Genomic DNA, 288358 nt, shown 5'->3' with positions numbered 1-288358 from the left:
CAACACCACACTCTCATTAATGGTTTAAACTCCGCTTCCACATTCATCCTGTCTGGTCGAATGATTCTACTCTTTGTATGCTTGTGGCATGCCATCGCACCCCAAACCATGAAGAAATGTAACTTTCTGTTAACATGATGCTCCAAAGTGTCTAGCATGTGTTGCATCATGCCCTTTTCTCCTGCAGTGGACCAAATGCCAACATGATAGTGATCGAGCAACCATTGTAGAAACTCTAAACACCCAGGACGGAGAACAAGCCAATGCTTCCCATTGTGCAAGCTCATATGTTTATTTGACTTTGAAAAACAACGCTCGAGCAATAACCCTTTCAAATCTATTATCACCGCTAGTCTTATTTTTGTTATCACCTCTTTTGACATTATTTCTGAGGGTGACATTATGTCTTCTCCTTTACCTTTTAAGATTTCTTCCTGCACCTTGGCTTCATACAATGACATTGCATCTTCTCCTTTACCTTCTAAGCTTGCATTCACATTTGTCAATGGAACATTAACTGCAGACATTGCATCCTCAACATTTTCAATCAACCATGTTGAGCTTGGAACTTGCATGCTAATGTTCAAATTAGGTACATAATGAATCATTGGATCAGGTGTCACATGTACAGGCAATTCTTCTAGCGATGTGAAATTGAGATGGCCAATATCTGTTCATAAACAAGGAAATGAAATTCATAAGTAGAAACAAACTGAATATTGAGATGGAAAACCAAATTGTCAAACTTTAGGTTGTGTGCTCTCAATGCAATTTGTTTGTGTGAAAGCATTCATGTTTTTCTTTTTCAAAACAAAATTGGAATACTAAAAAAAAGAAAGCATTCATGTTCATATGCTTAGTATACCCCCTAAAGTTGTTGAATCTATACCCTTTCAAGTTATTTTAATCCCCAAAACTACATATCCTTACAATGCCAAAAACCTTTGCATAATAGATAGAGTGGAGTCCAACATTATCTAGCATTGCCCGAGTGTTCCCACTAAGAAAAGATTTGGCCAAGCGGCCAAAACATATTTGAGCATTCATATGAAGTGAATAAGGATAGAAACAACAATTTACACTAATTCATTCATCATGATCAAGACTCAACACACTCTTTAACATTTATGAACTCATAAATAAATTTGGATGTGTATCACACTCCAAAGGTATTACAACATGCAAACACATCTTTTCATGAAATATAGAAAATTAAACATATTCAAGAATACATATGAATGTTTGAATTATGGCAATGAGATAGAATGAATTTCCAAGTAATATTAAAAGATCTTTGGAACAAAATTAATACATCATATGGATAATATAGCAAGATAACATATGGAAAACACGAACACCATATAAAAGGACAATTTCAAGGACCTGTTTCTTCCTCTTCTGTTTCCCAAAACTTTGAAGCATGTTTTTGTAAATGCTCACGCTGCTCTTCATTGAAGGGTTGAAGCTCTTTTTGTCCTGGTATGGTATCAATTTCTTTATCACCTCCACCTTCAATTGTATCATCTTCTTTTGATACCCCCTCTATTGCCAATATTGGTTCTTGCAAGCCAGCCCATTGTCGAATTTCATGATTACTGTAAGCATACGTGCAACATATACTTTCAACCTTTGCCAACTCCTCATAAGTCTCAACAACTGAAACAACACGCCTCTTACAAGAAAGAGACTCTATTGCAGCAAGCCCCTCAGAGAACAAGTCCAATACATACTCATCTTCTCGACAGAAACCCGTGATCATGTCTTTCATGATACTTGAACGTTTTCTTTTCAAGGATAATTCAATGTCAAATTCATCATCATCCTCCTCGTCATCATCATCCTCATCACCTGATTCTTCTGCACCACTTGATTTTTCATATTTTTCATCTGCAACATATATTGATGGCTTACATTGTGCATTGGTATAGCGCTCAATATCGTTGAAATGCTTTTCCTTGCTTACCAGTACACAGGCAATTAAGCCATCCATAGATCCAGTGATAAATATATCCGTAGTTTCAAAATTAAGGCAACCGAAGTGTATTTTATATTGCCCGCATGTCTTATTTAATGCATTCTTCAAACATGATACATGATCCATGGTCAAGAACACCACAAGAAGGAATTGCACTGGGGGAGAAGCAATTGTCATCAAGCTTTTCAACAAACACTCAAAGCGATCCTCATTCCAATTTCTACTTCTGCTTGGTCCATACATTACATCCAAAAAGGCAACCCCTATTGCCATTGGCTCTTGGTACACATTATGTATAAATTCCATTCCCTCCATGTTTGAACCGACTGTGTAGAACCTCCAAGGCCGGGTGGAATTCGGTCCATGACTTGCACCTTCACTTTGTCCCATAATCCACCTTAGATACCCCTTTGCAGCATCAGGCAATGGTGGAGTTTCCTTGCCCTGTTGAAGCTTCACTTTTAACCATGAGTCAGAGCAACCACGAATCCGATGATACAATTCTGGAGTAATTTTAAAATGTAATCTGCACTCATCCCAATTTTTTAACATTAAAGAAGGCCGTTCTGCCGATATAAACATATAAAGTTCTTCTTGTAGTGCAGCATCTCTCTTGATTTGCATAGCTCGTCCTTCAATATCAAGAATCATGGCATCAGTCTTTGTTTTAGCTATGACTACTCTACCTTCCTTAATGTCATTTTGAATTTGACCAATTTGATCATCACTCAATCCACGCAAGCATCTAAACATTGAGACTGTGGGTTGCCTACGGCATTTTCCATCTTGTGAATATTTGCCTGCAATGTAATCCTCAAGGATGGAGATCCAACCATCATAAATGGCATCGCTTGTGATTATCATATGTACATCCTTCGTGGCAAAGCTATTGCCCAATGTTACCTTGCCAGTGTCAATGAAAGCCTGCAAAATATATGCATCCATTAGAATGCAATAATTAAGAAAACCGACTTGTAAAAAATGATTCATAATTAAAATCTGTACTTACATCCCAATTCTCACGATCTGGATGTCCTTTTGCAAGCCCTTGTTGTGCTTTCTTGGGTCTGTTAAAGAGAATCCATTGTCCCCTCACCTGCTTAAGTATATCAATGTATGGAGATTGTCTCAAGATATTTTGAGACTCCAGGTTTGCCATCTTTGATATCTCCACACAAAAGCGTGCGGGACAATTCACTACAATCCTCGCTTGGCGGGTGCGGTAGTAGTTCTTTCTTTGGGCCGTGCTGTTATCATCATTAGATGTGAATATTTTAGCAGCATATATTGAATGTTGTCCAGATAGTATCCAGTAGTGGCACTTGGTTAAATCCTTTTTATCTACCCTTTCCAGGGGCTGCTTTGTTTCAGGATTAAAAGGCATTAAATCCGCTACAGCAGCAGGAGGCCTAGAGTTATAACCGAAGTCTGCAGCAAGCTTTTCCACATGCTCTTTGTTCAACCCTCTATATACATAGCTTGGAGGAGCTTTTTGACATCTTGCAACTGGAATTGAAAATATTGCATGCAACCCGAATGGGTAGTATTTTTCATATTCCACCAAGCCTGATGGTTTCTTTTGCCCTTTTTTTCCTATGACCTTTCCACTTGGCTCCAATTCACTACCACTGCTTCTTTCCACAACTGCTACCATACCCTCTGGAGGTGTTCCTTCTTGTGGTACATCAACTATAGTTAGCTTTCCTTTCTTTGCCCCTTCTCTGCTACCACCTGGTGCTTGAACCATAGTCGATTTACCTTTCTTTGTTCCTTCCCCACTATCTTCCCCACTCTTACGCTTCTTTAATGTTGCTGAAACTTTTTGATATGATTCAATGATTGTTGTCACTGTGTGAATTTCATTTCCATCAATTGATTCAACACTTATCCAGCCTCTTGAGTGCATGTTGTCATCTACATCAGACTTCATACGAGATTCTTCATAATCACTGGGATCCAAGAGAAACTTCTTATTTTGAGTTATAATGATCAACAATCCAATATCTCCCTCTTTTCCAACCACATCTTCAGTGATTTGATGTACCGATCCAACACAAGTGTATGCACTTTTATTAGGTAACAAAACAAATAAGTGAACTCGTGTCAACTGTGCTCCCTCAATACTATATATGTCAAAGTACCAAGGTATGCTTTTTTCTGCAAATCCACTTACAACTTTCTCAACCTTCTTCACATTTGTGTCTTTCCTGTAAAAGACCCAAGCAATATACAAACTATCATCTTTATAATCTTTAATGTTAGACAAAACACATTATCGATAAACATATCTGAAATAGAATCTAGAATTAACACTAGACATAGTAGTAGATTTGAGAAAGTACTAGATTCTAGGGAGATTTGGCCGCACTAGGGAGATTTGGCCGTGCGGCCAAATCTTATGGGCTTCTTTTAAAGCACTGGAAGGGGAGGTTTGGATGTGTGGCCAAATCATATGGGCTTCTTTCAAAGCACCAAAGTTTGGGGAGATTTGGCCTTGTGGCCAGATCTTGTGGGCTTCTTTCAAAGCACTAGGGTCTGGAGAGATTTGGCTGTGCAACCAAATCTTGCTAGCTTCTTTCAAATCAGTCAAATCTTTCTAGCTTCTTTTAAATCACTTGGGTTTAGGGAGATTTGGCCGTGCGGCCAAATCTTGCTAACTTCTTTCTAATCACGAGGGTCTATGGAGATTTGGCCGTGTGGCTAAATCTTTTCAAAGCACGAGGGTTTAGGGAGATTTGTATGCAATCAAATCTTGGTAGCTTCTTTCTAATCACAAGGGTCTATGGAGATTTGGCCGTGCAGCCAAATCTTTTCAATGCACCAGGTTTAGGGAGATTTGGCCGTGCGGCCAAATCTTGCTAGCTTCTTTCTGATCACGAGGGTCTATGGAGATTTGGCCGTGCGGCTAAATCTTTTCAAAGCACGAGGGTTTGGGGAGATTTGTGTGCAGTCAAATCTTGGTAGCTTCTTTCTAATCACAAGGCTCTATGGAGATTTGGCCGTGCGGCCAAATCTTTTCAAAGCACCAGGTTTAGGAAGATTTGGCTGTGTGGCCAAATCTTGCTAGCTTCTTTCTAATCACGAGGGTCTATGGAGATTTGGCCATACTACCAAAGCTTTTCAAAGCACCAGGGTTTGGGGAGATTTGTGTGCGGTCAAATCATGCTAGCTTCTTTGTAATCATAAGGGTCTATGGAGATTTGGCCGTGCAGCCAAATCTTTTCAAAGCACTAGGTTTGGGGAGATTTGGCTACGATGCGAAATCTTTCTAGCTTTTTATAAATCACGAGGGTTTAGGAAAATTTGACTGTGCGGCCAAATCTTGCTAGCTTCTTTCTAATCACAAGGGTCTAGGGAGATTTGGCCGTGTGGCCAAATCTTTTCAAAGTAACAGGATTTGGGGAGATTTGATTGTGATGCCAAATCTTTCTAGCTTCTTTTAAATCACCTGGGTCTAAGGAGATTTGGCCATGCGGCCAAATCTTGCTAGCTTCTTCTAATCACGAGGGTCGAGGGAGATTTGGCCATGCGGCCAAATCTTGCTATCTTCTTTCTAATCACGAGTGTCGAGGAAGATTTGGTTGTGTGGCCAAATCTTTTCAAAGCAGCAAGGTTTAGGAAGATTTAGTTGTGATGCCAAATCTTTATAGCTTCTTTGAAATCACCATGATCTAGGGAGATTTGGCTGTACGGCCAAATGTTGTATGTTTTGAAAGAAGCCAGAAGATTTGGCCGCATGGCCAAATCTCCCCATTTAAAATTTAAAATTCAAATCCTAAGATTCAAATTTCAAATCTGAAAATTTCAAAATCTTAAATTCAAAATTTAAAATTCAAAATTCAAAATTCAAAATTCAAAATTCAAAATTCAAAATTCAAAATTCAAAATCTTAGATACAGAATTCAAATTTCAAATTTGAAGATATGAAAGTCAAATCATATACTAAAGACCCTACTTTCAAATCACACTTCGAGATTCCTACTTTTACAAGACTCTTTCTTTCAAATCGTGGTGTTCCGAAATGGAGAAAGTGGAGAACATGCATGAATTAGGTACACTTTTGATTTCTTTCGTTTTCTTACTTGGATGATTGAGTAGCCATTGTTGTTTGTGAGCTTCTGCTCTTTGGATTTCAAGCAATCGTAGGAGCTGAGGGGATTTTGTCCAAAGGGGATTTCGTGAAGAGGAGGTTTCGTGAGATTAACTCGAAAAAGGAGAAGCTTCAGACTGTGGTAGTGCAGGCAGCCGAAACTGAGGACGAGGAAGGTAGAGGAAACTGTGGTAGTGCAGGCAGCCAAAACTAAGGACGAGGACGGTAGAGGGAAAGAGCGCAACCGAAACTGAGGACGAGGACGGCAGAGGGAAAGAGCACAGCGGAGGAAGAGATGGCGAGGAGGGCACCGAAACGGACGGACGGAAGGAGGAGGAGGAGGAGGAGGATGAGGACGGAAGCGAAGGAGGAGGATGAGGACGGGGGAGTAAAAGATGGGCGCGGGTGAGAGGACGGACGAAAGCGAAGGAGGAGGATGACAGCGGCGGAGGGAAAGATGGGCGCCGAAACAGCAGCGATGGCGAGGAGGGCACCGAAACGGACGGCGGAGGATTTGGCCTTAGAGCTCAACGATGGCGAGGAGGGCACAGCGATGGCGAGGAGGGCACCGAAACGGACGGCGAAGGAGGCCTTAGAGCACAGCGATGGCGAGGAGGGTGAGAGGACGGACGGAAGCGAAGGATGGTGGAGAAGAAGGAAAGAAGTTGCGCAAAGAAGGGGAAGGAGAGGTCCCAAAAATAGGCTTTTGGGGGGAAAGAAGCAACCCCCCCAAAAAAGCATGCTTTTGGGGAGGGAGCAATCCCTCCAAAAGCACGAAGAGCAAAAAAAAAAAAAAAAAAAAAAAAGACCTCTTTCTAATCCAACTATTGTGTGTGGAATCTATGGAGAGTTGAATTGGTAATGGAATTTTAAAACCTACATGGTTAAGTACACATTGCTAGGACAAAACTGGGATGGGGAGCCTCCCGGGACCTCTTATTTTAATATAGTTTTGAAGTTTTTTGCTTGCAATTAGCTAAGCAAGGGTGGAGGAGTGTTTTCCAAGAACTACCCCATCTAAGATGTTGTCCTAAAGCTCTCAAACCACCCTAGGCACACATTGGAGATCTAGGAAGGGAGAGAACAAGGTGAGCCTAGCACTTGATCCCCCATGAAGACGAATTCAATTCCTTCTCATACGTTTACTTTTTATGCTTGGTTTAAAAGGTTTGTTTAGCTTTGCCTTTTAAAGTTTTGGTTTTTTTATAGTTTTAGATTTTCTAGTTTGCTTTTAAAGTAATAGTATGATTTTAAAGTGTAATAGCGTGAATCATGAAAAGCATGTATGATTTTTTTGAAAGTAGGATCTCTACATTTGAATTTCAAAATTTGAAACTTGAAACTTGAAATTTGAATTTTTTATTTTAAATTTTGAATTTTGAATTTTAAAATTTAAATTTTAAAATTTAAAATCTGGATCTTCAATTTTTAAATTTAACGTTTGAAGATTTGTCCATGTGGCCAAATCTTCCTAGTGATTTGAAAGAAGATTTGGCCATGTGGCCAAATCTTCCTAGTGATTTGAAAGAAGCTAGCAACATTTGGCAGCACGGCAAAATCTTCCCAAACCCTAATGCTTTGAAAGATTTGGCCACACGGCCAAATCTCCTAGAACCTGGTGATTTGAAAGAAGCATGCAAGAGGAGGTTGCACAGCCAAAACTCTCCATACCCTAGTGCTTTGAAAGAAGCCTACAAGATTTGGCCACACGACCAAATCTCCCCAAGTTTGAAAGAACGCCACAACCAAATCTTCTCAGTGCTTTGAAAGAAGTCACCGAGGTCTCGAAGGATTTGGCCGTGCATTCAAATCTTGCTAGCTTCTTTGAAAGCACCAAGGTTTGAGCAGATTTGGCCATGTGGCCAAATCTTATTGCTTCTTTCAAAGCACTAGTGTCTTAGGAGATTTGGCCATGTGGCCAAATCTTGTTGGCTCCTTTCAAAGCACCAGGGTCTAGGGAGATTTGACCATGTGGCCAAATCTTGTGGGCTTCTTTCAAAGCACCAAGGTCTAAGTAGATTTGGATGTGTACATAAATCTTGATGGCTTCTTGAAAGCCCCAGCATCTCGGGTTATTTGGTTGTGTGGACAAATCTTGCTATCTCCCTTTCAAAGCACCATGGTCTGTGAAGATTTGGCCATGTAGCCAAATTTTGCTGCCTAAAATTCAAAGCACCAAGCTTTAGGAAGATTTGGTCTTGCAATGAAATCTTGTAAAGCATTTTCATCCTAAGTCACACCATCAGATATCAATATTGAACTATAACAAATGCTATGTATACTATGCAGGTGCCACATTGAAAGTGGGGGTTAAAGTCAACTTGCTTGTCAGTGGAAAGATTGTTGCCATTGGGACAATATTCTCTACATCACATGATGACATGTGCCAAGGTGTGCCCTTGGGAGAAAACAATGTATCGGTGGCGATCGATATTTGTATGGATGAAAGTGCACTTCTTCCATTTCCTACAATGGATGCATTCTTAGTCTATGAGGCTTTGGGTAGTGTTGTTCGTTGGAAAGCACGATCAATGAGTTGTGTGGACAATGTCAATGGAGCTATTGTACCAATGAATGATATAACATTAGATACCATTGACGTTGAACCTCTATGTGAATATGATGAGTTTTCCATTCGAGAATCATGGAAGGACAAGAAAGTCTTAATATGGGATGAGCAGAAAACCAAGAGCATTGCAGAGGGTGTTGTTTTGTATGTCTACCCATTTGAACCTATAAATTTTGAGATGCTTGGTGAAGGTAATCTAGGTGTGGGAATTGAAAAGTATCACAGTGATGTATCAAGCATTGATACCATCCACTTAATAAAATGGCCCATTGCACAAATAACCTTTTTAGATGGAACTTCATTAAGAATCGATGACACCATGAATTCTTCAAGTGGTTCTGGGAAAAAGCACATGGAAGATGAGGACCCAATGGAAAAATCCACAAAAAAGAGGCGTTACTGCATGATAAAGAGAAAAGCTAAAAAACATGGCATGCCATTAGCATCATCTAGACTCACAAGGGATGCAGTCATAAAAGTATCTATGATTGATTGTTGTAAACAAAATTGTTGTCAATTTGCCGATCGTCAAATGATCTCCAAATTACGCATAGAGTATTGGGGCCAAAGTTTGGAGGCTCGCACCAATTATGTATATGACACTCTTGGGGTTGCTTGTCGAAAAGATGACAATGGGCAGTTCAAATATGTCTTTTCATTAAATGGTATTCAAGTTTGTTGTAGAGCATGGTATGAAATGCATGGTATTCCAAAAACAACATTTTATCGATACAGGGAGCAATTTGAAATTGGTATACGAAGGTGCATACATGGTAATAAAGGAATCGTGCGGAGAGGTTGGGACCACACAGAACTGGGTAGAGCCATAATCCAAGATTTTGTGGATAACAATTCTGAGCGTATGCCACACAAAAGTAGAACACTTCAGGATGGATCAAGGGAAACACAGTTGGTGATACCGGATGTATACAAGCAGGTTAATATTCTCTATGAAGTTAACATGCAATTAAAGCATAGTTTGGGTTGTAAGGAGATGTCAACTTCCACATTCAACCGTATATGGAACTCTGAATTCAAGCATGTAACTTTGTCAAAAACAAGTGAATTCTCTAAGTGTGGTTTATGTAGTGCAATCAAGGCTCAGCTTGCAGCGACAAAATGCCAAAATGAACGTAATAAGTTGATGGAAGATAGAAGAAAGCACATGTTACAGCAAAAAAGTTGTAGAAATGTGTACTACACTTGGCGCAGATTTTCTGAAATGTATCCTCAGACATACTTGTGCATTATCCATGATAAGATGGACCAAAAGAAGACAGCCATCCCTAGATTACGCAATCGTTCAAAGGACATAGACAAATCGTTTCAGCTCCCAGTGGCTTTGACTGGCATGATAACACATGGACATGGTCAAGGACGTTATGGTCACTTTTCTTTATCCTTGTGGCCGTCGGATCCTAACTTCACAATTGGTTCATTGGCTTTGTGTTTGAGAAATCTTGAAAGATTTGATAACCATGCACTTGGAGATTTGGTACATGATGGGATGCCAAGGTCTGACAATGCTCTGCTAAACGCACTAACCTCAAGAGAAGCATTGGATTCTCACTATGTTTCTAATGGCAAGCAACAACTTCATCTTGGACCAGTGGGTGGAACATTCAAAGACCTTGGACTTGGAAGTTCCCATCAAGAAAACCCTTATAAGAAACTACCCGAACACCTATTATTGCAGTTGGATAATTGTGGTTCTGAAAACAAGAATAGGTACTTGTTTGCATACCTATCATTACTTGTTGCTCGAGGGATTTTCAAGTCAATTCAATTGGGATTCTTGATGGTTGGGCATACACATGAGGATATTGATGCAATGTTTAGCAGGTTTTCAGAGAGGTTAAGAACTAGCCAAACATTGACATTTGCACATCTCATGGATACTTTTAGACAATGTGAGGAGTCTTCTCCAACGCCATTTTTGGTAACGGAAGTCCCTGATTTCAAGAGCTATGTTGATGGATGCCTGTGCGATGGGAAAGATTCTTTAGTGGGACACTCAAAGCCTCTCCAATTTCGGTTCTTTATGCGAAATGAAGTTCCTATCATGCAATATAAAGTGCATCCACGGTCATTAGATTGGCAACCAAGTGAAGGTGGCATTGAGTTGTGGAAGAGACATCCGGATGGTCATCCAATGCTACCAAGTGGAGAGCCACCTTATGTAACCATGTTCAAGTATGTGAAGGATCACTTAGATGTGATAGTTGGTATCAAGGAGTATGTACGCTTTTGGGAAAAATGGGCACACTTGCAAGGTCCAGAAGCATCTTTCACAAAGTTTTACAAGCCAGTAGTGAAATAATGGAAGAGCATGATTGATGAGCTTGATAAACCAAACAATAGTGTAGAGGGCATGTACGAGAGATTTTGGCCAAAGACGCAACATATTGATTGTGTGCAAGTAGTTGATAATGAAAACGATGAGTTTCAAGGAATTGAAGAGTTGAATGATCATTACTGTGGACCTCAAAGGAAAAAGCCAAAACAATCATTTGATCCAATGGTTGATGTACAAAAAGGACACTTTCTTTTGGTCCGACCAGCAGAAAAAATTTACCCGATTTGGCTAGGTATTGCTCAAACTGATGTACAGAAGGATAATAAATCTAAAAACTTCAAGAAGGTTTTCATACAATATTGGGCACCTATATGCAAAAGACACAATGCACAAATTGAGGAGGTATATGCAGATTGTTGGAACAAGGTTTGGATGTGCAATAAAGGTGATCCTCCACGTTGGGAATCTGTTGATGCTATTGTATGGTCATGGGTTCCAAAATGTAACCTCTCAAAGAAGGTTTCCTCAAAGAGTAGCAACCTCCCCATCAAGGTGAAGATACCAACCATTGCACGCAAGCGAGCTTTATCCAATTTTTCTCATAGAACAGATTCCGACTCTGATGCTGACTCCACAATGGAGTGAAGGTACTTGAAAAGCATGACTTTTTTTTCCTTGCACAACAATAATTTAATTGAATACTGACAAATATTTGGAAGGTATGACATTGATCTTTTTTCTTTATCTTTTTTTTTGCAAACCATTGCTTTGTGGTTGCAAGTTCTGCACACTCGACAAAATATCAAGGACTAGTGTTGCATTCTTACTTTTTCTCCAACTAAACTAAAATGGTGTTTTTGAACACCACCTTTTTTCGAGAAGAGGCAAAAAATGCTTCGTTAAACTCAAACAATTGTGAGTTTCATATCCACGGCCAAATCCAGGGAGAAAGTCAATGGAGTGCACTCAATGCATTGTAATTGTAACCCCTCAAAAAATGCCATGCATTGGTCGAAACCTCAACATTTGACATTTTATTTATGTTGATGCAAACCATGCACATTTGCAAGATTTGGATGGACTACCAAATCTATGGGAAAAATCAATGAAAAACATTGAATGTTACATAATTACAACCCCTCAAAAGTTCCCAAATTATCAGGATTTTCCCAAATTCTCTAATATGGTGTTGAGTGGGAATTGAACCCAAGACCTCCCCATTCACAAAAGGAAGACTTACCAATGGGCCAGCAAATAGGAAGTGATGAAAATGTAATGATATTGCTTATATGTTGAAATCTCATGAACTGTAACTCTCTAACCGTGGGGAGTTTCCTCTTGCTGCTGTAAAAAGCAAAAGTAATTTAGTTCATGTGCTCTATTCATATCTCATACTAGATTGCAGATTCTGAACTTTTTGACGTACGCATGCCACACGAGGAGGTTGGATATTTATGTCACTTCTCGACAGGTTCAAGGATTTGGTGCTTGGTCCTCCGCTCATTACGGCTACCAATTGGTGAGATCTTCATGTCGATCTTCAACAATTGATTATACAAGGCATTACTCGAGGAGACGACGGGTGGTATGATATACCGTGGATGGTTCAAGGTGAAGAACTAGTGATATACTGGAAGGGCTTTGATTCCAATTCTACTCATTGTGTAGTGATCGAGCTACTTGTTGCATCGGAGGTAATTAAAAGGGTGACATTTTTCCAAGGGTGGGATGATCCACAAGCTTGGGATGAGATTTGGCGCATCTGCTTATTAATTCCTGTGGATAAGCTCGTCTTGAATGATTTCTTCTCAACCTCACTACAAAGGTTTCTAGGGCTCGGGTATGGTGATATTTCGACCAAGGAATCTCTTTGTACCTAATCAACCCTTTGCACCACATTTTGAGCTTCATGTTGTAATTCTTTTTGGTTGAAAGATAAACTATCAACAAAGGATAGTGAGTTTGTTTGGTGCTGAATGTCTTGCTCAAGTATTGAATTCTTCCCACCCTCTCCTTCTACCTATCTTGGACTACCGGGAAACCTGGGATGTCCGGATTTTAGTTTTGGTGTAATGACATCTTGGATCCTTCAATTTGATGGAGCATACAAACCTTCGACCAAGGCTGCTGGTGTGGGTGTGAAGCTCACTTCACCAGGGGTGATGTGTGTTGTTATAGCAAGTCTGCACCTGCAAGTACTTGCAACCAAGCTGAGTACTCGGCACTCATTTTTGGGCTATAAAAGGTGCAAGAACATCACATCAAGAAACTTGAGGTGCAAGGAGATTCTCAACTCATGTGCAAACAAGTTAGTGGAAGGTGGAAGGTGCGAAGCAAAGGCTTGGTTCCATGACATCAACAAGCATTGGAACTTTCCAAGCAATTTGAAGAGGTAAAAATTCATCATATCCCTCGAGCTCAAAATTTAGTTGATTTCTTGGCACATGAAGCTTGTACTTTAATCATGCATGAAATGAGTGGAAGCACCACCGCAACAAAGCCGCAAGCCATGAATGAGGGTGATCATTTGTAAAGAATGCAAAGGTTGTGGTCATCATGAAACTCGGTGTTGTGCATATTTGATATGAGTTTACCGAAAGGTCCTTAAAGACATTGCTCAAAAGAAGGATGCCAAACTGCACCCCCCTTGAAGAAATAGCATGGCAGCTACAAGAACTAGAAGAAGCTGAAGGTGATGTGCAAGCTCTCCAACTATTGACATTTGTCATGTCTTTCTTGTTTGCCTTGATGAACAACCTCATGCAGCGCCGTGTCTCTAACCCTCGCTTGTAAACATGGATGCAATATCATGCCTCGACCAATAAGGGTCCTTTTAATATTTTCTATGAGCTATTCTATGCTAAAGATTCTTCCCGTATAGCATTTCATAATACACCAGTCACACTCTACCTTGCCTATGTGTGCTTTATGGAAGTATCTTCACCTGATTTTTAGTTCAAGCTACCTCTTTCCATTGTTTGCCAATAGATAAGCCTCATTTTGCCTCTCTCTTTTCCATTTTCCAAGCATGGCTGACATTCCCGTGTTTTGTGGTCAGGTTGAAGAAAATCCAAATGAGTATCTTGTGGCCTTCAAGCATCGTTGTGTTTCTCTCAACTTTCTTACTGAAGATAGATGGTTGTTGGTTCTTTCCACATTTCTAGAGGGTTTGGCTCAAGTGTGGTATGAGAAGCAAGCCGAGGACGTTTGCCAAAGTTGGCCAAGGTTGATAGCAGATATGATCAAGTATTTTGACAAAGAAGAGGAGCCAGAGAATGTGTACCTGCAGGTGGCAAACCTGAAGTAGTCAGAAGGTGAGACGGTGCATCGATATGTGGATCGAGCGGCCATGCTCCTAGACCATTTAATTGCCACGTAGAAGGTCAACGCCGGATTTTGAGCTAGAATGACTCAGCATGTGCTAGGCTATTGTAGTAGGAGCAAGTGATGAATTCCGCCTCAAGCTTCAATGGGAGAATCCAGAAACCATGGTGCTAGCATATGAGATTGCTCAAAAGTTTGATAAAGTTCAATCTGACCCCGCTTCAAAGAAGACGGTTGTCCCTCTGCAACCCCCTCAATTCTTGCAACAACCTAGGAGGTCCAACTCAGGGGCATACCCCCACCCCCCATCAGGGATGTACCCACCGCCTCCACCTAAAATGCATGGTCCTCCCTTAGATGCTTACCCTCAACAAGGTGTATATTCTCACCCCTCGCCAAGAAGATTTCCCCAGCCTCGCCCATGAGCCCCCCTCCTTCCTTCCTACTCCCCCGGCCCCTCCTGCTAAAGAACCCGGAGTCCAATGACCTAGCCAAGGCCCTGAATGGATCTTCGGCTTGAGGTGGTAGGCATCAAAAATCAAGCCAATCACCCTCCAAGAGAGTGTGCCAATGTTGTGTGCTCTACGAGTAGGGTCATTATCGCACCAAATGTCCCAATATCCCAAGGGTGAATCTTCTAAGTGGATCAGGCACTGAGGATTCTGATGTAGAGGGCCTTGACCTTGGGAAGAGAAGTTGAACCACCTCGGGCCCCTCTCCAAATCGTGGATCGGGCTGCCCCAGGAAGAAGGTGTCCTTCTTAGAGCCCTCAGATGCTGAGATTGCAGACCCACCAATAGAGAAGACTAAAAGATCTCGTAGGAGTAAGTGGTTGCCCTCCGATTTTCCTATTGGCTCAGGGCAAGAAGACTATTCGGTCGTTCAGGACCTTGCTCATCGGTCTTTGAGCATCACGCTTCCTCAAGTAATAGCATTAAGCCCTAAGGTGAGACGTGAGCTACAACAAGGGCTCTCAACAAGGAGGAGCAAGAAAAAGGGAAAGGTACGAGAGATTTCTTCTATCTCTGAAGAAGTTGATCGGCACCCGCATACAGTAGATGTCATCATCATAGATAATTGCCATGTCAAAAGTGTGTGTGTCGATGGGGGAGCTGCATGTAATATCATGGTGCCCCGTATCGTGAAGAAGTTGAATTTTAAATGCACAAGGTGTTCCTCCACTTGAATCAAGGTAGCAAATGGTCGACGACTCGCCACCCTGGGAATCATTGAGGATTTGCCCATCACTGTCAATGGGTTGACCACCACCGTCAATTTCTATGTAGTGGACATTGAAGATACATGCAGGAGTTACCCAGCCATACTCGGAAGACCGTGTTTGAGAAAGAGTGATGCAGTCAGCTATTGGAAGACAGGATACATGTCTTTTGGTGCTTCAAAGGAGAAGATCCCAGTGCAACCAGGTGCCACTAAACGAGAAGAAGAAGAGCAGGACAATGATACTCTCTCATCCTTGGTGTCTGAATCAATGGAAGATTCAGACGGGGGGGAGGAGTTCTCAGAGGAAGAAGTTTACATGATGGGGGTGTCTCCGACCCCATCACCCGTGGAAAAGGTAACAGCTAGTCCTCAACAGCTTGAATCTATGCTCTCCCTAGACCTCACTCCGAGTGAGAAAGATGAGTTCCTAGAAATGTTCAAAGGTTTCCCTGACCTCTTCGCAACTAGCTACCACCACCTTCACCATGTGACTGCCATAGAACACAAGATAGAGCTGAAGCCTAATGCTAAGCCAGTGGCTCAGAAGTATCGGAGGTTACGGCCCCTACAAACCGACGCTTTGCGCTCAGAGTTGCGAAAGATTGCAGAAGCTAGGTTTATTGTTCTGGTCCATAATACTGAATGGGTTTCACCAGTGGTAGTCACCCCAAAGAAAAACAACAAGTGGCGGGTCTGCATCAATTATAAGAAACTCAATGCGGCCACCAAGAGGGACCATCATCCTCTGCCCTTTCAAGACCTCATTCTTGAGAAGGTAAGTGGTCATGAGATGTATACTTTTTGTGATGGTTACTCTAGGTTTTTATCAAATTAGAATTGCAAAGGAGGATGTGCTTAAAACCACATTTGGGGGACATTTGCATTCAAAGTAATGCCATTTGGCCTCACCAATGCTCTACTACCTTTCAAAGATTTATGCAGATGGTGTTTGCTCCTTATTTGGGGGTTTTATTGGAGGTGTTTTTGGATGATTTCTGTATATTCTCGGCACAGAAGGAGCACATCATAAAGGTTAGGTTGGCCTTCCAAAGGGTGAATGATGCAAATGGCAACCTCAACCCTGATAAATGCATCATTGGAGCCACTCAAGGTAGGTTACTGGGACATATTGTCTCATCCGAGGGTGTCAAGCCTGACCCCGAGAAGGTGGAAGCTATCCTTAAGCTCTCCCCGCCAACAACCAAATGTCACGTATGCTCATTTGTCAATCTAGTAGGATACTATTGCCACTTCATTGATCAATATGCTGCTTTGACGTGACCCATGATTATGCTATTAAAAGATGGAGTTGATTTCTCTTGGGATGAGGATTATGATCACAGGTTTGTATAAATCAAGAGTGCTTTGTGGCTTCAGAACCCATTCTATGCAATCCTGATTGGTTAAAGACTTTCTATATCAATCTTGGGTTTGGTGAGCACACTCTGGCGGGTATTCTTCTCCAGCAAGGGGAGGATCGATTCATGTATCCTATTCGATTTACTTCTCGACAATTGCTTGAAATTGAACGATGCTACTCTGAGGCTGGCAAGCATGCCTTGTCTTTGGTGTTCTGCATTGAGAAATTTAAGTATTATGTGGCTGGAAAGTCCTTCATTATAATCTCTAGCAATGGTCTTGCAAAACAGGTTCTTCAATCACCAAATCCCATGGGCCGGTCGGCCAAATGGTTGGCAGTTCTATAAGAATATGATTTTTCTTTCAAAATTGTAAAGGGGGGTTGTTCCAATTTGAAGAATGCTTTGATTGATTTAGAGGAGTGCCTCGATGTAACCCTTGTAGCGGCCATAGAAGTTGGGGATCCATGGTATGGTGGTATCTACAAGATTCTGACTGCTTTCTCCTTTCCTCTGGAAAGTACTAGCTATGAGAGAAAGAAGATCCAAAGAGACAGTAAGCGCTACACTCTCTTTGATGGGGTATTGCACCGTCAAGGCATGGATGGGGTACTAAGATGGGCCATTGATGCAGATGAAGTACTAAGGTATTGAAGCATTATCATGATGGATTTTGTGGAGGCCACTATGCCGATGACTATACAGCTAAGAAGATTTTACATGCTGGGTACTATTGGCCAACCTTGTTCAAGGATGTCACTATGTATTGCAAAACTTGTGAACCATGCCAATTCTTGGTAGGAAGGATTTGCATCCTGGGCAACATCATCTAGTGATGTCCATCCATCCATTTCAGAAGTGGGGAATAAATTTTGTCAGACCCCTGCCCATGACTGCTCGTCGCAAAAATAAGTATCTTTTGGTAACCACTCAGTATGTCACTAAGTGGGCTGAAGCCATCGCCCTCCGCGCTGCAAATGAAAAGGCAGTTTCAAATTTCATATTTGAACGTATCTGCATAAGGTTTGGGACACCCATGGAAATAGTATCTGACCATGGGAGTCCATTCTTAAATAAAGCAGTGGAGTTGCTCATGGATCGCATGGGTATTGATCATCACACTTCTAGCATCTATTATCCAACATCCATGGGACAAACGGAGCGGACCAATGGCCTCCTTTGTAACTCCATGGGAAAAATGGCCATAGGGAACAGGAGCCAGTGGGATCAGAAGGTCATTGAAGCCGTATGGGCTTACAACATCACCCATAAAACGTCTACAGGTCACACTCCTTTTCAGTTGGTGTACGGTACTGAGGCAGTTTTACCACCAGAGATAGAGATTCCAGCCTTGAGATTGGCACAAGAATAGAGGATGACAGAAGATGAACATGTAGAGGCCAGGTTGGTAAAACTTGAGAAGTTAGATGAAACCTAATGCCTTGCACTACATCAAACAGAGATCCAAAAGAACCGACAAAAGGCCCCCTTGGATGCTAAGATTCGCAAGGGATGGGAAAGACACTTTGCTGAGGGGGCTATTATGCTATGCTTTGATAACAGATTGGACGACCAAATGGATAAAAAGTTCCTTCCGCTGTGGACCGGTCCATACAAAGTCATCAAGGAATGTAGCAATGGGTTTGTACAAGTATAGGAGCTGCATGAGCCATATGGCAAGAAGGTGATCAACAAGCATTATCTCAAGCCCTTCTTTGTGCATGATGGTCCCAGGCATGGAAATGCTATGCATTCCTTGCCTGGGGAGGGGAACTGTTATGGATACATTTGACCAAGGTAAAAGGCATAAATATGTGTGTGTGCTTGTATGTGTGGCAATACTATAATAAAATATGGCATGCATAGGGCCCAGGGTTGAGGTGGCAGGGCATGACCATGTGCCACCCTTCCACGTAAGAGGACCCATAAGGTGTGTTGTACATAATCCATGGTAGTAATATTATAAAATGTTAAGGTGGCATGGTTCCTCCATGTGCCACCCCTCCACCTAGGCAGTCCCATGCTTGCATTTAGTGAGACATGGCCCAAGGACCATGGGAGAAGTAATATAAAATAGGTGGAGATGGATATTATATTGGATTATTCCCTCCATGTAGGATAGGCCCATGTGGGGGGGGGTAGATAGTCCAAGAGTGCAAGTTAAATAATGGGGAAAGTAGGATGAGGTGGCAAGACTCCTTGTGCCAACCCTCCACTTGTTCTTCTAGAACGTATTATAAAATTAGGGAGGGACCAAGGGAGTATCTTAGTCTTGGGATATGGGGTTTGATTTATGTGGAAAAATGAGGCAAAGGGTTGTCACACACAATTGAGAGTGCGTACCCACCTAGCCCACATGGGAGATTCCTCCACACACACCATGCATGTGGGAGGATGCATTTATTGAGAGAGACCCCCTCTCTTGGCTATAAAAAGAGGGGGCTATTCCTTTATGGGGCATGCTCATTCTTGTAAAGCCACCTAGCTAGTACTTTGATTTCCCCCCCATCCTTCCCCTTTCCCCCCTAAACCAAAAAAGGCCACCTTTTATCTACACTTTAATGTTTCGAATCTCGCCCGTTTGGTTGCCAAATTGAACCCTGTTTGAACCACAATTTCACACAGATAAACATCATGCTACGGGACATTTTTCCAACCCATCGCACACCATTTTGGTATACCTAGATCTCGCTAATTTGCCCCCCCGTGTGGGCCCCTTTTCGTACTAATTCACTCATAAAATTCCATCGTGACCTCTAATTGACGATCCGTCTACACTGGCACATTTCCCTACACACGTGGGATAATCATAGACACATTATTAACATAGGTCCCTACAACACTAACACGTCTCTAACCCCCTTAACACAACTACATCAACACCCACACTTGCGACAAATCACTCGTTGCACCTCCCACCAAATCTGCATGTAGCTATGCTCCGACCAATGCCTTTGACACCAACAGTCACCAATCTGCATACAACTTCAATGCAACCAATGCCTCTGACAATCATCTACACTGATTCCCCCCCTGAAATTCAAGAAATCTCTTTGACTCCTCCACAACACAACATGGCCGGGCGTCGTCGCCATATTACATGTAGGAGTTGCATGTAGAACTTGCATGTAGAACATGCATGTAGAAATCGCATGTAGGACTTGCATGTAGAACATGCATGTAGGAGTTGCAAGTAGGACTTGCATGTTGAGGATTCCTAAAAAAGATTATTCCTAGCCTTATGCAAGTACAAGCGGAGCTTTGCTGCTACTCTACACACACATTCTATGCTACCTAAGTCCATGTTAGCAGAGAGACAACAGAGATGAACCTTCACAGTACGCGGCCACCTCTACATCAAAATCCGCAATAGAAAATGACAAGACTGAAAACATAAGTTACAAGTGAGAGAGCTAGGTGCGTGTTTTGGTTATTTATAGAGGTATTTTAAGAAATTAAACACGGTGAAAAAGACATGCGTGTACACAAGAATAGCATGGTCTTCTGGAGAAAAATGTAACGAAGCTATTTGAATTTCCTCAAAACAGGGTTTGGGGAGAGCATCCTCAAAGCAGTCCCATCTAATTACACAGTCTACTAATCAAAACTTGAATATTTGGCAGAGTAGTTTAAGAAGAATGAGGTGATGAAATTATAAAACATCAAAAGCCCCTCTAGATCTTCTTAGGTGCCAGGATTCTCACCTGTAAACAAAAGATAATCGTAAGTAATCCTTACCTTAGATTGTTTGCTAACAACATATTCATACCTGATATGTGGTGAATAGCATAGTTACACAAAACCAAGGTAGCAAATCCATGAATAATCCCCTTGCAAGCATGTCGAGCAAGTTCCTTTGCAAACAATCAATTGAACCATGTCAGAAGGCATAAAATCCCCCTGCAAATAATCAAGCACACGTCCAAAGCAGAAGACGAAGGCATATAAATAGTCAAATAAATGTTAGAAAAATCATTACCTTTGCCCAACAATCGGCGCTCGAATCTGCTTTCATGAAACGCACTGCGAACCCATCATACCACCAGCATCGCTAGCAGAAGAGGAGCCACCACGCATCGAACGAGAACAAAAAGATGGCAGAAGAGCCGCCTCGTTAGCGTACCTGAAGCAAACAGGTCCACCACTCACACAAAGGAGCCAAACCGGCAACAAGAGCAGCATGCATGTAGAGGATAAAGGAGCAGACGGTAGGAGCAACATGCATGCAAAAGAGCAGGAGGGAGATGAGGTCAAAGATGGCAAAGAGGAAAAACGAGCCGCTAGGATTTGAAAAGGAGATAGGGTTTGCATAGGGTACCGTAAAACGTCAAAACCCCCTCTAGATCTTCTTAGGTGCCAGGATTCTCACTTGCAAACAAAAGATAAACGTAAGTAATCCTTACCTTAGATCGTTTGCTGAAAAAATCTACATATTCACATCCAGTATGTGGTGAGTAGCATAGTTACACACAAACCAATGTAGAAAATCCATGAATGATCCCCTTACAAGCATGTCAGGCAAGTTCCTTTGCAAACAATCAATCGAACCTGCACGTCAGAAGGCATAAAATCCCCCTGCAAATAATCAAGCACACATCCAAAGCCGAAGACGAAGGCATATAAATAGTCAAATAGATGTTAGCAAAATCCTTACCTCTACCCAATAATCGACGCTCGAATCTGCTTCCATGAAACGCACTGCGAACCCATCATACCACCAGCATCGCCAGCAGAAGAGGAGCCGCCATGCATCGAACCAGAACAAAAAGATGGTAGAAGAGCCGCCTCGCAGCAGCGAACCAAAAGCAAAGAGGTCCACCACTCACATAGAGGAGCCAAACCACCATCATTGGACAGAGATTGTCATGGCAATAGGAGTAGCATGCACTTAGAGGGTAAAGGAGCAGACGGTAGGAGCAACATGGGAAAAGAAGTAGCATGCGTGCAGAAGAGCAGGAGGGAGACGAGGTCGAAGACGAGAGAGAGGGAAAATGAGCCGCTAGGATTGGAAAAGGAGATAGGGTTAGCATAGGGTACCCACCTAACTCCAGTAACAACCCTAATTACACAAAACACCAGATTAGTAATAACTAGAATACACTCAATATAGATTAGTTCTAACTAGAGAACTAAGTAGATGAGGAGCACTTTCCTCAAAGGAAAGAGAACATCTACACAAATGTTGAGTCATCCATTGGCCCCTTGAAGGGCCAATAAAAGGGATGGCATCATTGAGGGGTTCTTCAAACGTTATCCATTTCCTTGGAATTAGAACCAATTAAGAGGACTGTCATAGTTTAATACGAACGTTGACTTGAGGCCATGATCTTTTTCTAGCGCAAAAAATAAATAAATCGTTGATTGAGAAGCGCCGAGGCTCCGAATGTTGGAGTTAACGACTTGAGCTTTTGGATGAACGACTAACGTTGGAGTTATCGTCCGCACTTTTGGACTATGTGCAAGCCAACAATCGATTTCGTTGACAAACCGATCTATATAAGATTCGTCAGCTTTGCCAACCTAGCATGCCTTACCTGCTTTTTCTCGAAGCTTTTCACTTCTCAGGAGTCATGGCCACCGCTGTATTGCTTCAACGTCAAGCCATATTCCTTTGCTTCTCTGCATTGGTACTTCCCATTATCGCCCAGTTGCAATTTACAATCACTAGGCCTCAAGACGTAAACCCCAATGGGCAATTCGCTACTTGGATGAACCTTGTCGCCAATTCGCTGCTGCCTGGTAACACGCCGGGCTTGTTTCGTGGCACCGTCCCGGCGGATGCCGTAGAAGGTGCTTGCAAAATAATAGAGGGTGGTTCGCTCACAATCCAGGCAACTGTGACATCGGGTGGCAGTACGAATGACCATACGTTTGAGGTGCGTGGAAATCACGTACTTACATTGGTTTTCAACATAGGTTTCTGAATGGCTTACGCTCGAGTCTCTGCAGTAATTTTGGTGGCTAATTTTGATCCGTTGCCGTTGCAGATTCAAGCAACTGGTGGCTGTGATGCGTCGAGCGCATCGCCGCAGGGAGTGGAAATGGTCTACATGGATGAAGAAGGACTAGTTAACGCTGTGAGTCAGTTTACTTTATTAGGTCAAATGCCATGGCCAGCCAAACTCAATGGAAACGTTACATTTTGTGCGACGGTAGTGCGACGGTAGCGATATGTCGATAGGTCTGCATGGCAAGTGTGCCTGCAGATCATACATTTGAGTTTATGCGAATGGGCTCCATTCGATAAAAGGATTTTGACATTTGTGGATCTGTTCAGATCGTCTGCGACGAACATGCTCAATCACTTGGCTGCCAATTGTATGCTACGGGCGACGACATAAGCGATTTCTACAATGGGGCATTGTCGAACACCTCCGGGGCCGGTGGAAGGAAGCTACTTTTGTATGGTGCCGGCAGGGACAAAAGCGATTTCAAGAACGGGACCAGTAGAAGGATGCAACAAGTGGCTGAATGTGTTGAAGCAGGTGCATACCTTGTCGTCTATACCACGTGAGTTGTTTACCACTTTTAGCTAACAACATCCGGTGTGGCAACTGATGTGCAGGTGCTAGAGCTGGCATAGCATTGGGTGCCGTCTTGGCCGGTACGGTATGCCCAACATTTACGCTATTTGCACCAATATGCTGGGCTGCGGTATTTTTTATAACCGCCGAGACAATCGAACATGTGGCTTGCCCTCTCATGGCCGCTGCCTCATGCTTTCCGGGTATGTACTATGAGGGCTTCCCACATAGAGCTGCGTTACATTAGTGAGCTGAACATAAACATATTAACCAATTTCGTTAATTTACATTCCCATTGGTACCCAATATGTTATGCTCTAAGTGGTCTTCACTCAAACTTTTGGGTGTTTTTCAATACAAAATGGTTTATTTTATCAATCCTCTCTTCTTTAAAGTTAATGTGACAATGGATTCGATTCTTCTTTTCAAGACCTTTCAAACTAGTATCCATGTTGTATAGTTATGAGTTGATCTCAACCGTGAAAACTTCTTATTATAAGAATCTTACTGAAAATTGACATTCCCACTGCTCACACTAACCACAGATTGCCACATTCCAACTTCTTTAATCTCTTCAGAGAAGTCCTTAAAGTAACTATTTCGGAGGGGTAAGATTTACAAGCATTTTTAATGGGTTGTTAGGAGATTTAAGTTAACCAATGGGAATGCACACTTATGTGAACTCCATTAATAGCTTTTACTAGTGCTCCCTAATTGATAGTGGAAATAGGCTCTATGTATATATGTGCTTGCCACACAACCAAAGTCATACTAAGAAAAACGAGGGCAAGGGGAAGGGATTATTACACATAGCAAGCAAGCCATGTTTGTCCTTATTTCTATGTAAGGCTAGCTGTTAAAGGGTTTCCATAAAGGGTAGTTAAAGGGATCCATAAAATGAGACTAATGCAAAGTACGAAACAATGATGTAGGTAGACTCTTTCAAGTCCCACTTATCAACTAAACAATTGTCACCACAATTAAGGATAGGAGGCCACAATGCTTTTATCAAGAGCTCTACTTTTGAGGAGTGCTCTCATATCCTTACTACTTTTGAGTTAGCAATGCAAGAATGATGTAATTATGAGCAAGGAGACATATCCTTGATCATTATTTATGAAATATCGATCATAGTTTTATTAGGTGACAAGTCTCTCCCCCAGCATGGAACATTGATGAATTTGTCAAGAGTAGTTTATTATGATGTATAGCCATATATTGTTCCCATAGTAGAAGCTTGAATTTATGGTCTGATGTTTCTCTTTGACTTACAATTCTTGAATCTTTCATAGGGGATTCCATGGTGATAACTGAATCAGGACAAAATAAATTCATTTCAGAAGTTGCCATTGGAGACAAGGTAAGTATCACAAAGCTTGTAAAATAATATCCTTATAGTGATTGATACGAATAATGTCTATTTAATTTATTACTTTTATTAATGCTAGCACTCTGAAGCATGTATCAATGCAATGTCTCATAACTAGCTCATCAGTCACATTTTGAAGTTGAAAGTTTACCAAGTCCATAAAAAGAATATTTCATTTAGGTCTAATTTTAGATAATTTATTCTTGAATCTTAAAGGTTGGTGTCTTGGGAGCACATGGGAATATCCAATTTGATAGTGTGTATGCCTTTGGCCATGCTGATGCAAATGCTACTGGATTATTCCTTGAGATTACTTTAGAGTTTCTCAATGAGTCAACGAATGCAAACACAAAGAGTTTACAGCTTACTCCTGGACACTTTGCTCCAATCGTAATTGGTATGTCTCTCCTTTCCTTATCATCATACATACTACCATTTTATCATTTACTTGTTAATCTTCTTTCGAATTGATGTTTTCATCAATGTTGCATGCCTTAAGGGAAATCAATTAATTTTTCACTCTACACCTATGATTTATATCCAATCTATAAATTTCTAGGCTTGAAAGCATGAGTGTTTTTAATGATGTTTTTGGCACAAAAGAAAGCATTCAAAACAAAATTTTATTTATGTGCATTTGAGTTAGTAGGACACATGTACATGGCTCTAAGGGTAACCTTAAACCAATTGTATCAATATTCATTGTATATTTCTTGTTATATGGATGTGGAATGGAAACGAGATATAATGTTTAAAAATTATTTCACAGAGTTAATGTTTTTTAATGTCAAATAATTCTTTTGAATTGGCTTGGGTATGTTCTCCCTTTAAAATTCAATGAATAACAAGACTGCAATAATTCATGAAGATTGGATGTGTTTTGATAGGTAATCAGAGGTCTACCTATAAGCGAGCTATAGACATCACTGTTGGTGACAAAATGTGGGCTACAACAAAAGAGGAGGGCATTGTTTCCCTATTCCAAGTAAAAAGTAAGAAAACATTTTTTGAAAGTAACTCTCACAATACTATAACTACCTTAGCCTTCATTTTAAACATGGTTTTTTTTCTTTCTTGTGTAACATTTGCATGCTTTATTATGCTCACAAATCTTGTATTGGCATATTGATTTCAAGGCATATCTTTTCACATCAAGCAAGGACTATACAACCCTTTCACTCTTTGTGGTACAATAATTGTCAACAATGTAGTAGCATCAACACACAGTGAGTGGTTCCTTGATGAAAGTTTTGATGCCATGGGTATAACTGAGTGGCTGCCATATGCCTATCAGGTATGATTAAGAAAAAATGAATGAAGATTCTATTTTGTAGCATGTTATGGATCGACTTATAATTATTTATGTTTGTGTATTCCTTTCATCAATCTTGCTTGGTTATATGACTTATCTCTTGATTCAGGTGGTTCTCTCTCCTTTTCAAATTTTGTATCGCATAGTTGGAAAGAAAGTGTATCAAAACATGTACCTCTATTTGGACAACCATTTGGACATTGTGGAACTTGGTACAAAGTATGCACCATTATTATCATTGACCATAATTGGCACGTTGGCCATTATGGGGATGGCTTTTATATGGGGATGGCCTCTGTACAAATGGAGTGCATAAACATGTAGAACTTAAATATGTATGCATACTACAAGTATTATTTCATGATAATATTGATTGTCATAATATATGAGCATGACTTCAGAAGTTCGGTAATTCAAATGTCTCTTTTCTTGCACGATGTGCCAATGTGTTGAGCTCATGTTTTCTTCCACATGCATCATGTACCCATGTAGAGTTCTTGATGTTAATGTTTTTTGCATAAACCAACATGCATGTCTATGTCCAAAGAGAAATAGATAGATAGAAGAGAGAGAGAGAGAGAGAGATGGTGGTGATTATGATCATGATTGTATAAATGTCTAGAAATAAAGTACAGCTATGAACAATGACTCTAACATGTACTACCTAACTTTTGAGACACATGAGGCCATATAAAATGGCCTATGGGACAAAAATAACATTACAAAATTCAAGACATTTGATGTCTAGCTATGTGTCTGTGAGTGAGAATTTATTGAGAGTTGATGATCATAATTTCAAATGCTTTCGCACCTAAGGGGACGTGTACTCCCATGCAAGTGGGTTCTATGGGCTATAAGATCTATTGGCCTAGCACTCGTTATCTCAACTTATCTATGTGGAATATGGGTAACAAAGCGAATGAGTTTTGTTGTCCACCCTGGTTGAGAGAGGATTGAAGAGGGCTTCACAAAGCATTGCAAGAATGTGGGTCTGATGTCTTTATATGTTACGCAGTCAAGAAGAGGTTGGTGCTTGCATCTTCATCCAGTTTTATGTCACAACAAATTCATCTTTGATTAGCAAATCAATAAGGGTGGTCCTCCTATTTACATTTTTCCTCCATTTTTCCTATCTCATTGTGTAGGCTATTGATGCTTTTGTAAATGTTAGCAAGAAGGTCTCTCTGTGATGACCCTGGTAACAACTCTAGAAGATAATCCTAGCACTATAGTACCATTAGGCCCTATTTTAATGCTACTCATCGACACTTATTACTTAATTATTCAATGAAAATGACATCTTTTGACATTAGCGAAAAAATGATGTTATATCGAGGATTCCAATGGGAATTGACACAAGGCAACTTAGAATTCTAGAGAGTGCGACACCTTCAAGTTAGCATGGTGGTACATTATGTTGTGGATTTTGTTGTTGGGACAAAGGCTCAAGCACAGTGTCAATACTCAGTGGGGCCAAGTCAGGGATTGGATCTTGTGTTTGCTTCTCAGCCTAAAAGTGAGCTTGTTCCTTTTGCACCCATTGTTGAAGTGCTTGAAATCGAGCCTTCTCCACTTCTGTATTAGGGTATGGAGCTTCTTTTATTTGAGGATCACTGGAATTACGAATCCACTTCATCGGCTTGAAGTTGTTGTATTGGAACTGCCGGAGGAGTTGCATTTGGCGCTCTTGGATATGGTCATGGATTTGGATTCCTGAGTAATTGCGAGACTTAGGTCTGCGGACGGGAACAGGATTCAACCTTGGAGATGGGGTTGCTTGTGCAAGTGCCGATTGCCTATACACTAGGATGGGTGCCGGTTGGTATTGTTGAGGTTGGGGTGGGTTGTTGTGCATGTTGAAGATGCAACTATTTTCGTCATGCCCATAGATGTGGCACCACAACCTTGGTGGTGGATTGCCTTGTGCAGTGATTCTGGCTCTTAAGACAGGGCATTCATTTGCTTTATGATTGGTCATGCACAATGTGGACACCATACATTTTCTCACCATGGATAAGTCTGAGGTGGCAACGGCTGAGACATGGGAAGCTTTTGTTCCATGGCCTGCATCATTTCTTCTCTTAGCTTCATGGTCATGGCCTCTAGGCAATCTTCATTAGACGTTTCTACACTAGACTTGGATTTTTCCTTTTTAGAGCGCTTAGCTCACGTACGAGCTCTTCCATCATCGCTGCTAGTGTTAGAGTCTATCATGCCATCCTCGATGTGAATGGCTACCGGCATGAGCAGCACTGAATGTTTCATAACTACTAATCTTTTTCATGTCTTTGCGGATTTTCTTTCTTAGGCCTGTATTGAACCAGGCTATGAGGTACTTATCATTAAGGTGTGGCTCACATTTGGCAATTAAGCATTTCATCTTGCCTAGGTACGCGCATACATCTTCTCGCCAACCTTGTTCGAGCTTGCTTAGTTGGAGAGTGGGATCATCTTGTAGTCTATCCATTTGAAAGAGTCTCTTAAATTCAGTGTGCAGCAGGTCCCATGTGGCTCTTTCTTCCACTAGGAGGTCTAGGTACCATTCTGAGGCTTCATTGATTAAGGCCATGGGGAACCATGCGATCTTGGTTTCATTGGATTGATCTCCTCTAGCTCAGCATGCGGCATCTAAATACTCGAGGAATCTTGCTGGATCTCCCGGACCATGTTGTATTTGGGAAGTTTGAGTTTGCGCAGGGGGCGCTTGCCTTGATTGTTATTGTTGCGGCCAAAATTATTGCGAGGGTTAAAGAAATTGTTCCCATTTGCTTCGAGTTCAAGGTCATCATCATCGCGATGGTGCTCTACCATGTCGTGTTGTGGAGGAGTCAAAGGGATTGGCTGAATTTTAGGGGGGGAATTCAAGGCAAAGGGTTGTGGGAGGTATTGGCTGGAGCGTAGTTGCATGCAAAATCATCAAGATGTGAAACGAGTGCCTCTTCCGCAAGTGCGGGTGTTGATATAGGTGTGTTTTGGGGTTAGGGATGTGTTAGTGTAGTAGGGATTGTCCTATTAATAATGTACCTAGAATTGTCCCACGTGAGTAGGAAATGTGCCAATGTAGACAGATCGTCAATCGAAGGTCACGGTGGAAATTTATGAGTGAATTAGTACAAAAAGGGGCCCATATAGGTGCGCAAATTAACGAGTGATAGGGATGCCAAAATGGTGTGCAATGGGTTGGAAAAATGTGTTCAGAGATCACGCTCAACATCATGTGATCATATGTGCATAGCACCATCACGTGATCATATGTGCATAGCAGTAACCTAATAGAGTGCTATAAAGGAAAGGGTTGGATGCCCTAACCCTAACCCTAAATGGGTTTGTATATATTCTACATTTTCAACTAAATCTAGTGTACAGTTAGTCATTTGTGGTGTGCTCTCTAGCTGTGCCCTCTCTCCTCATCTTCACTCTTCTCCTCTCCCCTCTTCATATTTTGTCATGGTATCATAGCTCCCTTGCCTTTCACTGAGGCATTACAATTCTTGAGAGTGTGAGAGTGATCGAGAGATCAAGAGTGTGCTTGAGTGATTGTGAGGATTCTCTTCCGTTGAGAGAATTTCCATTTGCTCAATAGAATTTCCATCCATTTGAGATATTTCCATTCACGTGAGAGAGAAAGAGATATGCTCCTCCATTTCTTGAGAGAATTCTCTTTGAGAGATTTTGTGAGAGATTTGACTTCCAATTTGAGAGAAAGAGAGATTTCATTTCGTGATTGTGATGTAGTATTCTTCCATGAGAGAGAAGAAGGAAAGCTCTCTATCTTAATTGAGAGCCTTGATGGCTCCAACTCTCCTTCAGCGAGCTATTGAGCTCCCTCAATCCATCGTACAGGGCCTCTACAACAAGCAAAGGAAGGCATCTATAGCCTATCCATCAACGCAGCTGCATCTTCAATAGCCCTCCTCAACCAGGCGATTTGACATTCTGCATAGAGCCTAAGCTTCAAGCTTTTGGTTGTACTCCACGCCTAGATATTAGATGACTGACCTATAGCTCCTGACTCCTAAGCCTTACATCATGCGGCTCTAGCTCCCTGCATGCACCGATTCTATCGAACATCGGCCTCTCGATTCTCCATGTACAACAAGAGCTTACCTCAAATACACACGAGATAGACTCACGGATTTCACAGTCATGTACAGAAAAGGTTGATAAAGAAGAGTAAGAATTACCAAAAACACCCCAAGCAGAGCCACAGCAGCTCAGACGGTCTACTAGACCTCTGCCAAATTGACATATGCTTAGAAAGGCAAATAAATTCAGGTTGAAACAACCAACTATGCTCTTATGACTACCATCATGCTATAGAAGAACCAGTGTACTTCGAAGGTGCAATCGACAAGCCATAATGGCAAACTGCTATGAATGAAGAAATGGATTCTTTGTACAAGAATAATACTTGGGAAATATGTGACCTTCGACCAGGAAAGAAGGCCATAGCAAACAAATGGGTATACAAAGCGAAGTACAATCTAGATGGAAGTATTCAAAGATACAAAGCCAAACTAGTTGCAAAAGGATTTGCACAGCAATATGGTCAAGATTATGATGAGACTTATGCTCCAGTAGAGCAAAGATGGATTCCATACGGTTCTTGATATCACTAGCGACACTCAGCAGATGGAATGTATTTCTTAATGGTTACCTAGACGAGGAAGTCTACATGCAACAACTAGCAAGTTATGTTGAACCAAGAAAGGAGAATAAGGTTTGCCATCTCAAGAAAAGTCTCTACATCTTAAAGCAAGCACCCAAAAGTTGATACACCAGAATTGACAAGTATTTTGCTGATTTGGGATACATGAAGTCCAATGCATATCATACTCTCTAGTAAAAAGTTGAAGGGGATGACATTACTATTGCACTTTTATACGAAGATGATCTGATTGTGACCGGAAGGAAGGATAGCTTCATCAGAAAATTAAAACAAGAATTATCTACAAAGATCGACATGAAAGATCTTACACTTATGCACTATTGTCTTGGAACACTACAAGGCATAGGCCATTTTCTGACAAAAATACAGACACTTTTTACATTAAATTTTTTTTTTTTTCACGAGTGCAAACGTTGCTATAAGAGTCGCTAAAAGCGTCAAAAAAGGACCGTCGCTATAAAGCGTCGCTATATAGCGACACTGGTAAACGTCGCTATATAGCGACGATGACAAACGTCGCTATATAGTGACACTGTTAATCGTCACTATATAGCGACACTGGTAAATGTCGCTATATAGCGACGATTAACAAAACTTAAAAAAAAGGGTTAGTGGGGCTAAACAGGGCTTGCTATGGCCATGTTTAGCCCCACTAATCCTTTTTTTTTTTTGTAATTACAAAACAAAGTTTTTTTATAACAAAATTTCCCTTGCGAAAAGGGTGATACAAAATCGCTCTTGTGAAATGATGAGCAACAAAATCATATACATGTCGGACATATACAACACTGTTTGGAACAAAATTATCCTTTCGAAAGGGCGATACAAAATTTCTCAAATGAGCGGATATACAAAATGACATACAGGGCGAAGAAAATGCTACTACCACTACTACTCATCCGAATCCGAATCATCCTCGTCTTGTTGGCCTGTTCCTTGGTCCTCGTCAGCTACGTCTTCTCCCTCATTCTTGTCACGTGCATCTGATCCTTAGCCCTGTTGATCGCTCGCCTCCGATGATGGGATGCTTGAGCTTTGACCCTAAGAGTGAACCATAGAAATCGAAAATTAGATTGGAACTTAAATTAAAAAGTGAGATTATAAGTAGGAGTAAACTTATACCGTGCGAGCAGCCACCTCAGCCCAATCGACCGTCGCTCCCATTGCCTCTTGCTCAATGAACCACCTCTTTGTTCCTATCCGAAATGCGCGTCGCGTCGTCTCTGCATCTGTAGGAAGACGACCCATTGCAGCTTGCTGTGGATCCAATTTACGAGAGTTAGAGTTAGCTAAAGTGCATGTAATATGTAGTAAAACACATAGAACAATACATTAAATGAGAAGAAGTAGACTTACCACGGTTGCCTCGAATGCATACCGTCCGCCTGCACTAAAGTGCGAAGTACCTACGATGTCCAGCCGTCTCTTTGCAGCCCTCCTCTGACCCTCGAACAATTCAGGATGGTCCCTATTTTGCTTCTTGAAGTACTTCCAATCAGCTTTGTCTACCCAGCTGGGTTTAGCCAACCCCTTTGTGATCAAAGTAGGCAAGGTTGATCTACGATGCTTCAAGACCAAACCCATGCGCTCTCGCATATAATCCTCATTAAACTCCACATTTGGCGGGTTAGGGTATCTTTGTTTTAACTCATCGATGACTGCCTGCTTCTTTTGGGCATCTTGATACCGCCAATCGGTAGCAATGCCACTCTTGAAGTGATGACTCATCAACCTCCTCATGGTGGCCATCACTGCTTTGCCCTTTCTATCTTCTATTATCTCTCTGGTAGCTGTGATTTGATAGGAGAGATTCCCTGATGAGTAAGGAGGACTGATGGTAGCAGAGTCAGAAGGAGTGGAAGCTGCACGAGCGCTTCCGGTGCGAGGAGTAGCAGTGGGAGTAGGAGAGGGAAAGGGACCTGACTGATATTGTGTCTCTGTAGGAGTAGGATGGTAGTCGATGGAGAGAGAAAAGGGTCTTGCGTAGAGTTCGGAATGGGGAAGAGGATGGAGGCTAGATGTGGAAGATGATTATTCAGGGGGTGGGGTGGGTTTTTATAGGAATGGGTTAAAGGTTAGGGTTAAACCCTAAACTCTTCCCGGGCCATAACTTTTCATGGTTAGCTCAGATCGCTCTTCCGTTAAAAATGTGAAATGCTCAAAACTGCGAGCTCTATGCATTGGTGTCCATTACATAGCCTGATTTCTTCTTCAAGTGGCTTCATTTTAAGAAATAATGAAAATTTCTTTAGGTATTAACCCAAGGTTGATGCTTAGGGTTGATATTTTCTACTAGAGTTGGAAAAGAAAATTTACTATGAGTGCTATGTTCGTGAAAGTTTGTGTAGTTTGATTTTTTACACATACTTGCGTATGTTTACTCATTACTTAAGACACTAGTCTCCTCAACGACGGCGCCAAATATTAGCTCTTTCCCCAAGGCTTCCATAGCATGAAGATCAGGGTTGTCTAAGTAAGTAGGGTTCCGTGGCTTTTTGTCACCTACAGATATATCGGTGTTATCGTTTGTAGTATAAGTGTAGCTTAGGACCTCAGGTTGTATTCTAGTGAGACGTAGGCTTAAGTGTGGTAAGAAAACATAGTGCATGCATGTGTGAAAGGGATCTGCATCATCATGATTGGGGTAATGAGGCTTTCACCTTCATTGGGAATTGAAGGATTTAGGAGGAGTTTAAGGGTTAGAGGACATTCAGGGTTTAAAAGGGGTTCAAGGTTTAGAAGAGGAGGGTTTAGAAGAGGTTCAGGGTTCAAAAGGGATTCATGGTTTAGAAGAGGGTCCATGGTTTATAAGAGGTTTAGGGTTCAGATGGAGGATCCAAGGTTCAGGGTAGAGTACATGGTGGAGAACTCGTCTCCCTCATAGATCACGGAGGTCAAGGGTCGAGGGACTAAGCGTTTAGGGGAAGCATAGGAGTGGGAGAGGAAGAAGATGTGAGAGCATGGGGGAGGAGGAGGAGGGAGGAGGAGAGGGAGGAGAAGGGAAGGGAGGAGGGGGAAGGAGGAGAGGGAGAAGAAGGGAGGAGGAGGAGAGGGAGGAGGAGAGGGAGAGGGAGAGGAGGGGTTGCAAGGTTGAAGGAGAGGGAACATCAAGGAAGAGTTGCAAGGTTAGGACATGCTTTTGGACATGGAGTGCAAGGAAGCATGGACACTTGGAGACAATTGCTTGGAATACCAAAGTAGAACTCAACACAATGCTCCAAAGAGTATGGGATTCATTCCATTATGGGGTATTCATACAAGTTGGAGAGCTTCTCTCTCTATATGTAGGAATTGTAAGGCATTCTCTCTCTACATGTAGAACTTGCACATTAGGGGAGAACTGGGGTTTCAAAAGGACCTCATAAGGAATGGGTTAAGAAATGGATTAGGGCTAATGCAAGCCCTCTTGTGGGGTCCAAGGGAGTCCTAACCCCCCTACCTAGGTGGATTAAGCCTAGTTGATCCCACCTCTTACACCTAGGAGGGGACCACCTCTTATACCAAGGAGGGGGCACTTCTCCCAAAGTCAAAATTTTGAATTTTGAATTTGAATTCCCTCTCTCTCCCTCCTCCCCCCATCCTCCAAAGTCAAAATTTTGAATTTTCAATTTTGAATTTTGAATTTGAATTCCCTCCTCCTCCCCCCAAGGCTTCCTCCTTCTCTTCCACACGTCCCATTCCTCCTCCTCCTCCTCCTTCTCCTCCTCCTCCCTCCATCCTCCCCCCCTCCTCCCTCCTCCCTCCCCCCCTCCTCCTCCCTTTATCCACATGCCTCCACCTCCCTCCTCCCACATGCGTCCTCCTTCTCCCCCCCCGCTGCTTTTTCCTCCTCCTCCTCCTCCCTCATGCTCATTCATTCTCCTCTTCCCTCATCCTTATTCCTACTCCTCCTTCCTCCTACTCATGCATGCTCCTCTTGCCTCATGCTCACGCCTGCTCCTATTGCTTCTCCTCCTCCTACTCATACATATTCGTCTACCCTCATCCTCACACCTAGTCCTCCGCTTACTTCTCCTCCCTCATAATCATTCATGGACCTTCTCATCCCTCCTCAAACATGACCTACCTTCTATCATGGCCTATCACAGTCTCTGTAAACTCTGCAACTATTGATGGCAACATTTGAGGAGATCTCCCATGTTACCATGTGACCTTACAATTCCAGGATCAATATGTGATCCATGATCTTTATTTTCAAGAAAAGAAGCACCTTGAACCACTGGAGGTGCTCTAAAGAGGAGAATATGAGCTAAAAGGTTAATTTCGTAGTGTTTCAATGTAATTTCTTACTTTGGATTAGCCACAGTGGTGCATTGCTTTTGCTAAGGTTCCCTTAGTTGTTCTTTCACGAACTTCATGGAGAATGATTTGAGAACGGTGGGCATGGATGATATGGACTCTTCATATCAAAAGACACAAAGTCATGCATGAGCAAGTTGTTTTGGAGGTAAGGTAGGACTTGAAGGAAATGGTGAGGCAAAGGAGATGCCTGGAGCTTGTGATGCTACTAATGTAAGTCTTGAAGCTCAGAAGTAAATTGAAGAAGAAGAATGAGAGAAGAATTCACATGATGCATTACATCTATTTAAATTTAAATTTCTAAAATCATGTTTCTTCATATGTGCAGTAGCAAACATCCATTTGGAACAAGAAGGCATGGAGAATCTATCCATTTGGAACAAGAAGGCATGGAGAATTCACAGTATTGACCCAAGGCAACCTACATGATCCATTCCAATGTGTTGTACATGAAATTATAAAAACTTACGAGTTGAATGTGAGATTCCAAATAGCATAGCGGTCTTTCTAAGGACTTAGTCGAGGATTCAAAGACCCTATTATTGGTGTATTAGATTTGAAGAAGAAGAGAAACGGGCTATGAAGCCTCTTTGTAATACAATTTAAAATACAAAACCTATTTCTAATAATATTCTTCTATCTAAAGCTAAAGTTTTTTATGTATCTATGGCCAAATGGTGAATCTTTTGTTATGGCTATTTTAATTATCTATTTTTTTAAATATTGCATCTTTTTTTATATCAGCTTGCACACAAAAGTTATATCACATTTTGATGTAATTTACAAGTCAATAAAATGTTGTTTGCCAAGTTTGGTCATTCCAATACATATGTAAAAGGGATTTGACCATGGCACCACATGGATTAAATGGAGTGTTAAAAAACCAAAATTTGAGATTTTCCTACAGCACCTTGTAAAGGATTGATGCATTTCATGATTTTCTACAAAGAAATATAGATTTTGAAGGGGTAGATGAAGGAATTTGACAACTTTAGCCATTTCAATGTCCATTTTTTACAAATGTAGGAGGAATTTGACCACGGCGCAAAAGGCAAAGTTGGTCGAGACGTCATGGGGTGTCCAAATGGCCAAATTTGCGCCATGGTGGGTTTTTGCTTTTTTGGACATCCCATGACGTCCCGACCAACTTTGTCTTCTGTGCCGTAGTCCAATTCCTTCTACATTTGCCAAAAATATACTTCAACATAGAAAGTCAGGAGGTGCATCAACTTCAACGTAGATAAACATAGAAAAGGAAATATTTACAAAGTAACTTAGGAAATGACGGTTGGTCAATATGACACCTTATGTGCCTTGTAGCATAGCTCTAGTAAGACCCTTAGGCAATTTATTTTCTATATAATTTCTTGCCCTTAGAGGAACCTTGTAGGTTGGCTATGTCAACGTAATTTTTTATTTAATCCAAAAGACTTTGATCTTCCACTACATCACCTTGTCAATTTTCATTTTCTTTGTTTATCTTGCCTTTGGAGACACCTTTTAGGTTAGCTATGTCAATGTAATTTTTTATTTAATATCACTAAATCACCTTGAAATAATTTGATGCATTACATGAGAAAATATATATTTTGAAGAGGAGTCTAAAATTTTCATTTTCTATGTTTTCTTGGTCATGGAGGTTGGCTATGTCCATGTATCTTTTATTTTAATTTTTAGGTTGGCTACCATATCACCTTGTAATGGATTGATGCATTTCATGATTTTCTATGAAGAAATATAGATTTTGAAGAGGTAGATGAACGAATTTGACAACTTCGACCATTTTAATGTCTATTTTTGGCAAATGTAGGCCACGGCGCAGAAGGCAAAGTTGGTCGAGACGTCATGGAGTGTCCAAATGGCCAAATTCAAGCCATGGTGGATTTTTGCATTTTTGGACACCCCATGACGTCCCGACCAACTTTGTCTTCTGTGCCACAATCAAATTCCTTCTACATTTGCCAAAAATGGACATTGGAATGCTCGAAATTGTCAAAGTCCTTCATCTACCTGTTTGAAATCCATGTTTCTTCATAGAAAGTCATGGGATGCATCAACTTCAAGATAGAAAAACATAAAAAAGAAAATATTTACAAAGTAACTTAGCAAATGAAGATTGGTCAATATGACAACTTATGTGCCTTGTAGCACAAGTCTAGTAAGACCCTTAGGAAATTTATTTTCTATATAATTTCTTGCCCTTGGAGAAACCTTGTAGGTTGGCTATGTCAACGTAATTTTTTATTTAATCCAAAAGACTTTGATCTTCCACTACATCACCTTGTCAATTTTCATTTTCTTTGTTTGTCTTTCCTTTGGAGCCACCTTTTAGATTGGCTATGTCAATGTAATTTTTTATTTAATATCACTAAATCACCTTGAAATAATTTGATGCATTACATGAGAAAACATATATTTTGAAGAGGAATCTAAAATTTTCATTTTCTATGTTTTCTTGATCATGGAGGTTGGCTATGTCCATGTATCTTTTATTTTATTTTTTAGGTTAGCTACTATATCACCTTGTAAAGGATTGATGCATTTCATGATTTTCTATGAAGACATATAGATTTTGAAGGGGTACATGAACGAATTGACATCTTCGACCATTTCAATGTCCATTTTTGTAAATGTAAGAGAAATTTAAGTGCGGCACAAAAGGCAAAGTTAGTCAGGACATCATGGGGTGTCCAAAAATGTTGAAACCCACCATGACACGAATTTGGCCATTTGGACACCCTCCAAATGACCAAATTTGTGCCTCCTACATTTGCCAAAAATGGTCACCAATATGACCCAACTTGATCAAGAGTACTTTTTTGACTTAGAATATTCATAATATTTTTGTAAATTAATTTTTTTAAAAGATATATACAAGTAATAGAACTTAATTGTATGGAATATGAAGAGAGTAGTAAAATAGCTACAACTTTTGCGCTATAACTTCGATTACAAATATTTTTAGTTCGAGAGCATGAGTAGCTCTATGATATTTGATTGAAAAAATAGCTCTCCGATCCTATTTTTTCCCAAATGTTAAAATTCAATATAGAAGACCTTTAAAAATCAGTCACAAGTTGAGAAGGTCATAAATTTGTAATTACTTTAGAGACAAATGAAGGAAGAGGAAAAATTTTGCATATAAAAAGTTCACCTCTCTACACAACAAACTTGGAGGTGGTGTGTTCACAATACTCTACACTTCAGAGCAACATTACCTTATATTGCATTAATAACACATTCCAAATTTAACCATGATTGAATCAAAATTATTGCCTATGACATGGTATCTTGCATGAAAGTTAAGTGCCAAGATCTCTTGCAATTACCTGCAAGTGGTGTGATTGTGAGAGAGTGATGTCTATAACAAGAAGCTCAGACACAAGGGAACACCAATGCCGATCGGCGGGGCATGGTGAACTACCAATAGAGAATGGCAAACGAATTAGAGTAAGCCCCCACCATCGATTGAAAATTAGCCAACCAAAAATCTGGAATATGGCAAAAGTGTGAAACTGAGACTTTTTGTTAATAACAGCTGGTATCAGGCTGGTATCATGAACTCGTATAGGTGACCTATTTGCATATGCGAGATACTGAAATTTTCAAACAATTGTTTCATGATCTACATCGCTGCATTGGGCAATCGACATCTCCAGAGACTCATTCACTGTCTCTATTGTTGCTGTAGCGGAGACAGATTGATGAGGATAGATAGAGGAGAAAGATTGTGGAGGCTGTTGCTCGTTTTCAAGCTTTCCTCCTCCGGAAATTTGCTTCTGTTGATGATCTTCAAGCTTTGCAGCACCTTCTCCAAGAACCTGCTGCTGCTTTTGGTCTTCGTCTCGATGATGATAAGCATGAGTACCCTGCTGATCAGAGTAGCGTCCCTTGTACCTGTAATGGCGAGCCACAGTCACGAACATAAAGAAGTTGCAAAGCTGTAGCACGGCCAGAAGGTAGAAGAAGTAATCGAGGTGCCCTCGATTGAGGTTGTCTGCTAGCCAATCTTCATGCCCCGGACTGCCCGTGCATTTGTGCACCAGCTGCAGAATAACCGTGCCAGCGTAGCTGCCTATACCAGTGCTGCACCAGAAGACTGCTCCGGCCATGCTACGCATGGTGCCGGGAAGCTGGTCGTAAAGAAACTCCAACTGACCCACGGAGTGAAACGACTCACCCAAACCATAGAGGCAGTATTGAGGAACGAGCCAGAAGACGGAAATCGGAATGGGTTGCTGAGGTTTGTCGGTGAAACCATACTTGCGAGCAAAGTGCCTGCGTCTGGATTCCACTACTCCCGACACGATCAGTGCTAGCACCGATATGAAGAACCCGATGCCGATTCGTTGCAGCACTCTGATTCCGCCTGGATGACCCGTAATCCTGCGAGCTCTGGGTACGATAATCCTGTCGTAGATCGGCATCCAAATCAATAATGTAATCGAAGAAAAGACGCTCATCGATGCAGGGGGTATCTTGAAGGACGATCGGCCAATGTGCCGATCCATGGTTTTGGCTTGGGGTATGTTGAAGGCTCCGTGTTCGGAGAGCACCGTAACCGATAACACGTTCACCATCCATATAGGCGCTAGTCCTATTATGGCTTTGAGCTGCTCCACTTGATAGACTGTGCAAAGCCGAAAACGATTCTTGACGCTCCCATCTTCGTTGAAGTCCTCATTCGCTTCGATCGCTGCATGGTCCAGCCACCTAGTCGACAAAGAGGAAAATCACTGAATAATTCAGGGGCGCTATCCTTTTCTGTTGGCAAGGAACAGAGACGTAGCGTCTTCGCAGTCGACTTCTTTTGGTTCGTAAGAACGAGAACAGAACTTGGAACTCACTTCAGACGGTTTGCGTGAGGAAGAAGGTCCGCCGGCTTCGAATCATGCTCCTCGATTTTATGCTGACCACCTTGGTGAAGCTTGCTTCTATCAAGAGGCAAAGGTCGGTTTCTCTTGTGCAATGCTGCGACAATCACTTGTGCGAAGCCCGTGAAGGGGCTGCCGGTGGGAGAAACAAAACGAAAGCGCCGGCTTCCGAGCAAGAGGAGGACTAAGGCGATTACAACGCAGGCACCGGGCACTCCGAATCCCCAGACCCAGCCAGCGTTGTCTTGTACATACACAAGCACCGTAGCACCCGTTAGGACAGCGACATAGAGAAAGAAGAAGTACCAGTTGAAGAAGCTTTGCGTCTGCTTCTTGTTGTCGCTTAACTGATCAGTTCCGAAGGCGTATATGCAGGGACGAAGCCCGCCTGCAGCAAAAATTGTGAAGGTGAGGGCGAGGACGAGGAAGGCGAACTGCCCGCGGGATGCCCGTTGATGAGCGGGGGGTTGGAGCGAAGGGCAAGCAGCAGTCAAGATGAGGAGAATCGATGCCTGCAAAGGTGAGGTGATGATCAATTCAAAAATTCCTCGTGATATACATTCTTACAGAAATCAGGCTTGGGATGCTTGAATTCTGATCCAATGTTCGCGACGACAGGACAAGGAATGACGCTCTGTAACTGACCAGCAAGTTAGAAAGGGATCCAAAGACGATCGTCGTGAAGCGCCCTAGGTAAGCATCGGACAGGAAGGCACCAAGCAAAGGACTGAGGCTAGCGGTGCCGGAGACGATGCTGATCAAGGAGGCAGCTGAAACCTGGCTCATGTGGTATTTACCCATGAGGTAGGAGATGAAGTTGAGGGAGAAACCGACAGTGGCGAGTCTCTCGGCCAGCTCGCTGACTGCAGAGCGACCTTGAATGTGAGTGATCATGTTCCATGCAACGGAAGGAGCTACAAAGCAAAGATATGAACGAAAACAGAACGACGAGCAAGCTGAAGAATTAGTTACGTAGAATGTAAGGCATGTTTCTCCATCCTCCGAGATGCTGTTGGCGCTGCTGCTGAGCAGCTTGAGAGTGAAGATGACCATCCCCAGATTCTGCATCTAAGCTTTGGCGAGCGGAGCTTAGATTGCAGGCCATGGAGCTCAAACAGCCGCAGCTGATACTCCTCTCCATCGCCAAAATCGCATGAACAAGATATCGAGAGCTAGGCCATCCTTCCTTCAGTCGATCTTCACGCCTTCTACCTAGCTCAGATTCGGGATTAAGGACTTGAAGAGCTCATCGAGCTCTCACTGATCAGTTACGTGATCTCTCTCATCGATCAGCTCATCTCTCTCTCTCTCTCTCTCTCTCTCACACACACACACACACACTGTACATACACAGACACACACACACACATCATTCCCTCATCATCGACTTGCTCATCAAAAGCAGCACCATCCTCCAAGGATATAGATTTGCAGAGCTTTTAAAATCCCTCTGATCAGCAACGTGATCTCTCAGATTGATGCTCATCTCTCTCTTCGATCTCTTGTACAGATGCGCATCTCAGTCGCCATCGCTCCGACCTCTCATCGACTTTCTCACCACCCCCCATTGCTCCTTTCCTTCCAGTTGCCCGCCCAACAATCTTTTATCATCCTCCCCTTCCCTGCATCCCTCGCTCAGTTCGGGATTAAAGACTCGTTGCAAAACTCTGGCACCTCCTCCCGAAGTAATTCTGCGATCCCAGTGTCCCGCTTATCTGCAGCTACATGATCAGCTACGTGATCTCTATGATCGATCAGCTCATCTCTCAGTACAGATGCTCATCACAGTCGCCATTGCTCCCTCATCGACCTCTCGTCAACTTTTGCCCACTCAACAAACACATATTTATCATCCTCCCTGCATCCGCCGCTGTCTAATAGTACTCTAATCTACAGCAATCGTCGCTCTGCACACCGTCCTGTAAAAGCAGTCGTTCCTTCCCGGCATAGCAGCGTGCTAATATATAGAATATGCACATTGCACGCCTCTCAGTCCGCCTTGAAAATGCTTGTCAGGTGAGCAGTTACTGTCAGCTACCTGCCACAAGGAATGCATTTCATTCCATAATAAACTATTATTGGCCCCCCATCCAACAATATTGCCTCAATTTCTCATAATAAACTCATCCTTTCCGAATCCAATCAAGATTCAATACTATTTGCTAACCATGGCAACACTAGACCCCCTCGAAAACAAAGCCGGAGGAAGTACGATCCACATTGGGAATCTAGTTATTTCCCACTACGACTTAAGAACGATACCTTTAATGGAAGTGTGCATCCAACTTCCAAGATTCACATTTAAGTGCGTCTAGTTTCATTGTCAAACTAGCTAAAAATGACTTGTAATCAATAATTTTTTTCTCAAGATAGGTATATCAAAGATAACATTAGTTTTTTCAAGTCCTTACATTGGCTGAAGTGAGGGTTTTATCACCTTTTCTTGTGTGTCTATCTAAATTACCAATTATTGTAACTTTGCCTAGAGAATAATGTAGTGTAAATGTAAAGGTAATATACTCCTCAAGAGAAGTTTAAAGGTCATGAAAGGGTTATACATGATAATATGGGTTACATAAGATATATTCCTACACTTTTACAGTAATATAAGAGCATTCGGTGAGATACGGAAAGTTTGAACATCGCATAAGCTCCATTGTATCAAATTACGAGCTTTTTAACCCTATTTTAATGGTCAAAAAATGATGACTCATGAATTAATGTTATATAAAACAAAAGTTCAAGGTTTAAACGTTGGTTATGAGTATAAAATGTAGGTTTTATAGATATACAACTTTGAGTACGCTATAGTCAATGATGACATACACATTTATTCAATTTTAAAGAGCATAAGATAATTTTTAAAACTGAAACACTACAAGACATAGGCCATTTTCCGACGAAAATACTGACGCTTTTTACATTAAAAAAAAAAAATTTCACGAGTGCAAACATCACTATAAGTGTCACTAAAAGCATCGGAAAAGGACCATCGCTATATAGCGACACTGGCAAACATCGCTATATAGCGACGATAACAAACGTCGCTATATAGCGACACTATTAATCGTCACTATATAGCGACACTGGTAAACGTCGCTATATAGCGACAATTAACAGAACTAAAAAAAAAGGGTTAGTGGGACTAAACAGGGCTTCCTATGGCCTGTTTAGCCCCACTAATCCTTTTTTTTTTTTGTAATTACAAAACAAAATTTTTTTATAACAAAATTTTCCTTACGAAAAGGGTGATACAAAATCGCTGTTATGAAATGATAAGCAACAAAAGCATATACATGTCGGACATCTACAACATTGTTTGTAATAAAATTACCCTTTCGAAAGGGCGATACAAAATTGCTCAAACGAGCAGATATACAAAATGACATACAAGGCGAAGAAAATGCCATTACCACTACTACTCATCCGAATTTGAATCATCCTCGTCTTGTTGGCCTGTTCCTTGGTCCTCATCACCTACGTCTTTTTTCTCGTCCTCGTCACCTGCGTCTGATCCTTGGCCCTATTGATCGCTCGCCTCCGATGATGGGACGCTTGAGCTTTGACCCTAAGAGTAAACCATATAAATCAAAAATTAGATTGGAACTTAAACTAAAAAGTGAGATTACAAGTAGGAGTAAACTTATACCGTGCGAGCAGCCACCTCAGCCCAATCGACCATCGCTCCCATTGCCTCTTGCTCAATGAACCACGGCTTTGTTCCTATCCAAAACGCGCGTCGTGTCTCTGCATCTGTAGGAAGACGACCCATCGCAACTTGCTGTGGATCCAATTTACGAGAGTTAGAGTTAGCTAAAGTGCATGTAATATGTAGTAAAACAAATAGAACAATACATTAAATGAGAAGAAGTAGACTTACCACGGTTGCCTCGAATGCATACCGTCTGCCTACACCAAAGTGTGAAGTACCTACGACATCTAGTCGTCTCTTCGCAGCCCTCCTCTGACCCTCGAATAATGCAGGATGGTCCTATGTTGCTTCTTGAAGTACTTCCAATCAGCTTTGTCTGCCCAGCTGGGTTTAGCCAACCCCTTTGTGATGGAAGTACACAAGGTTGATCTACGATGCTTCAAGACCAAACCCATGCGCTCTCGCATATAATCCTCATTAAACTCCACATTTGGCGGATTAGGGTATCTTTGTTTTAACTCATCGATGACCGCCTGCTTCTTTTGGACATCTTGATACCGCCAATCGATATTTATGCCGCTCTTGAAGTGATGACTCATCAACCTCCTCATGGTGGCCATCACTGCTTTGCCCTTTCTATCTTCTATTATCTCTCCGGCAGCTATGATTTGATAGGAGAGATCCCCTGATGAGTAAGGAGGACTGACGGTAGCAGAGTCAGAAGAAGTGGAAGCTACGCGAGCACTTCTGAAGCCAGGAGTAGCAATGGGAGTAGGAGAGGGAAAGGGACCTGACTGATACTGTTTCTCCGGACCAAGTGGAGACCTATAGGAGCGTGAGTGTGCTGACTTGTCTACATCTCCCGAGTAAGGACAACATGAGCCGCCCTTCCTACTCTTCCTTCCCTTACGAGAGGCATGCGCAGGTGATGACCCCGCAGTCGAAGGGGCACGAGGGGACGGCTGGGCAGTACGTCCACCTGTCGGTGTAGGGGAGGGAATTGCTGAGGTCCTCTGAGATAGCAGAGAGAAGAATCTCACTGCCTCCTCATCGCTCATCTGGGCTACAAACTCGTCGAGACTCCCGACAAAGCCATGCATGACTAGCAAAGGAGTTCCCCGAGGGGTAGTCGCAGTGCTACGTGGAAGAGGAGTCGGACCAGGGGTAGTCGTAGTGCTAGGTCCGAGAGGAGTCGGACGAGGGGTAGTCCTCGGGGTAGTCGCCTGAGAGGAATCAAAGTCCTCTGGAGCATAAAGATCATGAGCTCTTCTCCTACGAGGCTATCCATACTCATCGGATGAGCGACGTGATCCCATGTCTAACATAGACACAAACACAAAAACAAAAAACAAAAAAGCAAACATAAGCATAGGCATAGGCATAGGCATAGGCATAGGGAAAGGAAAGAAGAGGGAAAGGAAAGAGGGAAAGAAGAGGGAAATGAAAGAAGGGGGAAATAGAGAAGAGGGAAAGGAAAGAAGAGGGAAAGGAAAGAAGGGGGAAATAGAGAAGGGGGAAAGAGAGAAGCATAAGCATGAGCATAAGCTCATGCTCATGCATGAGCATGAGCATGAGCTTATGAGGAAATAGAGAATGAGAGAAGGGGAAAATAGAGAATGGGGAAAGAGAGAAGCATAAGCATGAGCTTATGCGGAAATAGAGAATGAGCTTATGCGGAAATAGAGAATGAGAGAAGCATAAGCATGAGCTTATGCGGAAATAGAGAATGAGAGAAGGGGGAAATAGAGAAGGGGGAAAGAGAGAAGCATAAGTATGAGCATAAGCTCATGCTCATGCATGAGCATAAGCATGAGCTTATGCTTAAGCATAAGCTCATGCTTATGCTTATGCATGAGCATGAGCTTATGGCTTATGCATGAGCATGAGCTTATGCAAAAATAGATAATGAGAGAAGGGGGAAAATTGAGAAGGGGGAAAGAGAGAAGCATAAGCATGAGCTTATGCTTATGCTTATGCTTCTCTTATTCTCTATTTCCACATAAGCTCATGCATAAGCATAAGCATAAGCATAAGCATGAGCTTATGCTTATGCTTATGCTTCTCTCATTCTCTATTTCCACATAAGCTCATGCATAAGCAAGCATGAGCTTATGTGGAAATAGAGAATGAGAGAAGCATAAGCTTATGCATGAGCTTATGCGGAAATAGAGAATGACTCTCATTCTCTATTTCCGCATAAGCTCATTCTCTATTTCCGCATAAGCTCATGCTTATGCTTATGCATGAGCTTATGCGGAAATAGAGAATGAGAGAAGCATAAGCATGCTTATGCATGAGCTTATGCAGAAATAGAGAATGAGAGAAGCATAAGCATGCTTATGCATGAGCTTATGCGGAAATAGAGAATGAGAGAAGCATAAGCATGAGCTTATGCTTCTCTCATTCTCTATTTCCGCATAAGCTCATGCATAAGCATAAGCTTATGCAGAAATAAAGAATGAGAGAAGGGGGAAATAGAGAAGGGGGAAAGAGAGAAGCATAAGCATGAGCTTATGCGGAAATAGAGAATGAGAGAAGGGGGAAATAGAGAAGGGGGAAAGAGAGAAGCATAAGCATGAGCATAAGCTATTTGTAGCTACATGCAAACACATCCTTATATTACAAGAACAGAGTTTCAATGGCTTGAAGGTAACCATCCAACAAGTAAATACTTACCACCATTATTTGTGGTTGAAAGAGAGAAGCATAAGCATGAGCATAAGCATGAGCTTATGCTTATGCTTATGCTTCTCTCATTCTCTATTTCCACATAAGCTCATGCATAAGCATAAGCATGAGCTTATGTGGAAATAGAGAATGAGAGAAGCATAAGCTTATGCATGAGCTTATGCGGAAATAGAGAATGACTCTCATTCTCTATTTCCGCATAAGCTCATTCTCTATTTCTGCATGAGCTTATGCGGAAATAGAGAATGAGAGAAGCATAAGCATGCTTATGCATGAGCTTATGCAGAAATAGAGAATGAGAGAAGCATAAGCATGCTTATGCATGAGCTTATGCGGAAATAGAGAATGAGAGAAGCATAAGCATGAGCTTATGCTTCTCTCATTCTCTATTTCCGCATAAGCTCATGCATAAGCATAAGCTTATGCAGAAATAAAGAATGAGAGAAGGGGGAAATAGAGAAGGGGGAAAGAGAGAAGCATAAGCATGAGCTTATGCGGAAATAGAGAATGAGAGAAGGGGGAAATAGAGAAGGGGGAAAGAGAGAAGCATAAGCATGATCATAAGCTATTTGTAGCTACATGCAAACACATCCTTATATTACAAGAACAGAGTTTCAATGGCTTGAAGGTAACCATCCAACAAGTAAATACTTACCACCATTATTTGTGGTTGTTCTGTTGTGCCTAAATTTAGCTCTTGAGTTGGCTCAAGAACTAGATGATCTATTCCAAGTCGAGTAATTATGAGATTTATTCTACTATCTCATGTTCCCCAATTACATCTTCAGTGAAATGATCAGGAAACAAGTATTGTTGTCCTACCAACTTCCCTCTTTTTAACTTCTAATTGAGTTACGCTACCACTTGAATATGTCGATCTCTCTTAGATGCAATATTTTCATTTCCATCAACTGAGTTTCAACATCTTGTGGAAAGTGATCTTCCACATTTAAATCCTTGGGGTAATAGCTACTTGCTACCTTAGATTTTTAGGAATTTGGACCTCCATTTCTCTAATCTTGATGCTCATTACCTTGGTACCCCAATCATGCAAAACCTTAGCACTTTTCACCCAGGTCTACCCAACAAAGATGGATAGGCAATTTCTTCCATGGGATAACCATCAATTTGATTGTAAAATGATTTCATCAATAATAATTACCACATTTGGGAGCATACCAATTAGCTTGACTGATCTTTGATTAGCCATACAAACTCAAATGGAGAGGGCTTAAAATTTTTAGGCTTTAGATGCTTCATGCTAGTGTCCAAGACAATATTAATTGTATACCTTGCATCCACGATCACATCAAATACATTCTACTTTTTTATCTTGAATAGTGATAAGAGGGACTACTTCATCCACTATTGGTGTGTTAATGATATGGCCACAAGAGAGTTGCATTCCTTTGATAGGATTATCTTCTACTCAGATCAATTTGAAGCAATTCCACAATTGTTAAGCTAACCTTCATATCTCGAAGGTCTCCCATGCTTTAACCACTTCTGGGCTCGAATTTTTAGTGGCATTCAACTCAAATTGAGATTTTCTTGTGGAAGCTTTGCTACAGTTTGGTACTACGGTCTTAGAAACTTCAGTGGGGAAATCAACTATAGATGCTTTCCCCTTCAAGTCCATTGTAATTTTAGATGCAACCTGCTTCTTTGTCTTCCCAATCAACATCTTTGGTTGTTGGTTCCTGTTCTACGCCAATGACCTTGCGATGGGGTAACTACAATAACATCTACCAAGTAAGACACTTCTATCAAAATAGCTATGCACTCAAGATCAACTTCCTTATGTCTAGCATTGTTTTCAAGAAATTTGAGATGCTCTTGCCACAATTTGTATTCATATTTCAAATGGTTCTCACCACAAAAATAGCATCGAATTCGTGATGATACTTGGTTCTTGCTTTTGTCATTTTTCTCTTTGCCTTTTCCTTGCTTGAGCTTCACAGGGCATCCATCTTTAGGCTTGGCTTTTTATGACACTTGATGCACATCCATAGTATAATTCTTATTATACCAATAGTCAAAATAATCATGACCAAATTTGTTGCAGATGTTGCAATGCTTGGTGCAATAGTCGTCTTTAGTGTGTCCTTGACTAGAGCACTTATTGCACTACTTTTCATTTGAACCAAGCTTACCACGATAACCCAACTAGCTTAGAGGAAGTACCTACATCATCATACCCTTTGGCCTTTTTTTTGGTCTTCTTCTTTGGTAAGCCCACTCTTCTCTAGTACCACTGCTTGGTTTAGAAATTCTTTATAAGTCTTAGTTGGGTTGAAAATTTTAGGTGATCATAAATCGATCCGTGTGCAACCACTTGTAATCAGCCAAGCATGCAATGATCTATCATCTCGTGGTGTGCTCAACTAGTAATGAGGGCTTGCATTCTTAGAAAAAAGTCTTGGATGCCACTCATATTCTTTCTGCTTCAGATCACTGAGAACATCTTCCTCGTCGACTTTTTTGTCTAAACCTCTTGAGGAAGGCCTTAAACATCTACTACCAATTCACAAAGTAACTAATTGGAAATTGGTTAAACTAGGTTTGAGCTATCGTTGTCAAGGAAATAATCATATACTTCTTCATTATGGCACCTTTTATATGGCACGCCCACAGAAAACTCTGGACTGTACAAGTCTTTATCTTTAGCACACTTTAACTCTTGAAACTTTACTTTGACAGGCTAAGCAGCCCTCAAACAGCCTTGGCTCTAATAGTTGTTGGCTTAGGTACCCTATCTATTGAATCACAATCTATAGGATCAAGTGGCATGTTCCTTAATCAGTGATGACCAACAAGTATAGTAGGTCCACTTGGACCTCTTGCTTTAGTCCTTCATGCAGTCAGATATGGATTCTTCAAAAAAAAAGCTATCGATTGCAAGCATGCCTTCAAGGGTGTGGTGGATCAATGCAGACAATAGGTTAAACAAAAAGAACTACCAACATATAGTCCTCCTTTGTTGTGGCACTTTGTTTATGGCACACCCACAGAAAACTCTGCGTATGACTATACAAGTCTTTATCTTCAGCACACTTAAACTCTTGAAACTTGTCTTTGACAAGCTAAGCAGCCCTCAAGTAGTTTTGGCTTTAATAGCTATTGGCTTAGAAACCCTATCTATTGAATCACGATCCTTTGCCTTGGTCAATAGACCACCATATATAGTAGGTCCACTTGGACTTCTTCCTTTAGTCCTTCGTGCAGTTGAAGATGGACTCTTCAAAAAAATATGCTATCGATTGCAAGCATGCCTCCAAGGGCGTGGTGGATAATACAAACAATAGGTTAAATCCCAAATTACTACCAACATATAATCCTCCTTTGTTGTGGCACCTTATATATGGCACACCCACAAAAACTTTGCAAATGACTATACAAGTCTTTATCTTCGGCACCCTTAAACTCCTGAAACTTGACTTTGACAGGCTAAGCAGCCCTCGAGTAGCCTTGGCTTTAATAGCTATTGGCTCATGCACCTTGTCTATTGAATAAGGGTCTATAGGATCAAGTGGCCTCTGCCTTGGTCAGCGACCAATAGGTATAGTAGGTCTACTTGGTACTTGTTGCTTTAGTCCTTCGTGCAATCAAGGATGTCCGATGGACTCTTTTGAAAAAATGCTATCAATTGCAAGCATGCCTTCAAGGGCATGATGGATAGTTACAACAATAGGTTAAACTAAAAGAACTACCAACATTTTATATTATGCATCTTTTGGCAAGCATTGTAAAGCCTTTTGAATTAGTAGGTCTAGTATGTGTTGCTAGTATAGCTCTATAAACAAATGAAAGCATCCAACCACAGACTTGCACGGTAGTACAAAGAGCATGATCCTTGTAAGGACCAACCAGACAATATGTTGTAGTGCAACTCAATAGGTAGACAACATTGTTGCAATATAGCTCAATAGCTCCAAGTACTAGATGGAGATAACATTGTTGCAATGATGAGATACACACATGCACATAGAGGGCAAGAGAGAGAGAGCTACTATGAGACCAACAAGGGAGAGAATGTTGGGATGAGGCAACTCAATAGCCAAGCATAACATGTGGACAGTACCATTGTAATGCAAGGATGCACATGCACGTGCGTGCACACACACACACACACATAGAGAAAATAGTGGATGTGGAAGTTATGTCAGATGTTTGATGTGGGATGGACTTCTACGATGGTGGCTTATTTTTATTTTAGCTCATTTGAAAGTAACCTAATACTTTTCGTGCCACGATGGATACTTCTTGGGAGATTTTGGCAAGCATTTCAATGTGGCAATTTTGGAGATCCAAATGCACAGAGACCTTGGATTGCTCCCAAATCCACTGGAGTAGATGAGGGCTTTCTGGAGGGTACCCTTGTTCACTTTGGATTCACAGATTCAGAAATCAACAAATGGGTGTCAGCTCTCTTTAAATCAGCCCTTAGCCAAGTTCTTATTGGTGGACTCAGGGGAGACAGGTTTTAGATTACTAGATCAGTCTATTGGATACATTGGCTAGTATTTGGATAGATACTGTAAATGCCTTGATGGTCATTTGGATAAGCATGCAGGGGTCTTCCTAGGCAGCTTCAGCTAGGAGGATAGTTTTCCTCAAGGAGTGGAGTGGCTCCCCATTTTTCTTGGAGTCCATCACGGGGCTGAGGTTTTCTAGTGCTTTGTGGTGTTTTGTTTCTCATGCCTTGCATGATATATTTTTGCCGTGAGCTTCACTCTTGGGGTTTCTTTCATACGTAATAAAATTATTTTCTTTGAAAATAGGAAGTGAACCATTTACTATTGAAATTTCAATTTAGAAGGTGCTTCTACAAGTAGTCAAAAAGCAATGCCATAGAACAATGCTTTATAGTCCGCCCAACCACGTACTTGCCCTTGCGCAATCAATCATCATGACACTCTCTCCATCCTCTGCATGCATTCTAGAGTGAGAGTTTTACATGTGTGTGTGTGTGCGTGTGTGTGTGGTGTGTACGCGCATGTGCGTGTGCCCATGCATGTGTGTACCCATACCCACGTGCATGTGTGTGTAGAGCTTCGACAAGTCCTAGCAAGCATCACTTTTATTGAAGAGGAGAGTTTGCATACCTGCCACCATCCAATAAGAAAACATGGTAAAAATAAGCTTAACTTTGATGGAAGACAGGTGTCATAAACACCCCTCCCTTGTTATCGAGGTCACAATAAAATAGAAGCTTAACCACAAACTTGACCAACACGGTGTAGAGCTCTATGTGAGAAAAAAGTAAAAATTTAAAGTTGTGGATAGAAAAAAAAGGTAGGAAAAAGGGTTTATTTTGAAAATTATAGTGAAAATAGGAAGGAATTAAAGTACTGAGAAAAATAGAGAAAATTTAGGGTAATTTGGGAAGTATTAGGGTAATAGATGGTGGTACAGCATGTGGCACCTCAATAATTGAGTCACAAGCATCCAGATGCTCCATGTTTACGGTGTGAGCTCTTCACAATTTCTGAAACATATTTTTACAAATTACCCCAGGACGGAGGACAGAAAAGACTTTAGTCTAGTTTGATATGGAGAAAGTTTTATCTCCATTGAAGCTACAAACAAGATTCCTATAAAGACCAAGGATTTAATCATATAGATTACCATTTACTGAAATTTAGAAATAGACATCCAGTGGTCCCAATTCATGTCTATAGGAATATGACAATAATATGCTTAGTGAAAAAATCATCATACCTTTAGAATAAGAGACAACAAGGAAGTAGAGTATGATTTTCCTGAGTCTCCACCAAATCACATTTAACATCCAAGTGAATCCCTGATTATTTTCCATTTTCAGAATAAGAAAATTTCATTGATGTATATACCCACGAAAAAATGGTATATGTTTAAGAGGTATATTGGCATTATACTCACTATTACCATGCTATAAATGATGTAAAGTACTGAGTGCTCCACCCTATCATTAGTGTTAAAATTCATGTTATTTGAGATAGTCGTTACCTCTTACTGGCTCGAGTGCTCCAACTAAAGTTCGAAAATTTTGACCACCATCTAGCCCTTATAAAGCTTCACCAGGGCCCAAATAGTAATGATAACCGATGGTGGATTATTAGATTATGGGATCATATACAACCATAAAAGAGTAACATATAGATTTGAAAAGGAGCTCTTATCGGTCTCTAGATTACCTCTTATAGTCAACAGTTGTGTTGATAAGCATGCGTAGATCGTCATATCCTAGATCGTAGATCGTGATAACTGGCCTTGGTAGCGCAGATCATCATATGTTGGAGCATTGATTGGGCACAAAGTAGTTGGTTGTGATTGCATACTCCCCGTGACTCTAAAGCGTAACTATGTAGATGTTTGGAGTATCTTTGTGCACCCAGCTTTCACGTAGAAGACTCCGTTAGCCAATACATGAAGTATCTATGTAGCTATCAAGATTAAGTGATCATGCATAGCTTTACAAGTTAGACTGCCACTACGAATACTTGTTCGTGGTATGGCTTTATTTGGGTGTCAATCAATGTATACCTGGCTTGCTTCCGTTGTAGAAACTTTTCGTCAATAGTGAGTGGTCTTCAAGCCTTTAGCTATGCCGTGGGATCCTTCCTTGCCTTTGGAATAAACTGGTGCAAAATCGGTTCAAGGCAAGTTATGCTCAATACCAAATAAGTCTACGGGCAATATAACTACTGACTGAGATCAATGAGTGTATAAGAGCCGTGTCTCATCCCTGGACTGAGCATTGATTAGAGTCTCCTTATGGTCATAAGAGCTACGATGTCTTGTGGATGTCTATACCAGTAGCTTCTTTCCTTTACAAGGAGTCCACATAGCTTGCCTCTCTCGCTATCAATCTTGCAAAGGGATGGACAAGAGTATTGGTGGTAGTATAGTTCAGAAGCTATCGTATGAGCGAGAGAAAAAGAAAGAGAAAGAGAAACGACCAAGCACCATGCATTAACTTTGGGAATCGAAGCTACGTTTTGAATCGCAATGGTTTGAGTGGGAGGCCTTATATAGCCATCAACATATTCAGTCCAACCCAGTCGGTCTATATTCATGCAACGTTTCACCTTATATGTGCATTTCCATGCAGAATCCCATGGGTAATTAAAAAACAATATTCCTTAATAGCAATTCCTCACAGATTAGCAGATGTTTGAACAAAAAAGGTCATGGTCTAGCTTTTATGGTAAGTCCAAGATTTACTACTTCTAAAAAAGTACACACACACTCTGTGTGTGTGTGTGTGTGTGTGTGTGTGTGTGTGTGCACACCCAACCGTCCGCCCGCACAATCACAAACCCATGCCCTACGAGGGTCACCAAGTCCCCTCGTAAGGAGGGGATCATGATGCCCACCTTTAGAACTGAAAGACAACTGAACAAGCCTAGTTTAGATCATGAGTGTTTGATCAATGTTTCAAGAACACCATTTTATGAGAAAGTCAATTATAATCCCTAATCAAATTTTGAATTTAAAAAGTAGAATATATACAAATTTTATTAGATCCTCAGTCATGATCAAAATGCCATGGAAATCTCCCTTGAGAAAGTTACAAACGAGGGTCGCCATGCTCCTCGTAGAGAGGGGTCATGGTCTCCACCTTTTGAAGAGAAAGAACTTAGACAAATAATAGTTTAAGAGCATCGTTTTGAGTGACATCAAATAATTTTTATTAGATCACAAGAATTGATTGAAGTCCCAGGAAAATCACTGTTAAGGAAGTTAGAAACAACCCTCCTAAGTCTCAAGCTATTACAACCATTTTCAAAAAAGTATCTGAAAAGTTTACGAATAAAATAAGCCGCCTATTTTTCATTGTTGCAAATGTAAATGACAGGCATAATCTGAGAGCATATAGCCATATAGCAAAGTTTAGATGGTCTATTGCTATCCGCCTTGATGAATCTTGAAACCTTAAAAGGGAGGGAATCCCTTTTGTCATATTTTAAGATGACGAAGGCTCCATCATGTACTGATGTGATAATGACCTCTATGCTAAGAAACTTAGCGTTAGTTCCAATTATACAACCATTCTCCAATCGGCAGTATATTGACTAGGCAAATGTCATCAATGTATCTAAAAGGATATTAAAACCATTTCAAAATATTCCATCTGCCTTGTCTAGCCAAATTGATGCAGAATTTGTATTCAAAGTAAAATAGGTAAAGATTGCACCAAATGGGTAAGCAAGATAAGCCCATAGGAATTCCCTTCTTTTGCCTCCAGGTTATGTTGTTAAGTTGAACGTACATGTTGGAAATGAGCCATGAATTAATTTTAATGACCGCCTCCATATCATAGTTTAGCTCAAATCCACCTATCAAATTCCATATACCTTCAATTGGAAAGTGAGGCTTTTTTCAAAAAGAGATAAAGTTGAAGCTACTATCCTTGAATGTCATAATGATTACCTCCCTTATGATGTTAACTAGACCAAGTTCGCCTTCTAGAGGAATGTTTTCATAGCATTGTGCTATGTCAGTTGAAAAAATACTAAATATTTTGTGGGGAAGATTTAGAGTATAGTCATAGAGGGATTCAATCCCCCACCAACAAGAACAATTTACTCCACCTCTGAGAAAGAGCTCATGTTGCGTTTTAGCGCATTTACTTTTTAGTTGTGAAACGCATGTTTTTAATATGCATGTATTGATAAGTCCAATTTCATCATAAATGCAACCAGCAGCATTGGTAATCCATCTAAAGGTGTTCTTATGGGCTTTGTATATACCCATAATAAATGGTAATTTAGTGGATAGAGGTGTTATAGAAAATGCTTGGAGTTTGGTTTCAATTTTCACTTCAATATTTAATTTATTTTCTAACTCAAAATCTCCATCATTAAGTCTTTCGAAGGCCGAGTCATGAGCAAATTTCCGACATACCAATGCAATGTTATTAGAAGCCTTGTCAATACCATGCATGAAAAAATGGTCTTTGAGAGTTCTAAGATTTTCCCAAAAATATTTATCACCCCATACATCTTTCATAAATTTCTTATGGTTGGGTAACTTTCTGTATTGGTTCCATAGACAATCATAACAGAATTTTTTGAACAATTTTAAAGTAGCCCGTAGGGAGATGCCAAGTATGTGGCACAAATTTTTCCAGGCTTGTTCAAGTGCTTTATGAGCATCACGTATACAAGGCCTTTTAACCAGTATGTGGTTAAGTCCTTTTTTGAGCTCATGTCTTAACGGTTCGTAATCAACTATACTCAAATCACAAGTAACCACATGATTCCATTTTTTATCGATAAATTTACTAAATTTATGGCATGAGCATTGTAACTCAGTATTATCGCAAAATGTATCTTTTGGAGAATAAATGTACCCTAGTAGATTTTTGTGGAGTTTCCAAGTTAACAAGATTTCATCAAAGATAGTATTTTCCACTATCACTTCGCAAAAATTACATGCATTTAGAAAAAATTCTCTCAAAATTATGCCTTCAAGCAATGGGTTATCAAAAAGAACATGGATGAAGTGTGAAAAGTTTTTTTCTCTTGTACTTCCCAACATCCTCCTTCCATGAACCGAAAAAGAGATACATCTGTGAACCTGTGTCAAAATAGAGTCCTTTTAGTAGGATCCCCATCCTCTATTAGAGATATTCTGGAAGAGTTTTTACTACCCTCCTCTGTATCATATCCTGTGTTATCATGCCTTGAGTTGTCCATCATGGATGATCTACTAGGGGAGAAATCGATAGTATCTTGTCTTCTCGCAGTATCACTGCCCCTATTGAACCCATAGGAATCCACTACACATTGCCCTCTACCTCTGCCTACTGGAGGGTGGAAGCCACCTCTTCTTGGCACACCACCATGTCTCCCACCACGTGTCGAGTTGTTTGCACCTCTAGAACTTCTAGGTTGCCTCTCATCCATAACTCTAGCCCGTTCTGGGTTAAGAGATCTGACCAAAAAGTTAATCCCTTTTCCATTAAGCCCCTAAAATGGGTCAATGTCTGGATCATTTACTGTGGCTTTGACACCTTCATTGACTAAATCCTGGTAGCAAGAAAAAATCATGACTTGCTTAACTGAGAATTGAAGAAAAGAAGAGCACCATTGTATGAAGGCATACATTTTGATTGTAAGGCTATTGCCATGCATAAATTGGTGTACATGATTGAGTATGTATCATATAGCATGGTCAAACCACATTACCTTGTTGGGACACTATAATCCCATATTGTTACAGTTGCATTTTAAGTAGGGTCACATATAATTCCACACATCTAGCACGTTTTCAATAGGTAATAAAGTTTTGTGGCTGTAAAAAATTCCTTGTTTTGAAGTGCAAAAAGACTCTTCTAAATCATTTAGTGCAAAGAGCTCTAGTAGGATAATGTTGTCCGTATGTGCCGTCTTCCCTTCAATAGCCATGTTCTTGTATTCTTTTTTACAGTGTCAATATTCTCAGTAATACCAGCCAAAACTGACCACATTTCAAATGTGATGGGTGCTACAACACTTAAGTCATTGAGTGACCACAATTTATGTTCCACTTGATGTGCAAATGTCCCTTCTAATATCCTTCTTGGGATAAGGGGATTAACTGAAATATCCTTGATATTAAGAGTCAAACTGTCTGGTGCAGGGAAGTCCTGCGTAAGGACATTTCTCTCTTCTTGAGATAAAGTGTCAAAAGGAATCAGAGAATGTAATTTTGTGGAAAAAGGTGTAACCGTGGCGTTACGTTTTCTTCCTCCAATATTATCGAAAAGATGCTCTGCATTGTGGTGGCGGTAAAAAGATTTAATTACCCCATTAGATTTTCTCTTATATTCCTCGTATTGTGATTCATCATTGGAAATGATCTTACCAATAACCTTTGACAGCTTTTGTATAGAGGAAAGGGCATTGTTAGAAGATACCACTACGAATACTTGTTCATGGTATGGCTTTATTTGGGTGTCAATCAATGTATACCTGGCTTGCTTCCGTTGTAGAAATTTTCTGTTAATAGTGAGTGGTCTTCAGGCCTTTAGCTATGCCGTGAGATCCTTCCTTGCCTTTGGAATAAACTGGTGCAAAATTCGATCGTTCAACCACTTTGTTATCCTATCTCCATGCAAAGGAGAATAGCACGATTTCTACATGCATGGTTCAAGGCAAGTTACGCTCAATACCAAATAAGTCTACAGGCAATATAACTACTAACTGAGATCAACGAGTGTATAAGAGCCGTGTCTCATCCCTGGACTGAGCATTGATCAGAGTCTCCTTATGGTCATAAGAGCTACGATGTCTTGTGGACGTCTATACCAGTAGCTTCTTTCCTCTACAAGGAGTCCACACAGCTTGCCTCTCCCGCTATCAATCTTGCAAAGGGATGGACAAGAGTATTGGCGGTAGTATAGTTCAGAAGCTATCGTATGAGCGAGAGAAAAAGAAAGAAAAAGAGAAGCGACCAAGCACCATGCATTAACCCTAGGAATCGAAGCTGCATTTTGAATCGCAATGGTTTGAGTGGGAGGCCTTATATAGCCATCAATGTATTCAAGCCGACCCAGTCGGTCTATATTCATGCAACGCTTCACCTTATATGTGCATTTCCATGAAAAGTCCCATGGGTAATTAAAAAACAATATCTCTTAATAGCAATTCCTCATGGATTAGCAGATATTTGAACAAAAAAGGTCATGGTCTAGCTTTTATGGTACATCCAGAATTTAGTACTTCTAAAAAATTACACACACACACACACACATGTGTGTGTGTGTGGTGTGTGTATGCGCATGTGCATGCACCCATGCACGTGTGTACCCATACCCACATGCATATGTGTGTAGAGCTTCGACAAGTCCTAGCAAGCATCACTTTTATTGAAGAGGAGAGTCTGCATACCTGCCACCATCCAATAAGAAAACATGGTAAAAATAAGCTTAACTTTGATGGAAGACAGGTGTCATAAACACCCCTCCCTTGTTATCGGGGTCACAATAAAATAGAAGCTTAACCACAAACTTGACCAAAACGGTGTAGAGCTATATGTGAGAAAAAAGTAGGTGTTTAAAGGAGTTATGGATAGAAAAAAAAGGTGGGAAAAAGGGTCTATTTTGAAAATTATAGTGAAAATAGGAAGGAATTAAAGTACTAAGAAAAATAGAGAAAATTTAGGGTAATTTGGGAAGTATTAGGGAGTGCTGGTGAGAGAAAAGGGGAAGGAAATAGAAATAATAGGGGGAAAGGAGAGAGAAAAAAAGGGAAAAGGAGAGACAAAAATAATGAATTCACAAGAAAAGAAAATAGAAAGTATTAGGAAAATAAGAGTCATTAGAAAGGATCTAGAAAATAGGGAGAAAATAATAATAATAATGGTTAGAAAGTGGTCCATAATTATGAATAGGTTAGAGGTAAGTTTAAGAAGCTAGAATGGAAAGATAAGTTGAAGTATTTTATTTTTATAAATAAAGAAATTAAGGAAGATAGAGCGTAAGAAAATAAGGAAAAATAGGGAGAAATTAAGGGGACAAATAAGAAATTTAAAAATAGAAAAGGAATAAAGAAGAAACTTGGAAAAAGTAAGGGGGAATAGAAGAAAAAAGGAGGTTTTAAGGGTAAAATAGAAAGGAATTATATAGAAGTAGATAGGGGGGAATGGGAAATATATAGAGATAGAGAGAGAGAGGGGGGGGGGGAAATGTATGTATATATTTATATAGATAAATAAAGGGAATAACTAAAGGAAAAAATATGTATGTATATATAGAGACGAGGAATCATACATATAGGGATAAAATGTAGAATAGACATAAGGGGGGTGTGAGCATGAGACGAATGAATGGGGGGAAAATAAGTATGTAGAGAAGAAGAAATTAGGGACCTAGGATGTAAGGGGGGAGGGATTTAGTACATGTATTAAAGGAAAGGAAGAAAAAGAGTGGGGGAGGCGAGGCGGAGGGGGGGGTGTTAAGTGCTAAAACAAGGAAAAAAGGACCTCAAAGTCCATGAGAGTCTGCGTAGGGAGAGGAAGTATGTGAGTCGAGGAGCAATGTAAACTTTGGAGGTCAAGATGGTGCACGTAGGTTGAGTAGCTGCATGGGGCGGCCAGAGAAATGAAGTCATAACAAAACAGCTCGCACAAGCGAGGGGCTCTGGGGGTAAACATAATAGCTCACATGGGCAGGGGGGAAGGGAACGGCCAAACAAAGGGGTAATCCACTAGGGGTCAACATCAAGGCATCAACATTGAGGCTGCAGGGGCAACAGCGACCGGTTTAGGAGGTTGAGAGCAAGGCTTAAATAGATGGGAGGGTGATTAGTTAGGGAGTCAGGATACAAAGAGCTAGGAAGTTCAAAGGTTGGAGATGCATGCGAGGCCAAAAAGTTTTGAAAGGCGGGCCAGTGGGTGAATGCACGGAGGAGTGAACTTTTTATTAAAGGTAAAAAATTAATTAATTAAAAATTATTCCAATAGAGCAAAAATAGGACATTATTAAGAGTAGGAAAAAATTAATAAATAAAGGGATAAAAGAGTTTAATAGAGAAAAAATTTAAGAAAGAGAGAAAAAATGGGATAGGAAGGAAGGTAGTTTGAGCATTGGGAAAAGAAAAATTAAGTCGAAGCGAAATTAAAAATTAAAAGGAAGAGAATATAAATATGGAGAAGGGGATTTTTAAAAATTAAATTTAAAAAGAGAAAGTAAGGAAAGAAAGGTAATAAAGAAAAATAGAGGAATTTATGAAGGAAATTAAAATAGGGGATCAAGAAGAGAAATAAATATATAAAAAATTTTAAATTTTTGATAATAGAAAAAATAAGATCATTTAAAATTTAAGAAAAAAAGAAATATTAACAATGAAGGAGAAAGAAGGAGAAGATTAATAAGGGAGTTTAAGAAATTAAGGAGACCATTTAAGGAGAAAAATTAAGAAAAAATAAAATAAAGAGAAGTTAAAGTGAATTTTAAAAAGAAAGGAAAGAGCAATAAAACTAGGGTCAAAGAAAATAAGGACAAAATGGAATATAGGGGAAGATAAAGAAATAAAGGAAAAAATAAATCAATTAAGGAAAAAAGATTAGGAAATTAAAAAGTACTAAATAGAGCAAGACGATAAAGGGGAAAAGAGAACATTTAAGAAGGGAAATATGAGGAAAATGAATGGAGAGTGGGTGAAAAGAGGGAATACTAGGGAGAGGAATTGAAAGACGGGTGGGGTGTTGGGGGGAGACCGAAGGAGCACGTGACCAAACCAATGGAGGAAGGGGTAGGGGTGTGTGTGTGTGTGTGTGTGTGTGTGTGTGCGCGCGTGTGAGAGACATGTGTGTGTATCAAAGTGGTGTGTGTAGTGGAGAGTAGAGTGTGAGAGAGAGGAGGTCGAGAGAGAGAGGGTCTCTGCTGTTCAGCCTCGCCAGGATCCCGTACAGACTCCCCTTGTTGAGAGTTCACGCTCAACATCATGTGATCATGTGTGCATAGCACCATCACGTGATCATATGTGCATAGCACTAACCTTATAGAGTGCTATAAAGGAAAGGGTTAGATCCCCTAACCCTAACCCTAAAAGGGTTTGTATATATTCTATTTTTTCAACTAATTCTAGTGTACAGTTAGTCATTTGTGGTGTGCTCTCTAGCTGTGCCCTCTCTCCTCATCTCCACTCTTCTCCTCTCCCCTCTTCATATTTTGTCATGGTATCAGAGCTCCCTTGTCTTCCGCTGAGACATTGAGATTCTTGAGAGTACGAGAGAGATTATGAGATTGAGAGTTCTCGAGTGTTCTTGTGAGAGTTCACTTCCGTAGAGAATTTCCGTTCATTGGAAAGATTTCCGTCCATTCAACTCCACTACGAGAGTTCTTTGATTGAAAGTGAGAGAGAGTGATCTTCTTCAAGTGTATGTGAGAAAAATAGGTATAGAGATTTCTGCTGTGAGAGGGAGACATGTTGAGAGATATGCTTCATTGAGAGAGCTAGCAATGCATGAGCAACTCTCCAACTCTTGCTACAACACCAAGCACGGCCTACTACAAGGCAAGCAGCACTCGCAGTTCTCGTAGTTTGGAAAAGTTAGACGGGTAGCTAGCTCCTTAACCGCCTCAACGACTGTCAACAAGGCCTCTACTCCGCGCTCTCGACTCGCAAAATGATGGCTCCCCAGCAAAGGCGGCTTCTTAGCATCAATGGCTCCATGGATGGCCCCCCGACAATAGCTTCACGGGCGACCCTCTGAAAAAGCGGGCTGTCTGCGGTGGTTGAGCATAGATTGCTGGGCTACCTTTGCAATCAGGACACGATGCTTTCAGTCCCAATCTCGTGAAACTCGAGGCCGCAAGGTAGGCATACATTTGTCGCAGACAAGTCTTCCATAGGCGGTGTTTCGGGTGAATATCACAGTCACGAGCATCGAGAGCAGAAATCTGCAGCAAAGGATCACGAGAAGGATTGTTCGTCGCTCGAACTGTGTAAATCAAGCGCTATTAGCTGAGGCAATCCATTGACGGACCGAAGGGAAGGTGTTGTTGCTTCGGGACTGCCCACAGCTCTGTTGCAGAAAGGAGTGCGGTAGGACAGCCTGTTGTCAGAGGGCTGGCTGTGCGCTACTGACCGGCCTCCCAAACGGGACTTCCAAAGGTCCTCCATAAGCTGTCTCTACAAGATGCTAAGGAGCCATCTACGTCCGACTCAACACCAGTTTAGCATCAAGGCTCAATGACCTCTTGGCTGCAACGATGGCTCTTCAATGCTCCAAAATTGCTCCAATTGCCTCGCATTATCGTCTAAGGCAACGTTTCCTTAGCTAGCCGCTCTCCAATGAAGACCATAGCTCCTTCTACAGCGAGCCAACGGACAACCTCCGAAGGCACCTCAACGATCAGCGCCCCCGGCTGCCTCCATCAACGGAGAAGACGATGGAATCTCCAAGATTCCATCAGAATCTTGGATAGATTCTGGTGCACCATTGGTCGACACGTGGCAGATAGGATAGCACCACGGTCCGGTGAAGATCACCTTGGGTTAACTGGCTGACCCACAGTTGGACACGTGTCACACCTTATCCACACTGCCACATCATCACTGCCACGTCATCTACCACGTCAGCACTACCACATCATCTGCCACGTCAGCACTGCCACATCAGCACTGCCATGTCATCAGGCCATGTCATCAGTGCCATGTCACCCTGCTGACATCATCTGTGCCACCTCAGCAGTCCAGTCAGCACTGACCCCTGCAGGCACAGTCCCTTGCCAGGCACACTGTGCACACACTGCATGTGCACACTCCTGCCACCTCAGCACAGAGCTTCACTGGCACACCTCTTGCTAAGCACAATGCCACATCATCACTGCATGTGACTCACAGTGACACATCATCATTGAGCACCATTTGCACTCCTTTTGCCCCTCCACCTAGATCAAGTCATATCTCTTGATCCAGGAAGAATTTGAGGGTGCTCCAAAAAGAAAAGTCGCTCGATTTTTCGTGCTCTACGTGCTCGTTACATCACGCGCACATTTCGGCGCAAGTTACACTCACATTTGAGCCTCGCCGACAAAACCACTTCCTTCACGCACATTTGCCTCTACATCGACGCATCTGACCCAGCACTTAAAAAGAACAAAGGAAAAGGAATTATTGGCTGCTCTTTCATCGATCGATGGTTGGTTTAGATCTAGATCAGAGTAGACCAGATCGCCATAGAGGGGATGCTTTGAATTCCCCAAGTTGCCAATCTAAGCCATGCCCGAAATTCCCGACTAGTACCTACTCGGAGTCAGTCCATACGCTCACATCCGATTTCACATCATTATATTACCTGAAACCTTACGTTCATCAGTTCAGTGAGCAGACTTCAGAGTTCAGAGGCATTGCAGATTGGTTTAGTGGGCAGATAGCACTTGATTTCACACACACATGCCACCATTGTAAAGCCTATTTGGCTATCTCGCGGCATTGTGCACATCATTTTTCAGCCTTGTAAAGCCTCTTGGCTATTCCCGGCATCATTGCCACAAGCCTTGTAATACAGATCAGATTTTATTTACTGCAGTTCTATCTTCACCGACGGTACAGAGATTTCACTTGGCATCGTCAGTGTATTTGTAGTTGATTCATACAGAGTTTTCCAGGACACTTTTTGAGTACATTGTTTGCACCATGTCGACTAGCAACCTCAATCTGGAGGCATCTGCTAAGTTAGACAACTCCAATTACGGTACATGGAAATACCGAATGGAGACCATTCTTGTGCTTCAGGACAAATGGGAGTATGTCGATGGATCCATACCTAGACCATTGGCCAATCCAGCCACCAGTACTCTACTCCATCTATTGTCACAGCACCAGCAACGGGATCTACATCGGGATCTACATCTACACAAACAGTTTCCACACCAGTAGCAGATCCTGCCATTGCCCGAGCTCAAGCAGAATGGGATAAGAAAGACAAGTATGCCTATCACCTGATCAAGCAGAATGTGCAAGATGTCATGCTAGGACAGCTCAACACAGTCAAGACATCAAAAGAAGCATGGGATATGTTCGCAGCTCCCTACGAGTCCAAGAACACATCCAGGATTCTCACCCTGAGAAACTAGATCAACCAGAGTTTCCGCAACAGCAGTGAAACCGGTCATGCTTATGTACTCCGCATCAAAGACTACAACAATCAACTTGCAGCAGCAGGAGAGACTATGAATCCCGCAGAAATGGTTCAAGTAATCCTGAATGGACTAGGAGAAGGATATGAGAATCTAGTCCAGAGTATTGCCATCCAACGGCAAATTCCAACACTAGAAGAACTTCAGTCAGTTCTACTTGGTGAAGAACTCAGGACTCAGGCCATTCAAGCACGTAAAGGTCATTCTAATGATCAGGCATTCACCGCTTCAGACAGAAGCAGAGGCAAAGGCAGAAACAGAGGTAGATCATATCAGAAAAGTAGTCATCATCAACAAAGTCAGAATCAGCATCAGCATCAGCAGCATCCTCAGCAACATCAAAATCAGCAAAGAGGAAATCATTCCAACCGAGGAAGATTCCAAGGACGAGGGAATGCATCCACCAATGTGTCAAACATTCAATGCAACTATTGTCACAAGTTTGGACACTATGAAAGAGATTGCCGCAAGAAGCAATATGACCAAGGCGGTCAATCCAGCAGTAATCGAGGGAATTCCCAAGGAAGAGGAAATCATCGTGGTGGACATTCTAGTCACAGTCATTTTGCAAATGAACATGGAAATATGTTTCTTGCAAGTGAGGAATTGCATCAGACTGATACAATGCACCTAGACACTGATTTCAATCCCAAAGAGGATTTCAGCTATCAAGTCGACCAAGTGGAACAGGATCCTTGGTACATCGACAGCGGTGCATCATCTCATATGACAAATCATCAGGAATGGTTCACAGAAATGAAGCCATTAGAAGGTCAAAAGAATGTCATCTACACAGCAGACAATACACCTCCAGTTCAAGGGACAGGTGTTATCCCTATGAACAATTTCACTGGTACAAAAGGATTAGTCAAAGATGTGCTCTATGTTCCGAAGCTCAGCAAGAACCTTTTGTCAGTAGGTCAAATGACGGAACACAACTACAAAGTCATCTTCGACGGTGATGAATGCACTATCAGAGACAAATCCAAAAGAGGTCAGCTAGTAGCAAAAGGTGTCAAGGAAGGACGCTTATACAGGATGCTAGCTATAGTACCAGATAAGCATGCCATGTCAGCTCAAATGCAACAGATGCCACTATCCGCAAAATGGCACAAGAGATATGGTCATGTCAACTTCAAGTACTTGTTAGATCTCCGGAATGAGAATATGGCAATTGGGATTCCGAAGCTACAATTTCTTGGAAAAGTTTGTGAAGCATGCTGCTTCGGCAAACAAAAGCGAACCAACTTTGTCAGAAGTACCTCTCGTGCACGAGGTATTCTTGATTTAATTCATACAGATGAATGGGGTTATGCCCAGACCCGCAGCATCAATGGTTCACTTTATTACTTGACCTTCATCGATGACTACAGTAGATATTGTTGGGTCTACTTTCTGAAAGAGAAATCTGAAGTGTTTGCCAGATTTCAAGAATTCAAAGCCATGGTAGAAAACCAAACAGGAAGAAAGATCAAGGTCATGAGATCAGACAGAGGAGGTGAATACATGTCTTCAGCATTCATGAATTTTTGCAAAACTCATGGTATTCGAAGACAATTCACATGTGCAGATACTCCTCAGCAAAATGCAAGAGCTGAAAGGAAAAATGGGACTTTAGCAGACAGTGCTAGAGCAATGCTTAGTGAAAAGCATCTTCCGAATCAGTATTGGGCAGAAGCAATAGCTAGAGCTAACTACTTGCTTAATCGGCTTCCTACCAAACCAATACAAGGTATGACTCCTTATGAAGCATTCACTGGACACAAGCCACGCATTGGGCATCTCCGCATATTTGGTTGCATAGCATATGCCCACATACATGATGATCATCACAGGAAATTGGATGTGAAGTCACGCAAATGCATCATGGTTGGCTACAGTGAAGAAAGCAAAGCATACAAATTGTATGATCCCATCAACCGCAAAGTCATTATCTCCAGAGATGTAATCTTCGATGAGGATTCAGAATGGAAAACCTCACCTACACCAGAGATAGAAGCATCGACTTCACCGTCACCTACAGAACAGGTTGATGAAGAAGAGCAAGAATTGCCAGCAACACCCCAAGCAGTGCCACAGCCGCTCAGACGGTCTACTAGGGAAAGCAGACCACCAGCCAGATTGACATATGCTCAGAAAGGCAAAGCAATTCAGGTGGAAACCACCAACTATGCTCTTATGACTACCATCATGGCTACAGAAGAGCCAGTGTACTTCGAAGATGCAGTCGACAAGCCAGAATGGCAAACTGCTATGAATGAAGAAATGGATGCTTTGTATAAAAATAACACTTGGGAATTATGCGACCTTCCACCAGGAAAGAAGGCCATAGCCAACAAATGGGTATACAAAGTGAAGTACAATCCAGATGGCAGTATTCAGAGATACAAAGCCAGATTAGTTGCAAAAGGATTTGCACAACAATATGGCCAAGATTATGATGAGACTTATGCTCCAGTAGCAAAGATGGATTCCATACGGTTCTTGATATCACTAGCGACACTCAGTAAATGGAATGTGTATCAGCTCGATGTCAAGAATGCATTTCTCAATGGTTATCTAGACGAGGATGTCTACATGCAACAACCAGCCGGTTATGTTGAACCAGGAAAAGAGAACAAGGTTTGCCATCTCAAGAAAAGTCTCTATGGCTTAAAGCAAGCACCCAGAAGTTGGTACAGCAGAATTGACAAATATTTTGCTGATCTGGGATACATGAAGTCCAATGCAGATCATATACTCTACTACAAAGTTCAAGGGGAAGATATTACTATTGCACTTTTGTATGTAGATGATCTGATTGTGACAGGAAGCAAGGATAGCTTCATCAGAAAACTAAAACAAGACTTATCTGCAGAGTTCGACATGAAAGATCTTGGACTTATGCACTATTGTCTTGGAATTGAGTTCTGGAGAGATTCCGATAGCACATTCATGAGTCAGCTCAAATATGTTGACAGTCTCCTGAAGAAGTTTCATATGGCAGATTGCAAGATTGCAGCCACTCCCATGGAACAGAGTTTGAAACTTACTAAAGATTCAAAAAAGCCTACAGTCAATGACAGATACTACAGGCAACTCATTGGATCTCTTATATATCTGACAATCACACGGCCAGATATTTGTTATGCAGTAAGCTCACTAGCACAGTTTATGGCAAATCCAAAACAGTCTCACTGGAATGCAACCAAAAGAGTCTTGAGATACATCAGAGGTATAAGACAATTTGGGATAGAATACAGAGGAAGTCATCCACGGTTGCATGGATACTGTGACAGTGACTATGCTGGAGATCATGAGACCAGGAGATCGACACAGGGATATGCATTTTTCCTTGGTCAAGGTGCTATATCATGGTTGTCAAACAAACAGCCAACTGTTTCTTTGTCTTCGACTGAAGCAGAATATAGAGCACTCACTACAGGTGCATGTGAAGCTATATGGCTCAGAAGACTATTGTCAGAAACAGATTACTTTGATGAGTCAAAGCCAACAATAATATACTGTGATAATCAATCGGCTCAAGCATTGGCCAAAAATCCAGTATATCACTCTAGGACAAAGCACATTGATGTCAGAGAGCACTTCATCAGAGAAAGAGTGTTACTTGGTGACATCACACTGCAGCATTGTGATAGCAAATAAAATGTTGCAAACATCTTTACCAAACCACTCGGTAAAGAGCTATTCGAGAAACACCGACTAGCTCTTGGTTTGATGCAGAGGAAGGACATTCCCATTAAAGGGGTGTGATGGAATGTAATGCTCAGTCCTTCTTCGATTCCCCAGAATCATCATCTTGAGGAAGGCCTACTTCATGATGTTGATCTTGAGGGAAGGTGTTGAGAGTTCATGCTCAACATCATGTGATCATGTGTGCATAGCACCATCACGTGATCATATGTGCATAGCACTAACCTTATAGAGTGCTATAAAGGAAAGGGTTAGATCCCCTAACCCTAACCCTAAAAGGGTTTGTATATATTCTATTTTTTCAACTAATTCTAGTGTACAGTTAGTCATTTGTGGTGTGCTCTCTAGCTGTGCCCTCTCTCCTCATCTCCACTCTTCTCCTCTCCCCTCTTCATATTTTGTCACCCCTCCTATCCGTACACCTATATGATCGCCGTACGTGTACCGGTACGGTCGTATAAATAGGCCTGCCTCTTCCCTGCGCAGCCTCAAGCAATTTCGTTCTTGTTTGCATCACCATCGCCGTACCTTTTCTAAAACCCCTTCCGTATGTCTATATACCCTTGTCCTTTTTCGTACAGCCTAGTCTCCCTGTGCCCCGTCAGCATCTCCGCTCAGTTTTTCTTCTTTCGTATAGTTTTTGCGTGCCCTATCAGCATCCCCGTATGGTTTAGTTTCTTCCATATAGCCTCCTTCATATATCCGTACAATCCGTACAGTCCCGTACACTCCATACAATTCGTACTATTTGCCATGTACTTTTTTGTACTCTTTGCCCTGTACAAACCCTGCCGTACAGTTTTGGTTTTTTTTGCAACTTCATCAATCCTGCCCTGCTTACCTCCATGGAGGACCAGCTTAAAAGTTATTCCTGGAAGGACTTGTCCCGGGACTCCAAAAGACAGCAAGTCGATTTCTCTACTGCAGCCTCTATAGATGCTCACTATGTTTTTGACATGCTCAAGGATGAATTTCACCACAGCGGAAAGGAGTGGGCCAAACCTCCCCCAGCCCTTAAGTATAAGCTGAAGCTGCCCTCATTGGTCGCTCCTCTTCGAAAGTCCTCTCAACAAGAAGTTATCATTTTCTTCCCAGGGAAGTTACCTTCAGCAAATGATGTGGCTCAGTGGGTTCAGGCTTTGTTGAGAGGTTGCTTTGTTAAAGGAGTATACTTTGCTTCTCGAGGTTTTTATGAAGTGCATTTTTTGGATGCCTCATATCATCAGTAGATATTGGAGATGTCACCTCTATTCTATGGCAGACAAATGGTGCATGTCATGCCATGGTCGCCAAATAAGGATTATCACGGTCTCATTCGACATCATTGCCCTGTATGGGTTGAGGTAGTGGATTTTCCGGATTATATGAGGGTTGAATTACCAAGTCTGGCAGCTACTTTGGGGCAAGTTGTATGCCCACCCCGTCCTTTGGGTAATCGAAATCGCTTTTGTGTTCTTTGGGATACAAATCACCCAACCCCTCCTTCCATTGCGGTAGAGGTGGAGGATGTTCCCTTGGGTGAAAAATATTTTGACTTGAAATGGGGAGTATTTGCAGGTGCTTGTTTCACATGTCATAAGTTTGGCCAACTAGCCTCACAGTGTCCTGCAATCCTGCATCAGCTCCCACCTACAGCTATTGCTCCAGAAAATACTTCCCCTCCAACTTATGGTCCGGGGCCTAAGGCTATGCCTAGCAAGTTGGGTGATGTGGCATCTAAATTTGTCCCTCCCAGAGAAAATGTGGTTCAGGTTTCAACCAAGCAAAAGGATAAGGGAAAGGGCAAAATTTCAGAATCTCATGCCTCTCCCCAGGGTGCCTGGTAGCAACCCAAAAAGGTATTTGCACTCAAGCCATGACCATTACAATCTCACCATTGGGATGCCTCTACTTCCACCCCTGGTCAGGCCTCTACCCCTGGTGATAGCCTCACTTCTCAACTGTGGGCTGATGTGCTAAAGAGGGGCATCCCTGTATGTGACAATGATGAGGATTATAGAGCTAATGATCCAGGAGGCCAAGTGGACGTTGATGTCATGGCTGAGGCCTGACAGCTTATACCTTTACTATGCTTTTTGGTTCGGCTGTACATATCTTCTATGTCTACTTCAATTACTTGCATTACATACAATGTTCAAGGTCTTTGCAATGTCAATAAGTGGAGACTTTTTTGGCACTATGTAATTTCTTTACAAGAACACAACCAACACTTCTTGGCTGGCCAGCAAGGCCACTTTGCTGGTTATGATATCTTTTATGCTGGTACAATGCACTTTTCGGGGGTCTGCATGCTGGTGAAACATGATATGCAGCCCACGGTTGCTTATAATGACCCCCAGGGTCGATGGATGGTGATGAGATGCATCTGTCATGCTGATCTTTATGAAATAGCATCTGTTTATGCCTCTCAAACTTCTGCGACAAGAGCTCGAATGTGGGCCTCCCTCAAACAATATCCATGGCTATCCAATGCCTTTTTGTGTGGAGACTTTAATAACTCGCCTGCCATCCAAGACAACACCACTCATTGTTCTCACATGATCCCCACTGACTCGGGGGGGTCACTTAGTGTAATATGTCTATATCACGTGCGTGCAAGGGTTCTTTTCTAAATCCCTATGTAACCTATTTGTAGTATTTCCTGGTAACCCCTCTGTAAATTTTGGGAAATTTTATAAATCCCCTTCTGTAAGTATATTTATTTTCCTAGAGGAATTTTAAAAGTCCTTATGTGAGTCATACACTACTACTTTTGGAGTCCCTTTAGGTAGGATGAGATATTTAAACTGCAAGATCTCTACATCACCTGCATTATTTGAATCTACACACAAAAAATTGAGGTACCGACTGCAATAATGGGCAATGCATAAGTTTAAGATGGGTTTGTGTCCTGATGATGCCATAAGGCAAGAGAAACAAAGAATAAAGACATATGTGCAAAAATTAAGAGGAACAAATATCAAACAAGACAAATCATGTGTGCCGTACACCAAGAGCAAAGAATTGTGCAAAGCCACTTGAAACACGTAAAGAGCTCAAGAAACAACCTTTATAAAAATACTACATGAAAGATTGGGAGCTTTTATAAATGCTTTATATCTTTCAATTTTTTACAAAACCATATGTATGGGTGTTTTAGCTAAGAGAAGGGATGATAGATTAGCCAATTTTACAAAGCATTCAATGACGATATATAATATTTATTTCTTGCCAAATACAAACATCCACTAAGTCATATCAAACCATGAAGCCATGGTATTAAAACCATAGAGGCTACATTCATACAACATCTTGTTGTACCCGATGCCAAAATAGCATTTTTAAACTTGCTTAATGGCATTCATATAAACAAAAGTACCCAGGCGGTTGCAAATCATCCACTTGTGTGATTCAAGGTCCTGCAAAAAAATAATTTAAAAAGTCCATCAAGAGAAATCAAACTAAACTCAGCGCATAGTAATAATCGTAATAAAGCCTTTATCATATTAGAAAGATAACAAAGAAGCCCCTACCAAGTGCGTTTAATACCCCTTTACAAAGTCATTGAATACATTCCAATCATTCTCATCTAAAATATACTTATTGCTATTACACTCATAGGTGAGGTTTGCCAATGCAATTACACTCTCAATATTTATCATGTCAAGGTCTGTAAGGTCATATGTGAATCATCTGGAACCTTTTGCCTTTTGATACCACCCAAGCTGGACTTCTACTCCAAAAGGTCTATCTGAAAGGTTGAACCCTCTTTTATATTCCACATACCCCCCACCAACCTTTCTCCTCATTTTTTGAACTCGTCCAAGATACCATATAGCTTGTGTTTTCTTTTTTTGCAAAGATCTTGGATTGCGTTTCCTTTTGCTTTTCCTTGTTTTGTGTTCTTCATGAAAGAATACGGCACAATCGGAACCTATTCCAAATAGGTTCTCATTTGATGTAGCAAGAGGTATATCTTCCTTAGAGTAGTATACTCCTTGGCGAACCCTTGTGAGTCTATCTTTAGAGAGTGTGGGATTTCCATTAAATTGGCTTACCAATGTGGACTTGAAGAGAGTTTTACCATCAATGGTAACAACTGGGCTCACTGCTTCTTGTTCATCTAGGAGAGAATCCACCACATGTCTGATTTCACTTATGGAGGCATCGTTGTCATTATCATCTATTTCTGACACATGATCTGCTTGACATTGGTCTTCTTCTTCAGAATCAGATTCTTGTGAATATGCATCTGCAAATCCATTTGACCAAGGTTCCATCCACCACTTCATATTCTCACCCTTTGGCTTCATATGCAAACTTTCACACCTTTCTTGAGCACTTTTTAGTCCCTTCTTCAATGCTTCGATGATTTTATCATCAGTTGACACACACTCATAGTCCCCTAGATTAGCTTCTCGCATGTTCTCTTTGAGATTCAATTCTCTCCATACATGTTCTTGCTTCTTATGTGCCCTTGTAAATAGAGGACTATCCTCTTTGCATTCAAAGTGTGCAAGCCTATTCATACTACCTGCACTATGTAGCATATCCATCAAGTCATAAGCGCGTTCTTGTCCCACCATGCTTCCAATCTTACTGAAGAAGATTTCAACTACATCTGAACCTGTAAGATGTAAAGGACACCTTAGGCCTGGACAAAATTCTCTAAAGTACTTGATCAGTAGGACCACAAAATGGCATGAGAGTTGCACATCTAAGAAAGCTTCCTTAGTTATGAAGTTTCTATTCAACGTATAGTTGGCATGATGAACAATCCAAGACCTCCAAATTTGAAAGAAAAAAGAGACTTTGCCCGCAAGATAGACTCGATCCACAAGATTCAAATGTGGAGATAAGAAGATGTCGATGTAGTCCCCAGCAATTTCAAGATAAGCTTGTGTTCCTAGCATGCTCCTCTCTTTTCTATGAATTCCATTGTTTGCCAATTCTCCCAAGCACCATTGCACTTGTCTATTGCATATTCTTTGAGCTCCAGCCCAATTTTGGCGGTCATCTCGCCTAATGTCTCCCTCCCTTAACATATGCTTGTCGATAGAAAAAGCATCATACACAATAATGACATGATTTAAGGTGATCCAAACATTGCCAATAGCCAATTAACGCTTAGGCTTATCAAGAACATTAACTAACTTTTTTCCATTATGTACAAAATCTTGATCATGCAGCCCAAAAACTTGATTTTCTAAAACTTTTGCTGAGAGAGGCCATCCATCCCATTTTATCCCAAATCTACTACCTCTTTTATCTAGATAATCGGAGATCATCAATGTTCTTCGTCGACTATCACCATCAGATGCATGTCCAATAATTGGACCAACCGTGGTCTTTAGTTTCTCATTCCATAAGTTTAAAATAGCATCCCATTGCTTGCGGACAAAACTTGCATCAAATCGGCCGCAAGTGCAATGAAGTGCAAGAACCAAGCGTGGGAGTGCATCATGCAATGGATTGGCAAGAAAAACTCTTGCACGTCCACCAATGACACAATTTTGAAATGCATCAATAATCTGATCATATCCTTTTTGTCCTTCTCCCACTTTGATCATGCATGTGGTCATGCACTCATGATCATCTACTTTATATCCATCAAAACCCACAAGCATGTCATCCTTTAGATTCCACCTACAAGCAATAATAAGCACAAGTCTGTAAGATCATATGCAATCCTCTTGCATTCAAAAACAAGATTTAGATTATGAAAATAATTTAGAGAAAAAGGAGGTTACCTTATCCGCTTCTTTATTGCAGTTTCATCTTCCACTATGATGAAGGAAATCCTTGACATGATTCCATGCTTTTCTTTTTCTTTTTCATAAATTTCAGTGATTGCATCAAAAAGATATCCATGTATACCAGGTACAAACTGAGTAGCAAGTCTTTGCCCTCGCTTTGTCATTGATAAAGAAGGTCCATTGAGGTTGGAACTCAAGAAGTCATGTAACCTTGGACCTCCCCACATCCTTGCAACCTCAAATATTGCCTTTGTGTTCTCACTATATCTTTGTCCAGCACTTGACTTGATTATGTTTGTGGCAACATCTTGTAGAAAGTCCCATAAGGCAACTTTACCACCAAACTTTTCCAATCTATGGGCTTCGATTATGTTGTTGCAAAATCGTTTTACATCCTTTCGATTGAGAGACTCTATGCTAGCTTCTCTTAAAGTGCGGACTCTTACTGAAAGAATGGCAACCTGAGACTTTGCCCACCATAGTTGCTTAGAAAGGTCTCTTACTCGTCTTTTAGCAAAAAGAGTTGCATTTCTAAGCTCACTCTTTATAAGATAATATAGCCTTCTTCCACAACCGGTACCCCTATCTCCTCTCTTATTCTCAACCTTCTCTTCTCTATACAATCTCATTCTAAAGTCAGCAAGTTTAACTATCCCCTTGCAATGGTGGCATGTAAAGTCTTTAAATGGTTGCCCATCTTGTGAAATGCGTATGCAACTTATGTGACGAAAGCATCCATCCACATGAATATCAGTACATCCATTATTTAATGTCGCCTTAACATGACGCTCTATAAACCAATACTTCCCACCACATTGATCATCTAAGAAAGGCTTTACCTTGACATACTTATTACCTACTTTGACCTCATGGCTCCAAAGGCCCCAACATAGCAACTCAAAATTTACAAAAGAAGATTCATTTTCTCTATTAAAACTTGAATCAATAGAGAAAGCACTCGTACTTGGGCTTCTAGTTTTTGTTAAAACCAAAAAGTTGCTAAGAGATCTTTGCTTTGGATCATGCTCCTTATCCTTTCGAGGACGCCCTCGCAAGCCAGTGAGTGCTACCTTTGGATTTTCATCTTTTCTCATGAGCGACTTGATATGAGAGTTTGACTTTGTGTGTTCATTGAGAACTGTGTACAAATCTGATCTTGGAGGACATAAACGCAACCATGCATCATCATATTTGCATCGCACCTTCACCAAGCTTTTGTCCTTAAAATCATGTATTGTAGCTTCAACAACCTCAAAATCCCAACCTATTGAAACGATAGGAGATGAGTAAGAGACTTAATGTAAGAAGATGGCAAATACTGATTGAGGAATAAAGGAACAAATAATACCTTCATTTGTGGACATAAAAGATTTCATCTTCTCTATCACATCTTCTATCTCTCTTTTGTCATCCTTTGTCGGTTGATGCACTACTTTGGGCATATCTTCTTTTTGTAGTCCTCGAGCAACCATATACTTGAGCTCATGCTTTTTACTTTCCAATATGTGAAATCTCATGAAGTTAGAGAAGCAATTGTATGCTGCATGCTTGCCTTCTATCAATCCTTTACCATAAAGTTCATTACACTCATGACACCAAATTCGCACATGGGGCACCCCATTGAAGTCCTCATAATGCAACTCAAACTTATCATCCCTTGACACTACCATTTCCTTTAGCTTTGATCTAACTCTATCAGATTCACGTTGCCAACATTCAAGAATAGTTGGGCTTAGTAATCTACTAGAAAGCTTTGAAGACATGTGCACTTGGGCATCAAGATTTATGTCATCAGCTAGTTGAGTGCAATGTCTTTTACATGGATAAGGAGTTTCCTCTATGCGGCATAGACTTCTCTTGATGTGCACTAAGAGTTGATCATTGATTGTCCATCGTTCCTCTTGCTGTTTGGTTATTATATATTCGTCCTCAACAAACTCAAAGGGTTCCAATAGAAGCTTATCACCTTCAATTTGTTCATGAACATGAGAGAATGTGGGATGACCTGTGCCTCTTGTCACCCTAACAACACCTAATTCCTCCTTATTATCATAGTCAATCACTTGAATCCTGAAAAAAGATGCCATGATAGGAGACCGATGTACTTCAAAATAAAATGAGAACCTTAATTATAACCCCCCTCCACCTGTGTGTGCATGACTTGCAAAATTTAGATTGCCAATTTGTGCATAACTGGTGAGTTTAAATTTAATCATTATAATAAAAATTTGTATGCATGACTCATGGGTTTGAGTTTAACCATAATAAACACAAACTCTTCCCAAATTAATACACAATTCTAATACAAAAATATAAAATTTTGAAAAAAAATAAAAATACATTCTAAGACACTTTACACTTTATTAAATTCAAATACTATAAACACATATACTAGTATTCAAAATGCAAGAAGTTACAGCACGAAGATAAAAATTTGAGAATTTAAAAAATATATAGATTATAGTACTTTATTGAATTCAAATAGTATAGATACATATACTAGTATTCAAAATGCATTGAAAGAGTAACATTATAGTTTATAAACATAATTGTCCAAGAGTAGCTTTATAATAAAATCGGATTAATAAAACTGAGGCATCATCTCAACTGCAGGCCGCAAACATGCATGGGGTTGAGTGTTAAATCTTGCTAGTCGATTATTCATCTCAGCCAGTGTCATTCTATTTTGTTTTTCCACAAACATATAGTTAGTTGCATTGAAATAAATCTGCTGCAACTTGCCACTCCATGCTGACTGTTTTGTGTAATCCTCTTTGAAGTAGTATTCCTTACACTCCTTATAAAAATTAATAACCTCTTTAATCATGTATCCCATGGCAAACACATCTGATTCTTTACTGTAAGCATTGGTGTTCTCAGGGTCGATTATTTCTGGAGCTTGCCAAGGCCGGAGTCGATTTTGTCTTATTGTTGTACTCTTCTTGATCTTATAAGTCACATCATCCATATCTGGAGTACGCTTCACAAAATTAACAGCTTCTCTTGATTCACTGTATCGAAGCAGCAATCCCCAATCAATGATGCCAACCCGTGGACTATGATTCTTGGTAAAATCTAGCATGACATTGAAAGGGTGTAGATCACAATGTATAATGCCTTCTTGGTGTACAGCTGCTAATGCATCAACCAATGCGTGTATGATGTCTGGGGTAGCTTCCACAAATGCCTTTAATCTCGTAAGCTGTACATCACTTAGTATTGGATCTGGTTCTCTCCTAGTGACTCCATTGCCTTTCAAGCATAACACTTGCTTTCTAAAAGTCCCTTTCTCAAAGCATAGCTGCATCATCATGTCTCCAATACTCCCTCCATTGAAGTATGGAAAAATGTTGATCCAAGGCAAGCTTCTAGTAAATCCTATGCATCTGACAATACCTGGATGTAAGATTTGCATTCCATATTCTTTGTCAAATGACTTTAAGGTGTGAGACATGTTCCCTTTGTAGCGCTTTGCCGCATAAGTAATACTTCGAGGAAAGAAAGAGATGCCATTAAAAGTGACTTTAAAGCATACTCCAAATGAGCCAGCATCAAGATTCTCACCCTCCTCTATAGCCTCATGGGGGATACCTAACACAATTGAACAATCACCATTCCTAAATGAATGTGCTTTGTGAGAAGCATCCCCGCGACTACCGTCAATAGCTAACCATGCCTCAGAAGTTGGATCACATGAATGTTTTGATTGCTCATATCGCACTCTCTTCGAAATAGTGAAATGTGAATCTATGTCTTTTGCCCTCTTGCTTCTACCCTTCTCCTCTTTCCACTTCAAATCCCAAAAACCTAATTTTTCCATGTCAATATTAGGAGGCACGTCATCTTGCAAGTCTTCTGCACATTTCTTCATATTTCCTATGATGCTATTGATCATGTGACGTACTCCACCTTCATTCATTTCACTCTTGGGCAACGTCTCTCCCATTGTGTTGGCTATGACCTCATTGTAGAAACACTCTATCCGTATTGCATTGCTAGTTATGTCTGTTATTTGCTCCTTGCTCATCTTACTTATCCCTATACAAAGATGCCGCCTAATGACTTTGAGCCAATTTTTCCTTTGCTCTGCTTGCATCTTTTCACAAAAGGATTTCTGGCAAAACATGCATGAAAAAACCAAGTATTGAGAGAGAATCTAAAATATATTCATATTTTAAATAATCAATGAACACAAAGTTAATTACAATAAAGAACACAACGAACTCCATTCTTATGAAATTTGCATCATGCTTGCATGGGCCTACCATTTGAGTGTGTGAAGAAGTGTGTGTTAGACACTAGATAATCAATATTGGAAGAGTATTTCAAATAATATCTAATGGTTGATGACCCACAATTGATTAAAGATAAGATTCAACTTAGAATCCTTATACATAAGCAGCTTTCAAAGACCCCATGGATAGGCATTAATCAAAGACACAAATATCATTGGCTCTAGCATTGTTACCTTAGATGTATGAGCATGAATCTCAGATGTATATTTATTGGAAAGTTTACAACCTTTACACACTAGCATTTATGCAATGGTCCCCTATATTCTACACAAAATATTTCCAAAGAGGACAACAACATCAAATGTCGAATAAACGACCAAGTGTTGAAGCCGAAACTATCATACAACACTGATAACCCACAACGACACTGAAAGCCAAATAAATGACCATGTGTCGAAGTTTAAACATTTGTTTTATAAAATAAGCTACGACAACACTGAAAGCCAAATAAACGACCTAGTGTTGAAGCCTACTTATTTTATAAATTATATATCTAAGAAACAACACCAAAAGTCGAATAAACGACAAAGTGTTGAATTCTATTACTCTTCTAAGGTTGAGAGACGACACATACAGTCGAATGATATGACCAAGTGTCGAGCTAGTTTCAAAACAATGAGAAGGAGTCCTTGTAACGACATCAAAGGTTGAATATTACAACCAAATGTCGAAATGCAGACTTACTTACTTAACCGCACGTATAATCGAGTAATACGATCCAATGCGGAAAGATAAGCACCATGCAAATGCATGGCCCAAGTAATTGACTCAAATATTACATTACAAATCAGATGATCGACGTATTATGTCGAAAGGCTATATACGACACCACGTCGATATCTAATAGTCATGTAATATCAAGAATAAAGAAGTTATGACATTGACATACTATATGAAAAGACGACACTACATCGAACATACGTGAAGAAGAAACCCCCCCCCAAAAAAAGCTTATCAACTTATCGAAAATTTGCCAACAGATGGGTTATTAAGCAGAGAAAGAAAAGCTATTATACCTTTATTTCAATTATAGTTTTGATTTTGGATTGCTAACCAGGCACAAAGGGAAAAGAGAGTCTCCTTGGTGACTTGCACAAATCCAAGGGACAATTAATAGGAGGGATCAATCTGGTCATTCCAGGAAAAGCAAAAAGAGTTGTTTGTCTTTGAGTCATGGTTGGGCGTAAATCTGTAAAATATTGCAGTGCAATGACTACTTAGATGCTTGCAAAATTCGGGTCAAACAACAAGCAGTTGAAAGTTGAATCAATAATTCTACATTTACTATTTAGCATAAAGTTCATGCAGGTCAAAGAATAGATTCAAGCTCTCAAAAAAAAACAAATGCAGCAATCAAGTTGCAATCATATGAGGTAAAAAGGAAGCAAAGATGGCCTAAGAAAACAACAGACCTGATACTGAGGAAAAAAACATCATAATAAGTACAAAAAACTTGCCTGGCACCTGACTAGAACTCTGGCTGAAGCTTTACGAGAAAGAAGGAGCTGCCCCAAAGCAACCGTCACTGCACAAATGAAAGACAACACATAAGAAACCCCCTTTTAGAGAAACCAGAAGAAAGTAGTTGGAAGAATTTGTAGTACCTGTATATCCAATAATGCAAAAACAGCATTACAAAGCTAAAGTATAGCAAATACATGTTTTATTAGATGTCTTGGCAGCCTGCTAATAACATGGATAAGGATGCCTCCATGGCCAATGCTTATGTGGTAGCATGACTACCACATTGACGTGGGTGGGTGATCTGCCATGTGGCAACTTTCAACATATAAACTTGTAATAAAAAGCAAAAAGAGGTAACCACTAACCTTAGAGTCATTAGATACATTGATTCTAATAGAGTCATTATGTCCATTGATTCTAATATGCACAATGTACAACATAGCATACCTCTATGGACCAATGGTTTTTTGCCCATGACACACTAAGGAAGATATTTCATGAAACCAATCTAATAAGGAAAATGTACACAAGAATGTTAACATATCAACTCTTTGGATATTCTCTTATTACTTTTCTATAAAGAGTCTATAAACATACATTAATCTAAATTTGAGGAAAGCAATCTCAATGCTCCGTTTTGTCTAAGAGCTCGACGGAAACAGAGCTCGAACGCGCGTGCACACCCACACTCAAAGGTTCACACATGGCACCTTCCTCCAAAGTTAAGTTGTCTGGTAATTTGAAACACAGATCTGCTGGATGTATCACCTGCATACAATTTACACCTATGAAACTAATACTAAAAATTAGAAATGCGTGGGATACCCGTGAGCTGCTGCGATTGAATTTCTTTGGTGGAATACACAAATGACAACCACCTTTTTTTCCCTATTTGCATGATTATAATCAACAGACTGGAGAAAAGTAGCGGCCATACATAATTTGCTAATGACCCGTGTACTGGAGGAGTAGCAAAGAATCGCATCTCTGGACAGAGGTTATATAAGCCCTCTTTACACTGCATGCACCGTCCACAAGAGATACCCGGCTCTAGAGCTATGGGTGTGCCGATGCTATCCAAGCAATTGTCGAGTAGCTACGCGAAAACCCAAACGGCAGAGATGAGGAGTTCTTCCAATTGCATCAGTGCGCTCATCAAACATCCGAATCTCAGCTAGTGTGCTCATCAAACATCCGACACTCAGCTACTGTGCACACAGGAACAGACAAACATCCGAATCTGAGCTACTGAGGACAGACAGAGAGCGCGAACCTAAGAGACATCACGGCTACAGCCACCGACACTCCGGCTACGGAGTTGAGATTGGGAAGCTGCGAGAGGAGAAGTTGAGAGGAGCCGAAAATGACAATCCAGACAGACAATCCCAAGCTCTGGCAGCTGCTGCAAACCAAGGTATGGAAGTTGCGAAGGCATGTTCTGCCGGTGACCATGTAAACAATGTCTACTCCAACTTCGACCAGCAATTGCTGGGGGACGACGATCCACAAGCCGAGCTCTCGACCGAATGCATACTGTCCTAGCTCGTGGTATCGATCGAAACGCTTCCCAGGCACCATTTCGTGCATCTCTACCATTTGCCATAGCGTGTACAACATAATCACCCAGGATAAGATAAGCACCACCACTCCTGGTCCCCTGAAATCAGCTCGCGCATTGATTATTGAATTGACGAAAGCTCAAATTTTTTTGCAAATTATGACCAGATGCATCGACGATTTCGCAATCCAGCCTGGAGCCCTTGCCATTGTCGCATATGCATGTCGAGGAAGTGTTGACGTTGAGATGGAGCTTCACAGGACAGCCAACGGGGACTAGCATCGATGGACAAAACACAACGGGAATCGAGCGATGCTCCTTCACGACACCCAGTCGATGACAAAACACAAACATAGCCAACGGGTTGCAGCGCCAACCTATACCTTGTGTAGATCTCTGCAGCAATCAAACTCCATCGACGACCTCCACGGGCTCCTGTCAGTGATTGCTGCAAGTCCTGAGCCTCATGCGTAGGCAGCTGCCCTGACCCTGACTTGGGCGCAGTCCGTGTAGTAGTGCTCGGCACCCAGTAATGTTGGATGAGAGTAGAGACTGTGAAGGGGAGGTTATAGGAGCTACAAAACACAAGAGAGAGACAGGGGTCGGGAGGGAGGGGGGGTTGAGCAAGGAAGCAAAAGAGGGAGGAGGAGCTTCTGAATTGAGGCAAATTGTACACTAATGAAAGAAGAGGAGACTAAGCCAAACGTGGCAATGCCTTATAGGTTAGAAGGGAGATGAGGTTATCTTGATCCTCCTCCACAAACCATAATTCATTCAACTAAAACCCATATATCTAAAGCTATATAAATTTTATGTTTTTATATATGAAAACATGCACACTTTAAAAACCTCCATTTATATTCTAGTCGACTAAAAAACAGGAATGTTTTATGAATGAAAAGCCATGAAATTTGCATTTTTAATCTTCCAAGTGTAATACCTATGAAACACTTACAAGAACAATTTCCATAAACCTGCAAATAGAAAAAAGTCAGGTGAAACCTAAAACTTTGCAGTTTCATTGTAAGGCTTTGCAAGTTTTTGGGGAACACTGCAATGGATGCTAGGGCCTAGCCAAAGAAATGAAACTTCGTGACCAATGATGCCAAATAGATTCTGAACACAAGAGTCGCATTATCATTGGTGTAGAGACAATAGAGGGAAGAGGATGGAGATGCAGTAGGCATTTAGCAAATATAGATTCCAACCCATAAGATCCATAGCTTATAATGGGTGGAATCCATAGTTTCCACGCACACTAAATATTTGTGAAAATTATTTTTCCCTTTCATAGGCATATAACCATGGTGGATGCCCTTTGGCCTCCTTTGCCCCACTCTCTCCTAGTCCTCCTAGCAACACCTTGTGCCTCCCCTTGCCTTGTGGAAATAGTAGCCCTCCTGGCGAGCATTTTCTCTTTGCCTTACACTGATCTCTGCTCATCCATTGCTTCAACTCGCCTAGCCATGTGGTTGCCCTCCTATCCACCAAGACTCCTAGCTATGGTGAAAGGGAGGTGGCTCAACGGGTTTCCTTGTGCCCCCCTCAACCATGTGTACATTAGGTTAGCTACTTCTTGTTAAATTATGCTAGGTTTCATTATTACTGTACATTGTGTTAATTGGATGTATGACTATAATATAACTGCATTTAGGACCTATACTCCAATGCCATGCTAACACCTATGTACAACCACATCCATGACAACTTGGGGAAATTTTAGCATTGTCCTTCTAATAACTAATCCACCACTAGATGCCGCAAACAACAAGATGCCATTTCTAGGCATTTTTAGGCATTGTGTAGCATATGCTGCAAACAACAAGATGACATTTCTAGGCATTGTATAGCGTATATAATACCTCAAGAAAAGATACGGTCTAAGGAAGCTAGAAAGGGTCTTCTTTAATCTTTGAAGATACCATACATAAGAGCCTTCTTTAGCTCTCAATGTAGCAGACACAAGGGCTTATGTTCTCCTAACCTACAAATAGCTTTATTCTTTCATTTACTTTGAATTCATCATTTTTACCATATTCTAGTTCAAACTGTCACTGGTAGTGATGCTCATGGTACTTGTTGATCTACAACTATAGGCACAAGTGCATGAAAAACCCTCAAGCATAATAGGATTCTCACTCAATGATAAATTCTCATTTTGCTTTTGATCCCTTGTTGCTATATGGATCCTATATTTTCCCAAGTGGGAGAATCCTTTTGAATAGGGCTCTCTAAAAATAAATACCTTACTTCTTTACTCTCACAGGTTTTATCCAATGGATTTAATTATAGGAGTGGCTCTCCACTATCTATCCTCTTTTAAATAATAGATCAATTATTTGAGAGCCAGAAGGATATTTACAAAGGCAGTGCTAAATAGACTAAGTAGAACTTAAGAAAATCAAGTATAAGAGGCATCAACTTCAAAATACTCCTCCACCATTGATTCAATGCAATCCCTCTGTGGATAGAAAGAAAAAAAAAGAGAATGACAAGATTTAAAAACTTCAAAAAATAAATTCAAGCATTCTAATCTCATCCTAATGAAAAGGCCAAAAAAGAGCAATAAAGAGAGAAAATTATAGCATCATAATCTCATCCTAATGCAAAGGCCAAAAAGAGCAATAAACTCGCAATAAAGAGAGAAAAGGTTTTTATAATTCTCTAGAATTCAAGAAAGCATAGTATCCTTATCTCATCCTAATGCAAAGGCCAAAAAGAGCAATAAACAGAGAAAAGATTTTTAGAATTCTCTAGAATTCAAGAAAATGCAAGAGGAGCGCTTACTCATTTCAAAAGGAAAATGCCAGTACTAGCATTTCAAAATGTCCCATGACATAAGCCACTCTACGCAAATATCCATGTCACATGTTGCAAGCTTCTAGATAATTTTTAATATAAAATGCCCTTCTGTATATTAACCTTTGGGTATTAAATTACTTCCTTATGTATATATAATTCTGTAAGTAATTGAATTAATAAAAACCCATCTGTTGAACTCACGTGATAGGGTTACATATGACAAGCGACCCCCCCGACCCACTGAGCTTTGACATTGGGAGGATATGCTTTCTTTCTTGCATGCAGAAGATTTATGGCTCTCAACAAGGGATAGAGATATGGGTTATACATACCGTCACAATGCCTTTACTCATTACTGGGCTCGACTTGACAGATGGTATTTGTTGCATGCTCAGCAATATGCTAGTTTCACATGTGCACTATGGGTTGATCATTCCCTCTTGCTATCTGATCACTTTCCAGAATGCTTGACATTATCTACAGCACGTTTGACAGATGATATGCCTTTTTTTGGTTGTCGCCTACTCCATGTTAATAGTGCTTATTTGCTTCATTCAACAATTTCAGAACATGGTGAGAGTGGCTGTCCGCCCCCTCCTCTTACATGCTCAAGAGGACATGGATTTCGATTGGATCAGTCTTGCCCATCGCTTGCAGGCTATTATTCAAGATTATGGATGGAGTTACATGGGAAACCTCAGGCTTAACCTTAAATGGGCTCAATCTCACAAGCAACAAATGGATGTAATTACCTCTTATAGGCAGCTCACTCCTCTGAACAGGATTCTTGTGCTTATGCGGTTCATATCATCCATCAAAATGATCTTCGCAAATTAAAGAAATGGCAAATCTGAGCTCACATGAAACCCCTTTTGGATAAGGGTTGCTCCTCCAAAGCCTTCTTTAAAAGCCTGCATGCGGATAGGCGAAAGGAGGATATTTGCAGGATCAGGCAAGATGATGGCACCTGGACCACCTCCAAATCAGAATTGGAATCGCAATGCTCTAGTCATTTCCAGCATCTCTTTTCTCCTCAGCCTGATCATTCAATGCAAGTGAATGTATCTAGGTCTCAATTTCTTATGCATGTTCAGCCTATATTGTCTCGGGAACAGGCTCATGCATTGGAGCATCCCTTTATGCTTAATGAACTGGATGATGCTTTGAGTCATTTACATAAAGGCAGCTCTCCTGGTTGGGATGGATTGACTGTTGAATTTTTCCATGCATTTTGGGGTGATCTCAAGAACACTCTTCTTCTTATGATCAATCATGCTTGGGCAGAACAATCTCTTCCTCCTTGGAAACATGGCCTTGTCAAATTGATCCCCAAAAAAAGGTTGTGTGAGACAATGGCTGATTGGCGGCCCATATCTCTTATGCCAGTCATTTACAAACTCATTGCCAAAATGATTGTCCTCAGGGTTCGATTTATCTTGCAAGCAGGACTTCATCCCAGGCAGTATGGGTTTGTTCCCAGAAGGCAGATTACTGAGAATATCTCCAATGCTTTGCTTGCAATTGAGTATGCCAAATATTCTAAACAAGATGTTCTCATTCTGCAAGTGGACATTGCAAAAGCATTTGATACTATCCATTGGGATTTTATTTCTCAGACTATGCATAAATTGGGATTTGGCCCTCGGCTGGTCCATATTATTTACTGGTTCTATTCTCATGCCACTAGCAGTGTTTGCTTGGTGGTGGGTTGTCAAGAACCTAGACTATGACCCGCTCAGTGAGACAGGGTTGCCCTCTTAGTTTGCTATTGTATGCCATTGCTACTCATGCGTTATTGTTGCATATGGACCATCTTGTAGATACAGGGTAGCTTCATGGCTTGCAAATTCCAAGGGCACAGCCATTTCTTGCACAGGCATATGCTGATGATTTATATTTCATGCCCAGGAATTCTCAAAGTGACCTCTCTCATTTGATGCATACTCTGAATGATTTTGGCATAGCTATTGGACTGCATATTAACTTTCAGAAATCAAATCTTCTAGCATTGAAAGAAGCTGATTGGCATGCACTTCTCTGGCCAGGCCACATTATTTCTTCCCATACTATTGTGAGGCATTTAGGGTATCCCATTGGCTGGAATATTACCCCTCAACAACAGCTCAAATGGGTGCTTCAAAAGATTAACAAGAAGCTGGAATACTGGCATTTGTCCACTTGGCCTCTACATGTTTGACTTTGGATAGTACAGTCTATCATTATGGCATATGTGCAATTTTATTTTCCTCTTCTTCCCTGGTCTTTTAAGCATTTGGCTTCCTATATGTCCCAGGCTATGGAGATATTTTGGAAAAGCAAATCTCACAAAAAGGCTTTGCGACTACTTCCCATGCAGTCTGTTTGTTCTCCTAAGACTCATGGGGGACTGAATATTCTCAATCTTCAGTTTCATATGTTGGCAAGAAAGAGCACTATGATTGCTGATTTTTTTCAGCAAAAACAGCCATGGGCTATTATGTTAGTAGCTATGTGTGGAAACATGACATCCCATGCATATGGGCATTGGATTAGAGATCACTGGGAAGCAATCATGACCACATTTCAGGGGAAAATTCCTGGTTGTCCTATTTCTACTGCTTTTATTCATGATTGGAAGAGAATTCTCTCTTATGCTAAATGGTCAGGTGCTTCTTCCCATCATGGTAATTCTCTTCGCTTGGAAAGCATCCATTGGAGCAAGGTGTTTGAATCGCCTCTTGCTTTACAGGCACCTATTAAAGCATATAATCTTATGAAATTGGTGATAAGATTTGTCGGAGATGTTGTGGATCAACATGGTTATGTGCTTTCATTTCCACAAGCTTGCAGGACATTCCCCCTTGGGTCTGCATCATAGGCCCATTTGGAGAATACTTACAATTATGTTGCAGCCATTTGTTCCTGTTCCTCCACTGTTTGTATAGGACAGATTACTGGACTAGAATCTGACTTCCTTATCTCCCGCTACCTGTTCACTTTCAATGCATAATCTAGCCTCCTCGATGGTCTACAAATTTCTTCTTCCACCGCCATGGATTGATAAGCATGCCAACACTCTTTGGAATTTGGATAGGCCTTTATCTTGGTGGCAATCACAACTCAAGAAAATTTGGAAAGCTAAATTGCCATCGAAACAGAGGCTTTTCTTTTGGAGATGTATAGTGGGAGCTTTTTCCATTGGGGTGAAATTGGCAGCACATCGTATTGCTTCCTCTTCCTGGCCCCGTTGCTCTCATCACCGTGAGGCAGTTCCCCATTTGTTATGGTCTTGCCCACACTCTCGGATATTGAACACTCATGTCTCTCATTTGCTACAGCTTTGGTTTTCCTCTATCAGATTCGGGAAACTCTTCTGGATGTTTGGATGCTTCTCATCTCAGATGTCTCCATTCCTCCTTTTCTTTCACTGGGCTCTTTTCTGGGTACTATGGACTATTTGGACACGGAGATTGCATTCTAGGATGGGACAACAGTTTCCTCAGGCATATGCTTTCTTCAGAATGTCCCTCAAGCAATCTTTATATGATAGTTATGCTGCAAGGGACTTGGATGCTACTAGTCTTGAAGTGTTTTCTGACTGTTTTTGAGTTCTTCCATTGGGCTCCTTTTTGAAGTCTAATGTCATGTACATTGATTTCATGTTAATAATATAGTTACTAGTTTCACACAAAAAAAGTGTGTGTGAGAGACAGAGACAGAGAGAGAGAGAACCAATTTTAGTGTCATAAAAACACATGCTAGACAAACAAAGTATGTATTCCTTATCGTCTGAAATGTAAAAATGGTACATATGTTGCAATTTTTAAAGTCAACTTGATATCTACTTGTTGTACTACTATGTTCATCTTATTTTTAAAATGATTAATTTTCAACAAAATTTGTCATGTAGATGATTGTGTCCTTAGGGGAAGTGGCCACTAGCAAGGCACATCCTAATCATGATGTAAAATAGGACTGCTCCAAAAGAAAGTTTGCATGAGGGAAGAATAGGGGAGCTAATGTAATCATCACCCCACTCTACTCATAACACCTTCTCCCAAAACATTACCTGTTTTTCTATTATTCCATTATATATCTGCTTAGTACTTAACTAAACTTGTAAGAGCCTTTAGATGCACCACGCTCAAATAATGACCAGACATTTACATAAGCGAACTTGCTAATATGGCTATGAGAAGATACAATAATAAATACTACAAAAAATATCCTTCGACTCTAAAACCTTCAAATCATAACAACAAGCCATGTAGCATAATAAGTATGCATCAAGCATGTCGATGTAACTCCAATATCCTCGAGGCAACACCATCTAAGCATTGACATGATTTCCACGTAAGAAATTGATTTGAATATTAATTCCTACCTAAGAAAATTCTAGCAAGAGCTTATAGTTGCCTTTTGAGTTTCTAGGGTGTAAACCATCTCACATACTAAGGACAATTCTCCGGCCCTTCCCTTGGCATATATACCTCTTGAGGCACATCATTAGTCATCACTAAATGTCAACCCATTAACCATGAAAGATGTATTCTCTCACTCCGAGCTTACTTCCTATTTGCAATACAAAGAGACAATCTACATCAAAATTCACAGAAAACCAAGATTTGATGTCAAATGAAAGACAAGTTCTGTGAATGAACATTTAATATTGAAAACAAGTGAAGAATGATGAATTACATTCATCAGGCCTGCCAATGCACATATCAAACACGAAAGCCTTGAAGAGAACTTGAGAACATCCCTACATGCCACTGACCAAATAGGAGGTGCACCAACTGAATGTGGTAGTTGCTGCCCGCCTACTCATATCCTTATCTACTTCCTCCGATTTCGTAACCTACTGCACCATTCCCTTGTCTTCCATGCTTGATTGTTCTTTAGGTCTGTCTGCCACAACCCTCCTCATCCGACTAGCCCAACTATAATATCCTCATTGATCGGACAAAGGGAAGAAAAATAACATGGTGTCATTAGAGTGGTACCCAATTCAAAATATGTTTTGTATGCAGGTTCGGTGACCTTCCAGACATTCAGTAGGGAATTGAATGTTTAGAATCTTCTTCCATTATCGAGCCCTGGGATAGAAGCTCACCTTGCAAGAGACACAATAGACTGGTGGAGCACAGAGCCTCAAATATGCCTTGGTGTATGCTGAATTTGCAAACTCGACCAACTTGGACAGCTCGTTGATAGGAGTGGAAAAAGCAAGGTTGATACATCCTCCTCGAATTCTAGCTAATTGGCATTATAGGTCCATGGGCTCTTGTTGCTACAGTAGCTACTGCTTGCTCATGATAGCTTCGATGCATGAGATTGGCACCTAAGACATCCTCATCTTCATAATAGTCTTACGAACACATTATAGTAGGGGAACGGGAGAAGGGTATGCGATGGTAGTGTTCGAGAGGCTCGGCAAGGCGATGAGGAAGAGGGGCATGAGAAGGGGGGAAATGCACTTGACACTGTTGAAGCTTACAGAACGGAAAGCTTGCGCACAAGTTGATCGAAGCTTCTCATTTTTGTGAAGAGAAATGATGTAACAACTAATGGTTGCAAGTCAAAATCCTCACGAGGATGTGACAGACCATGAATTTAACATAAAAACAGAACGCCAAACCACATAACCAACGACAATGCTTTTCCCTAGAAAGCAAAAAGCAATGGCACTAGGAGAATAGTCACACACAGGGAATTATGAAAAGCCTCTACTCTGGTGAGACGGTCCCCGGCGGCTCGTTAAAGGCAAGCAAAAATAGGATTTTCTTGCCCAAATCGCTCAAATCTCATCTTCTATTGACTTGTGCAATGACTTTGTTCGTCCCATAAATTTGCAATCATGGGGCGACTTTTCCAAATCTATTGAAGCGCTCAATTATGCACAACAGCCATAGCAAATGCAGGCAATGAGGGACTCAGGTAGGAGGAGGGAAATGGATATGGGATTAAGGCTTGTGACATGGTTGTATCTAGTAGAAAGATCGCCGCCCAAATGCCAAAACGTCTAATTAGAATTTTAGGTTTTTGGGATAAAACAAGGCAAGCAATTAGGGAAGAAGGTCTCAATGACCAATCAAAAATTTCCACCTAACATGGGTCCCTTAAATAAAAAAGAAATTATTTTACCTTTCAAGTTAGAGAACCATCAGTATACCTTTGCCACAAGTCAATAGAAGGTGAAGGCATCTTATCTTACTATATATTGAGGGTGAGAGGCACAAGAGGAGGACATGTGGTGAGCTATCCAACGTGGCACTCATTTGGAGGTTTGAAAGGAGAAGAATGGAGGTTCAAAGGTTTGGAGGTTCGGGAAAAGCTTGCACTATAGCAGTCTATAATAGTCTGTAGCAACACTGCATAGAGGCTACCACTAGGGTCCAAGAGGACAGTCGTGCCCTAGCGCCACGTGGTCGTCACTAGGATAAAAGCCGTGATGTCTCGCCACGTGTCATGGCGCTACCCATGAAATGCACTGACGTGTAGTCGTGCAGTTTGACGATGCGCCATGTGTCATGGCACTGCTGTGAGATAAGTTGACACCCAATTTGAAAATGGGCCACGTGTCGACGTGCTGCAAACACGATCCTGAGCAGTTTATGACTCTGTTGAATGCTCAATGCTAGGGGGCAGAGACTAGTAGATTAGCAGCACACTTTAGATGCATGGCAGCATCACGTCAACTTGACACATTAGCCAAGGCCCGGGACCATTCATAAAGGCGGCCTAGTCAAGCCACATGTCAAAGAGCGACTGGCAGTGGAATAAACATGCAGAGTCTGACCCGCACATAGTCTGATGTTTGCACAGTCTGAGATGCACTGCGGAGAGAGAGAGTACCTAGAGGAGAGAGAGAGAGAGAGAGAGAGTATAAAGAGAGAGAGAGAGAGAGAGTACAGAGTGAAGAGAGAGAGGGGATAGAAAAAGAAAGAGAGAGAGAGAGAGAGAAACAAAGAGAGAGAGAGACAGAGAGAGAAACAAAGAGAGAGAGAGAGAGAGAGAGGAAGAGGGAGAGGGAGAGGGAGAGAGAGAGAGAGAGAGAGAGAGAGAGAGAGAGGGGGGGGGGGGAGGAGGGAGGGAGCGAGGGAGGGAGGGAGGGAGGATAGAAAGAAAGAGAGAGAGGGGGGGGAGAGAGAGAGAGAGAGAGAGAGAGAGAGAGAGAGAGCAAGGAGAGAGAGAGAGAGAGAGAGAGAGAGAGAGAGAGAGAGAGAGAGAGAGATTTAGACTATATATTATATAAAACTTAATATGTCACCACGATGATCAAAAAAATAGCATCAGTACTAGTAGTCGTGGTGAACGATTCAGTGGCTAAGCTAAGGTTATAGAGGTTAATCACAACATTATTTAATTAATGGATCATGAGGTTTATGGAAAGTTCTGTCTCCAAAAGGTTCCCTCCACTGCCCTCAGTGAGTATCATGAGGGGGAGGGGGGAGGGGAAGGCAAGACTTGAGGGAGTGCAGGGATGAGTGGGGGGGAGAGAAAGAGAGCTGTGAGGGAGAGAGGGAATGCGAAGAGGTAGCGTGGAGGGGAGAGGTAGCATTACGATTGTGATAGGTTAATTGTGTATATTAAGAATTGAAGGGGGCCAATCAAGGACAAATTAATGGATTTTATTTATCAAGAGCTAGTATATTATATAAAATTGAATATATATATATATATATATATCTTATATATTATAATATATTATTTTATTTTATTTTATGTCTCTACATGTGTGTGTGTGTGTGTGTGTGTGTGTGTAGAGAGAGAGAGAGAGAGAGAGAGAGAGAGAGAGAGGGAGACATAAATAAATAATATATTATATTAGATAATATATGTTATATTGTATTATATTATGTATAATATATATGATATACTATACATTATGTAATGTATATTATATAATATAAATATTATACAATATAAATATTTGTAGGGTTAGAAATACAATTGTTGCTCCAAGTCAATATTTTGACCCTCGATTGGAGCTTTGTATGAGCATGAAAAAAGTTTATCGCATGTTGTTTGAAATGCCCTCTGTGTGTGTGTGTAATTGTGTGTGGCCTGCTTCTTGCAATTTCAAATTATGGATGCATGAGGCCGATCAAGGCAACTCAGTTGTTCACGGATTTGAGCATATATACTATCAAGGCTATGATGAACATCTCATAGTTGATGTTAGAAGTTGAGGTGCATAAAGAGAGATCTTAACATCTTTATCCATGCATATTCTAGAGCATAATGCAAGCGGTTGGTCAACGCCTCTGCTCAATCAGTCCACTAGTTAGTCATAAAAAAGATTTAGCCTCATGGATGTTTACTACACCCTTATAGCCGCACAAATCTTTGTAATGTACCTTTTAATTTCATGATCGTCCCTTCTGAGTCGCGAATCTAGATCTCGGTCCCCCTTTCACTTCATTCTCCTCGCATCAAATTTCCCATCAATAGCTCCATTTTTTAAACATACACATGGACGGCTTCAGGGACACATGTGAACTACATTGTTTTGCTGCAATCACCCATAAACACGAGCCAAGATTCTATGCTTTCAATGTTTCTTGAGAAATCACGACACAATACAAGAATTTTAAGTACGTCACCCAAAAATAGAACACTATCCAGATTCGAAAAGTGGAAATCTATTTGCAAATTGTCCTTCAGAATTATCCGAACGTAAACAACCATACTCATAAAGTTTGCCCACCAATATTGGCCACGATATCCATCTTTTGCACGAAGGAGTTTTTGCCATGACTCTCTCTCTCTCTCTCTCTCTCTCTCTCTCTTATTGTGTGTGTGTGTGTAATTTAATTTGATTTCTTTGGTTGTTTATTCGTAGGGACTTCTGCTCGATTGTCATCGACACATCGGTTGTCGAACTGTGTGTGTGCGTGTGTGTGCACGTTCAACTTCTCCTCTTGGCCTAGAATGTAAATGAGAAATTTGTGTCATAAAAATTCCTCTTTAATTGAAAGATGAATGGCATACAAATATGGAAATACCATATATTTAAATTAGAGGTTGACCATCTATACTTTGCATTTATTGTCCCGTACCAAGATTGAGCGAGCCAATCCAAGCGATGAGTAGGGTTGAAATTTTATTTCTTCTAATTAAAGTCAATTTACCACCTTCAAACTCAACGGAGCGAGTCTCTAACCTGTCGTAGACCGGTCAAGCTACTCGTTTTAGTTTATTTAAGCTTAAAACTGCAAATTTAGCTTTTCTGTTAATTTCTGTGTCTTTCACATAGATAGTGTTTGCTTCGTGGCTGGTGTGGTTGCTGGCCTACCCCATCCTCGCGAGCTATGGAGGAATATTGTGCCTTTTGTGCAGGCTGGCGAGGGACAAAAACTCTTTGCCTTTCGACTATTGCAAGCCATGGCTCCCCCCAGATCGCAGCTTCTCATCGCAGCCACCCTGCTTGCCTCTGCCGCCTTCGTCGCCTACTTCAAGTTGGGCATCACCCTCAGCTCTTCCCTGTCTAATAAATTGCTCTCCGTTGGCGGCGCCAGAAGGCTCCAGCTATCAGGATCGGCAGCAGAAGTTCGGGCTGATCGGATTCCCGACAGGGCGGCTGCCGAAGGAGGTGGCTGGCCAGAGGACACCCAAGATGCGCTGATAGAGGAGCTACTTGGAGAGCTGGAGAAGCTGAAGGAGCAAGATGGAAAAGGCAAAATGGGTAAGGACGAAGATGAAGTACGAATACAGGAGATACAGAGGGGATCTGAAGCGACGAAAGGCTACAATGGTACAGGGATCGAATCCGCTTCGATTTCTAGGGAGGAGGTGGAGGCGATAGCTGCAGCTCCTCAAATAATATAAAAAGCAGCAAGTTTAGCATCACAACATATAGGAAAACGAGGAGGATTAGCATACAACTATGATAACAATTTCAGACTCCTCAAATAATATAGAAGAGGGTTGCATACAACTATGAGAGGCGATAGCTGCAGCTCCTCAAATAATATAGGAAAAGCAGCAAGATTATAGAACTATTGCATCCCACAATTTCAGACTCCTACCGTTTACCTTCTTCGATGTACTTTGGACAGACTAACTGCTTACTGCTTCACCTTCCACAATCAATAGTATCTCACAAATGTTTTACTCGAGCTGTCTTTGACGATACCTTTCCCTTTTTGTCATGGGAAGGTCCTTTTAATGTTCACCTTTTGGGATGATACAACAATATTGAATATTACATTGCCTTTGTTTAACTTGAACCTAGGTACATTAAAATATGCACTAAGATACGTGTACAAAAGTTTAGATTTGAATATTACATTGCATCTCTTTAATACATTAAAATATGCACTATGATTTGTGTATGCAACCATCTCTCTCTCTCTCTCTATTAATTTTAACGCCAACAAAGATCTAATTATAAACCCCTCGACCACACACATATCATCACATTGCTCATAGTAACAACAGCTCTAGCAACCTTGAGCCTTGTGCCAACACTTAAATAAAAGGTAATCTTGTGTCATGCCATAACTTAATGTGAAACAGAAGGAACCACTAGTCAAACTTTGATTTATTCACCCTCCCGACATTGCAAGGGCATCGTTTTTTATGTTGACCATCAGTAATGCCACAACACATGTTCTGAAGGACTCTTGGGAATAATAAAATATCAATCCCAACCATGCCATAGAATGATCACATAGTTGTAAAACTCCTAAGAATTCTCATTACCCCTAAAAGTAAGATCAACAAAGACGTGTGGAGCCATAGATTAACTTTCTTAAAAGTAAGCCCCTATGTAGACTGACATGTTACCTTTATAATGGACATGGATATTTGTACTACATAAGATGTCTTTTCATTGGGCCATACGTTGTGTTGCCTTCACATGGACTCTTGTCCCAATATAATACATGTAAGCATTTATATATTATTTATTTATTTATTTTTATTCCATCGTAATTATTTTTTTCACCATGAGAACCCACGAAGATGGGGAAACTTGCTCTAAATTGCAAAGAAAGATTAAACATTATATATCCTTAATCCCCAAAGCCTTTCTTTAGGTGTAGTTCGACCTTAGAGGTGTACAAGGGTAATGTTTCTTTAAACAACATGTAACTTGAAAGGCTTCAAGGGAACAATTAAAAGGTGTCAAGTCCACTCCTTACCTTTGTAGTTTTTTACTCCAATAATGTCATGGATGCACTTGCTCGTTTAAGGCCTCTACTTAGCATGTTTTTGGCTTGTGTTCATTCTTTCATGATTGTTACAAAGCATAAGATCGAGGAAATAAGTCTTAAACATAATCGAAAGCTAGCTTGGGTAAATTACTAAACAAAGCATGTTACAATAGTGTTGGGATTGAGGACTAAGAGTTGTGATGCTTGTAAGCTAGGGATCATCATATATTTGAGGTAATGATTAACTAAGAATAGAGTGATGGCAGCAGTACTATAAGAATATAGTGCTTCAACATGCAAAAAAGAGCCCATACTCTAGAAATAGCTAGAAGATCTAGATAGTTTAAAAAAGAAGGAAATCACTACCCCATGTCAAATTGATCGGGCCAAAACTAAAAAGGTCAGATTGGACGTTGGTGAAGTCAAAGTTTGTTTACTGTAAACATCATATGTCAAACCCCTACGGCCCATGATAAGGCAAAAAAAGAAGGCTAATGCAGACTCGAAATATCTGCTTTAAGAACATCACATATGAAGAGCTTGCCACATAGTCAAGATGAGACAATTTTGGAGCAATGATCCAAGGAACAAAAAGGAGAGTTAAGATCCTACCCTTGGTATTCCACCCATCAAAAGAAAAGAAAAGAAGAAGGTGGTATCATTATGCAAGGAAACAGCCACAACTAATTTCTTGAGATTGTTGAAGTTAAGTTGATTAGGACAGATCTTGAAACAACTGCAAAAAGAATGACACGTTATATAAGATGTAAGAATATGGATAGGCCTTATACACGGATGAGACTCTCGTAGAGGCAGTGTTGGAGATCTGGGTTTCTCACATGCAGGGGGGGTGGCCGGTCCTTCACATGTGGCCACAGCACTTGCCAGTATCAGCGACTTTTATCACTCCATTGCTAGTGCTCGGAAAGGTGAGGTACTCAGGCGGGAGATTGGTATCCGCCGGTAGTTGGCAGCCTTACAGAGGGAGGAGCAGAGACGACCATCGGATGCTTGGATGCAGGAGCGCCTTGCTGCGGCAAGGGCTCACTTGCAGATTTTGCTTGATCAAAGAGCAGAGTATGCCTTCCATGCACGGGAGTCCTTTTGGATATAGATGGGAGGGAGAGTCAATAAACACTTTTTCTCTAAACTTGGTCCCAGACATAGTAGAGAGAGTGTTAGGCAGCTTATTGACTCTTACGGCGTTTTGCAGTCCCATCCGGAGACCGCCATGCACTTAGCGACAGCTTTCTATGCCTCCCTTCTTTCCGCAGATCCTAACACACAGGCCAGAGATGTGGCTAGAGCTGAAGTTTGGCAGAGTTTCCCTGTGTTGGTCACCCCAGAGATGTTATGCGCACTTGATACACGCTTTACCAACACAGAATTCAAGACTGCTATCTCCGCCCTTCATAAGGGCAAATGCCCTGGTTCCGATGGTCTTATTCCTTTTTTTATAGCCTTTTGGGATATGAGAGGTGATCATATTACTTCAGCCCTGCAGGGCTTTTGGGACTTGGGTGAGATGCCTAACTCACTGACCGAGGGACTCATTCACCTTATCCCGAAAGGTGGCAACATGAATTTTGTATCCCATTGGATACCCATCACTCTTTTGGGCACTCTTTACAAAATCCTTGCCAAGGCGATCAGCATCCGATTACAGCCCCTTCTTCCAGACCTCATCCATGATACTCAGACGGGCTTTGTGCATGGCAGGAGCATTTTTGATAATATCTTTTCCTGTTGGGAAGCCACAGAGTGGGCTATGCAGAGCGGGCAGAGGCTGGTAGTTCTACTCGTGGACTTCGAGAAAGCCTATGACAGAGTAGATTGGGGTTTTCTTGAGGGCACTCTTCTACGGTTTGGATTTTCAGATGCTTGGATTAGAGGGGTGGCCTCCCTTTACAGATCAACCCACAGCCAGGTTTTGATTGGAGGGGTAAGGGGTGACAGGTTTCAGATTTCTAGATCAGTTCGTTAGGGATGCCCTTTAGCCCCCTTCCTCTTTCTTTTTGTGGCAGAAGCTATGAGTATCTTCCTTAGATCTCAGGCTGAGCTTTTTGGGTTGAGATTGCCCTTGAGACAGGAGCAGGAGCTTCTTGACTGTGAGTTGGCTGATGAGACTGCTATTTTTATTGAGGCCTCCTCGCAGTCACTTGATTCTTTCCAGATAGCCTTGGATATTTTTTGCTCAGCTGCAGGGGCACACATTAACTGGCATAAATCCTTTGGCTTTTGGATCAGTGATGAGGACACTCCAGGCTGGGGAGTTGACATTGGCTTTTCCTGGATTCAGAGGGGTGTTCCTATCAGGTATTTGGGATGCCAGGTAAGATTGGGCATCTCTCCAGCACAACAGTTTGCCCCAGTACTAGAAAGTAAAAGGACTGGAGCTCTGCCAAACTCGACCTTGCATCTAGAGTTGTGGTAGTGAACCAGGTTCTCTTGGCCACCGCCTGGTTTGTGTGTTCTTGCTGGTGCCGGTCTAGGGATTGCATCACTCAGCTTATTAGACCAGTCAGGAATTTTTTATGGAGTGGACTTGATGGCACAGTAGATGTTGTAGCGAGGGTGGCCTGGGAAACTATTATTCTCCCTACATGTGAAGGGGGCCTTAATATCATTGACCTAGACTTGCAGTGCAGGGCATTGCTTTGTAAGGTGGTGGTGAGGGGACTCATGCCTGGACAGGAACCTTGGAAGGATTTCTTTTTTGGACGCATTTAGGCTTGCACACCAACCTTGGGAGATGATTGGGTGGACAGCCCTCGCTGGATTTTTATTGCCGCCCCTCTCAGATCTCCTGCCTTTCCTCTCATGACTGCCATCCTGAAAGCTTGGGGGACCTTCAGGAACACTCTTCGAAGGATTCCACCTTCTACCGTCGAAGAGATTGATAGGCAGCCGATCATTTGGAAGGATAGTATACTTGACGAGCATGCCAGACCACTGGGCACTTCCCATTACATGCAGTGGTCTAAATGGGAGAGAGGCCCTGCCTACACAGTAGGCACTTGGAAGGCTTTTATCAGGCTACCTGAGGATGAGAGACTGCAGTCCGTGAGTCATCTCAGAGGAGTAGCACGCAGGATTCAACAAATAGATGCAGCCATCCCGATCGAATGGACATTTGAGTTGCCTATTACTTCCACCACTTGGATGGGAGCTTTTTCAAGGACAGCAGTTCCTTTACAGGTGATCGCTCTTCGAGGTCTCGGGGAAGATGCACTGGTCTTTGACATTGGGAATGGAGGTATACTCTCTACATCCAAGGATGATATTCTTCTAGAGGTTGCCTTTCAGCCTGTCAGGATTGTTGGTTTTGTGGACCATGGAGCGGGCTTGCAGTGGTACTTAGATCCCGACCCTCTGCTCTTGGCCTTGGGATCCTGGAGGTTGTGGTTATGCCTTGGGATCCTGGAGGTTGTGGTTATATGGAGGTACACCTATCAGGTGCTTGCAGTGGGACCCAGGAGAGTGGGAGTGGATAGATCATGGGCACCGAGAGAGAGGGATTCCCTTCTTTCGTTACATGGTTGGTAATGCCAGGAGATTTTAGCTGAACAGTAGGGGTTGGATTCCCTCCAGAGCTCCCCATTGGGAAAGCTTCTTCATCACCGCAGATTTGCGTAGAAATTTCTGGAGGAGGCTCTGGAAATCCCTCAAAAATAGAAAGATCACTCTTTTCTTTTGGCTTTCCATTCATGGAGGGATTGCAGTGAACCTGTGGAGATCACGATTTGGGGCTGATCCCACTTGCCCTCACTGTCATTCTGCAGAGGAGTCAGTGCGACATTGCCTTTGGGACTGCAGTTAGGCGAGGACTGTTTGGAAAGGGGTTGCTCGGATACTCAGCATTTTTCATACTTCCCCTTTCTTTATGACTTGGGGCTCGGTCGCATGGTTATCCCTTACTGGGCCCCAGGTGTTTTATGACGGTGTGCCTTCTTCTTGGGCACTCTCGGTCCGCCGGCAGGTGATAGAGCCCTGCTCTCTTCAGGATGTACCACTTACTCCCTTCAGAGCTTCTCATGCTTCAGTGGACACCTCTTGGGAGATTTTGGCTAGCATTTCCTCTTGGCACATTTGGAGAGCCAGATGTACAGAGGCCTTGGATGGCACCCAGACATCTGGTGATTCTTCATTTGCTGCCATAGATACTTGGTTTCTAGATAGTGGTGCATCGAAGCACATGACTCACAAGAAAGGATGGTTTGAAGAAATCAAACTTGTTTATGGCAAGCAGGTTACTTGTGCTAATGATGCATCTCAAGATATCACAGGAGTGGGAGATGCTCCCATGCTTCTGGATTTAGGAAAGAAAAAGTAGATCCGTGATGTCTGGTATGTTCTTGACTTCAGTTTCCATCCATGTCCAGTGTTCAGCACATGCTCGTGGAATCTGAGGATAATCAATGCAGGATCAAGAAAGACAAGGTATGAGATTGTGGCTACAGCCTCTTATGAGGCCAGCACGGGTCTTTACAAGCTTGATGCTCAGCCCTATAATCAGCATGCTTTGGTTGTCTCGTATGCAACTCCTGGTTATTTATGGCATGCCAGGTTTGGTCATGCGCATCATAGAGCTTTGCCATACTTGCATAATCATAATATGGTTGAAGGTTTGCCAAAATTACAGCTGCCCGCTCAAGAGGTGTGTGAAGCATGTGCAGTTGGAAAGTTACATCGCCTACCTTTCCAAAAGGATGTGCCAGGTTTAGTAAGAGCACACAGGGTTTTGTAGATTGTGCATAGTGATGTTTGTGGAGCACTGAATGATGTAGCTACCCATAGAGGGTATCGGTATTTTGCTACGTTCATTGATGACTATGTTTACGTGGCTCTTTCTCATGAAATGCAAATCTGAAGTGTTCAATTGGTTCAAAGAGAGCATTGACTGACTAGAATTGGATCACTCAATTCCAATAATGGAGGAGAGTACACTTCAAATGCCTTTGAAGGGTAGTTGAAAGAGCATGGGATAAAACATCACAAAACAGTGCCATATACGCCTCAACATAATCCGATTGCATAGAGGAAGAACATGATTCTCATGGAGATGACACGGTCTATGCTGAAATTTAAGAACATGTCCAAAGCTTTTTGGGGTGAAGCAATAGTTACAGCCACATATATTTAGAATCGATGCCCTACACAAGCATTGGTTGACAAGACGCCTTTTGAGGCATTTTATGGGTACAAGCCCCAGGTGAATCATTTCAGAGTGTTTGTCTATTGCATATGCTTTGGTACCAACTCAGACTTGATGATAAGAGCAAATGCATCTTTGTAGAGTATAGCACTGAAAGCCGAGGCTTTAGGCTTTATGATCCAGCCACAAGGAAAGTAATCATAAGCAGGGATGTCTTGTTTGCTGAGCATGATAGCATGCAATGAAGATTTTCTTCCATATGATGATACACCTCTGGATATCATTCAATTTGAGGAGGATGTTGGTTTGGGTCAGCTAGTTGACTTGGGTTTTCCTATTGATGTTCCCTCTACCTCTCATACTCCAGTAGGGTTGCCACATGATGAGGGTTCTTTTCCCTCGAATGTTTCAGATGTGCAGCCAGCTCATGGGGAGGGATAGACCAATGTTTGGAACGATTATCAGCGCCGTGCAAAGGATGCAATGCTAGAGGCACTTCCAAATACTATTCCTAGCGGGACAATTGAGAATTCAATTCCTAGATGGGCTAGGTTGACATTTGCAGATGCTAAAGATCAGTGTGTATTGGGGAGAACCAGGGCTAGCACTCAGAATAGTAAGAAGTAGGTAAACTTTGCTCTCATGACCCAAGTGATGGAAGCTCAAACTGAGCCTCGGCGCTTTGAGGATGCTTAGCGAAATCCGTCATGGCAGAAAGCCATGGAAGCTGAGATTAGATCCATTCAGAAGAATGCTACATGGGACTTGGTTGATGTGCCCATCGGCAAGAATGTGGTTGGCACTAAATGGATCTACAAGATAAAGTATCATGCAGATGGTACAATAGATAAGTACAAAGCCCGTTTAGTTGCCAAGGGGTATGCACAAGAAGAGGGGATAGATTATGAGGAGACCTTTGCTTCGATGGCCAAGATGACTACCATTCGCTCAGTCATCTCTCTTGTTGTGTTTTATGGTTGGTCTGTGTACCAAATGGATGCCAAGACCGCCTTCCTCAATGGGGATCTCAAGGAGGAGGTCTATGTGCATCAGCCACAGGGTTTTGTTGTTTAAGGACAAGAGCACAAGGTATGCAAGCTCAAGAAAGCCTTGTGTGGGCTGAAGCAAGTGCCTCGTGCATGGCATCATAAGATACATCAGTTCTTGCTGTCCTAGGGCTTTGTCAACACTCATACAGAGCCAAATTTATAGGTTCTGCAACAAAAATCAGATTTGTTCATGCTCGTCCTTTATGTCGAGGACATCATACTCACTGGCTGTAATTGGCAGCAAATTGCAGCAGTGCAGTCCGTCTTGTGTCAAACTTTTGACATGACAGATTTGGGCCTCTTACACTACTGTCTTGGCATTGATTTTTTGGCTAACCCAAGGGGGGATTTCTATGTCACAGACAAAATGCTCAAAGGGGTTGTTGCAGAAATTTAAGATGGAGAACTGTAAGCCTGTGGCCACTCCATTGGAAAAGGGAATCAAGCTGAGTAAGCATGATACATCTGAAAAGTTCGATGGCACATTGTACAGGCAGTTGGTTGGCAGTTTGATCTACTTATGCTCCACACAGCCAGACATTGTCTATGCCATAGGGCTTCTTAGCCAGTTCATGCATTGTCCCACAATCGCACATTGGAATGCAACAAAGAGGGTTCTCAGATATGTACAAGGTACACTTTCCTATGGGCTGCATTATGCTCCAGATGGTGACATTTCTCTGTGTGGCTTCACCGACTCAGATTAGTCAAGGGACATCAATGATCGCAGGTCCACTTTTGGCTATTGTTTTTCATTGGGCTCAGCGTGCATCTCATGGCTCAGTAAGAAGCAAGACCGCGTGTCTCTCTCCTCCAATGAAGGAGAATACAAAGCTACAAATTCATCCACTATGGAATGTATGTGGTTAAGGAAGCTTCTGCATGACTGCAGCGTGCTCAGGATGGTAACGCAACTTCGATCTTCTATGACAGCCAGAGTTGCATTGCTATTGGAAACAATCATGTATTTCATGCTCGCATGAAACACATTGAAAATCAGTATCATTATGTGCGGGATTGTATCACGGATGGCTTCATTGATCTCACATATTGTTCCACTGGGGACAATGTGGTAGATATCTTCACTAAAATCCTATCAACGCCTCTCTTCACATGACATCGACAGGGCTTGGGGATACAAGACATTCAAACAATGTCAAGGGGGGTTGTAAAATGACATTATGTTCTTTTGTACTCCCATAGGTTGCTATATCCACATGTGGATGAATTTATGCAACCATGGTACTTTAGGTACTTCAGGTACTTATGGTACTTCTGAGATTATTCTAGAGTATTTCAGCCATATCATTGAGGGACGATTTGTAGATATATACAATGATAGGGTGGTGTAGGATAGACTAGGACTTGGTCTATTTTGGAGTTTTAGTGTGTTCTAGTACTTGGATTATATATACAAGTAGTTATACTTCATTTGGTTGAACATTTCAGTTGGAGTTCACTTGTGTTCACTTCTTGTTCTCGTGTTCACAATCCATCTCCATTCTTGTTCCTACAACAGATGCTTGGATTAGAGGGGTCTCCGCTCTTTATATATCAGTCCACAGCCAAGTACTTATTGGAGGAGTTAGGTTTCGGATCTCTAGATCAGTCCATCAAGGATGCCCTTTAGCCCCCTCTCTTTTCTTGGTTGTGGTTGAACCTATGAGTATTGACATTAGATCTCAAGCTGATATTGTTGGACCGAGACTTCCATTGAGGGGCAGGAACACTGAGGTGGCATATGATACGGCTGTTTTTTTGGATTCCACGCCATAGACACTCACTTCTTTTAGGACAGCCTTGGATTTGTTTTGCATGCAAGCAAGGGCACATATAAACAGGCACAAATCCAATGGCTTTTGGATCAACGACGAGGACACTCCAGACTAGGGAGCTGATATTGGTTTCACTTGGATTTATAGGGCTGTCTTCATCAGGTATTTGGGATGCCAAGTATGTGTGGGCATCGCACAACAGTTTCTCCTGTGTTGGAGAGCATAAGGAGGAAACTCTTTTTTTGGATTTTGGCCAAACTAGACGTGGCATCTAGGGTCATGGTGGTCGACCGCGTGTTACCGGCCACTGTCTGGTTTATTTGTTCTTGCTGTGCTATTCCAGGGATAGTATCAGCTAGCTTAAGACACCAGTAAGAAAATTTTTGTGGAGTGGACTAGATGGCACGGTGGATGCCATAGCCAGGGTGGCTTGAGAGACCCTTATTCTCCCCACTGGGGAAGGGGGTCTCAATATCATTATCCAGACTTGCAGTGTAGGGCATTTCTCTATAAGATGGTGATGAGACGATTGATGCCTGGATAGAAGCCGTGGAAGGATCTTTTCATATGCAGCATACACTCTTGTACACCCACTTCAAGAGGAGACTGGATGGACAGCACTAGACGGATCTTTACTCCAGCCCATCTCATATCTCCTTCTTCACTCTTATGGCTGGCATTTTGAAAGCTTGGGACAGCTTCAGAGGTACAATTCGGAGAGTTCCCCTCTCCTCTCGTGAAGATATTGATATGGCGGTCCGTTATACAGTGGTACCTTGATCTTGACCCTATTCTTCTGGCTTTGAGTTCATGGACACTTTGACTCTATGGAGGTGTCTCCATCATATCTTTGCAGTGGGACTCTGAGGAGTGGGAGTGGATTGATGAAGGGCACCGAGAGAAGAGCATGGCCTTCTTTTGTTACAAGGTTAAAAATGCCAGGAGATTTCAGTTTAGTTGTACAAGTTGGAGGCCCTCCAGATCTCCTCATTGGGACAGATTCCGCCCTCAAGAATATAAAAATGACTCTATTCTTTGGCTTTCTATTCACGAAGGGATCACAGTGAACTTGTGGAGGTCCAAGTTCGGGGCTGACCCTACATGTCCTTGTTGCCATTGTGTAGTAGAGTCAGTCCAACATTGCATTTGGGAGTGTAGACAGGCGAGGACGATCTGGAAGGGTGTTGCTAGGATCTTATGCACCTTCGACACATCACCCTTCTTCATGACCTAGGGCTCAGTTGCTTGGCTATCTCTTACGATGCCTCAGGTCTTCTTTGAGGGACGTGATTTAGATGGTGCTTTTTTCGTTCGACGACACATAGTAGAGTAATGTTGTCTCCAAGATGTCTCATTCACTCCTTTTAGAGCTGCACATGCTTTTGTAGACACTTCATGATAAATTATGGCTAATATTGCAGCATGGCATAAGCTAGATGTACAAAGGCATTGGATGGATCCTAGGTTCACCCTTCTCAGACATTGGCCAATATTTGGACTGATACTATACATACCTTGATGGCCATCTGGGCGAGCATGCGGGGTTCATCGAGAGTAGCATGTGCTAGGAGAAACACTTTTTTTAGAGTATGGAGGGGTTCGTCTTTCTTCTCTGATTCTACTTTAGGGTTGATGTGGCATTTTCAACCTCAACCCTGGTTATTTGCTAGCTCTTTTTGAGCTTTGGTTTTTCTCATGTATGGCATGATGTACTCGTGCGTTGAGCTTGCTCCTGCGGTTTTCTTTCATACTTAATAGAAGTACTTTTTTGTTTTAAAAAAAGGATAGATAAGTTTCCCTCTTTATTGGCTTTTTTGGATATTACTTAAGTGGAGATACACTAGTGTTGCCTCTTCCCAAGGATATTACTTAAGTGGAGATACACTAGTGTTGCCTCTTTTCAAGGTACTTTTTCATCGACTTGTATATTTATCCCCTTATCGTGTTTTTGGAAAATTATTAAATACAATTTTTTGTGTGCTTCACATGTATTAGCCAAAGAATGAGGTAGAAGCATCACTATTTGATAGCTCGAAACTTCTTGAATTAACTACTATTCATAGTTCAATTTTATGTTTGGTATGTATGGAATTTGAATCACACAGCACAAGCTTTGTTTGAGCATGAGAGAAGAAAAGTTTTGTGGTTAGAATAAGCATTTGAATGAAAATATTCGTGATGGTGCTTTTCGAGGTTTCACAGTGTGCATTTGGTTGAGCTTCGGGAGACGGGAGAAGTTTTTGCAATGAAGGCCATGGAGAAATCTGTGATGGTGAAGAGAAATAAGGTACAAACATGAGTTTTCATGGCAATTGAGCATTTATTATCATTGAAAAACAAGATACAATGTTTTATAAATAATTCAAAAATAGCTTTGGAGGTCAAAACCCTAACAAGCTAGTTTCTGGAAAAAAAAAATCCAAATGGGTTTTTGTTTGAAAAACTTCATCAACTTTGACATCTGTCTTGTTTTTAAAAAAAGTGAACACTTTGCCTTTATACTCTCGTCGTACCTTTCTCATGGTCATTTTTTTGGGTCTTTCTCTCAACCATAGCCTTGAAGTTTTTAACTTAATGAAAGTTTTGGTTTCTTGCCTAGGCAAGCATTTTGGAGAATCCGTCAACGAAAGCCAAGACAACTTCTTTGTAAATGAGAAAAGTTGTTTTCATAGACCTGACAGGTCTTTTTTTGTTTTGTGGCAAGAAAGTTAACTTTTAGTAAATAGCGAAGTCCTATGAAGGCCTCATACATCATAATACAAAAGAAAGTGAGGCTATTGTAACCAATCCGAAGAATAGAAAGGCTCTATAGAGAAGACCATGGTTCCACTCTCTTATGAAAGAAGCTCTCCTAGCTTTGCTGCATGTGATGAGCCTTTAATCCTACCCAAAGTGGCCATAAGGGTGTGGATAATGTCGTGCTAGATAACTGAGAGTGACTGAGAGGCAGAAGTTTTGAGTCTTGTCTATTGCCGCTGTGCATCTGAATTTCCATATTTGCCATGAAGTAAGACTGACAGTAATCCCCTAGGCTGACTCTACTGAAGGAGAGTTAGGTGCATGCAATGATATTGGTACTGCATCGAGGATAGTGAGCCGACGGAGACGGTCAGGCTCTATGGTGGATAGTTCCCAGTGCCATTGAGCTTTTCTTCCACGTAGACATTACATTTTTAAAGAAATGCAAATGACACAGTATTAACTCAAGAATGGTGAAATCTTGATGTGTCATTTCTGAAATCACCAAATTTGGGCTGTTGTAGTGACTAAAATCTCCGAATGCTGGCCACTACAGCATTTTTCATGTAGACCACAAACTTCTGTATGCTGTTTAAATATGTATGTAGGCTTCTGTAAGTATCCTTTTCTAACCTAGAAGTTGCAAGTTATTGCAACAAAATGTAAAACTGCATCCGAAACTCCTTTTTTGGGGGTGGGGGGAGCATGGGGGAACAAAAAGTATGGACATCCATATAATGAAACAATGTGTGAAAGCAGTTGGGATGCACAAAATCTCAAAATCTGTTGAAAATTGATTAAAGCAATGGAATGCATACACTTACTGATTCCTCGCTTGTAATTGTATTTTCTCATCCTCAAGTTGTCTCCAAACATTCAAAGGTGCACAAACTATGTGCATGACAACTTCGAGTAGGTGGCTAGAGGAGAGAGCGTGGTTGAAGAGCAATTATAGTTGCGTTTGTTTGCCCAGCCAAGAGGTCCTTTTTTGACACTTCTTCACCTACCATTTGACTGATGGGCTCTTTCGTCCCATTCTGCTAGCCACCTTCGGTTGGGTGTCTCTTATCCAGCACAAAAGGGTGCTGGAATTTTCCACTTTCAAGGAGTACTTTGGATTTATAAATGAATAAGAGGACCGTGCTTTACTCAAATAAATCTATTCAGAAGGTTACCTACCCCTCTTTTTTGGGTGTGCCTACAGGAGCATTCATGGTGGGATCCTCAATATTCTCAACCATGCTGATAACCCTTTTCTCCTAAGGACAAATAGCAGGGATACAAATGGTCAAACCACTAGATGATAGAGGAGTTGTGGGTCACAATCACTAGATGATAGAGGAGTTGTGAGCCTTGCTTCGGAAAACAATCACATCCAATGTCATTGTCTGTAGGCAAGAAGTTTCCCTACTTTACCTCACTATAATGGCGAACGCTCAGCTCCTTCTTAAGCAGAGCCTAGAGTAATAATTGGGCTCCCAATAAGTTTTTTTCATCCATGGTACCATGGTTTTATGGTGATGGACGTGGACACCAAGCACCACATGCCCCAATTTTCGGTCGCGTTCTGATTCCTAGGCTTTCCCAAGGAGTACAAGGGATATATCATTGTTGATGGGTACTCATTTTGGCATAGTTTTGAAGACTCAATCATATTTGCTTCGGGCTTATTGGACAATGGGGTGCCAAAGCTATGCCTAGTCATGGGTGAGGACACATGGTGGAGAAGGGAGAGAGAAAGGGTAGGCTAGGGGGAGAGATAGTGATACTCAAAGAGAGACATAATGGAAAAGAAATAGAATGATTAAGCAGTGAACAAAATGAAAGTACTCACAAGTAGACCAAAGAGCTTGTAGCTTGATACTTGATTGCTTTGACACTAGACAAGTACAGCTCTTATATAAGAGCACACACACATATGAACACCTATGCATATGGGATAGCTTCCAATGTGACACGTGGCATCCATAGGACACACTAGATTAGAACTCACACTAGAACACACCAAACTGACTCAACTTGGCTTCATATTCTAACACCCCCCCATGAAGGCAAGGTGACAAACTACTGGAATGGAACCAAGGAGAAGACATGACAGTGACAAGACTACTAAACTATGCAATGTCTGAACTAGATATGGCTCCCGTGCCAATTCAGGGGCTGAAGTCTGAGCATGGCTCATAGGTCAGACTGAGCACTCACATGGCTTTACATCCCAAACATGACTCAGAGGCTCATGTCTCAGCATGGATGCATGAACAACTTAAAGGTCTAGAAGACCAATGCACCAACATCCTGGAACTCATATGCCAAGCTTGATAACTAGACCCTATCAATGTCAATACATGGCTTCCAGAATATATCCCCCTCTTGACTCCAAGGAACTAGAAACGTGGAGTCACACACCATAAAAGAAATACATCATTTTAGAAGGACAATCCAAGGCAGAGGACCTTTATTGACTCTTCAAACATTCATTTTAGAGGGACTACTCAAGGCAGAGAACCTTTAACTCAAACATATAAAAATAGAGATATTTTATTCATTTTATGCATAGCAAGGGCGGAGAACCCATGAGCCCGAAGTAGCTGCTGCACAAGTTTGTGCACATCCTGATGCGAAGAGGTATGTCGGTGAAGAACCAGGCGATGATGTCCTCGAATGATGTGTCGATGAAGGCCATAGGAGTAGCTACCAAGGGAGAGCACATCATGACTTTCATTCTGCCAATTGGAGAGTAACCGAATGCGAAGAAGAGCCTCAAATTTGAGCAATTATGTCAATTTGGAGAGAATTGTGTACAAATCTATCAAAAGCCCCAAATTTTCACATATTGGAGGCTTCAATTTCGATTAAGGAGAGGAAAATAAAAGAAGCTCCAAAATTGAATCTTAATTCATACAGAAGCTTGATGATTCCGGTCACAAGTTGTCTTGCATTGACCACCCTACATGTGCCGTAGAAGCATGTGAACAGGCAGGTGAACCAACAGATCGTAATCATCACGGCAGGTTGGTCAGGTCCGCACGGCAGGTTGGTCAGGTCCGTACGGCAGGTGTTAGGAAATGGAGTCAAGATGGTCAGTTTGGTGTGTTCTAGTGTGAGTTCTAGTCTAGTGTGTCCTATGGATGCCACGTGTCACATTGGGAGTTATCCCATATGCATTGGTGTTCATATGTGTGTGTGTGCGCTAGATAAGGGTTGTACTTGTCTAGTGTCAAATCAAGTATCAAGCCTACAAGCTCTTTGGTCTACATGTGAGTACTTTCATTTTGTTCATTGTTTTTGGTATTTCATTTCCATTTCATTATGTCTCTCTTTAAGTATTATTATCTTTCTCCCTAGGCCACCCTCTCTCTCTCCCTCTTGCAGGAAATCGAGTCGGAGGAGCACTTTGCTTTCAGATGTCCTATCTATTATGCCATTCGAGGCCGGTACCACTGCCTCTTCCACGACGGATTCGGCTCCCTCCCACACATGCTGCAGTTCCCGGATCAGCGATGCCTAGCCGCTTTCTTACATGAGATGACTCGCCACCGAGATACCTCTCTTCGAGCACGGCGACACGAGCAGCACACACAGCGTGAGGACACCCAACGGCCTATCACTAACTTCTTCCAGTCATAGGATACCTCTTCTCAGTCTAGCCGACGATGCAGATGTGAGCGAGAGCCAGAGCCACGACAGCTGCGCCATCAGACAGACTCACACATCCAGGTCCATGACATCTCGTCTCTGCTCTCTGCCCGCCCCACCGGGGTTACTATTGCCCTCATCCACAGGGCCACCCGCCGCCCCCGACGACCGAGCTCGACTAGGCCGCGTGACGTTAGAGGCCAATCATCTATCGCAGGGTTTTTTCCGACCTCCCATTTGATGGCCCCTCTATGATTGGTCTCTGACGATCACCACCTGCACATGTATACTGTATCTCCCTCCTCTGCCCCATTTTTAGTGCCCCCCCCTTCTTTTTTGTATCATCTAGAGGTAGACACATATTTTTTGTATCAGGACTAGACACACAGTCCATAATAACCTCTTTTTTGTAGAAACGGTTGGCTGGCCCGTTTTGAGACCGCCACCGTTATGCTCATTGTATCAGTTATCTTTAGTCTCATAGACCTTCACGGTCTCCCGAAGACTTTAATAAACTTTCTTTCTTTCTTTCTTTCTCCACCATGCGCCTTCATGTGGTATCAGAGCCTCCTTTCCTACCTGTGCTAAACATGAGAGCATCATAGAGGATCGGTGGAGCAGTCGGAGCACCTGGTGCTTGGAGATCTAGATTCATCTATGTGAACCATTTTTGATGCTTTGTCATATGAGATGATGCACCAGTGTCGATGTACCAAGGATCTTGATCTGCTTGGTCGACTTGATAGCTAAAATCCTCTTTTGAATTGCAATCAGTAAACTAAGATACACTATATCAGTCTTTTGCATTTCCTCGCTTGCAAGAAACATGTTCTCAGGTTCATTCTACATGTGAGTACTTTCATTTTGTTCATTGCTCTTGGTATTTCATTTCCATTTCATTATGTCTCTCTTTAAGTATTATTATCTTTCTTCCTAGGCTACCGTCTCTCTCTCCCTCTCCACCATGCGCCTTCATGTGGTATCAGAGCCTCCTTTCCTACCTTTCCCTTCTCCATGCTCAATCTAGAGGATGAAGGAAGCCCGCAAATGGAAGCCATCTTCTCCTCCGTGATTGAGCTTCCTTTCACTCCTTGCTCCCCTAAAAACGACCTCATTTGGAGCCCGTTTTTGAAGAAACGACCTACTTGAAGAGAGTTGCTGCTACATCGACCATTGGTGTCATTATGCGTGCCATTGCTGCTCATTGTCTCTTCTCCTCCACATGAGCTGAGCTATCCTTATTTTGCCCACAAATTGTTGCTCCATCTACCGCATGATGACATCTCTATCATCCGCCTCTTCTGCCTTTAGTTCCAGCCCTCAGTTTCATCTCTTTTCCCGCTCCTAAAGTGCCGAAGACTGAAGTTGCCATTTCTTGAGGTACATAATGAGTTCTCTCTCTTCAAACTCATTGCTTGTGGAGAAGTTCAAGGGGGAAGGATTCCCTACTTGGCAAACGAAGGTTCAGTTGCTCCTCATGAAAGAAAATGTATGGGATGCTATTGAGGATGACGCTCCCACAACGGATCCTCAACAACTCAAGGCATGGAAGCAACACAACTCAAAAGCTATTGCTATGGACGTGTCTTGAGAATCCTTTCGGTAACAAAATCACAAACTCCAAATGATAGTGATACCTTGAGTGCGCATTTAGCAAAAATGCAATCTCTTGTGCAACAACTTTCTAGCCTGAAGTGTTCCCGGGATGACGAACGACGAGGACAAAATGGCTGTCCTCATGAAGAGTATGGAAGGAGTCACTCGTTTTGAGCGTACTCTTGAAATACTTAGGCTTGCCATGATTACCTTTGATGATATGGTGACTCTTCTTCTCGAAAAAGATCGTTGAAACAAAGAATCTCCGATCTCTTCTTGAAATACTATAGAGACTCTTCCCTCCACTAGCAACTGGAAACCCAGGTCTACACCAGCACATGGAAAGACAAATCCACTCAAGCCTCTCAAGTGCACCTTGTGTAACAAGCTTGGTCATACAGAGGACAGATGCTACTAGAAGCTTGCCAAACAGCAAACTAAGGACCATGCCAGTTGGGTTGCAGCCACCACGAGTGACGATGAAGATGACGACCCTCCGACACAAGTTCATGCTCTTATTACTAAAATTCGGCATCTCTCTTTCCATCGAGAGGATGATGGAGATGATGATCCATATATTTTCTAAGCATGTTCTATTTGGGTACTCTGTCCTGGGATGTTTCCAAAAAATGAATGCAATAAATCATGTGTGTTGAGTCAATAAAGGTCCTCTGCCTTGGATAGTCCTCCTAAAATGATGTATTGCTTTTATATTTTTGGGGTGTGGCTCCATGTCCCTACTTAGTTCATGGAGCCAGGAGGGGGATGTACTGTGGGAGCCATGTATTGGCTTTGGTAGGTCTACTTATCAAGCCTGGCATGTGAGTTGTAGGATGTTGGTGCATTGGTCTCGTAGACCTCTGAGTTGGTCATGCATCCATGCATGATGAGCCTTTGAGCCATGCTAGGTGAGCCTCTGAGTCTATGCCATGCTCACTAGCCTCTGAGCCATTCTCACTTGCCTCTGAGTTAACATGGGAGCCATGCCTAGTTCTAGACAGTCATTGCACAGTTCAATGACCGCCATTGTCATGTTCTTGGTTTCATCCCAGTAGTCACTCACCTTTCCTCCATGGGAGGGTGTTAGGAAATGGAGTCAAGATGGTCGTCAGTTTGGTGTGTTCTAGTCTAGTGTGTCCTATGGATGCCACCTGTCACAATGGGAGTTATCCCATATGCATTGGTGTTCATATGTGTGTGTGCTCTATATAAGAGCTGTACTTGTCTAGTGTCAAAGCAAGTATCAAGCCTACAAGCTCTTTGGTCTACATGTGAGTACTTTCATTTTGTTCATTGCTCTTGCTATTTCATTTCCATTTCATTATGTCTCTCTTTGAGTATTATTATCTTTCTCCCTAGCCTACCCTCTCTCTCTCTCCCTCTCCACCATGCACCTTCAGCAGGTGCAGCAGATGGTACGGTGGCAGTACATGCGGCAGGCTAACTGGCTTTTGTACGGCGTATGGTGCTGTAGCAGTCATGGCAGTACGACACATCAGTATGAACGGCAGGCAAGCAAGACCAAACGTATGGTAGACGTATGGTGCAGGTACGATCGTATGGCAGGCAAGCCGTACAAGCTGTACGGTTGATTTGAAGTGGGTTGTATGATCTTCTTGTAGGTCGATGAAGAGGCTTCTGGGCTGACTAAGGGATTGGCTGTTGGCAAGGCATTTGGAGCAGAAGGGATAGTTGATGGCGAGGTTAAGGGAATGGAGACTCTATCTAGGAGGAGAGGAGAGCTTTTATTTGCGGGCTTCTCTCATCATCTAGGTAGAGTGAGAAGAAGGGAAAAGTGGAAAGCTAGCTCTAATACCACATGAAGACACGTGGTGGAGAAGGGAGAGAGAAAGGGTAGGCTAGGGAGAGAGAGAGTGATACTCAAAGAGAGACATAATGGAAAAGAAATAGAATGACCAAGTAGTGAACAAAATGAAAGTACTCACATGTAGACCAAAGAGCTTGTAGCTTGATACTTGATTGCTTTGACACTAGACAAGTACAACTCTTATATGAGAGCACACACACACATATGAACACCTATGCATATGAATGTGACATGTGGCATCCATAAGCTGAGTGCAACACATTCAATTGACAACTCAAATTTTCATTCTCTCTTGCTAGGCTTCTCTTCCTTTTTGTTACTAGTCATTTTCTCAATGAGTGTCTCCGTGTCTATTTTGGTGGTAGGATAGCGGGTCATGTGTGTAGGAAGCTATGTAGCAATTTTTTTAAATAATAAATGGGTTATTTATCTGGCAGAATGTATAATAGCTAACTATATTTGGGGTGGTTGATTTGGTGGAATTTGGGATAATTCTTCCTAGAAAAATGCAATACAGAGGGAGAACCAAACTTAGATCCATTTGCATCTTCTGTCAAACACATGGTGTAGGAAATATAGGATGAACTATACTAAAATAGAACAAGGGTGCACAAGTGCACTTTGGACACTGCCTCCTAATATAGTGGTAAGTGGCGCTTTTGGATGCAAAGAGGAAGCAAATGACTTTTTAGTGAGTGGGGCTATTAAAAGGCAGTTTTACCGTAAAAGCTTTGTAGATAAAAAACAGCCCAACACATAAACTTTCTGAAAATTACAATCACTTCATTAGGTAAAGAACCATATCACATGTGATCAGTCCTGGGGAGTAGAAGTTTCATCCCCATTGCATCAAACAGGGAAATGGAAACGAACAGAGGTGGAAAGCATGAGCTGAGGTAGAATTTGTGTAGTTAGGAAGCCTGTGGATGACTCATAGTTGATGCCCAAAGAAGAGGACCAAAGTTTTTAGAAGCTGGATAGTCCTGAAATCTTAGCTAGGAGATGGATTCAGGATTCTAAGTAATGGACGTTCATGCAGGCTGCATAAGTAACAGGGATTCTCTTCCTTGATTACTATTGCATTAGGGGTTCATTTTGTAGGTTTCTGTGAGGTAATTGGACATCAGACGAGCATGTGTTTGTCAGGCGGTGTTGGGATTCACTTTCACTTGATGAATGATATTTGTAGATATGGGATTGAGTAAATTTTAGCCATTCACTACAGTAAGATGCAATTTATGAAGCTGGACTAGTCATGTTATCAATAAGGGAGGTTGTTATCTGGTTGCTGATATTTCCATTGACATTGAGCTTAAATAAAAGAGTCTGGGAAGTCTGTATCAAATTGCGTGTTGAACTCATTAAATCAAAACCATTTCAAATGTGGCGCAGGTTCATCGCGCTTGCACAGAAAGGGAGATTCTTGGCATGATGGATCACCCATTTGTTCCTACACTGTATGGGTCCTTTGAGGTACCTTTTAGATCATTATCTCCATATAACCTTGCAAGTTGTTCAAAAATAATTGTCTTTTAAACATATTCATACTTCATGTGGGATATATTTCTAGAATAATTGCTAATATATTATGCCAAAATGGATTTTATAAAAAGTCAATCTATGTTGATGACTGGCCAATACACCACTTCTGATAGAAGCTGATCTTTCCTCCCTGATCCTGGACCACATTTAATATCTCTGATTTCAAAGGATTCAAGCGAGGTTTAGTGTAAGGTCAATATACACCGTCAGGATTCTTTTTTATGACGTAGAGAGATATGACTTCCTTGATGCAGAAGATGCATGAATTATTCCAGTCTAGAAGTTCTTTTGAACGTGTTTTGTTATCTGACATTGGTCTCAAGGCTCATCAAGGGAATCATGCTTGATTTCACTTTTTTGTCGTTCTCTTTTCTTTTTTTTCCCTTGGATTTTACTGCTTCGCTCAGCTGTTGCTTGCCTTCTTGTAGTTTTAAAGTAATGAGACCATGTTATGTGTAATGTTTTGTTTCTGTGCTCCCGATCAATCCCAGTCACACCTATTAACTCTTGTCAGGACGGATACACCAGTCAATTGAAGGAAGCGCTTATTATATATTTGTGGTGGTTTTGTGTGCAGTCTCTCCTAGTTGGTGACTTTCCCCGATGTTTTGTAAAACCATGCCTCCCCTTGCAATCTTCTAATTCCTAGGACTTCCTTCTCAGTGAGAGATTAAAGCAGGATCGTTCATTGATCTTCTTGCCTGCACATCAGCTTTTTGGTGAAGCATGGTAGGTGGTGTGTGCTTGTTTTAGTATTGGAGCTCCTGCAAAATGGCACGAGTCTTTGGAGGACCCCACTTTCAAATGCATCAGACATTCTAATAAAAGCCCCCCACCAGTAGGTGAGAAATCATAAATTTTGATGAAGGCTGCAGTCCATCTTTATAAAAATATGATTCTGTTCACTGAAGGGTAACGATGTTTGCTTCCCAACATAAAGTACTATATTCAAAGAACCAAACCAAAGAGATGAGAGAGTGATCCCATCCCAACCCTGAAGAGACATAGAAGCTAGCTAGGAACGGAATGGAAATATGGAAAGCATAATGAAAGGCAAAATGGAAAGGAAAGAAAGTACAAGTGCAAGGCAATAACCAAAATACTCACAATGTATTGATAGCTTGATGTTGACTGTTGTAATAGACAATAGACAAGTACAACACTATATAGTGTGACACTAGACTCTAGAAAGTCACAATGTCTATGGGATATCTCCCAATATGACACGTGGCACGTCTAGGACTCACTAGACTATAAAACACCACCTAGACCACCTAGAACACACATTTTTGACTCACTTTGGCTTCATATTCCAACAAACGCCCCCCCTCTCCCACTATCTATTGGGGTTGTAGGAACTTCCTTTTTCCTCCCTGTTATTTGTTGCTCTTTTGGTCAATGGGTCTTGAGACAGATGGAAAGTTGTGAGGCTCCATGGTGCTTAGATCTGAAGGGTCATGCCCATAAAGTTGTTGTATGAAGAAAGCATGGCCACCTTCCTCTAACTTATATAAAGTAAAGGAACTAGACCGTCTGCCCCAAAGGCTACTCCAAACATCACGGTAAAGGACTCAGAGGTGATGTATGCAAATAATGTGAGAGCTCCTGTCCAAACCACCTTGGCAATAAGGCAACTCTACAGCAGTGCCTTCCAGATTCCTTTGCATGCATACATAAGGAGGGCTGACCCATTTGCTGAAGCCAAGAAGGCGTCTATGATTAGTTATCAAAAGAACGTATGAGCATTTCTTTGTCCTATTGATCCCCCGAAAATGAGACCAAAAACTCGATAGATGATGCACCATGTGGGCTGAAAAATGAAATTGTGGAACTCACCCATTTCTCGATTTTTTGTGTGGTTTTTGTTCCTCTGAGCATATTCCTAGGGAGACAAAGTTGTTGAAGATGTAAATGTCACTTTTGTTGCAAAAATTAGACACAATAAGCAAGAACGACCTGTAAGTGTGCGTGAAATTGTCTAAAATTTATGACCTGATTTGCACACTTTACACAATGCTTAGTGAAGCTGAAGAATGATTTCTACGTGTTGGAAGGTGGTCGATGGTGCCTCAATTGGCTTCTTTGCAACAGACTTGCACCATTGGGGGTGGGAATGCCACGAGGTGAGAGGGAGGCTTGGATACCGAATGGAAGTGTGAAGGAGTGGCAAAGAGAGTGGAGAAGCAAGACACAAAGACGTGTATTCCACAGTGAAACACTGACAACACCTGAAAATACAAGAGAGAGACAAGTTATACAAGAGACCCATTAGAAGTCAAATCTAAAGCTGACTGACCTACTTTACCCATACCACTGTAATTATTCCTACAACAAAGTGCCAAGGGCGCCCATGTAGTCGATCAGAGCGTGAGCCTAGAGAAAGACAAAAGAATAAAGATACACAAAATATGCACGTCTCAATGAGGATAAGTTGATTATGAATATGTTCACACACATAGCATACTTACACACATACAAAGGAAGTTTCACAGCCATTAGGCTCTGAATTTCCAGAAACCCCCCCTTCAAAGCAAATGGGGACTAGTGCTCAAGAAGGCCTCCAGCAGCAACATCAATGATGCACTTTGGACTCCACAACAACTGGTGCAAACTTTTTTTTTTTTGGTTGAAACTTTTATGGCTTTATATTACAAAATCAATATCCCAAAACGGGATGTGGAAAAATACATCACGAGAAGATCTCAGTATAAGATAGATACACATCATGATCCTTGTACTTAGTTTGCAAGCAATCATAGAAAGATTGCTGCAAAAAGTGCCTGAAAAAGAAAAAGGTGAAAAAGTAGGATCACCAAAGACTTCATGATTTCTATCCTTCCATAGATTCCAAAGTGCCTGGTAGCGAACCCAAACAAAAAGCAGATCAAAATCCTATCTAGGTGGGTGTATCCCAGAGATCCAAAAGAACTTTCCAAAGATAGCATTTGGAAAACGAGCTCGCAAACGTTGCCCAAGGAAGCGCAAAAAATCACGAGTATGGGATCAATGCCAAAGGAGATGAGGCACAGTCTCCCGTGGAGCCAAACATCTGCAACAAATAGTCGGAGCAATATGCTTGCATTCCAAAAGTTGCCCAGATGGAAGAACTCCCAACAAAACTCTAGGAATGGAAAGAAAAGATTGCAAGCATAATGGAACTGAACTCAAATGGAACTAGGCAATAGCAATGAACCAAAATACTCACATGTAGATAGCTTGATGTTGATTGACTATATAAAGACTCAAGACTAGTACACGATTATATAGTGTGAGCCTCTAGACTCTAGAAATTCACAATGCATATGGGATAGCCTCCCATATGACACGTGGCACTGCCTAGGACTCACTACACTATAAAATAAGTCCTAGGGACCTAGGACACACAAATACACTCACTTTGACTTCATATTCTAACATCCCCCCATGAAGGAAAGGCGAGGGACTACTGGAATGAAGCCAAGAACAGAACATGACAATGATGGAGTCAACTTTGTGCACCCCAAGTAGCTTAGAGGCTCAAATGAAGCATGGCTACTTGACCAACCCATTGGTCTAGGGAATGCACCAACATCCTGGAACTCGGCCAGGGTTGATAGAGAGGCCCATCAAAGCCAATAGAAAGGCTCCCACAATACATCCTCCCTGGCTTCATAGCAGGACTTGGTAGGAAGACACACACCACTCATAAAGGAAATAAAACATCATTTGAGGAGGACTATCCAAGGTTGAGAACCTTTATTGACCCAAGGACACAAGACTCATTATTACAAGCATTTTTGGGTGACTACCCAGGGCAGAGTACCCAAGCACACATAGAATAGATAAGAAACAAAAGTCCTGATCATCAGGTACATAGACCTCTGAATGGAGAGAGAGATCTCTGATGTCGGCAGTGAGAGCATGAGTCGGTGTCGAAGAATCATCTTCTTCTTCGTCTTCACTTGTTGCAGCTCCAACCAAGTTGGTATGATCCTTGTTTTGTTGCTTGGCAAGGTTCTTGAAGCAACGATCCTCGTGTGACCAAGAAGGGCTTGAATTTGCCTTTGCCCTCGGAGTACAGTGCACCTCGGAGTACAGTGCACTGGAGTCCGGAGTGTTTGCATAGCATCTTTCATGATCGATGAGCATAGAAACCATAGGCTCATAACCCATTTGTGTCACACGCAATGCTAGTATGATCTCCCGGTACTTAGAACTTTCCTCAATGCTTGAGAGGAGCATAGCAACATGATCATGTTCCCCTACAGGGGCCTTCAGACTAGCAAGCTGAGTGACAAGGGATTCCATATGAATCAACTGAGCAAGAAGAGAGTCTTCATGCTTCATTTGCAGCTTGAAGAATTCCTCTCTTAGGAATACCTTTGAATTGATGACTTTATTGCCGAACAATCCTTCAAACTTAGCCCGTAATTCATGAGAAGTGGAATCAAAATCCAAATGATGAATAACTTCATCACCCAATCCCAAACCAATGAGGGAAAGAGCTTTGTCATTCAGATTCTCCCAGTGTGCAATCTTCTTTTCATCTGATGGTGGCTTTTTCTCCTTGCCACTAACAATATGCCACACTCCATCTTTCATAAGTACAAGACGCATCTTTGTTTGCCATGTAGGGAAGTTCTTACGAGAAAACTTCTTGACCGAAGTGGTAGTTGATTTGGAAGACTCCATGGCCTAAGAAGAGCTGGAAATGACCCAATAAGAAATATAGCAATCGATCTGATCTCCTCAAGAGTGGTGATATAGAAGAAACAGGTCACGCATCAGCATCTTAAGGTGATAAAGATTCAGGAGCAGGGGCAAAGAGTGAAGAGGGAACCCATGATGCTGGATGTTGAATTGGCCTCCATCAAAGCGAGGAAAGGACTCATAATGTTGAATGCTAAATGTGTTGTCTATTGCAGGAGATGGCGGGCAGGTTGCTGCCTTTAAAATAACTCCTAGGGACCTAGGACACACAAATACACTCACTTTGACTTCATATTCTAACAATGTTGATGGTAGAGATATAAGTTAGCTACTAAAAGCTTGGTGGAATTGTTGCAGCAAGCAAGCTTCAGAGTAGACTGCAAGCTCATAAGTTTTGTTTTACAATATTGATCCTGTGAGGTCCTATATTTTGAAAGTCCCAGGAGACATGCGCATTGGGCTTGGATCGCCTGCAGTCAAAGTGCGCGATCATGGAAATTACTGTTTTTAGTTCTTGAAGATTGTAGCAGATAAATTGCCATATTGGATTCATGAGGGTTCTGGCTTGTTGAAAGAATCGTGAGCAAACACAGAGATACCGAGATTTAGTTTTTGTGGCAGCTTATTGCACTGGGGAAAACAAGTGTGGCACTGCTTTTGGAGCATAAGTCTACTGCATGACGTGTTTTTTGAAGCTGTGGCCATAGGAGATTTTGTTCCCAGGCTAATTTCAAAAGGACGTGCAAGGTGTCTGGAGACGTGCACGGAACAGCTGTAGCTTTCATGCTTCATAGTCATGCTATAGACAGTAGTGGATGATCAAAGGAAGGCTAAGTATTGAGTTGGATGTCGAAAATCTCAGAAGGTGACGATGAACGTTATTTCAGCAATTGACTAGTTCAGAATACCTAACGAGACGGGTTGTGGAGAGATCTTTGCGAAACTGCTCGTGTCATATTGAGCTTGTGAAAAATGGAAGGCTTTCGGTCGTGCGGAATGCCTTGGTGGCTGGATATAAGTAGTTTGAAGGCATTACTTTCTGGCTGCTTGTGCATGATCTAAGCCGTTCTGAAAGAGAAGTTAACGTGGGCGAATGACCAGCGACTCTGGTTATGGGATCCAAAGGAGCTCACGCAGTAGCCTATTGTTTGTTGCAGATTGATATGAAGGAACATGTGGCAAGCTATCTCTAGGAATGGAAAGGAAAGATTGCAAGCATAATGGCAATGAACTCTAATGGTATTAGGCAATAGCAATGAACCAAAATACTCACATGTAGATAGCTTGATGTTGACTGACTACATAAAGACTCAAGACTAGTACACGACTATATAGTGTGAGCCTCTAGACTCCAGAAAGTCACAATGCATATGGGATAGTCTCCCATATGACACGTGGCAGTGTCTAGGACTCACTAGACTATAGAATAAGTCCTAGGGACCTAGGACACACAAATACACTCACTTTGACTTCATATTCTAACATCCCCCCATGAAGGAAAGGCGAGGGACTACTGGAATGAAGCCAAGAACAGAACATGACAATGATGGAGTCTATTGCTCTGTGCACCCCAAGTAGCTTAGAGGCTCAAATGAAGCATGGCTACCTGACCAACACATCGGTCTAGGGAATGCACCAACATCCTGGAACTCGGCTAGGCTTGATAGAGAGGCCCATCAAAGCCAATAGAAAGGCTCCCACAATACATCCTCCCTGGCTTCATAGCAGGACTTGGTAGGAAGACACACACCACTCATAAAGGAAATAAAAGTTCATTTGAGGAGGACTATCCAAGGCTGAGAACCTTTATTGACTTAAGGACACAAGACTCATTATTACAAGCATTTTTGGGGGACTACCCAGGGCAGAGTACCCAAGCACACATAGAATAGATCAGAAACAAAAGTCCCGATCATTAGGTACATAGACCTCTCAATGGAGAGAGAGATCTCTGATGTCGGCAGTGAGAGCATGAGTCGGTGTCGAAGTATCATCTTCTTCTTCCTCTTCACTTGTTGCAACCCCAACCAAGTTGGCATGATCCTTGTTTTGTTGCTTGGCAAGCTTCTTGAAGCAGCGATCCTCGGTGTGACCAAGCTTCCCACAATGATTGCATTTGAAAGGCTTGAATTTGCCTTTGCCCTCGGAGTACAGTGCATTGGAGTCCGGAGTGTTTGCATACCGTCTTTCGTGATCAATGAGCATAGCAACCATAGGTTCATAACCCATTTGTGTCACACGCAATACTCGTATGATTTCGCGGTACTTAGAAATTTCCTCAATGCTCGAGAGGAGCACAACAACTTCCCCTACAGGGGCCTTTAGACTAGCAAGCTGAGTGACAAGGGATTCCATATGATTCAAGTGAGCAAGAAGAGAGTCTTCATAATCGACCTTGGAGACACCGAAAACCGACGCCCGGAGGCCCGAAAAAGGGCAAAAATGCCCAAAATGGGGGATTCGCACAAAAACACGATTTTGCCAGTTGCACAATTCCAGCTCGCCAAATCGCGTTTTTGTGCAAATCCCCCATTTTGGGCATTTTTGCCCTTTTCCGGGGCGTCGGTTTTCAGTGTCTCCCGGGTCGATTTGGGGGTTTTAGCCCGCTCCGGACGCGTTGGCGATGTCAGAATCATCAAATACTGGACATAAAATCAAGGATCTTATATATGCATCTAATGTGAAGCCTGAGTACTAGACTGACATTTTTGCAGGAAGTATCCGTATTTTATGGCATTTCCCATATTTTGAGTGCAACAAAAATATGTAAATAGTGAATTTCTTAGAGGGCCCCAAAATGAGTGCCCTTCTTTCCTAATGATCCAGCTATAAATGCATTTTTTAGTTGCTCTGCCAGTCTCATCAGCGGAGGCAAACACTGATACCTTAGGTCAACTAAGCATGATAAAGCAGCTTTACCATAGCTGCAAACTCCAAGAGCTTCCTCTCAGGAAAAATGCCACCCCATAGTTGTATCTTAGTATGTGCAATGATTTGCATGCACGTAAAATGCGAGGGAATCTTTTGGAAGCCTTTTACATGATTGAGGCCCTTCTACATGAGTAACACAAACACTAGATTATTACATTTCATTTTGGGGGACAGCTTGGGCAGAGAATCCTTTCCTCGCACGTAAAACATTAGAAATACCAATTATAGTCATTCTCATCAAGAGAAAGGCCATGAACTTGTGTTGGTGGGTGCTATCCTATTCCACCTCTTTTTCATCTTAATTTTGTTCAAAAGCCAGGTGGACATGACGTTGCTCTTGTTCTTGTTCCATTTTCTAGAAGCATTGAGCTTCTTTGTGTCCAAGTCTCTTGCAGTAATAACTACCTGATCTTGCTCCCTTTCTTCTCTCTCCAGATGCGGATTTTCTAGATGAACGAGCGTAAACCCACGAGCAGAGAAGTCCGAGCGATGTTTTTTGCAACATGTTCCTATCTATATTCATCCAAGGAATCATATCGGAACACTATTTCGCTAGCATATGTAAACATCAACTTTATTTATTATTTTCTAAAAGTACAAACTTTGATGTATAGTTTTGTAATAAATTGTTAGAACAGGTCAAGGTCATTTGTAACCGCAACTGAATGATTCCTTCTATTTCAGAACGTTCTTATGTTAAAATTCAGTATTGTTTTTCTGTATTCTCTCCATACCCAAAGTAGATGTGGGAGTTTGAGCTAGTATTTGTGTTTAATTGAAAGAGGAAAATATTAAATCCGAAAAGCCAGCGGAACATGGTAGGGAGACCATCAAGATACAAAATGAGAGCCAAAAATAAATATCGACTATGCGCGATATAGTCAATGTGTAGAAGACCATAAACTGCAGGCATATAACCTAGAAGACATAAGAACCAAAAACTATATCTCATCTACAAAGTCATCCGTGAATAGAAGCTGTCGTCTCCTTTTCTCCTTCAGCACATAGTCATATGACTCTTGATTTCTTTCCATGTGCATGGCCATACTCTTTGCATAAGTTGGCAATTCACTTAAAAATGAACATCTAGAACTCTCTTACATTCCTAAATGAAAGGTATTCATTCAGAACAAAGAACCACATTTTTTTAACTCACTAGTCCAATTGCACGACAACATTGATTTCTTTCTCCTTAGTGTCGACATCCATGAGCGTATCCTGTTGTCTAAACGATCCCACACCTGCATAAATAGCATCCATGACTCCTAGAAGTAGTCTAGTACATATCTTTGGGTCATTGTCTATTCCCAAGAAAGAGCGACCAGAGTGTAGTCCAACCCCCAATCCTTGTCATGTCCATGTCCCCAACTCAAGAATGGAACCATTTGGAGGACACAACGTCTCCAAGAACATAAGTAAGAATGCAAGACTTGTCTCAAGAGTTCCACGCCATGCTCCCCCCTTGCGTACCTTCTTGGAACGCTGGAAGTAATGAGGAAGCAAGTTCCCATCCAAGTTCATCCTCATCATGGAGGCCACACTCTGCTAATTCCATGTTAAATTTTGGTCTTTGTCCTATCTTCTTCATGGCCGTAGCATGGAAAACATAAGACTATTCAAAAAAGCTTGAGTCAATTTCTATGTGATGTATGACACAAGCAGAAGTGAAGCAAACATTTTGCTGAAGACTCACCTTTACACCAATCCCAAGTGTGTCTGAAATGCCTTGAGGTTCCATGCTTTGTACTATCCATCTACATGAAGAAAATTAATATGTAATAGAATTAGACCCCATCCTAAAAACCGCAAGACATCATGAAGTGTTCAACATAAAGTAATTGACCTGCAAGTCACCTCCATTTTCAAGTGTACCGCATAGCGCTCCACTGCAGCCAGAGTGGATGGAGAATAGAAACCAATGCCCATCCATTGTCATCCATCACAGCTGCAGAAATGGCTAAGGAAGAGGAGATATGATCTTCTGTCACAACATTCCAAGGTGGAATCTCCCCTTCACCACCTGCAGCATACCCTATGGGAAGATCCACAATGCAATAGTCCATATTCCATGTGCATTGTTGTGAGTTTCGTTTCTTCCCTTGGTGCAAAAGTGCAAAGAAATTGGGTAGTTCTTGATTTCCATATGCAAGCTGTGATTGCATTATCTCTTTGCCCAATTTGATGTAGTCAAACTCCCATACCTTCACCAAACTCCTTGGTACGAGGGGATGTTTCCAAAGTGACAACATGGACAGTGGAATCCAAAAAAAGTCAATGGAGAAAGGCTTATTCTAGAGTCATCAAATTCTGGAGTATTTGCAACTGCAATGCATATTAAATGACAATCATTGAAAAAAAGGAATTGAAAAAATCCAAGAAAGATGATTCAACTTACCATCTCCACCCTAGTCTGTATTCTTCCTTCTCCCTGCTTTTGCAATATCAGGATTCCATATATTTTACTTTTGTTTCTCCACCAATATCTTTTGTTGCTCCTCTAGTTTTTTACGTTCCTCCTCGTTCATTTCTCCAGAGGATCCCGAATCAGATTTACATTGACCTTTCGAATGCCTTAACAAGAAACACATGGGGCAAGTCAAGCATAGAAAACTACTTAAGAACAATCTGTACAGAAAGAACCAATAGGAAAAGTATACCTCTCTAGCATTAAAGCCTCCTCCTCCACACACTTTCCACTACTCATGTCTAACCACCATGGACAATGCTTTCTCTCCCACTCTGAAAGCCTTATAGTTTCTTTTGCAGTCATGCCCTCATGAAAGACTTTATGTGTGTTCATGCAATATGTAGGAGGCTTGAGCATTGTCCATGCCTTGCAAATAGATGGAATGGTCTCTATCTTTTTTGTTTCTAGCAAATGAATAATAAACCTATTCAAAACCCAAAAAATTGAAAGGATAAGAACACTATGAAATAGAAATTCAAGAATTAAGCAATGAAAGATGAATGCTTACCTGAAAACAACTCTTCTGCTTGCATTCACAAGGTCAACTTGTTTTGCAGGCACGGTATCCACAGACATGAAGGATGCAAAGGGCTCATACAAATCACTCTGATGTCTTGCCACAATATCCTCAAAATATTCAGATAGTGTAGGATGCTCTAGCAACTCCAAAGGAGAAACACCAATAAAGGAAGCTTGAACCTATGACAACCACCTATGACACTCTTCAAGAACTTGGTCCATAAAAACGTCCTTTGCAAGCCACCCAATGAAGGCATGGTCACTTGTTGGCATTCAATAACTGTTCCTCAAATTCAAATCAAACCCAAGCAAAGATAATAATGAAAGCTGCCTAGCCTTGCTACAAGAAGCAATGGCCACTTGATACAACTTGTCTAGTGTAATTTTAGTGGTTGTGTCTTTATATGGCAAGGACTATAATTTGTGAAACCAATCTTTGCCATGTGCAAGATTTATTATTGACAAAATCTATGAAAACCTATTCTTTTAATCCCAACTATCTTAACAACTCTTTCATCTTTATCCATTCCAGGAGGCAGCTTCTTACAAGTTGCTTCAAAATTAGATTGCCACTTGCCTTACAAAAGCAAGTATGCACCAAAGCTATAAATTTAAACTATATAGAGGAAGTGATGAAGCTGAAGCAAAAGGAATGAAAGCATGAGGTAGAAAGTATAAGAACTCACAACATAAACCATGCGACCAAGAATATCCTGTGTGAGGGGATACCAAAATTCAAATCCTTCTTCCTTGACCAATCTCCTTTTGCCATACAAGCTCAATATTTTTCTTCTCTTCTTCCATGAAATCCTCCAAAAATACTTGTGCATCACAACTAACAAGTGTCTTGTATGATACAATTAATAATTAAGATTTGTTGTGACAATTGCCTCCTCATTCAATCTGGACAATGGAATCTATCTTAGCAATAAAGTAGAAAATAGAAATATGTTCTTGAAACAGCTAGTGGAAGAAAGAAAGATGATACTCACAAGTTAAACCTTTGCAAAGCTGTAATCAACCTCAACTCATTGTCAGGCTCTGGGGCTATAATATGTGCATGAATCCTGATATGCCTTGCCTTGTTATTAACAAATGCATCCCTAATGCTCTCCATCCATGAGGTAGTTCGATGGTTTCCCTCCCACACGTATAACATCTTGCAGGATAGAAATTCCCATGCAGGAGTGTGTTGAGGCTCATGCTCAAACTCATCATTCACAGCATGCCAATGATTATCCCATGAAGCTCTTATCTCATCATCCACCTCTTTGGTTGTCCGAGTTAGAAATCCCAACTGAAATAATAAAGGACCCCTTTGTGGGGACATATCCCTCCATCTCTCAAGTGCTCTCTTGAGAATGGAGAGGTCATTCCTAAGTTGTCTCACCTTAGGGTTGATAAGTAATATGCATATGGACTCAAGAAAATCACTTCCAACATTACTATCCATTGATTCAAGGACAAATTCATCAACTTCCGTATCGCCCTTAGCCTTTCCACTATCCTTGTAGCTAGCAGACTCTTTCTCCATTGACATCTCTTCAACCTCCTCTGGAGATTTGGCTTGCGGTGGGGGATGGTGTTGTTGGTGCTTGCAGTGGGGGATGGTGTTGTTGGTGCTTGCTCTTTTTTTTTTGCAGTCTTTTTCTTCTTACCACCAGCCTATCCACCTATTGGAGATTTTCTCTTTCCTGACCTAGTCATGACTTCTAGCATACACAAAAGAAAATTGGATATTAGATCTCAGCCACTATTTGTTTTTTATTGTACTTTGAGGAAAAGTACAAGACATTGAATGAACAATGAATCAAAGAATGCAATTGACCAAAAGAGAAATACTTGGTGATCTTGGATCTTGGAATGATACCACAAACAATTTAGTTTCCAATATTCGAACCATCAATCTGCAAAGAGAGATTTAAGAAAGTCAAGAACATGTATTGACATAGCAGCATAAGAACAGTAAAGAGCAACCATATTTTGAGAAAAAACTAATGCACAATCCCCCTATTCCACCCAAATTGAAATTACAAAAGGAGAAATTCCGAAGGAGCTAGGACCTCTGTCCCATTCCCCCCAAAAATTCAAATATCCAATATCCCAAATGACAACCTGCAAATAGTGATTGAAGTAAAGTCAGGAATAACTATTGACATAGCAACTAGAGAATTATGAAAGTAAAGAGTATACAGTTGGAGCATTTGAAGCAATGAGAAGCTACAACAGTCTACATCTACTTGCAGATGTCTACAAAAGAATATACTTGCACATATCCATGTGGCTGATACACCAAGAATGACAGTGGAATGTAGCCTCTCCAATCTTTTGAATGCAGCCCCTTCCCCTATTTTGCTAGCGAAATATGGCAGGGAGGCCCTCATGAAATCAAGAATGGCTGCTCTATGTGCTTTCAAATGTTGCTCTCTGTGCATACTCTATGTGCTCTATGTGCTCTCATGAAAAGCAAGAATGGCTGCTCATGGCTACTCTATGTTCTCTCAAATGCTAAATATTTTTTGCCCTATATGCGTTAGCTCATGGATGCCTAAGCTACGGTAGCTTGGCTACCCCACAATCCTACTCCAGCTACAATGTATTTTGACCTAGCTACAAAGGAAGATTCTACTTAGGATACTAAGGTTCACTAAAAGGGCTACTTTATGTCATGGCTAGTCTATATGCTCTTTGCTGCTGCATATTTCCTTCTAGCATCACCTAATGGCTGCCTTATATACTTTAGCTAATGGTTGCTCTATATGTTCTCAAATGTTTCATATTGCTTTCTAGCATCACCTTATGGCTACTCATGTATTGTTATTGTGGTTTTTTAGCCATGAGCCATGAGCTGAAGTAGACATGAGCTAAATCATAGATAAGCTTGGACATGCATGAGCTAGGCATCCATGACTCATGAGCTAAGCAACCTTGAGCTGAAGCATAGATGAGCTTGGGCATGCATGAATTAGGCATCCATGAGCAAAGCAACCATGATCTTGGGCATCCATGAGCTAAGCAGATAGGCCATTGTTCTTTTTTCATGAAGGCCTCCCTTCCATATTCTGCTAGCGGAATAGGGGGAGAGGCTATGTAGCATAGTGGGCAGCCATGAGTAAAGCATATGGGAAGCCATGAGATACAAGGCCTCTCGAGACCATATTTAATGGTAAGGAGGCCATCCAAGTGATCTTCAACATGCTTGGATGTTTGAGATGCAAGGTCTCTCCCATAGCTTAATGAAGCCTTTCCCCCTATTCCGCCAGTGGAATAGGGTGGGGAGGGCATCAAGGATGCATAGTGTTTGCATGGTAGGGAGGGCACATTCATAACAATGTGTTGTGCAGGAAGCAAGAACACTAAAATGGCGTTGCCTCTCCCCTATTCCGCCGGCGAAGGGGAGGGATGCCATCAACTTGAAGCCCGGTTGGACATTACCAGATGCACTAGCCAGATGTGATGTAGCCTCCAAGTGATGTAGTGTTGCCTCTCCCCCTATTCCACCAGCAAAATATGGTAGGGAGGCCATCAACTTGAAGCTTCCAAGTGATCTTCAATATTCTTGGATGCTTGAGATGCAAGGAGCAATATCATGGCAATCCCCTAATCCATCAACTTGAAGCTTTGACATAGCTTCCAAGTGATCTTCTACATGCTTGGATGCTTGAGATGCAAGGATACTAATGGCAATAAGGGACTTAACATTCTCCATTTTCTTATATTCATTTCATCAAAAGATGCATTCCTTTAATAAAAAAGATGCTTTGTTTTATCAAATGCATTCAAAAAACTAGGGAATTCCTATCAAGTGCATTCCAAAAGCTATGAAATCCCCTATTCCGCTGACGGAAAAATCCCCTATTCCGCTGACGGAATAGGGGGAGAGTGACATTAAGAGGTGAACAGTTGCTCATGACCCCTATTCTTAATAGGGGGATAGGTTTGGTGAAATTCTTTTTCAACCCCTGTGATCATGCCCTCGGACTCAGCTTTGGAACGGCTCTATGTGCATGGCTTTTGCTACATCCGGTAAGTATACATTTGCAACCAACTTCATCAACATGGTGGCGCTTTGCTTGTATATTGTTTGATGTCCAATCTACATAGAAGTTCCTACACAAGTCGATAGCGGAATTATCGAATACGACCTTCAAAAGATAAAACACTTTAATCCACTTGAAGTATCCACACTGCCGAACACACTACGTCTTCGAAGGAGGCAAGTGGCCCAAAAGCAAATCCCCTATTCCGCTAGCGGAATAGGGGGAGAGAGAGGCTCAAAACATCAAATTTCTTGTGTTTTCTACATTGATCAACGACACACCTGTCTATTGAAGAGCAAAAATGCAGAGTTGTAAAGGTTGTGTTGATGAAGCTGCAAATTGAAGGCCTTGTTGAACATGTTGTTGTGTTGCGTGCTGTTATGGACTCCACCTTGTAGTTGTAGGAGCTAAGTGCGAGTAGTCAGGGTCGTGGAGATGGCCATAGTCCTTTGGTTTAGGATGGCTATAGGAGACGCATGTGTGTTGCCTTGCTGAAGCGTTGAAGTAGATGCCCAATTGGTTGCTAGTGGGTCTGCAGTCAGGTCTGAGGCATGCTAGTTGAATACAACACTAGTTGGAGCGATGGTATGTGGATAATCGATGTTGTTGAAGTCGGGTGGAAGGATTTGTGTAGATTACATCATTGAGAAGGCATCGCTTAAGATGCCTTAAGGGTCGATGGATTAGTTGTTGAAGTCGAGTTTGCTAGCTATGTAGTCGCCTTTTGCTTGAGTCTCGGGTTGATGTTGGAGCTCCTCGTAGTAGATGCAGAAGGTCGATGAAGCTGCCCTTGACGTTGGAGCTCGTTAGTGGAAGTTAACAAGTGTGGGCATTGTTGCTGCCGGTAGTTGGTGCTACTTATGTTTGCAGCTGTGTGGAAGATTGCTCCTCTTGTTGAAGCTTGTTGTTGATTGTAGCTATGCGAAAGGTGAAGCAGTCGGCCTACACTGGTCTCTGTGTTGTGGCTGAAGTCAATTCTTTGCTTGCCAACTCAACGACACACCTGTCTGTCGAAGAGCAAAAATGACGCACATGGAAAAAAACTACGAGACGACTCGTACCCCAATAGGGGATGAAAGAGCAACCCAACTGTGAAACAGATTTTGGAACCAAAGATGCCCTACGTTAGAGATTCAAAAACAAAAAATTTGGTAGAGAGAATGGATAAATTGCCACGAACTTAGAGATCAAAAAATGCATCTAGAGAGAGACCCGAAGGCCAAAAAATAATATCACCCCTGCTGCTTGCATTCCTGACTTGCTCTTGATTATGACGAGCTGCACTAGTTCTTAGCACTAATTTGAATTGAAGATTGGAAATGAAGAGTCCTCTTATTGTCTACTCTCTCCCATTCCGCCAGCGGAATAGGGGAGATAGAAGCTTGAAATCAAAAGAGGGAGCCTTACTAGTCGAGCTTGAAAAGAAGAGGAGGCGGTCATATAGCACAAAGAAACAACTTGAAGAGAGAAGCCTTCCTAGAGAGAGCTTGAAAAGAACAGAGGAGGCATCCAAATAGCACAAATAAGAACTCTCATGGAAGAGTGCCCAACAAGAGGCGAGAGAACACAAGCACAGTGTATCTCGAGGTGTCGCAAGCAAGGGAGTGCGCGCATCAATATTGACTGTGACAGCCGAGGAGCAGCAAGCAAGAGGAGTAGGGCTATAGTGAGGTTCAAGGCGATGGTGTTGTTGAGGAGGATGACACGGCCATGGGAATTGCAAGAGACGCCAGGCCAAAGGCAACACGGAAGGTCTGGGATGGAATTTTGGACGAGCAGGAGAGCACTTCGATCAGAATGGTGGCAAAACAGGCAGAATAGGGGAAGAGTGACTTGATCTTGGAGAGCGGCGCTGTATAGCAGAGCTTGGAGATCGTTTGCTGTAGTAGAAGACGAAGGGGACAGAGAAGACGAGGACGTGGCAACTTTGGGAAGAAGGTGCAGACATGAAGGTATCGAATGGCAGAGGTCGGGTAAATGCATGCAGGAAAGTACATCAAGACCACTTGTCCAATCCATCGTGTGTACAAAAATGCACATTTCGCGAGGTTGATGGTTTCACTAGAACTCCGGACCATGTGGCCAATCAATTCCAGTGCTCGAGCATGGTAGGAAATCACATATTTGATATGGACGGTGTAGTCACATGCATGATTAGAATGTTATCTTTCTCAATCTAAAAAATGAATTATACCAAATTTTGCAAGTGTCTTGGATTAATTATCAATGCAAATGAATTTTTTTTTCATAATTTGAAACAAAATATTTATGCTATCAAAATATAACATTTAAACAAAATGAGTGTCATTTGCTATGAGAGGAGATGGGAGGGAATATACCTTGGAAATTCAATTTGGGAATAAGCTCATTGTGACTGAGCCTTCAATAGAAAGAGACAAAGATAAGCCATTCCACAGTGTCGTTGACTTGTTACGTCAATTGCCACCTTCTAATTCTCTTTTTATTTCTTTTCAAATGGTCTCTTCAATTAAATTTTTCAAGGAGCTACCCAGGTCATATGATGGAAATATTATGTTCGAGCTACCTCCAACTTCATAGAAGCAAAAGATAGTAGGATTGGAAAACAAGTTTGATAGTCATGTTTGGAGTGAGGATGTTACAACAAATATCACCAGCTTCAATGGGATAGTTAGATTGAGAAAATGTGCAGGTCGATTGCAATGTGATAGTAAGATGTGTCCTTTCTTTTCTAAGATCAGGTGTTAGAAATGAGAGTCATTGGAAGGGATGATTGATAAAGATTCCTTGAGATCCACTAAGTCACAGGTGGTACTCTCAAATGTATCATTGCAAGAATAGTCCACTTTGCATTGCCAGTTGTCCTTGCAAATTGTACATATGTCTTCCAAGAGACACCATGGACCATCCAGTGAGTAGATGTGTGATTCATGTTGGTTTTCATATGCATTTGGCGGTGGAGGGATCATCTAGGAGTGAGTTGGGGGGGTTGAAAGGAAAGGTTTCTAAAATGGTGGAAAGTAAGCATCCTTCTAGGCCTAAGGCTTTGCAAAAGATGGTGGCTGAAGAGATGGTATTTGAAGCTATCATTCCAAACAATGAATAATCCAATCTCTTGACTGACACTGAACTAGATTCGTTGCTAAAAAAGGTGGAGCCTTTGCTTGACAATAAGAGGTGAGGTGTTTAGTACTTTTTCATTACTCTTCTTCTTGAATGCACAGTTCTCTTTTGTGCCTGTGTGTAGGGTGTCTAGATGGAAGAAGGATGTGGAGGAACAAAAGGATGGAGGTGAACAAAGCCTTGACAGTATTTTGGAATTGCCATGTTTACAACTGTCACCTACTATCGCTTCTTGGCTTCTTGCCCTTACGTTACCTATCCACGCTTTGATCTACTGCTTGAATCTCTACTCGTTATTTTTACAATCACGGGCGATGGCGATCTGTTATACCACCCAGCCTATTCTCGAAGGATAGATAATCATCAGATTACGTACGTTATTTCATACCTATCCAAGAGACCCTCAATTCCCTAGATAGTTCTCCTTGCCAAATGTCATTAATTTAGCCTCTCCACTTGGTGCACCTTTTTACCCCTCTCTTGGGGCACATTGAAACCCACTTGCCCCTTGGCATTATTGCACATTTAGGTGCACCTAGGCCTTAGCACTCGGAACTATCTAGTCAATGCCATTCCGCCCTCACCTAGGACCTTGGCAGTTACTTCTCTTGACCATTTCAATTACGCACATTAACTATTACAAAAGTTGGTCATCTAAGAGAAAATGCCCACCGATCTATCCGAGGTCATGCTATCCCAGCTAGAGCATAACATTCCTTCTCTCTTCAAGCATCAGCGTCCTCGATGATGAAATCTCGGAACGCTCTCCGTAACTGGTATACGGATTCCCAGGTAGCTTTCGATAGAGGCTGACCATGCCATGCAACCAACACCGTGGGTATCTTCCGATTTCGTATTTGCATTGTTCCTCGGTCCAGGATTCTTGTTGGTTGGCGCCTTGCAATATTCTCTATCTCCTGAAACAAAACCACACCTTCGATTAGTGAGTCACCTGTATGCAAAAATTTCTTTAAGCGCGAAACATGAAAAATCGGGTGCACCTTACACCCCTGTGGTAATTCTAATTTATAGGCTACACTGCCTATTCTCTTTAGAATTAACCACGACCCACAGTATCGAGGTGATAACTTAGCACACTCTCCTGAAGTCAACGACTTCGAGTGCAATGGAATTCTGAGAAAAACTTTTTCTCCTTCTTCAAATACTCTTATAGATCGATTTTCATCCGCATACACCTTGGCTCTATCCATAGCCTGACGGATATTAGCTCTCGCAAGTGCTAGCATCTCCTGCATCTGAACTATAAAGTTTGCAGCACTAGGCACTTTCTGAGGTACTCCAACTATAGTTGGATTGGCTGGTCTATAACCATAGTTCAACTCAAACAGACTGAACCCGGTAGAGGAATGTTTCCTATCATTGTAGGCAAACTCCAACAATGGCAACCACTTGTCCCATGTATGTTGCCTCAATGACACATATGCCCTCAGCATATCCTCTAAAGTCTGGTTGACTCTCTCCGTCTGACCATCCGTCTCAGGATGATCCCCACTACTCATTCCCAACTCAGTCCTTAGTGTCTCAAATACCGCTGTCCAAAAATGACCGGTAAATTTGACATCTCTGTCTGACACTATGGATCTAGGCAATCCATGCAGACGAAATATATGTCTAATGAACAAATCCGCCACTTGCGGGGCACTAACAGACTCTCTAGTCGGAATGAAGTGAGCCATCTTGGTTAGACGATCAACCACCATAAGAATAGAATTATATCCTCCTTGTGTTGCAGGTAGTCCTACAATAAAGTCCATGGAAATGCTCTCCCACTTACTTAGTGGTACTTCCAAGGGCTGTAAAAGTCCGGGTGGCTTCACCCGCTCGGCCTTACTTACCTGACACGAGAAACACCGTGTCACATATTCATGAATATGCTTTTTCATCTTTGGCCAAAAGAAATCTCGCTTCACGAGATCATATGTCTTCTCGACTCCTGGATGTCTCGCACACGGGCTATCATGGCACTGTCGAATGACTCTCTGCCTGAGATCATTCTGACCAGGTACTACAACCTTGCCATTTCTAACTAGCATACCATTCCTTATGGTATATCTTGCATAAGTTTGGCCTTTTCTGGATGCCAGGTCATCCTTTTCACTTTCCCCGGGTTTTAACACATGAGCCTTAGGCCATAAGCTCTGGACAAACTCGTCCACCTTTTGAGTTTCTCTGATCTCGGTCATTAGAGCACTCTCTAATACCGTGAAACTCAGGTTGTGCATAATGCGAGACAACGCATCAGCCACCTTATTGTCTTTTCCTCTTCGGTACCGAATCGTTAGATTAAACTCCTGCATGAGCTCTGCCCACCTAGCTTGGCGGCCCCTCAAGTCAGGCTGTTTACAAAAATGTTTCAGAGTATCATGATCTACATCCACATAAAACTCTGAACCATACAAATAATGCCTCCATGTTTTCAAAGCATGGATGACAGCATACAACTCCAATCCATAAATTGGCCAATTTCTTTGAGAGGGAGAAAGCTTCTTGCTTTCAAAGGCTACTGGCCTTCCCTCTTGAAGGAGGACTGCTCCTACCGCAATGCCACTTGCATCGGTTTCTAGGAACAACGGTTTCTGGGGATCAACTATTTTTAACACCGGTGCTGAGACCACAGCTTGTTTTATGGTGTTAAAACTTTCCTGTTGATTCTGTCCCCATATAAAAGGTACTTTATCTGAGGTCAGATCAGTCAATGGCGATACTATTCCGGAATATCCTTTGATATGCCTTCTATAAAACTGGACAAATCCCAAGAATGCACGCGGTCAGACTCTGAGGGATTGGCCAAGTTACTATCGCAGCCACTTTCTTCGGATCCATTTCTACCCCCTGTGGAGTAATTATGAACCCTAAATACTCAAGCCTAACCATACACAGTATAGTTTTCTTTTTATTCACGTAAAGATTGGCTTTCCTCAAAGTACTGAACACTATCCTTAAGTGTTCACGATGCTCAGTAACACTCTTACTGAATGTCAGGATATCGTCAATAAAATGTACTACGAACTTTCCGATATACGGACGTAGTAAATCGTTCATAAGCATGACGAAGGTCGCGGGAGCATTGGTAAGTCCGAAGGGCATTACCAAAAACTCATAGTGACCAAATCTGCTTCTGAAAGCGGTTTTGTGCACATTCTCGGCTCTAATCGGGATTTGATGGTAGCCGCACTTAAGATCTATCTTGCTGAAAATCATGGCTTCATGTAATGCATCTAGCAAATCATCAATCCGAGCCATCGGATACCTGTGCTTAACAGTGATATTATTCAATGCTCTGTAATCTATACAAAGGCGAAACGTATCATCCTTTTTCTTCTTTAATATCATTGGCGAAGCAAAAGGTGAGAAACTTGGTTGAATCTGCCCCAACTTGAGGTATTCTTCCAGTTGTCTATGCACCTCCGCCTCTTCAGCAAGACTCATGCTATAGGGAGGTCTATTTACAGGTTCTGCCCCCGGGATCAGTTCAATCTTATGTTGAACTTTCCGCTCTGAAGGTAACCCATAAGGTAGTTCATCCCTAAAATATTCAGAGAACTCCTCTGTTATAAGATTAGCCAGCTTGGCCATCTCACCACTTTGCGTAACATCAGTGCTAGCCGAAGAATCATCCACCGGCTCTACCGATGCTGTGCAAAGGAATAAAAACTCTACTTGAGCTTTTCTGATTTCCATCACGGAAACCAATGGTCCCTAAGGTATATCTTTTTCACCGCGCAAGACATAAAGCACATCATTCATCTTGAATTGATATACGTGCTTTTTCCAGTCAATGGCTGGATTCTTCCTAGAATGCCACGCCATACTCAGGGCTATATCTGCATGAGCAAGCTTGGTCATTTCAAAATCAAGCTTCTCAGCATAGTCCTGAATCCGAAGCTCCAACTGGGTAACCCTTTGGTCCCATACTTCAGTTGAACTTCCATCTGCCATCCTGACTGTATACGCATAGTCAGATGGACTTGTCTTTAATTTCAGCCTCTTCACGAGCTTGGAGTTAATCACATTGTGAGTTGATGCCGAGTCAAACAACACAATGACATCATGACTGGCCACTTGCCCTTTCATTTTAATTAACTCCGTATCATTGAAGGCTGTATACCCCGTTGCTGCGGGCTTAGATAGGATGTTATCAGGTACACTCGTCACTAACTTAGCAACAGATACACATAACAAACAAGGTACTAACCTCTGAGAAGGTCCGGCCAGCTGCATCTGCATATGTTCCGCATTGGGACTCTCCTGCATTTCCACGTCGCATTCAGATATTATCATATTAGCCATGCGACGGTCTTTATTCAATGGACAATCCTTCCATGATGTCGCTGAAGGCAGCCGAAGCACAATCCTTCTTTTCTAGCTTTCTCTTTTTGTTCAGGGGTCAACGAGGACTTTGACCAAGCCCGGGCTGCCATTGGAGTTATTTTCCTTTTCACCCCAACTATGGTACTTGTCTTTCTCAACCGGCTTCACCTGCTTGGTTTGGCCACTTGGCTGCGAGACACTTGTCTTTGAAACCCATTTCCTCGGAAATCCCCCTTTTTTCGGGTACTCATACTGAGTCCCTGCCTGCACAAATCCACCAGATCTGCCTCTGGCATCCTCATAGTTCAGGGCTACTGCTATAGATTCATCTAATGTAGTCACATATTTAGCCCGAACTTCCATTTTGATTTTGTCGTTCAGTCCATAGATATAGTCTTTTAACTGAACCGACATAGGGAGAGGGTCTGTTATTTTCATCACACATTCCCTGAATTTGTCAGTGTACTCTGCCATTGACAGACTCCTCTGACGAAGATTTCTATAAGCATCCCAAGCTCGGGATTCTTCATCAAGTGGAAGAAAGTGTTTCGAGCTTTGCCCTTATCAATTCTAGACGGTCTAGCCGACAAGGCTTGCACCATCTCCCTGATCTCATTTTGACCAGCATTCACTTGAAGCTGTTGGTTCATAATCTGCTGTAAAGCATCTTCTAATATCGAAATCCTACCAATCAATGTAGGTGCTGCATGATGTGACATCTGTTGTGTGGACTGTACTCTAGACTCACTAGGATTTACTCTTGAATTCTGCCCTTCAGCTTCCATTGGTTCACTGTGGAAGATGAACCCAAATAACCAATATATATACACCCTTCACTTCTGTTCTGCTTTCCTGGTTTTTTTTTTCTTCTACAGTGTCGAAATCACAGGACCATATGAGAACAAAAAAAACTGCACGGAAAGAAAGGGCTCCCTGATCTTTGTTACGTCCTGCCTCAACTCCACAAACTCGAATCTCCGAAGCCTGCGCTCTGATACCAATTGTCACCTACTATCGCTTCTTGGCTTCTCGCCCTTACGTTACCTATCCACGCTTTGATCTACTGCTTGAATCTCTACTCGTTTTTACAATCACGGGGGATGGCGATCTGTTATACCACCCAGCCTATTCTCGAAGGATAGATAATCATCAGATTACGTACGTTATTTCATACCTATCCAAGAGACCCTCAATTCCCTAGATAGTTCTCCTTGCCAAATGTCATTAATTTAGCCTCTCCACTTGGTGCACCTTTTTACCCCTCTCTTGGGGCACATTGAAACCCACTTGCCCCTTGGCATTATTGCACATTTAGGTGCACCTAGGCCTTAGCACTCAGAACTATCTAGTCAATGCCATTCCGCCCTCACCTAGGACCTTGGCAGTTACTTCTCTTGACCATTTCAATTACGCACATTAACTATTACAAAAGTTGGTCATCTAAGAGAAAATGCCCACCGATCTATCCGAGGTCATGCTCGGCTAGAGCATAACAACAACCCTCATCTTCAAGAACTCCAAACAATAGCCATTGGGGATTTCAAAGGTGAGGACACAGAGAGTCAGGTGATATTTTGGGAATTGTTGAACCAAGTCATGCAGAAAGAGGGTTTTCATATAGCAGAGTTTCGTGGTTTTATGGGGGATGAAGCTCAGGCAAATTGGAGGGTTGTTAGGATTGTTTTTAATGGGGGCATAGAGAATGTGATGTTGGGAAAGGAGCGCACTTGTTTGTGGCATTGGGAGGATAATCTTCATAAGCATGCTACAAAATGCATCCCACCTCATGACCAAGAAGAGTTCAAGATGAGATGTAGACAATGGAAGAATTGTCCAACCAAGGAGGCTGCCATGCATGCATTCAAATCATTGTGTGAATGGCTTGAAAATCGTCATGCAATTGAAGGCAACGCCCACTTTATTTAGACATGGCTTATGTGGTGGCACTCAAGAGTTTACCACTAGGGAGAATACATTTTGAAAGCATAGTTAGGGGAAACGGAAACGGGGAAACGGGGAACGGAAACGGAAACGTTTCGGGATTTCTGGGAGGGCTGAAACGGGAAAACGCCACGTCAGCAAGGGAGGTTTAGAAAAGGGAGTTTGGAGATGAGAACACACACATTTAGAATGCTACAGCCTACAGCCTACCTGTAACAAATTATAACTTAGAACTTGGAGCTTAGAAGTTAACTTAGCAGTGAGCAATACATAATACATATTACAAATATAAATGACAAATCTGAAATCAATGAGAAAAGCTGAAGATTGACAAGTTACAAAATGCCAAAGGCAATATAAATTATAATATATGATTCATATATTATTATGTCTCATTGTCAAGAGTCAAGACTCAAGACTCAAGAGTCAAAAGTACAAAATTCAGATTCCCAAAAGCCTAGGCTCTAAGCCTTAAGGCCAACCGCTACATCACTGATGATATGATCAAAATCCATAATGTAGATTCTCGAATATAGATAGCTCAGCTGCTCAAGAGTCCTCCTCCTCCTCCTCCACTGCCATCTCCTCATCGTCGTCGTCGTCGTCGTCGTCGTCATCATCCTCCCCCTCCTCATCATCATCAGTGAGGGTGTCATCAGGCTTATGAAAACCAATGAACTTGTCATGAGTGTACTCTTGTCTCATCCTGTTAAGCAAACGCAAGTTTGCATTAACAAAGACAAGATCGTTCGCCTTGTGTGCTTTGAGACGGTTCCTCTTCTTTGTATGGATGTGGGCAAAGCTGCTCCACATGCGCTCACAAGAGGAGGAGCTACAACCCTGGCTGAGAATCCGAATGGCAAGCGCTTGCAGCTGTGGGGAATCAGCTCCATAATCCTCCCACCATGTAACAGACCCAACTCGAAATCTGAAATTTGAAAGATCATAAAATTCAGATATATGGCAAGCTCATGAAATCTGAAAATTATGAATCATTAAATAGTAAAATTTAAGAATTTAAATGAGTTAGGATTACCTGTCATGCTGGGCATCTGGCCATTCAAATATGCCCTCCTTATTGCGGTAATTGGCGAGCTGGTCCTTCACTGTCCGGCGAGCCTCTGGCATTTGCACCATCTTCTGAAGAGTGAGGTTCCAACCACGGACCACCTCTGCATCACTTTGTTGTGCAGTTGCCTTGTGTTGAAACTCTGGGTTCAACACAAATGCAGCCGCATGAATGGGAGAGTAGTACTGATTCCACCTAGTCACAGCCAACTCCTCCAGCTCTTTCAACCTGTGGGGATCTTTCTCTAACACTCTGATATTTTCTATCATGCGATCCATCCCCTCATATACCTTGCCAATAAAAGGCATGTCTCCATCAACCTTTTTTAGCAACAAGACAATCGGCTTACACAAGTCATACAAGTGTGATGCATCAGCCCAAAAGTCATCGCTGCCTATGCACAAATCGTACACCAATATCCCAAGAGCCTGCTTTGAAGTGGGCCATGCATCCCACTGTGGGCTTGCCACAACCTGCTTAAGAGCAGGTCTCATTTCAATGAGTCTGCGAAGCATCACATAATTGTATGCAAACCTTGTCTCTGCATACTTCAAAAGCTCCTTCCTTGCATAGGTGCGATACAAAGAGAGAGAAAAATGATGGCGTGTAATGAACCCAACTATCTCTCTTGCATTATCAATTACAATTTTTACCCAAGGTAATTTGCCAATGTCTTTCAACAAATTATTCAAACAATGGGCAACACAAGAACTCCATTGAATATGGGGGTACCTTTGTTCCAATAATGCACCTGCAGCCCTATTGGTATATTCACCATCTGAAACCAACTGCACAACATTAGACGGGCCCACATACTCCACTGCATCTGCCCACATCTGCATCAAAACATTTGCTGTTTTTTGTTGTACTCCGCACTCTATGGAGTGTATGTACAAAGAAGATCCTCTGCAATATGCCAAAATACCCTCTAGTGATCGACTACGTACATCACTCCAGCCATCTGCTACCAAAGTGACCCCATACTTATGCCATTTCTCCTTAACAGGCTGAATGGCCTCATTAACTGCCTTCACCTCATCCTCTAGAAGCTTTCCCCTCAATGCATCAAAAGTGGGAGGGGTGTATGTGGGCCCAAAGGCTGTAATTTCAGTCACCATCTCCTTGAAATAAGCAGAGCGTGCCACATTGAAACTAATCCCATTCGAGTAAAAGAAACGGGCCACGGCTGCATCTACTTGTGCCTTCCTTTGTGGATGCCATGCAGTATAAAGAGTGCTTTGCCTTCGTGTAGGTGGGAGAGGTGAAGGAGATGCAATAGGAGTAGAACCTGTAGCTCCAAGAACATGTGCACTCCCAGAAGATGAAATTGTAGTAGCAGCAGCAGAGGGAAGAGGACTCCTTTTTGCAGTAGCCATATGAGCACCTGAAGTAGCTCCTCCACCAGTGGATGCAATAGTCCTAGCTTTCTTCGCGGAAGGAAATGCCTCGACCTCTCGTGCCAACCTTGCTTTCTCTTCCTCGGATATTTCAGTGCATATTGTAATCCCCTCTCCCTTGATGCCAAGAAGATGGGCCTTCACCCTATCAGGAATCCCACCTCTTTTCAATCCACAACGCCTGCACATGAACTTGCGAGTGCCTCCTTTCTTGGAGTCGTAGCCACCCAGGAGATCGACTTGACTCCACCAAAAATCTGATTGGGTGAATTCTACCTCCAAATGAGACTCAGGGGTAGGGTGTCTTGAAGCCATGGAACTTTGGAAACTTGTTGCTTGAAAGGGGGGCTGAAACTGCAAAGAGAGCCAAGGATTGAAACTTGAAAGAGAGGGCTGAAGCCTGAAACTTGAAAGTGGGGCCTGAAAGAGGAGGGAACAGAAGGCTGAAAGAGAGGGCTGAAAGAGGGGGCTGAAGGAGGGCTGAAGGAGGGCTGGAGGGGAGAAGATGATGATGGAGGGCTGAAGCAGGCTGCAAGAGAGAAAGGAGAGGAAAGGAGTGAATGGGGCTGAAGGAGGGCCCCTAAACCTTGAGGATGGATGGACTATGAACTATGAGGCTGAAGGAGTGGAAGGAGGCAAAAATCGGAGGCAGAAAGGAAGAAAACGGGGCTGGCGGCGCATCTCGCAAGACATTGGAGACCTGCCAACATTTGTTGTCTGAAACGCGGCGTTTCAGCAACCTGAAACGCGTTTCAGGCTGGCTGAAACGTTTCAGCCAGCCGTTTCAGGGTCCCGAAACGTTTCGGGCCCTGAAACGCGTTTCAGGAAACGCCTCGTCTCTGAAACGGCGTTTCAGGCCTGGCTGGGCTCTGAAACGCGTTTCAGCGTAACACTGTTTGAAAGTGAGTGACTTGAAAATTTTAACATTGTTAATCCATTAAAATTTTGCATCACTGCTTCCTCCTTACCAAATTCTTGTGTAGGAGATGGAGGCTGAAGAACATTACCTTGTTCCTAGGACTAACCTGTGTGAATCAATCCATGGTAGTTGGTTGAGCACAAACAATGGCATCAAGTATGTGTCCTTGTATGATGCATGCATCACTAACATGACGAGAGCAATCTTGCAAAGTAGTAAATAAGGATCCTACATGAGAGGCAAACATATCGGTGAAGGTCCGACAGTGCAAAAACTGAGAAGAAGAGGATTTATGTGGAGTAAATTGACCTTACAAATGATACGGCTACAAAACTTGGAGTGGCACACGAAGGTGGGATTGACCTTGGAGATATTAGAAAAGTGCGGAAGAAAAGACCAAAGTCTATCCTCTGCAATCCATAAAGATGACTCCCACAGACCTGAGTATCAAATAGTTAGCACACCAGTGCCAAGAAAAAGACATTCAGGTTCAATTGTAATTGACAATAACAATCTTGATGGTTGTGAATAGGGTGTGGCAGAGGTACAAATACATCAGACAAAGTGGGCGATTCGACGTATGCAAGTAGGGGGTCAAGTGTGCTACCAAGGGTATCTACATCGAAGGAGGGGGGGGAAGTGTAACAAGCTAATTGACTCAAACGGAAGAAAATTAGTTTTGAGAGTCCCTGCACCTTCATTTTTTGGGAGGATAAGAACACCGATAGGTGTAAAGTCACAAATGATCTGGTTCTGTGGGGATAGCGTGGACCACTCTTGGAATCCAACAATAGCAATTGAGGTATTGCAAGAACTAGTGCTAGCAAAGTGGAAGGTTGCTCAAGGAACTAATATCAACTTGGAAGAGTTGCATATTCTTATAGAAGGAGGATTTGTTCTAGAAGAACCACTTCAAAAAGGGTCAAGGAAATTTCGGCAGGGCCATAGAAAATGTTTGAAGAATCAAGCGAGACCTGAATTTCGAGAGGGCCAGAGAGTTGTCTTTATAAAAAAAATAACTAAAGATATGCAGGCAAGGATGGATTCAGCAAGGGCCATGGAATGTGAGGTGCTTCATGTGAATGAGGTGGAGCATGTGGAGTTTATTGTTGGTACAACTGGGTCTCGCATGAGGGGGCTTCAATATACAATGGCCATATCTGTTTTTCCATCTTGAACTTGACTCCCTATTTAGGTCTAGAAGATTGGATCGTTATATCCCTTACAAGCACATTTACTACATACTATTGCAGTACTTGGGTCTAGATGTAGAAAATCACAAAGAGGTCCACCAAGCATCAATGACAAAACAAGAGCTTTACAATGCACTTTCAAGAATCCCATGATGTGGCCATAGGTACCTGCTGCTGTAGTATTCTATAGATAGAAAACATTTTGTGTCGAGGCACTGTTCACTACATTGTGGTTTTGTGTATTGTTTGTGGTCATGACATGTCTGCATGGGTCTTTCGCTGTAGTTTTGTGCTACCATTTTGTGGCTATATGGTGCACCTCAAATTGTCACTACATAAATGGTGCAACTAAATTAGTGTCTACATGGTGTAATGTTTGAACGTTTTGTCATTTTATAATATAGCTCAGTTTGGTAAATGTGTTTTAAACATATAACAATGAAAGATTCCTTGACATTTTTAATTGCTGGTTCTTTGATATTTTTGTTATCTTGTAATATTGTTGGGTGACGTAATACTAAATATAAATATTCCTTGGAATAATATCGGTGACGTGATGTACTACATTTAGGTCCAAGAACAGTGTTTTTGGCCATATTCTCTGACATGCTGCTCGCCGCTCGGGGATTTTTGCTCGGAAAATAGAAACCCCCTCCAGATGCCTAGTGGCTGCTATCCCTAATCCACCTCTCTTCATTTTGGTCATGATGTTTCTCTTGTTCTTGTTCCATTTTCTTGAAGCATTGAGCTTGTTTGTGTCCAAGTATCTTGCAGTAATGGCACCTGATCTTGCTATCAAAACATCAAAAGTGATAAAGGAGGGGAGTATATGTATGACGATTGCATGGCATATTGGACGAATCATGGGGGTTATGAATCAAATGTCAGTATCTTATGCATCACCCCAAAATGGGGTTTCAAAGAGAAGAAACAGATCACTTATGGGGATGACTAGGTATATGCTCAAGCATAGAAAGTTTGTCCAAGTTATTTTGTAGAGAGGTTGTAACAACAGCCACATATATAAAAAATAGATGTCCTACAAAATTATTGGTCTTCGATGTTACTCCCATGGTCAGTCACTTCAGGGTATTTGGATCAGTGGCATATGTTTTGGTTCTAGAAAAGCAGAGGTTAAAGCTCTATGATAAGGGAATCAAATGCATTTTTCCTTGGTTATAGTACTCAGAAAGACTCTCAAATCATAATATCAGAAAACTCATCATTAGCAGGGCTGTTGCACTCATCATTAGCTCTATGATAAGGGATTCAAATGCATTTTTTATTGGTTATAGTATGCAGAAAGACTCTCGAATCATAATATCAGAAAACTCATTATTAGCAGGGGTGTTGCATTCGATGAGGATTAGAGCATGATGCCAGAGATACTTGGGATGCCACTTGATGATGATGCTCATTTAAATGTGATTCAGTTTGAGCCTCACGAGTTGCCACATCATGAGGTAGATCCTCCTACTTCACATGTGTCTAAAGAACCGCCTCCTGACTCAAATGCTTCTAATGAGCTGCCACATTATGAGATGGATCCTCCTACCTCATATATTTCAGATATGCACCCAGCAACTGGGGATGAACAGCTTATTGTGTATCGGACATATTGGCGATGGACAGATATTTGTATCAGTCTATCTATTTTATTTTCTATCATTTCACATAAGCTTAGCCAAATTAGGCATTTTATAGATGATTTATTTATAGCAGATGTTCCTGACTTTTAAGAGTTTATGTACAAAGACGCTTGTGCTTTTGGAGAAGGAATCTATTTTCATGATTCTTGTGGACTGAACTGCACTTCAACAGAGGATTCTTTGTTTTCTTAGATCTAATACTTTCTCAATCTACCGCAGGATTAGAGGTTTATATATGATAAATGTGAACAACCTGAATATATTGGTTTATACATTATAAAAATGCCTCGCATTGACTCAAACATTTCTGATTTGGCAAAATATGGAGCCGTTTCTTCCCAATTCCATAGATTTCCCGCCTTTGTACAACTAAGAAGTCTTTTTATCACTCAATGTAGTAATTTGATCACTTTACTAATACACAAGAGGTATAATCCAAGAAAAATAATAAAAATTTTGCGCACAATCTTAGATATGAAGTCTTTTATCTATGGTCTATCGGTCTTAGGCATGTTTAGAATGATTGAACATAAGCTGAAGGGGAGCTGAGCAGCCCGTTTTTCTTATAGTTTCATAAGAGAGTTTGATTGAGTATGCATTACTTTCTAAGTGCTTTCTACGTAAGTTGTAGGGGGTTATGGGCCATGCAGTCACAGACCAACCACATAATCCACCCAACGCTGACACCCACAAAATTGCATGACACCCCGAATACATGAAACACTCATGCCATCATACATATGACTTCGGGAACAAGCATGAAAAACACATATCATCTTGTAACCACACATGCACACTGGATACTTGCTCTGAGAACCCCTGGTACATCCACATTGCATTTCTTCATCACTTCCCACTGTCCCTACAAAAACATATACATTACTCACAAAATTTACATCAGTAGAGTTCCAATTTCTTAAAAACATGGCTTCTCTGTGGTTAACCTCCCATCACTACCCTATGTGTATGTACAAGTGTCTACCTTCCCTTATCTACAGAATGCATCTTTCCACTACTTTTTTTGTCTTATCAACGTCACAATAGTCTAGACGGCCTTGATCTATCGTCACCTCACGGGGCCCTTTTGAATTGGAGGTTCAGATAGTTGAACACTGGAATCTCACTCCATATTTTCTTCAAGTTCCCCCCCAAACCAGTTGCAGTCCTAGAAGGATGCCTGTCTCCATCTCTATTTCCAACCCTAGAGGGGTCTCGTCCTCCCACTCTATCCACTTTCACTCAACTCACCCCACTTTCCCATAGTGACAGTTCCTGATGTGTCATCCCTTGTCATGCCATGTATTCTCTGCTGTAAAACAGAAATGCTGGGAACTGGATTGAAACTGAGCTACCACTGTGTCTCTGGCTCTAAATGATTTAAGTATGTAGAACTATATGCTGTGGATTTGTCAAAGTTTTGCATTGTATTGTATAATAGTATGTTGTTTCTATACAGTACAATTTAACTAAACTAGCAATGATTGTTGACAGTTAAAACACAAAACTTTGTGTTTCTTTTGTAGACAAGAACACACGTGTGCCTGATTACAGATTTTTGTTCTGGGGGGGAGCTGTTCTTACTCTTAGAAAGGCAGCCGAAGAAGGTTTTTCGTGAAGAGGCAGCAAGGTAAAGTCTCTGTAAACAATATCTTAAACAGTTGCTTTTGAGGTTTTCTCTGCATTGTTAGGGCATTTTTCACTAGAACTTTTCAAAATTGCAATATTTAGCATTTAGTTACCGGCATAATAGAAGTAGAAGGGCATGAATATGTTAGGAGAATATGAACATACCAATTGGCACATATGGATTGTTCGTTATGCCATGTGGCATGATGGAGCTTTTATTGTGTATTTAAAATGGGGCTTTAGCTAATGGAGCATGGATCTTTTTCATTCCCCTGTTCATGTTTTTTTTGGTTTTAATACAGTTTACATATCTTTGGTCATCACAACGCTTGGGAAGGAAGTATACCTCCCCAAGGGGACTCAAATTCACTCCCTCTTTCTTAGTTACCCATCAGCTCCTGTCAACCCACAATCTCCTGATGCATAACCTTGCCATGTGCCTCACATCTCTCTCTCTCTCTCTCTCACACACACACACTTTTTTTTTTTTTTTTTTTGGGTGAAACCAAGATACTTATATTATGAAACATTCATTTACATCCGGGCAGTGCTCAAAAGAGAGCCAAAGCCCTATCCATCAGAAGCAGAAACGAAAGTTGAATACAAGAAACATCCAAATCTTCCTCATGTAAGGCATCATATAAAGACTGCCGCAATGAGGCTCTGAAGAACTCATAAGGATGCTGAAGGGGAGAATTCAGATATGCTTGATTGCGCTGCAGCCAGAGGGTCCATAAGGCCCAGTATCTGATCCAGTGGAAGAAGAGAGAATACTGTGACAAAGAAGCTGATAGTTTGCCATACATCCAAAAAAACCTGTAGAACCTGTGTGCTGGAAATCTGAGAGATAAGAAATAGGAGATTCTGTCTAGAAGGTCTTTGGAATATGAACAAAACCACAATAAATGCGGAATACTCTCAGATGTAAGGTGACATCTTGGACAAAGAGGTGAAGCTATCTGTCTTTGAGCCAATTTCACTCCCACTGGAAGAATACCAACAATACATCTCCATAGAAAGAGTTGTTGCTTCAATGGCATTTTCAACTTCCATATCAATTGCAATTTTCCTTTCCACCAGGCTAATGATTTGTTCAGATGCCATAGAGAATTAGCATGATGGGCAATCTAGGGAGGAGGTAATATCAATCGATAAGCCTGTATAGAAGTCAATAACTGCAAAGGCCTAGAGGATATGCTTGGACTTGAAGACTGAAGGTGCCAATCTTGAAGCCTGTCTCTAACATTCAATGTCGGAATCGGAACCAGAGGAAGTAGGAGATCAGCAATAGCTTTCCAAATAGGTCTATGATGCATCCCCAGATTGTATTGTCGACATGCTACTGGACAAGTGAGAATATTTCCTTGCATATCTACCACGTCATCAATGAACCGGATACCCAATTTCATAAGATTGTAAGCTCTGATGGGTTGTTGAACAGCAAGGGGAGAGGAAAACACAGCACTCCAATGAATACTTTCCATTCTGAGTGAAGAAGCTATAGAAGCAGGATGAGGAGACCATTTGATGTGAGAGAGTACTTGCTTCTACTCCTGAATCAAGGAATTAGAAAATGGACAATCAGGGATTTTACCTTGAAATTTTCCAAGTACTACTTCTGATGGATCAACTAGCCAATGTCCATAAGCATTTGTGCTCATCTGACCACACAAAATTGCCAGCATGATAGACCAAGGCTGCTCTTGTTGAAAAAATGTCTTGAGCATAGTGATCTTTCTTGCCAACACATGATATTTGATGTTTATTATATTCAAACCACCATGCATTCTTGGTGAGCAAAGCAAGTCCATTTTGAGCAACTGTAAAGCTTTTTTATGAAGCTTAGTTTTCCAAAAAATCTCCATGGCTTGAGACATAAAAGATGTGAGATCTCGAGATGACCAATGTAATAGAGGAAGGTAGAACTGGACATAAGCTAGAACAATAGACTGGACAATTCGAAGCCGTACATGCAGAGGCTAAGTGGAGATCTTCCAATATTCTAATTTGTCCTGAATTTTGTTTGACACCCACAACATTTGTTGCTTATTGCTGATTTTCCAGCCAATAGGATAGCCCAAATGTCTTACTATGTTTTCCGGATAAATAATCTGGCCTGGCCACAAGATAGCATGCCAGTCACAATGCTTGAGAGGCAAGAGTTTTGATTTCTGAAAATTAATTTTAAGACCAGCTGCCAACCCAAAATCTGAAAGGGTATCCATCAAGAGGCAAATCTCCAATGGACTGTTCTTTGGCATGAAGAATGAATCATCTGCATAGGCCTGTGCAATGAAGGGTTGTGAACCAGAAATCTGAAGCCCTTCTAGCTGTCCAGTATCAACCATGTGATCCATATAAAGAAGCAAAGGATGTGAAGCGATGGCATAAAGCAAAGCACTGAGAGGGCATCCCTGTCGAACTGAACGTTCGAGAGTCCAAGACTCAGACAAATGATTCCCTATAAAGCATTGTGCAGTGGAATTTGAGTAAAGCCAATATATGACATTAACTAGCGTTGGCCCAAAACCAAGTTTTAACATGATTTGAGAGACATAATCCCACTGTATAGTATCAAATGCCTTCGCCACATCCACCTGCATGACCAACACATCTTGATCTGAATATTTTGCATATTCCATTGCGATGAGAGTGTTAGAGATATGTGCCGTCTTGGAACAAAACCATATTGCCTGGGATGAAGTCCATCATGAAGGATATCCTTTATCCGACGTACCAACATTTTGGCAATCAATTTGTATATGACCGGCATCAAAGTGATGGGCCTCCAGTCATCCATAGTCTCACATAGAGGTTTTTTGGGCACAAGCTTAACTAGACCATGCTTCCAAGCTGAGGGAAGATGTTGATGCTGCCAAGCTACATTAATAAACTGTAGAATTGGACCTTTCAATTCAGGCCAAAAGGCTTCAAAAAATTCAACCGTCAGACCATCCCGGCCAGGGGATTTATGTTTACCCAAATGCTTAAGGGCTTCATCCAATTCCACATCTAAAAAAGACATTTGCAGCAGTGAGGCTTTTTGCAAGGAGACAATAGGGGAAACAAGCTCAGTAAATCTGTTACGAGCCAATGCAACCTGAGGTGTAGAAGAAGATGGCTGAGAAAAAAGAAGCTGAAAATGATCCAAACATTGTTTTTCTAGCTGAGAGAGAGTCTGGGTCCAAAGACCATCTGATTTCCTGACCCTCATGATAGATTGGCTTTGTCTATGTGCATGTAAGTTCCGAAAAAAGATTTAGAGGAACAGCCCTTATCTAGCATAGGTTTAACTCTGGCCTTGATCTGCCATTTGGACAGCTTGCGTTTATCATTGGCATCAATTATGGAGGAAGCACGAGACAATAAATGCTGCTCAGAAGCAGATAGAGATCTTTGATGACTAATCTGTACCAAATACTGCTTGTATGATTTTTCCCACTGGATATGCTGTCTGGTTTCTGCCATGTACCATCTTCCATATTCCTTAATGCCATTTTGAATACGATGTATGAAAGAGGTCCAAGCAAAGTCCAGATCCTCCTGAGCATGGGATAGCAATGGCCTGCAAGCCAGTTTGATCATATGCTGAAATTTTTCATGAGAAAGATATAATTGATTGACCTGTAAATTTCTGACTGAAGAGAGCTGCAAGTCATCCAGAGGCATACCAAAAGAAAGGGTGAGCCAAAGTGGAGTGTGATCAGATAATTGTTGTGAATAATCAGTCCACATTTGACATGTATATTCATCATATTGCTGAGCATGAATGAGATAATATCTATCAAGCCTGGCCCAATATTCTGTAAAAGCATTATGATGATATGTAAATCTGATAACTGAAGGGTGAGTTGCTGTCCATAAATCTGCAAATTGAAGTGATGATGTCATATGTTCCCATTGCTGGATTTCAGAGGGCAGCATATGGGATTTATGTGTGGTATTGTCCTTCCAGTGAGGAGAATTGTTGAAATCACCACAAAGTAGAGCATTAGAGGACCAAGGATATTGCTTTATGGAGTTCCACATTTGAGCTCTGGAAGCTGAATTTTGAGAGGCATACAAAGATCCTATTTCAAAAATCTCTCCATTGATCATACATTGGATAATCATCCATCGTCCACCAAGATCATTATATGCTATCCAGGGTTGCAGATCATGTCTGGCTAAAAAGCACAGCCCAGAGAATTGTTCAGATCCTGAATAAAATATATCGTATCCAGAAAAAAACCCATGCTGGCCAGCAAAAAAATGCTGAAATATGCTCTTGCAGAAACACAACATCCGGATGAGTTGTATTTATATAATGCCAAAGAAGCCTCCATTTATTCTGGTTGTAGAGGCCCTGTATATTATAGGAAAAACATTTAAGAGAAGCACGCATGAAAATATATACAAGAGATGATCGGTCCTCCAAAAGAACGGGAGGCCTCAAGCCTCTGCCATTGCCACAGGGTCTTGCTGACCCTCAGCATCTAATTCCCTGATAATATCATCTTCTTCACAAAGGGGAAGACCCTTCTTGACTGCATTAACCCATGCCTTTGAGATGGGGTTGCTTGAAGAGGTAGAAGATTGTCCTGGAGAAGGAGCAGAGGCATCCCAATTACGAGATTGGAGAGGTCTTTGTTTGGCACCGTCTTCTTTGCAGTCTGCCATCCCTCATGAGAAGATGAGTTATTTTCCCCTAACTTGCTTTTTCCTTTATCCTTATTTTGAGCTGAATTGGCCTGGCTCCCTGTATGAACTGAAGGCTTTGCTCCTTTAGCTTCAATCTTTTCCACATATGTCTTCTGACCTCCTTTATTAGATGGCAGAGGAATAGCTGCTGGAGGAGGTCGATGAAGGATAGAGGGACACTCCGAAGCAAGATGCCCAAACTTGTGACAAGAAAAACAAGCTCCAGCAAAAATGCCCCATTTTAAAGTGAAATATTTCTTTCCCAAATTAACACCCTCAATCTCAACTGCAATAGAGGAGGGGGTCGGTGTATCATTATCCCATAAGATGCAAAAACGATTTTTATTACCTGTGGGACGAGGGAAACAGATCACTTGTCCCAATGTCATAGCTAAACCTGGAAGCTCTGTTCTCATGTAATCTGGAAAATCAACCACTTCAACCCATACAGGGCAATGATGCTTGATGAGGTTCTGATAGTCCTTATCAGGGGACCAGGGCATGATATGCACCATTTGGCGACCAAAAATTAAAGGAGACATTTCCAGCATCTTTTGTTTTGTCAAAGCATCCAAAAGATGAACTTCATAAAATCCTCGGGAGGCAAAATAGACTTCTTCTACATAGCATCCACCTAGGAGAGAATTCACCCATTGTCCTACATCATTAGCAGAGGGAATTTTGCCTGGGAAAAAGATGATAACTGCAGTTTGAGAGAGCTTCTTCAAAGGATGCACAAGAGATGGCAACTTCATTTTGTAAGTGAGTTGAATCCATTCCCTTCTACTTTGTTGAAAATCATCATTCAACATTTTAAACGCATGGGAAGCATCTTCAGAAGAAGGAGCTATGGGGGAAGAGGTTTCCCTTGATTGTCTTTTGGGTTCAGGAGAGAGGGCTCTCTTGACATAGTACTTGTTTGCTTCTGCCATGGAGGCTAAGGGATTCAACAGATATCAAACAGAGAGAATCGGACACGGCACAAAGAAGGGCTGGCAGGCTGTACGGACGCTGGACTGAAGCACTGTACGGACGCATGAAGAAACTGACAGAACTGTACAGACAGATTGAGAGGTTGCAGGAAAGGACTGACAAGCTGTACGAGACTGCTGACAGGCTGTACGGGAGAACAGACAGTCTGTACGGAAAATTTGACGACTGTACGGAAGGATTAAACGGGAACAATACGGACGGACTGTACGGACTTTGGGAAGGAAGACTGCAAGTAAGAACTGTCGTGCAAGGTTGAACGGAGCCACGATGTAAGGTAACCTGACGCAAAAGCCATACGGGAACCGTACGACAGCCGTACGGAGGTACGGACAAAAAGGCGGGCGCCAAACAATCTCGGACTACGCTGATCAGCGAGCACTCAAACCCTCACTACACACACACTCTCTCACACTCACACATACACACACTTTTTTTTTTTGTAAAACCAAGATACTTATATTATAAAACATTCATTTACATCCAGGCCGTGCTCAAAATAGAGCTACAGCCCTATCCATCAGAAACAGTAAAAGAAAAGTTGAATACAAGAAACATCCAAATCTTCCTCATGTAAGGCATCATATAAAGACTGCCTTAATGAGGCTCTCAAAAACTCATAAGGATGCTGAAGAGGAGAATTCAGATATGCTTGGATGCGCTGCAGCCAGAGGGTCCATAAGGCCCAGTATCTGATCCAATGGAAGAAGAGAGAATACTGTGACAAAGAAGCTGATAGTTTGCCATACATCCAGAAAAACCTGTAGAACCTGTGTGCTGGAAATCTGAGAGATAAAAAATAGGAGATTCTATCTAGAAGGTCTCTGGAATATGAACAAAACCACAATAAATGGGGAATACTCTCCGATGCAAGGTGACATCTTGGACAGAGAGGTGAAGCTATTCGTCGTTTAGCCAATTTCACTCCCACTGGGAGAATACCAACAATACATCTCCATAGGAATAGTCTTTGCTTCAATGGCATTTTCAACTTCCATATCATTTGCAATCTTCCTTTCCACCAGGCTAATGATTTGTTCAGATGCCATAAAGAATTAGCATGATGGGCAATCCAAGGAGGAGGTAATATTAATCTATAAGCCTGTATAGATGTCAATGACTGCAAAGGCTTAGAAGAAATGCTTGGACTTGAAGACTGAAGGTGCCAATCTTGAAGCCTGTCACTGCCATTCAATGTTGGAATCGGAACCAGAGGAAGTAGGAGATCAGCAATAGCTTTCCAAATAGGTCTATGATGCATTGCCAGGTTGTATTGTCTACATGCTGCTGGAAAAAGGAGAATATTTCCTTGCATATCTACAACGTCATCAATGAACCGGATACCCATTTTCATAAGATTGTAAGCTCTGATGGGTTGTTGAACAGCAAGGGGAGAGGAAAACACAGCACTCCAATGAATACTCTCCAATCTGAGTGATGATGCTAGAGAAGTAGGATGAGGAGACCATTTGATGTGAGAGAGTACTTGCTTCCAATCCTGAATCAAGGAATTAGAAAATAGACAACCAGGGATTTTACCTTGAAATTTTCCAAGTACTACTTCCGATGGATCTACTATCCAATGTCCATAAGCATGTGTGCGCATCTGACCACACAAAATTGCTAGCATAATAGACCAAGGCTGCTCTTGTTGAAAGAATGTTTTGAGCATAGTGATCTTTCTTGCCAACACATGATATTTGATGTTTATTATATTCAAACCACCATGCATTCTAGGTGAGCAAAGCAAGTCCATTTTGAGCAACCGTAAAGCTTTTTTATGAAGCTTGGTTTTCCAAAAAATCTCCATGGCTTAAGACATAAAAGATGAGAGATCTCGAGATGACCAATGTAATAGAGGAAGGTAGAACTGGACATAAGCTAGAACAATAGACTGGACAATTCGAAGCCGTACATGCAGAGGCCATGTGGAAATCTTCCAATATTGTAATTTGTCCTGAATTTTGTTGAACACCCACAACATTTGTTGCTTATTACTGATTTTCCAGCCAATAGGATAACCCAAATGTCTTACTATATTTTCCGGTTGAATAATCTGGCCTGGCCACAGAATAGCATGCCAATCACAAAGCTTGAGAGGCAAGAGTTTTGATTTCTGAAAATTAATTTTAAGACCAGCTGCCAACCCAAAATCTGAAAGGGTATCCATCAAGAGGCGAATCTCCAATGGACTGTTCTTTAGCATGAAGAATGAATCATCTGCATAGGCCTGCGCTATGAAGGGTCGTGAACCAGAAATCTGAAGCCCCTCTAGCTGTCCAGTATCAACCATGTGATCCATATAAAGAAGCAAAGGATGTGAAGCGATGGCATAAAGCAAGGCACTGAGAGGACATCCTTGTCGAACCGAACGTTCGAGAGTCCAAGACTCAGACAAATGTTTCCCTATAAAGCATTGTGCAGTAGAATTTGAATAAAGCCAATATATGACATTAGATAGCTTTGGCCCAAAACCAAGTTTTTGCATGATTTGAGAGACATAATCCCACTGTACTGTATCAAACGCCTTCGCCACATCCACCTGCATGACCAACACATCTTGATCTGAATATTTAGCATATTCCATTGCGATAAGAGTGTTAGTGATATTGTCATGTATGTGCCGTCTTGGAACAAAACCATATTGCTTGGGATGAAGTCCATCATGAAGGATATCCTTTATCCGATGTACCAAGATTTTGGCAATCAGTTTGTATATCACCGGCATCAAAGTAATTGGTCTCCAGTCATCCATAGTCTCACAAAGAATCTTTTTGGGCACAAGCTTAACCAGACCATGCTTCCAAGCTGAGGGAAGATGTTGGTGCTGCCATGCTGCATTAATAAACTGCAGAATTGGACCCTTCATTTCTGGCCAAAAGGCTTCGAAAAATTCAACCGTCAGACCATCCCAGCCAGGGGATTTATGTTTACCCAAATGCTTAAGGGCTTCATCCAATTCATCATCTGAAAAAGACATTTCCAGCATAGAGGCTTTTTGCGGGGAGACAATGGGAGAAACAAGCTCAGTAAATCTGTTATGAGCCAATGCGACCTGAGGTGCAGAAGAAGATGGCTGAGAATAAAGGAGCTGAAAATGATCCAGACATTGTTTTTCAAGCTGAGAGAGAGACTGGGTCCAGAGACCATCTGATTTCCTTACCCTCATGATAGATTGGCTTTGTCTGTGTGCATGTAAGTTCCGGAAAAAAGATTTAGAGGAACAGCCCTTATCTAGCATAGGTTTAACTCTGGCCCTAATCTGCCATTTAGACAGCTTGCGTTTGTCATTGGCATCAATTATAGAGGAAGCACAAGATAATAAATGCTGCTCAGAATCAGATAGAGATCTTTGATGACTAATCTGTACAAGATACTGCTTGTATGATTTTGCCCACTGGATATGATGTCTGGTTTCTGCCAAGTACCATCTTCCATATTCCTTGATGACATTTTGAATACGATGTATGAAAGAGATCCAAGCAAATTCCAGATCCTCCTGAGCATGGGATAGCAATGGCCTGCAAGCCAGTCTGATCATATGCTGAAATTTTTCGTGAGAAAGATAGAATTGATTAACCTGTAAATTTCTGACTGAAGAGAGCTGCAAGTCATCTAGAGGCATACCAAAAGAAAGGGTGAGCCAAAGTGGAGTGTGATCAGATAATTGTTGTGAATAATCAGTCCACATCTGACATGTATATTCATCATATTGCTGAGCATGAATGAGATAAAATCTATCAAGCCTGGCCCAATAATCTGTAAAAGCATTATGATGATATGTAAATCCCATCATCGAAGGATGAGTTGCTGTCCATAAATCTGCAAATTGAAGTGATGATGTCATGTGTTCCCATTGCTGGATTTCAGAGGGCAGCATATGTGATTTATGCGTGGTATTGTCCTTCCAGTGAGGAGAATTGTTGAAATCACCACAAAGTAGAGCATTAGAGGACCAAGGATATTGCTTTATGGAGTTCCACATTTGAGCTCTGGAAGCTGAATTTTGAGAGGCATACAAAGATCCTATTTCAAAAATCTCTCCATTGATCATACATTGGATAATCATCCATCGTCCACCTAGATCATTATATGCTATCAAGGGTTGCAGATCATGTCTGGCTAAAATGCACAGCCCAGAGAATTGTTCCGATCCTGAATAGAATATATCATATCCTGAAAAAAACCCATGCTGTCCAGCAAAAAAATGCTGATTATGCTCTTGGAGACATACAACATCCAGATGAGTTGTATTTATATAATGCCAGAGAAGCCTCCATTTATTCTGGTTGTAGAGGCCCTGTATATTATAGGAAAAACATTTAAGAGAAGCACGCATGAAAATATATACAAGAGAATGATCGATCCTCCAAAAGAGCGGGAGGCCTCAAGCCTCTGCCATTGCCACAGGGTCTTGCTGACCCTCAGCTTCCAATTCCCTGATAATATCATCTTCTTCACAAAGGGGAAGACCCTTCTTGACTGCATTGACCCAAGCCTTTGAGATGGGGCTGCTTGAAGAGGTAGAAGATTGTCCTGGAGAAGGAGCAGAGGCATCCCAATTACGAGATTGGAGAGGTCTTTGTTTGAGAGGCACCGTCTTCTTTGCAGTCTGCCATCCCTCATGAGATGATGAAATATTTTCTCCTAACTTGCTTTTGCCTTTATCCTTATTTTGAGCTGAATTGGCCTAGCTCCCTGTATGAACTGAAGGCTTTGCTCCTTTAGCTTCAATATTTTCCACATATGTCTTTTGACTACCTTTATTAGATGGCAGAGGAATAGCAGCTGGAGGAGGTGGATGAAGGATAGAAGGACACTCCGAAGCAAGATGCCCAAATTTGTGACAAGAAAAACAAGCTCCAGCAAAAATGCCCCATTTTAAGGTGAAATATTTCTTGCCCAAATTAACACCCTCAATCTCAACTGCAATAGAAGAAGGGGTCGGTCTATCAGTATCCCATAAGATGCAAAAACGATTTTTATTACCTGTTGGACGAGGGGGACAGATCACTTGTCCCAGTGTCATAGCTAAACCTGGAAGCTCTGTTCTCATATAATCTGGAAAATCAACCACTTCAACCCATATAGGGCAATGATGCTTGATGAGGTTCTGATAGTCCTTATTGGGGGATGAGGGCATGATATGCACCATCTGGCGACCAAAAAATAAAGGGGACATTTCCAGCATCTTTTGTTTTGTCAAAGCATCCAAAAGATGAACTTCATAAAATCCTCGGGAGGCAAAATAGACTCCTTCTACAAAGCATCCACCTAGGAGAGAATTCACCCATTGTCCCACATCATTAGCAGAGGGAATTTTGCCTGGGAAAAAGATGATAACTGCAGTTTGAGAGAGCTTCTTCAAAGGTTGCACAAGAGATGGCAGCTTCATTTTGTAAGTGAGTTCCGGAGCAGGTTGAATCCATTCCCTTCTGCTTTGTTGAAAATCATCATTCAGCATATCAAACACATAGGAAGCATCTTCAGAAGAAGGAGCTATGGGGGAAGAGGCTTCCCTTAATTGTCTTTTGGGTTCAGGAGAGAGGGCTCTCTTGACATAGTACTTGTTTGCTTCTGCCATGGAGGCTAAGGGATTGAACAGATATCAAACAGGGAGAATCGGACAGGGCACAAAGAAAGGCTGGTAGGCTGTACGGACCCTGGGATGAAGGACTGTACGGACGCAACGAAGAAACTGACAGAAACTGTACGGACAGATTGAGAGATTGCAGGAAAGGACTGACAAGCTGTACGGGATCACTGACAGGCTATACGGGACAACAGACAGTCTGTACGGAAGAGTTAACGACTGTACGGAATGATTAAACGGGAAAAGTACGGACGGACTGTATGGACTTTGGGAAGGAAGACTGCAGGTAAGAACTGTCGTGCAGGGTTGAATGGAGCCGCGATGGTAAGGTAACCTGACGCAAAAGCCGTACGGGAACCGTACGACGGCCGTACGATGGTACGGACAAAAAGACGGGCTCCAAACAATGATGGACGACGCTGATCAGCAAGCACTCAGACCCTCACGATCGACGCTCTCACACACACCTCTCTCACACACGCACACGCACACGCACACCACACACACACCACAGAAATCCCCACACACACTTTTTTTTTTGTGAGAAGAAAGCTTTTATTTCTATATAATAGTTACATTCATAGCTGCTTCAAAAAACGAAGTAGCCACTACTCAAGAAAAGATCTCAGTATAGGCTGTATACACATCTGAAATCCCCACACACTTTTTTTTTGGGTAAAATCCAGTGTATTTATATTATCATAAATTTACAAGATGGGAAGTCTCCCACTCACTGACATGAGACTCAAAAAAAGAGCCCAATGGAAGAACTCAAAAAAAGAGCCCGAAATCCCCACACACTTTTATTTATTTTTTTTGGGTAAAATCCAGTGTATTTATATTATCATAAATTTACAAGATGGGAAGTCTCCCACTCACTGACATGAGACTCAAAAAAAGAGCCCAATGGAAGAACTCAAAAACAGGTAGAGAACACTTCAAGGCTAGTGGCATCCAAGTCCCTAGCAGCACAACTGTCATATACAAAAGCGAGTCCAGTAAAAGAAGAGGAGGAATGGAGACATCTGAGATGAGAGGCATCCAAACATCCAGAAGAGTTTCCCAAATCTGATAGAGGGAAACCGAAGCTGCAGCAAATGAGAAACATGAGTGATCAATATGCGGGATTGTGGGAAAGACCATAATAGGTGAGGAACTGTCTCGTAATGATGAGAGCAACGGGGACAGGAAGGGGAAGCAATGCGGCGTGCTGCCAATTTAACCCCAATGGAAAAGGCTCCCACAATACATCTCCAAAAGAAAAGCCTCTGTTTCAATGGCAATTTGGCTTTCCAGATTTTCATGAGTCGTGATTGCCACCAAGATAAAGGCCTATCCAAATTCCAAAGAGTGTTGGCATGCTTGTCAATCCATGGCGGTGGAAGAAGAAATCTGTAGACCTTCGAAGAGGTCAGATTGTGCATTGAGAGCGTATGGGTAGCAGGAGGTAAAGAAGTCAAATTCCAGTCCATTAATCTGTCTTGTGCAAACAGTGGAGGAACTGGAACAAAAGGCTGCAACATAGCTGAAAGTGTTCTCCAAATGGACCTATGATGCAGGCCCAAGGAGAATGTCCTGCAAGCTTGTGGAAATGAAAGCATACAACCTTGTTGATCCACAACATCACCAACAAATCTGATGCCCAATTTCATGAGATTGTATGCTTTAATAGGTGCCTGTAGAGCGAGAGGCAATTCAAACACCTTGCTCCAATGGATGCTTTCCAATCGAAAAGAATTACCATGATGAGAAGAAGCACCTGTCCATTTTGCATATGAGAGAATTCTCTTCCAATCATGAATAAAAGCAGAAGAAACAGGGCAACCAGGAATTTTCCCTTGAAATGTGGACATAACTGCTTCCCAGTGATCTGTAATCCAATGCCCATATGCATGAGTCGCCATGTTTCCACACATAGCTGCTAACATAATAGCCCATGGCTGTTTTTGCTGAAGAAAATCAGCAATCATAGTGCTCTTTCTTGCCAACATATGAACCTGGAGATTGAGAATATTCAGCCCCCCATGAGTCTTAGGTGAACAAATGGACTGCATAGGTAGTAGTCGCAAGGCCTTTTTATGAGATTTGCTTTTCCAAAATATCTCCATAGCCTGGGACATATAGGAAGCCAAATGCTTGAAAGACCAGGGAAGAAGAGGCAAATAAAATTGCACATATGCCATAATGATGGACTGTACTATCCGAAGTCGAACATGTAGAGGCCAGGTGGACAAATGCCAGTATTCCAGCTTCTTGTTAATCTTTTGAAGCACCCATTTGAGCTGTTGATGCGAGGTAATATTCCAGCCAATGGGGTAACCTAGATGCCTGACAATAGTATGGGAAGAGATAATGTGGCCTGGCCAGAGAACTGCATGCCAATCAGCTTCTGTCAAAGCTAGAAGTTTTGATTTCTGGAAATTGATGTGCAGTCCAGCAGCTATGCCAAAGTCGTTCAGCGTGTGCATTAAAAGAGAAAGGTCACTTTGAGAATTCCTGGGCATAAAGTATGAATCATCAGCATATGCCTGTGCAAGAAATGACTGTGCCCCTGGGATTTGCGCGCGCGCGCACACACACACACACACACACACACACATTTTTTTGTGAGAAGAAATCTTTTATTTCTATGGAATAATTACATTCATAGCTGCTTCAAAACGAAGTAGCTACTACTCAACAAAAGATCTTAGTATAAGCTGTATACACATCCTGATCTATCAAACGAGTCTGAAAACAATCGTAGAATGATTGTTGCAGAGATCGTTTGAAAAAAAGAAAGGATGAAAATAGTGGATCACCAAAGACTCTATGATTTCTATCCATCCATAAAGTCCATAGGGTCCAATATCGCACCCATACAAAAAATAAATCAAAACCCTGTCTCTGGGGATGAAATCCAAACAACCAAAAAAATCTGCCAAAAGTGACAGTAGGAAATCGTTGTCGAAGCCTCTGTCTGATGAGAGCAATGAGATCAGAAGTGTTTGGACAGGACCAAAAGATATGGAGCACTGTTTCAGTAGAGTGCGAGCATGTGTGACAAATAGCTGAAGCAATATGTCTGTGTGCGAGTAACTGTCCAAATGGAAAAATGCCAAGGAGAACTCGCCATAGGAAAAGCTGTTGTCGAAGAGGAACTTTGTAATGCCAAAGGAGACGCAGCCTTTTTCTCCACCACTTCATTGGACGATCCATATGCCAAACAGTATTTACTCTGTTGGAAATCCAAGGTGGAGGTAATAACACTTTATATAGTGATGACACTGTAATATGTGAAAGCTTTAAAGGACGGACGTATGAGGAAGGAGAGCGTAAAATCCAATCCTCAAGCCGATGCTGAATTTCTAAATGAGGTACCGGCAAGTACGGTTGAAGCATTGCTGAAATTTTATGCCATAAAGGACGATAATGAGCTCCCAAGCCATATTTGCGAGCAGCCAAAGAAAAAGATAGAATTGTGCCATCATCCTGAAGTACATCCGCCACAGATGAAATGCCTTTGAAGGAGAGAAAATAAGAACGTCGGGGTTCTTGTATGGCCAAAGGTGGATGGAATACTTAGGACCAAAAGAGATTCTCTGCCCTCAAAGAGTTGCCCGAGAGTGAGTCCCTTCCTTTCCATTCCAAGTGGGATAGAATATGTTTCCAATCAAGAAGCAGAGAGGAGACAAAAGGGCATCCTCTGATCTTGCCTTGGATAGAGACAAATAAAAATTCCCACTGAGTAGGCTGCCAATTCCCAAAAGCAGATGTATGAAGATGTAATAAGAGAGAGCGGATCATAAAAGCCCAAGGCTGATCTCCTTGTAGAAACTGCATCATCATTTTCCCCCTGTGAGCAAGCAAATGCATTTGAATATTGAGAATGTTCAGACCCCCGTGCATCTTTGGAGAACAGAGACGGTGCATGAAGAGTAATCTGAGACTTTTCTTGCCATGTTTTGAACGCCAGAAACTTTCCATGATAGCTGACATAAATGAAACCAAATCTGCCTTAGTGAACATAGTGAGAGGCAGATAAAATTGTATGTATGCTATCAAAATGGATTGTGTAATTCGCAGACGAACATGTAATGGCCAAGTTGCAAGCTTCCAATATTCAAGTTTTGCCCTTAACTTTACTAACACCCAATCAGTTTGTTGTGAACGGGTGAGTCCCCAGCCTAGAGGATAACCAAGGTGTCGAATAAATTGAGAAGCAGGGACAATTTCCCCAGGCCACAAAAGATTGTGCCAGTCCTGTGCATGTAAAGGCAGCAATTTTGATTTTTGAAAATTGACCTGAAGGCGAGCAGCCAATCCATATGTAGAAAGAGCATGCATAATCATGGACAGATCAGCCCGAGTATTTTTTGGAGTAAAGAAAGAATCATCAGCATATGCTTGAGCAATCATGCTGAGACTGCCAAGAATCTCCAAACCGTGCAGCTGGTCAGTGTCTAAGAGGTGATCCAGATATTGAAGCAGTGGATGAGTGGCTATGGCAAAAAGTAAAGCACTCAGTGGACATCCTTGTCTGACAGAGCAAGCAAGAGTCCAGGATGGAGAAATATCTCCTGAAAGTATACAGGCAGCTTCACTATCTTGATATAGCCAATTAATGAGTTGCTGCATTTTTGTGCCAAAACCCAAAGCCTGCATAGTCGATGAAATGAAATCCCACTGAACTGTATCAAAAGCTTTGGCAATATCAACTTGCAATAACAAAACATCCTGCTGTGTGTATTTGGCATATTCAATTCCAATGTAGGCATTGGCAATGTTATCGGTGATATGCCTACGCGGGACAAAGCCATATTGTGTAGGATGCAACCCATCATGTAAAAACCCCTTTAGCCGAGCAACAATCATTTTGGTAGTGACTTTGTAAATTACCGGCATAAGAGTGATAGGTCTCCAGTCTGCCAAAGACTCACAAATTTGTTTTTTAGGAAGGAGTTTAACAAGACCTCTCTTCCATGTGTCTGGCATTTTCTGATGTTGCCATGCAGCATTCACCATATATAGTAATGGATGCTTCAAAATAGGCCAGTATGCTAGAAAAAACTCGACTGTTAAACCATCCCATCCGGGGGATTTCCATCTGCCACATGATTTGATTGCATCTGACAGTTCGCTCTCAGTAAAGGGTTCCTCCAATTCCAAAGCTTGAGTAGAGGAAATTATTGGAGAAACATTTTGCAACAGTAAATTCCGTGCAAGCAAAACCTGTTGCGAGGGCGGAGCTGCAGAGCCAAATTGCTGGGAGAAGTGATGCACACAAACAGAGGCAAGCTATGACCGTGAAGTAGTCCATGATCCATCGGGCATAAGCACTCGGCAAATTTCTGTTTTGATTCTCCTCTGATGCAAACTTTTGAAAAATTCTTTGGAAGAGCAACCTTTATCTGTGAAGGCTCTTTGTCTTGCTCTAGTCTCCCATTTTGCCAGTTTCCTGTGATCATTTAATTTAAGACAATGTCTAGCCTGGCATAGTGTGGTTTGCTCATGCATGGACAACGAACGATGATGACTGAGTTCAGTGAGGTCTTGACAAGTAGACTTGGCCTGAGTAATGGTTTCCCTCAGAGTCCTCATGTAAGACTTGCCATAAGCTCTAATCACCATTTGCATTTTAGAAATAAAAGAAGCCCAGGCATCATCAGCATGAAGATAGCTGCTAGAGGAAAGACAATGAGCTGCTTCAGTAACCATTGCCTTGAATTCAGCATGTTGCAAATAACTATTGTTGATGATTAGATGTCGCCTTTGTGGCAATCTATCTTCTGGCATCTTATGAAAAGATAAACGCAGCCATAGTGGTGCATGGTCTGAATGCACAAAGGCATAATCAATCCACATTTTGCATGTGAGATCCCCATTTTGTTGGGGAGCGACACTATACCAACGATCCAGTCTTGCCTGATAAGCGGAAAGAGCATTATGTTGAAAAGTGTAGCCCGGTGACAAAGACTGCAATTCCTTCCAAAGGTCAACGAGATTTAAATGCAAAAGTAGTTGAGACCATGCATGCCTTTCAGGAGATAACATATGATCGTGGCTGGAAGTGTTGTCTCCCTGTTGTGGAGCATTATTGAAATCCCCACATATGTAGGCATGATATCTCCACGGGTATTGTTGCATAGCATCCCAAATTACAGTTCTGTCTCGAGATGACTGAGGTGCATAAACTGAAGCAAATTCAAACACCTCTCCTCTAATAATGCATTGAAGAACAAGCCATCTACCTTTGTTGTCATTTAATGCAATGACTGGTTGAAGCTCATGTTTGATCAAAAGGACAACCCCTGAGAAGGAGTGCTCCCCAGCATAGAAAATGTCATACCCACAGAAGTGTCCTGTCTTGCCTGCATAAATATGTTGGTTGTGCTCTTGTAATGCCACTATGTCAGGCTGAAATCTGTTGATGTACAGCCACACAGATTTCCATTTCCTACTGTCACATATACCCTGGACATTGAGTGTAAAACATGTGATGTGAGCAGTCATATATACAGATATTTATAGTAATGTAACAACTATGTACAGCAGCAAAAAGTATGAGGTCAGCCTTGCATTTCTATCTCAGGGTCGAGGCCTCGCCCCTGAGAAGAAGTAGTCGCCTGAGAAGTAGACAGCAAGGCAGCAACCTCTTCTTAAGGGAAGAGTGTTCTGCTGGCTGTTACTGCAGCCCATGTAATCCCAATTCCTGTATTGATCTCTGGGGTGTTTCCGCTAGAAGATGCACCATTCCAAGTGCGGGGGGGTGGAATTCTTCGAGCAGAAATAACTTTTCTTGGGCTCTGCCAGCCATCAGTTGAAGGTTGCTTTCCTTTGGGCATGGATTGAGTAGCAGGAGGTGAATGTGAAGTGAGATTCATATTGGTAACTACTGAATCTTTGCCTTTTTCCTGACTTCCAGGATGCTGTCTACTGCTTTTATTTTTGTTGGCAACTGGAGTAGGAGCATGTTTAGTAGGCATGTGTACCGGCAAGGTGACATGAGGCATTTTATGTGGGTTCAGTGGACACTGTGAAGCCATGTGTCCAAACTTTTTGCATTCAAAACAGGCCCCTGCAAATAAACCCCATTTGAGTTTATAAAATGCACTCCCCATGTTCACATTGTTCACCGTGACTGAATAAGAGTCCGGTGTGGGATTATCAGTATCCCAGAGAATGCAAATTCTGTTTCAATTGCCATTTGGCCGTGGTGGGCAGACCACTTTACCTAAAGAGGCTGCAATTTTAGGCAAAAGTGAGGCCATGATTGGGGGAAATCAACGACTTCAACCCAGACTGGGCATCTGTGTCTGATTAAAGCCTGAAAGTCCCTTGTGGGAGACCATGGCAAGACATGCACCATTTGCTGTCCAAAAAAGAGAGGTGAATGTTCCAAAAGCATTTGTCTGTGGATCTCATCCACCATGATAATCTCGAAAAAGCCCTTGGCTGCATAGTGTACTTTACGAACAAAAGAGCCAGCCAAAGTGCGTGTCAGCCAGTTGCCTATCTCTGCAGCAGGTGGCATCCGGCCTGGAAAGAATAATATAACTGCATTCTTGGCATACTCTCTGACTGGATCCACAATTTCATCGACCTCAACCATGAGGCCAACTGAGGGAACCGATTCTTTCCAGTCTTTTCTCGTATCTGCAAATCCTTCATGCATTACATCATACACTAGTTGAGCCTCAAGTGTATCATGCATTGGGTCATGCTGACCCTCAACCTGCTTTTGCTTCTTGCAGGGAGCCGAGCGCTCCTTTTGAAATGTTTTTTCATATGAATACTCTGCCATGACTTGGTCTGCGACTGCCAAGAATCTCCAAACCGTGCAACTGGTCAGTGTCTAAGAGGTGATCCAGATATTGAAGCAGTGGATGAGTGGCTATGGCAAAAAGTAAAGCACTCAGTGGACATCCTTGTCTGACAGAGCAAGCAAGAGTCCAGGATGGAGAAATATCTCCTGAAAGTATACAGGCAGCTTCACTATCTTGATATAGCCAATTAATGAGTTGCTGCATTTTTGTGCCAAAACCCAAAGCCTGCATAGTCGATGAAATGAAATCCCACTGAACTGTATCAAAAGCTTTGGCAATATCAACTTGCAATAACAAAACATCCTGCTGTGTGTATTTGGCATATTCAATTCCAATGTAGGCATTGGCAATGTTATCGGTGATATGCCTACGCGGGACAAAGCCATATTGTGCAGGATGCAACCCATCATGTAAAAACCCCTTTAGCCGAGCAACAATCATTTTGGTAGTGACTTTGTAAATTACCGGCATAAGAGTGATAGGTCTCCAGTCTGCCAAAGACTCACAAATTTGTTTTTTAGGAAGGAGTTTAACAAGACCTCTCTTCCATGTGTCTGGCATTTTCTGATGTTGCCATGCAGCATTCACCATATATAGTAATGGATGCTTCAAAATAGGCCAGTATGCTAGAAAAAACTCGACTGTTAAACCATCCCATCCGGGGGATTTCCATCTGCCACATGATTTGATTGCATCTGATAGTTCGCTCTCAGTAAAGGGTTCCTCCAATTCCAAAGCTTGAGTAGAGGAAATTATTGGAGAAACATTTTGCAACAGTAAATTCCGTGCAAGCAAAACCTGTTGCGAGGGCGGAGCTGCAAAGCCAAATTGCTGGGAGAAGTGATGCACACAAACAGAGGCAAGCTGTGACCGTGAAGTAGTCCATGATCCATCGGGCATAAGCACTCGGCAAATTTCTGTTTTGATTCTCCTCTCTGATGCAAACTTTTGAAAAATTCTTTGGAAGAGCAACCTTTATCTGTGAAGGCTCTTTGTCTTGCTCTAGTATCCCATTTTGCCAGTTTCCTGTGATCATTTAATTTAAGACAATGTCTAGCCTGACATAGTGTGGTTTGCTCTGTGATGCAAATTTCTGTTTTGATTCTCCAGTCTTGCCTGATAAGCGGAAAGAGCATTATGTTGAAAAGTGTAGCCCGGTGACAAAGGCTGCAATTCCTTCCAAAGGTCAACCAGATTTAAATGCAAAAGTAGTTGAGACCATGCATGTCTTTCAGGAGATAACATATGATCGTGGCTGGAAGTGTTGTCTCCCTGTTGTGGAGCATTATTGAAATCCCCACATATGTAGGCATGATATCTCCACGGGTATTGTTGCATAGCATCCCAAATTACAGTTCTGTCTCGAGATGACTGAGGTGCATGAACTGAAGCAAATTCAAACACCTCTCCTCTAATAATGCATTGAAGAACAAGCCATCTACCTTTGTTGTCATTTAATGCAATGACTGGTTGAAGCTCATGTTTGATCAGAAGGACAACCCCTGAGAAAGAGTGCTCCCCAGCATAGAAAATGTCATACCCACAGAAGTGTCCTGTCTTGCCTGCATAAATATGTTGGTTGTGCTCTTGTAATGCCACTATGTCAGGCTGAAATCTGTTGATGTACAGCCACACAGATTTCCATTTCCTACTGTCACATATACCCTGGACATTGAGTGTAAAACATGTGATGTGAGCAGTCATATATACAGATATTTATAGTAATGTAACAACTATGTACAGCAGCAAAAAGTATGAGGTCAGCCTTGCATTTCTATCTCAGGGTCGAGGCCTCGCCCCTGAGAAGAAGTAGTCGCCTGAGAAGTAGACAGCAAGGCAGCAACCTCTTCTTCAGGGAAGAGTGTTCTGCTGGCTGTTACTACAGCCCATGTAATCCCAATTCCTGTATTGATCTCTGGGGTGTTTCCGCTAGAAGATGCACCATTCCAAGTGCGGGGGGTGGAATTCTTCGAGCAGAAATAACTTTTCTTGGGCTCTGCCAGCCATCAGTTGAAGGTTGCTTTCCTTTGGGCATGGATTGAGTAGCAGGAGGTGAATGTGAAGTGAGATTCATATTGGTAACTACTGAATCTTTGCCTTTTTCCTGACTTCCAGGATGCTGTCTACTGCTTTTATTTTTGTTGGCAACTGGAGTAGGAGCATGTTTAGTAGGCATGTGTACCGGCAAGGTGACATGAGGCATTTTATGTGGGTTCAGTGGACACTGTGAAGCCATGTGTCCAAACTTTTTGCATTCAAAACAGGCCCCTGCAAATAAACCCCATTTGAGTTTATAAAATGCACTCCCCATGTTCACATTGTTCACCGTGACTGAATAAGAGTCCGGTGTGGGATTATCAGTATCCCAGAGAATGCAAAATCTGTTTGAATTGCCATTTGGCCATGGTGGGCAGACCACTTTACCTAAAGAGGCTGCAATTTTAGGCAAAAGTGAGGCCATGCATTGGGGGAAATCAACGACTTCAACCCAGACTGGGCATCTGTGTCTGATTAAAGCTCTGATTAAAGCCTGAAAGTCCCTTGTGGGAGACCATGGCAAGACATGCACCATTTGCTGTCCAAAAAAAAGAGGTGAATGTTCCAAAAGCATTTGTCTGTGGATCTCATCCACCATGATAACCTCGAAAAAGCCCCTGGCTGCATAGTGTACTTTACGAACAAAAGAGCCAGCCAAAGTGCGTGTCAGCCAGTTGCCTATCTCTACAACAGGTGGCATCCGGCCTGGAAAGAATAATATAACTGCATTCTTGGCATACTCTCTGACTGGATCCACAATTTCATCGACCTCAACCATGAGGCCAACTGAGGGAACCGATTCTTTCCAGTCTTTTCTCGTATCTGCAAATCCTTCATGCATTACATCATACACTAGTTGAGCCTCAAGTGTATCATGCATTGGGTCATGCTGACCCTCAACCTGCTTTTGCTTCTTGCAGGGAACCGAGCGCTCCTTCTGAAATGTTTTTTCATATGAATACTCTGCCATGACTTGGTAAGAAAAGGAGCTTGAGGATGAAGTACCTGTAAGAAGGTGGCGAAAGCCAAAAAAACAGTCCCAAAGGAAAATCAGAAGAAGCCCACAAGAGAGAAGAGGAATTGTGTGACTAGTAAGGAGAGAGCAAAGGGATAGGTAGGAGTTGGCAGAAGACCAGCTAGGGAAGAAAGGCGAAAGGAAAACCCCCAAAGAAGATTCAGATTATACAGTGGGGCTGGATTTGTACGGAAACGTACGACAGACGTACGGTCGCCGTACGGTGACCGTACAGGCGTACGGACGAGGATGGCGCAGAGAGGATGATGTTGACGGAAGACGATCTGTTTGCGATGTTCAGAAGTGTACGGATGCACAAAGTAAGGTTATGGAGAAAGGAAAAGATAGCGACGCACACACACGCAGGGTTGGAGCGGGATCACGCAAAGATTTGCAGAAAGGGCAGTATAGTCGCACGGGCTGTCCGTACTGGTGTACGGTACCTGTACGACAATCATACAGGTGTACGGGGCAGACGGGGGAGCTGTACGGGGCTCTCACGGCCGGACTGTCTTTCTCTCCAAGCGCTCACCACCTCTCCTCTCTCACACTTTTTTTTTTTGTGAGAAGAAATCTTTTATTGATGTAGAAAAATTACATTCATAGTTACTTCAAAAAGACGAAGTAACTACTACTCAACTGAAGATCTCAGTATAAGCTGTATATACATCCTGATCAATCAAACGAGTCTGAAGACAATCATAAAAAGATTGTTGCAGAGATCGTTTGAAAAAAAGAAAAGATGAAAAAAGTGGATCACCAAAGGCTCTATGATTTCTGTCCATCCATAAAGTCCATAGTGTCCAATAGCGCACCCATACAAAAAATAAATCAAAACCCTGTCTCTCTGGATGAAAGCCAAACAACCAGAAAAATCTGCCAAAAGTAACAGTAGGAAATCGCTGTCGAAGCCTCTGATAAGAGCAATGAGATCAGAAGTGTTTGGACAGGACCAAAAGATATGAAACACTGATTCAGTAGAGTGCTGACATCGGTGACAAACAGCTGAAGCTATATGTCTGTGTGCGAGTAACTGTCCGGACGGAAAAATGCCAAGAAGAACTCGCCATAGGAAAAGCTGTTGTCGTAGAGGGACTTTGTAATGCCAAAGAAGACGCAGCCTTTTTCTCCACCATTTCATTGGGCGATCTATATGCCAAACAGTATTTGCTTTGTGGGAAATCCAAGGCGGAGGTAATAACACTTTATACAGTGATGACACTGTGATATGTGAGAGCTTCAGAGGACGGGCATATAAGGAAGGAGAGCGTAAGATCCAATCCTCAAGCCGATTCTGAAGTTCCAAATGGGGTACCGGCAAGTACGGTTGGAGCATTGTTGATATTCGATGCCATAAAGGGCGATAATGAGCTCCCAAGCCATATTTGCGAGCAGCCATAGTAAAAGATAAGATTGTGCCATCATCCCGAAGTACATCCGCCACAGATGAAATGCCTTTGAAGGAGAGAAAATAAGAACGTCGGGGTTCTTGTATGGCCAAAGGGGGGTGGAAAACTTTTGACCAAAAAATATTCTCTACCCTCAAGGAGTTGCCCGAGAGAGAGTCCCTGCCATGCCATTCCAAATGGGATAGAATATGTTTCCAATCAAGAAGCAGACGAGAGACAAAAGGGCATCCTCTGATCTTGCCTTGGATAGAGCCAAATAAAAAATCCCACTGAGTAAGCTGCCAATGCCCAAAGGCAGGTGTATGAAGATGTAATAAGAGAGAGCGAATCATGTAAGCCCAAGGCTGATCTCCTTGCATAAACTGTATCATCATTTTCCCTCTGTGAGCAAGTAAATGCATTTGAATATCAAGAATGTTCAGACCTCCGTGCATCTTGGGAGAACAGAGACGATGCATAGAGAGTAATCTGAGACTTTTCTTGCCATGTTTTGAACGCCAGAAAATTTCCATGATAGCTGACATAAATGAAACCAGATCTGCCTTAGTAAACATGGTGAGAGGCAGATAAAATTGTATGTATGCTATCAAAATGGATTGCGTGATTCGCAGGCGAACATGTAATGGCCAAGTTGCAAGCTTCCAATATTCAAGTTTTGCCCTTAATTTTGCTAGCACCCAATCAGTTTGTTGTGAGCGGGTGAGTCCCCAGCCTAGAGGATAACCAAGATGTCGAATAAAATGGGAAGTGGGGACAATTTCTCCAGGCCACAGAAGGTTGTGCCATTCCTGTGCATGTAATGGCAGCAATTTTGATTTCTGAAAATTGACCCGAAGGCCAGCAGCCAGACCATATGTAGTAAGAGTATGCATAATCATGGACAAATCAGCCCGAGTATTTTTTGGAGTAAAGAATGAATCATCAGCATATGCCTGAGCAATCATGCTGCGACTACCAAGAATCTCCAAACCGTGTAACTGATCTGTATCCAAAAGGTGATCCAAATATTGAAGCAGTGGATGGGTGGCTATAGCAAAAAGTAAAGCACTCAGGGGACATCCTTGCCTGACAGAGCAAGCAAGAGTCCAGGATGGGGAAATATCTCCTGAGAGTATACAGGCAGCTTTACTATCTTGATATAGCCAAGTGATGAGCTGCTGCATTTTTGTGCCAAAACCCAATGCTTGCAGAGTCGATGAAATAAAATCCCATTGAATAGTATCAAATGCTTTGGCAATATTAATTTGCAGTAACAAAACATCCTGCTGTGTATATTTAGCATATTCAATCCCAATGTAGGCATTAGCAATGTTATCGGTGATGTGCCTGCGCGGGACAAAGCCATATTGAGCAGGATGCAACCCATCATGTAAAATCCCCTTTAGCCGATCAACAACCATTTTGGTGGTGACTTTGTAAATTACAGGCATAAGAGTGATAGGTCTCCAATCTGCCAAAGACTCACAAATTTGTTTTTTGGGAAGGAGCTTAACAAGACCTCTCTTCCATGTGTCTGGCATTTTCTGATTTTGCCACGCAGCATTCACCATACATAACAAAGAATGCTTCAAAATAGGCCAGTAGGCTAGAAAAAACTCTACTGTTAAACCATCCCATCCAGGGGATTTCCATCTGCCACATGATTTGATCGCATCTGACAGTTCCCTCTCAGTAAAAGGTTCCTCCAATTCCAAAGCTTTAGGAGGGGAAATGATAGGAGAAACATGTTGCAACAGTAAATTTCGTGCATGTAAAATCTGTTGCGAGAGAGGAGCTGCAGAGCCAAATTGCTGCGAGAAGTGATGCACACAAAAGGAAGCAAGCTGTGACCGTGAGGTAGTCCATGATCCATCAGGCATAAGCACTCTGCAAATTTCTGTTTTGATTCTCTTCTGATGTAAACTTTTGAAAAATTCTTTGGAAGAGCAACCTTTATCTGTAAAGGCTCTTTGTCTTGCTCTAGTCTCCCATTTTGCCAGTTTCCTTTGATCATTCAGTTTTAGACAATGTCTGGCCTGGCATAGTGTTGTTTGCTCATGCAAGGACAAAGAACGGTGATGACTGAGTTCAGTGAGGTCTTGACAAGTAGATTTGGCCTGAGCAATGGTTTCCCTCAGAGTCTTCATGTAAGACTTGCCATAAACTCTAATCACCACTTGCATTTTAGAAATAAAAGTATCCCAGGCAACATCAACATTTAGATGGCTGCTGGAGGAAAGACAATGAGCTGCTTCAGTAACCATTGCCTTGAAATCAGCATGTTGCAAATAACTATTGTTGATGATGAGATGTCTTCTGTGTGGCAATCTATCATCTGGCATGTTATGAAAAGATAACCGTAACCATAGTGGTGCATGGTCTGAATGCACAAAGGCATAGTCAATCCACATTTTGCATGTGAACGCCCCATTTTGTTGGGGCGCAACACTATACCATCGATCCAGACGTGCCTGATAGGCTGAAAGAGCATTATGTTGAAAAGTGTAGCCCGGTGACAAAGGCTGCAATTCCTTCCAAAGGTCAACCAGATCCAGATGTAGAAGTAGTTGAGACCATGCATGCCTTTCAGGAGATAACATATGATCGTGTCTGGAGGTGTTGTCTCCTTGTTGTGGAGCATTATTGAAATCACCACATATGTAGGCATGATATCTCCACGGATATTGTTGCATGGCATCCCAAATTGCAGTTCTTTCTCTAGAGGACTGAGGTGCATAAACTGAAGCAAATTCAAACACCTCTCCTCTAATAAGGCATTGGAGAACGAGCCATCTGCCTTTATTGTCATTTAATGCAATGACAGGTTGAAGCTCATGTTTGATCAGAAAGACAACCCCTGAGAAAGAGTGCTCCCCAGCATAAAAAATATCATATCCACAGTAGTGTCCTGTCTTGCCTGCATACATATGTTGGTTGTGTTCTTGTAAAGCCACTATGTCAGGCTGAAAGCTGTTGATGTACAGCCACACAGATTTCCATTTCCTACTGTCACACATGCCCTGGACATTTAGTGTGAAACATTTGATGTGAGCAGTCATATATACAGGTATTTATAGTAATGTAACAACTATGTACAGCAACAAAATTTATGAGGTCAGCCTTGCATTTCTATCTCAGGGTCGAGACCTCGCGCCTGAGAAGAAGGAGCCGCCTGAGAAGTAGACAGCAACGCAGCAACCTCTTCTTCAGGGAAGAGTGTTCTGCTGGCTGTTACTGCAGCCCATGTAATCCCAATTCCTGTGTTTATCTCTGGGGTATTCCCGCTAGAAGAGGCACCAGTCCAAGTGCGAGGGGGTGGAATTCTTCTAGCAGAAATAACTTTTCTTGGACTCTGCCAGCCATCAGTTGAAGGTTGCTGTCCTTTGGTCGAGGATTGAATGACAGGAGGTGAAAGTGATGTGAGATTCCCATTGGGAGCCACTGGAGCTTTGCCTTTATCCTGACTGCCAGCAGGCTGTCTACTGCTTTTATTTTTGCTGACCACTGGAGAAGGAGCATCTTTAGTGGGCATAGAAACTGACAAAGTGGCACGAGGCATTTTATGTGGATTCATTGGACACTGTGAAGCCATGTGTCCAAACTTTTTGCATTCAAAACAGGCCCCTGCAAATAAACCCCATTTGAGTTTATAGAAAGCACTTCCCATGTTCACATTATTCACCGTGACTGAATAAGAGTCCGGTGTGGGATTATCAGTATCCCAGAGAATGCAAAATCGGTTTGAGTTTCCATTTGGCCGTGGTGGGCAAACCACTTTACCTAAAGATGCTGCAATTTTAGGCAAAAGCGAGGCCATACATTGGGGGAAATCAACAACTTCGACCCAAACCGGGCATCTGTGTCGAATTAAAGCCTGATAGTCTCTTGTGGGAGACCATGGCAAGACATGCACCATTTGCTGCCCAAAAAAAAGAGGTGAGTGTTCCAAAAGCATTTGTCTGTGAATCTCATCCACCATGATCACCTCAAAAAAGCCTCTGGCCGCATAGTGCACTTTACGAACAAAAGAGCCAGCCAATGTACGTGTCAGCCAGTTGCCTATTTCTGCAACAGGTGGCATTCGACCTGGAAAAAATAAAATGACTGCATGCTTGGCATATTCTCTGACCGGATCCACAATTTCATCGACCTCAACCATGAGGCCAACTGAAGGAACCGAGTCTTTCCACTCTTTTCTGGTATCTGCAAAGCCTTCATGCATTATATCATATACCAGTTGAGCCTCAAGAGTCTCATGTATCGGGTCATGCTGACCCTCAACCTGCTTTTGTTTCTTGTAGGGAGCCGTGCGCTCCTTTTGAAACGTTTTTTCATATGAATACTCTGCCATGACTTTGTGAAAAAGAGGGACTTGTAAGTGAAAATACCTGTAAAAGGGCAGTAAAGGCTAACAAAAAAACCAGTCCCAAAAGAAGTATTCACAGGAGGTCCACCAGAAAGGATAGGAAGAGTATAACGTGGAGGAAAACAAGACAGATAGGAATGCAGGATTTTAGGCTGGAACACAAGACGTTCGGAGAAGAACACAAAGCCCAAGAAAAAACTCCAAGTAGTTGTACGGTTAGAAGTAGGGGAGCGTGCAGGATTGTACGGATAGAGCTGTACGGAGGGGGCAGGTATACGGAGCTGTACAAGGGGGCAGGTGTACGGCCAGAACGGGGACTGACACAGCAGAAACAGAAAAACTAGAAGCGTACGGACGAGGCACGTGCGCCGTACGACTGTACGGATGAGGCTACACAGGAAATTTGGAGAGTGACGAAAAAAAGACAGCGAAGCACCACGCAGGCAAATCTAGGGAGCGATGGAAAAGAGACGGGCTGTGCGCTGTGCGGAAAACTGCCGTACAGGCTGTACGGGTGGCCGTACTGGTTGTACGGCACGGTACAGGAAGGTTTCGACGATGCTGCAGACGAAACCTAGTACACCAAGAGTACCACTCTCTCTCACGCACGGGAGCTCACCGAAGCGCGCTGCTGTACACACTCTCTCCTCTCTCTCACACACACACACACACACACACACACACACACACACACTTTAGTGCAACACACACACTTTTTTTTTTTAGTAAAATCCAGTGCTGTGTATTTATAATATCAAAACTTTACAAGAGGGAAAGTCTCCAAGATGGAGAGTATTCCACAGATCAGAAGCATAAAAAGAAAAGCTCAATGCAAGATGCATGTATATCACCCTCATGTGTGTGTGTGCAACACACACACACACACACATCTCTCTCTCTCTCTCTCTCTCTCACACACACACACACACACACACACACACACACACACACACACACACATGAAGAGATCTAGTAGCTAGCTAGGAACGGAATGGAAATGTGGAAAGCATAATGAAAAGCAAAATGGAAAGGAAAATGAAAGAACAAGTGCTAGGCAATGATAACCAAAATACTCACATGTAGATAGCTTGATGTTGACTGATATGAAAAGACTCAAGACAAGTACGACACTATATAGTGTGACACTAGATTTTAGAAAGCCATAGTGTATATGGGATAACTCCCAATATGACACGTGGCATGTCTAGGACTCACTAGACTATAAAACACCCCCTAGATACCTAGTACACTCATTTTTTACTCACTTTGGCTTCATATTCCAACACCTCCCCATGAAGGCAAGGTGAGAGACTTTTGGAATGGAACCAAGAACAGAACATGACAATGACGGTCATCAAAACTGTGCATGCCGGTCTAGAACTAGACATGGTTCCCACACAATATCAGAGGCTAGTGAGCATAACATAGAAATCTCATCTAGCATGGCTAAGAGACTCATCATGCATGGATACATGACCAACTAAGAGGTCTAGGAGACCAATGCACCAACATCGTGGAACTCTCAAGCCAGCCTGATAAACAAATAGACCTATCAATACATATGGCTCCCACAGTACATCCCTCCTTGGCTTTATAATAGGACATGTTAGGAAGCCACACACCAAAAAAATAAGAAAACCAATACATCTTTTTAGGAGGACTATCCAAGGTGCAGACATGCCTGAATTGAGTGCATCAATGTTTGCACATGGGACCGGTGTAGTTGCAGATATTGGATCAACTACCATCTTGGTGATGATCTTGTAAACAATAGGCATAAGGGTAATTGGCCGTCAATCAGCCAGGGATTCACATATATTCTTTTTTGGAATGAGCTTGACAATCCCTTTTTTCCATGAATCAGGTAGATCCTGATTTTCCCAAGCAGAATTGATCATGCATAGGTAATTGGCCTCCAATCAGCCAGGGATTCACATATATTCTTTTTTGGAATGAGCTTGACAATCCCTTTTTTCCATGAATTAGGTAGATGTTGATTTTCCCAAGCAGAATTGATCATGCATAAAAGAGGCAGCTTAAGAATGTCCCAGTATGCAAGAAAGAACTCAACTTTGAGACTATCCCATCCTGGAAATTTCTACTTCTTACCATAGGTACTGATAACAGATTGCATGCGAGCAACAAAAGCATCCCAATCATAATCTATATCAATAAGGCTTTGATAAAAAAGAGGCTAACATGCATCAGAAACCATGTCTTTGTAGACATTATGCTGCAAGTAACTGTTGTTTACAATGAGCAACCTTCTATGATATAATCGATCATCTGGTATATCATGCACTAACATTCTCAGCTAGACAGAAGCATGATCCGAATGCACAAAGGTATAATCCACCCACATTTTTGAAGTAAGATTGTCATAATGCTGCGGATTAAACCTGTACCAATGATCCAGGCGTGCCTGATAAGACAAGACTGCATTGTGTTGGAAAGTGAAGCTTGGCATAAAAGGTAGAAATTATTTCCATAAGTCAGTCAAACGAAGCTGAAGTAAGAGTTGAGACTAGTGCGTCTAGTTGTATTATCTCCAGGTTGAGGGGCATTATTAAAATCTCCACATATGTATGCATGATAACACCAGGGATAGCTTTTCATGTCCTCGTTGGAATATGAAGCCAAAGTGAGTCAAAAATGTGTGTTCTAGGTGGTCTAGGTGGTGTTTTATAGTCTAGTGAGTCCTAGACGTGCCACGTGTCATATTGGGAGATATCCCATAGACATTGTGACTTTCTAGAGTCTAGTGTCACACTATATAGTGTTGTACTTGTCTATTGTCTATTGTCTATTGTCTATATAGTGTTGTACTTGTCTATTGTCTATTACAACAGTTGACATCAAGCTATCAATACATTGTGAGTATTTTGGTTATTGCCTTGCACTTGTACTTTCTTTTCTTTCCATTCTGCCTTTCATTATGCTTTCCATATTTCCATTCTGTTCCTAGCTAGTTTCCATGTCTCTTTATATGGTATTAGAGCCTTCCTTCCTAGCCCTTCCCTTCCTCCTTGCTTCTCCATGGGGTAGAGGGTGGCTGGAAAGAGAAGCTGCTCTCTCTTCTCTTGGAGGAGCTCCCCTTCCCTACTCCTTTCCATTGAAGGCTTCATCAACATTGGGATTCTCCTCCAACGTTGTCTTCTCCAACTTGAGCTTCTACCACCTCTCTTCCCTTTCCTTGGTGAGCTCCTCCTTCCTTTAGCTACAAAGACGTCCTGGAGTGTTGTTGTTTTTGTTGCTCTCTCTGTGACCTGCGGGCGATGTGATGCTTCTATCTATATCTAGATTCATGACTTTGTGTCTTCAGGAAAGTTATAGAGGACCTTGAGTACTACAATTTTTGTTTTTACATCATTGCAATCTGAGTTTTCTATGAAAAGATATAGCTCCAGCAAAAAGTGACGAAAATTATTCCTACGCGCGGATTTTCTTCTTGAGTTCACGGGATGATAGTTTCCAGCCTATTGTCACTATCTTCATCTCCACATCCATCTTTTGCTGCTCCAATTGGTGCCCACGAAGCTAAGCTATAGCTGCCCACGCAGCTTCTCTTGCTGCCCACGTAGCTATCCTCTCTGCCCGCCATCTAGTTGCACACCTGGTTCTAGCTGCCCACACTGCTGCTCACGATTCTCCTATTGCCCACGAAGCTCTATCTTCTCGCTATTCAAGCTGCCATATTGTACACCTCATTCGTCTTCTATAATGGTGTGTAGACTCCACACTACTTTGCAGAAAGAAGATTAAAAAAAATGATCTTGATGTGAGGTACGGTTACTTCCCGGCTTCTTCGATTACTTCTCTGATTGCCTGTGGTGCTAGGCTTGCATATTGATGACTCTACTAGTCCTTGTGGCACCTCGAGCCTCTACATCGACTTTTTGGTGACTCTTCATCTTCTATTTTGAGAGTCATGCCATGACCGCTCCATGTAGCTACCCCATGGACTTCACCGACACATATTTTGGGGCAGCCATGCCTAGTGCTTCATCGACATCGTCATTGACTTGCAGGGATGTGCACATATGTGCAGTGGCTACTTGGAGGACATCTCTTACTCCTAAGAGATCTATTTTTATTATTCCTACAGCTTGATGTATTTTGGGGTCCTCTGTCCTGGGTAGTCCCCCTAAAATGATATGTAACCGAGTGTTTGGTTGTCATTAAGTCTAAAGGTCCTTTGCCTTGGATAGTCCTCCTAAAAAGATGTATTGGTTTTTCTATTTTGGTGTGTGGCTTCCTAACATGTCCTATTATGAAGCCAAGGGGGGATGTACTATGGGAGCCATATATTGGCATTGATAGGTGTAGGAACAAAGTGGAGACAGGTTGTGAACACAAGTGAGCAAGAGTGCATACACAAGAAAGCTCCAATAGAAATGTTCAAATGAAACAATACAAGTACTTGGTATATATAGCACCCAAGTACTACTGGTCAACCATAGGGTTGACTTTATGCCTACAACACCATATCTTTGTAATCTCTTACAAATCCCCCCTCAAAGATATGGCTGAAAGTACCCTGAAAACATCTCAGGTGTACCCTGCAGTACCTAAAGTACCATGGTTGCACAAATTCATCCAGATGGATATGCAACCTATGGGAGTACATGAAAACAATGTCATTGTGAATCACTTCACAACCCCCCTTGACATTGTGAGAATGTCTCTGATCCCCAAGCCATGTCGATGTCGTAAGAAAAGATCTGTTGACAGGGCTTTGGTGAAGATATCCGCCATATTGTCCTCAGATGGACAATGAAGCCATCAGAAATACAATCGCGTACATAATGATTTTCAATGTGTTTAATGCGAGCATGAAAGACAGGATTGTTGGCTATGGCAATGCAACTCTGGTTGTCACAGAAGATAGAGTTTGCTTCGCCATCTTGTGCATGATGCAAGTCATGTTAAAGCTTCCTTAACCACATTAACTCCGTAGTGGCTGAATTTTCAGCTTTGTACTCTGCTTCACTGGAGGAAAGAGAGACTCACTCTTGCTTCTTACTGAGCCATGAGATACAGGCTGAACCCAATGAGAAGCAATAGCCAGTAGTGGACCGTCTGTCGTCACTGTCCCCTGACCAATCTGAGTCGATGAAACCACTCAGCTTTAGATCACAATCTGAAGCATAATGCAAGCCAAGAGAGAGAGTGCCATGGACATATCTGAGAACCCTCTTTGCTGCATTCCAATGTGTGATCGTGGGACAATGCATGAACTGGCTCAAAAGCCCTGTGGCGTAGGCAATATCAGGCCGTGTGGAGCATAGATATATCAAACTGCCAACCAACTGCCTGTACAAAGTGCCATCAAACTTTTCAGCAGTATCATGCTTACTTAGCTTGAGTCCCTTTTCCAATGGAGTAGCCACAGGCTTACAGTTCTCCATTTTAAATTTCTGCAACAACCCCTTCGAATACTTTGTTTGTGACACAGAAATCCCATCATGGGTCTGCCAAAACTCAATGCCAAGACAACAGTGCAATAGGCCCAAATCTGTCATGTCAAAGTTGTGACATAAAGGGGACTGCACTGATGTAATTTGCTGCAAATCACTACCAGTGAGTATAATGTCATCCACATATAGTACCGACATGACCAATTCTGATTTTTGCTGCAGAACATACAGATTTGGCTTTGTATGAGTGTTTACGATGCCCTGGGACAGCAAAAACTGATGTATCGTCTGATACCACGCACGAGGTGCTTGCTTCAGCCCATATAGAGACTTCTTGAGCTTGCATACCTTGTGCTCTTGTCCCTTCACCTCAAAACCTTGGGGCTGATGTACATAGACCTCCTCTTTAAGATCTCCATTGAGGAAAGCGGTCTTGACATCCATCTGGTATACTGACCATGATGGGATATCTCAAGGTGTATGCCCCAGGCACACCTTAGGTTCTATGTGTGTGTGCTAGAGGCACAGTTTGGTGCCCATAAGCACTGTTAGGTGGTGGTAGATGCCACATAGGATGATTGAGAGATTCTAGGAGCTGATTGAGGGGAGATGATTGTGGAGCTTGGTGGCTCATGTAGAGGTGCCTACATATGGACCTCACTCTTCTTCATTCTATGAGCATTCTCTTGTTTTGTGTTCAGCTTCATGCTTTCCTTTCATTTCTCCAACATGGTATCAGAGCACTATGATCCTCCTTGAGCCCATTTATGCCATGTCATCATCATCATCATCTTCTTCTTCTTCACCTTCCTCTCCATTTTGCCCCTTTCTGCCCAACCACTTGGAGGGCTGAGTCCTCTACCTACAAGCAACCATTCCCAGAGTCCTTCTGGCTGGAGAGACCCTTCATATGGGGGACCTTCCACGTCAGAGCAATTAGGCAATGGTGCCCACAGACCCGCGCAACAGCCGCCTTCTTCTTGACGCTATTTCGTGCAATACGACTTACTGGAGCAGCCATTTTGAAATTCCTCTGAGCCACGCTTGCACAACAGCATGAGCTAGCCCCTATTCAGATTGAAGTGAAATGGTCCACTAGGGAGGGAGAAACAGACGAAAAACCAGTCGACATTCAAGCTCCTGGCTATGGCGACGTGATGCGGCATTTTGCCTCTCTTCTTCAGTGGCTCTTCTCTGGTATACTAGGTTTATTTCTACCTAGAAAGCCCTCTTTTCTTTGCTTTGAAGAGTGAGATACAAGCCCTCCAAGATCAGGCCTCTGTTTTGGACAGTTTTGACAATGTTGTGAGTTTGGTGCTACATAAGATGCTACTTTGGCATTTATGATGTTTTAAAGTGTTGAATAGCATCAGTACAATTGTGGCTACAACTTTCCTTTAGGTTGCTATACTTGGATTTGCTTGGAATACTTTCATTTAGCCACCTCTATGAAGCATGCAAGTTGAAGTATCATTTCCATTATGATTTTTAGTATGGAATTTGGTTACAAGTCTTTGCTACACTAAATGCTTGTACTTTGAAGCTTTTCAACTCTTTCTAGCCTTGTAAGAGAGTAGACAACACTGCCCATTTTGGGTTAGACCCTCTCATGGCTACCTTCTTGAATATTGATAAGTTCAATGGTAAAGGCTTTCACACATGACAGATGAAAGTTAAGTTTGCATTGATGAGGGAAAACCTCTGGGGGCTTGTTAAACCTGCTTCAACTTCTTCTTCAACAGCGTCTAATGCTGGAGAATCCTCAGCTCCTACACACCCGGCACGAGATCCTGCTAGAGAGGAGAAAGCCTATGGCATTATTGCTCTTGGCTTAGGAGATGACTATATTCATCACATTTCTGATTTGGAGTCTCCTTCTGAAGCTTGGCAGAAGCTTGATATTATTTTTGGTGCTAGCTCTCACATCTCAAAATTGTCACTTAAGATTGCTTTCTTTGAATTGAAGATGGCTAGTGGCACTCCCTTGGCTGCTCATGTCAATCACATGCGGAGTCTCATGACTCAACTTGCTTCTATCAACTCTCCAATCACTACAGATGATGCAATGGCAGTATTGCTCAAAAGTATGCCTGAAGATTATGATCATGTTGTTACCACATTGAAAAATCTTCCTTATCCTACTCTTGAAGGTCTTATTACTGCTCTTCAAGAAGAAGAAATGCATAAGGAACTGGGAAATCTAGTTTGTAAACGTTGGTAGAGAAATCCCAAAAAGTGAGGAGTGTGAGAGCAATTCCAAAGAAGATGAGGCACTAACTCTTGTGGAGCCAAGCCTCTGTGACAAACAGGAGGAGAAACATGTGTGCGTGACAAAAACTGTCCAGATCGAAGAACTCCTAGCAATATTCTCCAGAGAAAAACCTGTTGTCGAAGAGGAATTTTAGATTTCCAAATCTTGTGCAATCTCTGTCGCCACCATTTTATGGGACGATTCATATGCCAAAGGTTGTTTGCCCGTTGCGAAACCCAACGCATGGGCTGAAGAACCTTATCCAAAGAAGAAACTATTATGTGAGACAACTTCAAGGGATGACATGCTGACCCTGGCAAATGAAGTGTCCAGTCTTGAAGCTAATCCTGAATTTCCAAAGGAGGTATTGGAATATAAGGTTGAAGCATATGAGTAATAAGATACCAAACAGGACAGTAATGCATGCCAAGACTGAAATTTGCAGCAGCCTGAGGAAATGAAAGAGGGACCCATCATCATGAATCACATCTCCAACAGAATGGATCCCCTTAATACTCAGAAAATAAGAACGTCGAGGCTCTTGCAAAGCCAACAAAGGGGAAAATGCTCTCGACGAATGTATGCTTTCAAAACGTAAAGAATTGTATTGTAAAGAATCCCTGCCATTTCATTCCAAGTAAGATAGAATATATTTCCAGTCGATCAACATTTTGGAGATCAATGGGCAGCCTTTGATTTTTCCCTCAATAGAACCTAAAATGAAATCCCAGGGGGGCCAATAACCAAAGGCAAGGGTAGTTAGTTGAGAGAGCAAATGACGCATCATGGCAGTCCATGGCTGAGAACCCTACATAAATTGCAGCATCATTTTGCCTTTATGAGCAAGAATATGTACATGAAGATTTAGAATATTAAGTCCTCCATGCATCTTGGGAGAACATAAATGTTGCACCGAAAGTAACTGTAAGCTTTTTTTGCGAAGTTTAGAGTGGTAAAAGGCTTCCATAACCAGAGAGATGAAGGCTGAAAGATGCCCTTTGTTGAACATGATCAAGGGAAAATAAAACTGATTGTATGCCATAAGAATGGATTGAACAATCTGTAGCTTGACATGCAAAGGCCACGTGGCAAGTTTCCAGTATTCAAGTTTCTTCTTCAGTTTTGCCAAAACCCAATCAGATTGTTGTCGGCGAGTAATCATCCAACCAAGAGGATAGCCCAAGTGATGAACCAGTTGATTTGGTTGAACAATTTCCCCAGGCCATAAGAGAGAATGCCATTCCTTGGAATGCAAAGGGAACAATTTGGATTTCTGAAAATTAACATGAAGTTGCTTTAGAAATATCTCCCGAGAGTATGCAAGCAGTCTTACTATCACTATAAAGCCAGTAAATAATATTTTGCAGTTTTTTACCAAAACCCAAGACACACATAGTCCGTGAAATGAAATCCAATTGAATTGTGTCAAAAGCTTTAGCAATGTCAACCTGTAATAGTAAAACATCCCGCTTTGTATATTTGGCATATTCTATACCGACATATGCATTAGCAATATTATCTGTAATATGCTGTCGAGGAACAAATCCATATTGAGCAAGACGAAGGCCATCATGCAGATACCCTTTAATGCTATCAACTACCATCTTGGTGATGATCTTGTAGACAACAGGCATAAGGGTAATTGGCCTCCAATCAGCTAGGGATTCACATACACACACACGTTCTTTTTTGGGTGAAATCTTTGAGTGCTTTATATTACAAGATAGCTAGCCAAAAAAAACTGGGAAGCAGAAATAGTACATCAAGCAAAAATGTCCATGTAGGACAAATATACATTCTGATCTATGCAGTGAGTTTGCAAACAATCGAAGAGCGATTGCTGCAAGGAACGACGAAAAAAGACAAAAGTAGAAAAAATTGGATCACCAAAGACTCCATGATTCCTAGCTGTCCAGAGAGTCCAGAGTGCCCTGTAGCGAAGCCAGGTAAAGAACAAATCAAAATCCGGCTGTTTGGGATATATCTCAAACAACTAGAAATGCTTGCCAAAAACAGTGTGAGAGAATCTCAATCTCAATCTGTCATGAAGGATACCCAAGAAAATCTGTGTTTTAGAGCAATTTCAAAAGATATGAGATACAGATTTATGGGGAGCTAAACACCGATAACAGATAGCAAGAGCAATACGTCTGCAAGATAAAATCTGTCCTGACGGTACAACCCCCAGTAGAACACGCCATAAAAAAACTTGTTGGCGTAAAGGAAGCTTAGAGTGTTAAATTTGCTTTAATCTCTTTCTCCACCATTTGAGTGGACGGTGCAATGCCCAAATCTGATTAGCTCTGTCTGACACCCAAGGTGGTGATAACAAAACTTTATATAAAGAAGAGATTGTGATATGAGACAGCTTCAAAAGATGAATAGATGAATATAAAGGAAGAAGAGTCCAATCCTGAAGCCTGTCTCGAAGCTATAATGGCGGTATTGGCTGAAATGGCTGAACCATTCGAGAAATGACCTGTTGTATTGGACGATAGTGCATGCCCAAACCATATTTTGCAGCAGCCAAAGGGAAAGATAAAATAATGCCATCATCATTGATAACATCTGCAACAAATGAAATCCCTTTTAAATTAAGAAAATAAGAGCATCGAGGCTCCTGCAAAACCAAGGGAGTAGAGGAAGCCCGTGACCAATGGATGCTCTCAGTTCGCAAAGAGTTACCCTGTAAAGAGTCTCTTCCATTTCATGCCAAGTGTGTGAGAATATGATTCCAATAAAAAAACATCTGAGAAACCATAGGACAACCTTTGATTTTGCCTTCACCCAAAAGAAAATCCCATGCGTGGGTTGCCAAAAACCAAATGCAGGAGTGGTGATGTGAACCAGTAAGGAACGCATCATAGCAGCCCAAGGCTGATCATCTGGAAGAAACTAAAGCATCATATTTCCTTTGTGAGCTAAAATGTGCACATGTATATTAAGAATATTCAACCCTCCATGCAATTTGGGCGAGCACAATCTCTGTACTAGAAGAATCCGCAAGCTTTTCTTCCCATGCTTTGACCGCTAGAAAATTTCCATAATGGTGGACATGAGGGAAGACAAATCTTTGTTAGTGAAAAAAATCAATGGCAGATAAAACTGAATACGGACAGTACGGATGTAGTAAGGACAGTACGGACCTGGCACAGTACAGAGGTTGACACAGTATGGACGACCTGACATAGTACGGTGTACGGAAGACCTGACACAGTAAAACAAAACTATACGGACGTCAAACAGTTGATAGAAAGTGTACGAAAGAAAAACAAAACTGTACGGGCATCAAACACACACACCTCTCACACACACACACAAAGTCGGTGTACACACTTTATTTTTTTAGTGAAAACTTTTGATTGATTATATTACAAGAGAAGCGACCTAAAAAAGGAGGCAGCCAAAAGTACATCAACAAAAAATCTCAGTGTATGCTAGATATACATCATGATTTATGCGGTGCGTCTGCAAGCAGAGAATGCTTAAAAAAGCCAAACAGAGAAAATTTGGGATCACCAAAGACTTTACAGATCCTGTCTGTCCATAAAGTCCAGAGTGCCCAATAGTGAACCCAAACAAAGAAAAGATGAAACTCCGGTCTAGGTGGATGAAAACCAAAGAGCCAGAAAGACTTCTCAAAAGGAGCAGTCGAGAATCTCGCTTGCAGGCGCTGCCGAAGAAGACCAATGAACTCACGAGAACATTGACAAAACCAGAATAAATAAGTGCACGGTCTCTTGAGAACTCAAGCATCTGTGGCAACGAGCAGGAGCAATATGTCTATGAGCCAACATCTGTCCAGATGGGAAAATGCCCAGAAGCACTCGCCAGAAGAAAACCTGTTGCCGAAGAGGAGTTTTGTAGGCCCAAAGCTGCTGTAATTTCTTTCTCCACCACTTGGCTGGGCGATGCATTCGCCAAATAGAATTGCCTTTATATGAAACCCAAGGTCGAGGCAAAAGGATTTTATACAATGCAAGCACGGTAATCTGAGATAGCCTCAAAGGGTGAGAAGAGGACCCTGGTGAAGTCAAAGTCCAATCCTCCAACCTGTCCTAAAGTTCCAAAGGAGGAATCGGAACAAAAGGCAAAAGTATACAAGCAACTTATTGCCACAAAGCACGATAATGAGAGCCCAAGCCATACCGTGTAGCTGCCAAAGAAAAAGGTAGCACAGAGCCATCATCATGAATAACATCAGCAACAGAAGTGATGCCCTTAAAAGAAACAAAGTAGGAACGGCGAGGTTCCTATAAAGCCAGTGGAGATTGAAAAACTGTCGACCAGTGAATGCTTTCATCTCGCAAGGAATTACCCAACAAATATTGTTGACCATGCCAATCCAGATGAGAAAGGACATGCTTCCAATCAAGAAGCAAACTCGAGACCAAAGGGCAGCCATGAAAGGTGCCATCAATGCGACCAAATAAAAAATCCCAGTAATTGATTTGCCAGTGACCAAAGGCAGAAATACTGATATGTGTGACTAGAGATTTAATCATAAGAGCTCAAGGCTGATCACCTTGCAGAAATTGCAACAACATTTTTCCCCTGTGAGCAAGGATGTGCACCTGGATATTCGTGATGTTCAAACCACCATGCATCTTAGGAGAACAAAGTTGATGCACTGAAAGTAGTCTAATACTTTTTTTGCCATATTTGGAACGCCAGAAGATTTCCATAATGGCAGACATGAAAGAAGCAAGATCTGCCTTGGTGAATAGGATCAAAGGCAAATAAAATTGGATATATGCCACAAGGATGGACTGCACTATCTGAAGCCGAACATGTAAAGGCTAAGTTGCCAATTTTCAATATTCTAGCTTTTTCTGAAGCGTGACCATCACCTAATCAGTTTGTTGACGACGAGTGAGACCCCATCCTAAAGGGTAACCAAGGTGATGAACAATCTGAGTGGGTGGAATGATTTTCCCGAGCCACAAAAGAGTATGCCAGTCTTTAGAATGCAATGGAAGCAGCTTGAGACCAGCTACCAAAACATAAACAGAGAGAGCCTGCATCAAAGCAAAAAGATCATTCTGCGTATTCTTCGGGGTAAAGAAGGAATCATTAGCATAGGCTTGAGCAACCATGCTGCGATTTGGATCCAATTCCAAATCATGAAGGGAGCGTGTAGCCACGAGATGATCAATATATTGCAGCATAGGATGAGTAGCAATGGCATACAATAAAGCACTAAGGAGACATCCCTGACGGACCGGACAACGAAGAGTCCACTCATCAGAGAGATCTTCAGAAAGAATGCAAGCTGCATTGCTGTCCCTGTAAAGCCAGTAGATAATCTGCTGCATTTTTGTTCCAAACCCCAAAGCTCGCATTGTTTGCGAGATGAATTTCCATTGAACTGTATCAAAGGCTTTTGCAATATCCACCTGTAAGAGCAGAACATCCTGTTGCGTGTATTTGGCATATTCAATCCCAATATAAGCATTGGCAATATTATTTGTGATATGCCTACGGTGAACGAAGCCATATTGTGAAGGATGTAGCCCATCATGCAAATAACCTTTAATACGATCAACCATCCTAGCCAGCGTACCCACCAAGATTTAGAATTGTAAGTCATTCATTGCCTATACTTTTGCTCTAAGCACATATTTTGGATCTTCAAGGGATTTTGATCTACCACATTATTTAACAGCATCAATTAATTCCATTTCAGTGAAAGGAGATTCCAATTCCAAAGCCTGTGATGTGGAGGGAGAATAGGAGTTGACATGCTGTAATAAATGTTGCGTTGCTGAAATAACTTCTTGTGAGGGTGGATCTGCATTCCCAAATTGAGAAGAAAAGTGATGGACACAAGCTGTGCTTGAGAAGAGGTCCAAACACCATCAGAGAGAAGAGCCTTGCAAATACTTTTAGAGTGCCTCTTATAGTGAAGACTTTTAAAAAATACTTTAGACTAACATCCTTTATCCAAGAAAACCCTCTGTCGTGCCCGGGTCTCCCATTTAGAAAATTTTCTATTGTCATTACATTGCAGAAAATATTTAGCCTGGCATAAATTCTGAATTTCTTCCATTGAAAGAGGCCTGAAATGACTGAGTTCAATCAAAGACTGACAATCAACTTTAGCCTGGGCCACCTTCTCCCTCAAGCTCTTCATATAATTTTGCCATAATCCCAAATCACTGCTTGCATTCTGGCAACAAAAGCTTCCCAAGTATAATCAATGTCAAAGTGCGACTGTCGCAAAAGGGCTGAAAAGCATCCTTAACCATGGCCTGATATTCATTATGCTCCAAATAACGGTTATTGACAATGAGAAGCCTTTTGTGTGTGAGCCGATCATCCGGCATGTCATGAAGATAAATCCTTAACCATAGAGGAGCGTGATCAGAGTGCGTGAAATCATAATCCACCAAAGTTTGGTGGTGAGATTATCATTGTGCTGAGGATTAACCCTATACCAACCATCCAAACAAGCCTGATGAGAAGACTGGGCATTATGCTGAAAAGTATAACCTGGCAACATAGGGTGTGATTCCTTCCAGAGATTAGCAAGGCTGAGCTGAATCAATAAATTAGACCAGTGATGGCGCTCAGAAGCCAACATATGAGTATGGCCAGAAGTATTGTCACCCTACTGAGGAGCATTGTTACAATCCTCACAAATAAAGGCATGTTCTCTCCAAGGATATCCTTGCATATCAGTCCATATCAAACCTCTACTATGAGAGGATTGAGGCGCATAAACGGATTCAAAAAGTTAACCCTGGATGAGACACTGTATAATCAACCATCGGCCTTGATTATCATTGAGGGCAACGATTGGCTGGAACTCATATTTCATAAGAAAGACTATACCTGAAAAAGAATGGTCACCGGCATAAAATATGTCATACCCAGCAAAATGCCCATGACGACCGGCATACACATGCTGATCATGTTCTTGCAGTGTTGCTATATTTGGGTGCAAATGAGTGAGATATCCCCAAACAGGTTTCCATTTCCTGGAATCACATAAACCCTATACATTGAGAGTCAAACATTTTATGTGCGACAACATATTTACAGATTATGTATAGTTGAGAACCATAAGGATCAAATCTTCATTTCTATCTCAGGATCTGGCCCCCGACCCTGAGATGATACAAGTGCATGTGGAGAAGATGAAAGACCTGCGATTTCCTCTTCATGGAAGAGGGTACGACTGGCTGTCACAGCAGCCCAAGTAATACCAATTCCTGAGTTCTCTTCGGGGGTATGAGCAGAAGGGGATGAACCATTCCAAGTGCGAGGAGGGAGAGGTCTCCTTACTGTCACTATCCTTCTTGGAGTCTGCCAAGCTTCATGCAAAGGTTTTTCCCTTACTTACGATTGAGAGCAAAAGAAGTCAAAGAAGAGGCATTTCCATTTGAAACAATAGGACCTTTCCCGTTATGGGCTGCAGTAGCAAGCTTATTTAACTTATTCTTAGCCACTAAGGATCCACCATTATCCTTATGTTGCATTTGAGTAGGCATGGCATCCGGAGGCATTTTGTGTAAGACGAGAGGACATTGTGAAGCCATGTGTCCAAACTTCTTGCATTCAAAGCAAGCTCCTGCAAATAATCCCCATTTAAGCTTGTAAAATGTACTTCCCATAGAAACTTGATTGACAGTGTGACGGAATAAGATTTTGGAGTGGGATTATTAGTGTCCCATGAGATACAAAATCTATTAGAATTGCCATTTGGCTGCGGAGGACACGCCACCTTTCCCAAAGATGCTGCAATTTCTGGCAACAAAGAAGCCAGGCACTGAGGAAAATCCCATACCTCCATCCACATTGGACAGCGATGCCTAATCAAGGCTTGATAGTCCTTGGTGGGCGATCATGGGAGAACATGCACCATTTGCTGTCCATAGAAAAGTGGAGAGTGTTCCAAAGGCATCTGTTTATGTTGTTCATCTACCATAATTACTTCAAAAAAGCCCTTGGCTGCATAATGCACTTTTCGAACAAAACAACCACCTAAAGTTCATGTCAACCAGTTACCCACATCAACTGCAATTGGCATCCTAGAATGCCTGGAAAAAAGATAATAACTGCATGTTTGGCATATTCACGCACAGGATCCATAATATCATCAACCTCAACCATGATCCCAATAGTGGGAACATAGTCTTTCCAATCCTTGCGAGTGTCCTCAAATCCCTCGTGCATCACGTCATATACTAATTGGTCTTCCAGAGAGACTTTCCTAGGGTCATCCTGACCCCCAAATCCTTCTTATGTTTCTTATGTGCATAAATCTCCGTGGTAGCCATGATCTACTATATAAGTAGAAGAGAGCAAGAAAAGCCCAGTAGAAGTTGAATATATAGATGTAAACGGGCAAGCCAGAAATACGGGACATAAATGAAAAGAGATAGAACGGTATAGACAGGGGCTAGAGAAGAGAAAGGGAGAGGGCTGTCAAAAAAAGAGGCGAGCTCGCTATGGGAAGACCAAAACAGCAGAATAAAGGCGGCGGAGAGGGGGAAATGGCAAAAGAAGACTGTACACAGCCCGAAGTAGAGCCGTACAACAGTACGGGCCTGTACAGAAGAAATCCATACAAAGTACGGAACAAAACAAGCAGATGAGGCACAAAACTGACCACGCAAGGACTCAAAAAGGATGTCAGTTGTACAGAAGTAGAAGGGGAAGGTACGGAGAACCAAACGAGTGATCGGTCTCCATTGAGAACTAAATTCCTGCAACCCCCTTTTGGGATAAGATGAATGAGGCCCTTCGTAAGTGAGTTTGGCATCTCACCGGAGTCCCAAACGCCCTGCAGGGCTGAGGCAATGTGATCCCCAATCTGATCCCAATATGAAATAAAGAAAGAGGGTGTAAGCCCATCTGAACTAGGGCACTTGCCCTTGTGAAGGGCAGAGAGAGCAGTCATGAACTCTATGTTGGTGAATGGTGCATCAAGTGAGACTATCATATCTCCAGTCACCAACATAGGTAAGTGCTGCCAAATAACAACTCGAGCATCATCTCTGGCCTGTGTGTCAGGATGTGCTGTAAGAAGGGAGGCATAGAAATTTGTGGCTACCTGCAAGACGGCATCTGGATGTGTCTATAATACTCCATCTAAGTCAACAGGCAAAGCGATTCCTCACATGAGGATAATAAACAAACAGAACAACTGGAAAATGATATGAAGTGGACACCTGAGGTGTAATACATACTGTCCCATCTCTGTCTGGAGCCCAATCATCCACATAAAATCTATCAATCCATGCATGGATAGGCATCTGCAAGCAGGAGTGATTGCAGCTGAGTGTGCAAAGCATCATCATGCCAAGCATCTCTACCATTGTACCGAAAAAGGAAGGCATTCCAGGCTGCCCTACGGAATGGATACCACCTTCCCTACCTCTTTTGTCTGTGGGCATTTCAACCATGTTGAAAATCACCTCCCATGATCCAAGACTAAGAAAGCAGCTCCTTTCATAAAAGGACACGGTTCCCTCTTGAATTGGGGGCATAGAGGTTTAAGAAACCAACCTTACGCCCACCAATTAAAAGAATGATCCACTGACCTCTAAAGGGAACTATGATCCCATGTCCAATCACCAAGGGTAGCATCAAAGAAGAATCCCTGGCATCTAGTTTGTGTTCTTGAATCATGAGAATATCAATGGGGCCCCCATTAACACCTGGACGAAGTTGGTTACGAATCAGCTGCTACCCACGGCGGTCGTGAGGTACACCTCCAAGGCCCTGAATGTTCCGACTGACAATCCTCATCGGCGAGAGGAATAGGCCAGATTAGAAACCTTACCCCCGATTTTATGGGTCTCCTCACTTTACTCTTACTCTTCTAGCAGGATGGTGGTCTGTGGAGGCAAAGGACCAGCTTTTCAGCTATCCAGATCGGTACGACAGGGATGCCCGCTTGCACCTTACCTTTTCCTTTTCGTAGCGGAGGCTATGGGATACTTTATGCAGGCTACCAGTCATGGTACTTTGGACCTTCATCTGCCTATCCGACAGGAGCAGGAGCTTCTGGACACTAAGTTTGCTGATGATACAGCATTGACAGTCAGAGGAGATGCATATAGTCTTGCTACTGCTGCGGGTGCAATTGACAAGTTCTGCCTAGCCTCAGGGGGACTTGCCAATTGGAACAAATCAAAAGGCATCTGGACTGGAGCTCAACAGGATACCCCAGCATGGGGAGGAGACAGAGGCTTTGTATGGATACCCACATGCACCTCCACGAGATATCTAGGCTTCCAGGTTGGCATTGAGGTGTCCCCGATGCAACAGTTTGCCCCAGTTCTTGAGAGTATCCGGAGAAAGCTAGCCTACTAGAGTATGGCTAGACTCTCTTTGGCTGGTAGAGCGCTGGTACTCAACCAGGTTCTATTAGCGACTATGTGGTATGTTGCATCATGTTGGTGCTTTCATGCTGACTCGATTCGTCAGGTGAGGAGATTGCTTCGGAACTTTCTGTGGAGTGGTGGGGATGGTTCTGAGCACACTAGGGCCAGAGTTTCATGGGATACTATCACTTTATCTTTCTCGCAGGGAGGACTTGGGGTTCTTGATCCGGAGATGCAGAGCAGAGCCCTTTTAATCAAACTTCTTGTTAGAGGTTTGACTCCAGGAGATCAGCAGTGGAAGCAGTTCCTATTGCATGGGATTCACCAGTGCACCCCCAGAGCAGCAGGTCAGTGGGCAGGTAGAGTCAGTTGGATCTTCCTGACGGATCAGCATTCTCAGCCTTCCTCACCATTTGTGAAAAGGCTTGTTCAGATATGGGATCATTTTCGACAGCACCTCATCAGAGCAGTTCCCTTCTCTAGAGAGGAAATTGCCCGACAGCCACTTGACCATAACCCCCTAGTTCGGTATCAGGGATCTTTCCTTGGTACAGAACTTAGGACTCCCTTGGCCAGATGGCATGCTCAGGGGGTTGTGACAGTCAGAGATTGGTTCAGGGAAGGTGTGGAGATGTCAGAGGAGGTGATTAGAGATAGACATGGGCCACTTGGACAGATTGCTGCCACCAGATTACTGATCATGAGAGCTATTCCTCAGGTGTGGAGGGATGTACTTACAGATCCAGCCTATGTTGATCCCATTTCTACTTGGTCAGGTTGTTGTAGTGAGGCTGGGCTATGTATTGGAGTTCGCTTAGGACCGGCACCGTTTATTTATTTTGAGACAGACTCCTCTCACAGATTATATCCCACTCAGTGTTAGAATTATAGATATAATTCAGCAGTGACCAATGTAATTTAATAAGCCAGTTAGGGGCACTTTTCCCTCTTTAAGAGGTTTTTTCCCCTAACTGCAGTTAGTTCACTAACTATAGTTAGTGACTACTAAGGTTTTGTCACTAGGACAAAACCTTATCTCTTACTCATTGAGTTGTACTCTTCACACTCTTCTATTGCAACTCAGCTTTCAGCTTTCAGCTCTCCAGCTCTCACTCTCTTGCTCTCTCTCACTCTCCATTCTCTCACATTTGGTATCAGAGCATTTGATCCAGCTCCCTACTTCTTCACCGTTGAGCTCCAACTACAACCCACGTTTCGCTATTGCACCTCGCCCGTACAGCTCGTACGATTGTACGGAATCCGTACCTTACCTGTCATACCGTACATGCGTTGCAGATCTGCGTCGTACATCGCGTCCGTACAGCTCGCCATGGTCGTCCGTACAGCTCGCCGTTAGACTGTACGGTTCGCCGTATAGTTCTGTACCAGCCGTACAGCTCGTCGCCACTAGTCGTACAGCTCGCTATCATCATCCGTACCAGTACGTACGTGATCCGTACCGTCATCCGTACCTCCGTACAACAGTACTTCCGTACTGGTCCTACTTCCGTACAGCAGGTAGTCCTTTGATTCTGTACAGGAGAAACTTGCAGGTGATCTTTGGCAGGCACATTTGGCAGACAGCCATTGTTTGGCTTTTTTGGGAGTACATTTGGGGCATTTTGTTTGTTGCAGACATTGCAATCGTTTTGTAGTTTCGGAGCTACACTTGGAGCAAACATTGCAGATTTGGTCTGAAATTTGGGGCTTTCTGCTGAAATTGCAAAATTTGGGGCTTTTTGTACTTCTGCCCCTTTCTGGTTGCAATTTCAAGCTCGAATTTTGGGGCTTTCAGTTCTGCAGTACAATTTCTTGAAAAGATTTGGGGATTTTGTAATTACACTGCAATCTCGCAGTGAAATTTGGGGCTACAGAGCGCAATTCTTGCAACATTTGGGGCTTTTAATCTACTTGCCCCTTTCCGGTTGCAATTTCAGGCCTATTTTCGGGCTTTTGTGTTGGGAGAGCAATTTCTGGAGTTTTTAGTTCATACTGCCTTTCTTGGAGTGTTTTGCAGCACTTTTGGCAGATTCTGGAGAGTTTTTGATGCTTGGACAGATTTCTGACAGGGCAAGTACAGAAATTTGAGTTGCATTTACAGCCGGTGCTTGGCTGTGTTTTTTGGGAGTTGTGCATTTCCAGTAAGGGAATTCAGTTTTGTATCTGCTTAAATCTCTTTCTCAGATATGGCCTAGCAAAATCAGAATGACTTCCAGTTCGGTGGTCTTTCACAGGAAGACAAGTTGGATGGTACCAACTACTCCCTCTGGAGTTTTATGGTACGTAATATTCTGATTTCTCGCAATTTATGGGATTATGTGAATGGGGGTGAGATCCGACCAGCAGGTATGGCACCTAATACCCTTCCTCAGCAAGGAGGTGGAAGAGGTCGTGCACAGGGGGCAGCTGCAGAACAAGTTGTTGGTGCAGCTATAGCCACTACTCCAGATCAGAAGAGATGGGATTCACGAGATGCCTTAGCTTTGTCATGTATCTCTCTTTCAGTGAAAAGATTTATCATTCCGCATATCCGGTCGTGTAAGACCTCCAAGGCAGCGTGGGATATTTTAGAAAGCATGTATGCAGCCCGGAATGATGCAAGGGTATCCTTCTTGAAAAGAGAGTTAAGTAATACACATATGGAAGAGGGTGACTCCATGTCAGTCCACCTCACAAAGCTACAGGATCTCAGAGAGCAATTGTTAAACATAGATGAAATTATTCGTGATTCAGAGATGATTACAACCACTCTGAATTCTCTTCCTGAGTCTTATCTCAGCTTTCATACCTCGCTGAACTTATCATTGAGGGGGGGTGCAAATCCTCTCACTTTTCATGAGTTGATAGGACTTCTGCTTCAGGAAGAGCAAACCAGGAAAAACTTGGCTTCACGTGCAGGTGAACAAGCCATGCTCTCAAAGTTTAAATCAAAAACAAAGGGATAGGCAAAGACATCAGTAAATCAGCCTTCCAGTGGGTCAGGACAGCCTTCACAAAAGGCTAAAAATGATGCAAGTAAGCCCAAGAAGAAGGGTTTCTGTCACTACTGCAAAAAGCCAGGTCATCACATTGCAGAATGCAGGAAAAGGCTTGCAAAAGAGAAGAAAAACAGCTCCGGTATGGCTGTTTCAGATTCAGCTCCTCATGCATCTGACAGTGGGGATGCTGCAGCCAACTTTGTCGGACAGGATTATGCCTTTTTATCTTGCATTTCAGATTCTAGGCTGGCTGTTCCAGATGCTCGGGATAGTACAGCCACGTGTAGTGATGATACATATGCATTTTTGACTTGCAGTTATGACTCTTCTACGGATGCATCTGCTTTCAGTGTCAATGAAACACTGAACACTTGGTATTTTGACAGCGGTACATCCAAGCACATCACTTCTAGGAAGTGTCTTTTTACTTCCTTGCATCCACCTCCCGTTGGTAAGAAAGTCACCTGTGCCAACAACTCATCATATTCAGTACGTAGCATAGGAGATGTTGAGCTCACAGCCATTGATGGCTCAATTTTCAGACTTTCAGATGTCTTATATGTGCCTGGTATAACCAAAAATCTTATTTCAGTGTCCACTCTTAACAGAGTTGGATTTCACGTCATCTTTGAGGATGACAAATGTGTTGTCCGAGACAGGGAAGATGACTATGCCTTAAGGTTATCTGGTACTCTGCTGCATGGGCTTTTTCAGCTTGATTTTTTTTGAGAAAAGAGCAGCCCCTGCTCTTGCAGTTTCTAACCCTACAGCTGCCATGCAGAATGCAAAATTATGGCATGCCCGATATGGCCACATGCATTACAACAGCTTGATGACACTTCAGAAGTATTCCATGGTTGATGCATTGCCACCTCTTGAGATACCTCCTCCACATGCCTGTGAAGGGTGCATTTTAGGCAAGATGCATAGATTCCCCTTCAAGAAGGATGGTTCAGTTAAAGCTGTCCGCAAATTACAGCTTATACATAGTGATGTCTGTGGTCCCATGAGGACTCCATCGTTGGGTGGTCATCTCTACTTCGTTACATTTATTGATGATTACTCCAATTTCACTTGGGTTTTTGGGCTGAAACGCAAATCAGAAGTGTTCATGGTGTTTAAACACTTTTCAGCCATGGTTGAAAATGAAACCGGACTCAAGATACAGACATTGCGCACAGATAGAGGTGGGGAATACTTGTCTGCAGAATTTGATGCTTTTCTGAAAGGCAAAGGTATTGTGCATCAGCTCACAGTCAGGCTGACCCCTCAGTAAAATGGCAAAGCTGAGAGGAAAAATAGAACTCTCATGGAGATGGACAGATGTATGCTGAAAAGCAAACACATGCCTCACAAATTCTGACTTGAGGGTTTGATGTGTGCCAATTACATTTTGAATGGGGCTCCCACTAAGGCTTTAAAAACAAAAACTCCTTATGAGGTCTGGAATGATAGAAAGCCTTCAGTGGATCACTTCCGAGTCTTTGGATGCCTTGCTTATGCTCATGTGCCAGTTGAATTTAGGCACAAGTTGTCAGATAAAGCCATTAAGTGCATATTTGTTGGGTACAGTGCAGAAAGCAAGGGGTACCGTCTCTACAATCCTGCTACACTCAAGATCATAGTAAGTAGAGATGTGATATTTGCTGAAAATTCAGCTCACACTCACGCTGAATTTCAAATGCCTTCTTCTTCAGAGGATGTCTTTGAGGGGTTGCTACCCATTGCCTTGGGTTCCCCTGCTGATTTTTCTGATGCAAATCAGAATTTACAGCCACCTCCAGATGCTTTAGTTCCGCCATAGGATGTCTTGCCCCCTCCATAGGCAGTGGAACAGGTGGTGCAGCAAGAAATTGCAGACATACATGCAGCAAAAACAGTCCCAAACTGGCTGTTACAGACTCTCAGGGAGATTAAAATTGATGCTCCGTTACCTGGCAGGACTCGCAGTGCAGCAAGGCACATGGAAGGTGCTAATTCAGTGGAATCAGCATATGCACGTACTGTTCTTGATGAGGAGGAGCCTGCCACATTCGAAGAGGCAAAGGACAATGTGCATTGGATGAATGCCATGCACGATGAGTTGCAGTCCATTGAAAAAAATCAGACTTGGGGTGTTGTAGACTTGCCACCTGGTAAACATGCCATTGACACACGATGGGTTTTCAAGGTCAAATGGAAGCCAAATGGCTCCATTGACAGATATAAGGCAAGGCTGGTTGCTAAAGGCTATGCTCAGAAAAAGGGCATAGATTATGAGGAGACATTCGCTCCTACATCCGGGATGACCATCCGGGATGACCACCATCCGATCAGTTATTGCAATGGCTGCACATTTTGAGTGGAATGTTCATCAGTTGGACATAAAAACGGCCTTCTTAAATGGGGACTTGCTGGAAGAGGTGTATGTCAAACAACCTCCGGGCTTTGAAATTACAGCAAATGCACTTCAAGTATGCAAGCTCAACAAAGCTTTATATGGGCTGAAACAGGCCCCTTGTGCATGGTATGCCAAGATCCATGCCTTTTTGACCAGCAAGGTGCTGCACAATAGTCCTACTGAGAGCACCCTCTACATCAAGATGGATGGGGGGGAAATTTTAGTCATCCTTCTTTATGTCGATGACTTACTGCTCACAGGGTCCAATGAAGACAAAATTGCAGATTTCAAAGCTGATTTGCAGACCAACTTTGACATGTCAGATTTGGGGCTGCTTCACTTTTATTTGGGGATCCAGTTCTCTCATGAGAGACGTGGCACTATTATGTCTCAGTCCAAGTATGTTCAGAAACTCTTGGACAGATTTAACATATATGATTGTAAGCCCATAGCCATTCCCATGGAGCCGGGGCTGAAACTTGTGCACAATGCATGATGCAGGAGAACTAGTTGATGCCACACTTTACAGTCAGGCTGTTGGATGCCTCATATATCTCTGCAACACTAGACCTGATATTCAGTTTGCAGTATCTCAAGTGAGCAGGTACATGCACAGCCCAAAAACTATGCATTGGCAGGCAGTTAAGCGCATCTTCCGTTATTTACAGGGCACGAAGTCTTTTGGCTTGCTATTTCCCAGGGAGGGTGACTTGCAGATGCATGCCTACAGTGATTCAGATTGGGCTGGTGATTATGATACTAGGCAGTCCACTAGTGGCAATTGTTTCTTTTTGGGTAAATCTTGCATTTCCTGGCTGAGCAAGAAACAATCTACAGTGGCTACCTTATTATGTGAAGCTGAGTACAGGGCAGCTTTCACAACAACAGTTGAATGTGTCTGGCTGCGACGTCTATTTTCTGATCTTCATCTGTCTTTGGAGGGTCCTTCTCCAATTCTCACTGATAGTCAAAGTGCCATTGCAGTGGCAAAGAATCCAGTGTTTCATGCTCGCACGAAGCACATTGAGGTTCACTATCACTACGTCAGAGAGAAGTTGCATGCAGGAGAGATCAGTATGATCTTTGTGTCCACACATGACAACATTGCAGATATGTTCACCAAAGCACTACCACGTGAAAAGTTTGAGGCATTTCGCAGTGCCCTGAACTTATATCCGTTTGGTGATTGATCAGCCTTGTACATGACATTGGCCCTGTAGGGGGGTGTTAGAATTATATATATAATTCAGCAGTGACCAATGTAATTTAATAAGCTAGTTAGGGGCACTTTTCCCTCTTTAAGAGGTTTTTCCCCCTAATCGCAGTTAGTTCACTAACTATGGTTAGTGACTACTAAGGTTTTGTCACTAGGACAAAACCTTATCTCTTACTCATTGAGTTGTACTCTTCACACTCTTCTATTGCAACTCAGCTTTCAGCTTTCAGCTCTCACTCTCTTGCTCTCTCTCACTCTCCATTCTCTCACACTCAGCCCCTGGATCGTCAGGAGCGTCTTTGGCAGAGAGTCAGGGTCATTGGTTGCCTGGGTAAGGAATGGGCCACAGATCCTTCCAGGTTGACCATTGCAGAGGATATTAGATGGAGACTTTGGATTTTTCAGTTCTTTCTTCCAGTACTCGACGAGGGCAGGTTACAGGCTTCAGCATAGAGACTCTCATCACATTCCATCTGCCTCCCAGCATTGGCACGCACACGGACTTACTGCTGAGCTCTTGCTGAGCTACTGGACTCACTTTTGGGGCATCAGTAGAGCCAGGAAAGTCTCCTACTTTCTTTGGCTCACTATACATAGGGACATACCTGTGGGTACTTGGCTCCAGCAGATGGGTAGACCTTCGTTGTGTATGCATTGTCAGCTTGCACAGGAATCTAGCAAGCATTGTTTATGGAGTTGCACCAGCTCTAGAGTGGTATGGACAGGTATCTTCAGGTTGTTCTCATATGTTACATCTGAGTCCTTTCTGATGACGTGGGGCACTGCTCTTTGGGGGAGAGGATCTGGAGCCTTTACTCTCTTTGAGTCGGAGCCAGGAGACCTTGGTTTCTTCATGCAGCGTCCTCAGAGACGGGGTCCCACGGAGGCCAGCATCATGGAGCCACAGGATTTACTTTTGGTACCGGTACCAGCACAGGATTCCATGCCTACTTCAGCTGTAGGGTCAGCCTAGGAGGTGCTTTCCAGCATTACCCTATGGCGGATATGGTGTTCGTGATGTTCTTTTGTCCTTGGGGACCATTTATGCACGGAGGCTGACACTCTCGCTTCCATTTGGGCAGAGATTATCTTTACTCTTAGGAGTCAGTGGGAGAGGTGTACAGGCACCTCTTTGGCAGCTCGTGGGAGACTTTTATCCTTCATGAGGACATGGGACTGCTCTTTGTTTTTTCACTTGACCCCTTTTGGGATGTCGTGGCATTTTAGACAACTTCCATGGCTTTTTTGCCACATTGTTGAGGCTAGGGATAGAGTACTTTCTCTCCCACCTGTTGTATGATTTGTTTTGAATGGAATATATCACTCTTTAAAAAAAAAAAAAAAAAACCTTACCCGACTTGGTAGCGGAGATATCCATGTCATGGGAAAAATTCCTCCTATCAAGAGGAGGGAATTCAACTGGAGAAAGCACTCCCACACTTGCAGAAGGGGAATCTCTATCCATGGTGATCTGAACAAGTTTCTCCCCAAGGTTAGAGGGTACAAAGTCATCCTCTAACTCAAACTCTTCCATCTATGCCAAAACCTGCAAAAGAATTCTTGAAGGATGCTTTTGGCGTAGGAGTGCGAAGGATCCTTCCGGATCGTGGAGTAGAAGCGATAATCCCGTTGCCTCTATCAAGAGGTGAAGAAAGAGAAGCAAAAGAGAAAGGGAGTTGCTGACGGAGCTCGGCTTGGCGCTGATGAAGCTCGGCCAAATAGGTATCATTAGCATGGAGTATGACACGGGTTTGGGCAACAAATTGCTCCATAGATAGAAACTCCTTCATATGAATATATGAGGGGATAGGAGCAATCATATCAGCACTAGGAACTAGGACATGAATATCGGTAGCCTGTAAGGAAGGGTCCGTGGCGCCATCAGTAGCCTCCTGAGGTAGAACGGGCTCAACAACTCTGACTGGCACCCAACGGGGGACGATTGGAACAAGACGTGTTGTGACGGTCCTCATCGCGCTGTAGAAAGAAGGTCGAGGACGAGAGGTTGTAGTCGACGGTCCTGGGCGAGAGGTGGAAGGTCCAACAGCGTGAGAAGTGGTAGGATGTGCAATAGATCGAGAAGTAGGTCCTGGTGCTATGAGGCGCTACACCCGTGGACCTTTTAGGCCTTTTCTTTTTTTCTCTTCCTTGGGCAATCTCTGGCAAAGTGCCCAGGGGTTGTGCAAATCCTACACTGATCTTGACTCCCAGCGATCTCGACTCTCTGCCTGAAGACTGAGCCATCTAGACGTTGGAGCATGATGTGGTCATCCATGATGTTAGGGTCGGAGACAATGACCCTAAACGTGGTACCCCGTCCGACCTGATTGCCTCTGTTGCCGAAGAAGGCAACCCAGGGAGGGAGGGGATCCCACCTCGAAAGCGGCTCCAATGGAAGATAAGAGTTGATGGTACACCTGAGGGAGACCGGGGAATTTGACGAAGCGTGAAAATGTTTAGCCACCCTCCTCCACAGGGTCAAAATCTAACAAGAAGGGTGTCAAGAAAATCCTCCTAGAGCTCAGTGCTAAAGGATTGGCTTGAAGCATTGTACCTACTGCATGTGGGGAATAAAAAACAACTTGAAAGAAACCTCGACCAAGCAGAGGAACATCTGTGGGTTGCCCTGCGAGGTCTTGAGGTGAAGCGGCGAGCATCCAATCCCTAGCGTGTAACTTGGAAGGGTGGGACCCATGGATGCGAGCAAAGAGCGATGTCAAGGTCTCCTGCTCTGTATCTTTTTTGAGCTGCTGCAACTCGTCTTTTGAGAATGTGATGGTTTTTGCGGCCGGTGGAAGCAGGCGAGGAGTGGCTGAAGGCAGAGCCATCGTCAATTGAGGTGGGAAGGCCGACTCAAACACTGTTGAGCTCCGTTCGGCTAGGATAGAGAAAAGGGTGAAGGTAGAGGGTGAGGCTGAGAGTAAGAGTAGAGTGAGGAGGTGAAGAGAGGCTAGGAGGAGAGGAAGGACATGCGGAAGAAGGGGGGGGGAGGACGGAGGGGAGAGGTGAGGCAAGGGGCAGGCATAGGAAGGTGGAGAAGAGGGGCTGAGGGGGCGGGGGTACGCTGAGGGAGGCGAGGTAGGGGGCAGGGGTAGAAGCTGAGGGAGGTGAGGGAAGGGGGCCATGGGTAGGGGCTGAGGCGGCGGGGGTAGGGGCTGAAGGAGGCGGGGAGCAGCAGCAGCTTGTCTTGATGCACCTTTCACCAATTAATAGTAAAAAAATTAATATGGAGAGTGGGATAACAAGTTATTCTTGACACATTAGCCCCTTCAAGGCGATTCCACTCTCCAGATTGGTTATGACAGCCTCATTTCTTTTCTGCATGATTTTGTATGAGTTTTTCACATAATATCCTGATTCTATGTATTTTGGTCATGGTTAATAGAAGCGTTTTTTTCTTTTTTTTTGGGGGGGGGAGGGGGGGGGAGTAAAGTCTTTAATATTATTTCTGTCGACTTATGTTTTACTATGACAAAACTACATGGTTCTTGTCAACAATTTGCAGATTCTATGCAGCAGAAGTGGTTATTGCCCTCGAATATCTTCATTGCCAAGGTTGAACTCTAAATACATAATATTGAGTATTTCGTTTCTATAAGTGTCCTTTTTTGTACATTTACTGTATATATTTTCTTTTCAGTGGATTTGATAATTCTGGCTCATCAAGGCATTTTTTGTTATATGAGAAGTTGCTCTCTTTGGTTTTTCCATTTCCTGTGGACCAGCAGCAGCACTTCATCTTGCCTTGATGCACAAGATTTGTATTTTTTTTGGGGGGCAATTGTTTTTGTATCTTTGGCAATCTATGATCCAAGCAGTGAATATCACCTTTGATTTCTTCCTATAACAGACACAGACACACACACAAGCTCCCCCCTTCCCCCACAAACTACTTATGGTAGGTTAATATTTCTCATCACATGTTTGTGCAAACAGGGGTCATTTACAGAGATTTAAAGCCAGAGAATGTGCTCCTTCAAAAAGATGGGCACGTGATGCTTTCTGATTTCGACCTTTCCTTTCTGGCTGCATCTGATCCGCAGGTAAGAAGTGTTAAAGCTATCTTCTATTTTCAATTTATGGAATGGATATGATTATCTGACTTGGTTACCTTCTTCAAATATTTGAAAGGATCATGCATGTGTTATAGGATATAAGAAGGAATGCGGTGTTATTCCATTCACACCTTTTAAAAACTTGCAACAGATGTAAGAAATTCTTGAAGAAAAATAAAAAGTGGGGAGCGGAGCATTTCTATCTTTTTCCGGTTAAAAAGTATATTAATCAAAATCCCTCGCAATCATCGACTCCATGAAAACACAGTGAGAATTAGGCATGTCCTGAATAGTATATAGGAAACACTGATAAGCCATTACAGCCCTCATCAAGCACATTGACAAACTGTTGTCTTTGATCATTAGTTTGATCCTGTAACATGCGAACGGAAACATAACTACACCAAGGTTTCATGCACTAAATCAAGCCAATTGTACACCAATTTACACAATTGGGAGTCAATGCCATACTATCCCAGGGAAAATAGCGTGGCTGAGAGCTTGACAAAAACGTGCTGCAAGACTATAAGTTGCACATTCAAAGCCAGTCGTACCGACTGGGAGCACAAGCTCATCGCAACGTTGTGGGCCTATCAAACGTCTTACAAAATAGCAATGGACTGCACCCCCTTGAGCTTAGCCTACTTGAAGTCATGCCACATCCATACTAGAACCTAACATAATCCACTTGATGCCATATTGTGAGTACCAAGAAGATATTACAATATACATAGAGGAACAATGTTGTCGGTTGTCTATGAAGAAAAACAATATCCAACTGAATAAATTCCACAGACACTATAGATTATGCACTATCCGATCCTATGTATGATAAGATGCTTGGAGCATATAAGAGCCTACAAGAAAATCAACTCTTAAAACAAAACTAGCAATAAGGTCTCGAAGTATCAATCTCATCATCTCTTTGGTGGGTAACATGATATCTATGTGAAAATTGGAGTGTGGAGTATGTCAATGAGAGCTCCTGTGAATCTGCTATTGACCATGCTCAAATCTCCTTAAAGTAGAGCCTATAAATATCCATTCCAAGTAGTGATTCAAAGTCGTGCTGATTTGTCTTTGGGAATCTATAAAATTTAACCAATGACGGCCTTTTGTGAGCTGCAAGGCCATAAACATTGCTTTGCACTCTCTTTTTAAAAAGTATGAAACATGACAAATATTCAGTAGCAACCACGTTATCTTGAGTTAGCCACACAAAGAGACTATTTATCTCTCTTTAAATATCCCCCATGATAATGATATTGGTTACAATTTAACCACAACTGCGTTTAGTGGGCTTTGAACCTTTTGAAGAGACTTTAGGTTATTTGTAGCACATGAGGTAGTTGGGGCGTTTCAGGAATCTCTTTGCTTTTGGAGCAAGCCTTGAATATAGCTATGAAAATGATGTATTAGTAAACAAAGGTGATTTTTGATACTCCATATTCATTTTTTATTGCATAGTTTCTAGTAGCCTGATCGGTCTATAGAAGAGCAAGGTGTTTGAGTCCTAGAGAGTAATTCGGTAAGAAGCTAGCTTATTGAGTACAACGGCGCTTTCCCTTACAACTAGAGAAAATTGTTCTTAATGCTCTTCTTACTGCCATGTGGTGTATGGCCTCTTGTTCCTTTTTCTTTTTTCAAGAAATACTTTTATTGAGCAAGAAAAAACTTCAAGAGCAAAGCTCAAGTGAGGAGTATATCAAACACGCTAACAGGTAGAACCAAGCTCATAAAAGAGCTATAAAAAATCCAATGTTGAGGTTGAGACTACCATCTCAACCCTATGGAGGACTCCAAAAAGAATGGGAAGTCACTCCAATCCCTCAAAAAGACAGTCCTCCTGGTAGAGGTTGCCTGGAAAGACCCTGCATGCTTCCCCAAGTGGCCACCAAGTATGAACAGAATCTATCCAAATATTGGCCAATGTGTGAGTAGGTGAACCTCCATCTGAGGGCTCCTGAAATCTGGCTCTTCAAATATGCCTCAATGATATGTTCGTTAGAATCTTCTATGAAATATTCACAGACGCATGTGCAGGTCTGTAAGGACAGCCATGAAGGTCATCTAGAGAGCATAACTCAACCAAGTGTCGTCAAACCAAAAGAGCCCAAGAAGAGTCACGTGTGTCATAAAACACATGAGGCCCCTAAAGAGAAAGCCAAGCTTTGGAGTCTCAGTCTTGATAAAGAAAGAAGGCATAAAGGTGCCCAATAAATTAGCAATCGCCTTCTAGATTATCATCACCTATTTGCAGTCCAATAATCAATGTTGAATGATCTCCTCAGCAAAAAGGCAATGAATACATGTAGAATTTGCCCCGAACATGAACCTCCACGAGTTCATTGCATCCCTCCATGAATAGAAAGCTAAAAGAGCAGAGTGATTTTCTATTCTTGAGGGATTTCTAGAGTCTCTTCCAAAAGAATTTTTGTGAGTCAGCAAAATCCTGAAAATTCTCCCAAAGGGGAGCTTTGGTGGGATTCCAGCCTCTTAGGCTGAGCTGAAAATTCCTGGCATTACTAACCGCATAACAAAAGAAGTAGGAGGCTCTTTTCGCGATTGTCTAACATCAACCGATTCCCACTTGTTTGTTCATTTTTGGTATTCAATGAGGAATTCCTTTGTCATGACAGCGATGAACTAATGATGAATTGAATCCCTTGGTTGGACAGGATCTCAATGGGACACTAAAATCTACAAAGGATATTCTCATAAAGGAACTTTGATATGGTTTGAACTACATTGTCCCTCAGGGCTGTTGCTATAGCCCATTTGATAATGTATTTTTTTTTCCTTGGATGTGTGCCACTTTGAGCCTACCAATGAATTGCAATCCCCATTTTTGGTATGTTTCCCAAGGGTAGGTTAGCCATAATGGCATTTGTCTTGGAAGGTTGGGCTTCCAACCCGTTAACATGCATCACAGGTCTTGTAGTATTTTACAACATCTGGGTGTAGGGTGCTCCACCATAATATGCACATAGGATCTTTTGTACCATCATTTTGGTGGATAAAAGGACACTAGCCACACCTTAATGGGCTTCATGCGGAAACCTCCATAATGCCAAATCCTCCATCAACCCAAGGGAATATGCTATAGGTTAGGATCTAGATACCATCCTGAAGCCAAAAAGCACTGCTCCACATGACCTGCAGCCCTAATAGGTTGAAATGGAATATTTTTAAGTATATCATCCATAGACTTGGCAACCTGCCCCTAGTTTGAACATCAAAGATCAAGGCATCCGCGTCTGATCCTCGTAATCCTATGACTTGAAGTAGGATCCCTGATCTCCTAAAGGTCCCTAACCAAGTAGACCAAGAATGAGGCCTATCACTTGCAAGAGCCCAATCGAAGGGTATAGTTGCATCAATTTGCTGAAATATTCTTTTGCTTCCTCTGAGGTGACTTACTAAATGGAATTTACGATCATCTTTGGAAGGGTTTTGAAGGCGAATTCCAAGAACTTGTAGAGGACGGGATCTCTCTCCCATCTAGACCACTACATATAATGAGAAGTGCCAAGTGGTCTACCACAATCATCAAATATATTGTCATTCCACATGATAGGCTTTCTATCAATCTCTTCTCGAGAGGAATGGGACCTCTCCGAAGAGTACTCTTGAAGCTGGTCCAAGATTTAGGATAGAAACCATAAAAAGAGAGGAGGGAGCCCTAAGATGCGCTAAGGTGAAGATCCACTTGGTACTATCCATCTACTCTCCACTTGTGAAAGAATTACATGATCGTATGCATCAGATAAAAAAATCCTTTGAATCTTGGAAAAATATGATTAGGAGGAAGAGAGCCAATGAGGAAATTCTCCTCCTTAGAAAGAGTGACACTACCCTTGCCTACAACCCGAGGAGAACATCCAGATAATTCAACAACATTTTCAAGACTTGCTCTCTACATCCATTGTACTAGATGAGGCAGTGCAAAGAGCAAGAGCTACCTGTCAGGAAGCCAGGAAAAAATAGTCCACACTCATTTCTTTTTGGAAAACCCTTGTCACTTGAGGAACTCAAAGAAGCAATCAATGTTATGATTGAGGGTAGTACCCTAGGGGAATATGGTCTCCAAATGAGTTCTACAAGGTTTTTTGAGACCTGGTAGGATCTTTTTGCTACATATGTACCTGTTGCTGGTTCTCATTTTCTTGTTGCTTCTCCTATACCTGAGTCCACTTAGGTTAAGATGAACCCTTTTGGTGAACACTTAGGTTTTGTGCATGGATGATGTCTTGGCTTTTGGCTACTGGAAGATTTTGGGCAGAGAGACTAGACTAGTGATTGGCAACTTCCTTTTTTTACTTATGTTTTCTTTCTAGGGAAAATGTACCCTCTTCATGAGGTGGAATGTATAAACTTCTGATATCAATATAATACAATAATTTTTTGCCAACCAAAAAAAAAAAGTTCTCTAACCACCACTTTTCATAATAAGGCCGTGTTTTGCAAGTCTAGATCGATTGTATTGAGGCCTCCTTCCCATGTGGGGAGGGTTATGTTGAGATTAGTACACCAGGATGATTAGAGGGGTGTAAAATCCATCTTCACATGATTGGTGGAAGTGGATGTTGGATGGGATTTGGATATGGACTTGGTTCCTATTTAGTGGGTGCTATCCCCCATTGTATGTGTGGATCACCTTAGCCTCCTAGTTGATGAGGCTGATAGTCAATATGATGTGATATGTTGACTTTACGTTTGTGATCTTCCTTCTCTCCTCTTTCCCACATGAGCTTCTCATCTTCTGCATTTGAGCACTCGTTAAGTTCTAACAAGTATCAGAGCACCGAGTTGCTATCTTCTCCCACCTTCATCCTTGCCTCTAGCTCATGAAGGTTCCAACAAATCGAAAAAAAGGTGGCCAGTTATATCTCCTTTTTGCGAGGAGGCTTCCTTGGGATCCTCAGTTGCCATAAGAGTACATATGTAAGAACCAGCTAGATTGATTGCCTTTTCTTGAGACTTTGGGTCGTCGATTGACTACTGCCAAGAATCTCAGCTAGGAGAAAGAATGGGTCCTTTGCTGTGACATTTTTTGTCTTATTCTACACGGCGCTAGACTACTCTACAAACATTATTTTCTTGTGGTGATTATGTTCTTCATCTAGACTGCTCTGCATTCTTTCCAAAAGCAACGCTACTTACTTTTGAAGGCTAATTTTTGGCGTATTCGCCAGCTTTTTGCAAGCAGGTGTGATCCTACGACGCAATTGGAAGCTTTGTTGTTTTCAGAGTTGGTTGGGAGCCTTTTGTCAAAATCTCTCTCAAAGGCAACAATGTTCCATTCTCTGCAGAGCAGTCGCGCTGTATTTCCTTGTGTTTTGACTAAGGTGTGAAGGATGGCTCATATGCTGACACGTGGTGATAATTGGAACCTTAGAAAAAGGCTTTATTCTAAGGTCTTATAGCTGGTAAACCATCACGTTGACCAGCCTATTTCTGCCTTTTTTCAGCATATCTTTAATCTTGCTTGGCACATATAAGAGCACTATTCTACACCCAAGTTTTTGCTGCCTATGCCACTATCCCTTGCATTTTTATACCTTCTTTAAAGGTTAGCTTTTAAGGGTTCAAGGCAAAATATTATTATAAAAAGGGGAGCTGTTTTAATATTTTAATTTTAATTTTTCATGAAAATTACTTCATTAAGCATGAACGAAAACTGCGAGAGCAAGGTCAAATACGGGAATACATCATGCTGTGCATGAAGAGAAAAAACAGCTCAGAAGGAGCTAATAAAAAACCAAGGCGGAGGCAGAAAATGCCACCTCAACCCTGATGGAGGGATCCTCGAGAGCAGCCACTGCCAGGAGAGTTACTGTTTTCAGAGTTTTAATATTTTTTGATTCTTATGGCTCAATAAAATTTTCATGGAAAGCATTTCTATGTATGGCAAGTATTCATGCAACATCTCTTGTTAATCAAGAGTCTCTTGCCATATATTTTTTGGGAGAAGTATCGATCCTTTGAGTGCAATTGCTTTGGAGGAAGATGAGTATGCTTGTGCTCACATGTTGCTACATGTGAATAATAGGTTTCTTTGCCATTTTGGTGAAGCCTCGACAACAAAATCTTTATGCGAATCTTTGGAGGAGTCACTTTTAAGCCAAAGTGACTTTTCCAAAGGTTCCTCCAAGGTCTCTGCACACTCGGATGCAAGTAAATTCACCCATTTGGCTTTTGGATCAGTGATGAGGACACTCCAGGATGGGGAGTTCACATTGGCTTTTCTTGGATTCAGAGGGGTGTTCCTGTCAGATATTTGCGATGCCAGGTAGGATTGGGCATCTCTCTAGCACAGCAGTTTGCTCCAGTACTAGAAAGTATAAGAAAAAAGCTCCTTTTTTGGAGCTCAGCCAAACTCGACCTTGCCTCTAGAGTTGTGGTAGTGAACCATGTTCTCTTGGCCACGGCCTGGTTTGTGTGTTCTTGCTAGTGCCGGTCTAGGGATTGCATCACTCAGCTAATTAGACCAGTTAGGAATCTTTTATGGAGTGGACTTGATGGCATGGCAGATGTTGCAGCGAGGGTGGCCTGGGAGACCATTATTCTCCCTACATGGGAAGGGGGCCCTAATATCTTTGACCCAGACTTGCAGTGCAGGGCATTGCTTTGTAAGGTGGTGGTGAGGGGACTCATGCCTGGGCAGGAACCTTGGAAGGATTTCTTTTTTGGACGCATTCAGGCTTGCACACCTATCTTGGGAGATGATTGGGTGGACAACGCTCGCTGGATTTTTACTTCCGCCTCTCTCAGGTCTCCTGCCTCTCCTCTCATGACTGCCATCCTAAAAGCTTGGGGGAGCTTCAGGAACACTCTTCAGAGGGTTCTGCCCTCTACCCTTGAAGAGATTGATAGGCAGCCGATCATTTGGAACGATAGTATACTTGATGAGCATGGCAGACCACTGGGCACTTCTCATTATATGTAGTGGTGTAGATGGGAGAGAGGCCCTGCCTACATAGTAGGCACTTGGAAGGATTTTATCAGGCTACATGAGGATCAGAGGCTATAGTCCGTGAGTCACGTTAGAGGGGTAACACGCAGGATTCAGCAGATAGATAAGCCATCCCGATGGAATGGACAGTTGAGATGCCTATTACTTCCACCACTTGGATGGGAACTTTTTTTAGGACAGCAGTTTCTCTACAGGTGATCGCTCTTCGAGATCTCGGAAGATGCTCTAGTCTTTGACGTTGGGGATGGAGGTATACTCTCTAGATCCACGGATGATATTCTTCTAGAGGTTGCCTTTCAGCCTATCAGGATTGCTGGTTTTGTGGACCATGGAGCGGGCTTGTAGTGGTACTTAGACCCCGACCCTCTGCTCTTGGCCCTGGGATCCTGGAGGTTGTGGTTATATGGAGGTGCACTTATCAAGTGCTTGCAGTGGGACCCAGGAGAGTGGGAGTGGATAGATCATGGGCACCGAGAGAGGAGGATTCCCTTTTTTCGTTTCACGGTTGGTAATGCCAGGAGATTTCAGCTGAGCAATAGAGGTTGGATTTCCTCTAGAGACCCCTATTGGGATAGCTTCTTCATCACCGCAGATTTGCGTAGGAATTTTTGGAGGCTGCTCTGGAAATCCCTCAGAAATAGAAAGATCACTCTTTTCTTTTGGCTTTCTATTCATGGAGGGATTGCAGTGAACCTATGGAGATCACGATTTGGGGCTGATCCCACTTGCCCTCATTGTCATTCTGCAGAGGAGTCAGTGCGGCATTGCCTTTGGGATTGCAATCAAGCGAGAATTGTTTGGAAAGGAGTTGCTCAGATACTCAGCATTTTTCATACTTTCCCTTTCTTCATGACTTGGGGATCGGTCACATGGTTATTCCTTACTGGGCCCCAGGTGTTTTATGAGGGTGAGCCTTCTTCTTGGGCACTTTCAATCCGCTGGCAGGTGATAGAGCCCTGCTCTCTTCAGGATGTACCACATATTCCTTTCAGAGCTTCACATGTTTCAGTGGACACCTCTTGGGAGATTTTGGCTAGCATTTCCTCTTGGCACATTTGGAGAGCTAGATGCAGAGAGGCCTTGGATGACACCTAGATACACCCATCATAGGTGTTCACGGGTATTTGGAGTGACACGGTTCACACTTTGATAGCCATATGGGTTAGCATGCAGGGCCCTTCACGGGCAGCCTCTTCTAGGAGGACTGTATTTCTTCGAGTTTGGAGGGGTTCTCCCTTTTTCTCGGAGGTTGCCATCGGATTGAGATGGCACTATCAGCCCCAATCCTTTCTTTTTGGCTCTTGAGCTTTTCATGCATTGCATGGTGTATCCCGTATTCCCGTATGGAGCTTGCTCTAACAGTTTTCTTTAATACTTAATAGAAGTCTCTTTTTTGCAACACAAAAAAAAAAAAGGAGGTGGGATTTTCTATCAGCTTTCTAAACTTCCAGTAACTTGAAGAGATGGCCTATCTACTTTAACCAACTTTGGTTAGATTCTTTCAAAGAGATACATTTGTTGCAGTATTTCACTGTTTTATTGAAAAAATCATATTAGTCACATTCTTGGTCCACAAATTTTTTTGAACGCGTCCTCTTTATCATGTACAACACAACATCGAAATATGTTTTTCGACTTTCCAAATAATGAAGGATGATGGTATTTTCTTAGGCTGTGTTTATGTCCAGCTATATTAAAATTTTAAAACTCACATATATTTTATCTTGTGCTTGTTCCAGCTTATTGTTTCCCCTAAAGTTAATCGAAGACACAGGAAGAAAAAGGCTGTGCAGCCTCCAGTCTTTGTAGCAGAGCCAGTTGCAGCCTGCAACTCATTTGTTGGTACAGAGGAATACATTGCCCCAGTAAGGAGATATTACTTTCTCCCTGTTGTTTCAAGCCTTGCAAGTCTACCCAGTCAATTGCCTATAAGATTTGTGGCTAAGCGTGTTTTCTTTAAGATTTTGTGGCTAAATTGTGTTTTATCTAGATTTGATCCAATTGAAATGTTGCTAATCTATACTTGAAAATTAGATCTTCTTTTAGATACTTACATGACAAGTAAAGGATACCCTTGGAAAGAGTCAATGTACATGGTGCTCTTGCTGTAAATATGAATATCATTGAGGAGAACTCAAAGTAACCTCATAAATTCAAGCAATATAAATTCCCTTTCCCAAAGGAGAGAGTGTGTTACATGTCAACATGTGAAATAAAGTGTTAGCATAGTCATGCACTATCGTCCAATCCTGAGCAATCATTAGAGGAAGTTGAGACATCTGCTTCCTACCTTTTCCAGCCTCTTCACAGCTCTCCCCTTTTTGACATTTCGAACTCCACAACTCCTATACTCTTCCTTTATGCCCCTTCTTCTCTTGCCCCTCTGCCTACCCTCACTCTTTACCGTCTCATAGTTACTCCTCATCTCCATCTCTATCCTCCACAAGGGCAATGTGAAGCTACGAATGTCATAGAAGTCCCTAGTTCTACCCAAAATCGTTTCCCTCCAATATCAATTGCTGCTCATCCAAAACAAATTAATTGGTTTGGGATCAAAAATTGAATTTAGATAAGTAGCTTTGACTCATTCTCACACCAGAATGAGGAACACGTGGATGATTCAATATGATACAAATGGTTTCATTTGTCCATCTTATTCCATTTCTCGACTGAATTCAAGACAGATCAATCACTTAGGAACAGTCTAAACACTATAATATAATTTACTACTCCATGAATAGATGTCCATGAAAGGAGGTATGATCTTGTCCGACTTGATTGATGGCAATTTGTCAAAAATATTGTCTTCTTCTTTTCACCCAAGTGAAAAAACATAGACTCACCAACACCACTTTCAGCTAGGGATGACAAAGCACTGGCGCTTATTGGTATGAGGTTGGTCAACAAATGAGGTAAGAGATTGAGGACATTGAGGCCTCTCTCCCTCATTCCCCTTGGAGGAATGGCTTCTCCAATTCCATCTAGAGCTCTCTTCTCCACGACATGATCTGCCACCTCTCTTCTCCTTCCTTCAGCTACATCTTTCTGTGACCTGCGGACGATGTGACGCTTCTATCTGGATCTAGAAGTAGAATCACGGCTACGTGTCTTCAGCAAAGTTATAGAGGACTTGGAGTACTATAAATTTTGTTTTTACATCATTGCAATCTGAGTTTTCTGTGAAAAGTTATAGCCCTTGCAAGAAGTGACAAAATTTGTTTCTACGTGCGAATTTTGTTTTGGAGCTCAATGATTTGACAACCCAAGCATGATGCAGCCAGCTCAACATGGAGCTGTCCATCCTCTTCATCGTTGACCTCTGCTCTAGCTCGCCATTTCCTCCTTCTGCCTGACATTCTCTTGGAGCTGTTGCCCGCAAGTTGGTGCCCGTATTCTGCCCGCCATTTCTTCCTCTCCTACATCTCCATTGTGCCCGCCATTTTTTTTCCCTTTTGCCCGCCATTTTTCCCATTTCTTCCTCAGTCCTCCACTTCTCCCTCAGCTCGCTTGCGACCTTCATTCTATCCATCACTCTTCTCTCTCCTAGCTGCCAGCTTTATGGGTTCGCTTTCCACCAACTCTCTCCTTGTGGACAAATTCAAGGGGGACGGATTTCCCACATGGCAAACAAAAGTGTGCAACTCCTTCTCATGAAGGAGAATGTTTGGGATGCCATCGAAGATGATGAAGCACTTGAGGCATCAACGGAGCTTCAAACACGAAAGATTTGGAAGCAACACAATTCGAGGGCCATCGCAATCATCGGGCTTTGCCTAGATGATTCATTGATTCATCACATCGGCTTCAAGTCCAAGGCAAAGGAGATTTGGGCATGCCTCGAGAATATATTTGGTAACAAGATCACCAACTCCAAGGTATTTCTGAAAATGCAATTTTATAAGCTGAAAATGGAACAGTGTGATACTTTGAATGCGCATATAGCAAAAATTCAATCTTTAGTTCACAACTCTCCAATTTGAAGTGTTGCCCAGATGATGAGGACAAAATGGTTGTCCTGAATGAGGGCAAAATGGTTAACCTGATGACAAGTATGGAAGGGATTTCTCGCTTTGAGAATGCCTTTGAAGTACTTCGCATTGCATCGACTACATTCGAAGATATGGTGTCTCTTTTGCTTGAAAAGGATTGCCGCAACAAAGAATCTCCATCCTATTCAGCAGATGCTACACAGGCACTTGCCTCCACCAGCAAATGGAGACCTAGGCCATCGACTCCACCAGCACGAGGAAAGACATTCAAGCCATTCAAGTGCACTTACGGCAACAAGCTCGGTCATACGGAGGACAGGTGTTATCAGAAGCTTGCTCAACAGAAGCTTGCTCAACAACAATGGAAGGATCATGCCAATTGGGTGGCATCCGCCACTAGTGATGATGCAGACGAAGATGACCTGCCGACACAGGATCATGCTCTTACAGTCTGTCTCCCGCATCTAGAGGATGATGGAGATCATGATTTTGCTTTCTAAAGCATAATATATTTGGGTACTCTGCCCTGGGGGTGTTTCCAAAAAATGAATGCAATAAATTATGTGTGTTGAGTCAATAAAGGTCCTCTGCCTTGGATAGTCCTCCTAAAATGATGTATTTCTTTTATATTTTTGGGGTGTGGCTCCATGTTCTTCATTAGTCTTTGGAGCCAGGTGGGAATGTACTGTGGGAGCCATGCGTTTTTGGCTTTGATAGGTCTATTTGTTGGTGCATTGGTCTCCTAGACCTCTGAGTTGATCATGCATCCATGCATGATGAGCCTCTGAGCCATGCTAGATGAGATTTCTATGTTATGCTCACTAGCCTCTGAGCCATGGTCACTTGCCATTGTGTGGGAGCCATGTCTAGTTCTAGACCGGCATGCACAGTTTTGCTGACCATCACTGTCATGTTTTGTTCTTGGTTCCATTCCAGTAGTCCCTCACCTTTCCTCCATGGGGGGGTGTTAGAATTTGAGTGACTTTTAGTGTGTTCTAGAGTAGTACTATACTACTTTATATCCTAGAGTACCATGTGTCACTATGGGACTTATCCCATATACATTTGACACTTAAAGTACATGTGCCTATCCTATAAAGGCATTGTACTTTCATTGTCATTTTCATCAAGCCTCATGCCTTTCTTGATCATGTAAGTACTTTGGTTAGTTGTATATTTCTTTCTCGCATTATTTCATTTCCATTATGCTTTCCTAGTCTTGCTTTTCTTTTCCATTCCATTCCATGTCTTGCATCTTCAGAATCAGGACTCTATGTGAAACAACAATGAGAAGCAGGGAGGCCAAAATTGAGATGCATACCATGCCTCGTGATCCAAGCACATAGGACCAAAAGGTGTTCTTGGTAAGACTTGTGCTCGTCGAGAGGGAGGATATCATTGGTCCATGTGTGACCAAGGCGTGAAGTAGGTCTTTGATGACCTGCTTCTTTTGTTGGATATGAATCTCTCCCAATCCTTCGATGGTGCAATTGTCAACTCTCATTGAAGAGGGAGAGATCAATGGGAGATCCTACTCAATCTGGTAGTGTAGGAGATCTGTGAAATGCAAGGTTGTGCCTAGCATAAAGAGGAGAAAGGTGAAACTCTATCGAAGAAGGAAAGAATTGTGGTGAGAGGTCCTGCTTGCTCCAAAGTGAGTGTCGAGCAGGCGGTTGCAAGGTGTTAGAGTGTGCTCAACTACCTATGGGGTGTGTGTGCAAGCTAGAGAATCCGAAAATATCATCACCACGTGGACCCTATATTGGAGCCTTGATGTGAAGGTATGAGAAGTAATCCACAATAAGGAGCAATATAGGAATGCTTTGCTTCTCACTTACTTGAATTTGTAGCTGCTTTGAATGAACTAGTTAACTTTTAGGTTACTCGAATATAGGTTAAGATGGCCAATCAACTTCCTAATCAAGTTCTAGACTCAGTTCAATACAAAGTAGTTGAAGTACATCAAGATAAGGTGGATGCAACATTACAAAGGAAGTTCCCAGAACAAGAATAGCAAAAAAGAAGGCATTAACTTCTTCGTTGAGACATCATGAGTCTTGCAATCTCACAGCAATAGCTTATATGGCACGATGACCACTTCTGACTACATGGATCCCCAAGAAGTTGGTCATAAAGAACTATTTATTAGATCAAGCAATTCCATAGTATCCATGAATGCATTAAAAATTATTGTCCAAAACACGACAAACTTAAAATACACATTGTAAAGTGTAGCATGAGATTGCATATGTTTGCATGAAATCCGTTATGAATTTGATGAAATTTATTTGTTGTGTTTAATCACTGAGGTTGAAATAAATGTTGTTTTATTTCTAATTTTGTGTAATCATGACTTCGTGTAGTTCAGAGTAAAAAGTAGGCCTTGTGCTTGTATTTAATATTTATGTTCCCTTTTTGCAGGAGGTCATTTCAGGAGTAGGTCATAGTAGTTCTGTAGATTGGTGGGCATTGGGTAAGTATCGCCAATGATTTCAGAGACACATCCCATATTTGTCTCAGCCTAATGATTTCAGAGACACATCCCATATTTGTCACAACTATCATCTTTCTATGATATGGATCCCCAATAACTTTTTTTTCCATATAATATTTCGTCTAACCATACTCGAAAGCATGGCGATTAGAAATTTAGGTAGGATTTTTTTCTTTAAGATCTAGTAATTCTATTGGGCTTCTCAATGTCATAATAGAATTCTCAAGTGAGAGATGAATATCTCTAAAATCATATAGTACTCTCTAACATTGCACCGAAATACACAATCATCCACCCTATCCTTGTTGACTTGTTAAGAGACACCCATGTAATTGTAAAACAAGACACCTCGGGGAGAAAAGCGCCCTAGTAGAATATAAAGGAGGGGATAGAACAGATGTAGAAAGGGTGAGAAGATAGAGAAAAAGAGAGATTGAAGGCAGAAGGAGAGAGAGTCATCATGAGGGAGAGAGCACCCATTGGATGATGGCTCAAAGGAGCAAGAAGGTCCAAAAATAGATAAGGGAGTGGAGTAAGGATGTGCATGAATAGCAAGTTACAATGGAAGTGAGGAATGAGTTATGTAGGGCCTTCTAAAGTATCCTTCTAGCCCTCTTGGGGGTGTGAATTATGATAACCCTTTGCTAACTTAGCCCAAATTTCCCCTCCTTTGCAAACATCCTTTCAAAAGAAAATTTGGTATGGACTCAATACTAGTGTCCTAGCCCAGTGTGATGTCACTTTTGAAGGAGGCATATGCGTTTTCGTGGAAACCTAAATTGCCCAACATCCCCTTGTTTAGATTCAAGGTACCTCTTATGTTCATCGACATACTTCTTTCACTTTGCTTGGCCTTCCTACATATTCTTTTTGGCCAGTCGCAAAAGAGATCCCATCTTTTGTAAATGAGCTTATCAGTTTTTCATTACCATGTTTGCTTTTGTGGAAAGTATTTCAACTTTGCATCCACTCATCACATCAAGTGAGCTCATCCCAATATAAAATGCTTGGTGCTTTTGCAACAAAATTCAGGAAGTCCAAGCCATTTATCCGAAGGTCTCAAAGAATCAGGACAGAAGTGTGTCATATACTTATACAACCATTTGCTCCCCATACTTATACAACCATTTGCTCCCCCTTCAAGTTTGAATGTTTTACTAGGAGTTGAGTATGGTGCCCAAGGTTGTAAATAATTCCTGCCAAAGCAATGCTATAAACTTTGCTTCCTTGTCACTGACAATCTCATGAGGCAAGCTCATGGTGCTTGAACACATGACCATGTGAGAGAAAGAGAGAGGTGGACAAGCAGAGAGACAAGAGCTGGAGTGCAAAACGTAGAAGATGTAATAGATAGGATAAGATACAAAAATAAGAGTGGAGGTGGTTTTGTCTAAGTGAAAAAACCACACTAACCCACTAATTGTGGTTAGGGAGAAAAACCTCTAGTGAGGGAAAAGTGCCCCTAACTCACTTATGGATTACATTGGTCACTGCCTAGAGTTATGACAATAATTCTAACACCCCCCTGCAGTGCGAATGTGATGATGTACAAGGAAGTGATCAATCACCAAAAGGAGGAGTGACAGATGCAACCACAGTCTCTGGCCGTGTCTCATCTCCGTCGACGTAATCCCATAGGTGTTTGCCAACTAAGATATTGCGAACCATAAAGCTCCATAAGGATTAGTTGGTGCCATCCAACTTTTCCTCCTGTATGAGGACAGCAAAAACCTCATTGGGGTTGTTCTGAGCCATATCTGCCAAGATAAAACAAAAATGCAGCAAATCTGACAAGTGAAATCCCATCCTGGGATCAAAGGTGCACAACCAAAGTCTGCAAAAAATCTGCTCGAAATGACAGCTTGCTGTCACAGCCTATCAAAGGCTTTAAATGCACCAGAATGTTCTGCAAATGCCCAAAATCTGCCAAACCTGTCTGCAAAAGATGACAAATGTCTGCAATGTGACTCAATATGAGTCCAAAATTGCCTGTAAAACTCCCAAAGTGAATGTCCACCATTGCCAAATTGCATCCAAAATGCAAAAGCCCCAATTTTTGCGAGAGATTGCAACTGAAAGAGGGCAAATTATCCAAAACCCCCAAATTTTGCAATTATCTACAAAAGCCCCAAATTTTTCCTGCAAGATTGCAAGCAGAATAAAAAAGCCCCAAATTTTTGGAGCAGATTCAGCAAACTGATTGCAATGTCTGCAACAAACAAAGTGTCGTAAATGTTCTTCCAAAAGATTTGCCAAACAATAGCTATCCTTGCGAAATGTACCTGCAAGATGACCTTGCAGAGAAAAGAACCTGCACAAAAATCCTTCTTCACCACAACTCTTGCAGATGAAGCAATCCCGTACAAGTTGTACGGACTATTGCACAGAGATGTGTACACACACCGTACACTGCAGGTACAAACGATGGGTGAAGCTGTATGGCAGAATGAAGCTGTACGGATGAATTGAGCGACCACTTGTACGGCAGATTGACAAAACGTACGGCGTGGGTTTGACAGAGCGTACGGACTAACAAAATGTACGGCGCTGGCATGTTGTAGGGCGCTATCACATAGGACTTGTGTAGGAATGTATGGACGAAACCCCCCGCAGGTATGTACGGACATCAGAGCTGTACGGCAGAGATGATGCGCAGAATTGTATGGAAGTGCAGTTGTATGGGTGCAGCAGTTGTACGACTGGTAAGATAACGATGGCGGACTGGAAGGGCAGTGAGAGCTGGTTCAGGAGCTGCCTGCTCTGATACTAAATATGAGAGAGCAGATACTAAATATGAGAGAGAGAGGCAGACAAGCAGAGAGACAAGAGCTGGAGTGTAAAACGTAGAAGATGCAATAGATAGGATAATAAGAGTGGAGGTGGTTTTGTCTAAGTGACAAAACCACACTAACTCACCAATTGTGGTTGGGGAAAAACCTCTAGTGAGGGAAAATGCCCCTAACTCACTTATGGATTACATTGGTCACTGCCTAGAGTTATGACAATAATTTCAACAGACCAATGTACTACTAGGTAACCATATATTTCAATATCGATGGGATGGTCTTGTTTGGTAAGCCTAACGGCCATGATTGGGTTGGGAGAGCCTTGAGGGCTTCCCAAAGCTCCTCATCCGTGAAAGGCTCCTCCAGACTGCTACACAAACCCTGCGAGACTACTGTCGAAACGTGATCCCAAACTACCTCTCACGCCACAAGACTAGCTGGAGTCATCCTCTCTGTCTGAAAGAGCTGGCTGTAAAAACCTGTGGTCAGGTCTAAAATCTCTTGCGGGTCAGTGTGCATGATGCCTTGCGGATCTTGGAGACGCTGCAGGTGCGTGCCTGCTGATCGCGGCCCAGTGGTCTTAAAAAACCACTTCGTTATCCTGTCCCCCTGCTGTACCCACCGGGCTCGAGAAGAGTGATAGGAGAACTCAGCCCGCCAAATCTCCGTGTCCTGAAGCTCAAGGCGAGTGCTCCCAAACCTATCACTAAGCCACTTAGATTCTGGGTCGTGCTGTCTGAGCTGCTCTATGGAGGTGAGGTCTCTCCTCAGTGCCCACTCACGCTCCTGAAGAGTCATCCGCCTAAGGGCATGAACCTGCAACTTCTCACTGCTCCTTTGGATCGCATCGGCCACCCACCACGAAGCCCAGCTCCCACATGGTGCCGTCTCTGACTGCTGCCAAGTCCCTACCATGACCTGCTGAATGTCCTCATCCTGCAGGAGGTCCTTTGGAATGCGGACCTCCTTTTGGGGAAGACCTCAGCGGGGCTGCTCTAAGTGAAGTACTACTGGAGAGTGGTCTGACATCATGGTACCTGTCAGAATCCCGATAGAGCCGCCTCTGTTCAGTGCCTAGTTCCCAACGTAGAAGCGGTCTAGCCTCTCAAGTAGTCCATCATGTCTCCTTTGTCCGAAAGAGAAGAGGAGGCTGCCAGGTATCTTGCTGAAATCTGGCTCTCACCATGGGTCTCTACTACTAATCATGAAAATGAACTGCTCCCAGGTGCTCCGCTCTATTGCTGGCATCTCAGAGAAGGAGGTGCCGCCCTGTTTGTCCTCCCCAAACTCCAGGTTGTTGAAGTCCCCTCCAACAATCCAAGAGTCTACATCTGCAAGACACTCTAATAGCCTCCTCCAAAATGCCGGACGGTGCTGTCTGCACGTTGGGGCATACACGTTCAGGATCCCAATCTTGGACTCTCCCATCCTAACTCCCATTCAAACTACCCGTCCTAGGATAAGCTCGCCCTGATCATAGACCTTTGGAGCCACTGTCTGTGAGACCAAGATGCAGAACCCTCCGCTTCGTCCTACTGCAAGGGACCACTCCTCCGGACCTCTCCCTGGGAGAAGGTGGTGTCGCCATCTGATGTCTGATGCTGAGAACATATGGTCCTGAATCAAAAGCATGTCCATTGTCTGCCCTACCACTGCGCTCTGCAACTCCTGCCAAAGGATCAGGTACTGCGGTTGACTACAAGGATGGTCGTGGAGCCCATGCACGTTCCAACTCACTGTGGTCTAGCAAGGATGCAGAAAACAAGGCGCTCATGTGAGTGGGTGCCTATTCTAGAAAGACTGCCTTATGTGACTTTGCTGGGGGTTTGGAGGGCGAGTAGTCCGTGTCTGTACGTCGACGTACTAAGGTGGACACCGGCTCAATGCCAATCTTCCGTGCCCACTTCATGATGAAGGAGACTTCCACCCCGAACAACTCCACACACTTCTGGAGTGGCCAGTAGTATGCCTGATCAACCTTTGCCTCAAGCGGCAATCTGATAACTCCTACCGCCAAACCACACAACGGCTTCTCTCGCGTGAAGCACAGCTGAAAATTCACCTCTGCACCATGGGCGTGCCAAAGGTCCAGTCCTTGTGGTCCCATCCACTGGTCCATTATGCGTGAGATCTGATCTCCCATAATAGCATCAAACACCACTGGGGACCACTTCTCCAACCCTGCGGATGTGAACTGGAATCTCCAAACTGGGTGTGTCTGAGAGCCCACTATGCTGATCGAACCCCCTTTTCGGGGCTGCAAGACCACAAGTGTTACCTCCAGCAGTAGAGGGTAAGAGTCCAAAATCTCCAGATAATTCTAGGCTCCCAATCTCCAGAAGTACGTGGTAAGGGATGCCCATGCTGGAGATTGGGGGCTGCTGACCGAGGGGACGAGCCCCTTCCCTCTGGCTTCCTCTCGACTAGACAGGATGCTGCAGTGAGGAAGCAGAAGGGAACGTCGTCTTACTCTTGCCTGCTGGTAGGGGTGTTGAAGCAGGGGAGGGGTGGGAGGCTGAAGAACCTGCTGAGGAGGTGGAGAGGGTGGCAGAGGGGGAGGGGGGAGGGAGGGAGGTGGAGGGAGGGGGGCGAGTGATGAGGTAACCATAACAGGAGGGGCGAAGGGGAGGGAGGGAATGGGGGGAATCCAGGAGGGAGTGGGGGAAGTGGAGAGGGAGTGGGATATGGATGGGGCGGGGGGGAAAGGGGCGACCACCGGCCCCCCTTGTTGATCAGGCTCATCGAGGCTCTAGATTCGCTCCTCCTTAGCCGTTGCCGAGCTAACGTCCGCAGCTTCCGCCATTGCAGTGTCAGGAGCTCTTGGGGCTCACTACTGATGCAAGGGCTGGTGCGGACGTTGAACCTCTATCATGGGAGGATCCTCTGGCTGGACAGTGGCCCCCTCTGCTGGGGGAGGTGGATCTCCATGTAAGGGCTCTTGCTGCTGCTCCTTCTCAGGTGCCTCTCGAAAAACCTTCTCTCTCTCTCTCTCTCTCTCTCTCTCTTTGCATCTAGCCCCACTAGGAATCAATGGATTATTTTGTCGATAGATGGATGTAAGATCCACTTTCCCAATCTCTAATAGAGAGAATAGAACTCTTTTCTAGATAGAATAGAGAGAATGGATGTAAGATCCACTTTCAATCTCTATGCTTCAAATAATAGAGAGAATAGAGTTATTTTCTTGAAGGATCTTCTTTCTTGGCCCCATATTGTTGATGCCTAGGTAATGGAGGTGACTTTAACACGATGGAGGCACCTACAAATAAAAGAGGGAGGATTACCAGGTGGCATTCACGCTCTCGAGAGAGCCTCTTCTGACATTTTCCTTTCCAAGTCCAGAGGTAGAGATTGTTGGGTTGATGATGCTTTTCATGTCTTGCCACAATTGCTTCCATTTTCTTGGTCAAATAGGAGACGCTTGAGTCCCATCTAGCATGGATTGAATATTATGTTGATGATTGTAATTTGAATAGAGGTGGTATTATATTATGTTGATGATTGTGATTTGAATAGAGGTGGTATTATATGCATTGTCCCTAGGGTATCTACTTTAGATTGCAATTCTTTCAGTGGTAGTAATGCAGATCTGGGGTTCCCTACTTGCAGGATGGTTTGTAATCTCCTCCTGCTTTGGCAGTAGCAACTTCTGATATTAGTGGTATATTGCCAGGACCAGGAGACACGATACACTTAGGCAGAAGATTTCGGTTTGTTAGTAGTTGGTAGCCTTGCAAAGGGAGGAATAAACCTTCAAATGTGCAGATCTTGAGCACCTTGCTATAGCAAGGGCTCACCAATAGACTCCCATTGAGAATACAGCTGAGATTTTATATCATGCATAGGAGCCCTTCTGGGTTTAGATGGGGGGAAAAGTCAATAAACACCTTTTCTGTACTCTTGGTTCTAGACTTGGTTAGAGAAAGTGTTTCTTAGTTGATTGATTCTAATGGGATCTTGCAGTTAAACCCTGGTATTGTCATGCATATTTCCTTTGATTTTTATGCTTCCCCCCTCCTTGCATATCCGAACATGAATGATAGAGATAGTGCCTGCTTGAGGGTCTCGCAGACAGTCAACAAGTTGATGAAACAGGACATGAGGATCTCTCTCGACGCATCTTTCACCAATTTTGACTTTAATACTGAATTTTTTTAAGCGGTGGATTATAGGTCCTTCCCACTTAGCTCAAAGCGATATTTTCACTCACAATAGCACAAGAGATCCCTAGATTTTACCGTTCATAGGTATAGATCATTGGACTACATCTTCCCATCAGCAATGACGAGGAGCTTCTTGATTGTGAGCCTACAAATGACATAACAATATATTTCTAGAGGCTTCACTCAAAATCTTGTGGTGTTCCTCATTGGGAGCAATTTTTAAATTTCTAATAATATCTATTGACTTGCAAAAATCTATTTGGAAGAGACTCTTGAAATCCCTGAAGGATAGAAGAATCACTCTTCTCTTTTGGATTTCTATTCAAGGGGGGAATGTAGTTGAAGGAACAAATGGGGAAAGGTTGTGAACACAAGTGAGCAAGAGGTGGTCACATAGAAACTCCAATAGAATGCTCAATAAAAACGAAGTACAAGTACTTGGTATATATAGTACCCAAGTACTATACACCAAAATAGACTAAGTCCTAGTCTATCCTACACCACCATATCATTGTACGTGTCTACAAATCCCCTCCCAATGATAGGGCTGAAGTACTTTGGAATGATCGCAGAAGTACCTGCTGCACCTAAAGTGCCATGGTTGCACAAATTCATCCATGTGTGGATATAGCAACCTATGGGAGTACAAAAGAAACAATGTCATTTTACAACCCCCCTTGACATTGTTTTAATGTCTTTGATCCCCAAGCCATGTCGATGACGTGTGAAAAGAGGTGCTGACAGGATTTTGGTGAAGCTATCTGCCACATTGTCCTTAGTTTAACAGTAGATAAGGTCAATGAAGCCATCTGAAATACAATCCCGTATGTAGTGACAATGATTTCAATGTGTTTCATGCGAGCATGAAAGACAGGATTGTTGCCAATGGCAATGCAACTCTGGCTATCACAAAGGAGAAAGGTTGCCTCACCATCATGTGCATGATGCAAGTCATGCAAAAGATTTTTTAACCACATGCATTCCATAGTGGTTGCATTTGCTGCTTTATACTCTGCTTCACTAGAGGAAAGAGAGACTCGGTCTTGCTTCTTACTTAGCTAAGAGATACAAGCTGAACCCAATGAGAAGCAATACCTGGAAGTAGATCTAACATCCCGTTGTTGATGCCCCTGACATATTTGACAGCTTGATGCCTTTGTTTCCATCTGATGCTCAGGATGATGCTCCATCTGAGGTAGTACCTCCTCCATCTGTTGGTCATTTGCAGCCACATGTGCAGTCAGAACTTCAGCCTGATTGCGTCTCATTGATCAGAATCATTTGCACAGGGCTCTTGACCAGGAAAGAGCTGAAATTTAGGAGCCCAAAAGGGTACCCCGTTGGCTCCTTGACACATTAAAAGACAGCAAACAAGACACTCCTCTGCCAGCCTGTACGAGAGCATCTGTCCGGAAAGAGCATGCTAGTTTTGTTGCTTATGCCTTGGTTGCTACAGCATGCAATGAAGAGCCATTATGTCATCAAGATGCCTTTCAAAATGATTGTTTGATGAAGGCCATGCAAGCTGAATTGGATTCCATCCATCAGAATAACACTTGGGAGTTGTGGTGATTTGTCTCCTGGCAAGAATGCCATTGGAACTAAGTGGGTTTATAAAATCAAACGGAAAGCTGATGGTTCAGTGGACCGTTACAAAGCTCGTCTTGTTGCTAAGGGCTATGCTTAGCAGCATGGCATTGACTTTGAGGAGCTTTTGCTTCCACTTTCAAGATCACTACTGTTCGCATTGTTATTGCCTTTGCTGCCCACTTTCATTGGGAGATACATCAGCTTGATATCAAGACAGCTTTCCTTCATGGGCATTTGCAAGAAGAGGTCTATGTTTCCCAACCTCCTGGGTTTGAGGTTGAAGGTTCTGAACGCAAGGTATGCCGCTTGAAAAAGGCCCTCTATGGATTGAAGCAGGCACCTGGGGCTTGGTATTCAAGGATTCATACTCATTTGCTCACACTTGACTTCTAGAACAGCCCTACAGAGGCTACCCTTTACATCTGTAGGCGTGGGACAGATTTGCTGATTTTAGTCCTTTATGTGGATTACATGCTTGTGACTGGGACACATGCTCAGCAAATTGCAGATTTTAAACTTGATTTGTAGCAGACATTTGCTATGTCTGATCTTGGTCTTCTGCACTACTATCTGGGCATCCAATTTGCTAGTAGTGAGGGTGGCATTTTGATGTCACAATCCAAGTACATTGGACAGATTTTGCAGCGTTTTCAATTTGAGGATTGTAAGCCAGTATCCACAGCATTAGAGCCTGGTTTTCACTGCTCTTGTGAGGATGGCAACGGTACATGTGATGTCACTCTCTATCAGCAGGCAGTTGGTTGTTTGATTTACCTATGCCATACGAGACCTGAACTATAGTATGCTATCTCACAATTGAGCAGATGTATGCACAGCCACCATTGGCATGCTGTGAAACATGTTTTCAGATATCTTAAAGGCACTCAGCATTTAGGCCTTCTTTATGGGGTTGATACTTCACTTGTCATGCATGGATTCACTCATAGTGATTGGGCTGGTTGTTCGGACACTCCTGTGTCACACAGTGGCAACTGTTTTATGCTTGGTACTTCATGTGTTTCTTGGTTCAGCAAGAAGCAGAGTATTGTGAAGCTGAGTATACAGAGCAGCTACAGTGGACTATGTTTGGCTTCGGAAGCTACTTGCAGATCTTTGTGAATGTCAGACTGCTCCTATTGTCATCTTCATTGATAGTCAGAGTGCTTTGGCTATTGCACTGAATATTGTTTTCCATGCTCGCACAAAGCATATTGAGGTTCATTATCATTATGTCAGAGTGTGATTATTAGCAGGTGATATTGAGTTGTCCTATGTTCCCACTGAAGACAACTTGGCAGATATTTTGATGAAAGCTCTATCTCGACCTAAGTTTGAGGCTTTTCGGCAAGCTTTAAACTTAGTACCTTTTGTAACTTGATATGTTATACTCTGTACAGTCATAGGTTGCTATATCCCTACAGGACGAACATGTGCAACCATGACATTAGATATCTAGGTATCCTGAGCCATGTCCAAGATACTTCAGCCCATACCATGGAGGGGGGTTTATAGGCCATTATATGGGCTATCCATAGGTGCTACTTATTCCTTGGTATGTGCCTTGTAGGCCTAGTTATAGTCAGTTAGGACTATTGGTACAGTTAGTTTATGTACCATCTAGGTAAGCTAGGACACTTAGTCCAGTTAGGGCAATTAGCCTATGGTTTTGTTATGTTGGCTCCCCCTTGAGCCTCCTCACTTGTACTTGCAGCATTTTCATTACAGCAGCTCATTTTTTGGCTTCTTACACTCATTTCTGAGCTTCCATTGCTTCCTACACCCAACACCCATATCATCATCCTCAACTGATTTATACCCAAAGGAATATTACCATAAGGTGGAAAATCCACACTAGTGGGCTGCCTGCATTCATTTTCAGCAAATGCAACATCTCTGCTGATTATTATCTTCATGGTTGCTGCATCATAGAGCCTGAAGCCTTTACTTTATGTACTCTATCCAACAAAAGTGCATTTGATGCTTTTGTCATCATCAAGCTTTGATCTAAGCTGAGATGGCATAAGCAATTGAGCCAAACACTCTGAAATGATGAACCTTTGGATTTGAGCCATAAAACCTTTCAAAAGGTGTCACATTGACCAATGCTTTTGTAGAGCATCTATTCTGTATGTATGTGGCTGTAGTAATGGCTTCTCGCCAAAATGCCTTTGAATCTTTCTTGCATTTCAGCATACATCTTGTCATTTCCATAAGTGTCCTATTCTTTCTCTCTGAAATAGGATTGTGCTGTGGTATGTATAGCACGGTCTTGTGATGTCTGTTCCCACTTTCTTTCAAATACCCTTCAAAGGCATTTAATGTGTACTCTCCCCCATTGTCTAAATAGAATGTTTGTATCCTGGAATTGGTTTGGTTCTCAGCCAAGGCTTTGAACTCTTTGAACCAATAAAACACATAAGATTTAGTCTTCATGAGGAAGAGCCATGTGAATCTAGAATAGTCATCAATGAAGGTAACAAAATACCTTGCCCCTTTATGGGTTGTCACATTCATGGGACCACATATATCACTGTGTATAATTTACAAAATTCTAGTGGCTTTCACTGAACCTGAGCCATCCTTCTTGAAAGGAAGACGGTGCAATTTGCCAAGAGCACACCCTTCACACACTTCATTATCTAGTTGCTGTAATTTTGGCATTCCATGAACCATTTCATTGTTGTACCAATAGGCCAATGCCCTATGATGAACATGGCCAAACCTGACATGCCATAAATCACTTGGAGAAGCAAATGAGACAGCCAAAGCTTGCTATACATAGGGCTGAGCATCAAGTTTGTATAACCCTTTATCATAAGTACCTGTTGCCACAATTTCATACCCTTTCTTGGAATCCTTGATCCTACATTGACCATCTTGAAACTCAACAAGCATGTGTTAATCATGGGCAATAGAAGAAACTGAAATTAAATTCTTTCCCAAATCTGGGACATACCAAACATCACGGATGTCCAGTGATGCCCTGTGATGCATCATTTGCACATGTAACCTGTCTGCCATGAACATGTGAGATTTCCTCAAACCACTCCTTTCTAGGACTTAGTGCTTACTAGCACCACTATCCACATACCATTTATCAATGGCAGCAAAGAAGGATCAATAGACCGAGCATGTGCACTAGAATCCCCCCTGGCATCAAAGCTGTCCTTAACTGCAGCAAACAGAAAATGTTTGTCCTCTTGTGCAAAGTGTGCCTGTAGTGGAGCATTTGCATTTTCAGCTGGTGCAACAGAATTACTGCTTGTGCCTTGCCTTTTCTTCTTATTAGCAATCCTTTTTTGACACTCTACAATATAATGACCTGGCTATTTACAATAATTGCATCTGTCCTTCTTCATCTTAGGACCTTGATTTGTACTTGCATTCCCCTCATTATTGGGCTGATATGTATGGCTATTCCTTTTCTGAAAATGACCTCCCTTTTGCTGAAATTTTCCCTTTCCTTGGGTGGCAAAGTGCTTGCTTACCTTGACGGAAAGAATAGGCAAAATTAGAGGCCCTCTCCTCTTCCTATAACAACAACCCAACTAGCTCATCAAACGAGAGAGGGGATGCCTTGAGCATAATAGTCAAAGAGGTAACAATTGTGCCATAAGAGGTATCCAAGCCGTGGAGATTGATAGAGACTAATTTCTTGTCATCTATTTCCTCATCAACACTTGCTTGTTAATCTCTAAGATCAGTGATCTTTGTAATGTGCTGTGTGATTGTCTACCCTTCTTGCATCTTCAGCTCCTTGAGCTTATTGGTCAATGCAACAACCCTTGCCTCATTCTTCACATGATACATGTTTGCCAACTTTTCCCACGCATCCTTTGCATATGTGCATGATTTAATGGTTGTCATAATGTGCCTCTTCACTAATGAGGCAATCAAGAACAAAGCATGGGCATTTCTACGATCAAACTTCTTTTGCTCCTCCAAAAGTGCCGGAGATGGAGCGGCAGTAGAAGTAGTAAAAGTGGTGTGGTAGATGGAGTAGTAGAAGTGGTAGAAGTAGTAGAAGTGGTGGCAGGATAGTAGAAGTGGTGGTAGAGGATGAGGTAGTACTAGATGCAATAGGCCTATTCTCATCACCACTCACAATATCCCATAAGTTCTTGCCAACCAAAATGTTCTTGAGCATGAATGACCACAAGGCATAGTTGGATCCTTCCAACTTATCACCCTCAGTCATCATAATACCAAAGTTCTCATTTTGAGACATCCTGACTGCAAAAAACAACATAGACTACAAATACACCTGTAAAGAAGAATGCACCTAAATGGGAATTGCCTTTGACTGTTATGTGTAATCGTTGCACGTATGGCTTCAACCACTGCAAAGTGGAACTGACTGCTCTGCAATCAACCAACAAAATGTACGTCAAGTGCAAATGTATGGATGTGGATTGAAGTACAAGTACTTGGTATATATAGTATCCAAGCACTACACACAGAAATAGACCAAGTCCTAGTCTATCCTACACCACCATATCATTGTATGTGTCTACATCAGAGCTAGTGGAGGTCCAAGTTCAGGGCAGCCTCTACTCACCCTCTTTGACTTCTGCTAAGGGGTCTATTCAGCATTGTATAATGGGATTGCAAATGGGCTAGGGCCATTGGAAGGGAATTTCTAGTCACTTCAGCACTGATATTCCTTCCGCTTCTTCATGACCTGGGGTTCAGTGGCTTGGCTCCCTCTTTTAGGGACTGAGGTCATTTATGAAAGGCATGACTTTGCTTGGGCTCTTTTGGCTCGACATTTAGTTGGGTGCTCTCTGGATGATGTTCTAGTTCTTCCTTACAGACCTGTAGATGTTGCGGTGGATACTTCTTTGGGAATTTTGGCGAGCATTTCAGCGTGGCATATGTGGAGATCCTAAATGGATGGTTTCCAAGTCCGCCCTTCACACACATTGGCTAGCATTTGGACAGATATAGTACACACCTTGATGGCCATTTGGGTGAGCATGCAGGGGTTTTCCCAGGTGGCTTCTACCATAGGAGGATAGTTTTCCTTGGGGAGTGGAGTGTCTCCTTGTATTTCTTGGAGTCCACCGGAAACCGGAAGGTTGAGGTGGCATTTTCAGCCTTTTCTAGCGCTCTATGATTTTCTACACTTAGGATGCTCTCTTTCTCATGAATTGCATGATGTATTTCTACCATGAGCTTTGCTCTTGGGGTTTCTTTTATCATTAATAGAAGTCTTTTTATCGGGAAAAAAATCTCATGGTGTTTCAGGGCAGCTTTAGAGGATTTTCTCGCAACAACGGGTGTACTTATCAATTGGCACAAAGCAATAGGATTTTGGGTTAGTGAGGTGGATACATTGGGATGGGGGATTTAGGTTGAAATATATAGGGGCATCTTTGCTAGATATTCGGGATGCTAGGTAGCCACGGATGTTACTTCCACATGGTAGTTTGCTCCACTTATGAACAACGTTAGGAGAAATTTGCTCTATTGGAGTCCGCTAGCCTAGACTTAGTCTCTAGAATGCTTACATGGATCAACATGAAGCATGGGGGGGAATATGGTGACGAGCCGAAATCTCAGGGAGAGGATAATACCACAGTGAAGAGGGAGGGTATGTTGGTCAAAAATCAGAATCAGACTCACCCTTCAATCAAAGTAAAGCACTTTTATGCCATCCCATCATAATCACAAAACATCTTCTTTACAGACACAGCCTTTTTTTTCAGCTATTTTTATTGTGGCAAATACTCCTTCATCAGTCACAACGATTCTTGTTATTATTGCTCTTCTTCTTCCAAATGTCTTACCAGTCACCAAGATGGTGATTGGAATGGAGTACTAGCAATGTTTATGTGGTCTCCTCTAGCTTTGTTCCAAAGTCATGAGTGATTTTTTTTAAATAAAAGTGATATATTCCATTCAAAACGAATGATACAATAGGTGGGAGAGAAAGTACTCTATCCTTAGCCTCAACAATGTGGCAAAAAAGCCATGGTGGTGGTCTAAAATGCCACGACATCCCAAAAGGGGTCAAATGAAAAGATAATAAGCGCTTCAATTATTGTTCGTCCTTAGGTGAAAGGACAACCAACTGCTGCTGCTCCCCGCTCCTCCTGCTCCCCTCCTCACTGCTGCTCTCCTCGCTGCTGCTCTCCCCGCTCTCTGCTGCTCCCCCGCTCCTTGCTGCTCCTCCTGCTCCCCTCCTCGCTGTCCCCTCCCTTCCCTCCTGCTGCTCCTCCTCCCTGCTGCTGCTCCTCTCCCCGCTCCCTGCTGCCTCTCTCCCCGCTCCCTGCTGCTTCTCCTCGCTACCCCCTCCCCTCCTTCCTCGCTGCCCCTTCCTACCTGCCCTCTCCCCTACACTGCCCCTTCCCCCGCGCTGCAGCCTCCCCCCCCTGCGCTGCAGCCTCCCCCCCCCCCCCGCGCGCCTGCTGCTGCACCCCCTGCGCAGCAGCCTCCCCCCGCGCCTGCTGCTGCTCTCCTTGCGCAGCAGCCTGCTGCTCCTCCCCCCCCGCGCCTGCTGCTGCTACCCCTGCGCAGCAGCCTGCTGCTCCCCCCCCGCGCCTGCTGCTGCTCCCCCTGCGCAGCAGCCTGCTGCTCCCCCCCCGCACCTGCTGCTGCTCCCCCCCCGCTGCAGGCTGCTGCTCCCCCCCCGCTCCTGCTGCTGCTTCCCCCTGGCTGCAGCCTGCTGCTGCTTCTCCTCCCTTCTCCTTCCCCTTCCCTTCTCCTCGCTTCGTTTCTTCTTCTCTCTCCCTTCTCCTTCATCCTCTCCTTCTTCTGGATTACCCCTATTTTCTTATAGGGGTCTCCTGGGATTCAGGAAAGCGGACGGAGTTTTTATTTTTGTGTTTGAATCGGCCAACATACCTCGATTGACGAATGGGTTCCCATTCAGTCAATCCGTCTCCGCTCACACCGGCCGCGAGAACTGTAATTTTTTCAAAAGACGAGCTACAGCAGTTGCAAAAAGATTTCGAACATGAGTGTTCCACGACTTTCTTCGCACGCATTCATGGCTCACACCCCTCCAGGTCACAAGCTAGAGATTGGATGCTGTCAGCGCTTCCTCAGGACCTCGCCCCCCACCTCAAGGATGTTCGTTTGTTGGGACGGGGTTTCTTTCAGGTGTGCCTAGATTCCCCGGACGTCACGAGAGACCTGCTACAGGCCGGGTTTCTACTTCTAGGCTACAGGAGGATCTTTTTGTTTCCTTTTCAACTGGGATTTGACCCGGTTGAAGAGGACAAGCAGGGAGTTTCTGTTTTCATCAGGTTCCCTGGTCTTCCCTCAGTCTATCACCGGCTTCTTTCAGTTATTGGCGAGAGGTTTGGTGTGGTGGCAGAGATCCCCCCTCTCCCTGGCGAGCCCTCTTCGGCTGCTGAGGCGGTCAGGATGGACGGGGTACCCAGGGTTAGGGTCTTTGTCCAGGACCCCAGTATTTCAGATGATCATATCATGCTACAGCGACCTGATGGGTCTTTTTTCCGCCAGAGATTTGAGGTTGCAGGTCGGCAGGACCAGTGCAGGATTTGCAGATCCTCGGGGCACTTCGCCAAAGATTGCCCAAAGAAGAAAAAGAGGCCCACAAAGCAACCAGCTCGTACTCGCTTACGACAGAGAGCTGGAGCAGGACCGACCGCTCCACAGATACGGCCTCAGACTCGGGCTCCCCCCTCTCCTAGGGCTACTCGAGTCCCTTCAGCACCCCACCCCACCTCTGGCCCACGGTGGGTTCCGGTCGCAACTAGGCCCTCTACTCTAGTTCACTCCTCCACCTCTTCGGAGGCTACCCCCTTGGAGCCTCAGGAGGAGACTACTGTTCAGGAGCCTTGTTCGACTCCACCCTTGGATCAGGCTGTACCTTCCTCAGCAGCGCAGGTAGTTGGCACCTCGTCTGCACCACTTGTTGATCAGAATCCAGTACAGGTGCCTCCCTCTTTCGACAGAGGGAAGGGGGTTTTACATTCTCTTCCTGCTTCGGTAGGAATCCTTCGTACCCCCTCCCCAGGACTGGCTCAGCGGAACTCTTTTTCCGCTTTGGAGGACCTCTCTAGCCTCCCAGATGATGATTTTGTACCCTCTACTTTTGGAGAGCCAGTTATCGGCATCCCTGTTGAGAGATCATTCTCTCTCTCACCTGTGGATTTTCCTCCCCTCGGACCTCGTGTGTATGGCAGGAGGTCTGCTCCGGTAGAGGCTTCTGTTTCCGCCACCAGGTCGGGTAAGATATTCCAACCCACTTCCTCCCGCCGATGAGGATAGCCAGTTGGAATATACAGGGATTGGGCGGCATCCCTCATCGCCGTCGCAGACAGCTGATCAAGAATCAGCTCCATCCAGGTGTTTCAGGTGGTTCCCTAGACATTCTTTTTCTTCAGGAACACAAACTGGATTTCAGAGATTGCTCCAAGTCAGGTAAGCTGCTTTCAGGCCGGACTTTTTGGCTTCCTGCCTTGGGAACCAGAGGAGGTACATGCATTTCAGTTTCAGACTCTATTCTCCCTCTGGTCATTGGACACGGTACCATAACCCCCTCCAGGGCACAGTGGGTTTTACTTCTGATTGACGGATGTAAGGTTGGTTTCCTCAACCTTTATGCTCCAAACAACAGAGGGGACCGTGTTTTGTTTTGGAAAGAGTTGCTCTCGTGGGCTGACATTGCGGATTCATGGATTATTGGAGGTGACTTCAACATGGTTGAGGCACCTTCTGATAAGAAAGGGGGCAGAGAAGGTGGTATCCACTCCCTTGAGAGAGCAGCCTGGGATGCCTTCTTGTTCAGGTTTAGTGGCAGAGATGCTTGGTCAGATGATGCATTTCTTGTTCAGTCTCAGTCACTTTTGTTTTCATGGTCGAACCATAGGGTGCAGATGCCTATCCATGCTCGGATTGACAGATTCTATGTGGATGACTGGGCTCTTGATAGAGGGGGGACAGTTTGCATTGCACCCGGTGTTTCCACTTCAGACCATTTTCCGGTAATTTTGTCCATTTCAGAGCCTCATCTGAGAGGACGGTCTCACAGTATCAGGATCCCAGACGCCTTATACATGGATGAGACTCTCACAGAGGTAGTGTTGGAGATCTGGGTTTCTCATATGCAGGGGGGGGTGGCCGGTCCTTCACATGTGGCCACAGCACTTGACAGTATCAGCGACTTGTATCACTCAGTTGCTAGTGCTCGACGAGGTGAGGTACTCAGGCGAGAGATCGGTATCCGCCGGCAGTTGGCAGCCCTTCAGAGGGAGGAGCAGAAACGACCATCAGATGCTTGGGTACAGGAGCGCCTTGCTGCCGCAAGGGCTCACTTGCAGACCTTGCTTGATCAGAGAGCAGAGTATGCCTTCCATGCACGGGAGTCCTTTTGGATACAAATGGGAGGGAGAGTCAATAAACATTTTTTCTCTACACTTGGCCCCAGACATAGTAGAGAGAGTGTCAGGCAGCTTATTGACTCTGACGGCGTTTTGCAGTCCCATCCGGAAACCGTCATGCATTTAGCGACAGATTTTTATACCTCCCTTCTTTCCGCAGATCCGAACTCACAGGCCAGAGAGGCGGCTAGAGGTGAAGTTTGGCAGAGTTTACCTGTGTTGGTCACCCCAGAGATGTTATGCTCACTTGATGCACGCTTTACCAACACAGAATTCAAGGCTGCTCTTTCTGCCCTTCATAAGGGCAAATGCCCTGGTTCTGATGGTCTTACTCCTCCTTTTTTATAGCCTTTTGGGATATGATAGGTGATCATATTACTTCAGCCCTGTAGGGCATTTGGGACTCGGGTGAGATGCCTGACTCATTGACCGAGGGACTCATTCACCTTATCCCGAAAGGTGGCAACAGGAATTTTGTATCCCATTGGAGACCCATCACTCTTTTGGGCACACTTTACAAAATCCTTGCCAAGGCGATCAGCATCCGACTACAGCCCCTTCTTCCAGACCTGATCCATGATACTCAGACAGGCTTTGTGCATGGCAGGAGCATTTTTGATAATATCTTTTCCTTTTGGGAAGCCACAGAGTGGGCTATGCAGAGTGGGCAGAGGCTAGCAGTTTTACTCTTGGACTTCGAGAAAGCCTATGACAGAGTAGATTGGGGTTTTCTTGAGGGCACTCTTCTACGGTTTGGATTTTCAGATGCTTGGATCAGAGGTGTGGCCTCCCTTTACAGATCAGCCCACAGCCAGGTTTTGATTGGTGGGGTAAGGGGTGACAGGTTTCAGATTTCCAGATCAGTTCGTCAGGGATGCCCTTTAGCCCCCTTCCTCTTTCTTTTTGTGGCAGAAGCTATGAGTATCTTCCTTAGATCTCAGGCTGAGCTTTTTGGGCTGAGACTGCCCTTGAGACAGGAGCAGGAGCTTTTTGACTGTGAGTTGGCTGATGACACTGCTATTTTTATTCAGGCCTCCTTGCAGTCACTTGTTTCTTTCCGGACAGCCTTGGATATTTTTTGCTCAGCTGCAGGGGCACACATTAACTGGCATAAATCCTTTGGCTTTTGGATCAGTGATGAGGACACTCCAGGCTGGGGTGTTGACATTGGTTTTTCCTGGATTCAGAGGGGTGTTCCTATCAGGTATTTGGGATGCCAGGTAGGATTGGACATCTCTCCAGCACAGCAGTTTGCCCCAGTACTAGAAAGTATAAGGAAAAAGCTCCTATTCTGGAGCTCTGCCAAACTCGACCTTGCATCTAGAGTTGTGGTAGTGAATCAGGTTCTCTTGGCCACCTCCTGGTTCGTGTGTTCTTGCTGGTGCTGGTCTAGGGATTGCATCACTCAGCTCATCAGACCAGTCAGGAATTTTTTATGGAGTGGACTTGATGGCACAGCAGATGTTGCAGCAAGGGTGGCCTGGGAGACCATTATTCTCCCTACATGTGAAGGGGGCCTTAATGTCATTGACCCGGACTTGCAGTGCAGGGCATTGCTTTGTAAGGTGGTGGTGAGGGGACTCATGCCTGGGCAGGAACCTTGGAAGGATTTCTTTTTTGGACGCATTCAGGCTTGCACACCAACCTTGGGAGATGATTGGGTAGACAGCCCTCGCTGGATTTTCTCATCAGCCCCTCTCAGATCTCCTGCCTCTCCTCTCATGACTGCCATCCTGAAAGCTTGGGGGAGCTTCAGGAACACTCTTCGAAGGATTCCTCCTTCTACCGTCGAAGAGATTGATAGGCAGCCGATCATTTGGAATGATAGTATTCTTGACGAGCATGCCAGACCATTGGGCACTTCCCATTACATGCAGTGGTCTAAATGGGAGAGAGGCCCCGCCTACACAGTAGGCACTTGGAAATCTTTTATCAGGCTACCTGTGGATCAGAGACTGCAGTCCGTGAGTCACCTCAGAGGGGTAGCACGCAGGATTCAGCAGATAGATGCAGCCATCCCGGTGGAATGGACAGTTGAGCTGCCTATTACTTCCACCACTTGGATGGGAGCTTTTTCGCGGACATCAGTTCCTTTACAGGTGATCGCTCTCCGAGGTCTCGGGGAAGACGCTCTGGTATTTGATGTTGGGGATGGAGGTTTACTTTCTACATCCAGGGATGGCATTCTTCTTGAGGTTGCCTTTCAGCCTGTCAGGATTGCTGGTTTTGTGGACCTTGGAGCGGGCCTGCAGTGGTACTTAGACCCCGACCCTCTGCTCTTGGCCTTGGGATCCTGGAGGTTGTGGTTATATGGAGGTGCACCTATCAGGTGCTTGCAGTGGGACCCAGGAGAGTGGGAATGGATAGATCATGGGCACCGAGAGAGGGGGATTCCCTTCTTTCGTTTCACGGTTGGTAATGCCAGGAGGTTTCAGCTGAACAGTAGGGGTTGGATTCCCTCCAGAACCCCCCATTGGGAAAGCTTCTTCATCACCGCAGACTTGCGTAGAAATTTCTGGAGGAGGCTCTGGAAATCCCTCAGAAATAGAAAGATCACTCTTTTCTTTTGGCTTTCTATTCATGGAGGGATTGCAGTGAACCTGTGGAGATCACGTTTTGGGGCTGATCCCACTTGTCCTCGTTGTCACTCTGCAGAGGAGTCAGTGCGACATTGCCTTTGGGACTGCAGTCAGGCGAGGACTGTTTGGAAAGGGGTTGCTCGGATACTCAGCATCTTTCACACATCCCCTTTCTTCATGACTTGGGGCTCGGTCGCATGGTTATCTCTTACCGGGCCCCAGGTGTTTTATGAGGGTGAGCCTTCTTCTTGGGCACTCTCGGTCCGCCGGCAGATGATAGAGCCCTGCTCTCTACAGGATGTACCACTTACTCCTTTCAGAGCTTCTCATGTTTCAGTGGACACCTCTTGGGAGATTTTGGCTAGCATTTCCTCTTGGCACATTTGGAGAGCCAGATGTACTGAGGCCTTGGATGGCACCCAGATACACCCATTACAGGTGTTCACGGGTATTTGGACTGACACGGTTCACACTTTGATAGCCATATGGGCTAGCATGCAGGGTTCTTCACGGGCAGCCTCTTCTAGAAGGACTATTTTTCTTCGAGTTTGGAGGGGTTCTCCCTTTTTCTCGGAGGCTTCTACCGGATTGAGATGGCACTTTCAGCCTCAATCCTTTCTTTTTGGCTCTTGAGCTTTTCGTGCATTGCATGATGTATCCCGTATGGAGCTTGCTCTAACGGTTTTTCTTTAATACTTAATAGAAGTCTCTTTTTGCAAAAAAAAAAAAAAAAAAAAAAAAAAGATAATAAGCAGTCCCATGTCCTCATGAAGGATAAAAGTCTCCCACGAGCTGCCAAAGAGGTGCCTGTATACCGCTCCCATTGACTCCTGAGAGTGAAGATAATCTCCGCCCAAATGGAAGCGAGAGTGTCAGCGTCCGTGCATAAATGGCCCCCAAGGACAAAAGAACATCGCGAACACCATATCTGCCATAGGGTAATGCTGGAAATCACCTCCCAGGCTGACCCTGTAGGTGAAGTAGGCATGGAATCCTGAGTTGTTACAGGTACCTCAAGTAAATCCTGCGGCTCCATGATGTTGACATATGTGGGACCCGTCTCTGGCGACGCTGCATGAAGAAACCGTGGTCTCCTGGCTCTGACTCAAAGAGAGCAAAGGCTCCAGAGCCTCTCCCCCAAAGGGCAGCGCCCCATGTCATCAGAAAGGACTCAGATGTAACATATGAGAACAACTTGAAGATACCTATCCATACCACTCTAGAGCTAGGGCAGCTCCATAAACAATGCTTACTAGATTCCTCTGCAAGCTGACAACGTATACACAAGGAGGGTCTACCCATCTGCTAAAGCCAAGTACCCACAGGTATACCCCTATGTATAGTGAGCCAAAGAAAGTAGGAGACTTTCCTGGCTCTATTGATGCTGTTACGCTCTAGCCGAGGTAGCATGACCTCGGAAGAATCAGTCGACATTTCCCTTATAGGATCTATCTTTGTAATATATGTGTTTGCGCTTTATGTAAATGATCGGGAGGGATTAATGTCAAGGTCCTAGGTGAGGGCTGATAGCACCGGACTAGATAGATCTGAGACCAGGGGCCTAGTGCAAAGAATGTGCCTAGGGGCAAGGAATTAAAAGCATCCCAAGAGAGGGGTGAAATGTTGCATTAGAAAGGCCCTATATGGATGACATGTGGCATCTAGATCTATCTAGGGAATTGGGGTCTGTCAAGGCTTGTAGAGAATGAAGAATTGGGTAATTACGTGATATGGATAGAGCTCTCTCTCTCCCAAGCTGGGAAGCCTTGATAGAATTGGCTGGGTGGTTAATTTATGGTGCTACTCCCGTGATCAGTGAAATAGAAGCGAGAATAGAGAAGTTAGTAACATTTGGTATCAGAGCGTAAGGAACAGGAAGAGGTTCGTGAGCTTGACGAACAGCAGTATTCTGGAGCGTAGGAACGTAGGGGGTCTACGAAGAGCGTGGTGGTCTGTAACCGACGCCAACAACGGAGAGTCGACGGACAGCAAGATATTGGTCAACGAAGAAACCCGACGGGCTCAAGGGAGAGTCGAGGTCTGTGACTGACGTCCGACGGAAACACCGACAGGGAGACACAGACAACGATGAAGATGGCGAGGTGACTGGTCGTGATGAAGGATTGCAGGCACACGACCTGTGATTGAGTGGCGTGCACGATCTGACGATTTAGGTGGGGCGCTGCTTAAGGTGAGGCGTTGCGCGGTGGTTTGGAAGAAGGAGCGATTCATAATCAACGAAGGAATTCTCTGCGCCAGGAAGGACTTGAAGAGCGAAGGCTCAGTCGGAGTTCTCGATCTTTCCTCCACGACCTTTCCTCCACGAGGAGATCGTAACCGCCAGAGTTAGCAGCGCACGAATTCGGACTGCGTGGAGATTCCAGGGAGCAGTCCTTCTTTTTTGTTAAAAAAAAAAATTAAAATCTGAGTTTTCAGTCGAAGTTGTCTGTACAGCAGAGGCTGTCGTCTATTCATTTCTGTGTATAGGAAAAGGGGGAAATCCATTCCAAAAAAAAAAAAAAAAAAAACTCCCTTTCAACAAATGGAAGCAGAAGGACAGACTTCAAGAATAAATCCTAGCGAGTCTAGAGTTCAGTCAACACAACAGATGTCACATCAGGCAGCACCTACATTGGTTGGTAGGATTTCAATATTAGAGGATGCTTTACAGCAGATTATGAACCAGCAGCTTCAGGTGAATGCTGGTCAAAATGAGATTAGGGAGATGGTGCAAGCCTTGTCGGCTAGACCGTCTAGGATTGACAAGGGCAAAGCTCCAGCAGAGCCAGAGCCCAGTGTACATTCCTTAGAGCGCGCAAGGGTCAAAGTGCCTAATATCGCTAATTATAGACCAGAGAAGTACGCTGGTCGGATGACCGAGCGCAGCTCTGATGTGATCGAGGTTTGGTTGCACAAGTGGGAAGAAGCCTTCGCCATTTGTGAGATTAAATCCGATCTAAAGAAAATCCGCGAGGCCACACACCTGTTTATTGAGGCAGCGGACAGATGGTGGATAAAGCAACAGAAGGATCAAGTTGCTCCAACCACCTGGGAAGGGTTCAAAACTGAATTCAAGAAACACTTTCTCCCACCTGATGAAGAATCCCGAGCTTGGGATGCTTATAGAAATCTTCGTCAGAGGAGCTTGTCAGTGGCAGAGTACACTGACAAATTTAGGGAATGTGTTATGAAAATAACAGACCCTCTCCCTATGTCGGTTCAGTTAAAAGATTATATCTATGGACTGAACGACAAGATCAAGATGGAAGTTCGGGCTAAATATGTGACTACACTAGATGAATCTATAGCAGTAGCCCTGAACTATGAAGATGCCAGAGGCAGATCTGGTGGATTTGTGCAGGCAGGGACTCAGTATGAGCACCCGAGAAAAGGGGGATTTCAGAGGAAATGGGTTTCAAAGACAAGTGTCTCGCAGCCAAGTGGCCAAACCAAGCAGGTGAAGCCGGTTGAGGGACCAACAAAAACAAGTACCACCGTTGGGGTGAAAAGGAAAATAACTCCAATGGCAGCCCGGGCTTGGTCAAAGTCCTCGTTGACCCCTGAACAAAAAGAGAAAGCCAGGAAAGAAGGATTGTGCTTCGGCTGCCTTCAGCGACATCAGTGGAAGGATTGTCCACTGAATAAAGATCGTCGCACGGCTAGTATGATAATATCTGAATGCGACGTAGAAATGCAGGAGAGTCCCAGTGCGGAACATTTGCAGATGCAACTGGCGGGACCTTCTCAGAGGTTAGTACCTTGTTTGTTATGTGTATCTGTTGCTAAGTTAGTGACGAGTGCACCTGATAACATCCTATCTAAGCCCGCAGCAACGGGGTATACAGCCTTCAATGATACGGAGCTAATCAAGATGAAAGGGCAAGTGGCCAGTCATGATGTCATTGTGTTGTTTGACTCAGCGTCAACTCACAATGTGATTAACTCCAAGCTCGTGAAGAGGCTGAAATTAAAGACAAGTCCATCTGACTATGCGTATACAGTCAGAATGGCAGATGGAAGTTCAACTGAAGTATGGGACCAAAGGGTTACCCAGTTGGAGCTTCGGATTCAGGACTATGCTGAGAAGCTTGATTTTGAAATGACCAAGCTTGCTCATGCAGATATAGCCCTGGGAATGGCGTGGCATTCTAGTAAGAATCCAGCCATTGATTGGAAAAAGCACGTATATCAATTCAAGATGAATGATGTGCTTTATGTCTTGCGAGGTGAAAAAGATATACCTCAGGGACCGTTGGTTTCCGTGATGGAAATCAGAAAGGCTCAAGTAGAGTTTTTATACCTTTGCACCGCATCGGTAGAGTCGGTGGATGAGTCTTCGACTAGCACTGATGTTACGCAAAGTGGTGAGATGGCCAAGCTGGCTAATCTTATAACAGAGTTCTCTGAATGTTTTAGGGATGAACTACCTTATGGGTTACCTCCAGAGCGGAAAGTTCAGCATAAGATTGAACTGATCCCGGGGGCAGAACCTGTAAATAGACCTCCCTATAGAATGAGTTTTACTGAAGAAGCTGAGGTGCGTAGGCAACTAGAAGAATACCTCAAGTTGGGGCAGATTCAACCAAGTTTCTCACCTTTTGCTTCGCCAGTGATATTAAAGAGGAAAAAGGATGATACGTTTCGACTCTGTATAGATTACAGAGCATTGAATAATATCACTGTTAAGCACAGGTATCCGATGGCTCGGATTGATGATTTGCTAGATGCATTACATGGAGCCGTGATTTTCAGCAAGATAGATCTTAAGTGCGGCTATCATCAGATCCGGATTAGAGCCGAGGATGTGCATAAAACCGCTTTCAGGAGCAGGTTTGGTCATTATGAGTTTTTGGTAATGCCCTTCGGACTTACCAATGCTCCAGCGACCTTCGTCATGCTTATGAATGATTTACTACGTCCGTATATCGGAAAGTTCGTAGTACATTTTATTGACGACATTTTGATATTCAGTAAAAGTCTTACTGAACATCGTGAACACTTAAGGATAGTGTTCAGTACTTTGAGGAAAGCCAGTCTTTATGTGAATAAAAAGAAAACTATACTGTGTATGGTTAGGCTTGAGTACTTAGGGTTCATAATCACTCCACAGGGGGTAGAAATGGATCCGAAGAAAGTGGCTGCGATACTAACTTGGCCAATCCCTCAGAGTCTGACCGCGTTGCGATCATTCTTGGGATTTGTCCAGTTTTATAGAAGGCATATCAAAGGATATTCCGGAATAGTATCGCCGTTGACTGATCTGACCTCAGATAAAGTACCTTTTATTTGGGGACAGAATCAACAAGAAAGTTTTAACACCATAAAACAAGCTGTGGTCTCAGGACCGGTGTTAAAAATAGTTGATCCCCAGAAACCGTTGTTCCTAGAAACCGATGCAAGTGGCATTGCGGTAGGAGCAGTCCTCCTTCAAGAGGGAAGGCCAGTAGCCTTCGAAAGCAAGAAGCTTTCTCCCTCTCAAAGGAATTGGCCAACTCATGAATTGGAGTTGTATGCTGTCATCCATGCTTTGAAAACATGGAGGCATTATCTGTATGGTTCAGAGTTTTATGTGGATGTGGATCATGATACTCTGAAACATTTTTGTAAACAGCCTGACTTGAGGGGCCGCCAAGCTAGGTGGGCAGAGCTCATGCAGGAGTTTAATTTAACGATTCGGTACCGAAGAGGAAAAGACAATAAGGTAGCTGATGCGTTGTCTCGCATTATGCACAACCTGAGTTTCACGGTATTAGAGAGTGCTCTAATGACCGAGATTAGAGAAACTCAGAAGGTGGACGAGTTTGTCCAGAGCTTATGGCCTAAGGCTCATGTGTTAAAACCCGGGGAAAGTGAAAAGGATGACCTGGCATCCAGAAAAGGCCAAACTTATGCAAGATATACCATAAGGGATGGTATGCTAGTTAGAAATGGCAAGGTTGTAGTACCTGGTCAGAATGATCTCAGGCAGAGAGTCATTCGACAATGCCATGATAGCCCGTGTGCGGGACATCCAGGTGTCGAGAAGACATATGATCTCGTGAAGCGAGATTTCTTTTGGCCAAAGATGAAAAAACATATTCATGAATATGTGACACGGTGTTTCTCGTGTCAGGTGAGTAAGGCCGAGCGGGTGAAGCCACCCGGACTTTTACAGCCCTTGGAAATACCACTCAGCAAGTGGGAGAGCATTTCCATGGATTTTATTGTAGGGTTACCTGCAACACAAGGAGGGTATAATTCTATCCTTGTGGTGGTTGATCGTCTAACCAAGATGGCTCACTTCATTCCGACTAGAGAGTCTATTAGTGCCCCGCAAGTAGCGGATTTGTTTATTAAACATATATTTCGTCTGCATGGATTGCCTAGATCCATAGTGTCAGACAGAGATGTCAGGTTTACCGGTCATTTTTGGACAGCGGTATTTGAGACACTAAGGACTGAGTTGGGAATGAGTAGTGGGGATCATCCTGAGACGGATGGTCAGACGGAGAGAGTCAACCAGACTTTAGAGGATATGCTGAGAGCATATGTGTCATTGAGGCAACATACATGGGACAAGTGGTTGCCATTGTTGGAGTTTGCCTACAATGATCGAAAACATTCATCTACCGGGTTCAGTCCGTTTGAGCTGAACTATGGTTATAGACCAGCCAATCCGACTATAGTTGGAGTACCTCAGAAAGTGCCTAGTGCCGCGAACTTTGTAGTTCAGATGCGGGAGATGCTAGCACTTGCGAGAGCTAATATCCGCCAGGCTATGGATAGAGCCAAGGTGTATGCGGATGAAAATCGGTCTATAAGAGTATTTGAAGAAGGAGAAAAAGTTTTTCTCAGAATTCCTTCGCACTCGAAGTCGTTGACTTCAGGAGAGTGTGCTAAGTTATCACCTCGATACTGTGGGCCGTGGTTAATTCTAAAGAGAATAGGCAGTGTAGCCTATAAATTAGAATTGCCACAGGGGTGTAAGGTGCACCCGGTTTTTCATGTTTCACGTTTAAAGAAATTTTTACATACTGGTGACTCACTAATCGAAGGTGTGGTTTTGTTTCAGGAGATAGAGGATATTGCAAGGCGCAAACCAACAAGAATCCTGGACCGAGGAACAATGCAAATACGAAATCGGAAGATACCCACGGTGTTGGTTGCATGGCATGGTCAGCCTCTATCCGAAGCTACCTGGGAGTCCGTATATCAGTTGCGGAGAGTGTTCCCAGACTTTATCATCGAGGACGCTGATGTCTGAAGAGGGAAGGAATGTTACGCTCTAGCCGAGGTAGCATGACCCCGGAAGAATCAGTCGACATTTCCCTTATAGGATCTATCTTTGTAATATATGTGTTTGCGCTTTATGTAAATGATCGGGAGGGATTAATGTCAAGGTCCTAGGTGAGGGCTGATAGCACCGGACTAGATAGATCTGAGACCAGGGGCCTAGTGCAAAGAATGTGCCTAGGGGCAAGGAATTAAAAGCATCCCAAGAGAGGGGTGAAATGTTGCATTAGAAAGGCCCTATATGGATGACATGTGGCATCTAGATCTATCTAGGGAATTGGGGTCTGTCAAGGCTTGTAGAGAATGAAGAATTGGGTAATTACGTGATATGGATAGAGCTCTCTCTCTCCCAAGCTGGGAAGCCTTGATAGAATTGGCTGGGTGGTTAATTTATGGTGCTACTCCCGTGATCAGTGAAATAGAAGCGAGAATAGAGAAGTTAGTAACAGATGCCCTAAAAGTGAGTCCAGTAGCTCAGCAAGAGCTCTGCAGTAAGTCCCTGTGTGTGCTGCTGTGAGGCAGATGGTAGGTGATGAGAGTCTCTCTGCTGAAGCCTGTAACCTGCCCTTGTCGAGTACTGGAAAAAAGAAAGTGGACGAATGCGAGGCAGTCAATAGATCGAGCAAGAAAAAGCGAGCGAGCCCAAAAAAGCGAGCGACAATTAGTTGAACTGGTTGGAAAATCAAGCAAGCAAAGAAAGAATCTAAGTTTTTAATAAAATATTTTCTTGAAGTACAAAGTATTCAAAAGGTGGTTATGTGTCACAAATTTTATATTCTGATGCACACAAGTTTTTTAGATGGTGCAAAAAGGCATGATATTCATCTAAATCATGCCTTGTCATTTGATTTGATATGTAACATTATGCCATTTATATTTGATAATCAAAAGATGTAGGGATGTTAAAAACTCATCTTTTGGGCCAAAACAATCAAATGTTGACATCTTTCCAAAATATAGGGATGTGAAAATGTCCTCTTTTGGGCCAAAACAGGGAGCGCGTTACAGGGAGCGCGTTAACGCGCTCCCTGTTTTGGCCCAAAAGAGGATATTTTCACATCCCTGTATCTTTTGATTTACAAGTCCAAACGGGGTCATGTTACATATCAAATCAAATGGCAAGGCGTACTTTAGACGATTATCATGTCTTTGTGTACCATCTAGTAAAATTTAATGCAACAAAAAATGAATTTGTGGCCAATTTGCTACATTGGTAAGATTAGTAGGAGGTAAGAATAAATCATTAGGGAAGGATATTTTTGCAGTAATAAAGAAACATGGGTTTTGTTCCAAGAGTGAACAGAGTTAAAAAACCAAAGCATTTACATTTGCATGGAATCTAGACTAAACCATGCAAGGAGTCCTTGGAAAGATGATCTCAATTACTCTAGCGGAAAGAGAGAACTTGATTGCAGTAGGGTTTGTCTTTGATAGTTAAACATACAAACTATCTCATGGATGATGTGAAATTAGTGTTAATGGCTTTAAAGTTATATGCATGTTTAACCTTCTGGCATTGAGGGAACATATGCACTTTTGAATAAGTTATTATTTTTTGCTTCTTAAATGGGTGATTTATAAATCTTTTATTGTTTTTTATCGCTCGCTTTTTTTGGCTTGCTCGCTTTTTGTCGCTCGCTTTTTGGTAATCCTCGACGAATGCCGGCCACACCCACTCACCTGGGTCCCAGTCGAGCTCCGAGAGGTCCACCCTGAAAAATCCAAAGTCTCCATCTAGGATCCTCTGCAATGGTCAACCTCGAAGGATCTGTGGCCCATTCCTTACCCAGGCAACCAATGACCCTGACTCTCTGCCAAAGGAGCTCCTGTCGATCTAGGGGCTGAGTGGGATACAATCTGTGAGAGGAGTCCGTCCCAAAATAAGTAAACGGTGCCGGTCCTAAACGAACTCCAATGCATAGCCCAGCCTCACTAAAACAACCTGACCAAGTAGAGATGGGATGAACATAGGCTCGATCTGTAAGCATATCCTTCCACTCTTGAGGAATAGCTCTCATGATCAGTAATCTGGTGGTAGCAATCTGTCCAAGTGGCCCGTGTCTATCTCTGATCTCCTCCTCTGACATCTCCACACCTCCCCTGAACCAATCTTCGACTGTCACAACCCCCTGAGCATGCCATCTAGCCAAGGGAGTCCTAAGTTCTGTACCAAGGGAAGATCCCTGATACCGAACCAGGGGTTATGATAGAGTGGTTGTCGGGCAATTTCCTCTCTGGAGGAGGGAACTGCTCTTGATGAGGTGTTGTCGAAAATGATCCCATATCTGAATAAGCCTTTTCACAAGTGGTGAGGAAGGCTGAGAATGCTGGTCCGTCAGGAAGATCCAACTGACTCTACCTGCCCACTGGCCTGCTGCTCTGGGGGTGCACTGGTGAATCCCATGCAGTAGGAACTGCTTCCACGGCTGATCTCCTGGAGTCAAACCTCTAACAAGAAGTTTGACTAAAAGGGCTCTACTTTGCATCTCAGGATCAAGAACCCCAAGTCCTCCCTGCAAGGAGGGTAAAGTGATAGTATCCCATGAAACCCTGGCCCTAGTGTCCTCAGAACTGTCGCCACCACTTCACAGGAAGTTTCGGAGCAATCTCCTCACCTGACGGATCGAGTCAGCATGAAAGCACCAACATGACGCAACGTACCACATAGTCGCTAGTAGAACCTGGTTGAGTACCAGTGCTCTTTCGGCCAAAGAAAGTCTAGCCGTGCTCCAGTAGGCTAGCTTTCTCCGGATGCTCTCAAGAACTGGGGCAAACTGTTGCATCGGGGACACCTCAATGCCAACCTGGAAGCCTAGATATCTCGTGGAGGTGCCTCTGGGAATCCATACAAAGCCTCTGTCTCCTCCCCATGCTAGGGTATCCTGTTGAGCTCCTGTCCAGATGCCTTTTGATTTGTTCCAATTGACAAGTCCCCCTGAGGCTAGGCAGAACTTGTTAATTGAATCCGCAGCAGTAGCGAGACTATAAGCATCTCCTCTGATTGTCAGTGTCGTGTCGTCAGCAAACGCAGTGTCGAGAAGCTCCTGCTCCTGCCGAATAGGCAGATGGAGGCCCAAAGTGCCATGACTGGTAGCCTGCATAAAGTATCCCAAAGCCTCCGCTACGACAAGGAAAAGGTAAGGTGCAAGCGGGCATCCCTGTCGTACCGATCTGGATAGCTGAAAAACCGGTCCTCTGCCTCCACAGACCACCGTCCTGCCAGAAGAGTGGGAGTAAAGTGAGGATACCCAAGAAATCCATCTATCACTGAAGCCTAGCCTCCTCATAGTGCCCTCCAAGAAGCCCCAGTCCACCCTATCATAAGCCTTCTCAAAATCAAGAAGAACTGCAATCTCCTGCTGACTCTCCTTCGCCCAGTGAGTGGCCTCCCAAAAAGTGAAGATGTTATCCAAGATACTCCAATCTTGGACAAATCCTGTCTGAGTAGCTCTGATGATATCTGGCAGCATAGGCTTTAGGCAAAGAGCCAAGGTCTTCGCTAGGATCTTGTAGGCTATCCCTAAAAGTGTAATGGGTCTCCAATTACGTAGGATTGTCTTGTCTCCCCCTTTCGGGATGAGACAAATCATACCTGTGCATAATGTCTCGCCCAAAGATCTTGTATCGAGAGCCTCTGAAAAGGCAGAGAGTAGATGAGGCCCAATCGTATCCCAAAGAGCTCTAAAAAGAAGTGGCAACAAACCGTCCTCCCCCGGGCATCTGTCTCTGGGCAGCTCATGTAACGCGTCCGTGATCTCTAGGAGTGATAGTGGGCTATCCAAAATATGACTCATCCTGTCTGAGACCATCAGGGTGACATGGCTCCAAATCTCCTCTCTGGCTCTGATCATCTCCTTTGTGACTGGATCTGTGGTGTAAAGAGTGGAATAGAAATCAGAAGTGATCTCAACCAGACGGTGAGGGTCCGTCTGAAGAGACCCGGCCTCATCCACAAGTATAGCCTCATCCACAAGTATACGAAGACTGTCCGAAGAGTATCTCTGACCCACTGCTCTGAAGAACTCTCTAGAGCATCTATCCCCCTTCTGAATCTAGAAAGTCTGCTAGGAGTAAAACCTAAACTGGGCCCTCCGGCCTTGAATCTCCTCTAGTCTCTCCTGAGCCTCCGAAAGCTGCCCTCTGATGAAAAGAGAATGAGGAAAACTCTGAATCAATCTCTGAAGTCTTGATACCTCCGCTCTTGCATTCCGATCTCTGATTGTGAGCTTTTCCTTCTCCTCTTTTGCCCTCAACTGGTAGGCCATGCTGACTCTAGCCAAAGCCCCCTCTACCCACATCAACCAGCCCTGATCCACAGGAGTGTCCACTGACAACCAAGTCTCTCTCAACCGTTCCACGAACTCTGTATCCTGAAAAACAAAGTCCGGAACTCTCACAGAGCGTGTGCTCTCCAATGGAGAGGTAGGAAGAATCTGTAATAGGACTAGAGCATGGTCAGATAAAACATAACCCGGGCGGATCCCAATCTGTCCTCCTCTGGCTTGACCCCATCGGCCAATATAAAACCTGTCAAGTCTGGCCAAAGAAAGAGAGCCATGGAAAACCCTTGACCAAGAGAACTGAAGACTGTTATCCAAGTGACGAAAGTCGTCCAATCGAGCTGCATCATGAAGTCCAGCATGCAAAACAAAACTATCCCACTCCACTCTCTCCCTATCAGAAAGGCCACCCTCTGTCTGACCCGACTTGTCTTCAGCGAATTCAACCATGTTGAAATCACCTCCAACAATCTAGGTGTCTGCCTGAGGAAGGGACTCTCTGAGCTGTCTCCAAAAAGCACGTCTGTGGGCTGGATCCGTGGGAGCATACACATTGAGAACACCAACTGCTGTGCTCTCAATATGAAGAATAACATAGCATGCTCTGCTCTCCACTAGTGTACCCTCTTGGTTGATCTCTGAGGCCCACCTAGCTGAAACTGAAATGCAAACTCCTCCCCTCGTGCCATCCACTGGGCTCCAATATGTCCGGCTCTGTTCTCTGAGTAAGGATCTGCATCTGTCAATCGTGTCCTAGGAGAGCTTATGCTCCTGGATAAGCACAATGTCTGGAGGGGACCCTGAGGAAATAAACCGAAGGGAGTCCCTAAGCAATTGCAATCTAGGAACTCCCAATCTACGACCATCTGCATCTGAGGTAAATCTACGGCCGTTCAATCCTCTCACATTCCAAGAAATGATGGACAACCTAGACATCGGCGGATGGAAGTGAGGGTGTGCCAGTGGCAACGGCACAAAACTCTCTCTCTGACGGCTCAATCCAAAGTCGACTCCAAATCTGTCCCAACTCATGTAAAATGGCTCCATCCAAGGGAATAGTACTCTGGCATGAACCGAGGAGCTGAAAGTCAAACCAACCAGCACTCCTGGGCAAATCAAAGTCTCCCTGAATCTCAAAGAACAGAAACAGAAAGGCCCTGCCACCGAAGCCAGGTCGAAGAGTCCTAGGGCAAGAATGAATCTGCGAGCCGACAATATGGTGAATCGATGAAAACTGAGTCATGCTCATAAGCTGTCTAGCAATCTCGCTGTCAAGTAACTCAGCTGACCAGCTTTCGCTCCCCCGAGATCGAAAGCTACCTGCGGAGAAACGAAGAACGTGCGCCTCTCTTGAGAGAGTAACAGATCCCAAGTACTCCTCTACCTCCTCTGACCGTCGGCAAAACACCGGTAGAAGTCCCAATCGAGTGAGGGAGTCTGTGATAACCCCTCGAGCCAAAAAGGGCCAAAACTCAACGGGCAGATCTCTGTCAACCATCCTAGGGTCAAGTCTAGGAGTCAGAAGAGCTGAAAAGGGCTGAGCCGTCCTGACTCTGCTCCTGGAATAGGTGAGAGGGAGAGGAAGAATCTGCGACGAGGTGCCTGTCCGCGTGGGTGACTGATACTCTCGCTCGATCTTGTCTGCTAGGATCTCCCAATCCTCACGCATGTCTGGGTACTGAGCAAAATCTATGACCGCACTCGCAAAAGATTTGGATAAACCAGGAGTGAAAAGCTGCGAGGACAAGGCTGTACTGGGAGGGGTGTCTAAAAGGACGCTCCGCATAGCAACAAAGGAAGGTATTGTGCGACGGTGCTGTGAAAGGGGTCTCGAGGGAACCTCGTACAGTCGCATGAGATCCTGGGACGGGCTTTGACTCTGACCTGTGTCGTAAAATACCACTCTCGGAACCGACTGCTGGGGAGAGGCATCCATCACAGTAACTGCAGCCTGAGCAGTCTCCTGCTGAATAACTGTCTCCGTAACCAATATCTGAACCTCCGGGGTAGTAGTGTCTAGAGTCATCAAATCCTGAGCTACTGTCTCCTGCACAGTGTGAAGACCTGCGTGTGGATGGTCCTCCACATCTCCCCTTTCCGGGGTCTCCTACACATGTGTCTCGACTCCCTGAGCTACCGTATCCTGCACAGTGTTAAGACCTGTGTATGGTCCTCTGCATCTCCCCTTTCTGGGGTCTCCTGCACATGTGACTCGACTCCCTGAGCTACCGTCTCCTGCACAGTGTCAAGACCTGCCTGCGGATGGTCCTCTGCATCTCCCCTTTCTGGGGTCTCCTGCACATATGTCTCAACTCTCTGCCATCTGTAAGCTCGTACCTGGGGCTGCTCGTACTGCTGGCTCTCCCTCTGTCTCCATCTCCTCCGAGCTCTCTGTGAAAGCTGTTCCACTGGAGGCACCTCCAGGTCCTCTGATTCCACTGGAGGCTCCTCCAGAGGAGTCTCCTCTCGTTCTGCTGAATGAGTCGAACCAAGCTCAGAGACCCCTGGAGGCTGAACTGTAGGCTCTGGGTCACTCGTAGGATGAGAAGGATCCGGAGTCTCTGATCGAGGCTGACGAGTGGGGCAATCCCTAATAAAGTGACATCTCGTTCGACAGGAAAGACACTGATCAGGAAGCCCCTCGTACAAAACCCTCTGCTGCATCTGGACCCCATCTCCCGTGGAGTACGAAATCAAAGAAGGCAAAGGTCGAGGAGGGGTAACTCTGAAGTGAGTCTGACCTCGCAACACCTGTACCAGCAAGTGACTGAGCATAGGAAAGTCTAGCACCTGATGGGATGACTGTACCTGCCACGTTAGCCATATGCTCCACAGCTCTGCGACAAGAGCTGACCTCATCAGGATGTCCAAGGAAAAGCATCCAAAAAGAGACCTGACGTGGTCCCGGGGAAGTAGTACTGAAGTGCTTCCGCCAAGGCCACAAATGGATGACTCTGCTTTGAAATTGTATCGGTGAGCTCATAAGTACTCTTTGAGCCTGCTCTGTAGACTGAAGGCCAAAAGAAAAGTACCCTCTGCCAAGCAATCGGAAAACCGTAACTGAGACACCCAATGAGGCCATGCTGGTGTACACCCAATCACGTAACTGTTGGCCTCTACTGGGTAGAAAGCCAATGATGTGCGTCAAACAAAAACCCTCCTCTGCTACCTCAATCATCTGCACAATGTCAGGAGGAAAAGAAACTGTGACTTCAATCTCCTCAGGTTCGGCGATGGGAGTGGCATTAGTGTCCTCCATTGTCTCAGCTTGCGCTGTCCTGAGGGGAGGAGCTACCTCTGCTGAAAATACCCACCAAGAACTCGCAACCAACCTCTAGAATCCCCAAAAAACCCCTGGTTAAAGAATGCCCCAAACTTCAGCCTGCGTGGAATGAAAACAGGCCGCTCAATGCAGAAGCAGAAAGCTCCGCCAATGCTTGGAAGCAGCCCAGGAACTCAGCTCCCCGGAACACGAGCAGAACAGTCCCGGAGAGGGCCCTGAAGCAGCCCAGCCTGAAGTGCAAGGGAGGGGCAGGCAGCAGCTACTGGCGGCCTGAAGGGCGGCCTAGATGGCAGCCTGAAGGGGGCGACCTGAAGGGCAAGGGGAGCTCGACCAGCAGGGCGCGACCAGCAGCAGCCAGTCGGGCTGAAGGGGGGGTGCAACACGAGCGGGCTGAAGGGGGGGCTCGACCACCAGGGCACACCTGCAGCAGCCAGACGGGCTGAAGGGGGGCGCGATGCGAGAGGGCAAGGGGGGGCGACCTGAGCAGGGGGTGCTGCCAAGGGGAGCCTGAGCGGCCAAGGCAGCTGGGCGCTGCCAACGGAGCAGGTCGCGGCCAAGGGGCAGGGCGCTGCCAAGGGCTGGGTGATGGCGACGGACGGTGGCAGGGGGCAGCAGAAGACGGAGCTCCTCCAAGATCGACTACTGTTTTTCATGAGTGATTTTGCATTGGAATAGCATTAAGCATTAGGAAGATGTGGGCATGATCAGGGTTAATCTTTGGGCATCCGAGGAAAATGAGTATTTGAGCACGTTTTGAACTTTATGCTGCCTATATGTGGACTCATATGCATGCAAGTTTTTAAAAGATCATAGTGGTAGGGAGAGAAGCAAGCTAACACTAGGAACGGAAAGGAAAGATAACAGGCATAATGGAAATGAAATGGAAAGGAAATGAAAGCAATGGATAAGTACTCACATGATACCAAAGAGCTTGATGTTGACTGATTTTTTAATGACTCAAGACAAGTGCAACACTATATAGTGTGACACTAGACTCTAGAAAGCCATAGTGTATATGGGATAACTCCCAATATGACACATGGCATGTCTAGGACTCACTAGACTCTAAAACACCCCCTAGACACCTAGTATACTCGTTTTTGACTCACTTTGGCTTCATATTCCAACACCCCCCCATGAAGGCAAGGTGAGAGAATAGAGGAGAGAAGCCACACCCATGACAACATCCAACTATTAGCCTATGCAATCTCAGAGGCAAGTGAGCATGGCTCAGAGGCTAGTGAGCATGGTACAACAGACTCAGAGGCTCATCTAGCATGGCTCAGAGGCCCAACATGCATGGATGCAAAAGACTAAGAGCATGGCTCAGAGGTCGAAGAGCATGGCATAACAGGCTCAGAGGCTCTACCAAGCATGGCTCAGAGGCTCAACAAAAGAGAACTCATCAACGGAAGGACTGCTTCCAATACATCCCCCCATGGCTTCATAACATGAAGTGGTAGGAAGCCACACACAAATAAATAGGAAAACTAATACATCTTTTTAGGAGGACTATCCAAGGCAGAGAACCTTTATTATTATTTTTTTTTTCAAAAAAGAGACTTCTATTAAGTAAGAAAGAAACTCGCTAGAGCAAGCTCTGTGTGGAAATACAACATGCTAAGCATGTAATAAAAAACACCTCAAAAGAATGAGGTAGAAAGAAACCAAGGCTGAGGCTGAAAATGCCAACTCAACCGTGTAGAAGTCTTAGCAAGGAAGGGAGAGTCTCTCCAACCCCTGAGAAAAGTAACTCTCCTGGAGGAGGCTGCTTGAGAGGATCCCTACATGGTCGCTCATATGGCCATCAGAGTGTGTACCGTATCTGTCCAAGTACTAGCCAACGTCTGAGAAGGGTGAACCTGAGAACCTCCATAGCCTCAGTGCATGTGGCTCTCCAAATGTGCCATGCTGCAATGCTAGCTAAAACCTCCCATGGAGAGTAAACCGAGGAATGAGCAGCCCTGAAGAGAGTGGCTGGAACATCCTCTAAAGAGCACGACTCCACAAGGTGTCGTCGGATGTGAAGAGCCCAAGACGAGTCATGTCTCTCAAAGAAAACCTAGGACCCTGAAAGAGTGAGCCAAGCCACTGATTCCTAGGTCATATAGAAGGAGAGGCGAACAAAAGTGCTGAAAAGTCTTGCAATCCCCTTTTATATGATTCTCGCTTGTCTGCAATCCCAAAGGCAGTGCTGTACTGTCTCCGAAGCAAAAAGGCAACGAGGGCAAGTAGGGTCAGCCTTGAACTCAGATCTCCAATGGTTCACTGCTATCCCACCATGAATAGAAAGCCAAAAGAAGAGAGTGATTTTTCTATTCCGGCGGGATTTCCAGAGCCTCTGCCAAAAAATTTTCTGCCAAGTCTGCAAAAATCTGAAAATTCTCCCAATGAGGAGCTTTGGTGGGCCTCCAACCCCTATAGCTGAGATGGAATTTCCTCCAACCCCTATAGCTGAGATGGAATTTTCTGGCATTACTGATCGTGTAACGAAAGAAGGGGATGCCCTTCTCTCGGTGCCCTTCATCTATCCACTCCCATTCCCCAGGGTCCCACTGCAAAAACTTAATTGGGACACCTCCATAGAGCCACAGCCTCCATGAGCCCAGGGCAATGAGTAGCGGGTCAGGATCCAAGTACGACTGTGAAAGAGAGCCATGCTCCATGAAGCCCACTATCCTGACTGGCTGAAACAATACCTCCAATAATATATCGTCTGTGGACCTAGACAGCCTACCCCCCGAAGAAACATCAAAGACTAGGGCATCCTCATGTGTGTTACGTAAAGCAATCACCTGCAAAGGAATGCCCAATCTGGAAATGCCCCCATCCAGGTGGAACAAGTAATAGGCATGTCATTTGTGTCGACCCAATCCAAGGGCAAGGCTGTATCAATCTATTGAAGTCTCCCTTCACTCCTTCTGAGATTATGAACCACCTGGGTCTGTCGGTCTGCAGGAAGCCTCCTGAAGGCTTTCCATGCTCCCACAGCAGATGCAGGGCCCCTCTTCCATCTGGGCCACTGCATGTAAAGAGAAGCTCTAAGTGGTTTGCCATGCTCATCCAAAATACTGTCATTCCACATGATAGGCTGCCTTTCAATCTCTTCATGGGTGGATGGGGGAATCCTGCGAAGAGTACTCCTGAAGCTGGCCCATGCTTTCAGGATAGCAACCATAAGAGGGGAAGAAGGAGATCTGAGGTGGGCTGTGGTGAAAACCCATCTAATACTGTGTATCCAATCATCTCTTGAAGTGGGCGTGCGAGACTGTATGCATCTGATAAAAAAATCCTTCGAAGGCTCTTGCCCTGGCATAAGTCCTCTCACAGTGACCTTGCAGAGTAAGGCTCTGCACTGTAGATCCGGATCGATGATATTCAAACCCCCTTCTCTTGTAGGAAGAATCAAGGTCTCCCAAGCCACCCTAGCTGTAACATCAGTTGTGCCATCTGGACCACTCCATAAGGTATGTCGATGTCGGCCATGGGAGCAGCTACATGGGGCAATCAGCCCATGACTCTCAAAGTGACAGAGTGACAGTCACCAAATGTCGGAGAAGAATCTCAAGTTTGAGCAATTAGGCCTAAGAGGGGCAAAATTCCCAAATGAATGTACCAAATGGTGATGAAATTACACGAATTTGGCAAAATCCCCAAAAGGTTTACATAGTAGAAGCTTCAATTATGCCAAAGGAAGACACAGGACTGAAAAGCCTTAAATTTTAGGGTTAGGGTTGCTGCAAAATTAGGGTTTGCAGAAAATTGGGGCTTTTCAAAATTTCCTAGAGCATAGTGTTCTAGCAATACTAGGGAAGCTTCAGACCATAAAAGCCCCAACAAATTCACCGAAAATGAGGCAAAATTCTTGAAAATCTCAATTTAGAGTTTTGGGCTCAGAAATGGGCTGGAACAGGCCGCTCTTCAGGTTGTCATGGAGCAGCAATGCTGGGCTTCAAGGTCGGGCTGAATCCCCTGCAAATGTGGCGGCGATTTTGGAGCTGGTGACAGCTTGAACAGTAAGAAAAACGAGCTGGAATCAGTTCATTTTTGTTTCCATTCGGAGGCCAAAAACGTGCTGGAATCCCACAGCTTGAACAGTAAGAAAAACGAGCTGGAATCAGTTCGTTTTTGTTCCCATTTGGAGGCCAAAAATGTGCTGGAATCCCAAGAATGGTGGCTCATTTCAGATGCAGGTCGTCTAGGAAAAGGGCGCCTTCAGCAGCAATAACAACCATGCTTTCCTGCAGCATTTTGTCGATCTTCAGCTTTGAAAAATCAGCTCCATAAGTAACAATGAATCAGCAACAAACAGTTGGCTGTTTGGTGCAGATCTGGTCAAAATGGAGTTGAAGATGGCGGTGAAGCTTATGTTGGTGAAGTCCTTTCTTCAAGTTCTTCAATGGTGAGACTCGGGTGGAGGAGAAGAGCTCAAGGACCTCACAAGGAGAGAGAGTGGAACTAGAGTGGAAGGAGCTAGCCTCTCCATAGGTTTGAGATGGGCTTCAAGGCCTCCTCATTCCTTGAGGAAAGCTAGCTCTGATACCATATGAAAGATCATAGTGGTAGGGAGAGAAACAAGCTAACACTAGGAACGGAAAGGAAAGATAACAGGCATAATGGAAATGAAATGGAAAGGAAATGAAAGCAATGGACAAGTACTCACATGATACCAAAGAGCTTGATGTTGACTGATTTTTTAATGACTCAAGACAAGTACAACACTATATAGTGTGACACTAGACTCTAGAAAGCCATAGTGTATATGGGATAACTCCCAATATGACACGTGGCATGTCTAGGACTCACTAGACTCTAAAACACCCCCTAGATACCTAGTAAACTCATTTTTGACTCACTTTGGCTTCATATTCCAACAGTTTTCGCACGACCCGGGATGGGAGCTTTTGCTGCCCCACTAAGTTTCACCGATGAGTGGCATTTTCCCTTTAAGATTCATTCAAGATGCCTAATTGTTTCTGGTTTACTGTGCATCAAGGCTCATTGTACTTGCATTATTCTCTACGAATTACCAATGTTTACCGAGGGTCACAGCCTTAGAGATGCACTTCCTAATTACAACACAATTGTGCATTCTAAGGAAGATGCATGGGTGACCATGCATGTAGTTCATAAATGTCACTTCATGTTTCTCTGGAAAAAAAAAAAATGTCGCTTCATGTGATGCCACAACTCCACAAATTGAGAACGCTTTGACACTTATTTGGTAGAGGCTTTAAACATACCCATGCATTTAACTAATGGTTTTTGATAGAAGATAGGTACTAAAGGTTTTGTATACATGAAAGTTGTAGTATGATAAGTGTAACTAATATTTCTCTAGTCATAGAGCTTTTTTGTTGAGCTTCCTCTAAAGATTTTCAGTTTCCTTTTTGCATAGCGGTGAATCTAATGTACAAACGTATGCAGGTATATTTTTGTATGAGATGCTATATGGACGCACACCATTTAGGGGAAAGACTCGCCAAAAGACCTTTGCAAATATTTTACACGAGGACCTCATTTTTCCAAGGCGTATTCCTGTGAGCATGATTTTCTCAACACTCCTTTTATATTTCTTGTCATGTATGCATTAATTTTCAAGGAAGAAGAGAGTTATGATTTTGGAAGAAATTGCGTGACTCAACTCGTAACTGTATGTTGAAAGAGAATAAGTCCACAGTGTTTGAATGGCTTCCGAACTTAAAAGAGAAGAAGTCCATAGTTCTAGGTTCCAAGCCTTGGGAGTTTGGTTATGTAGGATTTAGATCCTGATTTTATTTATTTTTTAAAACCGTATTTGGTATGTTAAAGCATCATCTTTTGTAAAAAATTGTCAACTTACCTTTTAAATTTTTTGTCTCTACATCGTTATGGATAATTTTTTCCACCAAGTTTAGAGCACGGTCGCACATTTTAGGCTATGATTTCTCAAGGGTGAGCCGCTCCTTTTTCAAGGGGTCTCCAGAAAAAAAGACACTGATCCCGATGTAGAATGTGGGTTAGTGGTCATAGAAACCACCAAGACCTAGCTGGTACAGGCCACAGCTATAACAACTCGATCCAAAAGACTGGCTATAGAAGAGTCGATGAGACCTTCTTGGACCATAACAAAGACCATGTGGCAGGAATGGAAGAAAGAAACCATGTCTCACCCCTTATCAGGCAATGGATTGCATTTCTTGGTACCAATCAATATCTGTAAAGGAGCCAAGAAACCTCCCTAGACTTAAAACCCCTTCTCTCCATATATAAGGTAATATCATTTGTGATTTGAAGTCAAGAACTCCGTGCTCCAAATGAATCTAGAATCGAAGGCTTAAAGTCAAAGCCTTGTTCTCTCAACAAGTATGTCAAGGCCTAAGGTACAAAAAGAAGAGGGGCTTGGGAGCACCCCCAATCAAATAGATCTCAAAAATGGAAATGCCTCTCTTGTATGCTCACTGCTCTTGTATGCTTTCCAGTGAGCACTTATGTGAGCTCCATACATAACGTCTTGGGTCCATCTCTCTAAAAGTCCATCTTGATCATTGTACCCTTGAGGAAGCCACAATCAACTCAATCATGGATTTACTTGAAAGAAAAGAGGAAGATGGAGAGAGGTTTGCCATTACGCTTAGTATATCACCTCCGAAAAAGTGAAGATAGTGTCCAAGATCTTATGGTCTAGGATAGATTTCTACTAAAGTTTGAAATGAGTGGTACAGGTGAAGACTCAAGACCTTGCCTAAGACTATAGGCTGTCTGTAACGGTAATAATTTGCCAATGACAAGTGTGGGGATGAGACATTTTTGTAGAAATCTGCACACCCTAAGTCGAAAATGTCTTGAGAAGTGGAGTCATAATGGGGTGGTTGAAATTTCTAGAGATGGTAGAAGAAATCAAGATTGAAGTTTTTCTCCCTAAGCATTTCTATCCTAGAAGGGCTTTCAACATCCATCAAGTAGGCCTCCAATCTCCTCATCACCTAGGTGTGGCCACTTTTAGGAGCCTCTCACAAATCTCCTCCTCAGCCTCCTCCATCTCTTTGCTATGAAAAGATCTTTGTAGACACACACAAATAACAACATGAAGGATGCAGTGCCCCTGGCGCCAATTCTTAGATGGTTGAGATAGCTACATCTTGCACATAGGTCAACAGCAAACCTGGTACATCAAGGCATGCTGTCATCAGACAAACTATGCATTGATGCATCAAGCGACCAGAACCACACACTCTCCAAGAGGAAGTCAGGTACTTGAAGGTTCATCAAATTTTTATTATCGCACCTACCACAGAGGCAAGAAAAATTTGAAGCCCAACATCAGGAGGAAGCTACTCTATTGGACCTCCACTACGTTGTACTTTGCATCCAAAGAACTAGGTTTTATTAGCCTCTGCTTGTTTTGACAGTATTGAGCATTTGATAAAGACTATCCTCCTCTTTTTTCTTTCTTATTTGTAATAGTAAAAGTCCAAAACACATGAGTCCTCTTTTGATAGGTAAAGGTATATGCACTCTCATTATGCTGAGACTGTACACATTTTTTGTGTTTCAGTGGTCTCTTCTAGGTCTTCCAATGGGGTGACATCCAAGAGGTACTATTTCTTGTGGGATGCTAATGCCCATAACCTTAATACCAAGGATCCAAAATGAAATGATTGTACCTAAGTCCATGGGAGATCTATGGGATGGGACTGGAAAAAAAGCAAGTACAAGATACAAGGTCCAGAGAGTTCTAGACATAACTCTGCTGGATACTAAAAACAACAACAATCTGCACTAGAGTAAGTAAACCTACCCAGCTTAGTCTAAAGTTATTGAGACAATAAAACAAAATTACAATCATGTAGAACTAAAATGAGAAAGCTAGTAACAAAGAATATATATGTATGGTCCTGGAGAGGAGGACTGCATATCCCTACAAGCCACCCTGTCTATCACAACCAAAACTACAAGCTCAGCCAAGACCACGAATTTGACGAATACAAAATAACAGGGGATGGCACAATGAATAACCACCCAGCCAAGCTCATCCAAATCTAGCACGTGAGAAGTACCTGCATGCTGAATACCAAAGCTCACAATTCCCTAGATGGATCTAGTATGCCACATGTCTACATTTGAGTGCATCTCCCCAGTGATGTCTCCCCAATGCATCATTTACCCCTCTTTTGGGATATCATTGAAATCTTTTGCCCCTTCGCACATTTAATGCATCTAGACCCCTTAGCCTTAGATCCACCTAGTCTTGTGCCATGTCCCCCTCACCAAGGACCTTGACCTTGATTCCTTTTTGATAATTTATGTGAAGCCCAAACAAATATAATACAAACATTGATCCTTTAAAGGAAAATGTTGATTGACCCTTCCAAGGTCATGTTGCCTCAACTTGAGCGTAACATTCCTTCCCTCTTCAGGCATCAACGTCCTTGATGACAAAGTCTGGAACACTCTCCGTAACTGGTATACGGATTCCCAGGTAGCTTCTGATAGAGGTAAACCATGCCATGCAACCAACACCGTGGGTATCTTCCGATTGCGTACTTGCATCGTTCCTCGGTCCAGGATTCTTGTTGGTTTGCGTCCTGCATTATCCTCTATCTCCTGAAACAAAACAACACCCTCGATTAGTGAGTCACCTGTATGCAAAAATTTCTTTAAGCGAGAAACATGAAACACTGGGTGCACCTTACAACCCTGTGGTAATTCTAATTTATAGGCTACCTTGCCTATTCTTTTTAACCACGGCCCACAATATCGGGGTGATAACTTAATACACTCTCCTGCAGTCAAAGACTTAAAGTGCGAAGGAACTCTGAGAAAAACTTTTTCTCCTTCCTTAAATTCTCTAATGGATCTGTTTTCATCCGCATATGCCTTAGCTCTATCCATAGCTTGGCGGATGTTAGCTCTCGCAAGTGCTAGCATCTCCCGCATCTGAACCACAAAGTTCGCGGCACTTAGGCACTTTCTGAGGTACTCCAAGTGTAGTTGGATTTGCTGGTCTATAATCATAGTTCAGTTCAAACGGACTGAACCTTGTAGAGGAATGTTTTCTATCATTGTAGGCAAATTCTAACAATGGCAACCACTTGTCCCATGTATGTTGCCTCAATGACACATATGCTCTAAGCATATCCTCTAAAATTTGGTTGATTCTTTCCGTCTGACCATCCGTTTCTGGATGATCCCCACAACTCATTCCCAACTCAGTCCTTAGTGTCTCAAACACTGCAGTCTAAAAATGACTGGTAAATTTGACATCCCTGTCTGACACTATAGATTTGGATAATCCATGCAAACGAAATATATGTTTAATAAAAAAATCCGCCACTTGCGGGGCAGTAAGAGACTCTCTAGTTGGAATGAAGTGAGCCATCTTAGTAAGACGATCAACTATCACAAGGATAGAATCATATCCACCTTGTGTTGTAGACAGACCTACAATAAAGTCCATGGAAATACTCTCCCACCTACCTAGTGGTATTTCCAAAGGTTGTAAAAGTCCAGGTGGCTTCACCCGCTCTACCTTACTTACCTGACACGAAAAGCATGTCACATATTCATGAATATGTTTTTTCATTTTCGGCCAAAAGAAATCTTGCTTCACGAGATCATACGTTTTCTTGACTCCTGGATGTCCCGCACATGGGCTATCATGGCATTGTTGAATGACTCTCTGTCTGAGATCATTCTGATTAGGTACTACTACCGTACCATTTCTTTTCAGCATACCATCTCTTATGGTATATCTTGCATAAGTTTGGCCTTTTCTGGATGCCAGGTCACCCTTTTCCCTGGGTTTGAATACATGAGCCTTAGGCCAAAGGCTCTGGACGAACTCGTCCACCTTTTGAGTTTCTCTTATCTCGGTAATTAGAGCACCTTCTAATACTGTGAAACTCATACTATGCATAATGTGTGAGAACGCATCAGCAACTTTATTATCCTTCCCTCTTCGGTACCGAATCGTCAAGTTAAACTCCTGCATGAGTTCTGCCCACCTAGCTTGGCGGCCTCTCAAGTCAGGTTGTTTACAAAAATGTTTCAGAGTATCATGATCAACATCAACATAAAACTCTGATCCATATAAATAATGTCTCCATGTTTTCAGAGCATGGATAATAGCATACAACTCTAATTTATGAGTTGGCCAACTTCGTTGAGAGGGAGAAAGCTTCTTGCTTTCAAAGGCTATTGGCCTTAACTCTTGGAGGAGAACTGCTCCTACCGCAATGCCACTTGCATCGGTTTCAAGGAAAAACGGTTTCTGGGGATCAACTATGTTTAACACCAGTCCTGAGACCACAGCTTGTTTTCTGGTGTTAAAACTCTCCTGTTGATTCTGTCCCCATATAAAAGGTACTTTATTTGAGGTTAGATCAGTCAATGGCGATACTATTTCGGAATACCCTTTGATATGCCTTCGATAAAATTGGACAAATCCCAAGAATGATTGCAAAGCGGTCAAATTCTGAGAGATAGGCCAAGTCAGTATCGCAGCCACTTTCTTTAGATCCATTTCTACCCTCTCAGGAGTAATAATGAATCCTAAATATTCAAGTCTTACCATACATAATACAGTTTTCTTGTTATTTACATAAAGATTGGCTTTCCTTAAAGTATTGAACACTATTCTTAAGTGTTCATAATGCTCAACAATACTTTTACTGAATACAAGAATATTGTCAATAAAATGTACTACAAACTTCCCGATATACTGACGTAGTAGATCGTTCATAAGCATGACGAATGTAGCTGGAGCATTGGTAAGTCCAAACGGCATTACCAAAAACTCGTAATGTCCAAACCTGCTTCTAAAAGCGGTTTTATGCACATCCTCGGCTCTAATATGGATCTGATGGTAGCCACATTTAAGATCTATCTTATTGAAAATTATGGCCCCATGTAACGCATCTAGCAAATCATCGATCCGAGCCATTGGATACCTGCGCTTAATAGTGATATTATTCAATGCTCTGTAATCTATACAAAGGCGAAAAGTATCATCTTTCTTTTTTTTAAATCACTAGCGAAGCAAAAGGTGAGAAACTGAGTTGAATGTGCCCCAGCTTGAGGTATTCTTCTAGTTGTCTTTGTACCTCCGCTTCTTCGGTAAAACTTAACCTATAGGGAGGTCTATTTACAGGTTGTGTCCCTAGGATTTGTTCAATCTTATGTTGAACATTTTGCTCTGGAGGTAACCCATAAGGTAACTCATCCCTTAAACAATCGGAGAACTCCTTTGCTATTTGATCAGCCAATTTGACCATCTCTCCACTTCGGGTAACATCAGTGCTAGCCGAAGGACCATCAATCGGCTCTACCGACGCTGTACAAAGAAACAAAAACTCTTCTTGAGCTTTTCGAACTTCCATTACGGAAACCAACGGTCCTTGAGGTATATTTTTTTCACCTCGTAAGACATACAACACATCATCCATCTTGAATTGATAAATGTGCTTTTTCCAATCTATGGCTGGATTCTTCCTAGAATGCCAAGCCTTACCCAGGGCTATGTCAGCGTGAGCAAGCTTTGTCATTTCAAAATCAAGCTTCTCAGTATAATCTTGAATTAGAAGTCCCAACTGGGTAATCCTTTGGTCCCATACTTCAGTTGAACTTCCGTCTGCCATTTTGACTGTATATGCATAGTCAGATGGGCTAGTCTTTAATTTCAGCCTCTTTACAAGCTTGGAGTTAATTACATTGTGCATTGACGCTGAGTCAAACAACACAATGACGTCATGATTGGCTACTTGCCCCTTCATCTTAATTAACTATGTATCGTTAAAGGCTGTATACCCTGTTGCTGCGGGCTTTGACATGACATTATCAGGTGCACTAGTTACTAACTTAGTAACAGACACACATAACAAAATAGGTACTGACCTTTGAGAAGATCCCGCTAGCTGAATCTGCATCTGTTCTGCTTTGGGACTTCCCTCCATTTCCATGTCGCATTCTGAGATCACTATCTCAGCCATCCGATGATCCTTGTTTCGTGGACAATCTTTCCATTGATGAGGCTGAAGGTATCCAAAACACATGCCTTCTCTCCTCGCTTTTTCTCTTTGCTCTGGGTTTAAAGAAGACTTCGACCAAGCTCGGGCTGCCATTGGTATTACTTTTCTTTTTATTCCAATGGTGGTACTTGGTTTAGGAGTCTCAACTGGCTTCGCCTGCTTGGCTTGACCACCAGGCTGTGAGGCACTCCCTTTGCTAATCCACTTCTTCTTAAACCCAGTTTTCTTTGGGTACTCATACCGAGTCCCAACTTGCACAAACCCACTTGGTCTGTTTCCTTTAGCATATTCATAGTTCAAGGCTATGGCAATTGCTTCATCTAGCGTGTTTGCATACTTAGCCCGAACTTCCATCTTGATCCGATCATTCAGTCTAAAGATAAAATCTTTTACCTGGATTGACTGAGGTAGAGGTTCATAAACCTTCATTACACTTTCTCTAAACTTATCAGTGTATTCCGCCACTGATAAATTTCTTTGACGTAGGTTTCGATACTGATCCCAAGCTCAGGATGCTTCTTTAGTCATTTGCATTTTCGAATAGTGTGGATTTCCACATCCAGCAGGCCATACACTATCTGGTAGAATTGCATTATTGGAGGATGCCTTGCAACAGATTTTAGCGTAACAGTTACAAGCAAATGTAGGGCAATCCAAGCTCAGGAAAATGGTTCATAGTATGTCTACTAGACCATCTGTGAAGAGAAAGGTAAATCTCCAATGGAGCCTGAAACCAGTGTTCATACGGTCGAGCCTAGAAGGGCTAAGGTGCCTAATATTGCCAATTATAGGCCACAAAAGTATTCTGGTCGGATGTCTGACCGTAGTTCCGATATCATAGAGACCTGGTTACACAAATGAGATGAGGCTTTCGCCATTTGTGAAATCCGGAATGATATGAAGAAAATCCGCGAGGCCACCCATATGTTTAATGAGGCAGCGGATAGGTGGTGGATAAAATAGCAGAAAGATGAAGTGGCATCCACTACTTGGGCGGCGCCCTCGTGAGAGTACTTGTTTCTTTTTCGACCTACATGCAAGGTGGGAGAGAGATGACGGATGAATGCAACGTGGTAGAAAGAATGCTACGTGAGATTCACAATGAAAGGGTGATACCCTTTCATTAATGTCCCTTGAGATCACTCAAGTTCCATCTTCCCATTTACACCTACCCTTAGCCTATGACCCATGCACCTACCATTCAATGCACTCTAATGCACCCTTTCCCTTTCCTATTGCCCCTAGGACCTAGACACGTGTGTGCACATCTTTATTACTAATCATTGGCCAATGTTACATAGTTTTGGCGGTACTATTTACACCGCTTGATCGATCATAAATACAAACATATAACCGCGCCATCAAATTGGCGCCTAACAATAATAAAGTTCTAATGACTATTAATTAACTAAATAATCATTTCTCTTGTCATGACACTCCCTCCTGCTTGAATGAGCAGAAGTCCTCTTCTGGATTATTGCTTGTCTCTTCCTCTTATGTGCACTTTCTCTTGTTACTTCTGCCATTGCATCGCCTCTTTGTAATCTGCGAGTATCTGTGGAAAATCTGTAAAGAACTCTTCTTCCATCCATTGTGCATCACTAGCTGGCTGGTTTTTAAACTTCAGTAAATACATATATCTCTTCTTTCCACGAGTACTCTTCTCTTTATGGTATACGATCTTACGATCTGTTCCGGAGTAAGAACTTCAGTCCCATCTTCAAGTTCAGGTTCTTCTTGCTGCTGAGTATCCAAAAACGCAGAAGTATCGCCATGGTATCTCTTCAAATTGCTCACATGAAAGATGTTCTTCATATGCTAGTGGGCTGGTAACTTCAGCTCATACGCTCTGGATCCTTCTTCTGGATATAAAGCTGCTGAAATCTGAAATGGACCATAAAACTTCGGTGCTAGCTTGACATGTTTGGTACTTCCTCTCACTGACTTGATTCTTCTTTTATCAATCTTCAATAAAACCCAATCATCCTCCTTGTAATAAACTTCTTTTCTTTTTTTATTGGCTGCCTTGGATTGTTGAACCTGGGCCTTCTTAATATGTTCTTTTACCTGCTCAATAACCTGTGACATATCCTCAGCAAACTGGTCAGCAGCAAAAATTCGCTCCCCCAAGTGTGTTATTGGAGTGGGTAAACATTGCCCATAGATGATTTCAAATGGGGCTTTCTTGGTGGAAGTATGTACAGTGTTATTATAAGCAAACTCTAACATGGGTAAGAACTCTGGCCACCTTCTAGGTTGGTCATGGACATAAGCTCGAAGTAAAGTAATTATGGTTTGATTGGCATTCTCACTTTGTCCATCTCCTTGAGGATGGAAGGCTGTAGTAAATTTCAGTTTGGTTCCGAGATTCTCTAATAGAGCTGTCCAAAAGTTGCTAATGAAACGGCCATCATTATCGGATACAATGGATTTTGGTAACCCATGTAACCTGAAGATTTCCCTAATGAATAACCTTGCTGTTTCAGGAGCAGACAACTCTTTTTTACAGGGAATAAAATGAGCTTGTTTACTCAGCCTATCTATAACAGTGAAAATCTCCTCAAACTGACCAACCTTGGGGAAACCAGACACAAAATCCATTGTAATGTGTTCCCACCTTTCCGAAGGAATAGGCAAAGGCTGCAAAAGACCAGCAGTCTTACTTGTGTCAGATTTAATGCGCTGACATACGTCACATTGTTGAACAAAGGTCGAAACTTCTTTGTGAAGTTTAGGCCAATGGAAGTATCTCTCAATATTGTCAATGGTTCCTCTAATACCTCTATGTCCAGAATATGGACTCGCATGTAACTCACTCATGACTAGATACCGAAATGTTTTGGGTACACATATGGCACGTCCCAAAAATAAGTATCCATCCACGATGGAATAAGCCTCTAAATCCCCAACCTCATTACGTTGAATCTTCCCATAAATGTCAGCGAAGTCCTCATCTAAAGGATAAGCTTCAACCATTGCTCCTAATGATTTCTCCTTAATCACAGAAACGTGATTAACTTGGGGCCGTCTACTCAAAGCATCAGCTACTAAATTCTCCTTTCCCGGCTGATATTCGATATTTGGTTGCCCAAAGGATTGAATATATTCAGCCCATTTGATTTGTCTTGAAGAGACAATGGGTTGAGAGAACAAGTGCTTGATACTTTGATGGTCAGTCTTAATCTTGAAAGCAGAACCATATTTTTTTTTCCCGAAAAAACAGTGCTAATTATATTACTTCGAAAACAAGATACAAGAGGTCAGCTTATAGCTGACGGGCTGCGTTCACAAACCGGACGCAGCCCAAAAGGTAGCATAATAGATCATACTCTCACGGAGGGATATGCTGAGTGTGAATGAACAGCCATCGGGGTGGTGAGTAGTGCCACCGAAGGCCCTGCGTAGTCTGCTCGAAGAAGAGGCTCTGTGTGTCCCAAGCCTGGAGGAAGCGTCTCCGCTTCTCCTGACCGGCCCGGGAGTCTCCCTGAATCTGGTCCCACTGGCCTCTGAGGGTATGAATAATCTCACTCCAAATCTCCGCCATGATCTGGGCAGTCGAGAAGGAGGTGCCACCAAGAATCTGCGCGCAGCGCGAGGTCCAGATGTGCCATCCTGTAATGCTGCTGATAATCTCCCAGACTGGCTGCCGCTCCCGAACTCCTGTATCAGCCTCTGCTAGGTGCTGTGGGATACCCTCGAGCGGCCCCCACGTCCCCTGTGTGATAAGGAAAGTGGGGTCCTGCTGGCATGCCTCGAACAAGTGATGAAGACCAGGTGCGGTGCTGCACCAACAGAACGCGCCCCAAGTGATCACTCCTAGCTCTGGTGCTGCTCGAGCAAGAAGCCCGAAAGTCCACCTCCACACTTCCTGGGCGCGCGTGCAGCTCCACAGGCAGTGTTTTGGTGACTCCTCATCCGCATGGCAGATCTGGCAACAACCGTCCTGGCCTATCTGCCTCAACCAGCTCCCCACTGGAAGACCTTTGTGGGTAAGAAGCCACAGGAAGTATGAGATCTTCCGCGGCCGCCAGCTCTCCCACAAGGCCTTCCAGAATGCCTGCAAAAAGAACCTGGAAATACCCTGTGCGTACCAGCTAGGACGCTGGGTGGGGGGGCGGCTCTGCATCCTCCCGAGAACTCGCCTGCCCAGAGTCGTACTGTAAGCGAAGAAGGAAGTCGGCCCCTGTCCTGTCACAATCTCTGGCCACCACCACTCTCCTGGGTCCCACTCAAGTTCTGACAAGGCCCGCCCCTCCCAGAGCCAAAGACGCCAAAGCTGCAGCTGGTCCTGCTCGATACTAGGGTCGGTATGCCAGACCTTCCCCAGAAGGCCTACGACCCTAACCCTCTGCCACGGGAGTAGGGGGTCGATGAGCGCATCCTCTCTCCTGAGTCGTCCATCCCCTGAAACCGCGAAGAAGGCAATAGAGGAGTCATCCAAACGTCCTGCGACCACCAGTGGGATGCCACGGGGGGTGAACTGTCCCAGCCAGTGGGTGTCTCCAGGCATGAGGACCTGAGGCTCAGGTGGAGCTAACCAAGCGGCTGGGATCGCACCGTCGATCTCTGTGCGTCTCGCCTGGACTCCGCGTGCACCTCCAGCTGCGTCTGCAAGATCGGCCATCTCCAGATGTCTGTACGTATCCCTCCAAACTCGAAGGGACCGGGCTGGCCCCCTCATCCAGCCGTCCCACCTGATATGTGATCTCTCCCCCAACTGAAGGCCCTCGGCGTCTCTGACCTGCCCATTCCAGACGAGCGGCTGTCGATCGATCTCCTCCTGACAGCTGGGCTGGGACTGAATGAGACTGGGACGGAGCCGCCTCCAAACCATGAGGAGGCTACGAACGAGTGGGGAGCGGGGCTGAGTGAGCGGGGCGGAAGTGAAGATCCACCTGAAGGACGGTAGCCACTCTCCACCTCGGCGCGGGACACAAGAGCCGACTCCCTGCTGAAGTAACATCTTCCACGTCTGCCCCCCTGGGGTCAAACCGCGGATGATAAGCTTGCCTAACAAGGCCTGACTCTGAAGCTCTGGATCAATGACCCCCAGACCACCCTCAGCCTGCGGAAGAATGACTGTCTGCCAAGCAACCCTGGCTCTGGTATCTCTATGCCCATCCTCCCCAGACCAAAGAAAGTTCCGAACCAACCTCCTGAGCTGTGCCACGCTGGATCTCGAGAAGCACCAACAGGAAGCCACATACCAAGCCGTGGCTAGAAGGACCTGGTTAACTACCAAAGCACGACCTGCAAGGGAAAGCTTAGCAGTGCTCCAGAAAGCCAGCTTCCGTCGGATGGAATCTAGCACCGGGAGAAACTGCTGAGCTGGCGTAATGTCTAGGCCAACCTGGAAGCCAAGGTATCTAGCTGTCTGTCCACGTGGAATCCATCTGAAGCCCAGAAATCGCCCCCACTGAGAACACGCCCCCGGGTCTGTGAGAAAACCAACTGATTTGTTCCAGTTGATTTTCGCACCAGCGGCCGAGCAGAAAACCTCCAGGGCCATCCGCACCCTCTCTAGCATCCTCTCATCGTCCTGGACATAAAGGGCTGTATCATCTGCGTACTCTGAGTCCAGAAGCTCCGTGTCCTCCCGGAGTGGAAGGCGAACACCCCTGAGCCCTGTGGACCTCGCCCGAAGGTAGTAAGTCATGGCCTCGGCGAAGAAGAGAAACAGGTAAGGAGCCAGGGGACAGCCCTGACGTACTGATCTCTCCAAGCTGAATCGCTCACCCATCCTGCCTCCAATGATGACCCTGCTGGACGCTGTCCTGTACAAAGCTGAGATACCCTGAATCCAGCCTGCCGGGAAACCTAGCCGCTCCAGCGTCCCCTCCAAAAAGGACCAATCCACGCGATCGTAGGCCTTCTCGAAGTCGAGAAGTAAAATGGCAAGGTGTGATCCGCTGTACTGAGCCCACTCCGCCGCCTCTGAAAAGGTGAAGACATTATCCAGGATACTACGATCCTGGACAAAGCCTGTCTGAGTGTCATGGACGAGGTCTGGAAGTAGAGGTCGAACTCTGGCACTGATCATCTTGGCGAGGATTTTGTAGGCAGTGGTAAGGAGAGTGATCGGACGCCACTGGCGGATCTCCTGTCTATCTCCTCCCTTCGGGATGAGGCAAATCAGTCCCGAGGAAAGGCTCTCTGGCATCTGCCCGCTGCTGAAAATTCCCTGCAGAGCTGCAAGGAGGGGCTGATGGATCTGGTCCCAGAAGGAGGTGAAGAAAGCTCGGGATAGCCCATCCTCACCTGGGCACTTCTGACCATCAATAGCCATCAAGGCCTCCAACATCTCATCCGAGGTGAAAGGCGCCAACAACGTCGCCTGCATGCTAGGCTGGACCAGGGATGGAATGTGCCTCCACACCTCCTCACGGGCCCGACTGGCACGAGGGGCAAGCGGCTCCTGCTGGAAGAGGGTCCTGTAAAAGTCCGTGGCCAACCCCAGGACCTCCCCTGGATCCGTAACGATGTGACCCTCCGCTGTCCTGAGACTCCGAAGCTGATCACCTGCAGCTCTCTGGCCATGCGTCCTAAAGAACTCCCTGCACATCCGGTCACCCTTTCGGGCCCAAAAGGAGCGAGAGGCGTGAAAGGAAAACTCGGAGCGACGCTGGAAAGTCTCCTCCAGGAGGGCTCTGGCTCGAAGGGCCTGGATCCGCAGCTCCTCCGAACCCGGGGAAGCCTGCTGGAGTTGCTGAATGGAGGCGAGGTCCCTCCGAAGAGCTCTCTCTCTGTCCCACCAATCCTGTCGAACCTGTAAAGCTGCGAGCTGGCAGATCTGGCTAGACTCCTGCAGAGCCTGTGCGACTGAGTCTACCAGATCCACGCCCTCCCCCCAATCTCTGTCCCAAAGACTGCAAATGCTACTGCGCACGTCCACCCTCGAGAAGATGGAGTCGGGAATCCTGCAAGATCGGGAGGGGAGGGTCTGGGCTGCCGAATCTAAGGAAAGGAGCACAGGCGCATGATCGGAGAGTGTCGTCCCTGGAACTATACCCGCCTGGCCGCCTCTGCTGATGGCCCAGTCACTGACATAAAATCTATCAAGCCTCTCCAGGAGTCTGCCTCCTTCCCTGCGGAAGCCCCAGGAGAAGTCCAGGCTCCCGTGCCAACGCCGGAAGGACGGGTCTCTCCAGCTGTCCCTCCCTCCCGTCTCGAAGATGAAAGAGTCCCAAGCTGACTGCTCTGCCTGGGCCATACCTGTGAACTCCGGGCCTCTGCCCTGCTGGTCCTCCAGGGTCTCCAGGTTGTTGAAGTCTCCTCCAACAATCCAGGAATCCATGTCTGGAAGAATCCCTGTAAGTGTCCTCCAGAAGGTGGCTCTGCAACGGAGGTCTGTGGGGGCATAAATGTTGAGGATGCCTATTTTGGATCCCTCCAGGTCCAGGCCTACCCAAAGGGCTCGGCCAGGAATCAACGTGCCGTGACCAAAAACTCCCTGGGCTAACTGCTCGCACACGGAAGTACAGACACCCCCACTCCTCCCCTGAGCGCCGATAGAAGGCTCCCAGTAAGTGTAGGACCGTCCAGGGAGAATCTTCCCGCAGCTACGGGAATGAGCCACAGAAAGCTTGTGCTCCTGGAGCAGAAGTACATCCAAACGACCAATCACTGCAGGCTGAAGTTCCTGCCGCAAAATGAGCTTCCTGGGACCACGGGTGCCAGAGGAGTGAAACCCGTTCACATTCCAGGATACGAGGTGTAAGCTCATGGAGAGGGAGGGGGGGCTGCGAACAACTGTCTGCTCGCGGTCGAAGTCGAAGAAGAACCAGACGTATCGGAATGGAGGCGCTGCCGCTTATGAGAAGGTTTGGAGGGGGAGACGGGGTCGTCCTGCCCGTTCTTCAACACCTTCAGCAAAGGCGAGAGGCCTTTGGTGCCATGAACAAATGCTTTCTCGAGCCAGCTCGAGATCTCTGAAGAGGTCATCCCGTAGAAGGTTCGGAGTTTCTGCTGGGACCAAGCTCTGACATCCTGGGGGAGAGGCCATGACAGGGGAGGTCGGAGGATCACTATCAGTCGGAAGCGTTTGGCGGCGCAACGCCACCGCAAGCGCACGTCGCCCTCGGACCACTGAGTCTCGAGGAGCTGCCCACCGGACGGGCCTATCCAGGAACACACCTGGGCGTGCGTCTGCTCTCTGAGAGCCTCCCAAACCGAGTCGTCTGTCCAGGTCTCGGTGCCATCACTGAGGAACGTGAAAGCGAAGCTAGGGCCATCCCTGGGAGCCAAGGCACCAATCCTCCCATCCGCCCCTTTGCGGAGCAGGAAAATACTGATGTCGAGACAAGCCGGGAAGGTCCCAAGGTCGGCTACATCCAGGTAGTCCCAGGGGCCAGATCTGTAGAAGTCTCGCGGAAGCTCTCTCTCATGGAGCTGAGACCCAACTGAGTCTACCACTGAGGGGCTAGCGGGAAGGGAAGCCTGCTCCACTGGTGGTGTAGACTCCGGGTGTCCTGCCAGCGAGGGGGGAGGGGGAGGAGGCTGAGGGATAGGCAGCTCTGACTCCACGGAGGCGACTGGCGGAGGAGGTGGAGGAGGTGGAGCGGGGGCTGCACACGGCTGGGAAGCCGGTGGTGCAGCTAACTCTGAGGGAGAGGCGAGGGGGACCAGGGGGGGGGGGGGATGGGGGTGCAGCTGGAGCTGGGGCTGAGAGGGAGGAAGAGAAGACTGAGGAAGAGGAGGCAGGGGCTGAAACTGCGGGTCGGGCGACGGGGGGGGGGGGGGAGACTGGGGAGGGGGCTGGGGCGGGGAGGAAAGGGGCGGGGGAACGGGAGAGAGGGGGAACTGAGGCTGTGGAGGGCGGGCTGCCGTCGAAGAAGAAGCTCTCCCAGACCCCTGGGGCGGCTGCCTGACAGGTCTCTGGGGTGCTGCTGCAGGAAGGGTAACCTCTGCCTCCTTGCCTTTATCCGAAGTCTTCTTGTTCTTTCCCCTTTTCCTTTTAACCTCGGTCCAACCGCCCACAACCTCTGGACCCGACTCCTGCTGTCTCGGCTCCTCCTGACGTGGCTGTCCAGGGGGTGGGGGTGGGGGCGGAGGGGTCGGGGGCGGGGGAGGTCGAGACGAGCTGGCGAACCGTGGACAAGCAGCCGCCAAGTGCCCAAAGCCGTGGCACCGCAGGCACTGACCTGGCTGTCCGGTGACTATCATGCTCTGGGTGATACTGCCGGCACCTGTCACAATCTCGATCACATCAGGGAGAGTCGCAGGATCCGCCACCGCCACTCGGACTCGGGGGGCTCCTGCCGTGGTCACCGCGTCGGCAAAGGTGTCGTGCATAACCCAGCCAAAATGGGAGCCCAAGTCCCTGACAATCGGGCGCAACTCTGCAGCAAGCCCTGGAAAAACAAGTGTCACTGGGTGTCGAGGTATGCGGAACCGAGCATCGAACTCCGCTGCGCTGAATCCACGGTACCACGGGACTATCATGATAATCTTCCCATCCACCGAGGTGGGGCAACCTCCTGAACACGAGATGACTGTCGCTCTGTCAGGATAACGCGGTAGGCATCTGGAGAGGGAGGGTCCGACTGGGCCTCCGGATCCGGGCAGGGGGCCGCCATACCGCCAAGACTAACTGCAAGCTTCCGATGGGGAGTATGAACAGGCTGCCACCCCAAAAAAGGGGGGACGAAGCGGTAGGTGGAGCCTGGGGGTGAGGCGGGCGAGGCGGGGTGAGGGGGCGGGGGGGGTTGGAGCGGAGGGCGGGGTGAAGGGATCGGGGTGCGGGGAACGGGAGGGCGCGGGAGGGCGGGGGGGGGGGGGGGTGGCGGGGGTGGAGAGGTAAAGCGGGGGGCGGGGAGAGCGAAATGGAGGCGGGGGGGCGGGTGAGGTGAGAGGGGACGGCGGGTGAGGCAGAGCGGGGGAGGGAGGGGGTGAGGCGAAGCGAGGGGGGGGGAGGGGTGAAGCGAGGTGGGGCGGAGGGGGGCGGAGTGGATGAGAGCGGAGGGGGGGGATGAGAGGGCGGCTGAGACGAGGGGAAGGGGGGGGGTGGAGGCGTAAGGAGGGGGCGGCGAGGGTGAAGTGAGAAGGAGCGGGGGAGAAGGGGGGATTAGAGGCGAAGGGAGGGGGCGGCGGGGGGTGAGGGGAGATGGAGCGGCGCGGCGGGGCGGGGCGGGAGAACAGTGAGGGGGGGGTGGTTTGGAGCGAAGCGGCGGGGGGCGAGAGAGAACAGCGAGGGGGGGGGGCGAGAGCGAGGCGAGGCGAGGGGAGGGGCGCAGCGAGGTGGCCGGCGGGTGAGGGGGAGGGGGAGCGGGGGGCGAGGGCGGAAGGGGAGGGAAGGGAGCGGAGGTGGTGGCGGCGGGAGGAGGAGCTAAGGGAGGTAGAGCGAGCGGCGGTAGGGGGGAAGCTCACAGGAGCACACAAGTCAGGAAACAGTATATGGTCCATAACAGGACATGTTAGGAAGCCACACACGAAAATAGGAAAACCAATACATCTTTTTAAAGCAGAACCATATAAATAATGCTTCCATAACTTTAGAGCATGAATGACTGCCAATAACTCCTTCTCATACGTGATATATTTCAATTCAGCCCCTTGAAGTTTTCTACTCTCATAAGCAATGGGATGCCCTCCTTGCATCAACACTGCCCCAATCGAGATACCACTAGCATCCGTACATACAACAAAGAACTCTTTGTCCATGTCCGGAAGTGTTAACACTGGTGCAGTCACTAATGTTCTCTTAAGCTCCTCAAAAGCTACTTGGTGAACCTCTCCCCACTCATACAAGGAATGCTTCTTCAACAAATCTGTTAGTGGGGAAGCAAGACGTGCAAAATTCTTAATGAATCTGCGATAATAACTACACATCCCTAGGAAGGATCTCAGCTCATGTAAGTTTTTGGGTATTGGCCATTCAATTATGGCCTTGACCTTTTTAGGGTCAACCCGAATTCCCTCGGCAGACACAATGTGTCCCAAATACTCTATTTCTGTCTTGAAGAACTCACTCTTCTTGATATTTAAGAACAATCGATCCTTCCTTAGGAGCTCCATCACCTTAGCAAGGTGATCCTTATGCTCTTCCTCATTCTGGCTGAACACTAAAATGTCATAAAAAAAGACTATGACAAATTTACCCAAGTAGGGTCGCAAAACCCTTCTCATCAGCCTACTAAAAGTGGCTGGAGCATTAGTTAGGCCAAAAGGCATGACCAAAAACTCATAATGTCCAGTGAGAGTGCGAAAAGCAGTCTTATGTTCATGCCCAGCTTTCATACGAAGTTGATGATAACCAGATTTCAAATCCAATTTGCTAAAAACTTTAGCACCTTTAAGCATATCCAATAAATCATCCACTCTTGGAATCGGATACCGGTTCTTAATCGTAAGTTTATTCAAAGCACGGTAATCTATACACATACGATATGATTCATCCTTCTTCTTAACCAATAATACAGGTGCTCCAAATGGAGAACTGCTTGGTCGAATCAGGCCTTTTTGCAACAGATCTTCAATTTGTTTTTCTACCTCCTCCATTTCTATCCTGTTCATCCTATATGGGGCTCTACATGGAGGGGAAGCTCCTGGCTCTAAGTCTATGGCATGATCATCTTCTCTCTCCATGGGTAGTTCGAATGAGTCATCTCTTGAAAATCGATCCTCATAAGCTCTAAGGAACTCATTTCTCTTCCGATCTTCTTTTGAGATATGAAGATCTCGTGAATCCCGTATATACACAAGATTACAATCTACCCCTCTTTTTACCAATCTTTTGGCTTGGGTAGGAGTAATCAATGGAATTGTATACACGTCCCGATCCCCTACGATCCTTATGTTTTCATCCTTATGTACAAAGCAACAATGATGAGTATGAGGATGAATAGCAGGGTTAAAATCATACCGCCATGGTTTACCTAGTATCATGTCAACGTCTTGTAAAGGGGCTACTAGAAAATCCCTTCAATCTCTATATTTTTGTATACGAAAAGGAATATTTCGTACTATGGATGTGTCTTCTTCATTGTGTCCCCTAAAAGCTCCTGAAAGCGACATGTTTTTTATAGGTTCTGGTTTAAGATGGAGTAATTTTGCCAATCTATCACTTACTAAGTCATAATTACATCCATCATCTAGGAGAACCACTATTCTCTGTCCATTCACGAATCCATACACCTTAAAAAGATCATGAGGCCCAAAGGTATTGGCTGAATGGACAGCATTCACTATTGGATAGTCACAGTAGATTTCGAGGGTGACAAGGTAGAAGCCTCACCCTCCTGCTTGGATGCCTTGGCTTTTCCTTTTACTGAATTCGTCTTGGCAATCTTAGCCAAGAGAACGGGACACTTATGCCATACGTGCCCTGGCTTATGTTTCTTACAACCGAAACATTTTCCTTCCTTAATCAACTTCCTCTTCTCTTCGTCAGTCATAGAAGGAAATGGCACCCATCCAAGACGTGATTGGCTATTCACATTCCTTACAAGAGCTTTACCCTTCCCTTTATTATTCTTAAACCGGTTTGGTTTCCTAAAAGTGGGTATATTATTGGTCTTAGATGATGACCCATACTCCTTATTGAAGGGTTTACGAGGATTCAATTTTCTCTCGGCTATTTCAGCCAGCTTAGTGAGGTCCTTAAGCGTGGTCGGGTTAAACATTTCAACCTCGTACCTTACTTTTGGGCTTAAAGCTGCTAAATACTTCTTTCTCCTATCTTCCTCACTCTTTTCGGGTAACTCTAGAGAGAGTTTCCAAAATCTGGCTGTAAAATCTGCATTACTCTCATTATCGAACTGCCTAAACCTCTCCCAACGAAAGGTTAGGTTAGGTTCTCTTCATGCCTCGGTGGCATGAAAGTGGTTTTTAGTTGCTCCACAAATTTAGCCCATTCATGAATAGGCTCTTTTCCTGTTTGTGACAAGGACCACCACATTAGAGCATCCTTCTGCAGATGCAATGTGGCAAGAGCAAGCTTCTCTTGCTCGGTCTTGTCTTGATGGGCAAAGTATAGCTCAAAATGACGAATCCAATTGAGGATTTTGTCAGCCTCCCTTGCCCCATCATATTTCAGGAACTCAATTCTCTCTCCCGGTTGGAATTTGGACCTCTTAGAAGGGTTACTCAACTCTTCATCCCCGAAGTTTAAAGTCCTCTTAGTCCCTAATCTTGTCATAATGGACTGCTCAATCATATTGCTAAGCTGGAAAACCAGCTTATCAACAGGAGTCTCCTCTCTTCCTCTTGCACTTGGATTAGAATCCATGTGTATTGGGTTTTGAGTTAAAGGCGTGAACTCATCACCTTGTTCTTGGCTGGTCTCATTTCTTCTTTCATTACGAAAGGAGAACTCCCTATCAGTAGGTTCTTGAAGGAGAGACTGCTGTAAATCTATTTGTGGGTTATCATACTCAAGATGTGTATAACTCTCACCTAATCCATCCTCTTCAAGAGGGGCTGAAGGTGTTCTTTCTCTCTCTCCTTGGGGTAATGGAGGAAAAGGAATAAGTTCATTGTTATATGTCCCTTCCCCTTCCATTCTTTCCTTTTATTAATACAAGAGAGAAAATGTCTTGCTGTAATTTCAAAAAAGAAGGTTTATTTTACAGCAAACTTCAAGTGTTGTAGAGGTGGTGGTACTCATCCGAATCCCGCTTCGTTTGTGTTGAGAAGACACTTAAAATGACCTCCTTTCCCTTCTCTTTGAAGCTTTTCTTCTTGTATTTCTGCTGTAAACTGGTACGCTCCGTTTGGGCTACTTGTTTTGAGCGGATTGGAGCTCTAGATACCGTTATAGGGGTTACTTGATGGGTGGATCACTCCCTTAAAATCTTATTCCGATCCGACTTCCGGTTGGGTAGAACGGGAATCCCTTTTTCTCACGGTTTAAGGGTACATTCACATTGGGGGGGGGGGGGGGGGGGCAAAAGAGAACACCCCGTTCGCCGTTCGCCGTTGAAGGCCAAAATTTTTCAGAAAAAACCCCTTGTCTCAGAACCTCGAGATCGATCGATCGTGATCCTTTTCCGCCAACCTCTCTTGCGACTTCCGTCGTTCACAACTGTCGCCCTCTTCTCGTCCCGCCCGTGGATCGTCGCCGCTCTGATACCAAATGTGGAAATCCACACGATTCGAAAATGCAAATGTGTGCAATGCATGCAGAATTTGAATGCCGATTGGCCCTCCAATGGGGAAGAGCGCCCTCGTGAGAGTACTTGTTTCTTTTTCGACCTACATGCAAGGTGGGAGAGAGATGACGGATGAATGCAACGTGGTAGAAAGAATGCTACGTGAGATTCACAATGAAAGGGTGATACCCTTTCATTAATGTCCCTTGAGATCACTCAAGTTCCATCTTCCCATCTACACCTACCCTTAGCCTATGACCCATGCACCTACCATTCAATGCACTCTAATGCACCCTTTCCCTTTCCTATTGCCCCTAGGACCTAGACACGTGTGTGCACATCTTTATTACTAATCATTGGCCAATGTTACATAGTTTTGGCGGTACTATTTACACCGCTTGATCGATCATAAATACAAACATATAACCGCACCATCAAATTGGCGCCTAACAATAATAAAGTTCTAATGACTATTAATTAACTAAATAATCATTTCTCTTGTCATGACACTGGATGCGACACCTGCGGGGTTGGCCGGACTCCCGACTCTACGGGATCCACCCTAGAAGCTTCTTCTTCTACTTCCATTTAGGTCAATGGGTGTGTGTGTGTGTTTTTAACACACACCTGAATTGTATCTACAATCGAAATTCCAACTCCCAAAATTACAGCTAACCAGAGATATATAAACTGCAAACCAAAACCACTTTTCCCTATGCTAAGGAAACTCTGCAATCTCAGAAACCTCAAATCCTTTCCAAATCCGTAAATCCAAAAGCATAATCTCGTTCCCAATCTAGCCCACACACCTTGAAACTTTAGAAATTTAACCACAAAATAAAACAAAGGAGAAAAGGAAATCGAAAGCCCCCTGGTATCTCCACGTGATCAACACATGCCAAGGTTCTAGCACCTAGAGTTGATCGCAAATAGCGGGTCTACTCCAGGCCCTTATGTGGAACCACCTGCAGGTTGCAGGCTTGTCCCAAGTACATATGGGACAGCTACAGCTGACCCAGATGATCACAAAGAACCTCCAGCACACTCTAGGATAGTACAAGCTGATGCGAACCTATCCCAAGGGTCCCCAAGGACAGTTGAATTCGAATCAAGAGCAAGTGTCATTTCAAGGTCAATCCACACTAGTGGCCACTTATCCATCACAATTTTCTGAGTTGTAATAATTTCGACCTTCTTTAAACCTGCCGTTATTTCTAGTGATAGCTCATTTTTGACATCTAAAGAGGCGACTTTCTCCTTTTTTCTCGTTGGTCGAAGAGTGTTCCTTTTGTTGTGCGTTTATCCCCAATTCATGATTTAAGCGCAAGTCAGCATCACTATTCTCCTTTTTCCATCCAGAATTCCCTGTCACATGTAAAACTTGGAAGTTTCCCCCAAGAATAGTTCACAGCAAATGCACGTAGCTCTGCGGACTACCAGGTCCAATAGCCGAGCCCACGACTAGCAAAGCCATTTGTCGGCCCGGCAGGTCGAGTGCCATCCGTTCAACATTATCGTAGCGCATGAACTTTGCAGAGCAATTGACCCACGATTCGAACGCCAACTAGCCTTGCGTTGACTCGGCCTTTTAGATTTTGTAGATGCTGCTTGAACCCATGCCCATGCGGGTGACGGGATATCTCAAGTCGAGCCTGTGAGCAATACGTGCACATAGCAATCCTTTCTACACCCACTCCGCGTAGTAGTTTGCCATCACGAGGCTTGCCAAGCAAGGACTCACAATTGCGCCATCACCCAAGCCGCGCGACGCCCGTTCAGGTTAGTTCTCAGCGATCTTCAACTCCGCAATTGAAGTCTTACACAACGACGGCTCCGAATGCCTCATCCACAGAGGAGACCTCCTTTGTTGCTTTCACAACAACGGATGCTTCAACGAAGAGCTTGAACTCTGAGCGAAACGTCGCTCCAAACTCCCACAACCTAATGCAATGATTCGACCAAGGCTCTGATACCAAATTATCACAACCAAAACTACAAGCTCAGTCAAGACCACGAATTTGACGAATACAAAATAACAGGGGATGGCACAATGAATAACCGCCCAGCCATTTCTTTGGTTCAGCAAACTCATCCAAATCTAACACGTGAGAAGTACCTGCATGCTGAATACCAAAGCCCACGATTCCCTAGATGGATCTAGTATGCCACATGTCTACATTTGAGGGCATCTCCTCAATGCATCTCTTGGGATATCATTGAAATCTTTTGCCCCTTGGCACATTTAATGCATTTAGACCCCTTAGCCTTAGATCCACCTAGTCATGCCATGTCCCCCTCACCAAGGACCTTGACCTTGATTCCTTTTTTATCATTTACGTGAAGCCCAAACAAATATAATACAAACATTGATCCTTTAAAGGAAAATGTCGACTGACCCTTCCGAGGTCATGTTGCCTCAACTTGAGCGTAACACTGTCTCTGGTGAAAGACCGTAGACGGTAAGACCCCCCCCTCCCCCTTCCCCGCCTCCCATTCCCTCTGGATGGTCAATGCTCCCTACTTGATGCTAGGAGTGTCTCCCTACACATTTCCATCGGGATCAATGTAGCTCCAACATATTGTGCTGGGAGGGAGAGAAAGGTGATCAGATCCTGTGTTACCACCATCTGCATATCCTGCGCTGATCCGATCACCAAGTATCCTTGACACAAGCCATAATTCACAAAGCCTCCCCTATGAGAGAGAGAGAGAGAGAGAGAGAGAGAGAGAGAGAGATGGAGCAGTAATATTGAGAAATCATGTATAAGGATTGATGTATGGGAGGTTTTTAATTATAATGGGTCTGATACAGCAGTTTAACCTTTAGGAGCTTTTGGATGTTGAATTTGCAGATGATACATCAGTTTATTTGGAGGTCATGGCCTTTGTTTTTGATATGGAGGTGTTTTGCTTGGCTTCGGGAGCTCTCATAAACTCTCATAAATCCTACAGGATTTGGGTTAGTGATTCACTCCATCCTCATGGGAGCTCACAGACGAACTTCACTTGGGTTCCTAGAGGGACAGCAGTGTGATACCTGGATTGTCGTGTAGGCATGGACATCATGGCGGAGCAGCAATTGGCCCGCTTTCTTTTGAGCAATGACACAAGCTCCTTGATTTTGCATCGACCAAGGTAAGAGACTCATCTGGAGTTTCATTTGGTCAGGGGGAGATTGGAAGTCCATCCAAGGAGAAGGTCACATGGTCAGTCATTATTCAGCCCCAGTCCAAAGGAGGTTGAACCAGAGTGCGAGAGTAAGGCTTTATTTGGTGAATCTCTTTGTCAGGGGCTTACTTCCTAGAAGGGAGCCCTGGAAGCAGCTTCTTCTTCACAGAGTACATGAGATCCGGCCATAGCTAGGAGGGCTCTAGGCTTTGGGAGCCTAGGGCTTCTCATGTCGGCAGAGTTCAGAGGAGAGATTTGCAGCATCCGTCTGTAGAGTTTGGGACTCAGTGAGAGAACCTCTCTTTCAGAGACATCCCAAGGAAGGAGGCGACAACCTCTTCTTGGCCTTTACAAATATTGAAGTGGGACCTAGGCGAGCGGTGTTGGAGAGATCCTCGTGTCTTGGATGTGCTAGAGATCTCATTTTTTGCTATTTGGTAAAACTAGGAAGGAGGATTCAGATGCAGAGAATTGATAGGTGCATCTCAGAAATTCCTATAAGATTTTTGGCACAGGCTATGGGACAAATTCATGCCCAGGAAGGTCTCTCTTTTTCTTTGGTTGATAGGTCACAGAGCCCTGGCAGTGGGCACACGGCTAGGATATGGATGCAGACAGGTGGCTTGTTTGAGATGTGGCTTTGGAGAGGAGAGTCAGAGGCACTGTATTTGGGATTGCTCACATGCAGTCCTCTGGATGCGAGCCTTGATGTTGGTCTTTGCTAGCACCCAAGGAGAGATGAGGGTGACCTTGGTCACTTGATCATTGCAACTAGCGACTTCTTCCTCAGGCACTCGCTTAACAAAGAGATTTGCCCTTATCAGCACCCATGATATTATGTTGAACACGAACATTTCATGTAGAAAAAAGTTTCCAACAACAGCCATCCCAAGATGGTATTTCAGCAATTGCATGCACCCTAAACACAAACCAAAGGAATTAAACGTTAATAAACCATACAAATCCCCTTTATCTCTTGGTTTTATCATTGGCCAGCATGTCACTCAGGTCTTTCACAGCTTATGGGCGCAATCTCATAGATTTGGACTATAACTACTAGTATATATGGTCATTTCAGAGACCTTGCATTTGTAAAGAGAATAAACAATGCCCGAGTATGATTTGCCTTCTGTAGTCTGTGATCAAACCTCTGTCTTATCATAGGAATGTGTATGTGTGTGTGCATGGTTAGGGAGACTCACCAGAACGTGTGGTGCCCATCCAAGTGTATTTTATTGGCAAGGTTAGAAAACTATAAGAATATTGACATCACGCTTTAATTCATAGTTCTCATTGCTGGTTCTGATAGCAAGAAAATGTTGTGTGCAGACAAGCCTGGCTGCAAGGCAGTTGATGAACGGGCTGCTGCAGAGAGATCCAGAGAGCAGGCTTGGCTCACAAAGTGGAGCCAATGAAATTAAAAAGCACCCTTTTTTCCGTGGCATCAACTGGACGCTCATTCGTTGCATGGTTTGCACGTCCTTATTATTCTCTCTCTACTTCAAATCTGATACCTCTTGTTGTGATGATACTAGAGTCGGATTCATTAAGCATTTTCTGTTGCAAAATATCATGTGCTTCTTTAACTTGTGTGCATATGTGCTTTGTGCATGCACATGCGCACATGTTTGTGCAAGGCATGTGTGCTCATTAGTGTAATGTGCATGTGTGAAGTGTGTGTGTATAAAATGTGCAGACGAGTATAAGTGTGCTTGTGGGTGTGCATGGAGGTATTGTGCACGTATGCACTGTGAGTGTGTAAGTGTGAGTGCGTGCATGTGTGTGGGCATGTGTTCATTGTTTTGAAGTTCAGAAAAAGGCTCTGAATATGTGTGCCACTGCCAATCAAGACTTTGAATACTGGTTGTGCAACTGTTTCCAAGGTCCGACTGTGTATCAGTGCTTTTATTTCTGAACTTCACTGGCAGCTAATAGACGACTATGTTACATATACCATAAAAAAACTTCACTTTTCATCTTTGGATATTCACCAGCCAAATCCTTTTGTGCAGAGACCTCCTTCATTGGACTCTCCAATGCTTTTTATCGAAGATGAAATGGATAGAGACCCAGATGAAGATCTAGAATGGGATAATTTCGAGGCTAGCAATCCCATTGATTATTTCTGATCACGTAATTATGGCCCTTCGTTTGTAGCTTGCAGATTCTGGTACTCCCTGTTGAGTCTGTACTTCATTGTCGCAATGCATGCTATGTTACCACTGCCATTCATAAGAGACAGCCTGGGAATTTTCCATTTAAAAATTCTTCCACTATGTAGGGTCTACGTTTCATAATTCCTAGAAGCACTATTGAAATTCAGTATTGATTAATTTGACTATGTACATAGAACAAGGATGAAATTGAGAACCTAGAATTCAATGGTTCTGTGCTTTCATTTGAACGAATAGTTTGGAGCATATAATTAGTCACCTTTGTGGACATTTTTCAGTGATATTTCTACCTTGCAGAGATCTACCGTGGTCACAAACAACTCAAAATACATCCAGTCTGTTCTACTAGCTTGTTTATTTAAATAAAGGTTATCTGTAATTTATCTTAGTTCTTTGGATTGCTTCCAATTAAATTACCAGAGCAGCACTGTTCATAAATCCGAGAGAGAAATTCAGCTGATAGTTGCATTGGAGAAAGAAGTTTGTCTCACAGAGAATGATCACACAGTTAATTAGAGCCAGAAGTAGCTGAGTTGCTACAGTCGGTTGTAAGAAGATAATCTGTATACTCGATGATTAGGCAGCTGCTCCTGTAGCAACGCAAGGTTTGGATAGGGCGATGCGCTCTTGAATGCGCATGCACTTGTTTGAATTTGGACATAAGTGACTTGGTAAAGACTATGACTCTGCTAGTTGCCATTCGTCTCTACCATAGGCACGTTTCTATTCTCCTATTGCGTTGTACTGCCACATGGGGCCATTGGGAGGGCCTTCCGGGGAGAAAGCCGGCCGCCGGCCAGCCGGAAGCCAAAATCCGGTCGGATTCAATTGGGAAGGGCCGGCATGTGGCCTTTCCCGGCAGGAGGTGTCACATCGCGCCACGTGGATTTCAACCACCAGTTTTGGATTCCGTGTTACTGGATTTTGGGGGGCATTTTCTGGTACGGTGGAGATTAGATCGCCATCGACCTTCAACCTTAACAGAGTGGGTGGGGATTACGACACAAGGTCTTCGTTCATGATTTGGTTCCAATCTATCTACTTTCACGGAATTAAAAAAGGAGAGAAAAAACGATGGTAGAGGGGAACTCTTAACTTTGATGGTGGGATTCCAAGGTTTTGGAAATGAGAACATCGAAGAGAGAGATTCCTCTCCAATAAGATCTATAATTTGAATATCAACACAAAATACAAGAAAGTCTTTGCTTGCTCCATTTCTCATATGTTCTTGCCCTTCACATTGTTGCATGCTTTGAGGTTGTGAACACACACACACTTTTTTTTTGGTTGTGAAACCATTGATTCAATTAATTAAAAAGATTTACAATCCCTACCAACGGTGTGGTAGCTAGAAGTAGTGGGAAAATACCTCCAAAAGATACAAGACCAAATCATAGAGCAGGACAACAAGGATTTGCTCGACTTTGTTGAGAGTACCCCAAACACCATGAGGAATCTGTTTTTGAATTACAACTTGACTCCCCTCCGTTAGCCTTGCCTCCACAGAAAGCTTGGGATAAAGTGTTTTTGAGAAACTAATCACTGAAGGGGGATCTTATGGATAGATGATGAAGTGGTGTCCCATTGGACACCTCTCTTTATCCTCAAATGTCGGTGTTTGTGTGTATGCGCGCGCATGCACGCACTCATGCGCACACATTACTTCTTGGTGGAACGACCGGATCCAACAAGCTCTAACCATGAACAAAATAAAACCCTACTATGGGAGGAGCAGCATTGCTTAGGAGGATATGCCATTACGAAAGGAAACTAAGTTAGAGGTTTCTTCTTATGCTTTTTAACCCACGTAACTTCCTTGCATGGAAAGGTAGACTTAACATAATACTCAAACTTGGAGGCGGGACAAGCACCCTGCGTACGCTTGGAAGCTAGAGGCTCCAGACTCAAAAAGAAGCTAGAAGGGATGTCATAGAAGGAGACGATTCGATCCATGAGATCGATGATCTCTCTTCTTAGTTTTATACTTGTTTAAAGACATCGACAAAAATATATAAGTTGCTAGACTGTGTTAGGGTTTAGGGTTTGTAGAGACTTGAGAGCTCATCAGATCGATAGAGATCAACAGTTTGATCGCTTTCACGAGAGTTCATCTTGCGCAAAGCATAGAGAAAGGTTTTATTGACCTATAATCTTTTAAGGATCTACCCACCCACTAATATGTTGCCTCTTTGTCTTGACAATGTGGTTAAGCAAGATATAATATAAGGGTAATTCCTCTATGGTTTGGAAGGATCCTTTTAATGCTGTATTTTCTACACCATTTCTAGATTGTCTCTTAAACCTTTGTACTTATTAAGTAATAATATGGTCCTTGGCAAGGTCATGCTCATTTTGAATTTATTAAGATACGTGCTTCAATTTGGCAACAATGGACTAAATCTAGCAAAAAATTGTCACCAAGCTTAACTTTTTACGTAAATAACTTTACTAAAAGAAATTTTATGCTGCCTTTCACTTGGAATGTTTGACAAGATAGGGATAAATAACAACCATGCGCGGGCAATGAAGCTTGTGGTTACGATACCTAAACACAAAGTTCTAGCTCGTGTTTTCTGTCAATTGATTCATGTGAGTCTAGTTGCTTTTCATGACAATTTGGTCTTTAAGAAGCGAGATGGAGATGTGCTAACCTTAGCATCTACGCATATAAATCATCCCTGCTTGATGTGAACATTTCTTTGCAATGATATAAAGCAGGGAGCTTCGCACTCTAGGATTTGGATCTGCAATTTTTGTTTGGCTTGCGTGCCTTGGAAGTTTGTAATCTCTAAATATGTTGCAAAGATTTTGAGACTAGATTCTTTGAATAGTTTTTTGGATCAACAAAGTATTTTGTAATCCTTGGTAAAATAACTCTGGCATGCAAACTTTGATATATTCAGTGTTAGAACATGAAGTCGAGTGTGTTTTAGTGTGTTCTACTAGAAGTTCTAATTAGGAGTATTATGTGTGAGTGCCACATGTCATATTGGGAGTCATCCCATATACATTTGTGCACTCTAGTGTGTATGCCTATCCTATAAAGGCTTGTACTTGCCACTTGTCAAATCATTCAATCTAATCAAGCTTGCAAGCACTTTGGTTTACATGTGAGTACTTTCTTTTGGTTCATGCTCTTTCATTATGTCTTCCATACTTCTAGTTGTTTCTTTTGCTTCTGTCCTCCACAACTCTCTTTCCTTTCTACCTTACCTCCTCTCCCTACTCCACTATGTTCCTTCATGTGGTTTCAGAGCCATCATTCCTCCTTCCTTTACACTCTTGCTCTTCCAAGGGATTGAGGTGAGGGAGGCCAAGAAAGAGGAGCCACTCTCCATCTTTTCTGTTGGGAACACAGTCCCTTTCTCTCCCTTAGCCTCTCCATGAGCTGCTCTTCTTCAATAAATTCAAGCTTGGAGCTGTCACCATTGGTGAAGCTGCTAGTCTTGGAGCTCTTCGTTGTGAAAACTTCCCTCTAAGTTGCTATTCCAGCTAGGGCGATTACTCTAGATCCCTTTTTAAGCAAGTTCGTGGGCTGTTGTTGCATTTTGAGGAAGTTTGGAGGTACTCCATCACTGGAAATGAGCTTCGAGTAGCTCCTACACACTAAGTAACTAATGTAGACCCACTTTCCAACTATTCAACAGCTCGAATTTCTTGTTCGTGGCCTCTTTACCAATTGCCACGCTGTTTTTGACGATTTAGAGTTTGGTCGAGGTCATTTTTCAGCAATCGCCTTTATCTCTATACTCACTAGTCTCTCTTGCTATTGGACAAGACTCTAAACAACAAATCCAGTGCTAAAATCTGAGAAAAACAATCGAAACTGTGTTTTTCGATTACCTGAAAGTCGAGTTTTGAAATTTCAGCTTGGATACTCAGGAACTTTCATGATCAGAGGGCTCTTGAGAATTGCCAGGAAACTTTGCAGCAACAAATTTTGAAAAGCCCTAATTTTTATGAAAAACCCTAAAAATGTAAAAACCCTAATCTCACTTTTTGGAGTCAATAAAGGTTCTCAACCTTGGATAGTTCTCCTAAAATGATGTTTTGTTATCTATGGTGTGTGGCTCCATGTCACCTTGTTTTGGAGCCAGGAGGGGGATGTACTGTGGGAGCCATGTATTGGCTTTGATAGGGTCTCTTTATCAGGCGTAGCCGAGTTCCAGGATGGTGGTATATTCCTAGACCTATGAGCTGGTCATGTAGCCACGTTGAGACGTGAGCCTCTGAGTCATGTTGAGTCTAAAGCCATGAGAGTGCTTGGATCAACCTCTGAACACGCTCATACTTTAGCCTCTGAGTTACATGGGGTGCCCAAATTAGTAGTCCATCATTGTCATGTTCTGTTCTCGGTTCCATTCCAGTAGTCCCTCACGTTTCCTTCACAGAGGGGTGTTAGAACATGAAGTCAAGTTGAGTGTGTTTTAGTGTGTTCTACTAAGAGTTCTAATGGGGTCTTATGTGTGAGTATGTCATATTGGGAGTCATCCCATATGCATTTGTGCACTCTAGTGTGTATGCCTATCCTATAAAGTCTTGCACTTGTTACTTGTCAAATCATTCAATCTAATCAAGCCTACAAGCACTTTGGTCTACACGTGAGTACTTTCTTTTGGTTCATGCTCTTTCATTATGTCTTTCATACTCTCTAGTTGTTTCTTTTGCTTCTGTCCTCCATAGCTCTCTTCCCTTCCTACCCTACCTCCTCTCCCTACTCCACTATGTCCCTTCATTCAGTAAATTCCCTTGATAGTAATTTTTACATTGAAACTTTTCATTGTTGAGCCCTTAGTTCCTTGCTTAAGGAATGGGACTAAAGGGATGGAAAGGAAACCCATATTCTCAACTCTTATGGTTAGAGATATTTCCATAAAGTTTTTATCCTTGACCCTGGGCCTCAAATGGGACTAAGCTGGTTAGAGGGTCTTGAAAAGAAAAAAAAAGGAAATAAAAAGATGCAAGAATTGACTCTGCTACACCCTTTAGTGGTGATTCACTTCAGAACATAGTCATGAGATGATGATGGCTGCCAAGGGCACTTGAAGATTGTTAATTGAGAAGGTGATTTGGTGGAGATTTAGATTTGAATAGGCAACACACCCTTGCAAGCTCATTTGAATATTTAAAAAATCTCAACTCAAATGAATTTGCATGTCTCCCTCCCAGGCACCTTCTTGGTTTGAGGACCTCACCAAACTTGGCTATACAAGGATCCAATATTTATATAAAAGAGGAGGGTTCACAAGGGGAAGGAGGCTATGAAATCCACTTTAAAATGGAGTGGTGGTTAAGAAGGGAAGGCATTGGGGGCTTGGTAACTATATATGAGGGGACAGATGGTTCTTGTTCACCTTTGCATTGTTGGCCATCCTAACTTTGAAGAAGGTTGTCTAAGGTTGGTCAATAGTGTGTGGAGAATAGAAGCTAGTTGGCATAATAGAAAATCCACATGGGTAGATTTATATGATTGCCACATGGATAGATTTGAGTGCAAAGAAATTACCACATGGGATACAACATGGTTGGATGCCATGTAGGCAACAAATCAAGCCGATTTGGTTGCCATGTGGGCTGCAAAGGAAGGCCTATCCATAGGGAGTGGAAGGCTTAACATAGGGATAGTCCAAGAGGGGTTTTTAAGGGCCTATGGAGCTTGGAAAAGGATGTGACTAAGGGTATAGATTACCTGTTTGAGGGTGGGGCTATATGAATTGCCTAGTTGACCTATGAATAATGTGGTTGTAGGTCACCCTCAGATCACCCCTATATATGGGATCAATGAGGGTAGGGAGGGGCTCCTACATGGGGTTAGGAGAGCTTTAAGTCCTCTAGATCATAGACTGGATTGGCTAGCGAATTAAATCCCTTTGGCAAAAAATAGGGAGCAACGAATTAACTCCTTTTGCTAGTACATTGCTATTATCACCCATTT

The 288358-nt window shown here is 43.2% G+C and overlaps 4 protein-coding genes across 4 annotated transcripts; 2 read left to right on the top strand and 2 right to left on the bottom strand.

Moving 5' to 3' along the window:
* The first annotated feature begins 6543 nt into the window (after positions 1-6543).
* LOC147888140 (uncharacterized) lies at positions 6544-26354 on the top strand. The gene is made up of 10 exons (XM_087393296.1): positions 6544-6682; positions 22399-22709; positions 22821-22910; positions 23111-23279; positions 23399-23560; positions 24650-24717; positions 24943-25123; positions 25614-25718; positions 25863-26020; positions 26148-26354. Exons 1-10 carry the CDS (start codon positions 6544-6546, stop codon positions 26352-26354), a joined length of 1590 nt encoding a protein of 529 aa, XP_087249422.1.
* A 12201-nt stretch (positions 26355-38555) lies between these two features.
* On the bottom strand, positions 38556-41330 carry LOC147888139 (protein NRT1/ PTR FAMILY 8.1-like). The gene is made up of 4 exons (XM_087393806.1): positions 40853-41330; positions 40526-40743; positions 39854-40392; positions 38556-39719 (listed from the first exon to the last, which is right to left on the bottom strand). Exons 1-4 carry the CDS (start codon positions 41019-41021, stop codon positions 38612-38614), a joined length of 2034 nt encoding a protein of 677 aa, XP_087249932.1. The 5' UTR covers positions 41022-41330; the 3' UTR covers positions 38556-38611.
* Positions 41331-92750: 51420 nt separating this feature from the next.
* LOC147888137 (phototropin-2-like) lies at positions 92751-282715 on the top strand. Its single transcript, XM_087393295.1, has 12 exons — positions 92751-93120; positions 98905-99088; positions 104704-104788; positions 113693-113773; positions 145614-145717; positions 201672-201721; positions 202103-202209; positions 210937-211062; positions 215608-215659; positions 256414-256526; positions 281579-281719; positions 282262-282715. The coding sequence occupies exons 1-12, from the start codon at positions 92751-92753 to the stop codon at positions 282376-282378; spliced, it is 1530 nt and encodes a 509-aa protein (XP_087249421.1). The 3' UTR covers positions 282379-282715.
* On the bottom strand, positions 138389-140644 carry LOC147888138 (uncharacterized). The gene is made up of 2 exons (XM_087393980.1): positions 138900-140644; positions 138389-138791 (listed from the first exon to the last, which is right to left on the bottom strand). Exons 1-2 carry the CDS (start codon positions 140642-140644, stop codon positions 138413-138415), a joined length of 2124 nt encoding a protein of 707 aa, XP_087250106.1. The 3' UTR covers positions 138389-138412.
* Positions 282716-288358: the final 5643 nt, after the last annotated feature.

The sequence above is a fragment of the Dipteris shenzhenensis genome, chromosome 22 (genome assembly GCF_047967505.1).
Source record: "Dipteris shenzhenensis isolate YYH24624 ecotype China chromosome 22, Dip_SZ_1.0, whole genome shotgun sequence".
Classification (NCBI taxonomy): Eukaryota; Viridiplantae; Streptophyta; class Polypodiopsida; order Gleicheniales; family Dipteridaceae; genus Dipteris; species Dipteris shenzhenensis.
This window is presented reverse-complemented; position numbering and strand designations above follow the sequence as displayed.

What these genes read in the sequence shown, in the direction of transcription:
- LOC147888140 (XM_087393296.1), top strand. Translation starts at nt 6,544, where the DNA reads ATGGCGAGGAGGGCACCGAAACGGACGGCGGAGGATTTGGCCTTAGAG. An exon ending in CGAATGACCATACGTTTGAG is followed by an intron (nt 22,710 to 22,820) that starts GTGCGTGGAAAT and finishes TTGCCGTTGCAG; the next exon opens with ATTCAAGCAACTGGTGGCTG. An exon ending in CGCTGCCTCATGCTTTCCGG is followed by an intron (nt 23,561 to 24,649) that starts GTATGTACTATG and finishes AATCTTTCATAG; the next exon opens with GGGATTCCATGGTGATAACT.
- LOC147888139 (XM_087393806.1), bottom strand. Translation starts at nt 41,021, where the DNA reads ATGGAGAGGAGTATCAGCTGCGGCTGTTTGAGCTCCATGGCCTGCAAT. An exon ending in AAACATGCCTTACATTCTAC is followed by an intron (nt 40,744 to 40,852) that starts GTAACTAATTCT and finishes GTCGCTCTGCAG; the next exon opens with TCAGCGAGCTGGCCGAGAGA. An exon ending in GATCCCTTTCTAACTTGCTG is followed by an intron (nt 40,393 to 40,525) that starts GTCAGTTACAGA and finishes TCACCTTTGCAG; the next exon opens with GCATCGATTCTCCTCATCTT.
- LOC147888137 (XM_087393295.1), top strand. Translation starts at nt 92,751, where the DNA reads ATGGCTCCCCCCAGATCGCAGCTTCTCATCGCAGCCACCCTGCTTGCC. An exon ending in TTTCGTGAAGAGGCAGCAAG is followed by an intron (nt 145,718 to 201,671) that starts GTAAAGTCTCTG and finishes AACAATTTGCAG; the next exon opens with ATTCTATGCAGCAGAAGTGG. An exon ending in CAGAGGAATACATTGCCCCA is followed by an intron (nt 211,063 to 215,607) that starts GTAAGGAGATAT and finishes CCCTTTTTGCAG; the next exon opens with GAGGTCATTTCAGGAGTAGG.
- LOC147888138 (XM_087393980.1), bottom strand. Translation starts at nt 140,644, where the DNA reads ATGGCTTCAAGACACCCTACCCCTGAGTCTCATTTGGAGGTAGAATTC. An exon ending in CCAGATGCCCAGCATGACAG is followed by an intron (nt 138,792 to 138,899) that starts GTAATCCTAACT and finishes TTCAAATTTCAG; the next exon opens with ATTTCGAGTTGGGTCTGTTA.